Source organism: Archocentrus centrarchus, chromosome 6 (assembly GCF_007364275.1).
Source record: "Archocentrus centrarchus isolate MPI-CPG fArcCen1 chromosome 6, fArcCen1, whole genome shotgun sequence".
Taxonomy (NCBI): Eukaryota; Metazoa; Chordata; class Actinopteri; order Cichliformes; family Cichlidae; genus Archocentrus; species Archocentrus centrarchus.
This window is the reverse complement of record NC_044351.1, coordinates 30967727-31256084: the sequence shown is the minus strand read 5'-3', so window position 1 is coordinate 31256084 and position 288358 is coordinate 30967727. Positions and strand designations below refer to the sequence as shown.

The following is a 288358-nucleotide window of genomic DNA, read 5'->3' as shown; positions in this document are numbered from 1 at the left end:
ACATCTGTCCCTGCTGCCGGCTGCACAAAGCCCACCAAAATTCATTTTTCAAGTTTTGCATTACTTTTGCAGCAATGTTTGCATTTCGTCTGACCCAGTTAGGGTGCAGTGATATAAGCTTGTGTCCGAGCTTTCAGCAACAGCTAGGGGTTCAAAGCATCTAATTGTACTAACAAATATTGGTGGTTAAACATAATACATGACACTGTAGCATAACAGAGCTGACTGTAGCCCTACTTTGGTTGTTTAACACTGACTGCATGCAGTGGATCTGTGTGTGTCGTCACAGAAGCATCAAAGGTTCATCAGCACACTAATGTCCACCGCAGCTGGACACATCCAAAACAAAGACAAATAATCTGATCTATGCTCCTCAATTTCTAAGACACCGTCTGATGTGACCTCTACTCTACCTGGAAATAACGCCGAATCCGTCTGTCTGAGGTTCGGTTTTTGCCGTCATATGGCGACCAGTTTCAACCAGTCAGGGTTTCGACCACGTTTATGGGGAACTTTTTCTTTACAGAAACTGGAGCAGATCTGACACGCAGCGTTTAGGTGTTAAAAAAAAAAAAAGAAGGACACAACAACAGAGTTTGTCACTCTGAGTAACAGAATGACAAACCTGACAGTGAGTCATATATACACCAACTGAAAATGTTTGGTGCATCATGAAATGAAAAATATGACAAAGAAGACTCAGGACTGTTGAGCAGATGAAATACTCTAAAAGAAGAGTGGATGCTACACAGTGGCAAACACGGGCCTGTCCCAATTTATCTGTTCCTGTGCAGTTTTGTCTTTCTTTGTGTTGCAGGAAATATTTTAAATATTAAGTAGTTCAGTAGCCCAAACTGTGTGTCTGCAAAATGCATACATACCAAAATATAATGAGTGGCAGTTGGTTCAATTTATTACACTGCTCAAAAAAATAAAGGGAACACTTAAACAACACGGTATAACTCCAAGTAAATCAAACTTCTGTGAAATCAAACTGTCCACTTAGGAAGCAACACTGATTGACAATCAATTTTACATGCTGTTGTGCAAATGGAATAGACAACAGGTGGAAATTATTGGCAATTAGCAAGACACACTCAATAAAGGAGTGGTTCTGCAGGTGGGGACCACAGACCACTTCTCAATACCTGTGCTTTCTGGCTGATTTTTTTGGTCACTTTTGAATGTTGGTGGTGCTTTCACACTCGTGGTAGCATGAGACGGACTCTACAACCCACACAAGTGGCTCAGGTAGTGCAGCTCATCCAGGATGGCACATCAATGCGAGCTGTGGCAAGAAGGTTTGCTGTGTCTGTCAGCATAGTGTCCAGAGGCTGGAGGCGCTACCAGGAGACAGGCCAGTACACCAGGAGACGTGGAGTAGGCCGTAGGAGGGCAACAACTCAGCAGCAGGACCGCTACCTCTGCCTTTGTGCAAGGAGGAACAGGAGGAGCACTGCCAGAGCCCTGCAAAATGACCTCCAGCAGGCCACAAATGTGCATGTGTCTGTGCAAACGTTAGAAACCGACTCCATGAGGATGGTATGAGGGCCCGACGTCCACAGATGGGGGTTGTGCTCACAGTCCATCACCCTGCATGACGCTTGGCATTTACCAGAGAACACCAGGATTGGCAAATTTGCCACTGGTGCCCGGTGCTCTTCACAGATGAAAGCAGGTTCACACTGAGCACATGTGACAGACGTGACAGAGTCTGGAGACGCCGTGGAGAGCGATCTGCTGCCTGCAACATCCTTCAGCATGACCGGTTTGGCAGTGGGTCAGTAATGGTGTGGGGTGGCATTTCTTTGGAGGGCCACACAGCCCTCCATGTGCTCACCAGAGGTAGCATGACTGCCATTAGGTACCGAGATGAGATCCTCAGACCCCTTGTGAGACCATATGCTGGTGCGGTTGGCCCTGGGTTCCTCCTAATGCAGGACAATGCTAGACCTCATGTGGCTGGAGTGTGTCAGCAGTTCCTGCAAGATGAAGGCATTGAAGCTATGGACTGGCCCGCCCGTTCTCCAGACCTGAATCCGATTGAGCACATCTGGGACATCATGTCTCGCTCCATCCACCAACGTCACATTGTACCACAGACTGTCCAGGAGTTGGTGGATGCTTTAGTCCAGGTCTGGGAGGAGATCCCTCAGGAGACCATCCGCCACCTCATCAGGAGCATGCCCAGGCATTGTAGGGAGGTCATACAGGCACGTGGAGGCCACACACAATACTGAGCCTCATTTTGACTTGTTTTAAAGACATTACATCAAAGTTGGATCAGCCTGTAGTGTGTTTTTCCACTTTAATTTTGTGTGCGACTCCAAATCCAGGCCTCCATTGGTTAATAAATTTGATTTCCATTGATGATTTTTGCGTGATTTTGTTGTCAGCACATTCAACTTTGTACAGAACAAAGTATTTCATTCATTCAGATCTAGGATGTGTTATTTGAGTGTTCCCTTCATTTTTTTGAGCAGTGCATATCAACAGCCCAGACCTGATTGGTGGGTGACAGACTCAGTTTACCTCACACCAAAAAGATTCAGTATATTTTATCCCAACATTTCAGACATGTAACATTTTTATATGGTGTATGTAAGATTTATAGATCAAAGACATATTTTGGATCTATCTAGAGGAACATAAAACACAGGAAACATATCTTTGTTTTAAAAAATCTAAATATATAAAACTGTGAACAACAATTTATAAGTTTATAAAAAAAACATACATTCAAAGGGAAATAAGATTGGTTTTAATACCTGAAGATATTTATGTTTATGAATATCTTACATCAGTTTGTGCTCTTCTCAGAACACCATGTATGCTGTATGGGTTTATTTTTCTGTGTTCATTATATTCTCTCCTCTGTTCTGTCTTGTACCTATCTATGATTCTGTGTTCTGGTCTCTCACCTGCACTCCCTCATCACCTTAGCTCATAACACAAAATCAACACAGGCAGTTTTGCTTGTGATGCTGGAGCCTCAACATGTCACATATGTCCATTCTCTGATAACTGATATCTACCTTTGAAAATGAAAATTTTCAAAGGACAGTAAAACAATAGATACATTTTTTTTCAATGTTTTTTAGTTGGGCTGACTGTAATGAGTCCCACTTTGTTGCTTCAGAGTTTAGAGATACAACTTCATTAATTTACTTTTGTTGGCCAATAAAGTGGTTATTTACAGAGAAGATAATTCATGTGTCATTATAATTATGTAAAACTACATTAACCTACAAATTTATGTACATGTGGAAAAGGCTTTTGTAATTCAGCCAGAAAAACTGCATCCATCTAAACCTATTTGGAAAAATAATTAAATCATATATATATATATATATATATATATATATATATATATATATATATATATATATATATATATATATATATATATATATATATATATATATATATACTGTATAGTGTATAAAGGTAATCTCTCGGAGTCTGTCATAGTTTCTACTCTATTTTAGTCTGTTTTTACTGCACTGGAAATTTCAAAGTTCAGCATCACATGTGCAGCTTCTAACACAAAGTCTGCCACAATTTCTCTCTGTGGTCTAGAAAAGCAAAACAGCATAAAAGGGAAACATGGGTCCAACTTCAGTAAAAGATTTTCAGTAAACTGTACTTGTTACAGTTAATATCATGTATGTCTCTCTGCATTTAAATGCATGAACTCATCATATTTGCATTATTTTATATTTTGAACATGAATCTTCCCATAAATACCAGGATTTTCAGAAACTGACCTTTTTTTTTTTTTACTTTGTGTTTGTTTGTATTGTTTGAGTGATAAAGGGTGAGACAAAGAGGAGGGCCGTAGGGAACGGGTGTCATATAATATGGAAATGGCAGCGACTCAGCTAGCATGGCTTTATCTGTGTTTCTGGGACTGTATGTGACCTCAGGAGTGGATGAGCTGGGATAGAGGTCATGGGTTATCTTACATTTGATACAAAAAAATGTGCTGGTCTGTTATTTTTCCCTTATCTAGATGTCAGTCTGACTTGCTCTCTGTTAGTGTTTCCTTTGGAATGTCTGTGTGTCTTCATGCCCATCTGGCTGGAGTGAGAGGGCACGGGGGCAAAATGTGTGTGGCAGTATGAGCTGAGTGTGTGCATACTCTTGGAAACTGTAAACAAGTATGAGTGTGCACATTTCCATAGAGCTGAAAATATAATGCTGCATCAGGCCCAACTGTCAGCTTTCTCATGACATTGAGAGGAGAGGAGAGGAGAGGAGAGGAGAGGAGAGGAGAGGAGAGGAGAGGAGAGGAGAGGAGAGGAGAGGAGAGGAGAGGAGAGGAGAGGAGAGGAGAGGAGAGGAGAGGAGAGGAGAGGAGAGGAGGGATGGATGGTGGAGTAAGACACTGGTGGGGAGAACCCTGGAGAGTGAAGAGTACAAACACCAAACACATGCACGCTTTGTTTGGCATGGGATGACCTGCTGCAGACAATTATGTCTCCTCTGCTCAGCCACAATCAAATTACTGGTGGAGGACAAGGCCTCTGGAGAGACCCACCGCTGTGAGGGAAATGAAAACGCAGACACACACAGCCCCTTGCTTTAATACACACACACACATTCCATCATGCACACATGCACCTATATTATTTTGTAAATGTTACCACTCGCATTTATGTGCCAAGACACATTTGAGTAGACACAGTCTAATAAAAAATATAACAAATATTTGCACCAAAGACTAAGTTAGAAACTAAGAGATGGATCATAAAACAGCAGCAGCCCCTTCTTTATGGACAGAAAATTTTTGTAGAAAAGGATGGATCTGGAAAGAAGACGGCCTTGAAGGTAGATTGGCCAAATTTAAATCTGGTATAATTTGATTTTTACAGACAGACTTGGTGAACTTTGAGATTCCACCCGGTATTGATTAGCAGGTAATGCTGGAAGGAAAATAAACAGAAAATGTAATTGTAAATCCCAGCAATAAATCCTTACTCACTCAGATCTATATACAATGTTCAACAGAGGAGCCCGAAATTCCACCCATGAGTTGACAAAGAGACCTGTCAGACGTACAGCAGGATCCCGACAGCCTGCCATCTGTCACAGTTTGTGTGATGTGTGAAAGGTACCTGAGATCAACTCAACTGTTCCACTGAACAGCACAAAGAAGAATGTTGAAGATCAATATAAAAATTTTTTTAGGAATGAAAATGAACCTGGAAACACCCATTATTAGTCAGATTTGAAGACAGGCTTTGTTTTTGCATCCGTTCGGTAGAAAAAGGGTTGAAAGTGAGAGAATGAAACATATGTACACTGCACAGAGGGTCATGTTGCAACCAGGTGCAATTATGGTACACTGCTCTGAGGAAAAAAAATGAAAGTCAAATGGTGTGAGTACCTCTGAGCACCTGCAAGACAGTGTCCTTGTGTATGTAATAAACAGTAACTATGACACCCCAAAACTATTTTTTTTTTCTTACTGACACCCCACACACAGGCATGATTGGTGCCACTGAAGCTTCTGGATTCTGATTGTCTGGTCCATGTGAGGAGATATTATATCTGGACACTTATGATGCATGTATTTGTTTACAGTTCTAAATTAAGGCACCGACATTCAACTGGTAAAGCAAGCCACAGTGGGGGATAGCCGCAGGACTACGGTTATTTGTGTAACCAACAAAACAGCAGAAAAATAGAGTAAATAATGTCTCAGCTTTTTAGCATGCAAATGAAATTTTTTTGATATTTGCATGAATCTGGATGTTCAAATTAACTAACTGTCAGGAGGAAAGAGAGGACTTAAAATAATGTCAGCCGTGGTGAAGCCTGTAAACTGTAGGTGCTGTGAAAGGATAGAACACCAGAGAGGAAATATGACCACACTCATTTACCCTTATAGAAAATAAAGAGGTATGTATGCCAGTGAAGGTGTGAAAGAGAGGGCGAGGGATCCAGCTGCGCAGATGGTGGAAAAAGAGAGCTTTGCAACATTATTGCCACTGAAAAACTGTTTAATAATAATGTAGTGGATTTTAAAACTTGTCAAGATTTTGGTTATGCTTTTTAATCCTCTTTCTGTTTAGCTACAAAGTAATGCAATAGCAACAGAAATCTGAAAGCACAAATATGTTTTTGATATAAGTGCAGACAAACCAACTCCACTTCATCCATTACAATCATACCACCTAAAATATCTGGTATTATCCTTTAAATGATTCATATGAAGAGTGGCAGTTTTTTTTAAGCAACAGTCATTTGTATCGATTATTATGTTAAGATACTGTATGTTGTAAATGCTAATGTCAAAACACTGTAAGTGTACAATTAATACCTTTTTGATAAATAAAAAAAGAAGGAAAAATCACTCCAGTGTGCAGAGCTCAAACAGCAGATTTCACCTTTCCTCCTTAAAGAGTGAACCAGCTGTCAGCTGTGTCTCTGCTTTAAAATATTCAAAAGAATTAATGAACAACAGTTTTCATAAACAATAAAGAAATGAAAGCCACATCAGGCTGAAATTTAGAAAGATTCCTGCAGCTCTCCCTTCTCAGCAATGATTTCTGATCAGCTCTTTCAGGTTAAAGTCCTTAAGCCAGTGCTCCACCGCCTCTTTGCATGAACTGCTTTGGTCATTACGCTGCTTAACTCATCTGATGTGTGTTATGGAAAATGTTTTTCAGCTAGACTTTCTAAAGCCTGACAACAGAGGCCAGATGAATTACAGAAATCTAGTTCCCTCAGGGACCAACTGACAATATGCTCAAAAACATGTTACCTAACTTAAACTAATTTTTCTGCCAAAAAGGTCAAACGTGGGCTGTATCCATTTTTCTTCTTTTGGCCTATTATGGACTAAATGATTACTCAGAAACTTAATCCAGTGGGTCATCTTCAGTGCTCTCATCTCATCACCATATAAGCAGACTGACTCTTCTCTCATGCCGCTCTGATTCATACTATAGGGCAAACGAATGGTTAGCTTAGCATAGATTGCAGATATAGAGGAGAAGGAGGATATTTCTAGAATTTAACAAATAACATCTGGAAGTTAGAAATTGTATACCTTCAGCCTAGAGACTCATCAGAGGCCATCAGGCAACCACTGGTTGCGAGAGCAAAATGTGTATTCTGCAACTGGTTGCTGAGTGTTCGCTGGAGGTTGCTGGTTGTTGCCGGGTGAAAAACCTCATTGTGATTTCTTTGGTTGCTAGCAGACTGGCGTTGTGTCCTGTATTGTGCATGGAAGATGCACTCGTGCGCAAATATTTGCTATCTAGTAGCTGAGTCATGGTAAAACTTGAAAAAGTGTGATGCAAACCAGAAACAGAGAACATCCTTCAAGGTAAAGGTTGTGCCTCACGGCTGCAGCCTACATGTTTCAAAAGGTGCAACTTTTTTTTCTTTTTTTAAGGTAAAAGGTCTCCATTTCCAGTTTGTGTTGCACTTTTCATGGTTTCACAGGTGCTTGAAGAGTAGTTGACAAGCATTTGCAGGCAAGTTGGGGGTCTTCCAAAGCAACCTGCTAGCAACCAAAGCAACTGCAGGGAGGTTTTCAGTGCAGCACTGTATACCTCTTTGCAATCAATCTCAAGTGTAGCAACCTTAAGCAACCACTTGCCAATCAGGAATTCAGATTTTCCCTAGCAGCCTGTGGTTACCAGGGGGTTACTGGTCTCAGGGGCTGTGTGACTGGGTCCTTAACAAAGCAGTTGCATACCTCATCCTCAGAGCACTCACTGCCTTTGTATTAAAAATAGAGAAAAAAAAAGGAGCTGGACACAGAGACAGTGATACAAAAAGAAACAGAGAGAGAAAGAAGAGCAACGAAAGCTTCTCCAGCAACAAAAAATGGCTTCACATTTTATATTCCACAACTTGAATATCAAGATTTAAATATTTGCCAATATAGAATTTGGCAATTAAAATGAAGATGTAGAAGAAAAATAAATACCATTGAGATGGGTCTGAAAAAGAGAGAGACAAAGACACTGAGGCAGATACACTGAACAGAAGGAAGTTAACGGAAAGATGTGTAAAAGGAGGAATACAGTGTTGGGAAAACAAGCAATGAACGGAAGACATGAATTCAGACAAAAAGAACAGTGAAAGCAGGAAGAACAGGAGGAAGGAGGGATCAGGGGGAGAAGAAGAGGGGAGATGATGTTGATGTTTTGCTTGTTATTCCAGCACTAATTTTCCCCCTGGAGCTCATTAGAGTCTGGAGAGAAACGAACCACAAAACCTTAAAAACCAACAGAGTGGGGAGAGAAAGAGAGGCAGAGAGGGGTGAGAGAGAGTGTATGAGCATTCAAAATAAATAAATAAATAAATGGAACAGGAGGAATGAGAGTGAAGGACCAGGGGAGACAGAAAGGAGGACAGAGGTAGTGGAGAAGAAAAGAACAAAAATCAAGTAGATTTAGGGATAAAGTGTTTGTACAAGTGACTCTCTGAAAACAAACAGAGGTATGGAGGAGACGGTCCAAAACATACACACACGTACACACACTCACACACAGTCATATACAGTGAACACAGCCCACCTTTACACATGTCAACCAGGGAACGTGTTTGTTTCTGCTTGTTTTCAGACGTTTTGCCAGATTCTACAGAATAAACGTCCAGGACAGGCTTAAAGTAGGTTTAAGAAAAATAAAAGTACCATTTAGTTTTATTGATTTCTTCAGAGCAAATAAATAAGAAAACAGTAGATAAATTGATTTGATTGATTCATAAATCAAATATTGTCATAGTCTAAATATTCACATGTAATTTACAGTCAAATAATAATAATAATAAAAGTACTTTTAGCTATAGTTTCTTTTATATAAGTAGTAGTCTCAGCTTTTTTAGCCACAACTTGGTTTGACCCAAAACAAAAACAAGAAGCATGTTTTTAATCAGAAGAGCAGAATGGCAGCCTCAGGTTTCCACACAATCACTAGTAAGTTTCATTTAGAATATTTTTTCATTATATAACACTGAAGTACGGAAATACAGATACTGCAGTCATCAACCAGATTAAGTTTCCAGTATTAGTATTACCATTATTATCATCATAAAACCAGGAGAATAGAAACAGTGGCTTAGGTTTCATTATATTTATATATCCATTTGTATGTATCTTATATATACTGTGTACGCATATATATATATATATATATATATATATATATATATATATATATATATATATATATATATATATATATATATATATATATATATATATATATGATTTTATAAAGTTGAGGGTTGTTTCAGTGTCCACAGTCCACATTGAAGAAAAGCAAGGAAGGATCCGTGCTAGGAGGCAAATGAGTACAGCAGCAGATAAGAGTACAGACATGAGGGAGGGGAAAGACATGGACTGTTGAGGAAAGGAGGATGGAAGGGATAACAGATGTGTACAAAAAAAGAAGAGAAATCTGCACTTGTGGGTAAACAGCATAGTTGAAGAGAGAAAAGGGATCCTGGAAATGGGATGCGATATGAAAAGAAACAGTGCAATGATGGTGAGACCATCAACAGAGGAAGAGAAAGAAGCAGACTGACTAAGGAAAGATGAGAGTGTGGGGAAAGGACGGATGGACAGAGCGGAGCTGGATTCAGATGTTTGTGCGTTGGCCAGAGTGATGATTAAAACAGTGAAGGAGCAAAGTAAAGCATTACTTTTTTGTTTGGCTATGTGACTTGCATCAATAACAATGTTAGGTTCATTAGATACAGACACATGAGATTGACAGAAAAGTACTCGATCAGAAACTGGATATGGTTTATTACATTTACCTGTTCTGTCATCTCCTTCTGTTTTCTGCTTTCTTTCTCCCCGGTTACATTTTGTATGCAACTTTAGTGACTATCTACTTACGTACGACAAGTTTTAGTGGCTGGAGGGTAAACTGGATGGCAGAGTGAGTGCAGATGAGTTTTCGCCAGCAAAAATACTTTTGTTTATTGTAGGAAAAGGTTGCGGCTTTGCCTAAATACACACAGTAAAGTATTTAACTAAGATTCTGATCTTTTCCTGACCTTGACCCTACTGCTACGAGTGCTTAACAATAACCATTAGAAAGTTTAATCCTGCTACATGTAATGATTAAATAACAGACAGCAGGAGCGATGGAGAGGAGAAACAAGAACAAACTGTAAATTGATCATAAAAAGCGAATGATTGTAATGATAAATATAAAAGACGGCTTTACAGGGAAAGTAAATGCTTCCATATCCCCTGATTTTGTGATCAGAGTTTACTGTTTACCCTATAAAAATGATAGTTTAGCTTTGGGGAAGAGGCTGATCCAAAATCAGTGCAGTTTATGTCAAGCATAAGAAAAACACAAATACACATATGGGCACGGTAAATGGGGGTTTGTGGGAAACAGTTCCTCAAGTAATATTTGTCAAAGCTGATGTTGATGGTGATCAATGAATAAATGACTGGATTAGTGAGCGTGGAGGATGGGAGGGGAGGGTTACTCGTGGGCTTCAGAACACTCTGGACCATATAAATGATCAATTGCGTCTGTCAGCAGAGAATAAAAAAAGTTTTGGCTGTCCAAAGCTGCAGTCAAGCCACAGAGAAAACAGAGGGAGGAAAAGGATGCATGAAAGGATGGATGAAAAGAGGAAGCAAAGTGAAGAAGCTGACCGTACACTCTCATGTACTGGTTCCATAATTCTCTGACATCACACTTTTCTATAATCATGCTCATATCTCTCTAACATCTCATCCTTCCTCATCTCTCCCCCCTCTGCAGCATCCCAAACAGAAGTCTGTTGTCATTTCCCTCTTCTGCTTTCCCGCCATCTTAGCCATGTCCTTTTTCTTTTTCCTGTGCCGCTCTTCCTCCTCCATCTGCCTTTTCATCATCTTCGATTTGCTTTCCAGCTTCCACCAGCTTATCCTCCTTTGTTTCCACCCCTGCGCCTCCTCCTCCTCCGCTTCCTCTCTACATGGGAAACACCAGGAAGCCAGAGAAGGTGGAGTATTTCCATCCTCCCATTAGGTTTCCTCTCTCCAATTTGAGGTAGGCCCGGTCTCCCTTCTCCATCTGGATCAGAACACCATTGCTGGCTGCCTCGCGTGTCACATCCTGGTCACCGGCAAATGCCGAAATCACAGGCCAACCATTGTGCATCAGGCTCACCTGGATGAAAAGGACAGATAGTGTACAGAATGAAAAGTGGGGAAAAGCTCATAGAAGCAGGATCATGTGGTGAGAGACTTCCAAAATACTCAAATAATGATGCTCCCATGTGGATTAAGAGCATCATATTTTGGGACTTTTTAGTTGCCATATTTTAAAGATGAAATATATGCAATGATATTATTTGAAGCTTTGCGCTCTGCAGTCAGCGCATTATCCACTTGTAGAAGATTTAACAAAGACTTAAGAAAGATATTCACACACACACAGTGCAACAAAACACTCACACAGTGTCTGACTCAACAAATGTTTCAGTGGGGAATAACATCTTCTTCTTACAGGGAAAAGTAGCTGTGAGTGATGTGTTCCCTCCCTTCCCGGGCCAGCCGGCGTTTAAACCAGACAACGGCTTTCATCGCTTCTCTTTGGAGCTACAGCAGAAATACAAGCACTCCCCAGATATATTTCCCCCCCTTATGCTTCACTTAAATAAAATCATTGATTCATTCTACCTCTGGTACCAGTGTGCTAGGAAAACAAACTGAAACGAATTTTTGGGGAAACGTCTGTTTATGCAGGATCACACTTTATAAACCCTGTGAGATTATAGACCTTCCTGTGAGAAGTCTCACTGCAACCAGATAAGAGAAGCAACACAGAGTTATTGTTGTACTGCCTTTCTTGATGTTCTTGTACAAGTCTTGTTTTTACAATACTGTGAGTACATGTTTGGCTGATGCACAGACTATCTGTGAGTTTGTGCCACGGCTCATTTGTGAATATTTTTAAAATGGATTATAAGGTATAAGATGTTAATATCTGGATAAAATTAATTATTTTTATGCAGGAATCACTAATGAGATGAGAGCTCGGTCTTCAGCTCACACCCAGCACCGGAAAGCGGCACATGAAGACAGCGACCTGAGAAGGATGCTTGTTGTTTTTTTTCTTCTGGCATTCACAAGGCTGTGTGCGGTGAAGGCTCTCACCAGGGTGAAACTGTCAGCACAGAGTTCGACTGCACATTCCTGCAGAAACAACACGAACTGTGTTGTGTTTTTTTTTTTTTTTGGTCACACAACACAATCTTTGCATACCACACCCCTTATTCACAGGATTTACCCCACTGAGGCTTTGTCTATTTCCCCAAAATGAAAATCAAGTTAAAAGGTTGTCTTTTTGACACACTGATGGAGATCCAGAGTACAGTACTGCAGAGGCAAGTGGTTACAACTATCTAAAAATCTAGGAATCTATAGGGGGCTGGAAATGCACAAGAAGATTATCTTGAAGGGGAAATCAACCATCGGTATTTGATTTTTGATCTTCTGAGTTCCAGAACTTTTTTGGTAACAGGAAATGTAAAATAGTTAATGTAACGGAGTATAGAGCATATTGTATTTGAAGCTTGGATGTAGACAGATTAATGGGGGGACTGCACTAAATTGGCTGTTCATAATATTTTTTCCCACTACACAATATTGCTTTATGAGTGACAAAAATAAAAGCATTACAAATCCCCAAAATATATTTTCACCTGCTGCATTGACAGCTCCTCACAACAATTCATATTTTGCATCTTAAGTCAACAAACTCACGTGTAGTAGTGTTCTATTTTGTAACAAACTAACTGTAATTTAAGACATTTTAGAGATAATGCCTTCACAGACCCAACCTCATGCAGGGGCACGTTAGCTGTGCACATGCATCTTTACAATATCTGCACATTAGTCGGGGTTTTCAAGGTAGAATACCTGTTTTCAAATAGAATTTTACACCTGAGCTCTAAAGATGCCCAAATATTTCTGTATGCCCTCGAGGTAAAAAATTGTAAAACTGTCACTAACTGATGGAACACAGTCATAAACATCCCATAATTATACACTTATCCAAGTCATTCTGCCTGATGGTCAGGAGAGTGAGTACGTGTGTGTATGTGTGTGTGTTTGTGTGTGGGCAGGAGATGGAGAGCCTGTCAGAGTCAAGGGCTCTCTTGGCCCAGCACTCCTCTTAATAGCAAACTGAACATGGCGACTCAGACTGTATATGTGTGTGTGTGTGTGTGTGTGTGTGTGTGTGTGTGTGTGTGTGTGTGTGTGTGTGTGTGTGTGTGTGTGTGTGTGTGTGTGTGGGTGCATGTGAATAGCCAGCTTGTGAATCTGATGGAAACCACTCAGACTATACTTAAATTATTTTTTTTAATTGTCACAAAGGAAACATGGCACAGGTCACGGCAAAATCTACATTTCACCATAGGCTGAAAATGTAGCCACTGAAGGCTGCAAAGAGTTTAACACAAGGAGTGGTTTGCTTATGTTTATGTAAGATTGCAGTACTTACCTTCAGATTTACTTTTCATTTTGACATGTAGCAATTTAGCTCCTTACATTCCCCAGTACCATCAGGCTAATAAGTTCTGTCTTTAGTCCCTGAGCTTAACATACTAAACAAGATAAATGGGAATTACATTAATTTAAAATTATGTATTAGCAGAAAGACATATTTGTTGCCATGTATATAGTATCAGTCATAACCACTCACAACAACCACCATAGGCTCACTCACGGCTTTCAGTTAAGTTAACTAGTTACAAACAACAAAGATATTTTAGTGGCCAAAATAAAAAGTTACTGTTTTGTGTCACATAAGCTTCCATACTGTTACATTAATTGAGGTAAAAAGGTATCCGGAAAACAGAAACTTAAAGCAGACATTCTGGGCTAAATACACTGATTAACTATTATGCAATTCAAACCTGCAGGTGAACTCAAATATTCATCTGAAAATTCTACTAAAACATGATTTGCTAGTAATATATTAATATACATGAAGCATGAAAAATTTCTTGCCTCCCTTTGGCTAATGTTTGCTTGCTCGGTTAGGGTTAGACGGTGGGTTAGATAGTCAGTGTAAGACCAAACTTTCAGGCTCAGAGCCAATCAGACACAAAGTAGCAGCAGGTCAAACTCTGCAAGAGACGCAAGCAGCTCATTCATAGGAGAGTTATTCCAGAGATTATACTACAAGACTACAAAAATGTATCCTTCAGTGTGGTGGACAATCTAGTCAAGTTTGCCGATAACCAATAATTTCCCTTGACAATTCATCTGGTAATGTTATCACAAATACCAGCAACACTACTGTATGCGTCGAATTGGAGATGGTGTTCGGCATTTCTGTTGCAACTCCAGGCTTCTGACAGTTAAAAGAAAAAGTCTGCATTAGCATGGGTCTTGATTGATTACAATCATTACGGTGCTTCCAAGAGTCTTCAATCACTGAAGAAAGATGAACAAGAAGCGCTTCAACACAAATATACAAACATCAACATTGGATCTGATCCTGCTATGCAACCTTCACCTTCATCAATAACTGCATCACTCCAATTTAGATTTGAGGGGTAATGACCAAAGGGAACAAGTACATAAGTAGGGAAAACTAATACACCTCTTAATCTGACTCATTTCTTTAAGATCTTAAGCAGTGCTTGATGGCTACTAAATATGAATGTATGAACTTATATTTTTATTTATCACCTATTTCTTGTTTCAAATTAAAAAGAACATATCAAGTACTTCCTCCACCATGAATGCCAAGCTGGGCCCAGTACACTTAGAATACAGATGAGGAACACGAAGCTAAAGAGGACATTTCATGTGGAGAGAAGCTTCCGAAGACTTCAGGTTAGCCTTATTAACCTTCATATCATTATATAAAATAATCATTAGAAGGGACACGATGGGGGAAACAGAAAAAAAAAAAAAACTAGGCAGAGATAGCAGGATGGAAATATATACAGACAAAAACAGATAATACAGAGACAGATGAAAAGTAGGCCATTAAACAGAAGAAGAGACAGAACAGACAGAAGAGGAAAACATGGATGGAGGGGATCAGGGAGTAGGAGGGAGGGGGGGGGGGGGGGGGGGGGGGGGGGGGGGCATGGTTTGTGTCCAGTGTGCGTGTAATGCTTCCAAAGAGAGACAGAGATGGCAGACAAAGAAAAGCCAGCATCACCACATCACTCCGTTACCCTCAGATAAACACACGAGCACACACAACTACCCAGCCATTCAACCAAGTCACTCCTGGGGACACCTACAAACCAACTCTCCATTCCCCCAATCCCACACGGTTCCCCACATATACATAAAACGCACACAGACTCGCTCCCCATTTAAGTCCAAATGTGTTCCCTTGTTGTCCCTTTAGACCTGGAAACTTTAAACGTTGCCAGGCGTCTCTATCAGTTAAAATTGTGGTGGAGGGTTTTTTTGGGTTTTTTTGGAGGGTTTTTGGCTTTCGCACAATGGCATCAGTTGTGAAGCATCGCCACACGTACTCTGTTAAAACATGATGATTGGACAATGAATGGACAGTGCCAAACGGCTTGTGTGATATTTGTCCAGCCAAGTCAGGCTCCAACATCTAAAAGACAAGAGCAGCTTACAAATCATTTGATAGCATGATGATGATTTTAATTCATTCTTTAACACATTAGGTCTGCTCTATGTAGATTGCCAGAATATGAAAAAAATATTATGGGAAACAGTGAAATAAAAGCTATTTTTCAGATCTTTCTGTAGTACAAGCAGAGCCTGAGAGGGTCCGAGTGTGGTGTGTGATAGTGATATATGGTGCTAATAAAGTTGTGACAGTGGCATTGGAAGGATGAGACTGTGGTCACCACACACAGAAACAGACACACACACACACACACACCTGTATGAACAACAATAATGCATTGGTTGCGCTTCTATGTGGCTGTCTACCCACCCCACCCACACACACTTTCAACTACACCTACACCCATTCAATTAGCAGCCATAAATATAAAAGCATGATAATAGGGCTTCGCGTCATGTCAGACTGCGATCGATCTGCATTCATTAATGCATAAGCACCAATTAACTGGCTGAGTAATGGAAAGAAGAGACAGAATAACGAAGGAGAGAGAGGACGGGGAGGCAGAACGAGGAAGCACGGAGAAAGGAAAAGAGAGATGCTGCACTGGCAGGAGAATGTTGGAGACGAGCAAGAGATAGCAAAGAGAAAATTTGTCTTTCGATATGTAAATAGAATTTGTCTAATGTCTCAGTGCTGCACTTAATGTTTAACGACATGATGACATCCTGTTATTGCATCATCAATTCCTGTCCAGTTGACTGCCTTGACATGACAATGATACTCTTCTGGTTGTTTTTCTTTTTCCCCCTCTTTTTAGCTTTCTCTCTTTCTCTACATGCTTCTCATCTTTCTTTTTTTCAACACTCTCCCTTTTCTTTCATTTCTACATCCTTTCCTTTGCCTTCCTTTTTCCCCCCCGGCAGATCTTTTGGATTCTTTCATTTTGATCCACACTTTTTCCCTCTCTTTACTGACAGAGACAGAGACAGGGTGATGATACATAAGCTACATAATGGTGCATCTGTCTGAGGACTGTGACACCCCCTGTCTTTAAAACAGCAAGTTTCCAAAGTTTCTGAAAGTTTTTTGAAAAGTTCTTCCAGGGTCATTCTGGAGACGGGTACAGATAACAAAAACAAAAGACGCAAGAAACAGGAAGGAGGTGTACCTGGGTAAAACAAAAACTGGCATCAGTGGGTGCAAGTAAGGATAGATAGACTGCATATACTGTACACAGTCTACATATGTCAAAGTGCACACAGGCACTGCTAAAATGATTCAACAGTAATACTGTTTGAAAAATGTTGAATATATTAATTGTTGAGTTAGGCCTACAGTTAGCACTGAATTAAACCGATGAAAATCTAAGTCAACTGAAATTGTTCTTCAGCTCACTATTGGTGCACTGAGTGCACTGTACCTGCTAATCTTACTCCCCTAATTTTCAAAACTAGAATCATATCAAGTGATTCCAGCACAAAAATTATTGAGCGCTAACACTGATGGGCTTCATGGCCTGAGCAAGAAATTAAACAATTTGCATCGTGCCACCCTTTTTCAGAAGTTCTTCCACAAACTTTACTGTCATCGCCCATAGATTTTAATTCAGGGTTCTTTAAGTGCCACGTCTCTCATATTTTGTCTCTAGCTTCATATCCCACTCAGTGGATGTTCCAACCATTGCATAATGATTGACAGAACAAATATATTTAATCACACACAGTACCTTCAAACAGAAAGCCGTTTGCACTGAACATGAAAGTTGTCGAAGGATCCTAACAAAATATTAGGCCACTGTAAAAGAGCTGTTTGGAAAGCTCACACTTAACCTCTTGGCCATCCATTTTAACAAAAAGCAGCCACAATAATGACTTCTTGTGCTTGAGCGGGGGGGGGGGGGGGTAGCACAAAGGCAGTCCGCGGGGTGTCACAGTGGGTCGCTGTCCGAACGGAAACCAAATTCCGCTTTAGTGTCAGTGCCAGTTTGGAGCTGCCTATGAGTAACTGTTGAGGTAATGTAAACAGGTAGTCTGTTCCACCCACTGCCAAAATAATGGACTGATTCTGGAAGGCTTTTAATGCAGCTCTGCTTTCCTCACGAAAGTAACGCTGGTGATTGTTCGACCAATAAAGGATCTTTGCACATTAGCAATAGGTTATACTAGGACAAATGAACAGCATGAAAACACCTGGTGCAACACTGAATTAACAGAAGGACTAGTGGCAAAAAAGCACCTACAAAGGAAATATGCATAGAAGACTGCAGTGATACCACTTCTTAATGGATCCTGTTAAACAGTAAATCTGAGGTTGCTGGCTAAATATATATCACCCACAACGAGATACCTACCACGCAGAGGAGGAAATTTATCATTTCCTCTAACATGCTTTGAATTTTGGGGAGAAAGCTTTCACTGTTTCACAAGCTAAATCATTATTCGAATCTGGAGCATCTTTGCTGTAATTTAGGTCATCTCTGTGTGTTTATTTCCTGCTATCGACCATGTTCTCTATTTTCAGATTTTCTGCTTTTGTTGATACGGCTTTCCATTAGATTTTGAGGAAACAGCAGTTGCTTTCTAGAACACAATAAGGAAAATAAATTACTAGCATGCGACGCTGAGTGGGTAATGGTTGTGTTTTGTAATCATTTAAAATAAGCATGTTTTTGTGTTTGCGTGGACTCGGTGGAAAGGAAACTCCTTTCCACTGACACAACTGAATACTGCTTAAAAGGATTATGGTATTCAAAATGATAAGTTACGATTACTTTGAGGTCAAAGAAAAGCCAACTATCAAGCATGTACACCCAGTATATGCACAGAAACAAAGAGTTTTTGTCTAGGCTGTGAAAGTTATTGTTAACCCAGATATATGTTCATAACAAATATTACAGAATGTATGCTACATATCTGACAATCCTATTTTAGAAAGTGCTATAACACACAAAAGACAGATCTGGCCTCTCCAGTCTTCAAATGAATTAAGTCTCCATCAGTTCCACAGTGATAACTGCTGCTTCTTCTCCTTTGCCAGCTGTCTGACTGTCACTGTCCTTAATTTCTGCTTCAGTACATCTGATTGTTTGTTTGATAGCAGGAAGCCTCATTAGGAATGAATTTCCAGATGCCATTTTTGAAAACAGGCACAGAAGAAATAACTCACTGGCTAAAGCAGGTACAGAACTTTTAAAATGAAGCACACAAATGCTGTTGTCACAAAGTCAACTATAGTTGAGCCTATTTCTACATCACTAAATTACATTGTAGTAACACTACATCATCAGATGTAGTGCTTTTGATAATACTTGCTCTATTTTAGGGTAAAAATAAAGAAATAACTGCTGTTATTATGAATTTTGTGTGAGCCTCATGCTGAGCAGGTTTGAGGTAACATGCCTCTGGAGTCTGGGGATTTGGTGATCTCCTGGCAGTTCTAACTTTTAATACCCATGAGAAAATCAGAATGTGTTATCTGTGGTGGGTATCTACCACACTAAGTTTTTATCAAGCTGAGTTCAGTCAAACTGAACAGCGGGACCCTGTGTGACCTGCAGTGTGTGTTTCATTGAGCTTGTAGTAAAAAGCTCAACTCTAGAAAAACATTATCTTTCATGTCACCTGATTTTGTCCCCATCACTTCTTCTTTGTCCGCTGCGTTCGTGTGTGTCAGACTGAGTGGAGAGGCTGCAGCTCAACCCTAAATTACACCGCATCATCCTGACTGTTGTTGTCAATCTTTGAGAAAAAAAAATTAGGGCTTTTGTGGTTGCTATGTTTGATAAATATTTGTATACATGCTCCTACATGCATTTTAGTTTGTACACATCCATTTTTTAATTTTTTTTTTTTGAGCCTTAAAATTGTTTCTGTAGACAACCACACTGTGTTACTGTGTTTTTTGTGTCTTGTTTTCCTTGGGTGTCTGTTTGCTATGCACTGATGAAGCTCTGACTGCTGTTTGCACAATTAAGGAATACTTAAAGGAGTGCTAAAACTGCGTCCCAAGTTAATAACTTATTCTGAAAACCTGATATTGAGGTGAGACTAAAATTGATGGGATACAGAATTGGCAAATCCCATCAGCATTAAAACTGTAAGGCTGCACTCAAGACACCAGTAGAGCGGCTGCTTTGCTAAAGCAGCTCCAGACATAAAGAACGCTGGATTTCTGAGTGTTTTCTGAAGTTGCAGGTGTTGCACCATTTTCCTTTTTACGTAGATTATATAAGAATTAGCTGCATTTTCAGTAAATGCAGTAAAACAAGCCTGCATTTGCCCTTTCATTCATGACCAGAGATCACAGAATCTAAACACAACACAGCATCAAATATGATTTCACAACACGGTCAGCTTTGTCATTATTAGAGGATAGCTCTACCAGCTATGTTAGAAGTAACAGCAGCATAGTTTGGCTAGGTGCTGTTCTGGCACCCGTACCATTCAGCCAGATGTTTTGAGGCATTTGCTGCTCTTTTCTGACATGTTGTGTTGCAAACAATCAAATTAATGACGACTGAGCAGCTTCACTTTCAAGAATATGGATTGGCACATGCTGACTGACTGTCATCCACTGGCGCTAATTATTGTTCTCTGTGACTGATCTAAAAAAAAAAATGAAACCGTATTTATTCAAACAGATGGAGGCAACCAGAGCAAAGGTCAGAAATGAACTGAACTGTTTATATCACAGACCCACACAGGCACAAAAACAGATCTTAACAAATGTCAGCAGATCGCACCAGTCTTCATCAATACTGCCTCAGGGAACAACATCATTAATTTGAGGAAACCACTGGGCAAAGCCTTCAACCGTCATATTTTCTCACTGGTGCGAGGGAGCAATACATGCAACTCTGGATGTGTTGCCAAATGTCATACCATATGAAAGATAATTAAGACAGACCATTTGAAAACCTCAACGACACCAGATGGCCCTATGATTCTCTTTAATATTTACATTACTCACACCATAACCCAAGAGGAAGTTTAATATACCCACAATGTCCTAATGACTCATTTGTGTCTTATTAACTTTGTTCAATTTAAAGAAAAATAAATACCCAAAGAATATTCAATCAATCCTCTCCTTGACACGAGCACAAATCAGTGTAGTCTTTTGGAAGACCGAGGACAGGTTAATTAAATAAATATGACATCAAGCATCTGGCTGGCAGACTGAGTCAGTGTGTATATGTGTGTGTGTGTGTGTCAGTTTAATACAATCAAGTCGTACCCCCCATTTTACAATGGAAAAGAATTTACAATGTAAATAATTTAATTGAAAGGATAAAAATATAATGTCCTTTGAAGCAATGAAAACAGTACTGTGTGTGTGTGTGTGTGTGTGTGTGTGTGTGTGTGTGTGTGTGTGTGTGTGTGTGTGTGTGTGTGTGTGTGTGTGTGTGTGTGTGAAATATATATTAACAGGAGAAGCTCAGAAGCTTCTTCTTTATTAAATGTGCAGAAAATAGAAAGTTTGTATTTCTATGTAAATCATGTGATTCTATCTATTAACTACCTCTCATAAATATAACAATGGGAGGCACATATTTTTCTAAGTACAGTATGTTCTTTGTATTTGCCTGTTTAACACACGGACTTCCTAATTTGTTAATACATCACTTTAATCTGGAAGAACAGACTTTTCTAATCAAATTATTCATCTTCTGACAGTTGATAGCTATTACCACACAATCTTCTCCCAACCAAATTCATTAAAATGTCAGACTGTACAAAAGAACTAATGCATGGCATACGCTGAAAGGTGACTTTCTATTTGACCTCCTGGCATATTTTTCAAAACACAGCCAAACGGCATAGCTCTGCATTCATAGATTCTTATTAGCGTTGGTTGACTATTGATGAGTATCAGTTAATTGGGAAATTTGCATGATCTGTACACTATAATTACCATGAAGTACTTCCAAGAATAGAAATGGGTGAATGTTTTGTATCACACTAATGTATATCCAGAGAAGCTTATTAAGGAATGTGTCTCTTGCTTAAAGTATCACCCTGGATGCATCCTCACTGCCTTTAACACCCAGCATAATTATTTTTGGCTAGCAAGATTTTAACAAATGTATTAGATAATTTAATAAATCATATTAATTTTGCTTCTTGAAGCATTTTCTGCACATTCTCACCTTTTACTGGGTATTTAAGGGGAACAGAGCCAGACAGGCACTTAGGAGATAGGGACAGGTATGACATACATCACAGGAATAAAACGAAACCACAGATGTGTGCACTGTAACCATGGAGCTAATAGGCCACTACCAAAAATTAAAGTTGTTTACAAATTTTGTACAAAGAGATGGTAATGAATACAGGACATATTGAGATTTTCATGTGAGGATGGCACCAGATAACAGGATCACCCAGTGCATAAAGGGAAGAAATATGTATCAGCTTAGTCCATACACAATGTGCTGTCCATGCAACAGTTTTTTCATGTAAAATCACACATGTGACATATATGAACCAATGTCAGTGGATATTTGGCATTTCCGTGGATAAGTGAAAACTTTGACCTGCTGGTGATGCAGGGGATCGTCAAGTCTGTGTGTTATGTACGCTACACTTCTGCTAATGTGAATAAAACTGTTCCTACATCCATACTGCAGAGTTGTTTCTGTGCTGTACCACCCTTGAAATGCATTGTCTGTGCGTAAGACTTGACAACTACCAGAATATACTGTCTCTGCAGCTTTCTTTCTGCTTAACCCAACCATACTTTCAAAGTCAAGAGAACATAAGAACTGATAAGATGTTTATTTATGTGGCTTTGACTCGTCTCATTTTCCTGCATCTCCACTGTATAGAATAAACACTATCTGAACCAGCAGCAGTGGAGTAGTGTTTCTGTTATTTATTTGTTATATTTCATATAGCTCATTCTGTTTGCACTTGTGGTGCAACAGATCAATATGCAGTACTGTCTGCTACCCAAATATGCTAGTATTTCTTACATTGTCTTGGTCTGGGTCTGTTATTTTAACTGTAGCAGAAGTGAGTCAACTATTTCCTGTTCCCAATTAAAAAAAAAACAAAAAAACTCTGGGCCAATTCTGGTTATAGTGCTTAAGGCAAATGTATACTGTCCTCTTTCTTCTCTGCTCTGCTGCTTTGCCCGGAAAATGGCAGAACTGAGCCAGTAATTCAAACATCTTTGAACCACAATCTTGTGGAGTGAAGGTAGAAAACAAAAACAGACGAGAGCTACATTTACTTTTTTTATGTTGCAACTCTACATTATATACAAGTGAGGCACTTTGAGCAAGTGACAGGTGAGCCTTTGCTAACTGGCTACAAATGTGTCATCTTGGTTTCTTTTAGAGTAACTGCATGATTCACTGATCCTTATTACTCTGATACCAGGCACCGGTGCAGCCCTTCAGTTGATCCATTAAAACAAGCTGTTTTAGCTCATCTCCTTTTAAGGCCAACCTCCCTTCATGGCAACTTTCTCACGATTGGCTGCACCTCACAAACACAAACAGAATATCTGAACAGCAGATGGGCGGGCCTTTTGTGCTCAAAGCCACCACAACATGCCTGAGATGACCATATCAAGGATATTTGCTGTATTTGACATCATAAAGAGTCAAGAGTAGAAGTGTTTAAGCATTTAATGTTCCATTATTAGAAACTTAAGTCATCTTTCATTCAATTCAATTCTGAATTGTGTCAGACTAGGCAGGAGGCTCTTTTGGTCCTAGCTGGAAACTATGAAAAGACGGCATTTTCAGGATTTTTTTTTTTTTTAACTTTTTGGCATGATAATTATTTTCCACGTCTTAACACAGTAATAACAATTTAAGACATCTTACTGGTAACAATTTATCACTTGAGGTAAAGTGGCAAGCCATTTTTGTGTTTGTGTCTCATACATCTGTTGGCTGTAGTGGAAAGCTGCACGGAGGAGTCATACTATATTAAATAAACTGTTTGAGGATATTTAAGTACGTTTAGATGGGACGTGGCTTATGCAAATTTCTATCTCAGCGGCCTGTGCACGTATCAATCTTTAAAAGTGTTTTTAAAACAGAATTTGGCAACACTTTAATGAAGTGGTGCTTGTTTGGCATAAGCACTTGAGACATGACAAAAAAATATATTTTAATCAGAGAATGGCCCTATGTAACACAATAACACATATAATGCCACTTATAGATTATATTAGAAGGTTTGTTTATACACTGGAATTTGCTTGGAGTGTACACCTGTCAAAATATATTCTTATTTATTAAAATGGATTTTTAATAATGTGTGTTCTAAAAAATAGATTTGGCCAAAACTGTTTAAAACTATGCTCTTTGAAATATTTTTAATACATGTTACTATGTACTCAGAATAATTACTTTTTAATGTAACTTCTTGGGCAGCTAATCAACTGTGGATACAGTCCACTGAGATCAAATCTAAAATATCCAGAATCTACTGCTCAAAATACGGAGTGGTTGAATATTTAAAGTTTGGCTTACACTTTATAAACTGACCTTCTTTATAATAAGTGAGATACGCATCACATGAACCTGAATTCATGTGTCACAGGAAGTAATGATGATGGTGATGGTAAACATGCATTTCAGTGTCAGCGTGACATAAATGTAGCAAACTGAAATAATACTGGACCCCAGTGGTATTACTGTTATAGCGTACTGTACACGGTGACTGCATTTTCTGCACTGCACACCTGAAATCATGTTAATGAGAATAAACAAGGGTTAACACTATAAAAGTTGAAAGGATTCAGGTTTGTTAGGGACATATGCAACTGTTTGGTCTAAGCCCAACAGCTACATGTAAAAGGTAAGGGTTCTTATTATTGGGGCAGTGTGCTATCAGCACCTTGAAGTCAAGCCTCTGGGTTTTTGCTTTAAATGGGAAAATCAAAGTAACAGAAAGGCCTATAATACACACAGCATGAGGCATTTTAGCTGTGTTCTTTGTGTCACTTTCAGAGCTACAGGCCAGCTTTGACTTGAGGCTTTTGTGAAAGCCACTTCTGATTGCTCAGATGCTTAAAATACTGTTGTAAAATATCCCCTTTTTACACTGTAAAACCACACCAGACTGCCATATACGTTTCATAGTACTCCACTGGATGCTTTACTGGCAAAACTATAATTGCTTTCAGCTTGCTAAAATTAATATTCAGTACACATTTCACAGAGATAACTGAAACCAATTTTTAAAACAATGTGAACATTTACTTAGCAATAACAAGCTGTTGATAATAGACTGTCAGCTTGTTATTTGTTGCTGAGCAGTTGTCAAAAAGCTTATTAACCTCTGTCTAATACTTTCAATAATTTTCAATAGAAATGATCACACTCTTCAAAAATACAGCAAAAAAAACCCCCATATAATTAAAAAGATAGCCTATTAAATCTGAGAGTAACTCTTAAGGACTCATAGTCTACCTGCATCTTGTGTGGCTGTCTTACTGATATGTGAGCTCTCGGTTTCAAGCCACAGATAAAACATTCAGGGTTTATGACATGGGATTTATTTGTTTTTTATTTCTAATAATAGTACAGTGACACATGTTGGGAATGCAAACAGTTTCACTAGTGGCAAAATATTTCATATGTGTATAGCAAGTGATTTTTATTGTTTTTATTTTATTGTAAATGAGCTACCTATTAGCGGGCACAGATGACTAGAGTGATAAGAGTTCCCTTTAGATCTGAGAAGATGCCGCATTTCCTTTGCAATACGCATGTTTAATTCAGAGGCATAAAGCAAAGACACCCACATCACCTTTCTCAACCTCACAGATAAACAGCCAGATCCGTGCACAGGAAAGGCCTGATGAGAGCTGGAACAAACTGTTTATCCTTTCGTACATGTATGCAGCATCTACTAATCAATAGCAAGTCATGAGATCTGGCTTTTTTCCTATCTCATTTGCCCCTGCTGAATATTTCTTTTTCTTTCTCCATTATGTGTCCTTTTCTCGTTCATACATTTCTATCTCTCCCTTCCATTTCTATCATCCCATTTTCTCTTTACTTTCATTTTCCTTTCCTTTGTCCTCTCATTACACCCCCCCCCCCCAACCTCGGGCTTCTTTTCCATCCCCTTGCTGCCCCCCCCCCCCTTTTTTTTTTCAAATTTACTCTCAACTGCTCTCCTTTTCCTGCTGTCTCTTGTCTCCTGCATGCACCACAGTAGCTGCCTCTAAGGCAATCAAACAGTGGGAGTTTTCAACACAGCAGATGCGCTGGATGGATGGGAGGAGGATGAGTGGAAGAGGTTGAGGGTGAGCAGCACGCAGGCTGGATGCTTGGAGGAGAGAGGACAACCTACACCGGTCTTTTTTATGTCAGAAAGCGTGCCAGAACAAAGCTTTTTTCTAAACATTCAGAATCAGTTTTCAAGAGTTATTGATTTAAAAATGTTTAAGACTTCAGAGGGTTTAAGCTAAACAGGACCTCCAAAGCCCAACGCATGTGCTTTTAAAAGCCTAACTAACAATATCTCACAGCTACAAATGGTAATGTGACAGGTATCATCACCAGATTTATTTACATCAGTGTCAAGAGTCAAGCGTTTGCCATCAAACATCTTCTGCGTACAGGAACACAAAAAATGACTGGAAGCATGTGGCAAGCTCGACACAGCTTTCCCTCTCAAATATTACCCGCCCTCCTTGTTGTTGTTATTGTTGTTTCTGCCGCTGCCATGCTAATTAATTCAAGACTCCAATAATAATGTATAAGTAGCAAAACATAATGCCAAAGCCTCAGGGAGCCAACAGCATAATTACACAACGGATTAAATTGCAAGAGTTACATTGTAATTAATGCTGTGTGGCTTGTAAAGTGTCATCATGTGCATGTTAAACGCTAGAAATGGGCTCAGGACTGCTTAAGAGCTTCCTATCACTTGACACATCAAAAGAAATGTGGAGACTGCAGCTAAGGCATTATAAGAGGAGTTATTAGAAGAGTTGTGATGGAGCACACTGCAAGCAGCGCATGCGAGTGAGTGTGTGACAAACGAATATAAAACATGTTATTTCTACATAAAACCTATTTGCGTGTGACTTTGAGTGCTTGAGGGAGAAAATTAAAATGCCTCTCTGTGTTTGCTCTCTTCAAAATGTACTTGATGTTTTAATCTTCTGAATAATCAAAAATCTCAGCCAGCCTGCTGTCTCGTTTCATCAAGAGAAACAGAGAGAGGGAACCGTCGCTGTCCGCGGTGCTGAAAGTAAAGACACTGGAGCCACGCGCCCCTCGCGCTCACCACAGCAGCCCCACCCTCCTGCTGGTTGCATGAGCTTCATTTGGCTCCATCCTCTGTGCATGTATTGATTAATTATGATTGGCCCGGCAGGTGGTGGAGGGCTAGCTTTCATCTGTTAACGGCCGCCTCCGTTGTTGTCTCCAGGGAAGGACATCGCAAACATCTAATGACCGCCAGTGCGGTTGATGTTCAACTTTTATGGGGAAAGAACAGCCAGTTGTCACGCAGTGTGGTCGGAGAGCAGAAAAGCGCACACACACACACACACACACACACACACACACGCACACACACATAAATGACAAACACACAAACAGGTGTTACCTGTATAGTTTGACGATTGTAGACTTTAACTACGTGGAAGTTAAAACTGTAAATTCCTTTCCGTGGCGCAATGAAATTACTTCTCTCTTCATCAAAATTTCTCCCAACATTTACTAGAACCTGAAAGAAAGAAAGAAAGAAAGAAAGAAAGAAAGAAAGAAAAAAAGAAAGAAAGAAAGAAAGAAAGAAAGAAAGAAAGAAAGAAAGAAAGAAAGAAAGAAATAAAAAAGAAAGAAAGAAATTCACTGATACAACTGCTTTAACAGGCTATGTGAAACAGTGTTGCAAACAGCTAAAGATATTTTTATTTAAAAAGTGGCTTGAGGTGGACACAAACTAAGTCACGCTCCCCTTTCTAACAAGATGTATTCTTATGACACTTCATCCAGAATTTCCTCTTGTTTATGTGGCATCAAACCTACTAATCTATTCATCCCACGTGTTAGTGATGCAGATTCAGGTTTCTGGAGCAGACTCTAATGTTGAGTCTCTGTTGAGACTCTAATGCCCCCCACCCACCCCAGACCACACATTCAGATTCATTCATGTAAAGGGATAACTCTCAGCTTTTTATCTGGGATTTTTCTCCTTCTCAGAACTTAATGGGGAATGAAGGGGAACTTGATCAGTCTTTCAAATGAATTTTTCAATTATGCACTCCTGCAGCCAAATGTCTGGTTTTATGGATGGAGGCGAACTATGACGTGTAATTGAACGGCAGTTTGAGGGAGAATTAACCTTTAGCGGCAGCCGGATAGGATCTCGCTCTCGTGACCTTCCCTTACTAAATTATTTGGGGAGATGTCAGTTCTCATATCCCATACTGTCAGCTCAGAAAGTTGAAATATTGAAAAGCCTTGCCTACCTGGCTACACAACCACTTCTGAAATGAAATATATTACCTAAAAAACGAATAGATACCGAGAATGCTTCACATTTAGTTATCTCTCCGACAACCTGTACCAGCGGGGACGAGATGCATCTGCGCACAGCTCCAGTCACTGTGCCATATATCTATCCCCCACGTCAACCTGGTTACTTGTTTTTTCGTCTTTCTAAAGGTCTTACGCAACATGTCTGTTGACTAAGTGGAGTATTTATTGCGCACAGTCTAAATTCGTTGTTTGGAGGGGTTTTTTTTAAGGTGCCGCAGAAAGGCGAAGTCGAACATTCTTGCGGTGGTCTGAGGTGCAGGGAAATAAATGGCAGTTTTATTTCTGATACCTTTGTAACAACGACTAAATTACACTCCCCCACCCCCAGCCTGCCATTAATAGGGGAAACTGTCGTCCCTTCTTATTGATATAATTCACCTAAACAATCAGGTATCATATATTCGACACAACAAAAACACTTAAACTTTTGTGCGTGCTGGTCTACAACCTTCCTTCTTCAGGTAGTAATAAGAATACAACTAAAACTGATGGCTGCAAACCACAGTGAAATTGGCCTTCTTTTCTTCTCTGACACAGTGGAATATATATTTTGCCTCCTACCCGATCGAAGTAGATGACCATAGTCCGGTTGCTCATCTCGGAGGGCTCATGGTTGGTGTTCCGGACTGCGGAGAACGCCACCTTTGCGCTTCCCGAGCGCACCGAGATCCCGAGCGCCGTGCCCGTGGGGTCCGAGGTCGGGTTGGAGTCGCACACCACTAGGCACTTTCCCTCCAGGACTATTGGTTCCGTCTCGTTCTGAGCGCGGACCGGGCTCGCCGCAAGCCACGCGGCACTTAAAAGGCAAAACGCCAGCATGCCGGACCGGAGCGGTGAACTTCTTCAGGTCGTCTTCACACCTCAAACCGTGGGTCTGCTCCCCTTTAAAAAAAAAGTAAGGTAGGAAGAATTTCCCACTGTTCCCCCGATTAACCTTAAAAGGTTCGTTTTACAACTGGGCGCCACTCCGCTTTCTGGGATTTAATTAGCCTACTGTAAACTCCCTGGCAGAGAAACCAGACGGTTTAGTTTTAGGCGTCTCTCCTCCTTTTTTTTTTCAACAATTAGTTTATTAACCCGTATCTCCAGGCGAGTCCCCAGTTTTCACCTGTTCTTTTCCTCTTTTCCCACTTCTCAGCAGCTTATCTGTCACTTGGAAACACAATAAGCAAGAGTCGTGCGCGCAGCGGAAGGGCCCTGGACGAGTGACGAGGCAGCAGAACTCATAGCGCAAAGGGGGGAGCTCCGTCTGCTCTCTCGCGCGCGCTTGAATTATTGATATGTGAGATATGAGCGTTTCAAACACAAAAGGCTCAGAAGGGACGCGGCGCGCGAGCGAAAGATGCTCCCGCCCAGGTCCCACTTTCTCTTTTTTTTTTTTTTTTTTTTACAGATCCCCCTCCTCCCTCCTCTCCCTCTCTCGGTAACGGAGACTCATCATCGGATTAGCGCGTGCGCGTCTTCGATATTTTCCAATCACCGCGTGTCGACCGCCCCCTCCCCGCCCCACTGCTTGAGCGAGCCTCTCTCTCTCGCTTTCTCTTTCTGTCCCTCTTCCTGCCTTGCTCCATCCCAAACTCCTTTTATAATCTCCATCTTCATCTCTCAGTACAAAACAATGCAATGCAATAGGTTTTATTACCATGAATGTAAGTTGATTAATAAGACCATATTTACCATAGATAGATAGATAGATAGATAGATAGATAGATAGATAGATAGATAGATAGATAGATAGATAGATAGATAGATAGATAGATAGATAGATAGATAGATAGATAGATAGATAGATCCCTTGGCAGCTATAGAAGATACCAAAATGAGGTGTAGCAATGCAGAAAGTGTGCCAAATGAGCACCATGGGGAAATAAACCAGTGGGGACACATAAACATCACAAGTACTTTTCCTTAAAGATTATTCCAGTGATTTAGTGCGCCACTTCCATAAACTGCCCTGTAATGAGGGGTAGGTGTATTGATCTCCAAAGAATCAATGCATCCAGTACAGTGTAAGAATCAATGCTGCATCAATAGAAAAACACACATGCAACATCACAGTCTGGTTACATGAACCCTTTTCTTAGAGTTGTAGTATTTTTATCTCTGCTACTGCTGTTCACACAGTCAATATTTGTTATTTACCATTAAATAATTTGGTAATGATTGAAATATAATCAGAAGTATCTTATAATCCCTGGACTTAGATTTGGTTGAAGTTAGTTCTTGTTTATTTTCAGGAGCTCTGTTTGCTTTATGATTTCTTTGTTCTTAGATCTGTTTATCATATAGGTTTGCTCAGTTTCCTGAGCCTTTAGTGTTGCTTGTATTTTAGTTCTAGTTACTGCTTGGATTCATAGAATCTGATCATTCCCCTCACTGTTGGATTCTGTGTTACTCCCTCTGTTATGTTCATTCATATTTCTGGTTTCTGGTTTCAGTTATTGTTAATTGTTTCCTGCATTGTTTTGTGCTTAGTTTTACTTCCATTCCTATCTGATTATCTTTATTATCTACACCTGTGTCTAGTTTGCCTCACCTGTTCCTTCATTAGCATTTTGTGTACATGAATCCTGCTAGTTAGTTTCCAGGTTGTTTTTGTTGTTGTTGTTGTTGTTGTTGTTGTTGATAACCTGCTGTGGATTACTTGTTCTTTGGAGCATCAATAAAAATAAAGGTGTACTTTCAGGTGTACTTGAGAGTCCTGCATTTGAGTCCTTACTCAGCACTTTAAGACAATATAGTTATTACCAAGGTTATTACAGCGAACTAAAATTAAAAGTAGGGTGTGAAAAATTTGTTTTCATTAACAAAAATAAAAATGGAAAGCACACTTTTGAAAAAAAAAGATCCTGAAAACTAACTAAAAGGACCTATCCCAGCTGTTGTTGGGTGAGAGAGGTACACCCTGAAGGGGTCGCCAGTCTATCCCAGGGTCTGAAAAGATATTGCGTACTCATAAAGCTGACTAAAAGAAAATTTAAAAAACATACAGGAAATGAGGAGATGTCTCTCATTTTAGTCTGGGTGTATTTGGTCAAATTTGTTATCCCAAGCCTACCTGCTGAAGCTTTGTCGAACACTTTTATTGAGCATCGATGAATTGTGTCATGCATTATCCAGCCCAACCCCGGCAAGCAGTGAACAAGAGGTGGGGTACACCCCGGACAGGCTGGCAGTCTATCGTAGGACTCTGGAAACTAGCTGAAAGTAAACTGAACTGAATTCAACACATCAAAATGTAAAAATAGAAAATAATTACAAAACTACAATAACCTTGCTTCTTGTTGTAGAAAGTAATTTGACTCTGACATATAAAGTTGGTTAACCTTTGTATCAAACATTGCATAATATGAGCCGAGGTTAGTCTATCTTTTTTTCTTTATGATCAGTCAAATACAGCCACACGTATGATGCCAATGACCCACAAGTGTGAAACACTCTTTGTAGAGTGTTTCACACTTGTGGCACACTTCATATTTGATTGGGGGGCACTGTAGTTGTGGGTGTTGTAGTTTGGGGGTTTTGTAACTGTTTTGTATCAGCAGACTTAATGAAATGAAAACAGACACTAGAATTCATGCTGAGTAAAAAGCGTAGTAAATGCAATGTAACTTTGACAACATTTTTAAACCCTTTTTCATTATCTGTTTACAAACTTTAATATTTCTCTTCGTTTTCTCTTTGTTTTCTTCTACATGCCTTATTCTGCATCATATTTAATTCAATTATCTTTTCCTCCCCCTTTCAGGTTTCTCTTCTTTCCATTTCATCACCACCTCCCCCTACTTCAATCCCACTTTCTCTTGTTTCCTGTCCTTTTCCTCGTTCCCCATACCGCTCTCATCTCTGAGCTTTGTGTCTTTGTCTTTCTCTCCATGTTATTTCTCCTCCCCTCTGTCATTCGTGCAGTTCTCATCCCTGTCTCCCCGTTGTTGTTTCTCTCTCCCAGGGGTTTCCTTCAGCATCTAATACAAGCTGACGGTGAATGACAGGCCAAAAGGACTTCTCTCTGATGCAGGGCGCCGGGGACAAGCCACATCTACTCTCTGTCAGTCTCCCGCACTCTCTCTCTCTCTTTCTGTCATACACTCAAATATAGATGCTGCCACACACTCAAATCCCCATTCTCCATCTTCTTACCCATGACCACATAGCTCTTTTGCTAAGACAGTTAGTATGGGGTGCTTGTGTGTGTGTGTGTGTGCATGCTTGTGTGTGTTAGTTGTCCAAGGTTGTCACACTTGAACTGGAGAAACAGAGCTCATTGTTTGTCAGGGTGACACTGGCCTGACTGCAGTTTAACTGGACTGACAGACAGCAGCAAGCTGTCACACCTACTCTGTGTGTGTGTGTGTGTGTGTGTGTGTGCGTGCGTGCGTGCGTGCGTGCGTGTGTGTGCGTGCGTGCGTGTGTGTGTGTGTGTGTGTGTGCGTGTGTGTGTGTGTCTGTGCGTGCGTGCGTGCGTGCGTGTGCGTGCATGCGTGCGTGCGTGTGTGTGTGTGTTTTTCCACAGATTAAAGCGTGATCATGGGTGTCATATTCACTGCTTCTGGACACAAGTCCTGTTTTCTGTCCGGACTGTCTGTCTGTCCACCTACTAGCCTAATTACCTGTCTGTCTGTCTTCCTCACATGTCTGTCTGTCTGCCTGCTGGCTGATGATGCTCTGTAGCTTCAGCCTCTGAGGATGCGCAGTGCTGCCATGACATTTTGGAAGTGAAATCACCAAAGTTCATCTTTTGGGGGATAAAAAAAAAAAAAGGGCATAGGGACCATAACTAAATCAAAGCTTGTGTGGAAAAGACTTATTCCTGTAATCATTAGTATAAAGACAGCATTACCGAATAAAAGCAGTAGCAAAAGCCAGAGTAACGTGAAGAAAAATATGGCTTTAGTCACTCAGCATATTGTCTGGAAAGAGTCCTATTGTCGTCACTGGACTAAAATGTGCTGTTTGGAAGTTAATTAGGTGTGAATACTGAGAGGAACAAGTATCACATTTTCTATTTGCAGGCATATTTTAGTCTTAATACTTATTGCACATGGATACATGATATGAAATTATATTTCTTCTTCTTTTACTACAGTGGAAACTACACTGTTGTTTTCAGTTGTATACATATAGACAGAAGTGTAAGTGTGTGCGCATTAGTTTCCTTAACACAAAAATCTAATTTATTTTGATGATATAACACATCTGTAGAAAACAAAATGTCCATCAGCAAGATAATTGCTTTATTTGATTATTGGATTGTGTGTATTTATCCTGCATATCCCTGAGTGTCATTACACAGCAGCACCATGGAACTGGCTTAAGGGCAGAAGGAGGCCTTTTAACTAAATCACAGACAGAGTTGTTTCAATTTAAACTGAACATTGCTTCCAAAATTACAGATATGGAGCTGACTACCCGCTACCACCAACCACTACTTTAGTGAGGGGGGGGGGTCTGACAAAGGAGGAAGTATGAAGAAATGCTGGATACAGTATTTATACGAAGTGCAACTGAAGTGGCTCAACAAAGAACAAGATTATTTGTATCAAACAATGAGAATGTTGGCAGTCAGTTTGTAACCAATTTGGAGCAAATCATTTTCAAGTTCTAAAATCTGTAATCATACAAACAAATAGAATTACAGTATTTCACACCTCCTACTGTGAGTTTCCACTTAAAGAGTACTAAAGAAGTCTGGCTAGTCACATTGTCCCCACCTACTCATCTACAAGAAAGAGAGCACCATAAGTCTTTTGTACCATGTACACATACAAATGTCTTCTACAAATTGCAAAAGTATTGCCACAGATTTTTTATTTATTTTATTTATTTATTTATTTTTTGGATAGCCTAAAAATTCCTGCTGCCTCCCATTTGAAGGCTGTTGTTTGTTTCACTTCAGGTTTTGCTATGATCACTTCGTGCCACCTCATTCATTCATATGTTTAAGTGGGCGATACGTATCAAAGTAACATCTGCAAGCACGCTGGGACCCAAGTAAACAGACTGTGTTATCCACTTCACCCATAAGTGGCTTTAATTTTGCAGCTAATTGGTAAAAATGCTGTAGTGGTGAGTCACAAAAGAAGAACTGAAAATAACTGAAGGTAGAAGTTGAAATCCTAATCAAATGTCTGCAATTACTGGCCGAGCCACCTTTTATAACACTTCTGTTGGATGAAATGATCAGAAAAGAGAACTTTGAACCTTGTGCAACATATTTGTGCAATAAATTGACCGATTCCCCCAAAGAGTTTTTTTCTTCAGCCAACAAAATCTGTTGTGTGCTACTTTTGGTTGGTATCATTATTGCAGTGCATAAGGTCCATTTACATTATGGTAAATCACAGTGCTGTCATTTTATATGTGTGTACATGTGTGTTCCCAGAGGTGTAAAAACCTTAATCATAAATTTTCACTGTATTAGGCTTTAATTTCATATGTGTAAATATGAAAGCTAATTACAGAAGAGATCAGGTGTCCATTTAAAAATTATGCATGCACACTGCTTCACAGGTGTTGACAGCTGCAGACATAAATGTACACACATAATGTGATTTTTCAATATATGAAAAGAACATCTCAGAAGAGAAAAGTCAGATCCCACAGTTTCCTGCAAAACAACCATAGACACACCCACACACACACATGTGCGCAGACACACATACACACACACAAAAGCTTGCTTGCACAGAAATACAGGCAGCGTTCCAGAATGAAATGTACACACACACGCACAGACACACACACACACACCCGTGTACACTCTCAGGCACACTGAGCCAGGTAAGCACAGAGGGATCAGGGTTAACCAGGCATCAGTGGGATGTACTGTCTGGTGATCGGTGGCTTCCCTCCTGAGACCCACGTTTGTATCTGTGTGTGTGTTCATGTGAGTATGCGTTCTCATTGCATCATATCTTTGCCTGAGATTTGCTATATCTAAAAGAAATAGTAGCAGGAGAGGGAAAAAAAAAAAGCCAATACCCACTGCTTTATGTCTGCCTTCTTTTTGTTTCATTGGGGAGCTTGATCTTTGCTTTCTGCCTGCTTGTACATGTCATACATCTCAGAGAAATGCGAGTGACTAAATTCAAAGAGAAAAGCAAAGAGTCAGAGGATGCGGTTCACCACTGGGACATTACACAGCAAGCTTTTTAAGGAGCCACTGATAAAGCAGACATGGAAGAAGCCGGTAAAATGATGTGTTGTCCCAATTACTCAACAAGCTGATACCCACTCTCCTGTTTACATGCATCAAACTGACTCAATCTTTGCACGCACTGTTTAATCAAAGAAGAGGTTCATGTAGTTCTGTGAGGTGGCTTGGTCACATTTTATGTTCTTTAATGTTTACATTTTTAATGGAGTATGCAACAGCTATTCATGCCTTAACTTCCATTTGGATCAAGCCAGGACAACCACTATCTGCAGCTAGAGTATATTTTGGGTAGGAGGTGTTGAGGCTTTCAAAGCCCAACAGCCTGAATAGATTTAGATCTAAACAAGCCACAGAGGGGAACATGAGTACCTATAAAACATTAATCTCTGGCTCAGCTTTTACTATATATATAGTGTGAGTATTGTTATTGTTTCTTTGTTAGGTTGTTTGTGTAACAATGCATTACCACAGAAAGAATGAAAACTAAGGGGGAGGGGGCAAAGACAGAAACCTATTTGATAGTAAAATATTACAAGGAAGGCTGTGATATTTTTAAATGATTTATTGTTCAAACTAATGGTAGTAACTGGCTGGACTGATAGCAGCTGCCTCTGTAATAGGCTCACACCTGGTGCTGACCTCGTTGTACATCACTGTGCTGTATTGTTTTCCCTTGTTTTTACTGATGTATCAGCAGCACGTCCTGATGCAGTGGGCTGCCACAAATCTAATAAGTCATTTAATGTACAGTTGTTCTTGCATAAGATTAATTAGCGTATGCGCTTGCTATTTATAGGCATATTTTTGAAGTGGAGCTGCCATTAACTGAATTATGGTGTGTCACCAGATATAGCACTTCTGATAAAATAATCAAATCCGATATGTAAAGCACAGCCCATAATCTCATTTTCTAGACATTATTACATTGTGTTGACAAGATATTGGCGTATCTGATGGTTGCTGGCCCTTGACAGCCTAGTGCACAGCAAGGATGTCATGTCCTATTTAAAATGCCTCTTTGTGTCCTGGGTGAAGATCATATTTTCAGAAAACATCAAATAAATGATTGTTTGTGTAATCAGTTCATTTACAGAAGCTATAACTGAGATGTTTTTATAGTTCATTGCAATAACACTGCACTAACCAAAGTGATTGTTTTGGATTTTGGAACTTTTGACTGGTACTCTGTTTCTTCAGACTAGTTTGAACCAAAGTAATCAATAATACATTAAAATGCCAAGTGAGTTTGCATCAGTGGGACATATAGCCTTCTAAACACATAGTGCTCGAGGGTGCAAAAGTAAGTGGAGTGTTGACTACATAGATGTGTATGTCTTTTATAATGATACTCTTTATATTATTTTTAAACAAGTTAGACAAAATAGTTTTCAGTATTTCAACATTAGTTCATTCCCAGGAGAGCTCACAGGTATTTTAGAGTTGACAGAAGTTGAGACTTTCCATTTAGACTGGAGTCAAGTTGTCTGTCAGTATGAGGCGTAAAAAGGTGTGCATGCCAAGTAGGAATATAAAAGGTAAACAAAGCATCCAGGTAAAAGTGCAAATAAGCATGTCAAAGCTAGAAAATAGCAAATGAGGAGGAGCACAAGTCTTTGCAGGCAATTATTTGCATGGTGAAGAAAAACACCCCTTTATGACTCCACAGCAGCTAAAGGGCGCTCGCCAGGATGTAGGCGTGTATGTTTCGTTGTCAGCAATTAAGAGGAGAGTTCATGACCAGAACCTCAGAGGATTCACCACATCTCAACTGCACCGTGACGAGCACAAGGAGATAATGGCTGCATGGTTAAAGGGTAATACTGGTATTGCTCGCAGAAACAATGGGGGCATTAATCCTTTATAAAGCTAATGAAAACTGACGTTCGCAACCCACGTGAAACAGCAGGTCATCGGCTTCTTGTAAGCCTTTTGATTTTAGTCATACAGGGTGCATTTATATCAGACCTCTTTAGCTGGTACTCTCAAGCATCTATATGGCTAATTTCTATCTATGGTGCACTGTAGTCCATCTACATTTGCTGTGAGTATGCAAGCCGCTTTGCAACCCACATACATCTGGACTTAAGCAATGCCATTGATGCCCATTCTATTCTGTGCTGGTGTCTTGCTGCTGCTCTACCTCTTTTCTAAGTTTACATGTATGCACATGATAGGGCTGAGAAGTGTGCTCTCCCCACATTATGCTTTCTAAGTGTCCTCATGGAAGGGCAGTGAGGTCCCAGAAGAGAGCCACAAATATTAATTACATCAGATGGAAATAACTATCTTCTTTTGACTATAATGGTCCTGACTGCTTTTATTTGGCATGCTGTAGCTATGGTCTTTTTTTAAAGCCCATGGAGAAAGCACTCAGCAGAAACAGGCAACAAACTCTCTGGGATATCTGCCATCAATATTACATGATATCCATCTACTATCAAAAACAAAATACATCCTCTCAGGAACAGGCGTAGTTATCTAAAACTGTACCTTGAGTGCATATGTTTTATGCGCAAATAGCAAATGAAAAGTTTAACCCATGTTTTTCAGATCTTCGAGGAAAACAAATCTGATGTTTTTAGAGGTAGAAAACAGGGGTTATAATTAACAGGGGAGTCACTCTGTTTATTACAACGCCTACAGCCTTAGTCTGTCTACTTTACTGGCATGTCAGAAACCTGACACTCGATCTGGCCTAAAAAATAATTGTAGGACAGTTCAGTCATTTCTGTTTTATTCCTCCTACCACTGCACAATCTCTACAAGTCTCACCTTCACTCTCAGACCAGTCTGTCAGTCTCTGTTCCTATAGGAACATGTTTACAATTGTACAGCTGTTATTAGTTGAGAGGATTTGGGAAAATGTTTCATTTTGTGCCTGGGACATGACTCACGTTGACATACTCCTGTGTGCACAAGTAAAACATGGCTCAACATCACACTGTGTATTACATCAGTGGCAGACAGAGAAAAAATAAGCAATGTCTAGAGGGGATGAATCAGTCTCTCATGGTTTCACAGTTATAATGGGTGATTTTAACAGTAATTCAAAAAGGCTTCTCAATTGTTAGATTCAAAAACAGATTTCTCCTTTTTTTAAAGCTTTTTTGCAGATTGACAGTACAAAGAAAATGTCAGCAATGTTCTCCGTCATTTTCAATAAATATTCAGAACATGTCTGTATTAAAACTTACCACTGAGTCATGAATCAGACAGACAGACAGACAGACAGACAGACAGATAGACAGATAGACAGATAGATAGATAGATAGATAGATAGATAGATAGATAGATAGATAGATAGATAGATAGATAGATAGATAGATAGATAGATAGATAGATCTATCACATGATGTTAAAACACTGGAATATTTCATCTTTGGCAGGGATAGTGCTAATATAATGAACTGAAATTGGCCTCAGAGCTGGTAGAAATTGCTGGCAGCGGTGCACCGTTTGTCTGGCAATTACCTCTGAAACCTCATCAGCTTCTTCCTTTAGATGAGCCCGTGTTGCCCAGTAGTACTAAAGTAATCCTTTTAGATCTTTTAAGAGTCTTCTCTGTGATTTTGAGTGTTTTTTTGTTGTTGTTTTTTTTGGTGGGTGGGGGGACAAGAAGTGACTATGTTCTTGTGAGAGAGTGGAGTGCAAAGTTATCAACTAACATTTGCTAGCTTGGTGTATCTGTAAAGTATACATCCAGTCACAATGCAGAGACATATACACTCATTTGTGCTCAGTGAAAGACTGATAAAATGCAAGAACATCACTCAAAGGTCTTGGATAGGCTGTACCTCAGAGCAGGCCTTTTTATTTGTCAGATAAAAGCATTAAAATGCTTTCAAACACACACACAAACATTGTGAACATGTCCAGTACAGCAGCTGGAATTAGTGAGGTAAGGCCTAGCAGTTATCGACAGCTGATTATGTTGTCATAGCTGTCAAAAGGAGCCTTACCTCTAAATTTAAACCTTATCAGTAACCCCATATTATGGGAGGTGTCCATTTTAATGCTGTAAAGCTAGGAATTTTAAGATAGGACTTTATGTTTACCTTGACAAAAATATGCATGTTATGGAAGTACTTTTATATCTGCCTTTAAGTGAATGAACTGTTTATCACACCCCTGGAATATTTTTTTTTTCCTGAGTCACTGTGTTCACAGCTGCATTTCCGGTTGTTGCAGGCTTGCATAAAACCTAAAACATGCTGCTGCAGTTGATTGCATGTGCATTTACCTGGCAGGTGATACTTTGTCCATTTCTCTACTCTAAGGTTGATAGCAGTATATTGAAAAGTACCATCTCTTAGCAGTTTAACACAGTTGTTATATTATTACAGCAAAGTACATAGTACATGCCCAGTCAAATTTTGTGGGGTTTGTGGATGTGTAATATTCATTTTAGCAATTGTTTGGAGTTATTTCTTGTTTTCTGTCAAAAGCCCACTGCAAAATATTTATATTATAAATATTTGTGATGACTTAATGTTTTTTAAATCTTCTGTGCATGCATTACCTTTAGCCCTCTGTTAGAAAGAACCAATTTCAAAGGTTGATAATCTGCTTGAATATTTCCACAACCACTAATAATTTGCAGAACTGAAAAACATAGAAGATGTAGAAATGATGGCAGTATTAGAAAAATATCATTGGATGATATCTGATTTTGACCGTTTCTGCTTACTCTCAGTCACACTAATACCCCCCTGTGCATTAAAAAAAAAAGAATTTCCCACAGTTCCCAGGGTAAGACCCCTCTTTTTGTTCCATTAATAGACTGAAATAACCTGATAGTGGTTCTGGTGTCCTAAAAGGGGTGTTCGCCTTGGCTCTTCACTCTCACACCAATCTGATTAACTGTCAACACCCCAACCCCACTCACCCCATCCCCACCCATTCGCTTTACCTACTTCTCAGTGACCAAGTTGCTTTGTTTCTCTCTCTATGGCCCTCGCTCTCTGTAAAGAACCACTTTCTAAGTCTCTCTCACATTGTCTTTTCACATTTTTTGCACATCTCTGAGTTACCGCAGTCTGGAGATTGCATACAACTGATTTGTTGTAAAAATAATAAAGACAATAAGGCCAAAGAAAAAGAAAAAAAAAACAGATGGTAAAGGGTTAAGAAGCGGTAGAAAAATAATTACTCACAGTAGAGATCTTCTGTGGGGCTTTTACTTTTATGGCTTGGCGCACATGGTGTTCTATTGTGCTTGCATGTATGTGCGTGTCGGTTTGTGCGCACAGATTGTATCTGTCTCCGGTGCGTACTCTCCGCCCTGTGAACAGCAATAATCCTCTGTAAAGTAACAGCCAAAGAATTAAACCTTCACCTGATGAGGTCCCTCATGGTCTTCACAATTAACACACACACAAACACACACACATGCAATGCATAAATGCCCATCTGTATGGTTCACAGAGAATGCCACCCACATAAGACTGCCATTGAACATTGGGAGCATGCATGCATTTGCACATACAAACTGTGAGATTTCTGCATCTCTAGAGTAAAAGGTGCCTGATGTTTATACTGCACATCTAAGTGTGTAAAAAGTGCATCTTGTTGCTTCCAGTGTTAGTCTGTGTGCATGCAGAAGTGTGACTGATTCTTCTACTTTCATTTTGAGAGTAGGTATATAGGATTCTATGTTTTGCTTGCTTGTGTGTATGTGTGTACAGTCTGTGTAAGGTGTATGTAATAAAGGTTTTCATTTGGTTATGAGGCTTCAGAAGGGCCGTCCAGAGAAGCCTTAGATTGGATCTGCTGTGTGTCCGAGGAGAATGGGAAATAACATCAGCTGTCAGGAGAGGAAAGGTGAAAAATAACCTGTCATCACTTCTCTCTCTCTCTCTCTCTCTCTCTCTCCCTCTCCCTCTCCCCCTCTCTCACTTGTTTCTGTCTCTCCTATGAGTTTCTTCTTGGCTGTCCTCAATCTCACCTTTGCAGCTCTCTCACTCACTCTCTCTCATACATTTCAAACTCATAGCCATTCTTGTCTCTCTGTACCTCTTTTGTAAAGATTTTAAATTACAAATCTAATAAAATAAAAAGTGCACCTTAAGATTGAAGTGTCCACAGAGACAAATTTCAGAACTAGATGTGACACAAATATCCAGATTTCTTTTTTTTTTTGGTCAAAATTGATAATAGACTTCAATGCAAGATACTCATGCATTGCCATTAAAAAGTAAGCATACCCTGAAAAGAACCCCACCATCCAGCCATGCTGAGTAGGTTTATTGCACAGTCTGCAGAAATGATGTTGAGCAAAGATACAGGAATATTACAAGTAGGCCTGGCACCACTTTGACGGTCTTCAGGAACATGTTCATACACCTTTTCTGCGTGGGTACCAGCATTTTAGCTTTGCTAGTTAAAGCAATTATGACAGTCCAATGAATCACACTGGGACATGGCCTTATGTCACATGTTGCATAATGATAATTAAAAGATTCAGAATCTTGAAACTGGATGAAGTCTGAGCTGGATTACTGTAATTCACTTTATTTTGGAGTCAGTCAGTCGCTACTCTCACGTCTGCAGCTGGTTCAAAATGCTGCTGCACGACTTTTGATGGGAACTCAAAAGAGAGAGCACATGACCTCTGTCCTGGCCTCACTTCACTGGTTGCCTGTACATTTTAGGATTCATTTTAAGATTCTTATGTTTGTTTTTAAATCTTTGCACAATCTTGCCCCGCCTTACCTCTCTGAGCTTCTTCACCCCTACATACCTTGCCGGTCTCTCAGGTCAGCAGACCAGCTGCTCTTGGAGGTACCAAGATCAAGAAGGAAGCTCAGAGGGGACAGGGCTTTCTCTGTTGTTGGTCCTAAGTTATGGAATGACTTGCCTTTGCAGGTTAGAGCGGCCCCTTCACTGTCCACTTTTAAAGTTCGTCTTAAAACCCATCTTTTTTCCTTGGCTTTTAACTCCAGCGGGATCTAGTTTTTTTTTTTTTTTTTTTTTTTTTTTAACCTGAAAGAGTTATTAAATTGTTATTTATTTGTGTTTTAATGTACAGCACTTTGTGTCAGCTGTGGTTGTTTTAAAGTGCTTTATAAATAAAGATGGTATGGTATGGTATGGTACAAGTAAAATCACTTTATGACTTAATGCCAAAACCTTCAATACAAAAAAAAAGCACCAAAACTTTAAAGTCCATGAACAGCGGATACAAATACAGTGAAGGAAACAATTATTTGCTGAAGGTTGCTCCCTTTGTAAGGGACCAATCGGGTTTGCACACATCTCAGGAGGGATTTTCGCCCACTCCTCTTTAGCGAAACTCTTGATATCTGCTTGGCAACTCAAAGCTTCAGCTCACTCCACAGATTTTCTACAGGACGGAGGTCTGGCGATTGGCTAGGCCACTCCATGATATTAATGTGCTTCTTCTTCAGCCACTCCTTTGTTGCCTTGATGGTATGTTTTGGGTCATTGACATGCTGGAAGATCCATCCATGGCCCATCTTCATTGTTCTGGCTGAGGGAAGGAGGTTCTTGCCCAAGATTTTACGGTACTTGGCCCTAGTCCAGTGGGCCCTCAATGTGGTAAAGTTATTCAGTAGCCTTAGCAGAAAAGAAGCCCCAAAACATAATGTTTCCACCTCCATGCTTGACTGTGGGGGTGGTGTTCTTTGGGTCATACTCAGCATTTATCTTCTTCCAAACATGGCGTGTGAAGCTGATGCCCAAGATCTCGATTTTGGTGTCATCTGACCACAGCACATGCTCCCAAGCCTTCTGTGAATCATTTAGATGTTCACCGGCAAACTTAAGACACGTGCACTCTTGAGCAAGGGGACCTTGTGGGTGCTGCAAGATTTCAATCCATTACAGCGTAGTTATAAATTATTAACAAGCTCCTGCCATGTAGTTTTGGGCTGATCCACCACCTTTTTGTGATCATCCTCACCCCATGAGGCAAGATCGTGCAAGGAGCTCCAGATAATAACATAATGAGCTGAAAGTATCTGTAATTGATAGACTGACTGATTGTAATCGATGTGCCCATCTGCGGGAGCCCGAATTTTGGCTCTGTTATAGGGGATCGAATACTTATAAATTGATTTGCATGTCACTGAGTGAAATAACTTTTATGTAATGCTTTTTTCTGGATATTTGGTTGATATTCTGTCTCTCTCCATTAAAATGAAACTACCATAAAAAGTAGGGGCTTTTCATTTTTGTGATGCGATGTCACATTATAATGTACTGTAGTTTTATCATTTTCAAAAATGATTTAAAAACTTTTACTCTAGTGTACTGTAGTTTTATCATTTTCAAAAATGATTTAAAAACTTTTACTCTAGTGGAAGTAACAGTCAGTTTGCTAATGACAAAGCAAAAATTTCATTTGGATGATAACTGTTGCTAACAATGTAAAAATCCTGATCTACACATTGCATTTTCTCTTTCTAGCTGCAATGTGCATGAGAAACACCGTGGACTTAACTACCAACTATACATAAACACCCAAAAGAAGTTACTGATTTGGATGACGTAGAGATTGACACATGAGTCTGCATGGAAGAATGACAGGTAAGCAGTGAGATTTAAAGTATGCAAATTGGAGACTGATTGGCTTGAAGTACGCAGGCAGAAAGATGATTGGACTAGAGCGATGATGTCAGCTTTGAGTTTGACGGCATGGAAAAGCAGAAGTGCTGTGAAGAATAAACTAGCAGCCAAATACCCAGGAAAGCAGACAGAGGAGTGAATACAGATCTTCCTTATTGAACTTACGCCTAAGCTTCATTAAAACTTTGGTGTAAAATGGTAACTGGAGAGGTCGGTGTTTGTAGTGATCCTCAGCTCTACCATCGCTATGAAATAAATCCACCACTACTTCAACTCCCAATTTAAATAAGAGGTTTTGCTGTGCAAATTCAGACATCCATTGAAGGCTAGCTCCATGACAAAGGCTGTAACCTGTTAAACAGAGGCAGTAATCTTTAGGAGCTTGGCCACAGGGCACACAGTACAGTAAACAGACTTAAATATGGTGCATGTGAGTGCTTTTATTTAAATGCCTGGATAAGCCAGATGAAATGGACCGGGTTAAGGAACAAAAACTTGTCTCTGGTCTGGTCTGGAAAAAAAAAAAAAAATCAAATTTTGGATTTTTTTTTTTTTAATTCAACTGCCATAGGATGTGGATGTCATGGTGAAAAGAGCTCCTCAGTAAAGGTCAAGGAAGTACTGGTTATGTCTAAAACAATGTTGACTACAGCAAACAACATGACAACAGTAAACGCCATGTCCAACCTTTCTTATGAGAATAGTCTTGGCAAAAGTCCAGAAATGAAACGCTGCACTCCAGGCTGAAAAAAAACATTTTTGTGTTTACTTTTTTAAAGATGATTTGATTAAACCTGAAGCTTCAATCTTATAATTTTTCAAATGGTAATTTTGTAGTTAATTATCTTCCACTTACTTTTGTTCTGAACTAAAAATCCCTTTAAAGAATGTAGCAATCCATTGTACTGTACTCTCACTCTCTCATGAGAGGGAGACATAAAAAAAACACTGTCATAAAACAGGAGATAATGATTAAAGGTGAGAGGGTTATAGCATAGAAGACTGTGTTAGCATGACAGTTGGGAGGTGGAGAAAAAAATGGGACTTGTGAGACGAGAGTGAGAGCAGGAGTGAGGGTGGTAAATTGAAAGGAAAAAATGTGGGAGAAGTGAGAAACACAGATATATATATAGCTGCAAGGCAGGTGCAGTGATCATGGTGGAAGAATTGTTTCCTGATTTCAAATGTGAGAAGAAAGCTAACTGTGTCTGTGAAGAATGTGGAAGCCTATATGAAATTTGAGACCTTTGACTCATCGACTGATTAACTGGTTTGCTGATGATCGACCAGTGAATGGGAGAGTTTGCTCACTGGAGTATGCACCTACACGGTGTGTTGTTTTGTTTTTTTTATTTTTGGTTTTTCCAGCAAAAAGGTCTCGTTCGTTTTTGATCAACCTCTCTGGCTAGTTTTGTTCATTATTTTCTACTAGTTCTAGAAGCTGTGTGAAGTGGGCACGTGCTGCAAAAACAGCTACAACAAAAATAGATTAACTCCTTTGCCATAAGCTTTATGAAAAGAGTGATTTAAATAGATTTGAATGGGAGGTGTAAAGTGGGCAGCAAGTGAAAACACTACTGTGCCACCATAGGAAGCCAGACATGTTGGAGAACATTTGGTATGCAGCACACCCTGAAGAGAAAAACAAGTCACCATGGCCAACAGTGAGCACTGGATGCTCTTTTTGTGAAGCTGTCCCAATGACAGCAGGTGATGTCTTCATTTCTAACAAGGTGAGCAGGACAAAAGATTGTTTTGCATCTCTGTTTATCTAAATGAAAATCTTGCCAGGTCACAGTGTCACTTCTGAGTGTGCGCGTGTGTGCGTGTGTGTGTGTGTGTGTGTATGAGAGGGGGGGGTTCCTTACATCATTTTTTGATTGTATGTGTGTGTCACTGTTTTAATGTTTGTTTGCATCTGTGTGCAAATATCAGAGAAGCGTGAGGTGTTGTGTTGACTCTGGAGATCGATGGTGGAGCCCATAGGAAGACGAAAAGGCCAATCTCCTACTGTAATAACACTGGCATACTACATGTGTGTGTGTGCGTGTGTGTGAAGATTTTCATCAAGCACACAGCTTACATCACCATCACATCATCATCTGATTTATTTAGCTGTTTTTTGCATTAGTTACCTGTTTCATTTTATCCTTCACATACCGTGTCCCTCCTACATTATGCAGACATCAAGGACAAAAGCATTTTCCAAAATCAAATTAAGGCAAAATCTGAATGCTTGCTCTCTCACTTACCTGGCAGGAAATTTGTTAGTAAATTATTCAATGCTCTTAAACAGATTTTGTGAAACCAAAGGTTAAAACATTTCCTCTGAACCATGTAAAGAGCAGCTTAAAAAGTATCATTGTCCATCCATCCATCCATCCATCCATCCTCTTCCACTTATCCAGGCCAGGTTGCAGGGGCAGCAGCCTAAGCAGACAAGCTCAGACCTCCCTCTCCCCCTCAAGCTTATCCAATGGAACACAGAGGCGTTCCCAGGCCAGCTGAAAGATATAATCTCTCCATTAAGTTTGCCCAGGGGCCTCCTTCCAGTACGACATGCTCAGAACACAGGAAGCTCATTTCCACTGCTTTTGTCTGCAATCTTGAGGCCACCAAGGTGGAAGCCTTGCACCACTTGCCTAAAAGTTAGTGCAAGTTAGCAAAAAACTGACTTCTGTTCAGTTAGCATGCTAATGTTAAAGGTCATGACAGTGCAATTCGAAAAAGACTGAACAAGTATGGCTCCAGACTGTTTATGCCAGCTTCTTACTAAACACGCTGTTGTCTTTAATCACAAGCTCAGTTGTTGCTCGTATAAGATTAAACTTTAGGGGGGACGGGGCCTTTCAGTCCGTGACACCAAAACTTTGGAACAGTCTCCCACTACAAGTACATTTAGCTGACTCTGCACACTCTTAAAAAGCAGTTAAAAACTTCTTTGTTTAACCAGGCTGTGACTTTTTTATTGACTGGAACTATTTTTAAACTACTTGTTTACTTTGTTCTGTCTCAGCTTGGTTTTGTATTGCTATTACAGCGCTTAATTTTCTTATTTATTTAACTCTGTTTTGCTGTATGGTGCTTGGTGACTGCTTGTCTGTGAAAAAGCACTTACTAAATCAACTGTACTTACTAAAAAGGACATGGCAGCATTAGGTTTGCAAAGTTGCATCTGAACAGACCACGAGCATTCTGGAACAATATCCTCTGGACAGATGAGACAAAAGTGGAGGTTTTGCCATAATGCACATTATCATGCATCATCAGCACAAACACCTCATACCAGCCCCCAAGGACAGTGGTGGAGGGGTGATTACCTGGGCTGGGAACCTTACAGTTATCGAGTTGACCATGGACTCTCTGTATACCAAAGTATTATAAAATCAAACATGTAACAGACTTCAAACCACCATAGACAAACCCAGCACCACACTTGGAACAGCTTTCACATTGATCATGTATGAGTTTATTTGTACAGTCCTTTACACTCCGGCACCGGTGTTCAAATCCTGTGCACCTTGGCCCAATCTGGCATGGACATGCGCACTCAGCATCAGCTTGCTCAGTCACTCAGTGGTTGCAGCTACACCAGCCGCTGTCAGTGTTTTCTCCAGTCCCAGCGTGCTACTGCATAAATAGGAGAGACTGATTAGACAATATGCAACAGCTGTGCCACTCAGCCTCCCCTGGCACTGAATCTCGAACCTCCTGCCCGAGCTCGCCTCTCACAGCTGAGCCAAAAACCACACCCTGCCACAAAATGTGAGGACATCTGTCCCACAGCTAAAATTTGGCCAAAACTGGGTCATGCAACAAGACAATGACCCCACGTACACCAGCAAAAGAAAAGAATCAAGGTGTTGCAACGATCCAGTACTCAACCAGACCGAAATGCCGTTGTGGGACCTTAAGAGAGCTGTGGATAAACAAATGCCCGCAACCCTCAATGAACTGCTGTAATGCTGCAAAGTGGGCCAGAATTCCTCCACAACAATGTGAGACTGATGAAGTCTTACAGAAAACAATTCATTCAAGTTATTGCTGCTAAAGGTGTTTCTGCAAGCTATTTAATTATAGTGTAAACTTTGTTTCTCACAGGACTGCACAGAGTCCCGTGAAAACTTTCTTTTTCACGACTGTATCCTGCCAACATGAAAAACAAGAAAAAAAATATTAATTGTTTAGTCTCTCTTCTTACATCGATCAAGAAAAGGTCGCTTGGAATGACGAAACCACAAACCACCATCACATGACTCCATTGTTTGTCAAATATTGATTTGATTTATTTAATTATTGAACTATTGATTTTGATTTGTTGTTCTTGGACATGAATGTTACATTTTCAATGTTTGAGGACACAAATCTTGGTTGGGCTTTGTAAGTAAAACGACTCGTTTGAGGTTCAGAAATGATCACTGGTTTGCTTGTGTCCATTTTCTTAGTTGCCAGGGTGACACATCCCCCCCTAAGGACTCTGGAGAATATATGTGATGCAGACACACAACCTACTTCCTCTTGAAATAAATGAGTTTAGTTGTGGTTTCTGTAACAAACATACGTACATGAAAAACAGAGATTGCATTTTCACGACTATTTTAGCTCTTCAGACCCTTTCTGTGTCTTTCAGTGGCATACCCAACTTTACTGTTTTGCCTTCCTGGCTTATATCATAGGACTGCATGCCAGCTGCATGTTGTGGTGCCAGCAGTTGAGAACTCAGGCTTTGAGAGGTCGAACCATACAACTTGGCAAAATAAACGACTGAGCGATGTATTATAACAATGTCCATCCATCCATTCTCTTCTGCTTATCCTGTTCAGGGTCACCAGCCTGTCGCAGGGTGACAATGTGTTATCATTAATCAAAATAGTGGCATAAGCTCGTAAAAATCATTTTCATGTCTTTTTGCATTGCCCACCCAATGACAACATTAGCGAAAACATTTTCAAATAGTCTTATATGCATACATTACATCAAATAGTATTAAACTATTCCACTACAGCTATCTTTACCTAGGAGGCAAAGCAGAGAGTAGCTCAGCACACTAATTAACACTCCCAGCAGTGTGTGTGTGTGTGTGTGTGTGTGTTTTTTTCAGTCTGTTAGTGTGATAAATGCACCTGATTGGATTGTGAAGATGAAAACTTGAGTTTGCTTCTCACGCCCCCAATTATTTTAAATATATGCAGAGAGGAGAGCCTGACTGGCCCATTCACTTCATGCAAACGTTAACGAAGAGACAGAAGCTGAAGGAGGGGGGGAGCTGCGTGGCTCTTGGTCTAAGCAACTTTGTTTGCCTTCCAGCTGAGATTACACATCAGGTGTATAAATGTGAGTTGTACAGGATGCTGCACCCAAAATCACGTTTTGTTTTTATGGGGCCACTTGAACAAACATATTATTATTGATAGCACCTGTGCAATGACTACTGATAAGTCAAAATGTCTGAATGAGTCTTCTGGTCAGGTCAGTTAAAGAAGTTACCTAAAATTCAACTGCTTGTTATCGTCACATCATCTTGTTTAAACTGTAATTTCAAGCAGTCATAGAGCCAAACGTATCTGTCAGAGCTGTTAATTCTAGGCAAACATGAAGAATTTGGAAGTAGTTCTCCTTCTTCATTATTCCATCCACTTTGTGCAATGTACCATTACCACTTGCAGCAAACAGCCCGAGAGCATGATGCTACCACCGTGCTTGGCCATTGCTACAGTGTTCTTAGGCTTGAACACTCCAAAACATACCTCTTGTGGACAAATAGCTCAATCTTTGTCTCATCTGACAACAAAACATTTCTCCAGAAAAAATTTGGTTTGTCCATGTGGGCAGCTGCAACTTTCAGTTGAGCTTGAAGGTGTCGATTTTGGAGCAGGGGCTTCGTTCTTGGTCTGCGCCTTCTGTCCTCGTCAATGTCGAATTTGCTTCATTGCGGACAGCCACGCTGATGTCCCAGCAGTTTCCAGTTCATGGCAGGCTTAAGCATTGGTGATTCCCGTGTTGTTCCTGTTGTTTCATCTGAGGGTGACAGTTTGGGTTTTCTTCCAGACCTTTGGCAAAGTGGTTACACATCTAAATAATTTGTACTCACACACAATTGTTTGAACTGATGATCTTAGAATCTGCAGTTTAGTTGTTGGCTCCAAGCGACCTCCTTCTTAGATCCTCCCTGAGTTCCTTGGACTTTCCCATTGTTTTGAGTATTGGTCAATCCAATGAGTGCTGTCAAACATGCAGGCAAAGAGAAACTACTAGTTGTAGTCAGTCATGATCTCTAACAAGAAGTTATTAGACCATAGCCTTGTCAAGTTAAAAGACACTGTAAAACCTTCAGCAGCACTTATTAAAAGATTTCAGTGAGTGTATGAATATTTTTGAACATGTATACTTTAGACCCTGTGTGGATTAAAGAAAACCCAAAATAAATTCAAACTAAAAACCAACTCTTGTTTTTTAAAGTCATTAAAGATGTATGCCAAATAATCATTTCACCCTGGGCAGGTCACATAAGACTATATAAAATAGAAGTGACTGTATACAGCGTGTGTTCACCTGTCTCTTTTTACCATCCTCGTCTTTATTAAAGCTCACTTTTTGTTGTTGTTTTTTTTTTCATTTATTTTTTCTCTCCATTTGGTCCCTTCTTTTTAAAATTCTTTTTATTATTTTCAAAATGCTCAAAACGCAGCAAAACAAAAGGTAAATTTAAACAAACAGGCACATTATTCTCTAATACTATTGTGATGGACTCAGAATATTGATTATATGTGAGTATCTATAAATAGTAGATTTGACTTCCTCTGGATTTATTTTTATTAGAAAAAAAAGCACTAACTATCCTTGTAGTGAATGACAGTCTGAGGTCCACGTTTCTCTGTTTCGCCTCTTCTTACCACAGGATTCTATTGTTTTTCTTGTCAGGTTGCATTTCTCGATGTACTTTGACTGTTCCCCCATCCACCATTTCAGCTGCAAGGCATGAGCTCCAGTAGCTCCCACTGAAGCAAAAGCCCCATCCTCTTCCTGTTTTGCTAGCGTAAACAGGACTTCACTTCTGAAGGCCAATCTGTAAATGGTGGCATACAGAAGTGCACAGAAAAAGCAAGGCTAAAAGCTGATGATGTAATTATTCTGCAGCAGCTACATTTTGCAGTCAGCATTTATTTCATATGAGGTATTAAAAAAAAAAACTGACTTCTGTTCAAAACTGTTTCTTGTTAGTTTCTATTGCACGAATAAAGTAAGCTAAATGAAACTAATAATAAAGTATAAATTCTTCTTCACATCTTTCCTTGACCTTATGATGTTTCCCATCAATTTAAAAAGTGATTAAGAAATGACACAAGAGGCTTTGTTTTAGTTTTCAATAACTTAGTGGAGAGGTGAAGCATGGGAAAATAAGGAACTCGATTAATTTTGGTGTCTATGCCTCAAACACTTTCACTCCTCCGATGGGTCAAATATTTGGAATCTGCAAGAAAGCAAAGGCTAGAGAAATCCTGAAAATGTCAGAAATTTGTGAAACATGAGTGTTTTTTATCTCTCTATTATTATTATTATTAATCTGACAGCCTCTAAGAGCTTGGAATTCTGAAGTAAACTAACTTTAACCTTGAAGAAGTAGAAACATTTTAGCCAACTACATTAAGTACTCCTCTTAACCACAGGAACTCTGTCTGCCTTTTATCCTGTCTTTACATGTTTTTTACTTTCTATATAAACCTTTAAACATTTGATCAGTGATTTCTTTCTAGCTATTATAGCTTAAAGAGTCAAAGAATGACATGTTTCACAGCAGAGGTTTGAGTTTGTCTTGGCAGGGAAACACAAATGAACTGATAGCTCTGTTCCTGGAAAAATGGCAATGCAGCAATAAGTGATCTGATTACACCTGTGTTACACCGGCATGCGCCCCAAAGAGGGACCCATTTAGATCACAGAGTAATTGTTAAACCACAGCCTACTGAAAACGTTGTATGTAGACTGCTAAATTGTGTTCCCATTATAGCCTATCAGCCTATTTATCTCAGATGATAAAACAGCTCAAGACACCATTTACTAAAAAATATAACAATGCAAGTAATCGTTACTCTTTTATCACAGGAAAGATGGGAGACATGCTGAGATTTGAAGTCACTTTATTCAGCTGTTATTTTTGTTTGCCGGGAATGTAGAGATTCCCTCTCCACCACTGGAAAGTAGAAATCTAAGAAAGCATCTAAAAATGGAACGTAGAGCGAAGCGACTCTGTGTACATGTCTTTTATAAGGTCAGAGGGAGGCTGGAATTGTCCCAGCATAAAGTGGGTGGAAGGCAGGGAAAAGCTGCCAGACAGGTCACACAGCCACGACACTGATGGCGCACAATAAACACAAACACATTGACATCTGCAGCCAATGTGGCTGTAAAATTTGGAAGTAAGCTCAAGCAAATGTATTAACAAGGCATGCAAAAAAAAAAACCCAAAATAACTTAGGGGATTGAATCAGGTCCACCAGACATGACAACAACAACAGCGTCAACAAATACTTTGAAAAAGCTGAGAGAGAATACGGGTAACGGGTGGGGAGGACAGCTAAGAGCTCAGAAGACAGAGGCCAGTGAAAAGCAGAAAAGCAGAGCTATTTAAAACACACTGAAGAGAGAAGAGGACCAATTCAACTAGCACTTACCTACAGGTCACATCCTGTTAATGGAAAAGATGGAGTGATGGGTAAAGAGAAGGAAAGATGGGGTGTGGAGGAGGGAGTGGGTCAGGGGTCCAGCGAATGTAATGCTAGCTCCCAAAGAAATCAGGGCATTGGAAGAGAAGGTAATACCTAATGGGTAGACAGATGAATGATGCAGATGGAACGTTTACACAACGGAGTAATAATTTAACTACGGCATGAAGATGTTGTGTAGCCTGATGATGTTAATGGCACAAAATATTGCTGAAATTTTCCTGTTTTTCAGAAAAAGAATCATAATAGCGATAGTGATCCCTTGATTTTTCCTGTTAGGCCATAATAATAATAATAATGTTTTAAACCAGAGATTTTCACTGAGTTTACAAAAAAATTGCTAAAATACCCTAAAAAATATAAACTGAGAACAGAAATTAAGCAAGACAAACAGGACGAACTGTTACTATTCTTTTTTCAGGCTTTAAAATAAAAATATTTGGATTTTGTCCTTTTAATTTTGCAGTGGTTTGTACAGCTCTAATATATAATGAACATGACTTTGAAAAAAGCAAGAATATTTATTAGCAAGCACACACAAAATAATAAACACTGCATTTCATGTTTTTCAGCTTTAACACATCAGGCCGGACAAAATACTTAATTAATGCGAAACACGTAAACACCTTTTAGTGAATGTCTCTATTCAGGTTATTTTTGTGCACACAAACACACTAACATGATGGAGAGAGGAACATCATCACAGCTGTAACCAGATTTGAATTCACTGCTTTTTTTTTTTCAGTTTTCTGCGAGCCCTCATTGCTCACCTATGACTGGAACACGTTGCACAAGTTGGATTTTGGTGAGCACAACTTTCCACTTTCTCTCCACAGGAATACCTTTCACGCTGCTGTCACAATCAGCAGTGGGCTCCCTCCGCCTACATACAACACATGGGTGAATGCTACAAGTTCACAGCCATTCTGTGCTGTTTGTTTAAACTTATTCTGGGAAAGATGAAATTAGGAGGAGGATATTTATAAGATCAAAAAGTTAAAGATCCCTTACAACAAATTAACCTCTCGAACTTTCCAGTGCTACGCATGACGTGACATGATATTTAAATTAAATGTGCAAAATGTTCCTGATGCATATATCTTCCTTATTTCTGGTGTTACTTAATTGTTCCAGTTTTTTCAAATCCTTCAGCTGTGCCGACCACACTCACAACATTAATGAGGACCATGTGAGATGGTTAGAAGCTCCAGAGCAAGTGAGGTAGTCCGTAAGTTGAGAAAGTTTTTTCGAGACATCATAATTTATAAATCTACTGACGCAATTTTCAACTAGCTTCTAATATCACTATAAATTACCATTAAAAAAAATTATGTGTGCAGGTTCTTATCTTCCACCGCAATGCTAAATGTTAAGCTATGTTTAGGTGCAAAACACCTTTGTTAGAATTAGAAAACTAGTCATCTGTTAGTATGACCACAGACTGTATGAATGCTGTACACTGCACTTTTTTTCTAGTTGCAACCAACTAGAGTTTTGGTAGCATGAGTCAAAATCAGGATAAATAAAATATTTCTGCATTGCATGCTAAGTAGCTACACTGATTAAACAATAATCAGTAGTGATAATAGCCAATAACACATCCATCCATCCATCCTCTTCTGCTTATCCTTTTCAGGGTTGCAGGTGGGGGGGGGGGGGGGGGGGGGGGGGGGGGGGGGCTTATCCCAGCTGTAACAGGGCAGGGTACATCCTGGACAGGTCGCTAATCTGTCACTGGGCTGACACATAGATAGACAACTAGTCATGCTCACATTCACACCTACAGTCAATTTAGAATCACATTAACTGTTGTTTCCATGATTTTCCCTCCTTTGTGGTTGCCTGCCCTTCCCTCATTAGTCTTGTGTGTGTGTATATACACACAGTCTTCTGCTGAACTTTGTGCGTTTCTCTTTTTTCCCTTATTTTTTATCAGCTATTAAAGGTGATACTTTTTAGTCTGTAAATATTTGCAACATGATCCTCTCACCAAAGGATTCCTACCAGTAACTACTGCTTTTCCTGATGCCTGTAGCCTTTGTCCTAAGCAAGTCTTGGATTTTGGACTGTTTTTGAATTCTGCCTCTTGGCAGCCCTGTGTTTGCTTCATGGGCTGCTTACCTGTGTATGACTCCAATTTCATTAAAACTTTATGGCTCCTGAGTACTGTCTGATTGCTGCTTCTGAGTCTATTCTTAGTGCAGCTATTACATTAGCTATGTTGACAAATTCGCACAGTCTTTTTTTCCCCCTGTAAATTGATTTAAATACATGCATTTCAAAAATGTTGATAAAGGTGAAAAATGAAATGAGTCCTTTGCTGCAGCATGAGCTCGCTCTTACAGACTAATGATATTCAATTAGTCAAAACAGAGATGTCATGCATGGATGTCAAGATTTAATCAAAATGTTGCAGCTGTAGTGCCATTAGGGTTGAGAAGCAGTCCATTAGCGGGGTGAATCACTGCAGTGTCCCGGTCACAGTCTCTCTTCCCTCTTCCCTGTGAAAAATGACCGACGTGATATGGCAGGAAGGCTGACAGCTGTGTAAAGCAGCACACACTTACACCTGTCCAGTCACATTACAAGTCTGATTATTCTCCTAAAATAAACAGCAGCGCTCGCTGGAAAAGCACTCTGCATCCGCCATGCATTTGTAATAGAGCCATAGTCCTTACAGATGTTTCCCTTACCTTGCATTTCTAACTTTCACTCTCTTAACAAAGTGCCACACCTGGAGAAACGTGTGGCACAAAACAATAGAAAATGTCTTATTAGTATTTCACATACCATGAAATCAGTTTGAATTACTACAGAATCTTTGCAGCTGCACAGTGAGTCCAGCGAAGAAAAGATTGTTTATTGGTGTTTTGATATTACAGACAAAAATCAATACCTGTTGTCTGTCTAGTTCAACTGCACCTTTGGTTACTAGTTTTTCTTTTGTTTGTTTTTTTGTCGTTTTTCGTACTTCTCCAGTGTTCAGTTGCCTTTTCTACCCAAATCTTAGTTTCTCCTCATGTGCTCTTTTGCTGCTTTGTTCTTTTGTTCTTCACTTTACAGTGCCAAGGTGAGGGAATCTATGCTATCTCTGTGTGTGTGTGTGTGTGTGTGTGTGTGTGTGTGTGTGTGTGTGTGTGTGTGTGTGTGTGTGTGTGTGTGTGTGTGTGTGTGTGTGTGTGTTGGTGGTTTTGGGGGAGTGGTGGGGTGCAGGTAAAGGTCAAAGCTGACAGCCTTTTAGCAATGCTGCCAACAGTTCACAGAGGAAAACACATAGATGGGTGGATGGAGGAAGAAATGTGTGCAGAAACAGACATAGAGAATGAGAGAGATGGATGGCTGATGTGTGGAGGGAGGGAGAGAAGGGATAAAGGGGTGGCTAAATAGCTGTCCAGATGGATGATGAATGGATGGGTGGAAGATGAAAATAAAGAGCAGACAGACAAAGGGATGGATGGATGGATGGATGGATGGATGGATGGATGGATGGATGGATGGATGGACAATAAGCGAGGGTTAATAACAATTGAACTGTAGGCTGAACAACTAAATCATCATTCATAATGGTGTTAAAACACTGGAAAGTATTGAGGGGTACTACAGACACACCCTGAATGCTGAAACAAGAGTTGTAGTCACGCTTCCCAGCCGACGTGCAGCTTTCGGGTTTGGACACTTACATCGCTGTTTGGTGTGTGGGTCACAGCTGGAGACCGGGATCTCATCAGCAGTGATTATTTTTGACATGAAGGTCAGTTTGACACACAACCTGATGTTCGCTCTCTGTTTGAGGTCCCCGTTAAAGTGATCAAAACAGGATTTCCGGGAAGCAATCTAAATGTAGCAATAATGCTCACAGTGCTTCGCAATGAGATAAAGTGCACAGGGGCCAAACTAAAAATCAGGTAAAGTTTTTGCTTTTTTTGTTTTGGGCAAAGCCCTCAAACATTTTATTCATGGCTTCCACTTTCTAAACTTAGACGAAGCTCTCCATTGGCTCTGCATAGGACAAATGCACAACTATGTTTAAGCCATAATGCTGTAAATAAATCCTTTTGTCCAAATGCCTGTTTGTTAATGGACAAAATTCAAGTCAAGTCAGCTGTGTTTTCTTCATTGCATTGCTTATTATAACTTATACAAAGATAAAACCTACACAGTATATATCTATTGCACATCTGTTGTGTTTTGACAGCAGGTTAATGACACAAAGCCTGGAAAATAGCATTCTGACTCATCCGAGCCCTTCTGAGTACGTAAAATGTGATTCAGTAGTGTATGGATACTTCTATTAAGCTTCTCTGTTACAGTGTGCACACTATATATGTACTTATTTAGGTAGCGAATTTTACAAGGTAGTGTTGTATTAAATAAAATTTTTGTACGTAACAGAAACGATGCAGCAATTGAAGCATCTGTCCACAAATTACTGAATCCCTCCAGTGAAGATGGCGATTAAACATGCATAAAGTCAATCAACATGTAAACATGTTAAATGATGAACAGAAAGAAAAAAAAAGCTCTACTGCCGCTGCTGGCTGAAAATTGATGGTGATCTCTTTCTTAAGTGTACAGCGTTACATATTCAGACTTTTGCCAAAAATTGTTTGTCAATTCGAGTACAGTATGTGGGATTTCATGTAGCCACATCTGTCTATGTGAGCCCATTTATACATTAAAAATAGCAAGTTTAAGTATGTGAGATGCAGTATTGGTGTTTTACTCTCATTTTGAAATTCATGTAATGTAGTGACACATAATAAGTAGCATAATGCGATACAAGCCCATGGTTCTGAAACCCTCTGCTTCTACAGCTAACCGAACGTTTTAAAGCAGCAGCATTGCACATTTGCAGGCTGCTACAACCAAAACCCCTCCCTCCTTTTCGATGTCTGCCGTTAAGTTTAAGTTCAGTATCAAGGATTGAAAGCAGGGACAAGGGTGAGCCACACATCCAAGGAATGGCTCCCCAGAGAGGCGCAAAACAAGTTAACAACAAGTTATCGCTTCTAAAACCAAGAAAGATGAAGAAGGCGGCAAAATAAGGATGTATGAATGGAAAGGCGGGCAACAAGGAAATATGAGGAGAGGAGTGATGCAGAAACAAGGAAAAGGTTGCACATGGAGAACAAGAAAAAAGAGATATCAAAGGCCAATGAGCTTGAGGGGGGGGTCGCACTTAAAAAATGACATATATCATAGGTCTTGTTCGCCCAGGTTTGTTTCTCTGTCTACACGTGTGAGTTAAGGATGAATGCACCTGCAGGAAGGGGGAGACAGATGAGAGACCCTGACTGAAGTGACACTGCATCCCTCCTCTGATCATCCAAAAGACTCAGGAGGCTCTTGGCACACATGCACATACATATACACACACACACACACACACACACACACACACACACACACACACACACACACACACACACACACACACACACACACACATTAACTACAATGGTGGTATAGAGGTGGATTGAGAAAGCAAAGGAAAAATGAGAGATCAGTCCATGGGGAATAATGAAGATAGAAACAAGTGACAAGAACATCGGCAACCTGAAACATTCAGTTCCATGTCGTCGAATGACTGCTCGGTTTCAAAGTAAAACAAAGTTATCTTCATACAGGACAGAAGAGGGTTTTACATAAAGTAGAAGTCACGCTTTCAGTCAGCAGTCACACACAGCAGGAATGGACAGAGGAATCCATCAAAAAATACACCAAATTATTTCAGAATCTGAAAATTGCATATCCCAAAACAGCAATAGAGCAAGAAACGAGCAGCATCACAACACCTGAAAGGGCTGCTTTATCTTTATCGTAGGCCCCGGTGCAGCAGATTCTGGAATGGATACCCAGAAAACTAACTGGAGTAATGCAGAAATGATAACTGTTCGGACTATTCTGGAGTATCCAGATACGATCGCAGAGACCACTTACCACTTGCACATATTTTTTTTTTAGGTTTGCTGAGATATAATCATATTAAGGAGTTAACATTAAAATCAACTTCTTTCCCAGTTCATTCTTTCATTCCTCCACCTGGAGCTTAACTCCCACTGGTAGTATGTTAGAAGAAGGACTCCGAGATTAGATCAGCTCCTGCATTGTTCAATAATCTGGGAATCATGCTCAGGAAGGGTTCCAAAATTCAATTCAATGCAATTCAATTTTATTTATACAGCACCAACTCACAACAACAGTTGCCTCAAGGTGCCTTATATTGTAAGGTAAAGACCCTACAGTAATATTTCACTACAATCAAAAATCCATGTTCATCAGAGTTAAAGGAATTAATGAATCTTCCGAATCAGGTCAAGTAAGGAAAGGAACTTTTCTCATTACTCTGTTTTCCAATATTCTGAGGTATAACTAGCACTGATGATGGACAGGGAATTTAGATGTGCTGTTAACACATTTAAGAGATACAATAAAAGTAACAATATGATTAAATAAATGATTAAGACTCACAGATAAAAACTATTGAACATTAAACAGAGTCTGCCTGAAGTACAAAGGACAAAATAATGCTGAGTGTACTAAACCTTGACGTTGGTATTCGCACATCTCAAAGATGTATGTTAACTGTGATTTGTAATGGTTTGGTTTTGAGGCCACAGACAGAAAACTGGAAGAACAGAGGGGATAAATAAAGTGTGTATTTTGTCATTTAATTGGCAGGGCTTAATTTTTTATTTTTTTTGCATACATTTAATAAGGTGACACACTAATGAAGCTTACCTGTAATTTCAGTGAGTTCCTCCTGATCTTATGGCCCGTTGCTGCCGCTCAGTTTTCTTCATCATTTGCATTTTTCACTGTGAATGCCTTCTTCTTAATTTCTCCATAAGTGCTCTTGTCCAATGACACTTCTCCCTGCGTTCTCTAAGCCAATCAGCCTCTTGTTCCTTTAACTTAAAATTATTGTGTCACTCTTCCTTCCTTTTTTCACCTCACTTGTGCTGTTCAGAACATCTCAGCTGAAGTCTTCATCAGAAATTTGCTTCCACTCTTCTACCACCAGCAGGATCTAATCTCCTAGAGGGCCTGTCACCACCAGTGTTGTGTGTCACACGTCCCACACATTATTATAATCAAATTACTTTTTTCAGTAGCTGTTCACTTATGTAACATGCTATTGTACTATAATAATAATAATACGTTAATCACATTACAGTGACAATTATGTTGTTACTTGGGTTACAAAGTTCTTAAATTACCTGCATGACAGGTAGATTACTTACTTGGGTCCTCCAGTTCCATGAGGAACATCCAGGACAGAAACAATTGCACTGTACTGCTAACACATTGGCTGCACAGACAGCATGCTAACTCAGAGCTAGCAAAAACCCAGAGCTGTGTTCATGGCAAACTCAGTCAAGCAGCCAGACCCTGAGCTTCAGCATGTAGCAAAGGCAGTGATGAGCAGTCAGGCCTGTAGCATTGTAGCCGCTGTTTTTACCTGTAAATGTTTCCACACTAAAAGAAAGATTGTATGTGAGTCCTCGTTGGGATGGGGCTTAGTGTCAGTGTGTGAGACTGTAGCCTCAAATTTATATCGATAACTAAATATGTGACAGTGCATTTCAGGCCATAACCAGTAATGTGAAAGATATTAATATAACTTGTCCTTACTACTAAACATGCCTTTACTAGTCCTTTAAAACTTTTTTTTTCCCTCTTCTCTCTCAGCCTGTCAGCTCTGGCATTACAAGGACACATGTATATGTATGGGAAAAACAATACAAATAAATAACTAAAATGAAAGGACAAACATTAACCAGAGGAGCCTGTAGAGAATCTATAGAGCTCATCTTGGAAGAGTAAATATGACTGGCACAACAGTGCAGTCCGATCGCTATTCTGTTTGCAAAATCTGCCAGACATGACAAGCTTAAAAAAAAACAAACTTGTGTTGTAATTCAAACTTTGGAAACCAAAGTCAACCCCATACTGAGCCAACAGTGGCTTACCTGAGACACCAACTGATCCACACATGGATTAATGTTAGCTACTTAAGCTATACTATGCTAACTGGGCAACTGTAATAAAGTACAAAGCATTAAACTCAGTGAGACCTTGTGTAACAGCACCCCATTAGGGTCTTTACATAGTCTTCAAAAGAGAGTTTTGTGGAGAGCAGCAGGTAGCATAGCAGACAATAAAGCCTTCTATATACCCCCAGATCTTAACAGAACAACCGTTTTCAACATAATCCACAGCGAATGTCTACTGCTCAAAAAAAAATTAAAAGAACACTTTTTAATCAGAGTATAGCAGCAAGTCAATTAAAGTTCTGGGATACTGATCTGGTTGGTTAAGTAGCAGAGGGGGTTGTTAATCAGTTTCAGCTGCTTTTGGTGTTAATGAAATTAACAACAGGTGCACTGGAGAGGCAACAATGAGAGAACCTGTTTTTTTCACTAGTTTTGCATTTGGCTAGGATCAGTGCCACTGCTGGTAGCATGAGGCCATACCTGGACCCTACAGAGGTTGGACACGTACAGTAATCCAACTCCTCCAGGATGCCACATCAAACATGCCATTGCCAGAAGGTTTGCTGTCTCCCAGCACAATCTCAAGCGCATGGAGGAGACTCCACAGGCAGTAGCTCTAAGAGAGCTGTACAGGGCCGTAGAAGGTCCTTAACCCATCAGCAGGGCCGGTATCTGTTCCTTTGTGCAAGGAGGAATAGGACAAGCACTGCCAGAGTGATCAAACAATCAGAAACCGACTTCATGAGGGTGGCCTGAGGGTCCGGCGTCCTCTGGTGGGCGCTGTGCTCATTAACCTACATCGTGGAGTCCGAATGGCACTTGCCATAGAATACCAGAATTGGCAGGTCTGCCACTGGCACCCTGTGCTTTTGACAGATGAGAGTAGGTTCACCTTAAGGACATGTGACAGACTTGAAAGGGTCTGGAGAAGCCATGGAGAACGTTATGCTGCCTGGAACATCATTCAACATGATTTATATTTATATAGTTTCAAAAACTGCATGTGCTCACAGGTAAGAGAGAATTACCTGTCTTCGTACTTAATGAACACATTTAGGCCTCAAGAACGTTTTCCGTTTTCCGTTTTCGTTTTCGCAAAGTAACGCGTTCAGACAGAAACAGCTCCCCCACCCCCACTGAAGGTCAGCGACTTCAAAACCCCAGCCCAAATATCGCTCTCTTGCCCGGATGTAATTTTAACACAGTACATGGTCCTCTTTGGAGGAATCATTGACAGGAAGTATTTCCTCTTTGTACTTTCCCAAACTGTAGGGTGATGTTAAAAAGAGGGATTTTTTGCTTTTTCTCATTTTGGTGCTTGTTGTTCAGCTGTCGCACATCATTTGCATTACAGTGAAACTTTTGTCGCCTCTTAATCATCCAGTGTGAAATAAGGGACTTCCTGCAGATAAGAACCCTCGTCTCTGCATGGCTGTAAAGCTTTCTCAGTGAATGTCGCTGTTAGATAATTAATCACAGAAGATTTGTCAGATTTTTAGATTTCTGTTCAAATCCTGTATTTACAAGTATGCAACCCAGAGTTCATTAGCAAAACTGTTGCTAACACATCTGCAAACTTTGTGACATCATGGTGAATTTACAATAAAGTGTGATCTAAAAATATGCAGGAGTCATTTCCACCTGATGGAATGATCTGACAAGGTAGAACTTGCCTGTTTAGTTTCTTTAGGTCCACTCAGTCAGTGAAAACAGTTTCCAGGTTTATGCTGTTTTGCATTGCAGAGCTGTGTTCATGAAAACTCTTAACCTCCACATCTGCTTTTGGATCTATGAGGAAGATTGTGTGCAATAATATTTTTTCTTTATTTACTTTTCTTTGAAATTGTATCTGAATCTGTAACTGGCCGACAGCCGGCTGGTAGCAGCAGTTCTAAGTGGCTGTATCTGTATCCATGGAGACCTCTACAGGCCAGGCAATGGCACCCTGACTCCCATTAGGCATTGGGATGAAATCCTTGGTCAGACCCTATGCTGGTGCAGTGGGTCCTGGATTCCTCCTGGTGCATCACAATACCCGGCCTCAGGTTGCGACAGTATGCCAGCAGTTTCTAGAGGATGGAAGAATTGATACCAGTCTCTGGCCCCCCACCGCCACCCTCACCTCATCTAAATCTAATAGAACGCCTCTGGGACATTAAGTTTCAGTCCATCCGAAACCACCAGGTTGCACCTCCTACTGTCCAGGAGCTCAGTGATGCCCTGGTCCACATCTGGGATGAGATCCTTCAGGACACTCATTAGGAGCATGCCCTGACATTGTTAGGCATGCATACAAGCACATGGGGACTAAAAACTACCGAGTACCATTTTGAGTTGCTGCAATGAAATGTCACCAACATGGACTAGCCTACCGTGTCTTTGAATTCACCCTCTGATCATTTTAATTTCCATCAGACAATATGGCATTACCCGGTCCGTATCAGTATAGATATCCAGCATGATTTTTCTGATATGAGAGCTGATGTTTTCAAAGTATATAAGAAAAAAATTGCCAGAAGTTACTCACTAATTAAAATTACCAACTGATTCTATTGTACCTTCCGGTATTTTGTAATTTTGTAATATTGTGCTATAGTTATAGCTCTAATATCTCTGTATATTTGCAATTTGTATACTTGTATATTGTCTTATAGTTTTTATACTTATTTGTTTCTTTCTGTAAGCACGAAGTACCGCAGCAATTTCCTAATGCTGTGAACCTGTTCACCCATATGGCAATAAAAACCTTCTGATTCTGATTCTGATTCTGATTCTGGTAAGTATTTATAGTACCTATAAATACTTACCGGAAGGTACAATAAATAAATAAAAAAATCACCCTGATTTCAGTAAAAATACACTGGAATTTCATATTAGATCTGGGGGAATTACAACAGGCCATATTATAAAGTTCTACCAAATGTTCTACATGGTCTACATTTGTCATCACCTCCTGAAATGTGACACATTACTCCTGTCACTCACCAGCTGGTGTGAATGAACAGCTTACATTAGCTCCAGAGCTCCCTTATGTCTTTGAGGAGAATGGAGAAATATCCTTGGCCGATAAGAATCCTTTGACCCCAGTGCCCGTAACAGTACTTACAAATGTAGATCCCTTTGAGAATATGAGGATGCTGAGGAGTAATACTGCACTGTTTGGCTTCAGTTTATGGAGTAAAACTAGGCAAGCCTTCACAATGAAAGGAAAAAGCAAGGACAGGTATACAAAACAGTCTGAGTTCAGTTCAAATGTTCCAAATTTTATAGTTCTTTACTGTCTTGTCACAACTCACACCATATGATCAGTATTCACCATCCATCATCAATTCAATTTCTAATCAAAAACTCTAAAAGGATGTTTCTTGTAGGTGTGTGTGTGTGTGTGTGTGTGTGTGTGTGTGTGTGTGTGTGTGTGTGTGTGTGTGTGTGTGTGTAGTTCATCACGTGTAATAAGAAGAAACTGCAATTCATAAATAAAGTGTGAGTCATCTTCCATTCAACATCAAGGCTGAATAGATAAATTACGTTTTTTCATAGCCAGAGTCATTGAAAATAAATGATCATTAGTTACAATATTTCACTGTTTAAATTCTAAGGAATAAATGGAGGAGTTATGAAAGATATGTTTAATTAAAAGTTTCAAGTTCTGAAAATTCTGGCAATAGTTCTAACCTTTACACCACCAGTAAAATGTTGTCATTTTATATTTGGTTATTCCTCTTGTTAATTCAGCCTGTGCTCCCGGAGCCGTTCTATTACGTGTGGAGCAATGAGTTCAATGGCAGCAAAGCCCGGCAACTGGACCACTTCTCTCAGAGATAATACCATGGCTGGGGCTTAGCAGGGTCTACTAAGCTTGTGCTAATTCAGTCTTAGCACACATTCATTCTGCCTATGAATATAAAGATGAGGAAAAACACAAAACATTCATTTGTGGGAAGTTTTCAGTGCGCCAAGGAATTACATTACCTAACTGCCTTCATCATTCACTGATGATATACAAATAGAAACAAAATAGATTGAGAAACGTGCTCAAGTAGCTGGGATAGTGTACAGAAACATCTGTGCCACTGTGGATAAGATGCTGTGGGACTTCAAGAAACCAGTGGTGGCTGACAAAGGGCAGAAGGAACAAGTGGAAGGTAAAGTTTAAGTGGTGGGAACATTTAGGGCTGTAACCCCCAAACTGGAGAGTGGGTCCTGGAGATTTTCGGGCACAACATCAGAGGCCTCTGTCCAGAAGAGTGCAGTCAAAGCAGCAGCTAAGATACTGTGCAAAACTCTCAAGCTCCCAGGACTCTGTTAGAGGAAGACACACAACACCCCTTAAGAGTGAGGTTATTAATTTAATTAATTAACTAAACCTTAAAATGAACATGATTCATTACATTTGGAGTTTCATGAGTTCCAAACTAAATTATAGAAGGAGTTAGGCCATTACACTGAATAATTTTACATTTCCAGTCACACTTGGACACTGCTCCTTTTAAGTGAAATCCAGAAGGCATAAACTATTTAGGGATTAGCTTTATTTTGACATGCACTATTTAAACGACAGTATCTCTGTTACTGTTTGTGCTAGAGAGAAAATTCCAGCAGTTTCGAAAAGAAGAGAAAACGAGTTTTATGGAGATACATCACGGTAGCGCAAAAAATTCACAAAGTACTGCTGTCTGAACAGAGACAGAAAAATCTGCTCCTCCTTGATTTCACCATGTTTGCTTGACATTGCTGTAACTCCTCAAGAATTTTGGGCTACAGAGAAAATTCCAGTGGTTCCCAGAAGAGACACATGCATCAGATTTTCCTAACACAATAAACAGAAGACAGCAAAAAAGTGGACAGTTTTGATTGTCTGTGGGGTAGCTCTGAAATTATTAAAATGAATGTTACCAAGGCTGGATTTTTGTATGTCAACCATATAACCCTCAAGCCCACCTGCTCTCTGACTTACCCAACAAAATATTGAAAATACTGCAAAACATTTGACTTTGAGTGGAATATCTTTGTAACCATGCCTTTTTGGGACAATTATTTGTTCCCTCAAACAGATTCTATGACAGCAGAACAACATAAAGCAGGTGGGTCAAGTGATCAGAAATCTAATTCCTTCTGATAAGTTGAAAACAGTTTGCCTGAAAAATTCAGAATTTTTTTTCTCTCATCTGCAAATAAACTCTGTTATGAAGTTGACATTTTCTCAGGGTAAGATCCAGAATTGGCTGCAGCTGGCGGGTTGTTATGATTTGCGAACTTTACCAGTAGCTTCCAATGTGAAGCTATAACTTGGGCATATCCAGAAGTGAAATACAGAATATCAAATTGTTACAAAACAAAATTGTACAACTAAAGAAAATACACGGGGCAAAAAGGAAAATTGATCATACTTGATCCCAGTTTTGTTGATATGGATGTCAAGCAGAGGATATGCTAATGCATTTGTAAAGACCTATTATACTCATTTCTATCTCCATATATTAAACTTAATATCTGAATAAAGTAGCTTTACATGATTCACAGTTTTCAAGTGTAGACAACAGCGGAACATTTAGAGCATCTGGAGCCTGAGTTTTTTGTCAGAGTTAGGCTGTGTTCAAAATACAAAATCCCAAAATCCAAGGTCAGGCATTAATCCATAATGTGACACACTTGGAAACCAAAAGGGAAGGTGTGCGCGTGCACACACAGGAAATACAGACGGTGCCACAGTGAGGAACAGTGAATAACTGAGGGTTTAAATACACACAAGGTAACTGGAGAGAGTGGAGACAACAGGTGACACAAAGGGAGCAAAACTGAACACAAAGCACAGGAAAAAAGGGACTGTCAAAATAAAACAGGACGTGACCAAACAAGAACAACATGGGAAGATGGGAATGGAATACTGTAACTACTGTATAACTAAAAGCAGAATTCAAAATCTATAACAAACTAAAGATCAAAACCTGTAAGCAAACTCAGAAGACAAAACACAAACCACTGGCCAAACGGCCCAGGACGTTTAGCTTTCGGGGATTATTTGCACATACACTTATCTCATTATTTGATCCACCTTATACAGTGTCGGTTGAATATTATGATATATTTATCATGGATTACTATAATAAAGATATCATTGTAACTCGTGCAAGTTGTGAACATGGTAACTGAAACCAATAACCACACAGAAAAGGAACGTTATACAGTCCTGTGAGCCTCACAGAAGTCATTCAAGGATTTTATCTACAGCACTTTATTGCAGTCACTGTCATTGTTTCTTATAAACATTTTAAACGATTACCTGCCTAATAGCAAGAAACACATTTTTGATTGCCACAGATATTTGCACATGTAAACCTACAGATACGTTCATGGGTTATAGGAAAAGAATGGCACCGTGGAGATCACATGTCTTAAAGCCTGCTAAGGCAAAGAAACCTGTTTCCATTAATATTTCAAAAATAGTGTCATCTGTTAAACGGTAATAACTGAATTCTTAAAAAAGAAAACCCACTACACAATATACTGTATGTACCAATGTTTTATCATTTCACGGGGCATTATTACACACATCTGTCTGCCTGCCTTCTCATCTGGGGTCTGCAACTATGTTTCAGATTCTCCCTGCAATATTTAAACAGGCCTCATGGAATCACACACTGATGAGTTTATGTTTCACGTGAGGTTTCTTTTTTTGTTGTTGTTGATTTCGTTTTGAATAACATAGCTGAGAGGAAGAATACGGTAAGACGAGATGCTAGGTGACATGATCAACCCCAGTTACCTGGGCAAACATGAAGAAATGAGGTTACTGTTTTTTATTCAGTGCGCAGTGGAAGTGAGCACACGCAGATCTTTTATGATGTAAAATAATTGGTATCTCTTTCCAGGTGAATTCAGATGAAGTCGAGCATTACGATGACCCAAGTGTGTGAGGATATGTTTTACCATTTCTAACTTGTTCATTCATATGGTATTATATTACCATGGCAACAACTAAATTAATTACACTGATCTCTGTTGTTACCTGCAAGATTTCAATATCCCACTTATATGTAGCAATTATGAAAGTAATGCCCAGTAAAAGTTTATACCGTTAAACATATATCCTGGTTAAAAATAGCTCATAGAGACATTTAAACAGAAAGCATTGTGCATTTTTCACATTTTTATACTGCTGCAGCGTTCTTGTTAAGGATAGTGAACGGTCTCAAAGTTCTGTCCTGTGAAGGCTTCATTTAAATAATTATGCAGCTGCGGACATGTTTGTATTCCTGGATTTCTTAAGCACAGTGTTGGGTATAACACGTTACAAAGTAATATGATTAAAGGAATGCATCCCTGTAATCACATTAGTAACACAATAATTAAATTCAGAAATAAAATTACAGTTACAATCGTGTCGTTACTTATTTTGCAAAGGTTCTTCCATTATTGGCAGGATGGCTGGATAGAAACAAAAAGGTGCAAAGCTTTCTTAGTAAGCTAAGAAAAACAATGATACTTCTTCTGTATCTAACGTATGAGTAGCAGAAATATTAATAAGTGGATGCCACACAGCTGAAACTGTTGTGAACATGTTGTACTGTACGTTTCCTGTTTGGCTGTTGTAACGTCTCTCATACTAAATGTTACTTTGATCAGTGCAAAAATGTTTCTGACTTGATTCCCAGCAATTACATCCACAGTTTAACATGAACCTGAAATAAACAAATGGCCATCAGTTTAAAAGAAAATTTTTTTTTTTTAGAGGAATGCTTAGTCTGACATTGAGGCATGGCAGATGGTGGATCCAAACGTTCCACAAGCTTTGGCTTTGTTGCTGTGGGAAACTAGACACATGCTAAATGAATCTAACAAGACCCACAGTGCAAAAGCAAATTCCTTCATTTAAGGAAGAAACTTAATCATTACTTTTTTAATACTAATGCATTACACTGCATTATTACTTCTTAGAGAACCTCCTACTCATTACACTACTTATGATAAAGTCCCATACACCAGCATAAAGCTCGCTAGAGGACATATATATGAATATTTTCATTCTTTTTTAATACTTAAGAATGAACACAAAGCCAACAACACAAAGTAATGTTGAAGACCAGCCCAAAGAGGCCTCAAAGCGATCACCACTCTGAATCTACTGCAGAAACATATACAGGTAGAAATGGATGCTACTATGCTACAAGCCTGACGGTTCATCACTGCCTGTTTTATAAGCCAATGATTTGCCAGCACGATATTTTCACTTATAGTTTTCTCCCAAATCATTTAGCCAGGAGCTTCAAATTTAATGCTTGTTAACTGCCCAGAGGCATCACTAAAATGGCTGCCAAGTGGTTATGCTGGATCATGATAATCCAATTCTTGAAACCACAAAAGTTCTTCTAAAGAGGAATTTCAGAGCCATCCTAATGCCTCAGGAACTAAAAACAGTTTTCATCTCAATCTAAATGAATGGGATGAGAGCTGTAACTTTAATTTCAGTGACATGCTCCTGAGAAGCGAGGAAAAAAAACTCTTTTTTTTTTTGTGACCACTACAGAGGACATAAGATCTCAGGGAGATATAAAAACTGCATGATAGGTCAATTCAATTCAATTTTATTTCTGTGGTGCTGAAGGTTTTGCCTCCCATTCTACTTCTAAGTATCCTAGGAACCACAAGGAAGCCAGCAGTCTGAGATCGAAGTGCTCTATTGGGGTGATACGGTACTATCACTTCTTTAAGATAAGATGGGGCCTGATTGTTTAAGAACTTGTATGTAAGAAGAATGATTTTAAATTCAATTCCTGATTTAACAGGAAGGCAATGAAGAGAAGTCAGTACTAGTCCCTGTCAGTACTCTAGCTGCAGCATTTTGGATCAGCTGAAAGCTTTTCAGGGAGCTTTTAGGAGGGTCTGATAATAATGAATTACAATAATCCAGCCTAGAAGTAATAAATGCATGAATTAGCTTTTCAGCATCACTATGAGACAGGATGTTTCTAATTTTAGAAATATTGCACAAGTGCAAAATAGCAGTCCTAGCTTCCTGTTTTATTTTGTGAGTTGTTTATTCCCTGTGCTGTGCTTTTAATTTTGTTTTCTGTGTCTCGACCTTCCCAGATGTTCCCGCTTTCCTCATTACCTTGTGTTTATATTGTCTGCGTTTTCTCCTTGCCCTTTGTCAAGTCGTCCCTCATTGGTAGTGTATCTTCTTGTTCTCATGTCCTGTAGGTTCCTTGTTCCTTGTTCGTGTTCCTTTTTGAATGAGTTTGGCAATAAAGCTACCTATTTCAGAGTTTACGCCTGTCTCTCAAGTCTGCATTTGGGTCCTCGTCCTGCCAGCCGCACTGCCATCATATGACATTAAAAGGCTTTATGTCCCACGCTTACACTTATGCACAAAGTTACATAATCAGCATCTTTGACTCACACTGTAGCACCGAACAGTTGCTATTAGGAATCTATATTGGGAAAACAATAAGTAAAAAACAAAACAAACTAACATATAGCTATATTTTCACTATGATAGCAAACATATATGCCTGCTACCACACAGCTGACATAGTTGGTGTGTGTGCAGCAGAACTGACTAACATGTTTCCTGGTACACATGTTAAAAAAGCAGATGCCATCTTTGCCGTGCTGAAGCTGCTGTTCAGGATAAGCATAATTTAAGTGTCATATCTGCCTTATAATGCCTCTGATATGACCGCCCAAGCTCATTAGACCAATTTTTTTTTTCTTAAGGGAAAAAGGAAACATTGATGAGTGACCACAACAAGAGATCTAATTACAGAACAAATTGGAGAAGGTCTAGAACCAAGTTAGGCCTCACTGGACTCAAAAATAGCTAAATTATAGGAAATGCGCTTGGCTCTCTGGGACATGGAGTTTGTAAGAATACAACTCCATGTCCCATGTCTCACCATAAAGCTAATCAGTGCACACTGTTGTAATTGAAGTTAGTTTGATCACATGCGTACACTACATCTGCACATCTTTGTTAAGATCCAGTAGAAACTGTTTATCTGTGGAGTATGAACAGGTAACACAACTGAATTGTTTCTCTGAGCTTTATGTGTCTGATACTGTCTGTGTGTACGTATGTGTGTGTGTGTGTGTGTGTGTGTGTGTGTGTGTGTGTGTGTGTGTGTGTGTGTGTGTGTGTGTGTGTGTGTGTGTGTGTGTGTGTGAACGAGAGAAAAAAAAAATAGAGAACATTTGTTCTGCCTCCTCCTGTCAAGTAACTCTTTGATCATTCACTGTGTTTGGTGATAGTTACCATGACAGTCACATGATCAGAGAGCGTTACAGGTGTGTGTGTGTGTGAACATAGAAACCGTGAAGCATGACCTTGTACGGTACACATGCACACACAAAAACTGCTACTAGCGCTTTCCTCCCAGACTGAACACACACGCAAACACACACTTACTGTAAGGACACAAATATAGTGGTGGAGTAAAACTGGTATGGCCTACATGCATACACATACACACACACACACACACACACACACACACACACACACACACACAAAGCACAAAAAGATCTATTGTGACCTTATTATTAATGAGCGTCAACCTACTGGATGGACATGCAGAGGGCTTAATTGAAAGAACACTGCGAACCCTTGACCCCCACAGTAAAGGGATCAGGTGGCATTCTGCTGACATGGTTTGGGTCCACTTGTCTCCTTTTTAGAAAGGATCTCTGCCAATCAATTTCTGCTTGACTACTTTTATCCTATGATATTTCTACCATAATGGGAATGGACTCATCCAGCATGATAAAGCCCCATCTAAAGGTCATGAGGCATCACCTAACGGTTTGATAAATATGAAAGCTTTGACAGTCATCAGACTTCAACCCAGTTGAAGAGTTATGTATGCTACATAGCACTCACCATCATTTCTGGTGGTACATGGTGGCCCAACACACACTCACAGTAAATTGTGGTGTAGTGGTGATTAGCACTGCCACCTCTCAGCAAGAAGGTTCAAACCGCAGCCGGGGGCTCTTCCTTGTGGAGTTTGCATGTTCTCTCTGTTCTTGTCTGGGTTTCCTCCGGGCACTCCAGCTTCCTCCCACAGTACAAAGATATGAGTTTTAGTTTAATTGGTCATTTTGAATTGGCCGTGGATGTGAGGTAGCCACAAGTGTACAGAATAAAGCAGTGTAGGAATATTTTAAAAAGTACTTGTAGTATAAAATGCTGCATAAATGCAGGTAAATTGCCTGTGCATTACATCTGCTTAGCATTAAACATATTTGGTATAATATTTTTTTCCCCAAATATGTTACTTGCATGCATCTGTGTATACAAAGAGAGACAGGGTGTTACTCAAGGTGGCTCGCTAATCTTACTTTTGTTTTGACTCGAAGCCTATTGTTCAGTTGGTCAGTGTGCGGCTGAGACTCAACTGTGGTTATTAGTTTGCGATCAATCAAACTTTCCTCTTTAGTGATTTTCACCACACGCTCACACACACACATATACGCACACACACACACACATAATAACAGCTCAGGGAGAGGAAAGGACTGGAGGGGTTGAGGTAAAAGAGCAGAGAGAGGTGAGCTAAAGAGAGAAGGAGCAGTGAAAGGCAGAGAGGATGGCGAGTTTTGTCTCAACCTTTCTGTTTGCCTCAGCATTGATCTCTGCCTCACCTCAACACAAAGGCCATCCCCCCACACACATATACACACACGCACACATATTTGCTGAAGCCCTGGCTTCGACCGACCTGACTGGTCAAATTAAACCCAGATCACTGCAAGACTCCAGGGACACACGGACGCACGTGCGCGCGCACACACACACACACACACACACACACACACACACACACACACACACACACACACACACACACACACACACAGAAGATTTTCAGCACTTTTTTACATCTTTATAAGGTTTTAACCCAACAGCACTAAAGACTTTTTAAAGGGCAAATCATGACACACAAACACACTTTTACAATCACCCTACAGCCTAATATTTTTCAAAGACGCGTATGTTCAGGTACATTTTAGTGTGTCTGTTCGAACTACATGTGAATAACATTTAACAGCACGTGCGTATATGCGAATGCATGTGTGGGTGCGCGTGTGTATGCACTTGGATGCGTGTGTGTAAGAGTGTGAGTGTAAATTGTCTCTTCATAGTTCTGCTGTGTCAGCAGCTCAGACAGACAGCACTGTTGTTGTGTACCCACAGAGGAAATAAAATAACAGCCCACGTCTTTCAACCCACAGACAGCCCCCCCCCCTCCCTTTTCTCCCTCTCAGTGTGCCTTCCTCCTTTCCTCCTTTTGTTCTCTCCTTGTTTATTTTTCCTCATTTTGCCCCTTTGTGCTCAATTTCTAATTTTTCTATACCTCTCCTGTGTCCGCTCCTTGTTCCCTGTTTAGCATTTCCCTACTTATTTGTACTTTGCATGAGATAAAAGTGATTAAATCTTTATTCATAATAAAGATATAATCATTTTTCATGAAAAGGAAATGTTAAAAAAAAAGGTTCCCATGTCAAAATACAGGCTGATCAAAACATATGATCTTGTTTGAGTGGAAACATAATACTTACTGAGGAAACACACACACACACACACACACACACACACACACACACAGAGAGAGCAGAACTAATTAATCATGGCCGATCCAACACACTTCTCTTTACAAAAGTATGAAATAAGGCTTTATTTTGCTATTTTTCATGTAATATCTGAAGAACGTCTGTGTTTGTTTGTTTTTCAATATAACTGGAATTTCTATTTCAATTCACTTGGTTGCATTGCTGTTACAGGAAGGTTATTACAACCCAGAGGCACACACACACACACAGACAACACAAATCATCAAAATCTCTCTCTTTTTTTTAATCCATTTTTATATTTTTAAAGACCAATTTCCCATGCAAAGTTATGTATTTTTGCAGTTGAAATAAAACGGGTGCAAGAAGGAAATACATGAAGGATGAAAGCTGAAAGATGAATAGGAGAAGGAAAGAAAGAGCAGATGGATAAAGGTAGGAAGAGATACATGGGTGATGCACTGCAGACTAAAACAGTATTACCAACTATAATTAGTGCAAACAAGTGAAAGTGGGATCAGACTGAGTCACAGACATCGGCTTTTCTTCAGGGGGGAAAAGTGGGCGTCCAAAAAAAAAAAATCAAACAACAATTGTTTTGTGTTTCGCTGATATTCTCCCCGTCCACTGGCTGAAGTGCGCGTTCTCCAATTTGAGGTGCAATGCTGCCATCTGCTGGTAAACTACTGTAACTCACATTTACTTCCTGCAGAACCCTGCTTCATCTCCTAGAACTTTCCCAGAACCTTCAAAGCTAAACAGAAATATAAGAACGCGAAAGACTCTTGCACAGAGACGGTTTTCTATTTTGCAACCTGAAATGTTGGCTTTTCAAACGATTTGGCGTTATGCTTTTTTTAATTCTCGTTTGAATTATTTTCATTCTGTGCAAAAGAAAAAAAACTACAAAGCTGAAGTTTTGATGTAAGGCAGACCAGAGAGCTCAGTTCTCCCCCAGTGTCGATGGCGTATTTTGGGGTTTTTCAAAACAGTGACCCCAGATGACATCGGCATGTTTGGCTGCTTCCTTTGCCCATGTTTTAAGTCCACGTTTTATAAATATGGACAATTAGATTTTGCATAATCCTGCTGACAAACAGAAAATCAGCTCATTTTGCTGCAGTAAGGTTTAACTACATTTATAAATGGAAAGGAAAAGTGAATATGTGGTTAAAATATTTAACATAAATGTGTTCAAATATATATATAAACACATGAGTCAGTCATAGTAATGATTATTGCTATTTATTACAAATTTTGTTGCATGTTAATCTGGATAACTGAGTAAATCTGCTTGATGCCAAAGCATCAGGTTTGGAGTAGGCAGGCGTCTGAATGATGAATTACCTACAATTTCCATTTTTACTGACCAGCTTCCACAATGAACTTGTCATATACAGGTTTATGCCAATTTCAGTTTTAAAAAAATGTATACAGCACCAATCACAACAGCAGTCACCCCAAGGCAACAGTTGCCATAAACAGCATTAACAGTAACAGTACTGGTAATTATCAAAATAATTTTTATGTTTCTGTAACAATTAATCCACCAGTTTCACAATCTCCTGAATCAAAATTATATTTTTAATGCTAAAATATATTTATTGTTGTTATCTATGAATTTTCAAATTAACAGTTTTGCAAAAAAGCAGAAAAAAAATTGTAAAGTACGTAATTTTTTTTTATTATGATGCCAAACTGCAGTTTTTTTTTACTTGCATTCCTAAACATAAAATTTTTAGTTGTTGAATGTTGCGCTTGATTCATTTCTGACCTCTCAGAGAAATCCAGTGTGTCGGCTCAAATTTGGGTATAAAAATGTGAATTCAGTAATTATTCTGTAAAACTGGTGACACATAACTTTCTGTATTAAGTTAACTTTTTCTAAATGATTCTGGATTTCAGATGTGTGGATTAAATATTTTGTGGTTGGACTGATTCTTGAGCATCTGTCTCCAAACAGCCACAGTTCCCTGAAACTAACTCCAGGTTGTTTTAGTCACTTGAATGAAATGAAGCTTTACTAGTAAAATATTAGAAGATGCTCAGTTCAGCTTTATTTATTCAGGAAGGCTCCTTCATGAATAATGAGACTAATTAAGATCCAAGTCAACCATCCAACACACAAGGCCACATTTACTAAATTATTCAAAAGTACTAATACTGCAAATATGAGTTAGTAAAACTTTAAAGTTTCTCAGGCCTCGAGCCATGTTGCAGCTCATTTCAGTCAAGGTTGTTTAGACTTTCTTTCAAGTAGAACCTCTGTTAATGTTTGGCTACAAGCGATGAACTCAGGATGTTATTTCTAACAGTGCTATTTTTTTAGCAGTTTAAGGCTTTGCAAGTGAAGGCACGGATGTGATACCAGTGATGACCATAAATTCTTTTTATGCAAGTCAGAGTAGAGAGTGTAATCTGTCTTCTTCAGTGAGTCGAATAAAACACTAGTTTAATGTAGTGGAGGCAGCACGAGAATCCACAGTAACTTCATGAGCTAACAAAAAGCTACTTTCGGCTGCTGACCTGCCACACGGGGTAACCACAGTGGGAAGCTCCACATGTTGGATTTGGCACCAGATGCCCTTTCTGACACTAGAGAAGGAGAACAGTAATATCAGGGCTGTCAAGAAATTAAAATAAGCACTCATGTTTTATGTCCCACTTATGCTCATTAGTCACTGAATGCATTCTTATCACAGGAATGAAAAGGTAGGTTGTTTTTTTCTATGTGAAGGGCACTGAAAAGGTGAATAGACCAATGAGAAATATGTGTTACCAATTAAGCAGCTGTAAGGTGTTTATTTTTATCTGGTGCAGCTTATCAAACGCAGTGATCCCGGAACAGGAGGCGTGTGCTCTAATTATATATTCATATTAAGCTCAAGCAGAAAACTCATATGTAAATTTAGCGGGGGAAATTTTAAAATGAGTATTTGCTATGAAAACGGAGCACATTTTGCACAACTTGAACATGTTTAATTTCATTTTGGATGCTGTTCACTGTGGCAGTGTTGAGACGTGCACGCTCGCACTTTAAGACAAAAATCTTTTCAGGTTTTCTCTTTGAAAGGATTCACTTCCTGCTAACTGACTCCTATTCTCCTTTAACCCAAACAGCAGTCTTACACATTCACATGCGTGAACACAATGCTCACGTCTAATTAGCATTCCCACTGTGTGTGAGTGGGAGTGGTATGACAGTTTGACAGTGCTTGGGTCCCAACAGTCCTATGTCAGCTATTCATCACCAGGTCCCATGACATCGACGCCCCCTTTCCCACCCTGATCCTCATCCTAACTCTCCCCACCCCTCCCAGCCTCACCCATTAGCCCCATCCTATCACGCTTACCTACTGCACAGCTGAGTACAATATGAGACTGAATTAATTGTTTACATGCTAATGATGAGACATGAATACATTACTGTTTTAACCCCGTCATGTTGTTGATTTATACAGTACTTATGTCCATATTTGGCTGTTTCAATCATGAGTAAATAAAACACCAATAAATAAAACAGCAATAAATTCCAGAGTTACGGTCACATTTGTAGAAATTTAAAACTGCTCTTTGAAATGTAAATAAAATCAGAGGGATTATTTCATGTGAAAATAGACAGTGTATCAAATGAGGAAATTAGATTTCAGTTTTTAAATATATGTTCTCTCTTACTTTGGTGGCATATTTCAAAGTGCTTGGCAACAGATGAGGAGCATAACTGGGTATAGGAAGAGCACCACAGCACAGCTTTCAGAGGTACAGAGAGGGAGGGGAATAATAAAAAGTTCATGTATGTGTTAAAAATCTTTTAAAAATAGGTAATTATAAATCCATCTTTTTCAGTAGTGTTTTTTTAAATTACAGCTGTAGGAGGAAGCTGTGCAAAATTGTGTTCATCAGATAACGTCATCGTGCAAGTTTTTTTCATTTTTCAAATTTCATCATTTATTTGGAGTAAGAAAGAAGCAAAAACCTGCCTCTAAATCTCAGCTCTTCTTCACTTAAATATCCAAATAAATGTCGAATTCAAGTGGCAGTGATGGCAATAAAGACACCAGATTTAAAAATAATGTTTCTAGAAATTAAAAAAAAAACACCTCTCTGGTTCTGTTGCATTCATCTTGATCTAAATTTTCCTGTTAAAAAAATCTTTCTGAGCCCAACAGTCTTAATGAATAAATCAGAAATATTTAAAAGGGTTTGGATTGCACATCAATGTGTTCCATAATGTTTCTCGACCTCTCCGACCTGGTGAGCTTACTTTCATCCCTCCCTCATGTATCTAAATTTCTCCAGTTCTGGACACAGACTCAACTCTAATAATTTCTTCAACATCGATTCATAATTTGAGGAAAAAAAGTCAAGTTTACTACAGCTGAATGAACAAGTGAAAAAATACTTAAAGACCTTCCATCAAACCTCCAAACTGATTTTTTGATTTTGGCATATTCAGTGTTTCTTTGTCATTTCTATGGTTTCAAAATGAACTCGGTTCTTTGGTCTTATTGGTAAGTAGCAATTTTTCACATATTATGGTGTATTCAGAACAACACTAGAAAGAACCTCTTTCTGATACATATATATATATATTAGTACAAGCAGTCTTTTATTTAATTATATAAGCATTTCTCATACTAAGCTGTGACAAACTGCAGACTGGATGTTATTTAACAGCTGCAGTGTTTTGAATTCAGCCACCAGGTGGCATCACAGCAACTTCAGTTTTTTTTCCATCAGTGATTAAAAACTGTTTCACATTTCCCATGACTCTTTTCACCTCCTCCACCTGCACCTACAGTAAATACTGTATGTTCATCAGATTAAATGTGTTGCTGTTGTTGTTTTATGTAAATAATTATAAAAAAAAAATAGTAACTTACTATCAACAAATCATGAATTTTTTCATCCATCCATTCTCTTCCGCTTATCCTGTTCAGAGTCGCGGGGGGGGGGGGGGGGGGGGGGGGGGTTGGAGCCTATCCCAGCTGTCACAGAACAAGAGGAAGGGTATACCCAGGTCACAGCCTGTCGCAGGGCTAACACACAGAGAGACAGACAACCATTCACACTCACATTCACACCTGTGGGCAATTTAGAGTGACCAATTAACCTAAGCCCAGTAACTGCATGTCTTTGGACTGTGGGAGGAAACCCACGCAGACATGAGGAGAACATGCAAAGCACCAGGGCACAGTGGATTCAAACCCAGACCTTCCCACTGTGAGGCAACAGTGCTAACCATCACGCCACCATCAACGAATCACATTTTAATAAATTATTTTAACAAGTCTTATCTGTTTCACTTTAGCAGTAAGTTTTCTTACTGCCTACCAGCAACTAAATACCCATCATTACAGCAGGTGATACGTACTTTATGACCAGCTATTGCTAAAAACTAGACATTTTAGAAAATTATTTTGCCTTAAAATTAAACATTTTTTTAAGGTTGTGTATACTTGGTAGATGTCAAATATCATCACACATATTCTTCATCTAAAGTGCATTAAAACCTCATAATTTTAATTGAGTTGTAAATGAAACTTAATGATTGTGTCACTGTAAATGAAGTTGTGCACGGAAGGTGACGGGATCTGTCATGCCTTAGTGCTTATCTATCAAGTCACATAATTGGCTTTCTCACTTGTACAAGCACCTGCAGGTGAGGCGTACACACAGATGCACGTATGTTCATGCATCCACACCGTATAAAAGCTGTGACAGGCAAACTCATTCTCATATGCGTTCAGGTGTGTGTGTACACACAGCATGCTACTACAAGGAGTGTGAACACACCTCACTTTATAACACGAAGATTCTCACACCCTGCTTGACATATGTCACCTGCTGCCAAACTTACACATATCATAAGAAAGTAGCCGAGGCACTCTGTTACTTCCACTCACTAACTTCAGCCTTTTTTTCCCTTTTGTGTCAAATCCTGATGAAAACATTTAAACCCAACTGAGATTTAAATGGGTCAAATTTAGGGTCTAAACTGAGGTTTGTCCCCAGTAGCTCAATGGAGGACAATAAAGTAACCTCAGCCAGAATTGCACACAATTATGGAGAAAATTATCTGGAAAAAAAGACTGTAGACACATTTAGATCTGGAGCTCTTAAAATTTGAGGCTATTTCTTCTTCTTTCTTTGCTGGGATTGCTCCCTCCCCGTCTTCCCCTGAGCCAAATGTAGAAATAGCAACTTTACCTACTAGCTCAGCAGTTCAGTGTCATTAACCCTGTTCCCAGCAACTAGGGGCAGCTAGCTTTAGCTACAACAACAAAAAAAGCTCAAGAAATACCCCCTGCAGAGCATTACCAAAGTTATCATGGCTGACACATGAAGCAAATAACTGCTAAAGACCAAGGAAATTACCCTCAGGATTTGGTAAAGACACAATCAGAGCTGACCACTCTGACCATAAAAAGCACAATCTATCTTAAAATTAACCCTGAGACGAAATATTTTAATGATTTGGCTGGAAAGTATTGCTATAGTAAGCAATTGCATGGTCCAAAAAAATTGGCTTTATTACATTAATTTATTGTGAGTCTTAAATATCAGCTTTAAAGCTGCATATTCATGTCCCTTCATCTAACTGCTGCAAGTGTTGCCATCAAGTACTGGATCTCAGTATGTCTGTTAGAAACTTTAATAGCTGCCAGCATGAGACACTGATCAGCCAAGCACATCAGCATAGTGAGATCCAATATGTCACCACCACGCAGAGAGACAGGGAGAGACAGAGCATCAGAGAGGGGGGGGTGGGGGTGGGTGAAGAAGGCTAGCTATGTGTGTCTTGTTAGCAAAGGGCATAACAGTGGAAGTGATGGTAGTAATGTGGGAATGACAAAAGAGCTCTTACTGTGAGCTATATGAAGACGTGTGATGAGGGTGAGTTCTGTCACGTGTGTGTGTGTGTGTGTGTGTGTGTGTGTGTGTGTGTGTGTGTGTGTGTGTGTGTGTGTGTGTGTGTGTGTGTGTGTGTGTGTGTGTGTAAATGAATCCTAAACAAGAAATCACCCAGACCTTCATTCTAAGTCCAAAACGGGTTATAATAGCTGTACAATCGTGTTAGTGTTGGAACATTCTAAACCTTCAGCTCTCTTTTTTAACTAGTTTGTTAGATAATTTAGGTTTTTTTTTATTAATTTCTTCTTCTTTTTTTTTTAAATTCTACATAGTTTAAATAAGTGTTTTACATAAAATATTTATTTATACACTTATATCCATTCATCCATCCATCCATGAGTTTTCTTAACCGCTTATCCAAATCAGGCTCATGTAAGCGCTGGAGCCCATCCACTTCAGCTTTCAGAAAAATCTTTATGCTGCTTTCTTGTCAAAAATAATATATTATATTATGTAGGATTTTTTTTTACTTGCCTTTAATATTATGTTCCATGACTGGAAATTATACACATGATGCATATGCAGGCTTCCTTGATTATAAGAATTATGAATAATTTTTCCATAGGGAGGCTTACTTTAAATTTTTCTTTTTCCACATTTGCTGTCAAATCAAGAGCAAAATATTGAATGCATTTAAATTTTTGGATCCACAGCAAATGTAATAATTAGTGAAGAGAGCGTGTTGACATGGTGGAAGGAGTGCTTTGAGGAGCTGAAGAAAATGAGAGAGCGACAGAGAGCGAGAGAGAGAGAGAGAGAGAGGGGTAGGTGGGGAGATGGAGGGTAGTGATATGAGTAACAGTGATATGAGGTTAGATACTAAGGAAGGAGAAGGACTTGTATTGATTGGCTAGACAAAAAGTATGAGCTGGAAAGGATGTGCAGCAGATTAGGGTATGAATAGAGGTGGGAAGTGGAGAGAGTGTTGAGAAGATGGAAGGAGCATTCTGAAGAGAATGAAAATGAGAGACAGGATGGATGGAGGAAAGTTAGTGAATCGGGAAGTGCAGAGGATTAGTAATGAGGAAGTGAGGGCAGATATGGAGAGGATGAAGAGTGGAAAGGTGGCTGGTCCAGATGACAAACCTGTGGAGGTATGAAGATGTCTAGGAGAGAGGGCAGTGGACTTTTTAATCAGATTGTTTAAACACTTGGTTGGAGAGCGAGAGGATGAACAAGGGTGATGTACAGAGCTGTTGTCACTACAGAGGAATAAAGCTGATAAGCCATACTATGAAAATATGGGAAAGAATTTATGAAGGTAGGTTATGAAGAGAGGTAACATCAGTAAGCAGCAGTATGGCTTTATGCTGAGATAGAGCACTGCAGATGCAATGTTTGCTTCAAGAGTACTGATGGAAAAGTATAGAGGAGGTCAGAAGGAGTTGTGCTGTGTCTTTGTAGATCTAGAGTACGATAGGGTGCCAAACTATGGTACTGAGAGAGGTGGAGGTACGCTCTGGAGAGAAGGGGAACGAAAGTCAGTAGAAGCAAGACAAAATCCATGTGCAATAATGAGTGAAGATGCAAGGAGCAGACAGAGTAAACATAGATGAGTTTAAATACCTGGGCTCGACCTTCTAAAGCAATGGACATTGCATAAAAGAAGTCAAGAAGAGAGTGCAGGCAGGGTGGGGTGGGTGGAGATGAGTCTCAGGGGTGATTTGTGGCAGAAGGATAGCAGCAAGAACAAAAGGGAAGGTTTACAAGACTGTAGTGAGACTTTCTGTAATGCACAGTTTGAAGACAATGACACAAAAAGACAGGAGCCTGAGCTGGAAGTAGCAGTGGTGAAGATGCTAATTTTGGAGACAAAGTTAGAGAGGTAAGGCTGAGATGGTTTGGACAAGTGCAGAGGAGGGACAGCAGATGAATTAGACAAAGGATGTTGAATATGGAGCAGCCGGGCAGGAGGAAAAGAGGAAGACTACAGCGAAGATTCATGGATGTCGTTAAGGAGGACATGGAGAGGGTTAGTGTGACAGAGGAGGATGCTAGGGGTCAGGTGAGAGGGAGGAAGAGGATCTGCTGTGGTGACCCCTTAAAGGGAGCAACTGAAAAAGAAGAAGAAATGTTTGCAACAATTGTTGCCCTCATTGTTGCCCTCATTACCTTGAAAGTTGAGTAGACAGGGATCACATTCTGGAGGATGAACCTTGGTATCTTTAGTGATCCCTTGACTACACCATAGACTCAGTGGCATTTTGATTTGTGTTGAAGTTTCTACTCCCCCTCAGGAAGAATAATATTATAGTCAAATTTTTCATGTTTCCAATTCTTTAAACTAAAAAATTCCATCAGTCTCAGCTGTGTGTTTGACACATGTGAATACTTATATCTGCTAAAATATTCTCCAATATTTGCCTTTTAATGTTTAAATGGCCTGTAAATAATGTAGTTCTTCCTCTTAGGACTTGATGTGAATGTTGCTGCCATCTGAGCATGCTTATGCAGACCACCAGCAGGTAGCAGCAATGCTGATTGGATTTATTTAATAGACCAGGAAAGATTTCCTAGCCTTGAAATTAAGAGCAAATTAAACGCATCTTATTTCATTTCACAACTTGTCTCTGATAACCCTCCCTTCATTTTGCCATCTTTTCTCCTTTCTAATTCCCTCCCCTCTAGATGTGGGCCTGCCTCCGGCTCTCAGCAGGCTCCACGGCTCCATAGCTGCAGCAGAGGCTCTGCTTTGTGGGAAGGTTGCTGTGAATGCTGAGGCTCACTGAAGCGATCTGTGAGGTCATGGCACAAAGACGTAGAGCAAAACGGGCAGACCTTCTAATCTTTGCTTAGGGCTCCACGAGGCGTCCATTTATCCATCCATCCATCTCTGGAAGAGCATTTAGTGACAAGAACAGCAGGGTCAAGACCAGAGAGATAAACCTGACACTAGAGGGTGCTGGTGGTTCAGCGGTGACGTTTCACTACAGCATACGGTACAGTATGTGCATTTCAGCCGAAATAAACTTCCGACTGGGTATTAACCTTGATATGAAATGTTTGTTTTAAAACAAATAAATAAGTCCCCATTTTATGTGTGCATACCCTCAATCCTAATCTTCTAAGAATACTAAAGAGTACTTTATAAAATTGCATTACAATCAAGTGACTTTACAGAATGGATCCCTTCAGCTGTAGACGAGGCTGAAAGGGGGCTTGGGGTGTTAAGCTTTAATTTTGAAAGATGGACTTCTGCTCATTTACCTGACAGTGTTTTTTGCCCACTGATTATAATTCCTTCACTCCCCTTATTTAGCAAACTGTAAACAAAGGATGTGTGAAGCACAGTTATTTACTTCTGCCAGTCTGTAAAATTAAACACATTTACAGACTATATTTTATTAGCTCATTAGCTTGCCATCTCGTGCCTCAGTGCAGCTGCCATATTGTTAGGGGGCAGCTATTTTTCCTAATGTGTGTTTATGGAGGCAGGAGGTCTGTGCACATTAAAATCATCATAACTCGTTGAATTTTGAAGTGCCTTTGTTTGTTTTTTATTTGACTGAATTTTCTGATTTTCCATGAGCCCCTCCTGACTGATTGTTGGACCCCCACCTGGGCCACCCCCATTTAAAAAACCCCAGAAAACACCCCTGCGATCCTCTGAAAACTGAAGCTAAAATCTTAGATTATATACTTTTTTTTTTAACCAATAATCTTGCATATTTAGTATCCTACTCTCCAAATCCAAGCAGTAAGCTGAAGATTATTGTCATCAAACACATTTTTCTATTAAACAAACCACAAAAAGTGGAGTTAATAAATCTTTATTTAAATCAAAAAGCAGATAAAAACATTAAGGCAGATGAGCAGCGAGCGCTGAGCTGCAAAATGGAACGTCAGAAATTTAACTATACAAGGCTTGATCCATTAATAAAAAAATAGAAAATTATAAAGCCAGAGAAAACAAAACAAAACACAATGTGACAGAGAGCGTGTGTGTGTTTATGAATGACTGTATCTGAGAGATTTATTGTGTTGTGTTGAATGTGCATGCAAGTGAGACGTGATTGAACCTGTGTATGTGTGTGTGTGTGTGTGTGTGTGTGTGGAATGATGAAAGAACGGGTTCTTGCAGGACACGTTTTCAGACATTTACTTGGTAAAACAATAAAGTGCTGTTACTATTGACCTTCTGTGACTGAAGGGATTTTCAGCCTAGAAATAAAACCGAGTCAAGCAGCTAGACTCTCTGCAGAGAGTAACACCCAGCTAAAGTGCACGTGTCACAGCATGTTGTTTTCCAATTCATTTCCCATAAACTGCCACAGACTTGTGTGTTAAGTTTCATATTTACAGTCAAATATGCACCACAGCGCGGAAAAGTTCTTTCATTTCAATGTGATGATTCTGAGATGTGAACACAGGAATAAATTCAAAGTCTGAGTGCTTCCAACTGCCTGTGAACGACTGCAAAAGTTGAACCGTTAACCAAATGGTTAACTATTACAGAAACAGGTGAATTACATCACTACGAAGGGCGTTCTGTGGCCTCACTTTGAACAAAAATGCACCAAAGTCTGGGTGTTAAAATATGAAACAGGCAAGGATTGCAAAAACGTAACCAAGCTAAGCTATCCAGCTGAGCTGACCAGTGTTGAGAACACATGTTGTGGACTTTTGGAGACTTATTTTTTGTTTGGGGGCTGCCTCAAGCTTCCTCACAGAAACAGAGCTTTTGTCATGGAAAGATTTCAGCCTGCAGGCAAATATAGGGAAAACGCCACAGACCACAAAGGCCTGGCTTTGGTTTATGCCACTTAAAACAGACAAACGAGATTCATACGTATATGAGGGTATGGTACTGTGCAAAAGTCTTAGCTGCCCTTCATTTCTTTTTATTGTAGGCTTCTTGAAGGACATTCAAAGCTCTTCTCTGGATGTTTGGCTGCTTTTTGTGCCGTCCTCTGTCAAGATGATTCCACATTGCTTCAATAATGCTGAGGTCCAGGCTCTGGGAGGGACTAATCCAGTACTGACAGTGTTCCATTGTGTACGTTTCTATTTAGATATGCTTTTACTGTACTTGCAGTGTGTTTGGGATCATTGTGCCAATCAGATGCTTTCCAGATGCGATTGCATGGTGGATCAAAATCTGACTGTACTTTTCTGCATTCATAATTTCATCAATTTTGACAAGCTCTCCAACACCACTGGCTGAAATGCAGCCCCAAACCATGGCAGAGCCTCCACCATGTTTTACAGATGGCTGTAGACCCTCTCATGATGACCTCCAATTTAAACTAAAATGATCAAATTTGGATTCATCCCTCCATAAGTCCAGCTGCTTCTGATTTTCAGTCCAGTTCTTGTGTAAATTGGCATGCCTCAACATTTTCACCCCGTTTCCCTTCCTTAAAAATGTCTTCTTGACAGCAACCCTTCCACTGATACCATTTCTGATGAGCCTTCAGTGAACATTAGATGGATCAACTGAAGGACCAGAGGCATCCCTCGGGTCCAGTGTCAGGTCTTTGCTAGATTTTTTCCCATTTCTTAAGGACATGACTTTCAGGTAATGTTTCCATGTCTTCTTTCAGATACACTGCACACTATGACAAGATATGCCAAGTTTTCGGCTAGTAATACTTTGAGAATCACCTTTTTGGTGTAAAAATACTATTTTATGCATGCCAAACTGTTATTTTTGACATTTTTCATACACTGAACTGAAGAAATGGGAACAAATTGTGTTTTTGTAACAGACTGCTAGTAATGAAGTGCCTAAAGATACAATTTAAAATTGGTTCTTTGCTAAGTTTTCTTCTGAAAATAGTCCGCTACAAGAACTGAACTGAAAATGAAAAAAAAAAAAAAAAGCAGCCAACGAGCTTCAGAAAGCCTGAAGAATTATTGCTCAGTACCACTTAAAAAACAAACAAAAACTACAAGAAAGCCTGGTTCCTTGGAAGCAGAATATAAAGAAATAACAGTTTGCTCAAGACTTTTACATTGTGTGTATATATATATATATATATATATATATATATATATATATAAACATCCACTTGTGATTCTCTGTATTATTGTAGGGTCTTTACCCACAATACAAAGCGCCTTGAGGCGACAGTTTGTTGTGATTTGGTGCTATATAAATAAAATTGAATTGAATTGAATTGAAATTCAGACTTTCCCCATTTTGCCTAATTTTTGAATTTTTCTGATGACCTGCATAACAATAAAGAAATAATCCCCTTTTAGGGAAACATTTTTACTTAGTTTTGTGCTATGAGTGAGATGCTAAACATAAACCCACCTTCACTAGCAAAGTTAGCTTAGCATAGCACAAATACTAGCAGCAGTAGATCGCTGGGCTCTGACCAAAGGTAACACGATCTTCACATTATATAAAATGTTAATTAGTCAGGTTTAAAGGTGGGTTTTTGTTACATTTAGTGAGTGCTGGAGCTCACTAAATGTAATGCTTCAGTATTTTCCATTTTGGTACTTTGCCAAGCTAGCTGACTGTAGCTTGAATTTATTTTTGATATGACCACCAACTGTCTCATTTAACAAAACAAAACCAATTCTTTCAAAGAATTCCCTTCCCACTCCTAAGAAGTCTTCATATTTGCCCCCTACATCACACCTATTTGCTTAACAACCATTTACAAATGTGTCCATCCAGAGAAGTTCAGATGGCCACGGTCTGTTGAAAAAGACAGGAATTGTTTTCTTTTACTGAGCTTTCCTAAAACTGTGCATACAGAGGGAGACAACAAATAAGTCTGACCACCTTCTTCATTTGTGGATTTATAAAATATTAAAGCCCGCTAAACAGCCTCTAATTAGTAGCATATAAAGACTTAACCATGAATGATGGGTTTTTCAGCAGTGTTTGCAGTATTGCTGATTTGTTTTTTTACATGTGTACATGCACGAGTGTATTCCTAAAGCTACAAAAAAAAGCTGGGCAGCATCAAAACTTCTGTCACTAAAAAATATCAAAGAGAAAATTCTGCATATGAAAAGATCTAGTTTCCCCACATAGAGGGTGAAAAGAAGGTGCTTTTAAAAAACTAACCACAATGGGATGAGATGGTTTGTTTTACTACATCTTGACCATTTTTAGGGATGCATGTATTATCTGTTTATTACAGTGTGGCTTTGCCTGTGAGATCAGCTTACTTGAGACACAGGAACATAAGATGGGATTTGTAACTTTGTGGCCTGATTTAAAAATTTCACAATCATCACATTTTTACCTTTATGAGTATAAATGCAGTTACCAGAATTTAAAAGAAGGTGATGATGTTTCCTGAAGGAGCTTTTAATTAAAAAAAAAGAAAAGAAAAGAAATCCAATGAAGACAGTGACTGAACGTTTGACTTCCAAATTTGTTTGCGTGTGCATGTGTGTGTGGTGTGGTGTAAGAAGCTGCCTGCGACAGGCAGCGTGGTGTCACTCCTGGAGAGCCCAACCTCCAGAAACCTCCTACACCTACACACCCCAACAACACCACCACACCTCATTGGTTAAACAGGCCTACAAACGCACGAGATGAATGGGTGTTACAGCAGCGTGTGCTCGTCTAGTTATGTCCTCACTCGTCTTCTATAATCAAAGGTTGTTAAAACACAGTCTCCAACATGTATATAAATCATTTGAACCATTGATAGATTTTGTTTTTTTGTTATTTTTTTTTTGCAAATGCAGTTTCTTTGAATGTTTGCTCTTCAGCAAAAAAAAAAAAAAAAAAGCAATAAGCACAGATACAGGAGTAAAATTTATATGCATTTGTCTGTTTCTCCTCATTTCTATTTGTGTTTATTTCCATCTGCATGCCCATCCCTCCATTCATCCCTCTGTGTATTTGCTCATAAGTCAGTTTTCTTTGCCCATGCCAGATCATCTGATCGTGGTTTCTGCCCTGTAAGGTGTTCGATTAATCTCTCCATCCATCTCCAAAAGCTCAGCTGGTCCAGAGGATAGTTACACCAACCTGAGAAGTAAGGAAACATGGGGTAAAGAGAGGAAGGCGAAGAAAGGAGGAAACAATTACAGAGGAAGAAGGAAACGCATTAAAGAAATTACAGAATCAAACAATACCAGGACAGGGCAAAAATGTATTTAGTGTCAGAGATTTTTCTATCTGGAGTTTACAATTGATTGTGTTGACTGCTATCTGCAAATAAGATGGCATGTTCCAAACATGAGTCAGTCACCTTAGACTCACATGTATATCCAAAATACATGTTTAAAGCCTGGTACAAAAAAGTGTTGAAGCTCTTTATTGTCAATTTCCAGTTCCTGACAACTACACTCACACACCACTTTGTAAGGTACACCTGTTCATCTGCTTGTTAACACAAATATCAAATCACCTGATCACATGGCAGCAGCTCAGTGCATTTAGGCATACAGACATGTTCAAGACAATCTGCAGAATTTCAAACTGTGTATCAGAATGGGGAAGAAAGGTGATTGAAGTCACTCCGAACATAGTTGGTGCCAGATGGGCTGCTCTGATTATTTCAAAAACTGCTGATCTGCTGGGATTTTCCCACATGACCATCTCTAGGGTTTACAGAGAATGGTCTGGTCAGCGGCAGTTCTCTGAGCGATGTCAGAGGTCAGAGGAGAATGGGCAGAATGCTTTGAGCTGATAGGAAGGCAACAGTAACTCATATAACCACACATTACAACCAAGGTATGAGAAGAGCATCTCTGAACGCACAACACTTTGAACCATGAAACTGTTACAGCAGCAGAAGACCACACCGGGTACAGTTACTGCCAGCTAAGAACAGGAAAATGATGCTACAGCTCATGCAGGCTCACCAAAACTGGACAATAGAAGTTTGGAAAAACATTGCTTGGTCTGATGAGTCTAAATTTCTGCTGTGAGATTCCTATGTTGGAGTCAAAATTTAGTGTAAACAACATGAAAGCATGGATGCAACAGTTCAGGCCGGTGATGCTGGTGGTGTAATGGTGTGGGCGATATTTTCTTGGCACACTTTGGGCCCCTTAGAATCAACTGAGCATCATTAAAATGCCTGAGTGTTTCTGCTGAACTTGTCCATCCCTTTATGACCACAAAATATTCATTCTGTGACCGCTGTCACACAGCTCAAATCATCTCAAACTGGTTGAACATGACAATGAGTTCACTGTACTCAAATGGCATCCACAGTCTCCACAGGGATGTGGTGTTATGTTAGATTTGCATTATGGATGTCCAACTGACAAATCTGCAGCCACTCTGTAATGCTATCATGTCAATATGGACCGAAATCTCTGAGGAATGTTTCCAGCACTTTGTTGAATCTGTACTATTAAGAATTAAGGCAGTTCTGAAGGCAGAGGAGGACCGATCCTGGTACTAGCTGTGCCTAATAAAGTGTCCAATGAGTATATATTTTTCCCTCCATCAGTACCCCAATATTACTTAACCCCCTGTCCCACTCTCATCATGTATAGACTACATTTACAGGGGATGGAGAGAGAATGTTTGTCCCACTAAGACGTGAAAACGTGCACTGCACATGCTCACACACATCTAGTTTCTCCACTCTTGTGCAGTTTACAGCTGTGAATATATTTCCTGAGATAATTACATTATTGTATGTATGGATGCAGCCAAAGTACATCAACATGTACACATGAATACATGCATGACTGTACAATAGTCTCTGAATACACGTGACTGCTGTGAAATAATGCTGAGCGCATTCACACAGTCCCGTGACGTTTGAGATGAAAATCCATTTTATCATTACCGCCAAAGACACAGGCTTAAACACAAATTCATGTCTCTGTATGTAGATACACCTCACAAATGCAACTTTAGCTCAATAACAAAGTCAATCTCACAAAAAAGACACACAGAGAGAAATGAATCAAACAGAAACATCCACACGAGCCCTGTATACTTATGCTACACTTGTGACAGGCTCACGCACCACCAGCCATGATGTGTTTGCATAGGGTGCATGCTATAGCTGCAGGGATGTGTGGATGCGTGTCCCTCCGGTGACCTTCTCTTGGTTGGAAGACGTCAAAGCAGCCAGAGGTTTTGTTTGATTTCGCTCACTGTACCTCCATCTCTCGCTCCACTTCTTCTTCTTTCACACTCCCCCTTTTTTATTCCTCCAAATCCCTGCTTTCTACCCACCCTACCGTTCTCCCTCCCCCTTTCCTCCCCTGTCCTCAACGCCCCCCCTCTGCCTGTGAAGTCCTATTTGTTAGAACAGACAGCAGGTTAGCATTAAATATACATGGGGATTGTCAGCCGGTGGCGAACACAAAGGCAGCTAGGCGAGCCCCAGTGGAATCCAAGCCAGGCCCAGGCAGCCAGGCTCGGGGAGCAGGGGGCCGTCGCCATCCCCTGTGGCCCCCCCTCCTCCGCCCTAATCCCCACCAACCCACCTCCCACCACACACACACACACACACAGACACAGGTTAGAAACCAAAGAGAAGGTCAAAAAGACTAGCACACAGATGCTTGAGTATGCAGATGTACATAAGTGTGTGTGTGCATGAGTGTGTACAATTTCACTGTGCCACCCCCCCCCCCCCCCCCCCCCCCCCCCCTCGGCTCACCCACACTCACACACACATCTGTCGTCCACTGGGGCACAGGGTGACGTACAAGCTGAATCCCCCCTTGAGTATCCTCCCCTCTTTTCTCTCTCTCCCTCTCACCCAGATGCACGCAGAATACCGAATGTGGCTCGATTACGGAGGCCTCGGGTCTCTGAAGACCCACACGCACGCAAACAGAACAGTTTCTTTTAGTTATTTATAAGAATCAGACAGACAGACACATCCGCCATTTCATTTAAATCTGCAGAGAACTGCAAGTGAAATTATTCCGGAGTCATCAGCTTCAGTGATGGTGATCTAAAATGGCCGCCCATGACGATCACACTGACAAACATGTAAACAGTGATGATTAAGGTTTGAGTTTCCTGACAGATGAGTAACTAAATGAAGAAAGTTTTTTTTCTTCGGAGGGGCCGGGCTGTCTAGAGTTAAATTATGTGACTCACACAGATTTGACCTGTTCTACAATGGACATAGAAGAGGCTAATCTTACCACTCTTCAGCAGCCCAGAGATCCAAAAGTGGCCAATGGTGTGCCACTGCCGCATTTGCTGATGCTGCAACACCCAGCTGCTCCGTAAGCAATCCGATGCTGCTTTACGCCGGTGCTCCAGGAGCGATCTGTCGCTACTGCCAAACAGTAACTTAAGCCTGTGCATTTTTGGGGGTCGGCCTCATTAGCTGCAACCTCTCAGTCAACACCTTGTTTGTACACAGGATACAAGGTTATATGATCATTTGTGTCATTCTGCATGCACACAAATCTGCATGAGGGGGCACTAAAAGATTTTCTTTGTACAATGCACTTAGGAGTCAGTTCTCAAGTTCTCACGTTCACAAGATTTTCAGAAAACTTGACCTCTGACCTTTACCTTTAGGTCAAGGTCACCAAGATTTGAACGCATCTGAGATTTTTTAGTAGATGCATCTATGGTGAAAATTGGAACATCCAAGGTCAACGCCAAGGCTATGACAATACTTCCGACTTTTTCTTGGAAACAGCCGAGCTAAAAATGATTTTAAGTTCTTTTTGGAACATTTTGTTTGGCTCATTGTGAATAAAGCCCAGATTATGTGGCCACTGTTAACATTTAATTATAAGCGGTGTTGTCACAGACCATTATCACCACTTAAGTGCAGTGTGAAAAGAAGATCTTTTAGTGCCCCCTCATGCAGATTTGCATGCATGCAGAATAACATTCATATAATTTGCTATCCTGTGTACAAATAAAGTGTTAACAGAGAGGTTGCATCTAATGAGGCCGACCCCCAAAATATTGCAATAGCAGCAGATTGCTCCTGGAGCACCGGCGTGAAGCAGCGGCAGATTGGCTCACTGACTGGCTGGCCGTTGCAGCATTGGCAAATGCCACAAGCTGAGAGCAGCATACCATTGGCCGCTTTTACCAAGCGGCATACCAACGGGCAGACCATTTCAGCAGCCACTTTCAGTGAGCAGCTGGCCATTGCAGCATAGGCAAATGCAACAATCTGCGAGCAGCATACCATTGGCCACTTTTGGATCTCGGCATCTCTCCCAGTTATTGACAATATGAATGGCAGCATATTATATACATTGAGTTTGTGTAGTCACGTCTACACAAACTAAATGACTTTAACTTTAATACTCTTGATCCTAATACTAACAACTATTAGCATCAGCTATCACTGATGACAGCTTTGCTCTTTCAAAATGTGCTTCTATTTGTAAACAATGACAAATAATAGCCTGGCAGTCATTCCAGTTTGTATCCCGCCTCTCACCCTGTGACAGCTGGGATAGGCTCCAGCCCTCTCATGAGCAGGTATTGGATAAGCAATTAAGAAAATTGATGATGGATTTGTAAATAATGACCAGTGGACAGAACACGAAATCTTTCCCCGGATGTCCCAGCTGTAACAAGTACGATAGTGAAAGTTGCTAATTACAGTGTATGATAGTAAGAAACCTTAATTAAGGCTGAGAAATCATGTTATTCATGCAATGCACTTCACCAAAACTAAACTTTAAATTGTCGAGTATAAATGGTAACAAGAAGACAACAAATCCATCCATAATGCAGTTAGGTTTCTGTATCACGTTTGCTGTTTTGTTTGCCTTTCTAATGTAGAGCAAAGCATCATACCTGTAGTAATGCAGTAGTAGGTCTCATGTGGCGACACGTGGTGGATGCGGTGGTGTTTCCGTGGCAACACCAGATGCCAGTCCTGGAGCAACGTGACCCATCGTGGGAGGCCAAAGTAGGAGTGGCTCCACTTATGAATCTGATTAGTCAGCGTCACGAAAACCGCCAGGGCGAAGACGTAGCAGTCCCAGGGGTAGGAGTCCGCCAAGGCCTCTGAAAGGTGACACAGACGTATTGTACAGAGATAAAGAAAGAAAGACAAGGTAAAGTTAATAGAATAATTGATCAAACTGTTAAGTGTAATGAAGAAGGCCAGCATGAAGGTGTAGTGCTCCCACAGAGAGGATGCTGGCAAGAACCTCAGAGAGATGAAGTGTGTGTGTGTGTGTGTGTGTGTGTGTGTGTGGGGGGGGGGGGGGGGGGGGGGGCAAAGAAGAGAAGATAGAGAAAGAAGAGAAGACAGGAACAAGTTGGAGCAGAGGAGAGAGAATTAGACAAAAAAGATAAGAAAAATACTGTAGATAAAGTAGAAACAGTGTGAGACAGCCTGAAACAGTAGCACACTTACATATTTTATCTTAAAAAAAAAAAAAAAAAAGACCATAAGCAATGGTTGTCATGTTTTCTAAAAATCAGAACATCAGTCATCTGACATAAACTAAACAAATTAGTACTTTTTTTTCTTTTTTTAATCCGAGTGTGAACACTGAAGCACCACAGGCATTAGGAGGCAAATTTTAAGAGTGAGGCACTTAACCCTCCACACTCACAGAAGAAAATGAGGCCATGTTTTCATTCCATCTCTTCTTTACCAAGCAAGTAAGTTCCTACTGTTGTTCAAATATAACTATGATTCATCACCAATCACTTTTAAATATTCAAACAACTTCTGCAATCCAGGGTCTGAATGGTCCATGTGCTACAGACTAAGTCACACAGTTTTATATAATACGAGGTCACTGAAAGGTGTCATCCAATGGGATGAGTGGGGAAATGGATTTTAAGACTCCTTTTATTGAGAAATGGGAGGAAACTGGGAAAAAAATGAGATTTAAATAAAAAGGTCCCTTTTATTTATTCTCAAACTAAAATTTATAACACTGTACTTCTCAAACAGTGCCCAGATGCTTTCATTATCCTTACCAAAGAGCAGACGTTAGTTTGAGACAATATATGACGAGAGACATATATTTTTTTTAAAAATATTATGCTCCATGTACAGCCTGATTTGATGTCAAGAGTGCCAGACCAGTAAAACTACTGCATAATCCTATGGAGAAAGAAAAAAATCCACCCATTCATTTTCCTTCTGCTTAGCTCTTACCCTATCACAGCTGGGACAGCTCCCTAAAATGTATCCACTTACCAAGTGTAAAGAAGTATAAGTACATTCTGATCACATTCACATTTTTAACATCAGCCATCCATTTATAAAATGATGTTGAAGAGCCCGAGATGCCTTAAGAAAAACGAGCGATTTCACCACTATGGTTTGGTCTTTAGACATTCAATGAGTCTACTGACATTATGTGCACATTAAAATGTGCAGATCACAAAGGAAAAACACCTTTCAGTCAGAGTTTTTGTATGTAAAAGGTCAACGGTACATTATATCAATTTTATACTTGTGCTTAACCATCTGAATCCAGTGTGTTAGCATGTAAAAATGTGATAATCTTAAGTTTAAAAGTGGCACGTCAATACTAGTATTTTATCTTAACTCATTTTATAATTTATGTTATTGATCTTTGCATAGTAATAGTAATGCTCATATGTACACTTGAGCTAAATGTGAATATTAACATAAATTAGAGAATTGAGTTAGGGTGTTTTTGTTTGTTTTCCTGGTCTTTCCTGATGTCTAAAAGATTGGATATCACCTCAGGCACACGGTGAGCACAGAAGCTCAATCCTTCTGTTTTACAGGGAGCACCCAATCAGAAGAAAGTTGGAATCAGAAGAGCTGGAAATGCATTTATTTGGTTTGGTTTGCTTTAATGAAAACTTTGACCCAATGACAGTGACACTGATACTGATGGACTGACTGACTGACTTAGACCGACAACACTACAACTATGATGCAACTGTTGTCAAAAATGTGAATAACCAGTGTCTGTCCATTGAGCTACAGTGTTAATTAGATGTCCTAAATGTAGACTACTGTCATGCACACAACTATAAGAAGAATTTTCAAAGATGTCATTGGTAGCTGAAAATTGTTTATTGTGTCAGTGCTGATTTGAAGTGACAGGTGACAAACATGTCAGGACTCAAACACAGAAGCAGCTGTGCACAACATTTCTGACAATAATTAATGCACAAAAATGCTGTGTTGTCAACTGAACAGTATTGGGATGTGGATGCAACTGATCCCCCCACACACACACGCGCACTTAATGAAATTAACTTGGATTATAAATCTGGTTTCTCATCTGAGATCTGCAGTCTCTCTGTCACACTGCTAGCTCTTGCTATTCACTTGAGTCTTTCTGTTGGCATGACTTACAGCTGTCCTCTCTCTGTCTACCTCCATCCCTTGTCCTTTCTCTTTGGTTAAAACTACAATCTCTTGACCCCAGTTCAAGTGCAGACATGACAGCTGGAGATGTCACCTCATGGTTTTCAGATTTCCCCGTCTACTTCTGTCTCCGTCTTTGTCTGGTGACCGCTCATCACTGTGAGGAGCTTGACATGACAGGTTTAGATGTCATCTTACCACTACATGACCCTCTGCTGCCCCCACCCCACGCGCTCTCTCACTTCCTCTCTTCTCCGAGCACCCTCGCCCTCTGTCTCAAACGCTTAGCGCTGACCTCTTAAGGTGCAGACATGACAGGTGTAGATGTCACTGCATCCGCTTGGTGACCCATTGACTCCCTGTGGTGTGTGACATGACAGGTGTGGATGTCACCTACAAGTGGACCTCACTACTGCTCTCTCCCCTCTAATCTTTCCTCCCTCACCGCCCTGATTCACTGATCCCTCCTGTGGACAAGCAGCTGAACTTTTAACATTTTCATTCTGCTTTTCTTTCCTCTCTTGATTTATTTCTGTAGATTTGTCACATCCTTAATGTTTGTCTCAGAATTCTCAATCCGTTTCATCATAAAATCATAGATGATCTTTTGCATTTGTTAAACACAATAACCCTTTTAACTATTTTTTTTTTTGCATATTTGACATTACTGTGGTGCATGTGTTGTTGGTCATAGTTCACTTTAATAGCCTGCTATAATACTTGAGCATAAAAATTCAGTTTACGCATGCACAACACAACTGAGCACCTCCTTTGTCACAGTCTTTACATTCTATTGCCCAATCTGTTTAAGCTTTATGCAGCTATAGAAAAAAAAAAGAAGAAACTTAAACCATGATGGTATCATGTTCTTTGAAGAGGCATAAATTTAATCTGAATAGAAGACTTTTTTCTTGTTCAAATTTCCACAGGGATGTTTTGCAAAAGTGCATCAACATAGTTCACTTACTAGACCCCCATGAACACCTGCTGAAATAATAATGACAAAGCACTGTTTAAGAAAGGGCATTATATCAAAGTTTTATATGTTTACACCCCATTTATCAGAGAAATCACATTAGGTAAGTACATGGAAGGAATGTCTGGAAACTGAAATCCTTGCAGAGAATTGGAAAATAACTTGGAGCTGAATACATACCTCGGACTAACACTATACAAGGTTAATGCAAACATACGTAACTCATGCCTCATTAGGTGGTTATAGCGAATACATTCCAGAAATACGCACAGAGGTTCTTGAAACATTGTTTAAAAAGAGAAACATTTTGGGAAGAGATCAGAGTGACACTTGAGAAGATTAATCAAAATTTTGTAAATGCCAAAAAGCTGACAGCAAAATAAACTCATAGACTAAATGTTGCACACAGTATAGGAATGATGTCAAACTGTCTATTAGAAAAAAATAACATTAAAAAATTAAATGATACAGTTATAAAAGTAAATTAAGTTAAAGAGGCAAGGCTGAGATGGTTTGGACGTGCAGAAGGGGGGGATAGTGGATATATTGGACAGAGGATGTTAAATATAGAGCTGCCAGGCAGGAGTAGAAGATGGAGTGCACAGAGAAGCTTCACAGATGTGGTGAAAGTGGCTATGCAGAGGGTTGGGATAGGGTGAGATGGAAGCAGATAATCTGCTGTGGCAACCCCTAAACAGAGGAGGTGAAAGAAGAAGATGAAGACGAAGGAGGAGGACGAGCAGAAGAAGAGAAAAGAGGAGGAGAAGAAGTAGTAGTACTAACAGTAGTTAGGGTTTTAAATGAATTAAACATCTCGATTCCCTATATACTATATTAGCCTTTAGCCTATTTAGATAAGACTTGCTTTATGTAGCTATTTCACTTCTTTTCTTTGTCTTGGTTTATTCAAAATAAAGCCATTTTTTAAAGATATACTGGCCAGTTGACTACTGTATTTGCTCAGCTGTTGTTTCAGCACCATGGAGAGTGTCAGTGTTGGTTGCGTGTAGGACCCACCCTATGAAAGCAATAAACCAGAGTGAAGGAGATTATTTCAGAGTCTTCCTATTTTTTGTGACTTTTGTGGCCCTAATTTTAAGGTGAATGAACTAGCAGAATATGATTCTACAACAGATCAATTGCTTAAAATTATTGAATGAATAAATTGCACTTGTTTTGATTCAACAAGCAAAAAGCAGGATGTTGGGTTCCATTTAATTCAGTGTTGCCATAACTAACTGCAGGCTGTAGAGGTATTAATTTACACTGGCAATTCATTTTGTCATTTAATCCAGCTACCTTGGTTTATCACTTTGTCAGACATGCACAGTGCTAGATGCTTGTGAGCAGCTTAACCTCACAGCACGGTAGCTAACCTAGCCTTTAACCTAACTAACTGATGTCAACTCCCCTCCTCTCCTCCCATCAGTGACCTTTCTGCTCAACTCGTAGTGTAGCCATGACGGGTGGAGATGTCACCTCTTCAATAACAGCTAGCTCAGTTTCTCCCGCTGATCTTCCTCCTCCAGTCCCTCCCACTTCTTGCCCTGCAGTTGTAAGGTCAGTGCACATGATTACCAGCAAAACTGCCCTATGCGTTCCCAGAACTTCGCATGGCTTCCCATAGTCTGGCACCTTGCGATACTAAGTCACGGCGGTAAGTTGTGTGACACTGGAGCTGACCTTCTGAAGTCCTTGCATTTTCATTGCGAGTTTATGGAATTTAATTGTAGGAAGTTAGCTTTGGTAGAAGCTCTTAGCTATGTTGGGGCATCTGTCTATAGGGGTTACACCTCAATCCTCTGCAGGTGTTACACCTTCAAGCTTCTCAATAATGATGATAATGACAAAGTTTTTCTACAAAGGATACAAAGGAAAGGTCTTTGGCAACTTCAATGTCACTTCAATAAGTTTTCCAATGAGAAAGCCACAAGTGCCATTCTGTGCCCTAGCTTTCTTTTTTCACTAAAGAATTACTTTTGTTTTCAAAGATTTATACAGTCCCCCTATCTATCACACTCACACTGGCTGAAACCCCAACCATCTGATTAGAGCATAACCTTCTGAGCAACAATCATCCAACAGCAGAAGTGACTGTAATGTCAGGAATCCATCTGCTTAGCAGTGTAAACATCTGTCACGTACATGTATGTACTCGACTCATCTTTGTTTGCACATGATAATCAACTGAGAAAATTCAATTATGCATATGTATATGTGCACGCATATGTGTGCATTATTTACCTGGTGTGTAAGTGAGGAACTTGTAGGCCATGTGAGCCAGTGGGAGGATGGGGATCATGCAGTTATCACCATTGGTTTCGATGAAGTCGTGGCGAGTGATGGCGGTTGGATCGATGTGGTGTTCCCTGAATGGCCGAAGAAATGCCTGCAAAGAAAAGGAGGCAGAAAGAGAAACGACAAACATAAAATTTAAAAAGTGCTCTCTGTGTACAGTTAAACACCCTGAGCTCTGAGAAACATTTTTTTATGCTTGTAAAATTCAACTGGCCTTAGAATTGAGAGGCAGGACTTTCTTTAACCAATCATTACCTTATTTTTGTATGATGGTGCCACTGAAATGACCATAGTGAAGTGTGAGCCTTGCTAAATCAGAGTGAAGACTCAGTGTCCTTTTATTCTAAACTACACTATATTTTTGTAAATGTATCGCATCAACTAGGGTTGTGCAATATTAACAAAAAAATGCTCTCTCGATGGTGGTTTGTTCGGAGATGATGGAACAGGTTAGCAGTCGAGCTATCTTTAACGGCAACCGCTTTCTTACAAAGTCTGCAAACTGCCGTCTTTTGAGCAATGTCAGTCTTTTCAATCCAAACCGCCTCCATGAGAGTGAAGATGATCCTCGCATAGAAATTAAATCTAAGGCGGTAGACTGCGAGGCTGGCTATGTCTAAATTTCTTCCCCTGGCGCAGTGTGTTCACTCATTGCCAGCTTTAGGTGTGTTGTTTAGGCACCTATGTTAGCCACAGTATGGGCACTTTTAATGCACACGCACAGCAGCCTATAGTGAAAGCATGAAGTAGTGAACGCGTTGAGTCGAGGCGTTTTGATTGTTGTTTTTTTTCCCCAGTCATTAGCGTACTCGATAACGTCAGCTCACGCATCGTTAACATGCAATTAAGATATTATCGTAGATGATGTATATTGCACACCCCTAGCCTCAACCATAGACTGATCAAGCATAACATTATGACCACTTGCCTAATATTGTGTTGAACCCCTTTTGTTGCCAAAACAGTCCTGACCCACTGAGGCATGGACTCCACTAAAGCCCTGAAGGTGTGCTGTGGTATCACGATGTTAGCAACAAATTCTTTAAGTCCTGTAAGTTGTGAGGTGGGGCCTCCATGGATCAAACTTGTTTACCAGCACATCCCACAGATGCTCAATTTGGTGAGATCTGGGGAATTTGGAGGTCAAGTCAACACTTCAAACTCACTGTCATGCTCCTCAAACCATTCCTGAACCCTTTTTGCTTTGTGGCAGGGCACATCCTGCTTGCAAGAGGTCACAGCCATCAGGGAATATTGTTTCCATGAAAGGGTGTACATGGTCCGCTTAGGGAGGTGGTATGAGTCAAAGTAACATCCACATGGATGGTACGACCCAAGATTTCCCAGCAGCATTGCCCAAAGCATTACACTGCTTATGCTGGCTTGCCTTCTGCCCATACTGCCAGGTGTTCCCCAGGTAAGCGATGCACATGCACCCAGGCATCTACATGATGTAAAAGAAAACACGATTCATCAGACCAGTCCACCTTTTTCTACTGCTCCGTGGTCCAGTTCTGATGCTCATGTATCCATTGTTGGTGCTTTCGATGGTCAATAGGGATCAGCACGGGCACCCTCACTGGTCTACAGATATGCAGACACATTCACAGCAAACTGCAATTCACTGTGTATTCTGACACCTCTCTATCAGAGCCACTATTAACTTTTTTGGCAATTTGAGCTACAGTAGCTCTTCTGTTGGATTGGACCAAATGGGTCAGCCTTCACTCCCCACATGCAACAATAAGTCTTGGCCGCCCAAGACCCTGTCACAGGTTCTCCACCGTTCTTCCTTGGATGACTTTTGATACATACTGACCACTGTAGAGTGGGCACATCCCACAAGCGCTGCAGTACTGGAAATGTCCTGACCCAGTTGTCTAGCCATCACAATTTGGCCCTTGTAAAACTCGCTCAAATCCTTATACTTGCCCATTTTCCCTCTTTCTAACACATCAATTTTGTGGACAAAATGTTCACTTGTTCCCTAATATATCCCATGCAATAACAGGTGCCACGATGAAGCGATAATCAGTGTTATTCACTTCACCAGTCATTGGTCATAATGTTATGCTTCATTGGTGTATATAGGGATGCACCAACTGGATATTTGGATAGGACATTAGTCCAATCCTGACCGGAAAAGCTGGATCAGACCAATCCGTTCAGTTCCATGTTGTTCTACGGTTAATATGCAACTTAGCAGTAGTGCTAACACAACATAATTTTAAATACAGAATTAGATTTCAGCTGCACACACAGTGCATGTGTGTGAGGAGGTGAAGAAAAGAGTAACTAGCAGATTATAAATGACAGCAGTATTTACACCTAAAGATTCTCACTCTGAACCAAAATGGGATTAGTACAAATAAATACATATAAATTTTGGAACTGATGTAATTTATTATTTTATTAATAGATAGTAATTCTGAAAATTGTGTGTATTCACTGTCACATTTCTTTTACGAAGTTAATAAAGCATAGTTTAAGTCAAGTCTGATATTGCCTTATGCATAAAGAGTGTTTACAGATAATAAAAATATCAGGATCAGGTTTCTTTCTCAGTTAGGATAACAGCTTATTAATAATAAAAGTCAAGGTATCAAATTGGGATTTGAAAAAGTGGATCAGGACATTCCTAACAACAGAATACTGTATAAATCTGCCTGATCTTGGGAAAAAAAGGAATACACACAACAGTAAACAGCTAATGTAGTTTGTGCTAAATGAAGATGTTATGTTAGAACACGCACAAACATGCAGAAGCTGAAAGCCACTGTTAGTCCTCTACTTAATTTACATTCACTTTAAACCACAATACAAAACAATGTTTATACTCTTTGCACCAATGCAGATCAAACAAACACACACACACACACACACACACACACTCTCTCTCTCCCTCCCTGTCTCTCTCTCTCTCTAAGCGATGCCGAGCATCCTGTGCAACCCCAAAGCTCATATCCAGCATCCTAATAAACCACAGAACAGCAGTCAACTTGTGCACACACACTCATACACAAATGACCCATGGACACCCCACATAAATTCAAAAATGTGAGCTTCAAAACACACACACACACACACACACACACACACACTTGCAAACCCCACCAGCACTGTGCAGAGGCAGACACCTGTCTGTGAGAGCACGGGGGTCTCAAATGAAAGACTGAATCTGAATCTCAGAAGCACAAAAGAGGACAAAAAGAAACACACCCACATGCACACAGAGGATAAAGGTAATTTATTTCCCTCTGTGGAAAAAGCAAAAAAAAAGGAAGGTTTGCATAGGTTTTTTTTTACAGTGCGCATTTATCCGAGTGTGTGTTTGTGTGCAGCCATGGAAGCATCAGCATGAAAACTCATTACTGTCAGGTCAGCTGCTCAAAACAATCACACATGCCTATCAGTGAACATTGTTGGTAGGTGCCACTGCAAACACTGAAACTATCTGTTGATATCCTCACAATTATGTGCCCAGCTCCCTTCTCTTCTGCTGCTTCCCCTTCCTCCCCTCTGCCATCATCCCCCTCCTCTCACTGCAGCCCTCAGCTAGATGAAAGGCCGGCTAAGCCGTAGAGGTCGTGCCGAGAGGGGCGGCACGGGTGCTCCCAGTTAACGGTGGGCCACCAGTCCCTGCGTGTCCTCTAATCCCACACCGTTTAACGGCCTGCCTTGCACGACATCCGTTAATCACCAGCTCACATCGCCCATCGCCCCAGCAACCAGCGCTGTCCCACAGCTTGGACAGACACGCCCTTCCACCCCCTTCTTTTTGTCCTTCCAACCTCTTCGACTGTATTTTTTCCCACTTTTTGTTAGTTTCTCTCTTTTTCGGGCCAAATCTGATTATGTTTTTACTAGCACATTCCTTTTTTCCGCCCTTTAAGTAAAAACTGACTTACGTCATTCAATTAACTCTCTTTCAATGCTCCAATCAGCCTCACTAGAGAGTTGCCTTGAAAGAGATATGTTCGTTAACGACACAAGGACAGAAGTAGTGATGCTTTTAAAATATGACTACAGAACTGAAATAGATGGGGAGAAAGGATCTTAAAACATATATCCCTAAACTGTAAGCACATCTGGCAAATTTCAGTGTGAATCGAGCATCATTGGGAACTAATGAGCGTGACTTTGTCCTCAAAGTGGTGTCATTAGAGGACTGCTAAATCCTTGTTGAGTCAATTAAAGCTCAACGACATGATGACGACAAAAAAAAACACAGCGGCCCAAAGCCTCCTAAAGGAATTGTTCTAAACACTACAGGGAAATTGTGGAGCACTTCTTAAACTAGTGTTGCAATTTTCACTCTGCTGTGGAGAGAAAATGCTTTCTTGGGCTCAAATAAAAAAAAAAAAATAAAAAATTGTTGTTACACAATTTCTCCCGGAGAGCAGCAGCCAAGCAGTACACTTTGTGGAATAATTCTCGCCCTATTTTGTCTGAACAACAATATATTCAAACTCTGACGATGACAGAAACACATTTTACTGCACTCTCTGAATATGTGTGATTTATGTTTTTTTTAAAGTGTACTACTAATATTGTAGGGTCTTTACAACAGAAAGCACTTTGAGGTGACTGTTGTTGTGATTTGGTGCTATATAAATATAACTGACTTGAATGAGTTTTTGTAATTAACAAGATATTTTGGAGGAACAGTGTTGATATGATGTAAATGTGCTGGATTTTATAGACTCCAGAGTAAAATGGAAGTTATTGCTATAGCAATTCATCGAGTAACTCAAATAACTCATTTACAAAAAAAAAGCTTCAGTGCTTCCTTTAATCCACAATTATTGTCACCATGTAAACACAAGCGTTTCACCCATATTTGCAACTAAAAGGAAAAATGTATTCAAGAGCAAGCATGTGAATACAAAGTATTATATTAAAGATTCAAGATTCAAGATTCAAGAAGTTTATTGTCATGTACACCGCAAAACACTGTGGTTATGCTGAGCAATGAAATTCTTACTTGCGACTGCTTTACAAACAATTAAAATAAGCAACTAAGTTAAAATAAAATTTAAGAACTAGTATATTAGGAAAGTAAAAGTAGAAAATAAAAATAAATAAATAATAAAGCAAGTGCAATATATACAGATATATACAGATGAATGAAAACCCAAGCAGCCCTCACTTTTCTCAACAAAAAGACTGATAACACAACAGCAGCAGTGAAGATGATGCTGTCATTGTTTAACATGGGAATGTTATTCTAATGTACAAAAAAGCAGTGCTTGTTACTGGAACTGCCATAAAAACCTTTACTGCAAAAAGGCTAGTGGGAGTCCTCAATCAAACCATCGAAAAATCTACCTGCTCCCATCCACTGCCATTTACACAGCAAAAAATATAAAGTAAAGTTAAAATATAGCATGTGTATGCAGATAAACTGTTAACCTAGTCTGACATGATGTTTAAGTCAGGCAGTGTGCTGAAGGTTGTCAGCAGCCGTCCCACTTTCTACAGCAGGGATACCTGCAGCATGCAGGGGTGAGACTAAAAGGGGGCATGAGATGTACCAGATCCTATTTATTTCAAGACTTTAGTATTATTTTGCAGATTTAGTGTAAAATATAAATAAATTTATCAATTAAATTGCATTCACATATTTGAAAATATAAAAAAAATAAGCCTTTTTTCTGCCGGCAGGCAAGTAAAACTTTAAATTGGCCAGTAAAACTCTGAGCCACTGGCCTGGGCTGTTAGGCTGGACACTTAATTAGTGTTAACATTAATTAATAACATGTACACCATCAGAACATCTGTTTTCTGCAGCAGGAAAAGTTGCATCGAAGCACGGGGCAAACCTCAGGTCTGAGGATGCCGTTATGCTCACTCTTCATTGCAGCCACCACATGCTCCTTTAAAGTTGTTACTATTAGTTATTTATTTTTTGCACTTAACAAAATGATTTTAATATGGCACATACATACACTGAAAGGGTTTCGTTCTTTTACCGTATGCAGTTAAACTAATAAAAATACCACAATGGACACCAACGAGGATGAAACCAATTCACTGTAAAAGACCTCTCCTTTCAACTACTGCACATTAGTAAGAAAAAGTTTTTGAGACAAATTTAGAGAGCAGCAGTGACACGAAAACATGGCCCACAATCTAAAGTGTAACATGAGATAAGAGATGTGTGTAGATTTCACCCAATGGCCTTTGCTGCTGGCAAAACTGTGTTACAATGAGAGCAGATTTGTGACCAGGTATGGCGACGCTTAATGCATAAATACACACAACATGTCAATCTCAGCAACATCTTTAAAGAGGTCATAGACAGATAAAGGCAACAGGGAACTGGAAACAAAATAAGCGCGTACAAAAGTATACACAGGACATACACAAACACCAAAAAAATAAATAAATAACAGAACAGACAAATAAAGAATGGCACTAGCTTCTAATGTTCTAATGCAACCACTATTAGCCTCAGGTGTTCTGAATCACGCTCGTCTTTGATATTCAAACTAGCGTTAACTGGAAGCACGGGCCGGCTTTATTCTCAGACTCAAAACGCAGACTCAAAAATACAACTGAGGTGTATGCCTTTCTTTTGCCATCGCGCACGTTTGCACACACATACACACACATACACACACTCTTTATTTTCCACCAGCCTATTGTCACCCCTCTGTTCTCTGTATAAGTCCATTCTTCTCTTCGAGTTAAAGTCTTTATTAGAGGTCTCCTACAGTGTCCAACACACCATGCAAATCTGTGACTGCTGCTGTGCCTTTGGTCCCAGTAACTACCCCAAACCTCAATAAATGCCACATTATAAATAAACATCAAACCAAATAATACCTTCTGCAAACACAAAAAGTAACACAGGGATCCCAAAGTTACTGCTTAGATCCATCTGATGGTACAGTGCATGTATAGTGCTAATATCCAAAAAACGGAGTGATTAAATAATCCTTAGGGTAACATTTAAAAATACAGTCATACACAAGGCAACCTTACACCCCAAATCAAAAAACAATAACAACAACCATTAGAAAGCATCACATGAAGCAAACTGTCAATACTGCAGCCAATGAGTGCCAGAATGCACTGCAGTAATGGGACTTATCTAAAAGCTATGATGACACAGCCTGAAATCCACCAGTCCCCTGTGTAGACATATTAACTCATAACATATTACCATTTTAGAGGCTAAAAAGTACAACAATGTAAATCAGTGAAATGCTCAACTCAACTTAAATAGTCAACAGTAATGTACCGTTTTTTCCCCTCTTTTTAACCTGTGCAACTGCTGTAATTCACATACCATTTCATTTAATAGCTGATAAACATGTATGAGCATCAATGCACCAGTGTGTTTACTGCTATATCTAAAATTGGTGCACTTACTAAATAATGAGGTCTGATGATCACAACCAGCATCTTGATTTGAGTTTGAGCCAAACCCATTTACATCATCTATCACAGTGTAACAGACAGTGGTACTGAATCAAATAGTATTTTTGTGGTAAGCTGCCAAATATTACAGTATGTAGTATTTCTGTCTTCTGCAAACACCAAATTTCCCAGCATGGGGCTCAACAATATGTCATCTCACTTATGCCATATTCCCTTTGTATGTATTAATATCAGTGTATATTGAATTCATATATATATATATATATATATATATATATATATATATATATATATATATATATATATATATATATATATATATATATATATATATATATATATATATATATATATATATATATATATATATATATATATTATTTTTTCCTTCATAAAACCATCCCAATAAATACAGTGTTGGTTCTTGGGCCTCTAGCTTTGGCCTTTAGCTGGATAAAGTTAGTAATTGCTATTTTGAAAATCTAATTTTCAATCATTCATTCATTCATTGCTTGGCCACTTAGCAAAACCAGATGTAAGCAATGCAGTGAGACATTATGGCACTGCTGGGGAACAAGGTGGCAATCAGTTGCATATTTACAAATCCTGCCTTTAAGCTGCTAATTGATCCACTATAATCCATTCACTAGCTGGTGGCTAACCATCCTCTGTTACAACAGATTTAATTGTTAAATAGAAAAATGAATGTAAGCAGCTGAAACAAATGTGGCACTATATTGCATAGGAATCAACGCCTGCACCTGTCATCACTGACTCCTCCAAGGGCTCCAAGAGACTATATATAAAACTGTTATAAGAAGTATAACCCATATTTTTTCATGGGTTGCCATTTTCCAGTCCATGTGACAAATGGCATGAATTTTAATCAAATTTTGAACACTATTACATCATTATTAATCATGCATTGATAACATGTGGTCAAAGCGTGATTAATACCTATTGTTCTTACGGGGATGCTTCAGGTTTCAAAATACACATTAGCGTCAATATTTCCACAGGTTATTTATGTATGAATAATTCATAAATACAAGAAACAGTAGATGAAATACACACTGACTCACTAAATTCACATCATTAATCAAAACAAAGTTCACATGAACCAATCTGCATGCTGCACCTGATCATCCTAATTTTAATTGGATGAAATGAGGATAACCTTTACTTTAATTGGCTGAGGGAACTGTGTGTGGATTAATGTGGGTAATGTGTTTTAATGCAAGAATTAAGTGTATGTATATCCATCTTAATAAACCCACCTAAATATGCATACATGTCTTCTGGCACTTTATGGTGAGAGGTTGCGGATATTCAAGGTGAGATCATTCACGTGTGTGTGTGTGTGTGTGTGTGTGTGTGTGTGTGTGTGTGTGTGTGTGTGTGTGTGTGTGTGTGTGTGTGTGTGATAATGGACATTATTGTCTACAGGGAAATGCCGTTGTGTTACAGTGACATTTAGTTTCCAGGTCACTATGGTAGTCTGAAACTCTAGGGATTAAGGTGCAACTGCTACCATGGAGATGCAGCCTTAGGAAAGTGGAGAGACTGAATTTTAACAAAATCTCCTCTGGTTAAAAAAAAAAAAAAAAAAAAAAAAATGACATACAGAAGAATTTAATATAATTTCTTTGTAAATGAAAACTGTGTACCAAAAGATGAAAAAAAAACAATCTTTCACTATAGCTGTCATGTCATTAAAAGAATTTTTAAAATAAAAACAATTTATAAGATGCTCTTCTGCAAGTAAAAAAAGGAGTAATTCCAGCTGCCTCTTCAGTGTGTCTCTCATCCTACAGACGTGCTCCAGCTGCCACCTCAGTGAGCAGCACATGAACCAATTCTCCACCTGCGGCAGGTATTAGCTTTAATGTCCTTCCAGCTCAGAGCAGATTTCAAGTGCAGAAAAAGACTGCTGTTGCCAGCTGTTGTCCAGGACTGTGGAGTTGTAGTCTGCACAATGGCCAGATGAAAAACTCACCGGTGAAACAACTTAACTGAATATTGTGGCCTATAACAACAGTGACCTGGCCGGTGAGCCAGCCAATGGGGAAACGGACACAGAAAGGACTAGGGCTAGCTGATTAGCTGGACTTTCCACCAGTAAAAATCAATCACAGATGGTGTTGCACTTCTGGATGGATTAAAAAAGTAAATTAAATAATTGCCAAAATGAGTCTCTGAAAATGCACACGATTGGGTGATAATACACTTGGGCAGTAGGCCCATATAAAGTTTAAACGGTGGGTCATGTGACTTTTTCTTGTATTTTTGTTTTGACTAGTCAGTAAAGCACTTAAAAAGATACAAAATACAAAACACACTTTGCTACTATTACTACTACTGCTGCAGGAATATTTTGGAGTTTGAAAAGAATGACTTCTATTTCTTTTCAAGAGAAGACATCACTCTCCTGTCTCTGTTTAAAATATGGAGCTAGAAATAAGAGAGGAATACTTTTCTTATTTAACATCAAGCCTTGAAAAAATAAAACAGCTGCCTGTAAGAAGGTGGAATCAGTTTTTTTTTTTTTACAAGGTGACTACCAAATGAAAAGTTTAATTATTAGCTTATTACTCATATGTTGAGGGACCCATTAACTATGAAGGTCTTTTAAACACTCAGAAGTCAAATTAACTATGAGTGATTTAAAAGGTTAGATTTCCTCAACTTAAGTTTACTCAGGGAACTTGAGAAGCAGGTGGTTGCTGGTTGTCGCCAGGTAAAACTGGTCGCAAAGAAGGTGCCATACCAAAAACTGCTTTGGCAGCTCGCAGGTTGTTGCTGCCACCTGTAGTTTGTGTGGAAGACACCAACTTGTCTGCAAACATCTTCCATTCACTCCAGCAATTACTCGCCAATGGGTCACAAAATACACACTTTTACATAGTAACTGGTGGCTACCAGAGGGTTACTGAACAGTCTCTATGCCTGCGTAAATGGGGCTTTAGCAATCAATTTCACAGCAACTGTCAGCAACAACTCGCAAATGTTCAGGGAATACACACTTTTCCCCTGCAACCCATGGCTGCATGGTCTCTAGACCTGTGTGACTGAGGCCAAATAGAACCAACACTAGAGAAACTGTTACACTGTTATGCTTAATGACGTACGCCTGATTTGGTGCTGCTGAATGGAACGTGAGGAAAATTAAACTCAACTTTGGACTGAATCGATCTGGAATTATTAGAAGGTGTTTAATACAGCCTGGCTCTGTGTGTGTGTGTGTGTGTGTGTGTGTGTGTGTGTGTGTGTGTGTGTGTGTGTGTGTGTGTGTGTGTGTATACCTTGCCAATAACAGGGATGTCCACAGATCCCCAGGTATCTGCTCCCCAGTGTACAATCCCCGATGCAAAATCTGCCGTCACTATTCCTAGGACTGGTGCAAAATACAGTCATAGAGAGAAAGAATGAAAAGAAAGAAAAAAAACATTAGATGTGTAAACAAACACATGAAAAATTACAACCAAAATCACAGTTCTACAAATAACAGACATAACAAATAACTTAATAACTTTGGCCATTTTGCTGCCAGCTTACCGATGCCGAGGACGATCTTGTAGATGTGAACAGTAGAGAAGTGCAGGAGGAGGAAAGAGAAGTTGATGATGAAAAGAAAGAGGCACAGAATCACACACACCCACTCCTGGAGCCGTTTACCTGGGGAAAAACACAAATGACAAGAAAAAATATTTATGTAAGCATCACAAAAACAGCCTACATTGCTGGGCAGAGAGGGGAGAAAAAAAAAAAAAACGAGCAAAAGCAGTAAAAAGCTGAGGGTATCCTGTATTAATGAACTGGGTGAGGTCCCTGCGACCACTGGCAGAACAAGTCACTTTTAACTCGGGGTCAAAGGGCCAGTCATCCACAATGAGTGTGTGTGTGTGTGTGTGTGTGTGTGTGTGTGTGTGTCCAGAGTGTTAATATGTAATCACTCAGATGAAGACAAGTGTACTCCAGGCAGCAGGGTCACGACCTCTCACATGTGAAACACTGGCACTGATGCAGCACCAAGCAGCACACACACAAAGGCTGTTTCAGGTGGGAGGTAGGTCTCTGCAGGGACAAGGCCAAACTCATAGGTCAGCAGTATCAACTAAAGAACGGAGGAAAAGGGACTAACTAAAAGTACTCAATTGCAATTCAGCAATATTAGAAGGGAGAAAACCCTCCAGCCACACAGCACTGAAGATCAGAGATAATACATTATTGAAAACGCACACATAGCATTGAGCACATAATCTGGCCGAGCACCCTCCGCTTTCCTGATGGCTTTAGTCTTCCACCAACTTACGGTCCTATGAATGTCACTTTGTTTGCTTCTTTCAGTTTTTGCTTGTCTGACCTGCCAGCTCAACAGGAAACTTGATATATGACATCATTCACTTAGAAAATAAACTACAGACCTTACAAATATAAACCACTGCTGTTCTGTTTTTAGCTCACTTTCTTCTTTCACACCCCCCCCCCCCCCTTCACCACTCTTCTAATCCTTCTGTCATTGCCAATCTAATGTGCCTTTAAAACTTTAATGTGTTCAGATCCTAATGTATCACACAGCATTAGGAGCCTATAAGATATTCATGACAGTTTTTTCTAATAAAGCACACAGGCCTGTGAGCGTGCACGCCTATAGACCTGAGCGACTATGAATATGCTATCAGCCTCTCACAAGGTATGGACTGAAGCGGTCACGGGAGATTTAGAATATGTGATTATGGATATTTCACGAATCATCAAATGTGACCTTTCACCTTCTAAAAATAGACGGCATCAAACTTGAAAAGGGACAGATGGCTAATTCAAGTGGAGATGAAAGTTCAACTTCTAAATGACTTTGACTCTGCTAGCTGTTTTTCGAGTTGTTTTGAAAAACTTTTCTGTTCCTCTCGCTGCCTGTGTCGGACTAAATATTTGCAGACAGGTTTGTATAAATTAGTTTATCTTTTATTAAAATGCTGGGTGACTCCATACCACACAAATATAATGAACTGATTCTTCATAACCTTGATGGCTAATGCTAGAGAAACACTTCATTTAAACCATATCTGGTACATTTGGCAGATGCCTCTCTGCCAGACAGATATATTGTATTATAGAGGGTGACAGCATGTGTTATGAGAGATTTCCTGTATTTGTCCTTATGGCAGTGGAGCTGAATCAGTCTGTTAGAGAAGGCGTTCCGCTGCCTGTCCAGTAACTGTTAACCATCAGGATGATCCATGATGGGTAACAGTTTGTTCAGTGACCTCCTCCTCTCCACCACAGCTTTAAAAGTGTCCACTTTGCTACCAATTACAGATCCAACTTTCCTAATCAGTTTATTCAGTCTGTTGGTTCAGCTCCAATGCTGCTCCCCCAGCAGATCACAGCAAAGTACACTGCACTCGTCTAAACTGAGTGATGGAAGATCTTCAGCATTTTGCTGCGCACATTGAAGCTTCCTACCCTCATCCCCTTTTTGTGTGCAGCCTCTGTGTTGGTCTTCCAGTTCAGCCTGTTGCCAGTGCAGATGCCCAGATACTTGTACTCCTCCATCACCTTCCTGTCCCAGGATAGACACGGGTTGTGTAGTCACCTTCTTCACTGTCATACAGTGTTTCCCACAGAATTAGACTATTTGTGGCAATAGCATTTGGAGGGGGTAAACTGTGGTCAGAGTTGCCCCTTCAGCTCGCAGCAGGTCTCCAGCTATCAACAGATGCACTCTAAGACAATGAGGAGGAGGGGAGGCTGACTGGAGAGGCAGCTGAGAGGTGTTAGCTATTTGGCATTGAACTAACTTTTAAAATAATACTGTACATACACAACGTAGTGGAAAAAAAATATATTTCTAAGAAACCTGGCATTAAACATAATGTGAATAGCCAGTGATTTAAGAGCCCAATGAAAAAACTGAACAAAGTGTGACAAAAGAATAAGGGAGGGAGAGAGAAGTAAGTGTTTCTGTCACCACATGTCCTGTTACTCATTGGCTGCCCTGTGGTACTGCTGAACTATTGTACTTTTTTCAATCTCCACCTTGGCAACACAAAACCTAACCTCTCTGGATGATCTTTTGTCTGTGGGAAAAATAGTAAGTCTTCCCTGTGTAAAGCTTCTCTGGTAATAAGGCCGTACAAAATGCATGCAGCTGCATCAAGCACTACGTCTGTGGACTTCTTACATGTTTATGGTACAAAGCAGAATGAAATACTGTGTCCTGTACATGTGACGCAGTACCTTAGTGTGTTTACATCATATACACATCCACAGTCCATACTGAGGTTAAATAGACCACACTTAGCTCTGTTGTCTCCAAGCTTCATCTGACACCATTTTCTAAACTCTGCCCCAAGGTACACACACACACACACACACACACACACACACACACACACACGCACCTCAGGGGATCACTACACCAAAATTCACTCTCCATCTCTCTCTGTCTGCATGCACACACAATCTGCTAACACAGACACACATTAATAGACATACCACAATGCTCAAACTGATGGATTTCCTAACACATTTTCACATCTCTTTCTATTACACACACACACACACACACGCACACACCCTTTGACACATACACAAATTCAGACACTCCATCTCCTTCATACACACACACACACACACACACACACCCACAGTGCAGGGCCGCGGAGCAGTGGGGCGGCTGTCAGGTGATGTGCGTCAGTCCTTGGATCCTCCAGCTCCCTGGTGAGGGGAAGGAAACTAGGACAGGCCTCCGCAGAGCGCGCACACACACACACACACACACACACACACACACACACACACACACACACACACATAAGCCCTTGTCCCTCAGGCCATGGCATTGCTGGATATCGCAGACACATACAGACACATACACAAAAACAGTATGGACATATGCTAGCATGCTTGAACACACACACACACACTCAGCAAACACACACACACACACACACACACACACACACACACACACACACACACACCTGACCTGCCTTCACTAGGCATAACAACACCAAAATTAAATGCATACATATAAACATACACACACCCATACAATCCACACACACTCATAGGGCCAGAGCAGCGCACTCATTAATATCATTCTGACAACAACTGGCTCCCTGGCAACCTCTCTGCCATCGCTCACCCAGCAGCACCCCCTGCCTGCGAGCGTGCACGTGGGTGTGCACGGGGATTTAACCTGGGCGGAGCCGGGGGAGGGGAACGAGGGGTGCTAATAGGCTGAAATTAATCAACGCCGGCTGATTCGCTGTCTGGGGAATGAGTGGCGGGCAGCAGGCAGGAAGGCAACACATCCTGAATACTAATGGCTTAATGGATAGGGAAGAAGTTGAAAGTAGATCCCTTTACCTCTCCATGTGTTGTTTGTCAGGTAATGAGTATATAAAGTGAGTGTTTACAGCATGTTAAACGGTATTGAGCATGAGTCATTTTTACTTATATTAACAGCTATAGTACAAGGCAAAGTGAAAGAGTGTCCTACAATCACTCCCTTAAAAAAAGACAAAGAAGAATAGCAGGGTCAAGCATTCTCTGCACTAAGCCGACTAAATTTCAAACCACATCTGTTCCTTCCTCTCCATTTTGGCCTTTCACCCACAACAAACTGGAGCAAGAATACATTTAGTTTTTCCACGTATTCTTGTTTTTTTTTTCCTCCTTATTTTGGTGTGTGTGTGTGTGTGTGTGTGTGTGTGTGTGTGTGTGTGTGTGTGTGTGTGTGTGTGTGTGTGTGTGTGTGTATAACTTTTTCAAGACATTCAGACACGAGATCACTGTGTTTCATTGTGAGGAGGAAGATGATAAACAGAAGCCCTGATGCTCTGTGTGAAGAAGCATAAAAGGCAGCCAATCAGGGGCTTGTTTGACACTGAGCCATTGATTTGCTTTTATGCATTTTTCCAGTGGTCACACAGGATGTACAGTGGTTCCTAGGAAGGATTTTACTGTCTTAGAAAGCTGGTGGCCATCACAGCAGGTAATTAGGCCACAGAAGACTGACAATTTTACTGGCTTTTGGCTCAATGGGAGTTATCAGATCATATCCATTATCAGAAAGCCAAATGAGACCCTATCCCCTTATGACCTGCACGGGCAAATGATGGAGGACAGGAAAAAGGGTAGCGAGATAAATGTAGGACAGTTTTTGATGTGTGCTTGGTTGTAGGCATGTGAAGTTAGCTGGTGTGTCAGTATGTTTGTAATTTATCAAAAGGTTTTGGAATTCTTGGTTTTAACTGTGTGCACATGCTCTGTAAGTAGCACATTTAAGAAAATAAAAGTAATCCTACCTTTAAAGAAAGAAAGCATTGCATCATTTTCATTGTTATGCAGATGATACTCAGCTTTACCTATCAATGAAGCCAGATGACGCACATCAATTAGTTAAACTGCAGGAATGTCTTAAAGACATAAAGGCCTGGATGAACTCTAATTTCCTGCTTCTAAATTCAGATAAAACTGAAATTCTTGTACTCGGCCCCACAAATCTTAGAAACATGGTGTCAAACCAGATACTTACTCTGGATGGCATTACTTTGGCCTCCAGTAACACCTGGTCATTTTTGACCAGGATTTGTCCTTCAATGCACAAACAAATATGTAGGACCTCTTTTTTTGTATTTGCGCAATATTTCTAAAATTAGAAACATCCTTTCTCAGAGTGATGCTGAAAAGCTAATTCATGCATTTATTACTTCTAGGGTGGACAATTGTAATTCATTATTATCAGGTTGTCCTAAAAGCCTTCAGCTGATCCAAAATGCTGCAGCTAGAGTACTGACAGGGACTAGAAAGAGAGAGCAGATTTCTCCCATATTGGCTTCTCTTCATTGGCTCCCTGTTAAATCTAGAATAGAACTGAAAATCCTTCTCCTCACCTACAAGGTCTTTAATAATCAGGCCCCATCTTATCTCAAAGACCTTATAGTCCCATATCACCCCCAACAGAGCACTTTGCTCTCAGCCTGCAGGCTTACTTGTGGTTCCTAGGATACTTAAGAGTAGAATGGGAGGCAGAGCCTTCAGCTTTCAGACACCCTCTCTATTTTTAAGATTAGGCTTAAGACTTTCCTTTATGATCAAGCTTATAGTTAAGGCTCGATCAGGTGACCCTGAACCAGCCCTTAGTTATGCTGCTATAGGCCTAGGCTGCTGGGGGGTTCCCATAATGCACTCTTTCATTCACCTTATTTACTTTGTTTATACTCCACTCTGCATTTAATCATTAATTGTTATTAATCTCTGGCTCTCTTCCACACCATGTTTTTTTTTTTTTCCTGCTCTCGGTTGAGACGGACGCATTTTCCTCTTCTCCCCAGCCTTCCCTCTGCTTTTTGCTGCTTCGAGCGTCCCTTTACACATCCCCGAACTGGAATTTAAATTATGGATCTGGTCATCTGGTCTCTCAACACTATTGATGATCAAATTCTCATCACAAGGAGATTGGGAGAAGGGGAACCCTCTTTCCTCTGGCCCGGCTACATACCCGGCTGGTTATGTTATGGATTCCCGTGGGGATGGAAGATAACGTTCCTGGCTGCACTGTGTGGACGTGGCATTTATATTGATACCAGAATTTTTCCCAAATTGGACCTGGGGATACCTGGTTTCTGGGCAGCTGTTCAGGCACTAGTAAGGCTGCCTATGAGGGATGCAGAAACAGTACGAACTCAATCAGACTCAGTAGAGCTGAATCGAAATGGATTACATCTGGAGGAGTGTTGGAGTCTCTGTTCTGCGTGGCGGACTAGAACCAAATTTGGATGATTGGATTTCTGAGAGGTAACCAGAAAACTGTAAAGGTCTGTCAGCAAATAGTTATGATGGCCTGAACCAAAACAATTGCACTATTTGGAATTTGGCTCCCAGACGGTCTTGGATGGCTGTCTATCTAAAGTGTCTCCTGGAGATGTTTGTAAACAGATGCTCTTCACCCCGCCCCATGTTGTGACCTGTATGAACTGGTATCCTGGCAACCAAGGCTGACTGTACCATCTTATCATGAACATTGTCATGAACTGCTGGTCTTGGAAGCTGTGTGGCCATCACAGTATCCTGCTCGTCTCCGCTGGCAGCCCCTCCCCTACCCACCCTAGTGCCCTCCAGGCTTTAAATGTGCTGCTGCTTTGCTGAGGTGTTTTTTTGGAACCTCGTAAGGTGTTCATAATAAACACAGTACCAGATGATTTTTTTTTAACCTACCTATCCCGGTGTATCTCTTTCTGTTTTCCTGCTAAAGGTAGTGCCGGTAAAACGGCTGTACGACCTCAGACACCTGTCCCCCCTGTTTGTGTTTGTCTATGTTGTATTTCTTGGATGGGTGTTCTGTTAACTGTAATTTCCCCATTGTGGGACTAATAAAGGTATTCGTATTCGTTGGTATTTTCTCTCCCCTCAGCCCAACCAGTCGCGGCAGATGACTGCCCCTCCCTGAGCTTGGTTCTGCTGGAGGTTTCTTCCTGTTAAAAGGGAGTTTTTCCTTCCTACTGTCGCCAAGTGCTGCTCATAGGGGGTCATTTTGACTGTTGGGTTTTCTCTGTCTTAAAACACCTTTAAGGTTCACAAAGCTATTACTTCAGGGGTCCAACCGCTACTTCATTCAAACTTAAGATATTTTGTAGGAGCGACTTCTCTCATTGTACTTTTGTTTCCTTCTAGCTGGCTTGGATGATAAAACTGCAAATGTCTAAATTTTAAACTCACGTATGATGACCAATGGAAACTGTAACTATGACTGTTGCTAGTTAGTCATGAATGTTTATACTAAAGGTGTGTGTGGGGGGGTGGGGGGCGAAAGGACTTTAGACTCGCTTAACTGCTGAAGAGGAAGGACGAGTTTCGGTTTCTCCTGTGGGTTCTGTTCCTGCTGTGCAAAAAAAACAAAAAAACAAAGCTCACCTATCAAACCTTTCATCTCTCCTCATCATTTTCCAATAGAAAAGTGCAATGGAAAGCATGTGCATGAATCACATCCCAGTACAAGTGCACAGGAGCCATCGGAGCAGTGTGTGGGGTGTATGGAGTAGGCTACAGGTGTCCATGAACTGAGTCAGATAGTACCAGTCAAGAGTTTGGACACTGGTACTGTATTTAATGAATATCAAATATGCTGCTTGTGCTGCTTTTTGCAGGGTCTAGCTACAGGCTGTTAATTAGGCATCTTTTACAAACTATAGAGCCTCTGAATTGTTAAGATAATGAGGCTGAACGTCACAAAGTTGGAGCTTTCTTAAGTTACTTGGAGATGTTAAAAGGTAAACAACATCAATGAGGGAGTCAAAAATTATTCTGATTCAATACATGGATTTCACTTTTAGAGATTAGCAAACCAACCAAGCATCAAGTGCTGTAACGTTACTGAATACAAACTGTTGGTGTATGCAAACAGGCACGTACAAGACCTGTGCTGTGCATTTGTATTCATTTATAAAATGTCAATATGTTTCCACCGCCAATGACATATTCCCATGTTAAATGAGGGGGAGGGGGGGGAGGGGGGGCTCTTTTTGATACAGTTATGACCAATCAAGTGAACACATATGCACAGCGAGAGACAAAACCAAAGGCGAGAACACAAAAACCACAAACAACAAGCGAGGCAGCCACACTGAAGCTGAATAACCACCTACAGGGCCTCTGACAAAAAGGATCTTACACACTCTGAACAGTAGCCTGACAGCGGCTCAAAAGCCGAGTCAGAGCTGCCAACATACCTCGACCACGCCTTTTCTCCCTTTTCCTTTCATTTTTCCCCATCACCCACAGACTCTCTCTGAGATAGATTCCATTTACAAACACTTACTCGCTCTGATGTAGAGACTGCTAACATATTAGGCACCAAATCACAGGGGGTGACGATATACTGTATGCGCGAGCAATATACAGACAGCTCCGCTACTCTTTTGATTCTCTGTCTGTCTGTCTCTCTCTGCGTCCCCTGGTTGGCTCTCAGTAGACTGTCTTCAGATGGGACTTGGGGAGAGTGAGAAAGGGAGAGGGGGAGAAAGATGTGGGTGGTAAAAGTGGGTCACATGCTCAGAGAGAAAGCGAATGAAAGGGGGGAGACAGAAAGAGAGAGATGAGGGAGAGTGACAGAAACATGGAAACATGGGTGGGTGAGTGAGGTAGAGACACACAAAGGAAGGGAGAGAGAGCGAGCGAGAGAAGGGGAGGTCGAATTCCCTCGTTCAGAAGGAGTGGATCAGTCACAGGCCTCTTTCCTTTCATCTGATCTCAGCGGACGGCAGAACCTGGGACACACACACACACATACACACACACACACACACACACTAACAGTACACAACACAGGGACGCAAGTAAACACACACACACACACACACACACACACACACACACACACACACACCATCATTGGTACATACATACACACAAAAAACCAACATCAATGCAAAGTACACATACCACAGATGAAGAGACACACAAACATAATATGTATGTCTTTATGTGCGCGCGTACACACACACACACACACACACACACACACACACACACAATCCTGCCAGACAAACTTAATAAATCCATTACCCTGTAGATTCAACAGCAACAAAGAGAGGAATGTAGCAAATGAGATTCAGTAATGGCATACCGACACAATGGCTCGCACACACATATGTGCACATTGACAAACAGATGCATATATCCAGCCACAATAACACACACACACAGACACACACACACACACATTTAACCCACATGAGAGTCAGTGTAAGTAGGCCCTGCTCCAGCCTCTCTCCCTCGTGGAGACAAAAAAAAGGATGGACAGATCCCATCAAGTGCATGTTTCTTTGTGTGTGAAAGCACGAGTGTGTATGTGTATGTGCTGTATGCCATCCCCTCATCTCTTGGGTTTTCTACTACCACCATATTCATCTGCAGCTCTCATAAGAACAATTACACACACACACACACACACACACACACACACACACACACACACACACACACACACACACACACACACACACACACACACAGCTGATGTTTGAAAATACACATCATTCCCAGCTCCTCTCACGCGTTGGTCAAGGTCAATAGCAAAATCCTGCCTAGAAGGCTTGCCTAAAGCCACAGATGCACTGTGTGTGTTTGTGCAGTGTGTGTGTGTGTGTGTGTGTGTGTGCCTGAGTCTGAATTTGTGTTCACATCATTTATGTGAATGTGCAGTGCACAACAGCTTTGTCTGCAGGTTCATAATTAAAGAGTTAAATCACAAAAGGTATATTAAAAAAAATAGAAAATCAGGAAAAATATTCCTGATTTGAATATTGTTCCTTACTGTTCACATTTCCTGGCAAAGTGAAGCTTAGTCCTGCAATTCTGCAGGAATTCACAGTAATTCTCTGCAACATTTTAAGTGACTCATTTTAGAGTCATGTTCTTTATGCAACCTGTACTGTAAGCTCTCCGTTCTGATTGGCTGAAACACGTGCATGCACTTTGATGCCAGTGAAACAGGTGGTTTTTTTGTGTTGTACCATATTAAAAACAAGGTAACAAACAGCAACAAAAGGTGAATATCGTCTCACTGAGGACAACGCAAAAATAACTCCAGACATGTTTGTTGCTGGCAGGAATCACAGGGGGGTGGCATGAGAGGACTTTTAAAGGCACATTAGCTGCAATGAAGCTGGTGAGCCTGCAGGTCTGGACGCTAGCTGCAGGCAAAAGCAGAGCAAGTATAAAGTTATGTGGAGAAGCTTCAGGTAAAAGAAGGACGTAGAGAGCTTATATGTCTCTGGGTGTGTGTGTGAGGGAAAGAGAGACAGATGGAGGAGTTTGGGGCAAAGTAAAGCAGTCTGTGTGAACATAAGTGAGAGTGAGAGAGAGAGCATGCTAAATAAAGTCACTTCCCCTCAAAAGAGAGTTATGAATTACAGTAGTATTCTCTCTTCTCAATGCTTGAGTAAAACTGATTGGAGAGCAGGGCTTCCTCCGAATAATCAGATGTCTCTTCAGTGAGTTCCCGAGTAAAGCTTCACGGCCTGGTGGACATTCCAGGCTGCAGTTGTCTGAGTAACCCTATAATGTATTTACTGCTCTACTGTATGTCAATCAACGGTATCCTTTGCTTTCATTGGCGGTCACTTCAATCACGGTTCACGATTACTGAAGATATGCTAATTAATGATCACAGAATTTTCCTTCAATTTTCCTTTATTAGGTTCTCCAAGAATTCAAAAAGCATCTTTATTCATAACTTTCACATAATCTTTCAACCCAGTCTGTTTATATAAGATATTTGCAACTTATAAGATAAATTGCTTGAATGTGCTTAGCTTGACCAACGTGACCTCCGCGCACCAACTTCTACTAACTTCATCCATTAGTCCAAGAAGACTTTTGTTCATATTTAAAGAAATTTCCTCAACCTGACAGCATGCTGCCTCATCATTAGCAAGGAAGCATAAACAAGCACAGAACTGTTAAAATCAGCAATGTCACCAAAGACTTAAATGAAGAAAAGGAGCATCATCCACATATACAGAATATGTCTGATTACTTTTCAAAACCCAGAATCATTATTGCTCCTGACCAAAAACATTTCTTAATGAATCATCGATAGAAAAACTGAATCACTAATTGTCCTGAATATTCACGTAAAGCCCCAAAAAGGGTGCATGATGGATCGCAATATTTTAAAACTGCAAACGTTTGCAGCAATAGTTTATTTTTAATGTGTTTGCAAAGTTTATATACATAACCTAAAACATGCACACCATGTATTTGGAATTTTTTCTTGGAAAAATGTTAAACTTCTAAGTTGGAAATGTGGAGGAAATAAATTAAATCAATTTTCACATAAACAAAAAAGAAGAACATCTCAAATTACAAGAGTATTTACACATGACATCTGAAAATTTACTTCATTTTTCAACACTTTATATACTATAAATTTACACTATTTTAATTTCCATTTTGACATCTTGAACTATACATTAACCACAAACACACATATTAATTTGTGTGTTTGTGATTAATGTATACATTTTTGGTAAATTTCTAAATGCCTACACATTTTGGGAATGTTTTTCACATAACAAATTTGAGAAAACGAAAAAAAAAATATCATCTGTCCTTCTCTATTTATTAATAATCCAGGCCAAAAAAAAAATGTATTGGGGCAGTTTAATTCTGCTGACTTTACAATAGTAGTCCTCTCTAACCTAACAGTAGCCACACACACACCCTGAGGTCACAATCACACATAGAGGTTAAAACTAAGTACAACCCACATGTTCCTGAGGGCTCAACACACATGCTCAAAAGGTTTGTGACCCCTGACCTTTACGCCTTTATGGCCCTGGGGTTAGCAGTTAGGGGAGTCAGGCAGCGTGTGTGTTGTGTGTGTGTGTGTAAGTGCAAACTGCTACACATGAGAGGTGAGTGAAATCAGAGAAGCTCATCTTTAACAGAAAGAATCAGATTTTAGGTGAAAACTGTCAGTGTAGTCTTGACAGTAGGAGTCACATATGAAACATTTAAGGATATATACGATAGATATATAGAATGCAGTTTTATGCTATCAATACTGATTAATCACACAAAACAATTAAAAACCGACGTGCCCAGAGCGTACCCTCTTTAATATGGTAAAAATTCTAGTAGAGAAAAAAAAAACAAATACACATTCAAATCAATAATCCACCTTTGTAAAACTGAAAGTTTGGTTCATGAATAAATATGATGCAGACCACATGCCGTATATAAAAGATAGATGTAGCATCATATCTGTCACCATTTTTCTTTTTGGAGCCAAAGGTATGCATATTTAGAGAGCTAGCTAACAGTAGCAAACTGTATGGGTGCACTGCACAAAACACAGACAATAATTGCTATTAATGAAATAAAATACTACAATTGCACTCAGCAAAACTCCAAATACGATTAACCACTCAGCAAGCCATGCTACTTGTCAGACAACTGAATTAAAATTGCTCCAAGTGACACCAACATCGAAAGGTCCAGTTTAGTGACTCAATGAAGGATATTTGATATAGAGACAAAAACCTTTTTGTACCAAACTTTAAACCTGTATGTTTCATCTGTAATGTTGTAATGTCTGCAAGGAGTGACTCAGTTTTGATTCTAGCCTCAAATAGCCATTACAGGAAGTGAAGTTGCCGTCACTTCCCTTTGGCCTCCTTGTATTTCACTGTAGGTCGCTAACTTTAAGATGAATGCGAGTTTTGATGTGTACACAAAGAAATAAAGCCCAATATAGTGGGTGCAGACACAAGAAAAGAAATTACAGTAACATAGCAGTTAGTATTACTGAACTATTAATATTTTTTTCTAGAAATTATTTTTAAAAATCAAAGTATTTTTTGCTATCAAAAAACCCCCATTCCTAACTACAAAGTCTGTCTCTGTATTTTTGAATATAGTAGCTTTTGAGTACATTGATGACTAAATAGACACAGTAATGCAGTCCATTTCATTCTGTTAAAACATTCAGTTCCCGGCTGCCTTGTCATTAGTAGTGTTGTTTGTTAACAGCCGGACTGGGATAAAGCTGTAAAATCTAAAGTTACCCACTGAGAAAAAAAGAAGTGCAATTACACTAATGCCTTTTCAGGTGCACAGCAGGAAACAAACGCTTGTGCTTCAGGTAGACTCTTTCAGGTCAATTTTCCAACCCTTAACTTAAAAACCATACTTCTGTATGCATACACATGGGTGTGACTAGTAAGCAGTGACTGAAAATGTTTAAATTATACAGCATGTTAAAGATTTTGGCACTGTAGGTCACGCAGATGGGAATTCATGACAAATAATTTAGTTATTAAAAATGTACATATGGCTCTCTCTCTCTCTCTAGTTCAAAACTGTGCTTACTCTTTCACCACTTCTCTACAACACATCAGGTTTAACCAGCCTCCTCGCTACACAAGTCAGTTTATTAACAAAAAAGACATATGACTGGTTAGATTTACAGTACTGCACGCATAAGGAAGTGCTCTTCAAGAAGCTGCTATAATATAGAAGGTCTTTGTGTGTTTAATGGGAGGAGAGTGACATGAGCTCAAAGAGCAAGATGAGCTGAATGAGACTGAAGATCAGTATCACTCTGAAGATCACTTACATGCACTGACAGAGCCTCCCGGGTAACTCAAGATCACACACGCACACACAAAGAAGTCAAAGAGAGTCATATACTGTACAAATGTGCAATACATGCAAGCCGATGATAATATGAGAGGAGAGGAGAGGAGCGGAGCGGAGAGGAGCAGCAGACCATGACACTTCAGACATACGGAAGGACCGAAGAGGGACGAGGGGATGAACAGAGAGTTGGTGAGAGAAATGGAGAGATGCAGAAACAGAGGGAGAGGGAGATATATCCAGCTGTTTGTCCATCCTTGCTTTGCTGTAATGAGCCCATGTTTGGCTCTATGGAGCATTGCCAACGCCTCATCAAACTTCTCCAAACTCTAACAAGCCAAACTGCTATTTAGATTTACCTCCTACTGGCGCTGAACCGAACCCAAACAACTAAGCACATAACAGCGTGATGCTCCCTTAAATGGACACTTTGACATTTTGAATTTTAGCTGTTTATTTTTCTTTAAACAGACACTTGTCAGCATGTGGGGGAACATTTTTGCTTTTAAGTTTTCATAAAATGGCTCGGCAGCATTGTTAGCTTCACTGAGCATATCTTCCACTTGCCGCCTGCTGTGTCCTTTGGCTACAGTGAGGGAAAGCTTCATTTTAGCCATTTAGAGATTCACCTGGTGAAGAAGCAAATTCACATGCACACGCACAGCCATGCTCTTATTATAGCCAGGAAGTTACTGGCCTCTAATTTTAACCAAAAAAAAAAAAAACATTTTCCTCCGATTTAGGCTATTATACTTTATAAAGTATGAAATTGTCCTTCAAAAACAGAACTTGTAGATTTGTGACACTTAAGCACCAACACTACTAACACTAATAACTCTAAAGCTTCAGCTGCTGATCTGATATCATTCTGATTTCCTTTATTTTTTCCCCTTTAAAGACAAAATATTTCTCATCATCTCTAAAAATACATTTTATTTGAAAAGATTATTTTAAATCTTTACTTCAAAAAAATAAATCTGCTATAAGCCAAAAAGCTATCATACTAAAAACATGCCATAAAAATGCTATTTTTGTCCCCAGATGTTAATCCTCATCTTAGCAATATTTATTCAGCACTGAATCCTAAAAATGAAAACGCAACATTTACAAATTCTATGTCTTCATCCATTGTTGTTTACGAACGCTTCTGTGCAAAGAAAGGTCCAACTTCACCCCAAAAAGTGTTTATGCGCTGCTGCCTCGCTCATTTTTGAAAATGCGTCTTTAGGGCATTTGGGAATTCAACTGCCAACCCCACAAGAGATGGATGATCAACTGTACCACCCAATCAGCCTTATTTTAAAAACCATAATTAAATTCTCAAACACCAATGTTCCATGAACACTTTTAGATCCTTCTTGTTGTTTTAGTGGAAAATCGAAAATGACTTAAAAATAAAATTAAATGTGAGAATATTTATATTAAAACACTTGTTACACTCTCAACCAAAAGTTTAAAGCAGTTGATTCAGGTGTCTTACCCTTGACTTCTTTTCTACAAGGCCAGGATACTGTTAGTGTTTGACTGGGTCTTTGCTGAAATGTAAAAACCTGGGCACATAAAACCCTTATATATGAGGACTAAGCCTTTAAAAAGCCTTGGGCCACATTTTTGCAGGTTATGATGGCTTTTTATTGCTTGCATTCCCAGTAAATTTTTACTGTTGACTATTCATTGTTCAGAAGAGTTGACCTAGTTGCCTCAAGTATGTCCCGAAGTTATGATTCACTAGGTGAACACAGAGACAATACATAAGTAGAAATGAGTGTCAGCTGACAGACAACTGCTCAGTTGTCCGACTTGTTCTCGTTTGTCCGTTCTTTATTTCCTTCTGAAAGCGTGAGAGCAGCGTTAGCAGCAAACCTAACAAAATGTAGACTTTTATTTGCTCTTGGAGGTGATTTAATGGATTTGCACAGTATAAAAAGAACAGTCAGGGACAAAGCCTCTCGAAAGCTTCAAGTTTAATGACCTAGTATAAACTTTACTGCCAAGTAACACACCTATCCGAAGTTTAGCTGCGGCTTGTGTTGCATCATAATGGTACTGATATTACAGCCTTGTGTGGGCTATTTTTACCCAAAGTCCGTGTGCTGACTAAGCTCTGTGGCCACTAAGTGAGAGGGGATAAAGTGTCAGGACCCCAAATGCATGTGTGATCCTCTTAACCATCAATCAGTGCTACACTCAACAACGGGCGAGTAAAGCAAACACGAAAAGGTTCTCCATCAGTATCCTTATCATTCGCATTTCATTATAGCACATCTTCAAACTGCTAAAAGTTCTATCAGGCTTTATTTTCTCATTCCAAAATTCAGTTATTGTAACGTGTATAAAGAAACTGGCCAATATATTAATATATTTAATTTGATATCTGAGTGTTTCTTAGTTTTAGACTACTCGGTTAGTCTAATTTTATTTCCTGGTTTAGTCGACTAAGAAATTAGTCGCCAGGAGCATCCCTAGGACGAATATATTTTCATCCAAGAGAAATCAAAAACATCAATTTAGACTGAACCCCATAACAGCCGAGGCCAGCCGGCATGTTTCTACTAATGTTTGGACCGGGTCCGCATCCGCCCCTTTGGTGGAAGGCTGACTGACATTCCACTGCTTACCTCAGCTGTAAATGCTGGGTGAGAAGCGTTCACCTTTATTTGTTCATACATCATGAACAGGGTACTCAAAGGTCCACAAAGTTGAACAATTTCATGTAGGAACTTTTAACACTAACCAAAACAAGCTGGCATTACAGCTCAGCCGGGTGGCTGGAGTTCAGAAGAATAAACCAATTTTAAATTTTAATTTTCACTCATGCTGAATTGCTTTTGTTAAAAGCTAAGGTTTATAATTTTAATTTTTAATAATTATTACTTCTCTTTGTACAGTTGTCTGCTGACTACCAATACTAGTGACATAATTCTGTTTCCCACATACTGAGTTAACTTGGCTGGGCCACGCAGATAAGTTAATGTCCACTCCATTATTTCTGCTGACACATTTGATTTATTTATTTTTTTTAAGATCTGTCTGAAAGAATGATTCCATTTGCTATTCACCAGCAGATAAACTCATCACCCTGAAATCCCTTCCCCAGGGAAAGTGCCCAGTCTGGGTCAGGAAGGAGTTGCTGCCCTAATTGGAGGAGTTTAAATATCTTAGAGTCTTGTTCACAAATAAGTGAAGAGTGGAGCGGTAGTGACTGAAAGAATGAGATCACAGACACAAGTGGCAGAAATGTGGCTGGGCTCTCTCTGGTCATTCAGGAGGGGCTCAGAGTAGTGCCACTCCTCCAAAGGAAGAGGATCCAGTTGGGGTAAATCAGGCATCAGTGTAGGATCCCTCCTGAATGCCACCTAAGTAAGGTGTTTCAGGAATGTCATACTGGGATGAGGCCCTGGGGCAAACCTAGGACACGCTGAAGAGATTACATCTCTTGGCTTGCTTGGAAATGCCTTGGTGTCCCTCCAGAAGAGCTGGAGGAGGTGGCTGGGGTGCTTCCGTAACCCGGACCCAGATGAGTGGCACATGATGGATGGATGGATGGATGGATGGATGCTCATTGGCTAATACCTTGTCAATTTAGAAGTCAGTGGCTAGTGAGCATGCAATGTCCTCAGTTTCACAGGCTGATTCTCTACTCGCTCATAACAGTAAGTTTCAAAACAAAATGAGTGTAACAGCAAAAACGCTCAGCTCGAGGCTTTATAGCAGGACTACAGCAACCAGTGGATGACATCATGGTGCTGTTGTTATTATGAACTGTTTTATTATTTAGCTGGATGGACAATTTAACAAGTGGTAGCACAATGGCGTGGTGGTTAGCATTACTGCCTCACAGTTACAATGACATCTAGAAGCTCTGGGTTCGATTCCACCTTGGTCCGGCCCTCTCTGTGTGGAGTTTGCATGTTCTCCCCGTGTCTGTGTGGGTTTCCTCCCACAGTCCAAAGACATGCACTTACTGGGGTTAGGTTAATTGGTCATTCTAAACTGCCCATGAGTGTGAATGGTTGTCTGTCTCTCTGTGTTAGCCCTGCGGCAGGCTGGTGACCTGTGTACCCTGCCGCTCACCCTATGTCAGCTGGAATAGGCCTGAACAGGATAAGCGGAAGAGAATGAACGGATGGATGGACCTGCAGCAGGTTGAGAACGGGTGTCCCGCACCAAGCTGGCTGCAGAGCCAAACAGGGGCTACAACTCCATGCTGCAGTGCTACGGTGCTACATCTGCAAGATGAGAAACTCACTCGAGATGCGGCCGATGACAACGCTCATTTATTTGGACTAAGCAGTTAAGATCTCTGCAAATGAGAAACTTATAAATTATATTATTTAACAATTTGTTGAAGAAAACAATATGTTTAAAGTGTGCTCATTTCACAGCACACTTTACCCCAAAACAGAGAGAAACTAAATCTGAGAAACATACCTGTAGAGTCTGTCACATTTTCAGATAGGAAACTGTACATGGAAGCCAAACAATTATGTCACTTTTCAAAAGGTTTACATCACTAATGCTGTAACATTGTCACTAGTCAATCAGTACTATGATCTATAATTAAAAAAAATATATATACACATCCACACAAACAAAAAAATCCAAATTCTGGTCAAACATCCCTCTCACTGCATGTAACCCATTTCACCTAAATAGTTAAATAATCTCTTGTGCGTGACTGCCTGTACGTAAGTAAACTCATCTGATTACATTAATGCGTAATGTTTGCGTTGCCTGGCAGCAGAAAAAAAAAAAAAAACAAATGCCAGAGCTGAGATGGTTATCTCACTAATGTAATTGCACTGAATGATAGCGTAGATCCAATTCCACTAATGGAGAAGATGACTCCTTCACTCACTGTAACTAAAAATAGGACACCTGGTCTCACCAGGTTCCAGTGAAGTCAAGGGTAACGTAAGTAACATTTTAATAAATCTTGAAGAGCCTTTTCAGTGAGTCGCTTTGGGGCACAAATACTAGAAGTTTGCAAATTTGAAAAAACACTGGAAGAAATTTGGATTTAAGTGACATGCGTTGCACACTTCTATAAAGTTAACTATAATGTGGATATAGTGGTGCAAGCTTTTCTCTAAACATCATTCCTTTTTTTAGAAAGTGTCAACAAGTTGCCAGCATAGCTCAACCAGAGGCAATTAAAATGCTCAGTGAAGTGAGTCGCAGGGCAGATGGTCAGGCAAAATGTGGCACAAGCCGGCTTGATGCACAACTGGTAACACAGGTTGTCTTTGCTTAGGTCTGGGCCACAGTGTGCCTACCATCATGCCAAAAGCAATATAAGTCCAGTGATAAAATAGCTCAATTTATCTTGTGGTATAAAATGTTGCCTTCCATTTCACTAATCAATAAACCTCAAAATTGAGCTATGATGTCTAACGTAATGTCAGGAATCATAAACATCAGATTGTGAAAACCTGTATGTGGTTAATTTAGCAAGAAATATCAAACTCTTGATAATTTAACAGATGAAGAAGTTAATATGCTGAAATATATTTTTTATTTTTTTAAAAACTTAGAACATAAGAAATACAAAAGAGGGAGGATGGAAAAATATTCAAGAAAACCACAATGCCTTCCATCACAGGAGGGTTCAGGATCATGTCACAGAAGCTACACCTTGTTGTGATGGGTGTGTTTGTAGCCTGTCCCTACAGTGGTACTGGAATTTTCTCCTACAGGGTTCAGTCTGCTTCCTTGTTTTTTTGTTTTTGTTTTTGTTTTTGTTTTATTATTCTGCCAGGCAGTTTTCTTTCTAGATACCTAATCACAGACTTACTTGGACTGGGACACCAGGTGAATTTAAACTACCAGGCAAAAAAGAAAACTAGCAACACTCTGGGCCCCAAGGACTAGATTGGGGGATTACTCCTGCAGACAATGTCACACACATTGATTTTGTCCTAGAATTGAACACCTGAAGGTAACAACTTTACTAGACTTTAAAAACTATACCCATTAATCCTATGGCAGTAAGGTGCTTTATCCCTCAAGCTGTGCCATATCATATTGTCCACAATAATGCAGGTATAAATCTTTACGTGATATATAAACATCATCTTAATACCATTGCTATAATAAGGCCATGTTTGTGTTCCCCAGTGCACACAACAATGAGACAAGCCCAGGCATGTCTGAGAGCAAGAGCTGCATGTCAGCCACGTCCAATGACGATTTAAGGTCAGATTTACTTACTAAAGTGTTGAACAGTTATTTTATATTTCTACTTAAAATTTTCAGCGAAAACACTACCTTGGATACTTTGGTGCTTACATTTGACTTAGGCTGTCACTGGATATGACGCTGTGTTACTACTATCACACAATAATGCAGCTGCTGCAGGTGCTGGTGGCACCTTGGTCCAAAAGATTCACAATTTAGTTAAGGAAGTGTTTTATCAATGACAGTCACCATACTGGAAAAGAAGGATTTACATTTATAAATCCTGCTGCATGCAAGCAACAATAAATCACTGTTCAGTATTTCTGTTTCTACATCACCAGAAAAATCGTTAACACAAATTTTCTTGAAACATTATGATATAAATAAAAACTATATCGCCCATCCTTATTCATCCCTGAAATTTGACTGCAAGGTTTTTCTATGCTACAAGTACTTTAAACACAAGTACTTCACAAGAGTTGGATTTAAAGACCCAGTTTATGCTTAGCATATATTTGGAGTATTGCAATTTAATGTTGGGGGACTTGTGAGAGAGAAAAAAAAAAAGATACTGATACTGAACCCCAAGTTGTTCCCAATGCATTCATCGGAGTGTGAATATTAGATGGAAAGCTCACGTGTGAGTGAGACATGCTGTATAAGGCAGTCATATAAAGTAGAAAAGTGCTACAGTATATAAGAACCATTCCATTTACCGTTTAAAGTATTTGGCAGCTGTGAGAACCCGCTCTTTTTCCCTTGCGATGTTTTGCATACAGTGCAGGTATCGCGCGAGGTGATAATTTATCTTTAGTCCATTAAGTTGACCATTTTCCAGAAGTCACCATGTTTACTGGACACTCATCTTTGGCCACATTGAATGTAATTCCATTAATGATTTCAGTGCATCTTTGTGAGCGGCACGGATATGCTGATGTGCTGTACAGGCCGGCATTTATGGACCCCCGAGCTGATGCTGGACTTTGCACGTTAGCAACCACTGCACTGTTTTTCTTGGCCTTAATGCATTCGTTCTACTGCAGTTAGAGGTGTGTTTTCAGGTAGCTGGAAAAGTTAGTTGTGTTGCTTTGCAGTGCAGACACACAGCACTCTTTCCATATGATTTCTTTTTGGTTAAGGTCACTCACCCTAAATCCAAAGTATTTCCAAACAACAGATGATGATGATGATGGTAATGATGGCGATCAAGGGACAAACTCTTGTTGTGCAAGACGATGACTTTTGTTTTGACAGTCCGTTATCTGTTGTGCATCTGTCGTATTTAGTCTAAATTCAGAAAACTTCAAGCTGCACAGTGCAGGGAACAGCTGCGATTGGTACATGCCAACAAGTCTCATGCAATGATTTAGGGAGCGCTTGATTTGCTTTTACTTTATCTTCTATTGGCAGAGCACGCGTTTTCATTGTCGATCAATCATATTAATTAAATTGCAGAAAGGCAAAATTATGACTGTGCAAAAACTACTTTGACATGACAGTTTAATCAAGCTCTTCACTTACATATACAAATAAACTTGTAATCAAGTATATAATGCTTTCAGCTGACAATACAGAAGGGATAGGAAATAATGTGAGACAGAGAGGAAGTCCCTAGACATTAGTGACACCCAACTACCCCTGCAGGACTCGTGATATTTCAGTTTGAAACTATAGATACAAACACACACCCCAGACTGAGTGGATTTTTAATAATAATTAAAAAAAAACTGTATTAATGCACACAAGTGTTTCTGAGTAGGTCAATGTATGCATCCTCATGAGCTTCACAGAGGCCTGAGAAAGGGTACAACTTACCTTCTCTTAGGCCTCTTAAGTTAAGGTTTGTCTTTTCTGGCAACACATCTGAGTGAGACTGGTGTTTAAAGCATTGGTGACTGTTATTAGTCACTGTGTACATGCTCTAGCAGATTTTAAGAAACAAACATATGAGGATGGTGTTTTTCAGTCAGCTGAAAGCTGTTCTCCCCTTAGCTTTTAGACATTAGGGCCTTCACAGTATTTTAATGCAAGAATTCACAATCTGGTGCACAGTCGTAGTAATTAGTCATTAATTACATATCACTGCTAAGTTTGGATATGGCCATAGTTTATCAACAGTGTCATCATTATCAGCATCCCTGCGTCTATCAGCACTGATGTCGCACTGTGGGCTGTTAGGCCTCTACTGATGTTGACCCGTTACAGAAAGTAAGTCACATCAGCCACAACACAAACGACGACAATTAACACGTTTTTACCTGGCGAGTACAGCCGTGCTAGCTGTCGGGCCCCGGCGTGCTGCGGTCCCCAGCGAGGCGCCGCGCTGCGTGCGGCCGCCCCATGCTCGTTGCCGTTCGGATCCTCCTCCGCCATGGACCGGTGCCTGATGTCGGTCTCGGAGAGAAGCGACGCCGCCATAGCTCCTACCCGCTGCTCCCCGCTTTGGCTTTTAGCTACAAGACATCAACTGTAGAGCTGTCCCGGGCGATAACTGCTTGGTTTAATTTGTATCAGGGCCTCCGGTTATCGTTGCGGCTCAGCGGAGGAGGTAGGCTGAACCAACTGATGCTAGCTGGGATGTTACCGGAGCAGCCTCGTACCACCCGGAAATACACAGACGGAGCTGCGCTGACACACAGACCTATTTCACAGGGTTTTTAACTGCTACATCATCGGTCATGAACCGCAGTTAAAAAAAAAAAAAAAAATAGACAAAACCATAAATGCAGACGGTTAACTTGCATGTAATATATCACCGCTTCATATAAACAAACTTTATTTCTGCATCCACAGAAAAAGAGATTTTCAGAGTTCAACTAGCTGTCGCGTCAGTGTTAGGGACCGTCTGCATTTGGCAGTGATATCAAAAAGTGTACTGCGATCTAAAATAGGCACCTGCAGGTACGCACGTCCACATCACTGAAACAAACCAGGTGAGGTGAAAAAAAAAAATCACCTGGTGTGTGTGTGTGTGCGTGTGTGTGTGTGTGTGTGTGTGTGTGTGTGTGTGTGTGTGTGTGTGTGTGTGTGTGTGTGTGTGTGTGTGTGTGTGTGTGTGTGTGTGTGCCCGTTTTTATTTGTTTTTTCCCAGATAAGAAAGCCAAAGTTAAATCCAAAATGAACCTGCTAATGTATTAAAACCTGCTTTGTAAAGCAGCCCTCTGAAATATGTTGTTAGCATTACTGGTTTGTTTTTGTGTGCTTATGTGTCTTCTCTTGTTGACTTTTACTACTTTGTCTTCATGTGCCTAAATAGTTAAGGCTTTCACTTTGCAGTGTGGGTTTTATATATATATATATATATATATATATATATATATATATATATATATATATATATATATATATATATATATATATATATTTGAAACAATTTCAAACTGTCCCTTTTACATAGAGCAGGCAACTCAATTTAACTGTTTTAATTGTCCTATTATTTCTCCTTCCATCTCCTGAATGTGTGCTTTAGTGAAATGAGTTTGGACACTAAGAAAGGAGAAATGGATTTGTATCGATTGGCTAGACAGAAAGATCAAGCTGGAAAGTATGTGCAGCAGGTTAGGGTGGTTAAGAATAGACATGGAAATTTACTACCAAGTGAAGAGATTGTGTCAAGAAGAGGGAAGGAGTCATTTCATGAGCTGATGAATGAAGAAAATGAGAGAGAGGAGGATGGATAAAGGAAAGTTTGTGAATCAGGAAGTGCAGAGGATTAGTAAATAGGAAGGGAGGGCAGCTATGAAGAGGATGAAGAGTAGAAATGCGGTTGGTCCAGATGACATACTTGTGGAGGTATGGAGATGTCTAGGAAAGAGGGCAGTGGATTTTTTTTTTAACCAGATTGTTTAATACAGTGGAACGAAGAAGTTTACTAGTACCAATTTTCAAGAACAGGGTGATGTAAACAGCTGTAGTAACTACAGAGGGGTAAAGTTGATGAGCCATGCCATGAAAATATGGAAAGGAATTATTGAAGCTACATTAAGGAGAGAGGTGACAATCAGTGACCAGAAGCAAGCCTTCATTCCCAGAAAGAGCACTACAGATGTAATGTGTGCTTTGAGAGTGTTGATAGAGAAGTACTGTGTAGAGAAGGTCAGAACAAGTTGTGCTGTGTCTTTGTAGATATGGAGAGCATATGATAGGGTGCCAAACTATGGTACTCTATGAGAAAGTCAGGAGTGGCAAAGATGTATGTGAGGGTGGTGCAGGATATGGATGAGGACAGAACAGCAATAAGGACAGAGCATCTCCTTGGTAAATCCTGCACTTAATGGTGACTTGTGCAGTTGGCTTGAAGTTGACCTCTAGTGTTGTTTTCCACGCCCCCACTGAGTTCCTTATCAAGGCTCTTAGGGTCCTGTTGATCTTGTACAGTTCTAAGCATTCCAGGCATTGAGATATAGGCTTTCTTGTAGTTAATCCAGGCAGTGCACAAGTTGGTCAGTCTGGTCTTAGAGTCTTGAGTGGCTATCTACTGGTGTTTTGCTTCTCTGGTGTTAATTACAATTCCTTTCTGGTATCTACTCATGTATTGAGCCATGTACTTGTACATCTTAGCTGCTATGATGCCTGACAGGAGCTTCCATGTTGTACTGAGACAGGTTTTGGCCAGTAGTTGGATGGGACCAGTCTGGGGATCCTAGGACTGTCCGGCCTTCAGTTCTTAGCCATTAGCAGGTGGTTCATTTGTGCTGCCAGGTAATCATGGAGTGCAGTTAGCTTCTTTTGCCAGTAGGTGTGAATCATGTCAGGGCCCGGTGTGTCCAACTCTTTATTTGAGACTTTTTCTTAGATGTCTGCCACTGTGATAGTTACTGGATCCGGTTCAGGATGGTTGCTGTGGTCTGCTCTTAGATCTACTAGCCACTGAGTATTGTTGTTATGTGTTGTATCCTTCTCCTATATGCTCTTTCAGTATTGCTCCATCTCCAGCCTTGGTAGAGGGGCTCTTCTCATATTGTTCGGTGACTTCTACGTCTCTGGTATACCTCTTCAAGTGGTTAGCCAAGGCTGTGACTCTTTGGTTGGTAATTTCCAAGGTCTCAGGTATTAAACTGTGAATCTAAGTGTAAATGATTGTCTGTTTCTCTGTGTTAGCCTTGTGACAGACTTTGGTAGTATGGTAACAACCAGGTGACAAAGCACACATTCAGGAGATGGAAGGAGAAATAATAGGACAATTAAAACAGTTAAACTGAGTTGCCTGCTCTATGTAAAAGGGACAGTTTGAAATTGTTTGTATTTTTCAAAATCTGCAATACATTGATGATATTCAATAACAACTTTTTTTTTTTTGAATGACTGATTATATTTCATAAAAACAGCTAAAAGACAACACATGGAATATTGATATATATATATATATAGCCTTATAATGTTTCCAGTAGTGTGTTTTTTACAAACAAAATGGGCCAGGACCAACAAAGGAGTGGAAAAGTTGTATGTGTACCCTAGGAGCAATTTTTTTTTTAGAAAAAATGATGTGGAGGTGTTCAAGACTGCATGAATAAATGGTTCAAAAATCTGTATTGCATGTCTTCCCGTTGCCTTGGGTTCTCTCAGGACCTTACCCCTCGAATAGGGGGCCTTCACCTGGGACCTCCCTCTCCCGTTTGCTGGTGGGCATGTGGTTGTCGTTGGAATGTGTGGCCACGTGTCTTCAGTGCTCTTGATGGGTTGCGGACAGCCAGCATGTCCTGGATCCTTCTCTATCCGTCTCTGGCTTCCGGGGGGCAGAGCTGCGGGTTTCCACCCTCCATAAAAATTACATTTCATGACACTTGTTGGACACAGACACTCACGCTTACTCAAGCAGGCACGGCATAGCATGATTGTTGGTTTGTGTAGCCATGCTTTGTTTCTGTTTTGCTTTTTCCTTATAAATGTATTTTTCCAGGCACTGTTTGTTTTTTTTACTTGTTTTTCTTCTTTTACAAGTGCAGCAGTTGATGAACCATTGTGGTTTATTTGCTGGTGCTCTGTTCTCGCTATCCCCTTTTCCTATTTTATCCCCTTTCTCTTTTCTTTGTTTTCCTCTTCTCTCTCAGCCTGTCAACTCTGGCATTACAAGGACACATGTATATGTATGGGAAAAATAAATAAATAAATAAAATAAAAGGACAAACATTAACCAGAGGAGTCTATAGAGCATCTATAGAGGTGTGATCAATCCTGTGCCTGGGTGTGATGACAGTATAAAGGCTGACAGCACAGAGTCCATCATATACTTTTTTCTTTGGAGATTCAGATTATGGAGTAGCAGTTGTCAGGCTGTAGTTTTGTCTTCATGCTCTGAGCAGAATGGACATTTTGTTTTCAGTGCAGTTCTTTGTCACTCTCAGTGTAATTTCTCACTCTGTGGGGGGTTGTTGCAGTTGTATAATCACAATATCAGGAGTGACACAATTGGTGGACCAATAACCAAACAAGCAAGTTCATAAATCTTTTCTTTTGAATAAAGTCACATCACACAGTAGGTCTTTATTTGTCATTTATTTATTCCTTTTATCTTTTTTTTCTGTACTAGATTATTGCAATCTGGTTAATTCACATTCAAAAAGCAGTCATTGACCAGACGCACTGAAATCGATGATATTTATTTTTTTACAATAACCATTATAGGCCCCATAGAGACTGGAAAACCCAATCCAAAAAAGAAACATCTGTATGGTTTTCTGCACTTTATTTTTGTTTTCATGTCTTTTTTTTTTTCATAGTAATTACAAAAAGGAAAAATATATATAACAATAATCATAAAAAGGATAGTTTTGGGGAGGAGATTTAGGAATATTACGACTGGCAAACAATCACAACACAGCACAAGTACCTACTTACTGCAAGAAATGAAAGGTACAAAAATGAAAACAGAAGCAAATAAGCGCATATGGAAAAAGAAAAATCAAAGAAAATGGCACCTATGAAGTTGAATAACACAAGCAACTGAGGGGACAAGAAAGTGTAGCTTTTTCCTACAATCTATTAAAAAAATCCCAAAACAAAGGCTGTTTTCTTGCTTTTTTTTCCTTTTCTATTCATTAAAAAATAAAATAAAAATGCATGACCTGGGGAGTGATTGGTGGGAGGAGAGGAACGGAGACGGGGAGGAGGAAAAAGCTGGTGGGGGTTTTGGCAGGGACAATAAAAAATACTGCACGTACAATACCTTCGTTCTCTTTCCTTCAGCTAGCGCTCGTCGCTTTCCTCACCCACTTTTTCCTTTCTTTATTTAATAGCATATCCCATTAATATTCCTTTCCCCCGCTGCTCCTAATAGCCGCGCCCAGTGGCGCGATCGTTAGAGTTTTACATGTGAGTAGCAAATGACACTTTGATTGGCTGTGATGTGGAGATGGGGGTCCCCCGCCGGCTCTGGGTCGGGGGCCCCGGCTGAGCTGAGAGTTCCTGCCGAGCCTCGGTCTCACTGCGCGTGCTGACTCAGTGTGTGGTTCTGGAGGGAGAGAAGGAGAGGGAGAGATAGGGAGAAAAAGTGAGAACACATGATGAGAGAAATAATGGGCTACATGAACATAGTGCTTTCCACTTGCCCCCCCACCCAATAATAGAACAGAAAAGAACAGAAACACAACTGCCTCCCACAGCACAGACAGCAAGGCCTCCTCACTTTATACATAGGCAGACGAAAGAAGGGAAGGAGAACGGGAGGGGGAAAGATATGGAAACAACTCTGTGACATAGTACTAGGTACAGTGCATAGCCTCAGATGTGTCACTGCTAACAAAAAAGAAAAATGCCAGTTTAAAAGCTATTTAAACATTTTTGACATGAATCCTAACGCACATCTCTGGAACATTGCCAAGGGAGGCCTCTCTGACAACAATATATCACGTTAGACATTTTTGCACATTTTGACATATTCAAACAGAATAACAGGTCCAGATCAAATAACTCAAGACCATATACTGTAGTATTTGTTGTCTTTCATTTCTTATCTGTAGAAACCCGGCGCCTCGATTTGTTTATTCAGATCCGTGAAACCCTCATGTCTTTTGATATTGTGATTAATATTTTACAGAAAGCGTCTCCATACCTCGGAGACACCTACACTCACATCCCTCCAAAGGCATCAGCGCGCTACACATCAATACATAATCACAATGCACAAAAAAAAAAAAAATCCACTTTTTCCCACCTTTTTTTCAAAATTAAAATTCATAACAGCAGTGAGAGCACAAAGAGAGACTGATGCAGTGATCTCTAGGTAAAAACTGGAAATGATGAACTGAGACTTGCAGACAGATTTGTGTGCAAAGTGAAGATGGCAGGCAGGCACAAAATCAGTCAAATATACAGTGAACATGGACATACAGTAGAGCTCTGAGCTCCTCAATGAAAAAAATACATGTAAACATAACTAAAGGTAAGCTGGAGTGTGCATAACTCTCACTGGGTGTCTGGAGGGCTAACACCCCCCCATAAACAAAAAAAACCAACCCAAAAGCATGCTTCATGATCTCATGATTTTGAACGCACACATACACAGTCGGTCCTCTGTGGCTATTCCATATCAGCTACAAATGGGAACTGAACTCCTGATAATCTGGATTTGCCAGTTTGGGTCTTAGCTAGCATAACATCTAGAGTTGGGGCAATACTGTTTTGGGTGTGTGTCTGTGTGTGTGTGCATGTGCGTGTGCGTGCATGCATGTGGAAGGTGGGGAGATGACTGGAAAGATTTCCTTGGAAATGAGTCTGTGTATCAGAGAAAATTCCACCAGGATCCTTTCCTCCTCCTCTTTCCTCATTTTCCCTGGACAGTACTGCTTTCTCCCTGTGAAACTTACACACACACACGCACGCACGCACACACACACACACACAAATTTTTTCTGAAATCTTTCTCTATCATCACACACATACAGTCACAGACATACACACACACCACACAATTCCCAGTGAGATCTTCCCAATCAACGCCCCCCACCCCAACCCTTCACCACCAGTAAAAGCAGCTTTCTCAGATTAATCGTTCTGTCTCACAGATAGGCCCCACTATGGAAAGGGAAAAAAAGGACAAAAAAAGAGGAGGGGATGGGAGTCTGAAAAAAAGAGGAGGGGATGGGGGGATGAACAAAACAGAGAGGCGAGGAGGGGTGGATGGGGACAGAAATGTGAAGGATTATATGTGGTTTGGGGTTGATAAATACTTATTTGTCATTCTATGGCCCTTATCTTGCTGTGCATGTTTTGTTGAGCCCTTTGGTGTGGTGTGTGTGTGTAAGAGTGTATGTTTGTGCATGTGTGTGTGTGAGAGAGAGTTTATGTTTGTGTGTGTAAGAGAGAGAGAGAGAGAGACAGAGAGAGAGAGAGGAAGAAAGGGAAACAGAGAATATGTGTATGCTGTACAACTGCGTATGTGTGCTTAAGAGTCTCTGTCACCCGGCTTTAGAGGCCAAGCTACCCTGTCCAGAGGAAAGCAAAGGGTATTAATGCCCTACACTAGAGAGGCTTCTCCAAACACACACACACACACACACACACACACACACACACACACACACACACACACACACACACACACAGTGCCACATGCAGGGTTTCATAGAAATGGATGAAAATGAGCAAAATAACGAATGGGACAGTGAAAAACAAGTGTCTGTCTCCATATGTGTGTGTGTGTGTGTGTGTGTGTGGGACTCCAGTGAGACGGGAGATCTCACTGGGAGCCACTGACCCCATTATGATAGAAAAACCCTCCTCTCTCGCTCACTGACTACTGCATCTCACTCTATCGCCTTCACTCATCCTCTGCCTCTCCGCTCCATTGCTAAGCTAGCTGGCTCCATTTCCTCTTGCTGCCAGAAGAGGTCAGGCTCATTCCTCTTTATGTGACAGAGAAGAGATGAAAAGAGGAGAGCAGAATTTGTTCGGTGCATGTTCATTTGTTCATTTCCTAGAGGAGCACCATGCATATCTGGCTTTTGTCTTTGTGCACTTGCCTCATATATGAGACATTAAAAATGTGAATGGAGAGGAGAGAGAAAAGTAAATATGACACAGTAGTAGACGGATCAAAACCAGGACAAGGAAAGTAGGAGGGAACTAAAGAGGAAAGAGAGAGCGAGAGTGTGTCTGTTTTCCCTCCGGTTCTTTGGGTCCAACTGCTGGTGTATTGATTTGTAGATGGAGAAACGGATGAAAAGGAAGGACAGAGGACGAAGGAGGAGGAATAGAGGGAGGGAGGCTGCGGTCACTCCCTGGAGGGGTTCACAGCGCTGCAAATGACTGCTGGAAATAGCCCAGAGGAAAGGAGCAAGGAAAGGAGAGAAGAGGGAAAAAGAGGGAGAAAGATGAGAGGGAGGGATCAGAGAGGAAGGTAACACATGGATGGATGACAGTCTGCAACACTCCACACACAGATACAGGCAAACACACACTCGGACACCTCCTAGTTACTTCTCTTCATTTACGTAGTTGTGGGCTTGGTATTGATTATGCAGCACTGTAATCGATCAGAGTGTGTGTGTCTGTGTGTACGTCACAGTGTGACATCTGCTCTACAGCAGAGTAATTGATATATTCCAGAGGAAAAAAAAATGGGTGACAGAAGAAGGGGAGAGAGCGAAGGGTGGTGGAGAGAATAAACGTGTTTGTGTCTCGTGTTTACGTGTTTACTTCTTACCGTAAATTCTTAAATAAACCCGCCTTTAAAGAAACTCCACACCTGTGATATTTTCACAATAAAAGCCTTCCAGCAAAGTGATAGCATAGAAGATAGCACATTTCTATCCCCTAAATTGTCTGGAACATTTTAATGTAAAACTGATGAAACAGCTGAGCAAACATTTGTATTCACAGTAATGTACAACTTCTTGTAAATAAAGGCTAACAACTGTCTTTATATAAGAGTTTTTGAGCAGATCGGTTTGATTAAAAATGAAGATGAATCCTGGTTTGAGCTTTGTTTCACTATAATGCTACTTTTTTTTTTTTTTTTAAATAGCGGAGGATGTTCGAGATATAGCGAGAGGCCAGACCAGACCAGTCGTTACAGAGGCCTGTCATTGTTTTTCCTAAACTGCTTAGAGAGAGCAAGGCTAAAGCCTGCAGAGCCATGGGCCCAGGGGAAATATGGCCCTGTCGCATTACCCACGTGCAACTCTGCCACATTGAGACACACACACACGAGTAGAGTCATAGACTTGCACTCACAGCTAAGGGCACATGCATGTACAGACACATTCCAAGAAAAAAAAAAACTGAAGCAAAATAGAAAACTAGAACACACACCAGACCATCCACGCACACATGAACACACACATCCTCATGGGGACAGGGAGAAGGGGATAACAGAGGAAAGCAACAGATAGAGATAAGAGAAAAATCTAATCTGCCTTGTCCTGCTTCTCTCTGCTGTTCCACAACATTACACGCACACAAAAAGTGCGGGTGCATTTGTGTTGGGTTTTAGAGGGGGGAGGAGCTCCACTATCACCTCTAGTATGTATGTGTACGCGCATGCACATGACCATTGTTAAGCCCGGTCAGCCTCATCTACATAGTGGAAGCATATGTGTATGTGTATGGACAAACTGCCCTGAGGTGCAGTGGAGAAAATAATCCCCCCTCCAGCCAAGAAAGATAAGAATGATAAATGAGAACAATCAGACTGACACACATGACACTGACCTTGTTTTTTTGGGCCATATCAGTCAGACTGCAAGATAACTTCCAGTTACCTGAACATACAACTGCACACTTTCCTGTTAATGATGTAACAACTACACCTTGAAAGGCAGGTGCCAAGTCTCTAATAGTCACAGGAAGAGGAAGCACTGCTGTTGGAACAATGCCGTGTGTCTGTGTGCGCTACCTACACATGAGCGAGCGTCTGTCAGTGCGTAAATTTGTGTCAAATGTGTGTGTGTGTGAGGGGGTAACTGGAAGCAGTCCAAATGCTGTGCGTGTGTCTGTGTGTACATGTGCCCCATCTCTGTTGCTGTTTTTAACACCAAATGAAAAATCACCTTAGTCGTCTTGTGGTCTTCTTTGGGTTCAGTGTATTTATAGCTCAGAGTTGACACTCTTCCAACAGCATGAGCACATCTATGTCTGTGTGTCTGCGACTAGCAGATGGGCTGTCTTAGTCCTCTTCCTCTGCTCCCTGGCTTGTCTTTAGCCCCACCTGTCCAGGACAGGATGCTGCCTCGGGAGCAGATCAAAAATAAATGCACCCCCTGCCCTTAACATCCCGCCGACACGTATTCCCTGCTCTCCTCCTGCTTTTCCATTTCTCTCCATCTTTGTCCCAATTTTTTTCCCCGTTATCTCTCTATAGCGCTTCCTCCTATTGTAAAGAACAATATATGATTGTCAAATTATCAAAAACTTCCTTTAGTCCTGCCTCTTTCTGAGTCACGATGACCCCCCACCACCTCTCCACTGTCACCACACCCAGGGTGACTTCTATGACCATGTCCTGTTTAGAGTGCTCCCTCCCTTTCTTTCTCCCACAGGGACTTCCCCTCTCCTGTTGCTACTGGCCCATTCAGCCAGGTTTGGACCAGAACACACAACCCAAAATACACTCACAGCATGAAGGGCACACACAAACACAACGTCAAAGGCAAACACGATTGACTCTCCACCAGATTCATGGCAAAGGTTGTGCCTCCCTGCTGGAAGCTGTTACACAAAATAGGAAGTGACCTCACCTCCAGCAGAAATAACCGATCATTCCTGAGCACTACACGACACATTTGAGTCACACCATTACAGAGAAAAATGTGTCGGTTCAAGTGAATGAGCTCTCTGTTTCTCACACACAGAGCACTCTCAGTGCTGAGGAATGCGGTCCTCACACACTATAAAGTTAAGTGCCAGATGACAACTGGAAAGCACGCATGCATGGTTAACAAGACGCACATAAATACACACATCATTCACAATCACACGCAAAAAAAAAGTTACAAAAGACAACCAAATGACAAATGACAACATACACATTTAAAATGGAAAGGGAGGGGTTAAAGACGGGCAAATAAATGCACAGACATGATTCATCCAACACACACATGCTCACAATTCAGCAGAGCCTGCTGGCTTTCCGTGTCACTGTCATATTACTGCACACGCCCAAACCCTAAGGGGGGCAGCCTTTCTTTATTCTTTTCTCTCTTTTTTTGGGATTATCATGCACTCTAAACTAGCAAAATGAGAAACTGAGAAATGATGAATGTAAAATAATGGATGAAAGGTGGGAAGACAGGGTTGTCATAGATGAAAAATTGAGGTATACATGGATGAAAGGATGTAGGTGAAAAGGCCAGAAATCCATGGGTTAGTTGGACTAGATGGATGGATAGATGGCATGATAGACTGATGAAAGACAGAAATGGAGGTGCTTTATAATAAATATTAGAAAATCAAAAAGGACACACTTATTAAAGAGTACTGAGAAGCAGAGAGAGGGAAACAGAGCTAAGGCAGTCGGCAGAGCTAAGGCAGTAAGAAGCACTGACTGGAATTAAGTATTGAATTTGAGCAATCAAAAAAAAATAGCAGTGCTTTCCACCCTGGGGGGTCAGAATCTCCCAAGAAGTTTCAAGATAAACAATTTAAAAATGAAAATACGTCCATACCATCAGGTTCATATTTACTACAGCCTTCTTCTCATATATTTCAAGAGAGATCTAAAAATTACTGTAACAATGGCTTTTAGTTTGTTTCAAAATTAATTATACACATTTGTAACGTTGACACTGCTGGTCAAATGACTAAAGATAATCTGAGGATCCAACGTCTCGATTTTGAATATTTGCTGGTCTTAGTCTTATATGACAGTAAAATGAATTTGACTGATGAACGGCCGACTGGTAAATATTTTCACTAAGAACAAAGAATGAATGAATGAAGTCACAGAACATTTGAAGGGACCACAAATTACTTCATGTATTAAAAACTTGCTTAAAATGGCTTTAAAAAAATAGGGAATCAATTTTAAAGATGATAATATGTAAAAGTTTAAGGAGTAAATGAATACCAATCTTTTATCCTATATTCATACTTTTGCTTTACATTTGAGCCTGTTTCACAGATATGTAAAAATAGTGAAAGAATCTGATGAAAAAAGAGGAAAAGAAAAAAAATAAAAAGTCTAGTTAAGTATACACCAACTGTCGACACAATAATATCCACAGAGCCAAATGAATGAATGAAGGTGCAGTGTGTTTGCATGCTCGTATCTGAGTGTGCTTTGGCAGGGCTGCTGTAACACTACACCTTGCAGTGCCTATCCTGTTCTATGACACATTGCCACTGTTTACCTGTCCCACATGCACGGACACCCCCCCCCCCCCCCCCCCCCCCCCCCCCAAATGACAGGAACACGGTCCAAGCTGTTAGAAACCCTCCAGGTGTTGGCTCAAATAGTGTCATTCCATTATACCTGTCCCCCTTTTTCTCCCTCTCCATCTGACTGTCTTTGTCTCTGTACATCCACTTGTTTATTCCACAGCATCAAAGCAACAAGTAACTACTTTTGACTCATTTTTTTTCCCCTTTCTCCTCCCTCGGTGAGTCCTACTGTGCATCCCTTTTACTGTTTTCTAATTCTAACTTCCTTAAAGCATAAATGCAAATGCATGCACACATACAGGTGTACACACATAGAAATTTAAAGTTTCCAGATGATTCACTGGTCCCACATTGAGATTTTCTTTCTTCTATGTAAATGCAACATGAACAAAATGTGCTTTGCATTCACAGCATGAGCCGATGAGGACCGCAAAAATTCCAACGGTGTTAACAGCCGCAGACACAATTTGTATTCAATTTTTCCTTAGGTGGCCGGAGGGGGGAGTCGAGTCGAGTTTGAGGACAGCTGTTGTGACAGTAACATTTTTCCTACTTTCCTTTTAACATATTTCTGTGGCTTTATTAAAGCTGCTTTTGCCTCAACTTCTTAAACTAATATAATAATAGCTCCTTTTATTCAGCATTTTCTATAATTACAGTGCTTTTAGCATTAGCAGTAGTTGATGTGCTATCGTAATCAGCTGGCTTGCAGTCTCTGCCTGCCTCTCCACCTTTCTCTTTTGTTTTGAATCACTTTTTGTTTCTGTCTGTCTTCTCCCTGCTGAAAAAAAAAAAACAAAAAACCTTCAAGTCTGGGGATTCAGGGACGTAAGAATGTGTGTGTGTGTGTGTGTACGTGTCCCAGGTCCCCATTCTAATAACACAGAGTCTCCCAGTGAGCAGTGGGGCAGCTGAGTACGCTCCCCTGGAACGCCACAGGGATCTACGGATCAAATTCATGCACACACACACACGCACACAAACACATACACACATGCACGCACACACGCACACACACAGAGGCAAGGAATACATGGATCAGAGAGTATACACTATGACTTGATATGACAGAACTGAGAGCAACACCCAGATACAAGCAAGCAAACAGACACACGCACACACATATCAACACTATTGCCAGTTCAGCCACATCCACACCTTTCCATAATTCAGTTAGAGTGAGACAGTGAGGCTCTTAGATTCAGACAAAGACAAAGATAACATTATTCACAGGCAGACTACTAAACACAGCTCATTTCACACTCACATTGTGCCCTAATACCAACAGCAGCCAGTGAGCATGTCTCTTCTTTGCTCTGCATTAACTACCAAAGCAGAGATTTTTTTTCATTACGTTTGCTGTGAGGGCACAGATTTACATATTTCTTCTACTTTCTAGGTAGAGACGACATGCAGTAACTGCTAAGAAGCTGGGCTGATGTCTTTATGCTGCTGTACTGCTATAGTGTCTCTAATGTTGGGAAGAAGACCATCCTAAAATGCAACGTGAAACTGGACTTTTGCATATTATATGTATTTGTTGATCTATAATTTGTCTACCCTGCTCACTGTCATGCATTCATTACTCTACAGTATGTTTAAGACACATAGATGAGCAGTTTCCTACTTATCTTTGTGGTTTTGTATACATGCTCTCCAATATTCAGCAACACTGAGGCAGTAAGAAGATCCCATGGAGGAAGCTAGCACATACACACAAACAAAAGGATCCCCCCCCACACACACACATCCATCTTTTTATTCATCTGACCAACTATTCACTCATCTAGCAGTGTTTAAATATTTACTAGAGCTAAAGGAAATGGTGAAGCACAACAGATGAAGGAAAAAAGGGGGGTGATTTGGGAGGAGTGCAAGAGTGATGAACGAAGTGAGGGATCGAAGGAAGCATTGAGGGCAGAAGCTGCAGTCTAGCACCCCCTGGAGGCTCAAGAAGAATGTGAAGATCAAGATGACTATCAGGGAATGTAACGAGGGAGGGAGCCAGAGCTGACATAGAGCTGGATGACTATTTAGAAACATCCACAAGAGGGAAATGCAGTCTTCAGGATTCATACAACTACCGCACATAATGTACATATTTGGATAGAGATAAAACACTGGAAATAATGCAGTCTAAAACACAGTATAAGGTATGTTTAGATATATTTTAGGAATGTACAAACATTTATTGAAAGGGGGAACGTAACTCACCCTTTTAACACTGATACAGTGATGCTAATTACTAAGAAAAAAAGGAGCAAAGCAAGCAAGAAAAGAAAGAAATAAAAATGAGAGAATGAAAAAGTCGTCTGTGAAGTCTGGGAGTAAAGGCAGAGAGAGATCCAGAAGGACCTCACTGATCAGGGCCACAGCATTTTTTATTTACACACCCACATACACACATGCAGACACACACCAAAACATCTCTTATTTACCAGCTTACGTCTGCACTATTTATGGGGCACTGGGGAGAGGCACAGAAGAGAGGAAGAGAGGAGAGGGGCTAAAATATGCATAGGGGCTGGTTCTTCTGGGACAGACGGGGGGAGTCAGAGAGAGAGGGAGGAAGACAGAGCAAGAGGAGGGAAAAAGACAGGAAGGGAGAAAGAGAAAATTCGGGTATGTCTGTGTTAGAGATGGAAAGACGTGAAAGTGAGTGATTGAGAGTGGTAGAGAGAAAGTGAGAACTTTGTATGCAAAGGGAGAGACAGAGATGGAAAGAGGGGCTGAAGGAGTGCAGTCAGGAGGGAGAGAGGATGATGCAGCGGCGTGTCCATGCTGCAATTACCCTTGGGGCGTAATTGTGTGTGTGTTTGTGTGCGCGCGTGTGTGTGTGTCTGTGTGCACGAGTGAGTGAGAGCGAAAGAGAGTGAGCTGGACATCATATGGCCCCTCTGAGGGGTTGAAAGAGGCCAAAGCCTTTTCTAGCTGGCCAACCAGCCTTCTTCATCCATCCGTACCTCATTAAAACACGCACACATACACACAAATTACCCTATTCCACTTCCTCTCTCAGTGCCATGCACATCCACACACACCCACACACACAGACGCACACATACATACACACGAAAACAGCTAGCAGTGGCATTAACCTCCATGGTTGTAGCTCTCCATCTCCCCCAGTCAGCCTTTCTGTCTAGCCCACTTAGAGAGACCTCCCATGGGGCAGTGGAGCTGTGGCAGGTCAGGCTCGGGCTGCAAGTTTTCGCACACACATACTCACACACACTTGGGTCAGGACCAAAGAGTAACAAGATGGATATAGCCACAGTGCAACAGCCAAAGAGGAAGAAGTAGAAGGAGCTGAGACAGAGAGGGGAAAAAAAGCTGAACTGAGCTCAACTTAGTTGAAATAAAAGCAAAAAATAAAGCTCATCTTAGCTAAAGTGATACACTGGATGAGTAGTTTTCTATTGTTTAGTCAAGTCAAGCTATAGAACCACCTGCTCACTAAAAATTCTTGTTGGAGCTTAATATGAAGTAAGATGGTGCAAAAACAAATCTGGTCTCTACTTAAAACAAGCAAATGTTTTTAGTGGGTTAAAATTAATAAAAAAGATTAAAATCAGCATTGCAATATTTTATTTTGCATTTTTGGCCACAGTGGCTTTTATTGACAGTAGAGAGAGACAGGAAACGGGGGAAAGATACAGGGGAAGACAGGCGGGCAGATTGGCGACAGGCCGGGACGCGAACCCGCGCCGCAACGTGGCATATGTGTGTGGTCGCCGGCTTCACCACTAAGCCACCCAGGCGCCCCTTGTAATACTTTTTAGTTCATGATTCCATTACACACTGTCTGTGTTCTCTTGACTCCATTAAATAATGAACAGCAATAGCTAAAAATATACATGTTAATCTGTTATTGTTAGCAAACGTTAAAGCAGACTAAACCAAAAGATTTTCATTTATATTGCATGAGAGGTATTGTCCACTTCTTCTGCACTGAACCAAACAACAGTGATTTCTGCTACTGATCATTTCAATTCATCATTCTGTGAAGATGGCAGGAGAGAAATCATCTGGGATGGAGTGTATGTGGTGTGGGAGGTGAGGGTATTTGTGTGTGGCATACAGTGTGTGTGTGTGTGTGTGTGTGTGTGTGTGTGTGTGTGTGTGTGTGTGTGTGTGTGTGCAGAGAATGAGCGAGGTGTGAGTGTTGCCTGTGTGTGGACATTAACCGACAGGGTCCAGCAGTCACCCTGCTGTTAAATGGACTGGCCAGCCATATGCCCACCACTATTGGCCCTATATTATTGCCACTTTGTGTACGGTTGTTTGTGTGTGTGTGTGTGTGTGTGTGTGTGTGTGTGTGTGTGTGTGTGTGTGTGTGTGTGTGTGTGTGTGTGTGTGTGTGTGTGTGTGTGTGTGTGTAGGGTGGCTGGGTCAGGCCTTTCCAAAAAAATCAAATAATCCGTATTACAATTTATTTTCTTTCTTCTTTTTTGGAGAGTGTTTCTCCTTTTCTGATTATTTAATATATGAAATAGACACAGGAGAAAACAACAAAAGAAAGCAAAAATAACACCAAGAAGACCGTGAGGCTCTTGAATATGATAATGGTGCTTTTTGCTCAAACAGAATGAGAAGTTTATCACCTGTCCTGTTTAATGGAGACACACTGTCCCACAAATAATAAATAATTATAAACCCATAAGTAAATACTTAAATACTGATTGTGCATTTTATATGGGATTCCTCAATGGCCATCTATCACCAGTGTAGCAAGTGATATCATAAATGGCAGATTTCACCTTTAACAGGAATGATGTTTGACCTGTAGATTTTACAGTTCACTGCTCAGCTGCCAAAGGCTTCAAGAGATGGAAGATGACAGGGAGGTTTACATCATCACAGACCTGGCCACAGCTGGTCCAGGACCTACTCTTGGGTGACTTATATCCACTCATCTCTTGCATACACACATGCACGCCCTTAATGTGTCTGGACCCTAATGACATGAAGCTTGCCAGAACCCTGGCCCGACCCCATGAGGAGAGATGAAAAAAGATGGACTAAAGAATACAAAGATAAACAGTAAATATGTGAATTCTGTGCAGAATCAGTAGATGGGAGGATATTAAAGTTAGTGGATGTTGAGGATGTTGAGGGGGAGAGAAACAGGGGAGGGGAAATGTTCGCCTAATTGTGTTTGTCTTGCTTGGGTCTAGGATATTAGTTGATTACACTTCCTGGTACAGTTACTCTTCTTGGGCGCAAAGTTCATTTACTACAGTGTGCTGTAGGAACGTCTGCTCCAGCATGCACTATTTTAATAATTTACCTGGAACAGTACACAGATGAGAAAATTAGGTCAATGTCAACACAGAGATGGAATTAGGGTGTCCTACCTGTAGTTCTGTCTGAAAAAAGAACTTCTGTGGACACTGGGAACAGTCGTAGATCTTGTCTTCCTGACCGTGGACGGCAAAAATATGTTGCTGGAGCTTGTTGGCCTGCACAAACACTGAGGAAAGGATGAACACAGAGCAAGTTACAGAGTGTTTAATTTGACGAAGCCAGTCATCCAGTGCTTATGTCTGCATAGATTCTTTCTCATCAGGTCACGGTGGACTCTTTTTGGTTCTTGAAACGACTTCACCTCTTATTTAGAGGCTTCCTGAGCTCCATCTGACTGGTGGGGAGTTCTGGGTACAAAGTGGAGTTAGACAATGGCTCCACAAGGGCATGGCACAGCTCAGCTCTTAATGTCAAGACCAAGCAGTCCGCCTCCATCTAAAGGATAAGGAGCACTCCTTTAAGGACAGGAATGTACACATTCCTGACAGATTAGAGAGAGGAGTGAAAGACGCCATGCCCTAATCATGGCATTTTTGGGGAGTCTTGGGTAGAGCCCTTTTGGAAGAGGATGACCTGACTGTTATGAATGTGTTGCTCCTATTAAGGACCTCAAGGAAAGCATAGGCTCTGTTTGACAGTTAAGACAGTCACTGGGTTCCCTGGATTAGAAGAAATATTAAAAAAGACTCAGTGGAAGATAAATTTCAGGACTGCTGTAATATGTGCTCATCTCTTTCCTCTTCTCTCTTTTGATATCTGGTTATATAAATAAATATATATACTGACCATCTCCTGAGGCAATTATTTCTACATGAGAGTAAACCTTGTTTCATTGTGTTTTTCATATTATTCACACCTGGATTTACGTTGAATTTCATGTTGCCTTGATTTATGTGAGTTTTAGATGAGAGGACCCACAGGTAGTCTTATATAAATGCCCAAACTTCCCACCAGTCAGTTAACATATGTAACGTTCTCAAGAAATAAAAAGAAGTCCAGCTGCCTTCTAATTAAGTGCTTTGGATCAACTGGTGATTTCTGCAGCTGAAGGAATTTCAACAGACCAATAATTGACAGCAGTGACCTTAAGAGGACAGTCCAGCTACGTTAGGCCAGGGGTAAAATACCAAATTCAATTCAATATCATTTCCAACAGTTTCAATCTGAACTTCCTGTCACAATATTTATCATAAGGCAAGTAATAAAGGTTTTTAACAGCTAAAATAAGGCTTTTCAGAGAAATGATTCCATGTTTATCAGACAAAGATAACAGACAGTCTGGGGAAATGATTTAGGTATATGATAAGTTGTATTAGTTAACTGGACTCAGATGACACTCTTTATACACCTGAACAATCCCAATGAACACTCCCAAGTTCTCCTCTATATTTTTTCTGGTAGAGAAACTTAGTGTATACTATAAATAACCTCCAGCCCCACCCCACACACACACACACACACACACACACACTTATACAAAGCAAATGTAGACTGGAAAGGAGGGAGCATATGGGATAGAATAAAAGGGAGAGGGAGCAAGAGAAAGAAAGAGAGAAAACAGGAAGAGCTATCCTCAGCAGACCATGTGCTATTTATCAATAAATTATCTCTCCTTTTTTTTTAACTTCCGCTCCAGTGTTGTCTCAGACTTTTTTCATTCTTTCTCTTCCCTTTGTTTCAGTAAACTTTTGCTTTTCGCTGTGAGTGTGTATGTGTTGAATTATTAAGCCTCCCCATAGGAGTGGTGCCCATCTTACTAATTCATAAGCCACCAAGGAATAGAGTTAAAGTTTAAAGCGTTTGTGTGTACCTGGGGGGTAGGCACACAACACAAGACAAACTCAACAACTGAGGGAGGGAACGAGAGCAATGGAGAGTCAGAGGGAGAGAGAGAGAATACAGGGATAGAGAGTCAGAGATGGAATGAGAAGAAGAGAAAGCAAAAAAGGTGCTGACTTAGTTTCTCCTAAAATAGGTGCTGAATGAAACTGTGAACACCACAGGCCTAATGTGGTCATCCAGCATTTTGTTTCTGCCCTCCAGTGTATTGCAAAGGTTTAAAGTACTCCATATTTGACCGGTCTGGAGACATTATTGTGTTCACATTTGCACACACAGTTCTGGCAGTAGCTTCTTTAGCAGCGGCACCCCGCTGCAGGGTTACTTCCACAGTTTGAAATGGTAAAACAATGAATATTCCTGATGTGTTTTTGCTGTTTGCCCAAAATCTAAAATGCCGAAGCCATTGCAACACATTTACTGAATGGTGTAAGCAATGCAGAGAGACGCCAGGTACAGGAGCTGATGAGGATCATTTAAGTGCATTTGTATTTTTACCAAGCTGGGATCACACTCTTCTTACAGACTGTATACTGAACATAACAATTTACCCTCATCTATATAATCAAGTTCAGAATAAAGGTATAGAAGAAAGTGAGACAACTTAAATCCACACAACTTTGGGAGGTTCTCCAAGATGCTTGTGGGGACCCTCCATAAAGTTTAACTATTTGCGCACAGACACTGTGTACAGTTAAGTATTTCTATGTTTCTGTATCTGTTTAAAATCAAAGCAAGCTTGAGAAGAGAAAAGCAGTTTCTCTGTGCTCTTGTCCTTGAAGGTAAATTTGCAAGCATGTGTGTCGCTCACCTGTGAAGCAGACGGGACACTTGAAGGTACCTCCCATGCCTTCGAAGCTGTGCTCTATCAGGTGGCAAAGCAGCTTGGCAGGTGAATCAAACATCTGGTTACACAGCTTGCACTCATGATTGATGCCTTCCTCTGCAAATGGGAGACAGACACGCATGTGTGGGCTGGATTAGGCAACACAACACGGGAACATATGACATGATTTCAGAATATTAATACAACATTCATGGTGGATGTTTTATGTATGCTCAGAAATGGTTCAGGACTGTCAGATATGCACATATGTACACTGGTGTGTTTAAAGAAATAACACAAAGAATCATTTGTAGACATAAAAACAAAATTTTTTATCCTTCCATTACTTAGAAACAATCATTTAAAAGGAATATAATTTTAGCTATTTCTTAAACAATGTCACTGATTTCAGAGATTATATAAGGGTGTAGTTTTAAGCATGAACCTTTGACCAGAATTAAAAGGAGAATTTATGGAGCTGAAGAAAAATAAGCAAATTGAACGGAAAACAAATGAACTTGTTCTACTGCATCACTCCAAACATTTTATACCAAATACCAATACCAAATCTTTCCCAACTGGTAATTGGCTGTCCTCCCCATCAGGTCTGTGGATGATCTACCCCTCCTACAGCTATCCCTTCCCTCCCTCTGTCCTCATTATCTGCCCTTCCCCACTGCAGCCACTGAGCCATCCTGCACATCACCCATTCCTTCCTCCATGTCCCCCTTTGTCTCTCTTGGTCCATCACTCTCTGATTAATTTGTGTGGATTCGATTCACACTCCTCACCCCATGCAACTTATTTTCACATACAATATTCCCATTTCCTTCTCCTTTCGCCACATTAGCTTTATCAGACTTGGTCATGCTTTACAGAACACATTTTCTATTCTGATTATCAATTTCTCTTATTCAGATTAAGACTGATTGCTAACTGATTTTTAGACATCACACCTTGTCACAGGCTGTAGTTCTGAAAAAGCAGTGCTTCAGTATAAATGAGTGATAATGAGCTCTCTGTGTAATATACATAAAATATTATCAAGTTTATCTTTATCACAAACACAAGAGAATATCAGCAAGCAGCCTTCATCCTCTCTAAGGGATTATAGTAGTGTTTATGTGTCTATTTTAAGAAGGCGTGAGTGACATCACAGCACCCATGGTGAAAGACCAGATGAAGGTGGGCGTCAAAAAGACACACACACACATAAAAAACACACATGTGCACCCCTTGGCGATCAGGTCTCCTGCCTGTTGTCCTTATCACCATTGTACCATACAGGACAAATGCCCCAGTCGCCCACACATGCAAGCACACCAGAGGACCGTACTGCCCGGAGACATCAGATGGTGTCTTCTGTGGGCCAATCTGTGACCTCCTGTGGAGATGTACGCACACACACACGCACACACAAACATGCAAATGCACAGACAATTCGTAGAGAGCACGATCTGTGTCTTTTCCCTTTTTTTCTCACTTATCTCATGCCCTGTGAGTGCAAACGTACACACACGCAAACACAGTGAAATAGTCTGTAGAACTTCAGCTGCAGAGCTGCAGGGGATCGCAAGGTTAATAACGTCTTCAATCATACATCCATGACACCCATACCGACTAATACACACAAACACGCACACAAAGATTCCTATCTCTCTTTGCCTCAAAGGCCGACACAAGGGTGCCCTAATCCCGTCTCAATAGCCATGGGGGACAGTGTGAGTGTGTGTGTCTGTGTGTGCATGTGTGCGTGCATGGTGGGTGCCACATGGGCTTATAAGAATGAGATGGTATGCTCCTTGGTCCTGGTCCCCAAACATCCCTGTTCCACACACACACACACACACACACACACACACACACACACACACACACACACAAACCTCAAAGGCTGCGAGGTTGTGTGGGGCGCCAGTGTGTCCGAGACACACTGAGACAGATAGAGGTTCATTATCATTTACTAGGAGATTGAAACAGCAGGAGAGAGTCACATGGAGTGAAGCACACAGAGAGAAAAAGGTAGAGAGGAAGAGAGAAAGAGGGGTCTACGGCACTACCAGTTTAATCAATTGTCATGTTTCACATTTTCATTATTTCCTTAAAAGTACTGCTTTATTTAACAATGCACAATTCTTCAGAACAGACCATTTCAACTGTATAGAAGCAAAAGACGGAAAGAGATGCGGAAAGACAAAAGGCACATGAAGGCAGAGGGTGAATACTGTAAGTAAGTAATGCCTACGCTTCAGTGATCTCAGCATGTGTATGTTTGTGTGCATGTGTATTGGGGGGGGGCTCTGTAGAAGGCACCTTAAAGCTCATGTCCTCAGTAGGGGTAAAGCTCTCTTCAGAAGTTGGCTCGCACTCTCCCACGCTGCCAGTATCAGAGAGAGTGGTCAAACATCAGCTACCTTTACATGTACACAATGATGTGCCCATTACCTAGAGTCCAGCATCTTCCTGCAAGTATCCAAGTTGTAGTTATAGAAACAGAAATCAAAAGTATAACTTTGGAAACCATTTTACTAATCAGAGAAATGTGTTTGTTTTAAACATGTTTGTGTGATATTGACGGTTAAATGATTTTCTCATGTGGGGATTCTCTCGTCATCTGTTTCTATGGCAAAATATCCAAAGTTTATTTCTTCACTGCTGTTAATTATAATGTTTTTATAGAGAAGGCATCTCAAGTGTTCTAACTAATGATTCTTTCACTATGGGGTTATTTGTCCGTCTTTTCAACCTAACTGTATTTAGCTGATAAAGTGAGAAAAATTAAAAATGCCCAGTAAGCTAATATGATATCTTAAAGTTCTTTTTTATCCACCAGCAAAGGGATCTAAAAGTCAAAATGTATTTTATTTAATTTGTGTGTCTGATTTAATATGCACAGATGACGTCACTAAAAACAAATTCACAAAAGAAACTTTTGAAGCCGCTTATTGGTCAATCAAATATAGGGTGAGTGTAAAAGTGGCCAAAGATTAAAAAAAAAAAAAAAATACAAAACTAGAGAGAGAGAGAGGGAGGGAGAGACTAAAACAGAGAGAGAGAGAACTGAGGGGAAAAACAGTGAGGTGCAGAGAGATAATTGGGCTGTCCGGCACAAGGGCATGGAGAGAGGCCTCCAACGCCTGTGTGTGTGTGTGTGTGTGTGTGTGTGTGTGTGTGTGTGTGTGTGTGTGTGTGTGTGTGTGTGTCTGTGTGTGTCCCATGAAAGAGTTCTCTTTTCTGACAAATACATTGTTTTGATCAGTGTGTGCGTGGGGACCACTGTCTCTGTGTGCTGTCCCCCTCTGAGACCCAGTCCATGTGTGAGCATGTATGTGTGTATGCGACCCATAGTGAGATGACAGAGTCATAGAGCATCCTGCCGTTACGCTTTGTCTCACAGAGTGCATTTGATCCACCAGTGCACGCACACAGACACACATACAACCCTGGGAGGCCTGTGCTGGGACAGAGAACACAGGGGAGAGAGGGATGAGAGGAGAGAGAGAGAGGCAGGGTGAAGGTTAGGACTCCGAGTTTGTTACCACCCAACAGAAAATTAACTTTTTCTGCTTTTTAAATGCACATCAAAGCCAATCTATGCCTTTATGGAGAACAGCTTTAAAATGTAAGCCACGTTTATTGGAGGAACATGGAAACAAATTTGCCTCAAAAGCATGCAGACTTTGCAGTATCAAAATACGATGGTGGTATTCTTTCTTTCTTTCTTTCTTTTATCTTAAAATGCTCATTGTCTAATGCTCATTAAGTAAGGGATTGCATTTTGTCTTATATAACTTCATAGAGTAGCACTCAGTTTCAGTGTTCCCTATTGTCTGGATCCTGTCTGTAATTATGCAATTAAGTAGCATCGTTCAATTACCATATCAGACAGAGACAGAAGGACAGCTTTCAATATGAAATTGCTGGAACCACATACAACAACTATTGAGGTTTCGCCTCAAAGAGAGAAAATATTAGCAAATGAGGAAACATTGTGAGGACAGAATGCAATGCAGTGTGTGCGGATTGCCAGAAGGCAGCAATAAGGAGGAAGACTGGACACAGAGGAAGTTCATACTGCAGGCAGACAAATACATCCTCATTGCTCATGCTCCCCCTCAGTCTCATTCTCTCGTTACCCACCTCTCTCAGTCTCTCTGCTAATTGATGAGAGGAGAAGGACCAGGTGGCATCATACCCGTCACACCAACACACAGATACACTCACACATTTACGCTGGCCTCATCACAGACCCCTGCAGCGTGCAGAGGAACATAAATGAGCTCCTTGGTTTGTGTTGGGGACACCTCCCTAAGGCACTTGCATACCACACACATCTGCAAGCATACACACATCTCTTAACCCTTTCTTAGTATAGGTTGGGGACTCCTTTGGGTGCCCGGCCCCCACAAACCTCAAACCCTCACCTTCCCCTCCTCTCTCCTCTCTCTCTCTGTGAATGGCTGCTAGGAGTCTCTTGGGCATCTACCCTCCATTACTGGCCTTCCCTGCTCCTGTCAACCCCCTCCATCCCCACCTATATGAATGTGCACGTGTGCGAAAGAGCAGTAAAATGTGTGTGTGTTTAGTCCCTCGTGGCATAAAGGCCGTAAACCAAGCCAGGCGACTGATGGGGAGGACGGCAAGGGAGAGGTAGCAAAAGAAAGAGATGAAGAAGGAAAGAGAAGGAAGGTGCAAGGAAGGCTGTGTAGAGAGGAATGGAGAGAAGGATGATGGGATGGATGGGGAGAGAGCAACAGAGGCGTTGGGAAAAAGAAAGTGTGCAGCAAAAGAAGAGAGCAGTGGACGGAAGGAGGAGGAGTATGCACCTCTCTGGGGGGCTTGCTCAAGGTGTGTTTCCATGGCAACCAGGGGCGGGGGGGTGGGGGGGGGCACTGATGCGCGGGGTGTGAGCTTGACCCATTGGTAGTGTGGGGGCTGGAGAATACACACACGCACACACACACTCATAGAAACACACAACCTGCTGCAGTGCTGGAGGGGTCCCAAGAGTGCCCCCACCTTTACTCACCCTCTCCCTCTCACTCCCTCTCCCTCTCACACACACAAACACACACAGAGAAAGAATGCTGCAGTGCTGAGGTCCCGTGAGTACCCAACACCCACACACATTCTCCCTCCCTTCTCTCATCTTCCATTTTCCCTCTCTGTTTCTATCACTCTCTCTGTGAGGTAATTGTTAATATTTCCATCATTTGTTTACTCCTTATCTTACGCTGTGGATTTTTACATAGAGTTGAATGAAGATGGGAGGCAGAGCTATGCCCCTTTCACACAGAAGAATCCCTCATGATATGAACTCCTGAAACAAACTGCTTTTGACCTGCTCGTTTAAAGACATTTAGATCCAAGTCTGCAACTTTCAGTTCATAAGCCTCCATGCTTAGCCGCAGAATCTCTGACATATGCATGACGGTGACTAAGTGCCGAGTACAGTTTTATCTTAACTTTAGTTTACTGGTTTACTTCGTGCCTGTTCAACAAAGCCAAGCAGGTTCTGAAAGGTTAAAGATCAGACAACACGCACTGGTTTCAAATAGAAAAGATGTTTAATTGTAGCACAGGTAGGACATTGCAATTTTTGTGCAGATGCAATTTTGCTAAGTGAAGACACACACGCGCGCACACACACACACACACACACTAGGGTTTTTATTTCCTACTTCCAGCATGACAAGAAAGCATCTTGAGCTGTACCAGCAGGTGAGCCATAAATCACAGTTGTCGTCACGTTCAGTAAAGAGTGAGTTACTCTAACGTGGACAGAAGACAGCTGAACTGAATGTAAAATGGTATAAGGTCAGAACTTTTTCCTGCTTCTTTATTACCTTTTATACTTCTACTTTATATGTGTTAAATAGTTAATGGTAACAGTGGGGCAACTGGGCTCACAGTAAACTGGCAGGAACCGTTGACTCAGACGACAACCTAACAGTGTCACCTTTTTGTAAGGTGCAAAAAGGAGGAATCTGCCCGGGAGACAAAGAGTTAATATGTGCAACATAGCTCCAACTTTTGGCTTTTCGGGTGAGGTGGAAGTAAGAGTCCACTGGAATTTATGGAGCATCTCTTTAATGTTAACATCCACTGCAAGCACTCTCCCTTCTTCTGAAAGAGTGCCTTTGCTCGGAAACAAAAATCTCACACTATCAGTAGAAAAAAGTAGCAAATCAATCCTTCACATGTGACAAATAAAGATGAATGAACCACTGATTATGCTCATCCCTCTGGACGCAATCCTCATTTGCACATCTAATATTACCCTGTAATAACTATTTTCAGTGGAAACACTCTTTCACACACATTAATACACAAACACAAGCAGACAGACATATTATTGGCAGACGAGAGCAGCATATGGTGATGACCAGTTTGTGCACAAATTGAGCATATTTGTGTAGTGCAAAAGTGCATGTGTGTCTTGGAAGGAGACTGTGTGCATAATGTGTGTGTGTGTATAGCAGCTTGGATTTTCCCTATCAGATTACATAACAGTAGGAAGCTGGAGCGCTCCGTCCTGCTGAAGCCAAAAGCCTCCTCACTAACACACATTCACATGTGCATAGATTTACACAGATACACACACAGATCATACATCATCGCCGTCTCTCACTCTCTCACTGGTTGTGGGTTATTAAGGGATACAATTACATTATGAATTTACGACTTGCTCACAAGCACAACTTTATTAGCTTCTGGTGAGCAGTGCACATATGTTTTTGTAGCAAAACAGAAAATAAAAGGTTTTTGTAACGTTGTGGAAACAGTGAGTCTGGAAATGCTTGCAACACAGAGAAGGACAAATGCACTGAAGATTGTGATTTCTTACAGTATGAATTTTAAAAAGCAGCTAATTGATTCTTCTGATTCATTTAAACATTTTTCACAGCTGATGTTGGTGTAAAAAAAAACACTTAAAGTGAGAATAAATGAAGCAAAGAAATTCAGTGATATCAGATGCACTATAAGACGCAAGTCAGACTACACTGTCAGTTTCTTTGTTGTTCATATGAAGGAATATTAAGGGAGTTCTTTGCTCTGGGATGTAAGGAAGCTCAATACTAAAACTCTACATGTTAACTGCACAGAGATACAAACGTTCTGCTGTTCAAAAATGAAAAACAGACATATACAAACACACTAACAGACGATGTTCAGTGTCATCTGGAGAGCACTTGACTGTAACAACAAGCAGCTGACATGTAAGTCTTTGTATTACCATATGTAATTAGACTTTAATTAATATTCAAGAGAGGTGCACACATCATTGCTCCGGCCTTGGAATTATTGCTCAGGACTTTCACAGGAAAACAGGGAATTACCGCTTTCTCCAATAAGCCCACGGAAAGCTAGTAACACACACACACACACACACACACACACACCCACTCACCCACACACAGACACACACATACACACACCTCTTTTTAGCTCGTTAGCAGGGATGAGAGTAATGAATGCAGAGTATATTTGTGTTTAGAATCTTAATTGAAAGCTTGAAAGTGGCCAAGTGGGAATAAGCCTAATCACTGTGTGTGAATAAACCATCAACACACACACACACACACACACACACGGACAGACAGAGAGAGACACACACACACACACACACACAAGCTTGCCACTCCCTAGGACAACATTTAAAACTGAAGTACCTGTCATTCTCTAGTCGTCCATTCTACCCTCACTCCTCCTTTCCTCCTCCTGTTTTTCCCCACATCACTCCATTCTCCCATCTGTTTACATATGTAAAACACAACTACAGACCCCTGGATGCACATCAATAGTATGTGTATGTGTGTTAATCTGTTTGTGTTTTGATGCTGGTTAAAGCTATAGCAGACATCCACAAGGAGTTATAAAGGAGTTTATGGTGGGTTAGGGCACGTCCCTAATTAATTACTGGATTTTTATTTTTTAACTACAGGTGTTTTTCATTCAGTCGGTGCCTTTGGTGTAAATATTAATCCACAATTCATAGAAAATAATTTATTTACAACACATAGTTAAAGTCTACTTGAATGCCTTGTGAGAGAGGCCGAATGATCAGCGAAGTTGACTGCATACTGCAGGTTTCACATAAACATCTGAAAGCCAGATTTAGAAGTCAGGTAAATCCAACCTACAAGTCCACTCTGGTGGGCTAGATTAGGACACACTCAGACACACAATCATCAGTCCTCACAGGTTAAAAAGCATGTCTGTATCCAGGGCTAATCACCACGGCAACTGTAATCAAGGCTCTGATCTAGTTGTCAAGGTGATGGAGAGAGGGTCACCCCCTGACCATCTTTGCTTTTCTCTGAATGACTAAATCGCTCTGTTTTTCAAACTGCTATTGACAACCGTATTGATTTATATAGACACGGATATTAAAGTTTAAAGGGCACCGCTTTAAAGGGCAAAGTGTGTATATAACACAGGTGAGAGACAAGAAAGTCAATGACGTAAATTGACAGGAAGTGCGATGATTAAAAATTCAAAAAACACAAATTTTTGGTGGTAAATCTAAAAGAAATGCATGTACGTGTGACTGTGTTTACCCATCTAATCCTATCCTGCTGTTTATTGGTGTGTGTGTATGTGTGTGTGTGTGTGTGTGTGTGTGTGTGTGTGTGTGTGTGTGTACAGTATGTCTATCACGATCTGCCAGTGTGTGTTTGTGTGTTTCTTTAATCTGTGCTCCCAAGGGGAGTCAGAGGGAGCTAGCAGGCTTATCCTCACTGCATCTCTGCATCCAAATACCACTAAAAAGCCAAACTCTAGTCCACAATAACTATATTAACGCGCACATTCACACACACACACGCACACACACACAACAGGAGAGGAAAGCCTGACAGACATGCTTAGTAATTCCGTTAACCAAAATTCCTCCCTAAATGCACCTCCCTTGCACACATACTTAAGATCATGTGCAAACATATGTAATAAAGAAGTTATTACAGAGGTAAAATCTAACAGACCTTTTCAACAAAACTACTCAGCCCCTATCAAAAGTTTCTGCTTTGTGTTTAAAGATAAATTATCAGCTTCCTTGAGTGTTGTGAACCATCCACATGTGATTTTGTGTAACTGTAAAACGCAACCTGTTAAAAAAAAAAAAAAAAAAAGTGACAGCGAAGGAAGAGGAAGAGGAGAGGAGGGGAGCGGAGCCAATAAGAGCTCACAGCAGGATGCTAATAATGCAGCTCCAGCTGTTCCAGTTAACCTGCAAACTGCCCATCTGGACCCAGAGAGAGAGAGAGACAGAAAATTGTATGGAGAGAGACGGAAAAAGACACACATGCGTGCGCACGCACACACACACACACACACGCGCGGGGAGATATATGGTGTGACACAGCCAGCAAGAAGGAAAGACAGCAAAAGTACAGGGAAGCCTAAAATTATCTGCTATGAGAGATCATAAAATAGTAAAAAAAATTAAATTAAATTAAAAATACAGATTTCTCAGAGAATTTGTAAAGATGCAAATTTGTACGCTGTCTCCAGTTGTATATTACATGTTAAAACACAATCACTTAGCCTCCAAGTACATCAGACAAATGTTCAAGTGATGGGGAAAAAAAACCTAAGCTGAAAGAGAAGGCAGAGAGAGGGAGCTGGCTGCATCCTCAGCTGTACAGGGTTGGACAAGCAGGCATGGATATAGAAACACAAACACACACACACGCACAGTAAGAGTGACCTTGGTCTAGCCTATCTGTCCTCGCCCCCTGCCCTGGCCAGCTAAATCCCCCACCGAGCCACCCTGCCTGCCTTTCTCTCTCTCCCTCTCTTTTACACACACACACACACACACACACACACACACACACACACACACACACACACACCACAGTGCCATACTAGGTTGTGCCAAACTAAACCATGCTGTGGTTATAGGGGGAAAAAAAAAAATACAGCCTCAAAGATCCTAGACTGCTAGGCTAAAGAGTAGAGAAGAAAAGGAAAGTGAAGGGAGACTGAATCCAGTTTTTTTTATTGATTCCAAAAACTCACACACCAAAATATGCTCAACTTTAACACAAGATGCGCAGCTAGCCAACTCTAACCTCCCCTAAAGCACAAATGTATCGCCCACACACACACACACACACACACATGCACGCATACACACACACACACACACATAAACACACAGAGTGCGGAATAGCATGCTAATGAAGACACTAAATCACTACTAGGTCATGTGTGGAAAAGCCTGCCAGATACCTGCATCCATGGCTAGAGACCTCCCTCAGCCACATACTGTGTATGTGTGAGTGTGTGTGTGGGTGGTTGAGCAGCAGAGATTGAGGATGCCTGTTGGCTGTAAACATGACTGGTACTCGAAAACAGAGCAAATACAGAAGAGGCACAAAACTACTAAACAGCAGTGTGAACAGTGAAAAACTGTATTTCACCGACGCTGAGCTGTGGATGGACGAGAAAAACCGGCAACACAATGAAGTCAGCAAAATGAAGTCAAAGTGGCTCTTTTTTTTTTTTTTTTACACGACACAAAGAAAGGGAAAGATGCTCATTATCCCACATGTTCCTCTTTTCCTTCTTACACTTGTATTTCTTACTTTGAGGGAAAATGATCAAACCCCAGTGGTTCACACCCAGGAGGCTAGTTCATTGTTCACCAGTAATTCATAATACAGAAGGTTTCATCTTTGACACAGCTCAATGTAACAGCAGCTCTAAAGCCTTTATCCTACACTGCTCACATGAAAGCTCTGTATTGCTGCTAGTGCCTAGATGTGTATCAGTGTGTACCCAAGCTATCCTAAGAACAGCTAATCAAGGTAACGTTTTAGTGAAAAGACATCTCCAGCTGGGTGGATCAGGTAATGATCAACCTTACAAGAACCACAATCACCCCTAAATCATCAGGATCAGCATGGTCACTTCTATAAAGGAACAAGCTGTCAAGTACCCGCCTGCTTTGAGTGAGGAAGGGCTGCATGACCTTGTGAGATTAAGCCCCAATATAATCTGATTATGTCCAATTACTCTTGAATTATTTTGTCTCCGAGGGCTACAGTATGAATAATAAAAAGATGCTGGGCCGATTTCCTACCAGAGACTTCACTTGACGGTGAGCCGTCAGTGCGCAGCGAACGACACGAAAACAGAAGAAATGTTTGTTAGTTGCTATTATGGATCATCAAGATCAGGTTGAAATTTGCTGACGAGTTATTCACAGTAGGAGGAACAGAGATGACACGGCACATCTATAACGGAGTTTAACTCGAGGAAAAATTACATCCATCAAAAACAATGGCTATCTTGGTGCCAGTCTGAGACAAAGGTTTTCTTTCTGCACACACAATTTTACACCTTTACACTGAGCAGAACATTAGAAAAGAGGCAGTGATACCACAGAGATTCAAAACCTGCTCTCTCTAACGGTCTATTGCTATAGTTATTGATCTCTTGACCTGTGAGTACAATCCAGTTTGCCAATATAAAACCACAAGAAAGAAAAAAAATAAGTGTGAGGAAGCAGGAGGATGAGGAAAGTTGAAGGAATATATGCATGCAACAGGGAGGCAAACAAAGAATTCTTCATATGAATATTTGGCAGATTTCCCTCCCTAATATATATATCCAGCACAGCTGTGAGATCTCTTCAGCTAGTCATTCAAGTTATTAATATAATTATACTTCATACTTACAAATATGTACTATATGCTAGTGTACCAAAGTATAATGTAAAATGTTCAATGTACTCCTTTTAAATAATAAAAATAATAACTCCTTCATGCTTTCAGACAGAAAGCACACAAAAACAAGCACAAACACACACTTCTCAGTTCTGTCAGCCTCAAATACAAACAAATAAATAAATGAACACAATGTTATTAATTATTCTGAGGCAGGAATCAAATATACATGTGTCTAGAGATTTGTGTGTGTGTGTGTGTGTGTGTGTGTGTGTGTGTGTGTGTGTGTGTGTGTGTGTGTGTGTGTGTGTGTGTGTGTGTGTGTGTGTGAAGACTTCTAAACAGACTCCCCAAAGATAGACAGAGAGGCATACCAACAGAGCAACTGACAGATAAGACAGATAAAAAAAATAACAATGCAGAAAACATATCTTAAGTCAGATAAACTGTCACATTCAGTAATATAACATCAGTAACTTTACACGCATGTTGGCCATTAAGAAGACATGCAGAAAGATGCATAATTTAATTAAGACGGCCACCTATAACACACTATGCATGTGTGGGCCTAATGTCTGTTTTATAAACAGATATTTATCTTGGGGTTACAGCAGAAAAAATATATACTTTAGACACCCAAGATTTAACTAATCTGCTCTCTACAGCCCTTAAAAAAGCTACAATATAAGCTTCAATCATGTCACACAAGAGATTTTCATTCAAAATGAAACTCTGCTCAATGAGAACGTCTCTCTCTTGTTCAGATATGTCATACTGTATGCGGCACAGTAAACGTTAATGTGCAGCTAAATTCTTTAAATCCATGACTTGTGACACCGACGGCAGAACCTGTTGTCTGGAAATTCAAAACGGGTCTTTCTTGTACAGCTAATGACTATAAAAACCAAAAAAAGCTGATCGAGGCTATGTGACAGCAGAATTTGGAATAAAAGCCTGACAAGCGCACACTAAAATGCACATCCACGCGCATACGTAGACAAGTGCTCTGCTAAAAACACTCCACCAGTCTATTTAAGAGAGTTCACATGCAGAGCAGAGCCACTACTGGGAATCACAGTTTAGCCCTCTTCGCTCGCGCGTCGGCTCTGCCTCTCAGTCACACAAACAGGCAGACGTGCGGGAACATACAGATGTGTTTATATTCACGACCCCTCGCACACATTCGATACACGACCGTTCTGCCTCTCTGTCAAGGCTCCATCTTATATCGTTAATTACACCTGACACTGCTTCTTGTGCGTTTATATGTGTGTGTCTACAATACGTCCCCAGAGGCCTGAGTAGGGAAAGTGAGGTTCAAAGACCTCCTGCCAGAATGCTAAATCAATATAATACATGCTCACACACGTGTGTGCTTACACAGGCGCACACACTTCCAACAAAGAGATGTCAGCGCAGTGGTTAGAGGGCATTGTTTCACTGTCTCTCTGGTGCTCTCCTTCCTTTCTAATCACACTGTCTCTTCTTTCTCCAGAGCTACTCCTTCATCTCCTCTCTCTCCTCTGTGCTGCGCTCCTTCTCTTTGGATTCTACTCACCTCCACAGACACAGCAGAGCTACACAATAGATACTGCTCCCATAAGCTCGCTGTTGTTTCTGATTGTTTTGTTGAGAAAACAAACATAAAACATCACATTCTAGAAGTCAGCATGTTTTTTTGTTTTGTTTGCTTTTTTTTTTTTGATGGGTAAGAAATACATAAACAACTTGGCAGAAATATAAGACACATTAATTGCCCGGTACTTCTCTTATCCTTGGCCTCCTTATTTCGTTTCTTTAAAACTATCCATGATTTCTATGCGCATGCTATAAAGAGAGTACCAGATTTCAATGTGACTGGAATATTTAAACAATTAAATGCTGATAAGCAACAACGACAGCAACAAAATCGTGGTCATCTCAGTTCTTGGAGGCTAATATCATTTTGACATGCCTCTCTACATTCATCTTAATTGTAAGTCACATAAAAAAAAAAAATGCATGTATAAAAAAAAATCACCATTTATTCAGTTTTGAAAAAAAAAATTGAATAAGATTTTTAAAAGCTTTTTTCCCTCCACTTGGCATATTTGCTGTTGCAGAAATCTCCCACAGATTTCAATTCAGGCCTCTTTGAGTGCCTTCTCTCTATCGCATACAATGTGTCTGGAAGTATCCAGTCAGACGGCAGAGAGGTGTTTATAGAGAGCACCATGAACAGGGGGAAACCTCTGATGTGTGTAGAACTAAAACCGCTTACAGAAAAAAGCTCCATTATGATTCATTTGAAACAATTTGTTAACTGTGAAATATAATTTTAATTAAAACGGTATATTTTAAAGACAGCATGAAACTGGTTAGAACAAAAATACTTGAACCAATACACTGACCGTGGTAGGCTTGAAGGTAAAGGCATCACCTTCTGACCCAGTTCAGTTTATGTGTGGCACCAAAGTCCAACAGTGATGCATGTAGTGCTCGTGGGGGGTGGACAGTGGGATTTTTTTGTTCACTCAACAATGCATAGGTGTTAGCAATTATGGGCTGATGTGAAATATACACAAACACTTGTTTGCATTAACTGGAGCGCACGCACACAGACACACATATGCAAAGTGAAAATAATTGACTAATTTGTAGGTACACAACAGCTGGAGTTGCAGACACATCGCCTATCCCAGCCTATGTGGCTTTTACTAATTGCCTCTCCACCCAACCATGCTTGGCCAAACATTGCCTCATGGCTGACTTCATAGCAGAGACTGTGTTTGTGTGGGGCGCGTGTGTGTGTCTGTCAGTGTTTTATCGTGTATTCTCTTTGTCCTTTGTCACTCAACGCTCATCAACATCAAATAACATCTGGTCAACTTCTGTACAAATACACCTGACAGTCACAGCTGATGCCTGGACACACAGACACACACTCCACGCCTCTGACTAAAAAACAGTAAAGTAAACACTAAAAGCTCACGATTTTACAACATAGTGTGAGTGTGTGTTTGTTCATCTTACTAGAGCACATCTGGGCATATTGTGCTCTCTCTGCTCCAGATGTGTGTTTTTAACCACCACAGGCTATATCACACCTGGACACCACAGAGATGCACGCACCCACACACACACACACAAAGCAACAAAAAGACAAAAAAACAAAAACAAATGATCCATGTCACCAATAAACAACCAAAATCAGTGAGTTTTGCTAAACCGTGCTTTGATACAGGCTTATGTTTGCGAGTTAATAGAGCAGTTTGAAGGGTGTGGAACATTAGAGCAAATGGAAACATCTTTGTCTTTATAAAGACAATTAATTTAAATGACTTAATTTCTGCGTAGCTTCCCCTTTGCTATCTCTCTTTCCCCATTTTTAAATACTCACACAAAGGCTGAAAGGAGAGGAGGCGCTACCTGTGTGGCCCCAGGAAGGACCCTCCTAATGACTTAATTGAGCTAATTAACAATGATAAGACATCCAATCAGCACGCTGGCTTCCTGAAGGCTCTTGTTAGGAGCTAATTAAAGAACCAATCACAGCAGGAGAAGGGAAGGTGCTGTGTCATGGTAACAGGGTGAAAGATTAAACAGAAGTGCTGTTCATAAGACTTGTTTTTATTAGGCCTAAAATTATAATAAATTGTAGACAACAATGACAGTTTAATACTAATGTAAAACATTGTAGTTACATTTTCATGTTTAGTTGTCCAGGATTTCAACATTTGAAACTAGTTTGTTTGTGTTGTTAATTTTTGTAGAAGTAAAAAGCAAATCAGTTACTTTTATTCTATTTGTGAAAAATGTTGGTTGTTAGAGCGATTTCTTTATAATCTAGCAATTTTTCCCATTTACGTGTTCCCGTCTTTCTTTTATCTAATTTGTACAGTCATCTTTCTATTAATGTGCCATCACTAAATTTCTTCCTTCTTAGAAATATAATTCAGTGCATTCTACCTAATTTAAGCAGACAGGTAGTGATGACTCTGTTATCAATGAGTACCTCATTTCCATTGATAAACTTCCACTTCCATCGCCTTCTAATCATAATCAACAAGTATTACTCTCTAGATATGCATTTGTGGCTCATCTACTATAACTGACAACTTGAATTATTACCACTGCTGCTTCTACAACTCAAAATGTTCTCACAACTGTTACTACTTGTAAGTAACTGCAATAACAATTACTTCTAAATTTCCTGTATTAACCCCCATCATCACTGTACTGTCTCTACCATCACTCCCTCCCTCCCCTCTCCTCTCCCTCCTCATCTCTGTCTTCCAGGGGTACTGTTCATGCAGCGTGGAGTCCTCTCTTCCTCTCTCTGTCTCTCTCTCAATCTGGGCTCCGTGCTGTGCCGGTTTAATTGCAACAGCACCCTCGTGTGCCAGTCGGGCACCGTGTGTGTGTGTGTGTGTGTGTGTGTGTGTGTGTGTGTGTGTGTGTGTGTGAAGGAGAAAGAGAGAGAGAAGAGATGGAAGGAGAGACCTCCTCAGAGTGTTCAAGGATAAGCAGCAGGGTGTCAGGCCACCTTCCTCTCTCCACTTCCACCCTGTTTTCCATTTCCTCTCCTCATGCTTCTCCTATGTTGCTTCACCTTCCCTCTCCTTGTTACAAGCTAAGTCATCTCTTGCTTACTTTCTCCTTGCCACTAGGCAACTGCAGGGACAGCACCTCTTATCATTCCACCTCCTCTGCTCTACTGCTACCTCCTCCTCCTCCATCTAAATCTAACCCCTGTCAACACTCACGCACCACCACTGTATCTTCTCCTACTGACACCCTTGTCTGTCTCACCCCTCTATCTTCCATCCACTGGCCCATCTGTAACCCCCATTCCTATCCTGGCTGTACCTCCCATGATGCCCAAGGAGACGTCCTGTCAGGGCTCCCCGCTCCTCACTCCTTTCCTTAATCAGCTGTCAAATATCAAACGCTCACTCCGCTCCTCTTCCCTCCAATCCCCCAGTGGACCCTCACACCCAGACATGCATATAAACGGACATGCACATATACAGTATGGCTGCCTGGATCTCCCAGTGACCATACACATAACAGACCCAGAGTACCCAGAGGTTGGTATGTGTGTGAACGCTTTGCTCAAACTGTCAGTCAGTATTATCTGAGCCCTGCAGGACAGTGTTGAGAAGATATCTGGGCATCACGATTCAGAGAACATGGAAGGCACCTGAACACACACAGAGGCGCACACACGGTTATGGATATCTCCCCATAACTTACACTCAGTTTATGATGATGGAGAGCTTGTCTGTTTCCCACCTAATGACAGCAAAACACTCGCCCACTCCGTCTATCTGTCAGAGCTGTGTGTGTGTGTGTGTGTGTGTGTGTGTGTGTGTGTGTGTGTGTGTGTGTGTGTGTGTGTGTGTGTGTGTGTGTGTGTGTGTGTGTGTGTGTGGTGTCATGTCAATGAGTGTGCATGTGGTTTATTAATTCATTCATCTCCTAATGTTGTGCAGCTAGGGAGAAAGAAGAAAGATGAGAGAGTAGAGAGGCAGAGTGTTTGGATGAAAAGAGGAAATGGGCTAAGAGAGATAATGAGAGAGGGAGAAAAGAAAAAGATGGAGACAAAGGATGAGACTGAGAGACGAATGGGTAGTCCAAAGTGGATGAAAGATTGAGGTAACATTGTTTAATCACCTCAGCTTCTGCTGCTGATTCTAGACACACAACACACACTTGTCTTAATGATTAGTCATTAGCCAATGAACCCACTGGCGGACAGACAGGCAACAATAAATCTAACAAAGCCATCATCAGTGTCTTGCAGGAACCACAAGAAAACAGAAACGCACGACCAAACACTGAGTTATAATTTCTATGATCTTGGACAGTCAGCAGCAGGAGATTTTAGCAGCAGCTGCTCAACACTGAAGCTGCTTTTGGAAAACCAGTGGACATATGTTACTAAAACAATGACAAGACAGACTCTGCAACTTTTTCCTGCATCACACGACTAGAAGCCATGTGTGTTTAAAAATGACGGCTTTCAAACACTTTTTTGGCATGCTCTCACACTAGATATTGGAAAAATGTTTACACTCCACCCCCCACAATTTTTATCAACTCACAAAAAAAAAAAAAAACGCATCTAAGTTAAATTTGAGTAATACAAAAGTCAGCATGATAGCAGCAGCAATCTTGTTTGTTTATTTTGCCTTCAAAAATAATATTTATTCAGCTTACTGTAGTTTTGCTCCCCTGGTTGTCCGAGGCCCACCTGCAGTGTCTTTATGCCCCATCAGTGGGGTCCATCCCATTGTTTGAGAACCACTGACTTAGAATAATGCCCATGCATGTTCATTAAGGATAGAGATTTATGAGATTTTATTGATAACATCATGCAATTATTGATTCTGCTTATTGGTCTGACTTATTCCTGGACAAAGGAGGTCTCCAGAGCTTTTTTCATGTCAGTCCAACTACTTTATGATCTGAGTCGGAAAATAGATGAAGCAGTAGAAAAAAGTCCATCAATGCATACCAGAATTAACATGCAGTATTAATAAGCCTGGAACAAGATGAATCTGATGGAACTGATTTTTCATGGTCACGCTGATTTAATTACTTAAGCCACTGTTGTTTTAATGAATATCATACAACACCAATATTCTTTATTTTATCTCTTATTAGTAACATTTGAGTAACAGACTGCTAAGGGTTAAAAAGCACTGAAATACAACCAAGACTGTTGTACGCAACACATGCTAGTTCAAAGAAAACATTTGCATGCCTGCAGAAAGACTTGCAGTGGATCCTGAACTTTAGTTCAACACTGCTTTATGTGATTAGATGTCTAGCTCTCTCTCTATTGTCCTGTCCTACTAGACAGGGTTTCCAAGCCAGTGAAGCAGGGGCCTGGTCCCAATGGCCCAGCCCCGCAGAGCTGCTGTGACGTTAATACACTTACACTCATACACATACTGTATAATGTAGAGGAGGAACCCTGGAGTTCAGCATCCTGTAGTGAAACAGGATAAATGGCAACCAGACGGCCAAGACACACACACGTGTGTGCCAACCCTGGGGAAGTGCTTGCGCCACCCATAACCTGATCTCCATCCACAGCTGCCCCAACATATGAACAAAAAACAAAACGCAGATGAAAAGTGACAAAAGTCACACGAAAAGAAACAATTATGGGGAGTTAAAAAAAAAAAGTGAAAGCAAAAAGAGACAGAGACAAGTGTGAAGTAATAGATTAAATGGTGGAACAGGGAGAAAGAGGGAGAGAGAGCACGAGACAGAGAGGTGGTGCAGCAATGAAGGGGCCCCCAGAGGCCGGTGGTGTGGACTGGTCCATTCAAAACATAGTAGGGGGTGCATTCTTCCATCTCTGTCTCCCTGCCTGGCATTTGCCTCTAACTCCTCAGTCACACACCTTGCACACCAGGAGATCTGGACCAATAAATTGGGAAAAGTGTGCGTGCGTGTGTGTGTGTGTGCGTGCATGCGCATATGAGTGAGAGAGAGAAAGAGAGAGATGATGTGGGGGGGTGGGGGGTAGTGAGAACTTTCATATAGTGCAGTGTTGTGTGTGTTCATGCTCTCTACATGTAGATGAGTGTGCACACGTGTTCATTTTTTGGCTTCAGGTGAACTCTGGTGCAGATTGTGCATGTGTGCGTGCATGTGCACGTGTGCTTAGCCCCATGTAAGCTGGGTTATTTCTTATATGAGACCTCTAGTAAGCTTTTGCCCTTTTGTGTGTACAGTGTAACTGTGTGGGTGTTTTTCCAAGGCAGGAGACAGAAAAGTCTGTTTAATCCACAGCAGCCCTGGACACACCAGCACAGCATGCTAACACAACCATAACACATGCACAAACACACACCAGCGCTGTTGTGTTGGTGCGTGTGTGTAGCTTAGGGAGCTGCCTTGATACCACACATGGGTAATCCATCCACCACCTCACAGAGAGTGGGATATAGCAAGAGGGAAGGTAGGAAAGATGGATAAATGTTTGGGGAGAGGGATACAAGCTTGAAAAAGTGGTAGAGACAGTTAGAGGGTGAATTTTGTCCTTAACTCACATTCTCTTTCTTACACATTTTCTTGTAAAAGTTACCTGTTGTTTATAACTTGTTTCAATACAAGGAGAAGGATCCAGCACTATTGGGCAACTGTCAGCCCTTTGTTTGCAGAAAATAACACCCTGTCAGCTTTTCAGAAGTCCTTCTACATCAAATATACTAACCATATTATCCATGCAAAACATAATATACAGTATATAACCTCTGTGTTACGTGGGTTCGAACCCCCTTTGCATGTTTTCCCCGTGTCTGCGTGGGTTTCCTCCGGGTACTCCGGTTTCCTCCCACAGTCCAAAGACGTGCATTAACTGGGGATAGGTTAATTGGCCATTCTAAATTGCCCATAGGTGTGAATGAGATGTTGTGGATGTTGTCTGTCTCTCTGTGTTGGCCCTGTGACAGGCTGGCGACCTGTACAGGGTGTACCCTGCCTCTCGCCCTATGTCAGCTGGGACAGGCTGCAGCCCCCCTATTAAAAATGGCCTATTGAAGCTTTGGCCATTTTCAATAAGAGCATCCACCATTGTCGCAGTATAGAACAAGCCCTCTTTAAGGAAAAGGTTGGTACAGAATAATTAAAGAGGATGTCATAATAAATAAATATTTTCAAATATGTAAAAATATATTAAAACTCTCAGAATTGCATAACATTACTTTCTTTCTTTCTTTTTTTTTTTTGCCATTCAACTGCCAAGCCTTTACTGATGCCTAGTGAGTCAAATGTTAAATGAAGGCTTGTTTAAAGCGCTTTTGAATACATTCCTACACTGAAGGTACAGAGTTACACCAAACAGTGTAGAAAGAGATAATATACCGCACAGGTCGGGAGACCAGATTGTATTTTATAATGGTATGAGGACACAGTATGCACCACAGCTCCCCATGGACTCTGCGTCCCCTCTTTTCTCAGTCTTCGGTCGTTCCCTTTAATTTAAACACCCTTTCCTTAAACGAGGCCTTCAACTGGGAAGCGACATTTCTTTAAAAGTGGCAGGTAAAAGGGCCATAGAGACAGTGCACAGAGAAACGAATGACCGAGTATGAGGGAAACAACAAAGAAAAGAAATCCTAATGACTGGCAGACCCCCTGAAAAAGTGCAGGAATGAAAGCATGTAGGAAGAGGTGCTGCACAGTCTGTGGAAGGACAGGAGAACGCAAAGGAGGACCGGTGAGGAGGCGGACGCAAAGATAGGATGGTTATTCTGTGTTTGACAATAACTGGGGTGGGGTACAAGAGGAGATTTAACACAAAGAAAAGGGAGAGTTGGGGGGACAGGGTAAAAGTGGTAGAGGAAATCAATATATGAAATAAAGAAAGAAAGAGGAAAGAATAAAAAATGAGTAGCTTTGAACTCTTTCAATAAGCTACTTAATTTACTGAAATCTGAGTTTTCAATTTAATGAGTATGTGCTAGTAGATGACGCAGGGCTTGAAGATTATTCTACTCCAAAAATTGTGAGTCATGCTATATAAGAACATCTCCTCAATGGAAAAATTTAAATGTAAATGTGAATGTGATGAGAAAGACAAGAGGAGGCCGTGTAAGAGGGAAGGAGAGAAGCATAAAACCATAATTTAATAAGAGAATAAATAGATAGAGAAGTAATGGATGGATGGTGTGAGGAAGGAAGGGTGGGAGGACCAGAGGGGGACCTGATGAAGGGACGATGCGGGGGGCCGAGATCTAAGCCTTAACACTCCTCCCTACACTCCTACCTAGGAAAAGAGGGATTTGCTCTCCCTAGGAGGGATGGAGAGATGGAGGGAGGCGGGGGAGGAGAGATGAGGAGAACAGGAGGACCACTGAGAGAGAGAGGGAGGGGGGTTATGGAGGGAGGATTGGGGATAAAGGCAAAACAGATCAAGAGGGAAAAAGAGGAAGATTTATCATAAAAATCATTCTCTGAAAAAAAAAAATCCCCACCATGCTCTCCCAGTAACTGATGCTCAGGAGACTGTTTTAATGCGGAAACACAGTGGAACATCATTTTCAAAGCAGACAAAAGGTCCTCGCTCACATAATGCAAAATGTGTTCACAACAGTTTTACACTCCTGTTCTCTTATTTGGTGTCCAGTCACAACGATTAAACAGAAGTGCCCAATGTAATTCATATATTTTTCATACCACAATCCCATATAAAATTTCAGGTGATACGGAATCAAATTTTTAGTATTCTGAGAATAATAAAATCCCCAATCCAATAAATCATGAGTCTTTAAACCAGTAAATTGATGGATTTTTTTGTTCATTTGCCTCTGTGCACGCGTGCCTTCGCTACAGTATTCACATTTTCATCCAAGCATCTCTTTACAAAGGGATGTTTCACAAGAGGAAAACTACCTGACACGAAACGATCCAGCTTAAAACAAAAGGATGTTTATGATGCGTCGCACTGCACTCATCCTTGCTTCCCGTATTCGGAGTGAATGCCAGTGTGTTTGTGTTGCATGGGTTCCAAAGAGCTCCAAAACAAACATTAACAAGCTGTACTCTACTGTAGTGTGCATGTAGACAAGGCACAAAGCACACACCTGATGTGACTCACTTTACAAAAATAAAGGCCGTTATGATATTTAAAATAAAGCATGTACACATGGAGATTATATCTCTCGGCTGGCCTGGGAACACCTTGGGGTCCCCAAGCTGGAGGATGTGGCTGGGGAGAGGGAGGTCTGCTTAGGCTGCTGCCCTCTGCGACCCGGCCCCCTGGATAAGTGGAAGAAAATGGATGGATGGATAAAACATGTGCACGTTTTTGTGTGTGATTATCTCAACAAATTATTCCTTGCAGAAAATCAGTGATCTGTGATGTTGAGGGGAAAAAACTCATTACAGCCCAAAACATCAGATCCACCATCCTAAACCTTTGTAGGAGTCTTTTGTCAGTATCCAGGTGGGTAATGGTAAAATACGAGGAGAAAGGCAGCTGGGACTGACATGAACCCCCACATGGCACCACCCAAGACCTTTCCATCATTCAGTAAGTGCCCCCCCCCCCCTTTTTTTGCTGTCCCCCATAGTGCCTTTACCTATTGTTCCTCTGATTACCCCCAACACCTTGTCCATCTTTTATATTTCCTTTTCCCAGTCCCATTTATTTCATTTGACTCAACGATCTATTCCTTATGTTTGTCTAAAGATATTTTAAAAAGTTCCTAGATTCTGACATATTGGCTCCTTTGTTTTCTAGAACTACATCATTAGCTGGCTCACTTGCGGAAACTTCCTTTATTTTTGCTGTGTACTAAAAAGGGCACATAATGTAAGATGGAGTGGGAGTTCATCTTTACAGATTATTTGCAGAAGGTAAATTTATTTCTACCAATTGGGCTTTTTAGTTCATATGTAACAGTAAACTTTGTAACCAGACCTTTAAAGCTGCACAATGAAAGCATGTTAACTCATTATTTATCCCTTTCTCTACTATTCATGAAGTGCTCAGGCCCTCCACTTTCCTTATGGGGAAATGGTGTTGGAAGTGTGGGAAATGTCAGGCTTCTTTATAATCCACCAGCAGGCCTTCACAGCTGCCAGTCAGCTACCAAACAGACATATACATACACATACAGAGGATGCCAAATGGCACTGAAAAGGATTCCAAGTGTGTTTGAAAGCGAGACCAGAGTCACGCAACCTGCAAAAAGTCAAAATTTTTACAACAAAACTCTCATCTCTCCCTCCATTTTTCTGAAGAAACATGCAAGACTTTTTCAGAAGCCCCAAGTGTATATCTCCATCCTTCTCTCTCTCTCCCACTCTTGCTGTCGTTCCTTCCCAACTCAAAACTCAATTAGTAAATTAGTTCCAGCTCGCTAAGCGATAAACAGCAGCCTGGGAGCACGTAAACACACACTCCACACTCCATTAGGGCTCCACAAGCACCATATAACCCAAAAACCCTCAGTACACAGGTACACACACTCATACACTCCCAAAGTAATTAATTTATCCACTCACAAAGGAATGTACATGCACACAAAGCAGTACACAATGCCCCCATGTATATGGTGTATTTGGCATTTTTGAATTAAAGCAGACAAATCTACACATAACAGACATACTGCAGGACCAGGGATTTGTTACTCAGTTGTTGCAAAAGTGAAAGGAGAAGAAAAGAGAAGATAGTGGGTAAAAAAATAACCATGTAGTAAGAGGCATTTAAATGGCACAAAAAAAAAGAAGAAGAAGAAGAAGCATCAGGTGCCTTCAACCCCCTCCCAGAGATGAGTGTTTACAAATGTGTGTGCGCATTTGCATGCAGTCACACACACACACACACACACACACACACACACACACACACACACACACACACACACACACACACACACACACACACACACACAGCACTAAAGTACAGCTGAGCTGGTTAAAAGCAAGCTTTCATGGCCTTTAAAAATTAAAACACACACACTCAAGCTCAGTGGTGTATTTTGACAGTGTGTGATGACCGTGGGTAAAGCACTTAAGCTGCTGTAATTAGCCTGATCGCCGTGGCGACAGAAGATGCTTTCTTTCATCCCCTCACTTCAGAAACCGGCATGACACACCAAGACACACTGACACAAGAAAAATGTGCACACGTGACTGATATGTCTGTTAAGCCCAAGTACAGACTCACTGGGGAGGGCACGTTACACACCAACATGCAAAAACACAGAGAACGAGGCTGACATGCACACATGTGCACGGGCACACACACACACACACACACACACACACACACACACAAACACAGTATGTGAGGGAATCGCAACAGTGACAAGCCGACAAAAAGCAGCTTGATCTTGGTTATATACCAAAAGTTGGCTGTGTAAAACTGAAATACATGCATCTCTGTATCTGGCATTGTAATTCTCTTTGTCTGTCTCTCTTGTAAGACTTTGGACTTGTGTGTGTGTGTGTGTGTGTCTGAAACTACTGGATTTAGATTTCTTTGATATGTTAAAAACTTTTTTTTATATATATTTTGAAGGTTATTAAGGATAAGCAGCCATTGTGGTGATGTATTTCACTGCATTTCCCAGATGGTACATGTCAATCAAAGAGAGAAGTTTTAGTATCTTTTTTCTTTGCCTTTTTAAGCTTATGTTAACTCAGTTAACCCAGTTCTTCCAGACTAACACTGCTTGTTGACCAGTAAAAACTTTCAGAAAGAAGACATTTGCTGAATTAACAATGGATGACATCAACTAGAAAAATCTCGCAATTGTGTATTTGCATTTTAGTAGCATTTTTTTAAAGATTTTAATATTTTTACAAAACCTGTGGGGAGACAAAAACAAATAATGCAGGGTAAAATTAGCATAAAGCAGAAAAGAAACATATTAAGGACAAAAAAAGGAGAGAAAAAAATAAAAGATGGGGAAGACAGCTAGAGGGAAAATGAAAGGGGGGGGGGAGGCAGTGGAGCCGAGCCAGGGCTGAACAAAGAACTACAGTAACAGTCCACTGGCCTTACAGCTGCTCTCTGCACACACTCCCTGGGCTCTGGCTCTGGGTATGCAGTGTGTGCGCTAGTGTGTGCATGTGTCAGTTTGCTGCTGTGAGGGTCCCCATAGGTGCCCACCCTTTCAGCAGTTGGACGGCCAACTCATAAACCCTCCCAATTTCCAGCTCCTCCTGCAGAGAAGAGGAGGGGGAGAGGAGAGTGGGTGGGGCTCAGAGGAGGAGGAAGGGAGGACAAAAACTGAAAAGGGCCAGCTGTGGTCTCAGGTGCTGGAATGGTTTGTCCACTACAGGCAGGTTTGGTGGCTGAACCTGAAGTTGCGCCCGATTACAAGCGAACACCTTCCACAGCAGCTCTGCCGCCATCGGTGTGTGTGTGTGTGTGTGTGTGTGTGTGTGTGTGTGTGTGTGTGTGTGTGTGTGTGTGTGTGTGTGTGTGTGTGTGTGTGAGAGAGAGAGAATGAGACAGAAACACTGTAAAGCACTCTGACCACCAGGATGAAAAATTGCTATGACTGCAGTCCATTTACCAGGGAAGAACTGACGTGTATACATAAAAACACCATCTTGTTTAAAGTGCGTACTGGTTTAACTACTATTTTATGTTTTACAACACAGCAGCAAATACTTATTAAGTTTACACTTATTGTTTATTAAGTATAGGCAAACACTTTGAAACACAAACACAGATCTGTCAAAGTGAAGCTGATCTTCTCACCGACAAATGTATTTCATTAATCAGCAATAACCTCCTCACACGCACCCACCCACACACACACACACACACACACACACCCACACACACACACACACACACACACACACACACACACACACACACACACACACACACAGAGGAACCCCTGCTGTTGTAATTAAAGGTGTCCTTGACAATGAGATAGACCGCTTTCACACTCTTGTGATGTTTGAACATCCGCAGCCCTATTTAAATACACGCGCACACCCCTCTTGCACCCACCATACCTTTCCACATCAACAGTTTCACGGTCCATCTGGTGAGTCAATACACACACACACACACACATACACAGCTGGGCAAAATTTGCCACCCTGATGTCTGCCCGCTTGCCTGCTCTCTGTTTGACAGAGGGTGCTAATATCTGACCAAAGTAGTTAATGAATGGGTGCACATACACATGCTTGAACACACTGGCCTTAAAGAGAAAAAAAAAAAAACTATATACAAACACACACACACACTGAGCACATGATTCTGTGCAATTGATGAATAATAAAGAAACACTTTTAACATTGTCACTGCATCGCTTTAAATGTATCTCTTCTTTTTGTTTTCCACAGTGAAAACCCTCAGAAGCATTGTCTTCAGCAGTGGATGTGTTTGTGTTACAGGCCATGTCTGTACTTTAAGCTTAGTGTTACTGCAGCGCGCTGGGACTGCTGTGTGTACTCAATCTGTATGCATGGTGTGTGAGTCTGTGTCTCGGGCAGAAAGTGTGTGTGAGAGTGACAGACGGAGAAAATGAGAGGAAGAGAGAGGGAGATGGTAAGTTGTGTCTGTCTAGAGTGTGCATCTGCATCGGTGTGAGTGAATGTGTGCAGCTGTGCACTATATGTGCGAGTGTGTGTACATGTGTATGTTTGGTCCAGGTGCTGGGACCTGTGTGTGTCCCTGGGCAGGGAATGCAGGGGTCCCTGGACTCTCCTCTGCTTCCTGCTAACGAGACACACATACACACACACCTTTACACGCCCACACATACATACACACCACATCGATCAGGGCGAGGATGAGGGTCGCTCTGCGCCCCGTTAGCTAACCGCTAAGGACTGAGCGCCTCAGGGCACACTGCCCCCCACCTACGCACATACGCACACACAAATACATACATGCAGATATCTCATCTGAATTCAGCCCCAGAGTCAGGCTGAGATGCTGCCTCACATACTAAAAAGGCAGAACTTGCACTTCACTGCTGGATTATGCACCATTTATAACACAACTGATGGTGAACACTGCACAATGCCAACATCTGATGATAACATGAAACCAATTATGGGCATCAGCCTACCATGAAAAGAAATTATTTAAAAGTGCACCCTGACCCAACCTACCTTTGACAGTTCTATATAAAACACACATACATAGGGATGAGGTTCAGATTAATTACAGCAGGAGAACTCCTGACATCTGGTCCAAAGTCAAGCATGTCTTGGGAGCGAGGCACAAAATCTGCGTGTCTGTCGTGGTCGCTGGTGGCGTACGGTGTGCCGCAGTTTGGCTCAAAAGCCTGTGACAGCTTTAAACTCGCATGTATCTTTCATCTTAAGTGTGGTGGAAATATGTTTGCGTGCATTTTTGTGCCAACAGGTTCATCAATGAAATGAAAGGCGTGCGCGTGTGTGTGTGTGTGTGTGTGTGTGTGTGTGTGTGTGTGTGTGTGTGTGTGTGTGTGTGTGTGTGTGTGTGTGTGTGTGTGCGCGTGGGGCGTTTTGCCAGTTTTTATGTATTCTGCAATGTAGAATTTCCTCTCACAGAGAAGACATGATTGGCCTACAGGGACCGCACACACAAATGCACACACCAAGGCAGCATCATTAAAAACCATTTGTAGACATTACATTACAACATTAAGTGACTAACAGCTACAACAGCACCAGGGTATTAAACTTTATGATCATATTATAGGAGATGATTGTTTGAACAATTAAAGACAGCAGGCAAGGTGTAGAAACAGTATGATTACATGAAACCAAAAGGACATCTGAGAAATGGAAAAAATGAGATGTACATTAATACTATTTGTACCTACAGTCCAGTGAATGAATAGTTCACTCAAGAGCTTTTTAATATTGTTGTTGTCATATTAATATCCTATTTGCTAAGTGGTGTTACATCTCTGCCTGACAGATACAATAAGTGGGTGAACAAAACATGCAATTACATACAACATATTAGACAATCTCATCAAAAGCTATAGTATAACAAACTGCAAAACCACTTTTCTGTGGCAACAGTAAAGTTATTAAAGATGCATTTACCTGGAACCACTTGTTTTAAAAAGTAATGGTGTGCTCTGAGTGGTATTATTAGAAAGTACAATAAAAGACACAGCACAAAGGCAAGAAAATATGCTGAACGCGGCAAGTATCTATGAGTAAGCATCTGGGTGAGTAAGAGGTTACAGAAGAGACAGAAACGGGGAGGCGGGGCTGATGCTCGGTCTGCTGTTCTTCTACTGCGGCCTGAAGAGAACCAGGGAAAGACAGAATGGAAACAGAGAGCTAGGAAAGAAGGACTGGAGATGCAGAGAGAAAGCAAAAGGCCAGTTTCTTCTCTGATGCAGCATGTATGCGTGTATGTGTGTGTGTGTGTGTGTACTTGCGTTATTTGTGCCTGTTTGTGTGTATGAATAATTCAGGTCCATGGAGAGGGCAGCCTGCTGCGGTAATGAGGAGGACATGCATTGATACCAAATATTGCTGGTGGGAAGCTATCGATCCAACAGCCATTTGTCCAAACTTTAGTCAGGGAGCCAGCACTGTCTGCAGGCAATACAGTGACGGATGGACAGCTGGACAGAAAGACGCTGATAAAAGGAACAGTAATTACTTCAGATTAGTAAAGATAAGATAGAGAAAACAAAAACAGACTCTGTGATTGGTACGGGTTTTTTTTTTTTTGTTTTTTTTTTTAAACACTGCAGCATAATCTAGAATCAAATATTAAGCACGGAAAGATAACTGACAACACACACACTGTCTTTCTCTACATGAAGTCAGGACCACCACAGTGTATATTAACCAGTTTTGACGTTCAAACTCGGCTCTTGCTTGGGATTCAATTTCCCTCTTGGAAATTCTCTCTTCCTATACTAAACTCTAAACTCTCTTCCTATACTAAAAATGTTAAAGTTTGCAGACGTGCGCATACAGTACAATACTTTCCGAAAAAAAAAGTCTCAGTCTTTCCTCCATGACTAAAAACCTAACTTTTATTAAAAGCAAGTTTCAAATCAAACCTTCCATTTTAAAGGCAACAGAGCCACTTGAGACTGCACCATACAATCATAGTGATGCATTCATTCCTATTTTTTTTTTTTTACCATCCAAACTCTGAGCATTTTGAGTTCTTTTCCACCATTTCTGGTATTTTTATAATTGTGCTGACACAATTATAAGACAGATATACCTTTGCATACTGTAGATGCACTAAACCTTAGACTGTCTGACCATGTAATAACAACAATAATGTCTGTCATTTACCCCTAAAGCCCTGGCTAGTCCTGTTTGGCCCCATTGTGGAAACCAGGCAGTTCCTGTAAGGGCTCACAAAGAAAAAAAAATAAACTGAAAACCCTTTTGAACCTCCTTGAAAAAATTTCCCATTTGCCCGTGTACACATGGGTTTACGCACACAAACACACACACACACACACACACAGACTCCCTTCCTTTTCTGGTGTCACAGTGTCAGATATTCCAGGTTAGGGAGAACACTGGGGAAATTACACTTCTACCTAGGCCTCTAGCGCTGTGAGTACGAGAGAAAGAGAGCGGGGGAAAGAGAGAGAGACAGTCCAGTGAATCTCACGGGTAAACCTGTTACCTCAGGGGAAGTGGACAGACAATGAATAGAGGGAAGTAGTGATGGGGTTGGTGGGGAGGGATAGGATGATGGAGTGTAGGAGGGAGCAGCGGGGATTAAAGACAAAGAGGACAGAGAAACAGAAGCCAACTATACCAGGCCATTCAATCAGTCCCATAGCCTCTCATTATGTGATTGGGGATTTCACATCACTGCATGTGAGATATTCTTTGCTTAGATGTATAACCAGTTTAACCCACATATGGTATAATCAATAGTGATGGTATAAAAATGCATTTGTAGTCACACGTGTAGGCAGAGATGGAGTACAGGTGGAGCTGTAAGATGCTGGAACCCTGCTGGTTCTGTACTTCTTGAAGCTGAAGGGAAAAAAAAAAAACACATCAACAGCAAAATTACGGATGTTGATGATCTTATTGTGTGGTAATAAGATTAACTAAGACAGACTATAGCCCAAAATTATTTGGACTAACTACAGCACAAAACTGCACCACTGAGACTGAGATATAACGGACCATATCTGCTGTGTTTGCATGGAGTCTCCTGGTTTTAAATCAGGTTTATGAGAATTCCCATATTAGATGACGCATTCACACTTACGGGCGATTTTGAATCACCACCAAACATGCATGATTTTGGACAGTGGAGGAGGACATGTTACATGTATTTTTTTGCTGCAAATATCTGATTGGTGGCATTCGTTTTGGCAACTTGATACGCAGCTTTTTTTTTTCTATGCCCACATTCAAATTTCAAGGTTGTAAATGTGAATGTAAATTATATTGCTGATTTGTGTTGCCTGCACAAACACATGGGAGTTATCAGGATACTGGTATTTATTATGTATACACAAATCACATTTCTTTGTGTTCCAAATAAAAGTAATTTCCTGAATATGATTGAAACTGATATAAGGCTAGAATAGTGTGCATGTAATCATAGTTATTCCATAAATTCTACCTGTCTGCAGCTTCATAACATTCATTTTTTATTCTTACTCTCGTTTCTTCAGGCAGCATTATTGAAGATGCAGCCGTCTTGTTTCTATTTAACTTAAACTATCAACTAACAAAAGGAGTCAGATGCCCTGTGCGTCCACTCAGCGTGAACGACACATCTCTGCAGGTCAATGGGAGAGAAAGCTCCAGGTTTTGGCCAAGCAGAAAGGCAAATAGAAATCATGTAAGTTAAACCAGCCTATAAGAAGTAAACAATAAAAGCACCTACATAGGAGCAAGCAGGCCAACGTCTTTTTATCACATGATTAATAAACAATTATAAGACTTTATTATATGGCATATAACCACAATTTAATGAGGACCTGTGCATTCATTTCTAAACAAGTGAAAAAGGGGGTTAGGTAAAGGTACTGAAAGCAGCTGTTCTGGAAACAGTGCAATCAACAGGCTCAAGTGGCTTATTGTCTCAGTGACATACAGAGTCAAAGCTTGTCACCTGATTGGTCTTTAGCACCGATCTATGTGACTGATGCAGGTGCTTTATTCCTGTGCTTCCTGTGGCACTAAAAGCTCCAATTGAAAGTGGAATGGCGGGAGGTGTTTCCAGACGCTTTTCACAAAGCTCAATTGCTTTTGGCTCTGTGGTTAGTCTGACACAAAGTGGCACCGGGAATCAAACCTACAGCACCACTCTGAGCAGCCACAGCGGGCACTGCCAGACCATGCTCACAAACACACACCCACACGCGCTTACACACTGAATGCCAATCATACTATAAACACACATACACACACACAGTTATAGTACACACAATTACTACCAATCACACTGTACTCACCCATTCACACACTTTCACTCTTTTCCTGTCTTTTTTGTGTCATACACACACACACACACACACACACACACACACACACACACACACACACACACACACACACACACACACACACACACACACACGTAACCACCCACCACGGACAGGAGCACTCCGACCTGAGCCTTTCCTTTACCTGTAACAGACCAGTAATTAGAATGTGACACCAGACAGACTAAAAACAGCCCTGCAATTAATACTGCGGAGAGGAAGTGTGAGTGGGGAATTTGTCAATTTCTACATATTTCCTGTAGATCTATGAATACAAATAGTTTCTTAATGGCACAACTTTAGACAATTATGAGTAATGTGCATGTCCCAGTATCCATGTTCCCTTTTCTTTACCACAACACGGTCCTAGCTCCATTGCAGAATGACTGTAAACTGCCTCCTTGCTGTCTGCTACATGATGGCTAAATTAGACTGGACAGTCTTATGAATCGGGAGAGAACCATGTTACATGTGAAAAAGGGAGACAACTCAAAACACAGAGCATCCAGGAGCAGGGCAGTTGCATCTAGGACACGCCCGACTCCTCAACTATAAAAGAAAAAACATCTGGATAGCTTCCAAAAGCACCATGCATCAACACACACACACGTACTTTCTCACACATACACACACACACACACACACTCTAATGAAGCCCCGGTAGTGACGAAGAGCAGCAGGGAGCGGCGTGGATCGCCGAAGACAAGTGTGTGTGAGCTTTCGTCGCAGAGTGTGCGTATGTGTGTGCGAGTATGTGCGTCTCCGGCGGGATAATTATGGCGCTCCTCAGCAGCTGAGCGTGCCAGATGTACTGGGAGAAGGAGAAGGAGGTGGTGGGGGAGGAGGACGAAGAGGAGGAGGAGGCACGGCGCAGAGCAGAGAGGGAGCCCAGCACCAGGAGCAATGCAGCAGGGAGTATACAGAGTTTTATGCGAATACATTAGTGTGAATGTGTTGTGTATCCATGCACTGATGTGTGTCCGTGTGAGTGTGCGCGTGTGTGTTTATACCTGGGAATGCATGTGTATGTGGCTACATAGGAGAATGTCTCTGTCTGCGCATTTCTAGATGGATCTGCATGTTTGTACGTACAAATGCTGCGTGCGCGTGGGTGTGTGTGTGTGTGTGTATATTTGGCATGACCAATTTTGTTTCTTGCCATCCACCATTAGCAGGTTGGCTCTGTCACAAATGAGTGTCTCTCATCCAGGAGAGATACAAGGATGAAGAGAGACAGAGAACATGAGATGAGGAAGTAGAGAGGGGTTGTTGGGGAAGGAGAGAGCCGTTAGAGGAGGAGAGAACAAAGGGTCATAAAAGTTAAGACAAAAAAAGTTCTGAAAATTACTAATCCAACCTAAACTACAGTAAGTGGCAAATCACACAACAGAACAAGATTAGCATAATGACTGCAACTGCTATTATGTTGTGGGTGCGGGGTTAACGCAGTGTCTGCACCCCCGTTCTGTATTCAGTCTACAAACATGCAGTATACTACCAGCTTTCGAAGTCTTTGCAGAGCACAGAATATACCCAGGTGATAGAGCGCTGCAGGTGAGATGTTTTATGCTGTGTAGGGCATTGCGGATACACATCAGTATCAAAAGCCTTAACAGATTTTTTTTACTACAGAATACAGGAACTCAAATTAAAATTTTAGAGCATATTTACTACATCGTGTGCAATGCTCTGAATGCCATTATTTGTTGAGGCAAAAAAACGGAGGATCTTCCAGATCTTTGAACTGCTGCCCACGTCTGCTAATTTAAATAACTCACATGGACATTGTGTTATCATCGTGGGTGACAGTTTTTCAGGTAAACAAAGTAGAAAAGAGAAGGCAGAAATATAAAAATAATGCCACAAAAATTGCAGAAAGAATGAGTTTTAAAATAATAGAAATAAACAACCCTATGGGCTTCTCTTTTAAATTAAAATGACAATGATGGGGCAGATTAATCTCTCATCGCCAATGGTTAAAATAGTTATACATCATTGTGTAGTAAGATTGCATATTCCGTGAATGCACACAAAGTACAGTGAAAGGTAATTATGCTGAAAGCTATAATGGAAAGAAAGATTAGAAAGAAAGAAAACAAGGACTTAAAAAAAAGGAGGGCATAAAGTAAGAGATTCCTTTGCGGCTGGCTTTGTCACCTTGCTCACCCAGGGGGTGGGGGGGTGGGGGGTGTTACCAAAGCACCTTGGGAAATTACTGAAACCAGAATGCATTGATTTATCCAGGATGATGTGCATCCTTGGCTGTGTGTGTGTTTTTGTCAGAAGGCCTTTGTACTGCAATAAAGAGAACAGCCTGGTCGACATCTGTTTAGAGACGAAAGATAAGAGCGACGGTGTAGCAACCTTTCTCTCTTCCTTGTGCTCACTCCTGCCTTCTTCTGTATTCTACCATGTAATTATGAGTCAAAGAAAACCCTTCAACCTCTCCCAGCATGGCTTAGCACCCCACCTCATGCTATGCTGTTTTAAACCATCCTCTCTTTCGCTCCTGGAACTGTATTTTGAGTGAAACGTGATTCTGGAGTCTGAATCAACAGAGAGCTGTGAAGCCTATATATTACTTATGATCTCAGGTGGTAGTGACCTTAAGGAACCGCTTTTTATGCTCTCAGAATATAGTTTTGCACATATTGTGCTTTCTCCACCACCGTCATCTCATCACTGTCATCTGTAGAACATCTGGCTGCAGGCACAAGCATACAGTTTGTATATCAAACATAAAGACAATCACTTTCAATATGTCATCGTAGCCTTCATGATGTCTAATGAGCCTAAGAAGCCATTAATGAATCCAGCCTGATTGATAAAGGCAGTTTAAGTCTTTACTACATGTGCATGAAGTGACAGGCTTAACACTTCAACACCAAAAACACGGGAGGTAAATTTAGCATTGCACTGACTTAATTTTAGTTAATTAAAGCTGTTAAATTTTTCATGGCATATATAGAGTCATGTGTAAAGGGAAGTTTTTACAGGACTCTATGGAGTCACGTGAAAAACTGAGCATACTCCATGATTCAGTAGCTTGTAGAACCACCTTTAACAGCAATAACTTCAAGTAATCGTTTTCTGCATGACTTTATTGGTCTCTCACATCACTGTGGAGAAATTCTGGTCCATTCCTCTTTACAAAATGTAATCAGTTCATTGAGGTTTACAGGCATTAGTATAGACACAGCTATATTAAGGCCCTACCGCAGCATTTAAATTGGACTTGGGGAGTTCTGGACTGTGACTGGGCCACTGCAGCGTCTTGATTCTTTTCTTTTTCATCCATTCTGTTCTAGATTTGGTGCTGTGCTTGGGATCATTGTCCTGTTGCATGAGCCACTTTGAGCCAAGCTTTAGCTGTCGGACAGATGGCCTCACATTGGACTCTAGAATACTTTGATATACAGAGGAGTTCACTACACCAGCGAGATCAGTTATGGTGTTTGTGCTGAGATGCTGTGTTTGGTTTTCTCCAAATACTATGAAACACACACACACACACACACACACACACACACACACACACACACACACACACACTGTCCTAACGACATTGTTCCAGAAGTTTCTCAGAGCAGTGCACAGTTTGACATTGGGGTGAATTTCCTGGGATGTCCACTGTGGCATTGTGTTAACACATACAACCAATCAAACAGCCAAAACTTCAGCTTTTATGGAGATGGTCACACTTGCTTATGGTCACGTTGGCCCAAAATGTTTCCCCTCGATAACTGAATGTTTGGAAGCTACTACTTCAGAAACCTTTGCTGGAATCACCTGTAACACTGTTACAGGTGCCTGCACAGTAGGGGATCAGCTGGTGCACAACATACCTATAATCAAAATTTCTCAAACTCGGATTTGACAATTGTCAGGTTCTGAAAAGATACACAACTCTGTTTTATTTCAACACGAAGGCCAAAACGGAAACGCTGCTGTCTGGAAGACTCTCCATTTTCAAATAAAACTGGTGCCACTGAGGAGCTTAGAGTCTTGATTTTTCAAGTGTCTCACTTGGAGATGACTAGAAAGTGAAAATAATTGAATGCCATAATGAAACAGTTTCCTGTGTCTCGTGTCTTGCATTGTAGTATTTTAACCATTACTGTGGTGGCACTCTAAGTATTACAATTAAATGTATACCTTGTGAAACCTGATTGTGCCGCCACATAAAGATATCCAACGTTATCCACCTCTATATTCATAGTTTTCCCCACAGTCATAAACTGTACTGTCAGTTTTTTGTATCTGCCCTCTACACCTCTGCTTAGTCTTCTACAGATGCATGCCATACTCTGTAAACATGTTTGTGTTCAACCATTGCCTGAGTAAACTACAGTCCATCTACCAGCTGCTTACAATGCAGCTGCATTAATAACATACAAAACGCCCACAGTGGACTGACAGTGTGTGTGTGTGTGTGTGTGTGTGTACTCCCTCGATTTCTGTTTTTTTGTCTGTCTGGCACCATCTTCCCCTCCCTCTGCTGGTTCAAACAAGGCGAGCAAGGTGACCCTGAATCACAGGCTGTGTGAGTGTGTGCATATGTGTGAGCATCTACTAGTGTGTGTTCATGTGCCTTTATGTGTGTGTGTGTGTGTGTGTGTGTGTGTGTGTGTGTGTGTGTGTGTGCATGCGTACAGTCCCAGTAATTAACACCAGCCACTAATGAAGTCCAGCTGCTCGGCAAGAGGACTAAGTGTGAGCCAAAATCTGCCAGAAATCACTCTCATCCTCTCCCGTCTCTCTCCTCTGACACATTCTCCTTCCGTCTCCGGCTTTAGTCATCTTGATCCACCCTTCCACGCCTCCACTTTCTCCACATTTCATTTCATATTGATCTGCGTTCACTTGTCTCTCCCTCACCTGCTCCCTCCAAGCCTTCTGCAGTTTCTATCTCTGCATCAGTCTGTTTCCTCTCCTGTGGTTTGCCATCAGTATGAATTTCACTCTATTGATCTGTAATCACCACTATTTTTGCTTCTCACTTACTGTGTCATTCTGGCAATGTACAGTATCACTTTTTACTGTTTGTTCCTCTATTCTATCCAACTCTCTCGTGTTTTCCTTTTTGTTACATTATATAATGCTTCCTTCAGTTTTTGTCCTATATTTAGCATAGCGTTACTTTTTATGATGGTTATATTTTTTTTATAGCACATACATTTAAATTTCCTTTATACAAACATCTGTTCATGTTTTTTTTAGATTCAGGGACAGACAGAGCTCAAATTCACAGTGTGAGTGAAATCTAACTGGTGCCTTATTTCCATTGTTTTAGGAGGAAATACAATCTATTCTCATTACCAGAGGATGGCAGCGATGATGGTAGCTCAGATGACATGTTTTTCACAGTATCATACAAGTTCAACAGCAGTTCCAAGAGAAGTTAGGACTTGCAAACAAACCTTACACTGTTTCCTCAACTCCCTACGTAGTACATGCAATTAGAGCTTTCTTTACAAATTTCCACCTTGAGAAGACAGAAGCTCTCACAAGCAAAGTACACTTCAATGAAACATCGGCCTTCAGCTGAGGAAAAGAAAAAGTGATTTTCAAACTTCAAACCCAGATGGATTAAAGACTGCCCCAAAAACAGAAATGCTTAAGAAAATCCTTGAATCCTTTGGAAAAAAAAAAAAAAAAAGAAGTAGTAACATCTGTCTATCCTTGCTCAACCCCAAAATGGTGGAACAGTAGCAAGTAGGTGATCTGTGCTGACCAGCCTGCATTTGGTAAAGCATCACAATGTGAGAAGTTACATGTGATAACAGTAAAGCAGAAACACAGCAAGCTAGATTATATTTTGCATTTACTACCACTGGATCCACATCACAAAGCAGAATTGAGAAAATACAAAATAAATTTGTAAATTTATTTCTTTCTGTAAATTTTTTTTCAAACATTCTGAGTAGATTACAATCAATTTATCTGAATATATGGCTGAAATATTTATTTGTCCAAATCAAACAGGCACCAACAAGCTACCCTGAGAATCAGAAACCCATCAGAAAATCAGTTTATGCAAACCCACACATTCCTGAAAATAGTTTAGATCAAGAAAACATTTTTTAAAAATCTTTCTGTCTCAGGTTTGCTTTGTATGACTTATTTCAAGCTGTAATCTCCAATCTCATTGTACATCCTGTATAATGACAATAAAGGCATTCTATTCTAATATCCTGCAACCTTCGTGTTGTGCTCTCTTTTGAACAGATTACAGGTCAACCTCCCAGAGCCGCGTCCCCCTCCTGCACCTCAACACATAAATGCAGAAGCAAACATAACCGTGACGCATCACTAAAGACGCACACATTTTCATAGTTCACACACTCTGCTGTCCCTCTCTCCATCTATTTCTTTGTGTCTCTGTCTTACACAAACACACCGCACAAAGTTGCCGCCGAGGCATTCACCTGTGGTACTTTATCCTACTCACACACTGTAGTAATCCACCTCGGTGTAGCCTGTTTAAAGGCAAAAACCACACTGCATTACTACGCAGGCCTAGCAAACGCACATGCACACACTCAATCGCTACCAGCTGTGACAGATGTGCCTGTCACAGGAGAAAATGAATTCAGAATAGTTAGTGAATTAAGCAGGGAGTTAATTGTTGCTTGGCCCCTGTTTATGAAGCGCATAAAGGCAAAGCGCCTTGTTTGTCTTGTGACAATTAGCCAGCAGAGAGAGAGAGAAAGAGAGAGAGAGAGAGAGGTGTGTGTGTGTGTGTGTGTGTGTGTGTGTGTGTGTGTGTGTGTGTGTGTGTGTGTGTGTGTGTGTGTGTGTGTGTGTGTGTGTGTGAGAGAGAGAGAGAGAGAGTGAGAGAGAGAGAGTGAAATGGTCCTGTTGTTGTTAGCAGCTGGTGCAGCCACACCTGGACGACTTGAGGAGGAAAAAGAGGGGAGGGGAATGTAAAGGGGGTGCTGCAGGTAGGGTACGCTATATATCCTTGCCCATAGATGCAACACACAGAAATGGCTAAGAAAGACATCACCCATACAAAGCAGACAACTTCTATACATGAGTTAAGAAAGCTGAAGCTGCATGTGTAAATATCCTGACAGGCATCAAACACAACACAACACACACACACACACACACACACACACACACACACTCTCACTCATTATTTTGTGTTCCGATATCTATCCTAGTTGGGTCTCTCCCAGACTATTTGTCAGTGTGTCCTATTAGGTTTCCAAACAGCTTGTAATGACTGGTAATAAACAGCAGAAGAAGAAGAAGGTAAATCAAGCGAGAAGACGACAAAATGAGCTCTCCAGGGGACCACTATGCTCCCAGCCTTGAAACACACACACTCACACACACACACACACACACACATACACACACACACACACACACACACACACACACACACACACACACACACACACACACAGGCAGAAACACACCAACAATTCTGTCTACGTATTCATGCAGTCAATAAAACCAACAATGGCAGGTTATGGAGACTAACAAAGAGCAAACATTTTATTTTAACAGTGTCATAGCAGTTAGAGAAACGTATACAACAGCAAAACAGACTGAGTGCATGCATGACTGCATGGACTCTGTTTTTAATAGGTTTGTGTGTTCTGACAAGTGGCACTGATAAAACATAACCACATTCGACAGAGATACCATGTTGGCTTAGGGCCAAAAAGTACAGAATCACTTTGGCTTTACTGAGCAGCTCCCAGTTGTTACCATTATGTAAATATGTTACCATGAAATATATTTAAATTTCCACCTTAAAAAGAGTTTTTTTTTTGTTTTTTTTTTACATCTCCAAATTAATGAACTTGATTTGGTCAAAACTAACACTTGGTTTATCTCTCCTCCCACCTTCCTTCCTTTTCTCCTCCATCTAGCCCTCTGTGGTCCCCTCTCTCTCTCGCTCTTCATTCCCTTGTCCCTTCATCATCACTCCCTTCCTCCCTCTGGTGTCACAGCTCACTGGCTCCAGGTGGTGAGGGAGGAAGGGAGGAAGGGATGTAGGGAAGGATGGATGGAGGGAGGAACTGAAGGCAGGAGGAGGGGTTTCTGTCATCTGTTCCTGTGTTCATACCATCACAACGAAGACCGACATCCTCCTCAGTGCTGACTCTTTGATAATTATCTTTTTTTTTTTCCTGTTTACATTGACAATTAACATTGTCATGTTATCTGTAAATAACAAGAAGGTAAATTAACACCTTGGTCAATTACTACCTTTATACAGTGCTACATTTAATTATATATTCTAATATCACTCTGGAGTGTTTGTAACATAGAAGCCTTTATATATTACTAATCATAATTTCAATAAAAGATGTATTTTAGACTTTAGAAATAAATGAGTGCAGAGTGAATGTGAGCAGCAGTAACAGCAGCACAGTGTTAATGGTGTTAAAACAGTTAGATTACCTATTCTAAAAATTTCAGCATTGGTAGGGAGGGCAAGTGTTTGTGTGAAGACTGATTACACTGAGAAGACTGTTTGCTGGATGAGTGGAATAGTTTAAGTAGCTTTTACTACTTCAGGGCACCAACTCAAGCTGTTGCCTGTGGTGCTACAAATTATCAAAAATCAGACATTTACACAGGTTTTTTTTTTTTTTTTTGGTTTGACAAGCTGTCTAATTTCTTCAGCACGCTTCTGGATCATGAAAAAAAAAAAGTTCAAATGTCCAAATCTCTTTATTTAGCATCTGTTAAATTCCAATATGAGTTTACAGCATAAATGCTGACCCACCCCCACCTCCCCACAAGATAAAAAACAAAAACTACACAAAGTGATGCACTTTCTTCAGTTCAGAGGCACTGGTTATACACACCAACAACAGAGAAGCCAGAGCAGTCTGTATTGTATTAGTTCAGGTGCAGCAGTGTAGAAAAGAACAGCAATGTTGGTAGCCTGTGGCAAAGACTCAGACACACACGCACGCACACACATACATGAGTGAGCCCTCAACCACATTATCCACCTCCATTGACTCTAAAAGCTTCTTACGCGCCTCATTAAGTCTTCAGTGACACAAAGTAACCACACCAGACCCTGCTCAGCACCACATACACAGACGTACGGATAGGTGTGCATCTGCGCACTGGTGTTAAAGGAAAGAGGGGAGAGGAGGGGCGACTTAGAAGCACAGAAATGTTTGTACAGACACACATCGGCTCAGCCACAGCCCGTGGGACAGCTGCTTAGACATTACTAGTCAAGCGCGTCACAGATTTGACTGCAGGCTAATAGACAGGTTGAACGCAGGTTTGAAATGCCAAATAAATGCAGCCTCCAGGTAGAAAATAAAAGCAAGCCAGTATTATTTAATGCCTTATTCCACACAGAGGGGTTCATAAACTATTTATGGTCTTCACCCAAAGTCACCATCAAATTTAAAAGGTGAGAGTGCCGGTGATTTAACTGAAATGTACCCAGGTTCATTCAGGGACCTTTAAGATGTGTTTGAAGGGAAAAATATCAGTCTGACGCCAGGTTTGGCCAAACGTGTATCAGACCAGCAAAAATACTGCAGTTTAAAAGCATGTCCTTTATGTACTGATTATCAAAATGTGAAGAATGTAAATAAGGGAGGGCTACTACAATTATTATGGTGCATTGATGTAAATAGGTAAGTAAAGCTCATGCTGAGGACACATCATTAGCCACCACACTCCACAGGGAGCACTTAGATCCAGGTGAGTGGCCACTCGATACCTCCAAGGCATCTGTGTGTGCATATGCGTGTGTGCGTGGTGTGTACGAGGTAGGGAGGACAATGAAGCATGCAGCTAGCAGCAGGGATTGGGGTGAATGAAGATTTGAGGTGAGGTGAGGGGTAGCTATGCAACGATTCGACTAAAATGTGTAAATCGTCCTTCATTTCTTTACATCTTATTATGCACACTGATTTCTCCTACTGAGTATTAATGAACAACTTCTGTGCTGTGCTGCGTACTAAACATCTCCCTTCCAGGTTTGTTTTCCACATCATGCAATGTGACTTTTACACGTTTGCTAACTGCTAGTGATTTACTCTTGTATTCAATAATAAAAGATTAAAGCTAATGCAGACTGAATATTAATCCATACAAATTAAAAAAGCAGTAAAATGTTTATGATGATGGGCAGGCAGTGGGACAGCATAGTGCTGCCTTGCTCATAGTGGGAGCTAAGGAGACAGAAAGGGGACAAACCTTGCCGACAGGCGGGCTCTTCTACAGGCCATCCATTTGGCAGGTGGGGATGGGGGAAAACGGAGGAGAGAATGGGCAGAATTAGTTATATGTACTGTGAATGTGCTGTGTGTGGGGAGGAGGCAAACGCAGTATTAAAGATAAATTAGCTCGCTGTCATCAAGAAATGCCATTTGAAATCCCACAGAAAACATCAGAAAAACCGAAAACCCTTTATTTAGGTGACACAACACTGCTGTTCAATAAAAGGAGCTGCTACGGACTAAAATATGTAAATCTATAAAATACTTTTGACACTAATCAGCTGCAGTAAAGTGCTACCTTGACAGAGACATGTAATTAAGGCTTAAAGCTGAACTGCTGGCTATAGTGATGGATAGAAAGAAAGTTTTAAGAAAAAGAGACAGAGGGAGATGAGTAGATGAACACAAAAGAAAGCAATGGCTTTGGCAGAAATTTTTACCAAAGGTCTGATCATGAAGAGAGCAAGGACATGTGTGCAGAGTTACTGGTAGATCAAAGTAAGCATTGTAACCAGTATGCTAATTGGAGACTGGTCCCTGATTAGTGCCAATGGAAAGGGTTGACAACATGCTGTGTGTGGCTCTATTGTGCACGTATGTGTGGCTCCTTTGTGCGTGTGTGTGTCTGTGAAAGAGAAAATGTGAAAGTGTGCGTGCGTGTGTGTGTGTGTGTGTGTGTGTGTGTGTGTGTGTGTGTGTGTGTGTGTGTGTGTGTGTGTCTACATGTGTTCAAGAAGTGAGGGCTCATGCTGTGAAATCTAGACTGAGGTGATTAGTAAAGCATTAGTGGCTGCATGCAACACTCAGAACACGCTGTCAAGGACCTTATTTACGGATGTGTGTGTGTCTGTTTTGTGTATGGTTAGTGTGTTTAGGGAGGGGTCGTTTAAAGGTCTAATGCATCATTTCTAAATGAGTGCTCTGCTCTTAAAAACCACCAAACGGAGGCAACAGCAATATTATGCTGCAGAAAATGCTCCTGTAGATGTACTCGATTTACACGCTCGCACACACGTGTTTAGATACACACCGGCTCTCGCCTTCACCTCACACTATCACACGGGGAGGGAAGTTCTTCATGATGTGCAGCTGCACAGCAGAAAACAATACAATGTGCCAAAAGTTGCTGCGGTGCAGTCCAAGGAGACACAAACACATCCACACACCAACAAATACACATGTGCATACAATGAGGGGGAGAGGGAAGAGACAATACAAAGGCAAATCAAGCCATGAGAAAACAGCTAAGCCACACATTACAGAAATAAAGGGAATTACTGCACTCTGATACAATCTTGCTAAGTCTTGGTGATGAAAAAGAGGTGTCATCTAAAATAAATAAATCTATTCCAGTGGCACAAGTAGTGTGAAGTTCACCTGTTTTGGTTTTTCTGTTAAAAAACAGCCCTGCAGAGATTCTAAAAAAACCCTGAAATTTATTATCCTTCTTTTCAGTGCTGCCCCTCCATCACTCTGGGCTCTGCCTCCGTCTATTTTTTTTTTTCTGTCATCTGACATCTCGTGGCTAACCCCCGTCGCATCTTCTCCTCACACGCCTAAAACACAAATAAATAATTTGCCTTTTACGTGGTCCTCTCATCTTCTCGTCTCCGTCCCCCTCCCCATTTCCACCTGCTTAGCAATGTCGGGGGGCTTGAAAAAGTGCACACACACTGCTCTGTGATTACAGACACAGACACACACACACACACACACACACACACACACACACACACACACACACACACACAGGTAGGATATGCCCTTATTGTGTGTGTAAAATCTGCAAAACCAGACACTTTTTGTCTTACAGGAACATGCTACACAGAGTGAGAGAAAGGTACTGTGCTCTTTCTGTTCTGTGATTATTCACATATAATATTTAAAAAATTGTTTAACTGTCTATACTCAGTTATTAAACCAAATTTAAACAGGTTCTCGCTTGCTTTATGTAGTATATATAGTGTACTTGCCCTTAGGCTTTTGTCTATCACACAAAAAAATGCCCCCCCCCCAAAAAAAAAAATCTCCAATGGCAGGTTAGTACCAGAGGCAAAAATGGATAGCTCAATTTCTTTCTCTCTATCTCTCCTCAGTGTGTGGGAGATGGACTGAGGCTGTGTGTGAATGTGTCCATGTGTGTCTTTAAACAGTGTGAAGTGTGGGCATTACCACTCAGCTCCACCACACTATTATTCTCTGTTCAGTACCAATAGCTGTACAAAGCATTTTCAGTGGTGCTGCCATATATCCGGCTTCACAACTTAATCCACCATATTGTTCTGTAACTCCTGTTGCTGTCCCACTCATCTGAGCAGCGGAGGCCACAGGTGTTATTCTGGTTACACTTTCTCGCTGGCAATCTAGATATCTGCTCAGGACTTTCTCTTATTTTTGAGATTAACCATATCAACAAACAGTAATAATCACAATAATAATCATCGTCATTGCCGTCATCATGTCAAGACCATGCAGATCAATCCACGTTTAATTGACTGCAACAACCATAATGCCGTACCAACAGCTTGCTGCAAAGCAGTACTTATATGACACTACATGAGGACACCTTTTAAGACCCTGTATTGATTCAAAACCAGTGCATGCAAAATCTGTCAAAGTGGTGAACAGAGCAAGATGGAAGGAAATTAAACTGTTAATTTCCTTTAGCCCCCTGCAACCTTCTTGCATGATTTCTCTTTCCCTCCTGTGGTGCCTCTCTGCTCTCGGTTTCTTCCTCTCTCCCATTCTCTGCCTCCAGAGCAGGGCATTGACCACATGGTGTTTTAATTAACTTTGTGCTGTGTAAGAGCCAAGGCTAGCGGGAACGCACACAGGGTGTGACTATACAGTCACAGTAAAGCCTAACATTTGGGCTGAAAACCAGTGGTATTTATAGGGTCCCCGTTTTAAATATTAAGTCTTGCAGGCAGGCCAGCATGTGGCAATGATTTCTGGTCTGGCCGTGTTCCAAATGTACAGTAAGTGAATAATACAGTGATTGGAAAGTGACATGTCTATAAAAAGACCCATCTTTCAACCTGCAATTTACCAGTAACACAAGAACATGCGGAAATCACCATTGTTCATATGTGGCCTCTTAAAAACTCAACTTTTGAAAGCACTTTGGAGGCACTTGTAAATTTCTGAAAAGCTAGAAAAATGTTACATGCGATAAGTGATTTATTCTCCTTATAAAATAAGAAAAAAACATGTATGACACACCACAACCCAATATACTCAATAATTTCTTTGAATAACAGTATGCTGAATGAACATAATAATGGACGATCTTTTAATTTCCAGTTTGATGTGATGGATTTAAGGCAACCTAAATTTCTGATGACTTAATCTATACACAGTGATACAGAAATATGTCTATTTGGCTTTGTGTCACAGTAAAGGCCGCTATGCTGTCTGCTTCTGTGTCTGGAAAGGTCGTGTAAAATGAAATGGATACTTTTAGCTCACGCAGAAAAAACTTTGTCGTATTTTTAAACATAAATAAATAATTTTGGAGTAACTAAGGAAAGCAAATTCAGTTGAATGATGAGCAACTGCTTTAAATGTCTTAAGCAGTAATACTGTATTTGAATAAAGTGACAAGCAGTAAGTAGTAAATATGTTTTGGTGAAAAATGTCACCTAAGCTGTTTTGGCTTTAGGCCAAAACACAAGTGGAGCAGTCTTCCTTGTAAAGATTTTTCCTCAGAGCTACAGGGATTCCTCTCTAGACTTCCCACTTTGACCCGCTCTCCCTGTATCTGCCTGTATGTTGTGTCTCTTTCTCTTCCTGACAGCGTAATTAACAGGACCATGGGGTGCACCGTGTATTACCCACGGAGTTATGTGACAATCACATTACTGGACTCGATTAGCCAGTAGAAATCTCCCTCCTCCCTGTTCCTTCAAACAGTCAAAACTGTCAACATAATGGTTAAAAAAAAACACTTTGTGGTTACTGACTGAGAATGAAAGGATCTCCAGACGGTATGATTTCACTTACTATGTTAGATTATTCACAATTTTTCTGTGACACACAGACGTGCACGAGGTGCGACAAAATCAAATGTTAGACAAGCACACTTAGAAATGTTGGAGTTACTGAATGTGAGAGCTGATGATCAAGTGTGCCTGCAGGTCCTGATGAGACTGTTAAACAGGCAGTAACACTTGAGCACAGATGAAAATTGAGTGATACAAGAAAAAAAAGAGAGAGAATTAAGAAGGTAAGTGGAAAATGCAATAAGAAAGGAGTCCAGAAAAATGTACACAATCAGGTGTACTGATACTGTGCCTTCTGGTGCCCAGGCGGGTATTTTCTCACAATAAATTCAATGCACATTCACAGTCTGAGCATGTGCACTAACAAACAGAACAGAATCAGACTATAGCTGACAGGCCTATAGCATAAACTCACAGCATTAAAGCAGCATGATTAAAGCTACAGAATTTAAGACCCAAGTATTACCACAGGGTTTTCACCAGCTCTAAAAATTACATTTTTTCCAGCACAATTCAAATATCCCACCTATAGAGTGTTGCTTTTCCTCAGAGAAGAGAAAAACAGAAACTGGGAGACAAAATAAATGAAGGAGGGTGGGGGGGACTAAAACCTGTTTGCACACTCTTTTGTAACCACAAACATTAAATCCATTGTGTTTCCCAATTAGAACAAATTGCAATTTATGTGTGAAATTCAAAATTATAAAGGAAAATTTATACACTACTTAACAAAGGAAATAAATATTTTATGTCAAAGTTTTGGCCACTTGGGTGATGCATTTATCTCGGCTTTATCTCTGGTCACAAAGCTTAAAGGCAGTTTAGATGTCTCTATTTTTGAGGCAAAGTCCAACTTTTTATTTATTACTGTAAATTTGTCATGCGTCAGTGCCAGCGGTGACCGAAAGAAAGAAACAATCTGCTATGAAGAAGAGAAAGATGACACATGAAACTGAGCATCTGGTAATTTTCTTTCCATCGGTGCCTTCAGACCAAATAAGATCTTTCTGTCACTTCAGTATTTGCTCCTGTCTTTGTTAAAGAGTGGGGGAGGAGAGGGCTGCGGGAAATGTAATAGGAACTGGGCAAGTTCTTAAAAATAATCTGCCTCAATTTCATAATTAATCTGCGCTAGGTTTTCACACAATTAGCACGTTAATTAACCCAAAACTGCCACCACTGTGTGGGGATGTGTGCATGTGTGTGCGTATGTGGGAGGTTGGAGAGAGAAGGATGAGCTGTATATCAGACAGTGGGAGGAGAGAGAGTGAGTGACTGGCGGGACTCTTAGGGCGTAGGGAAGTAGTGAGCACTGGAATGAGATCAACAAAGGTGAGGAGGTGATGGAAGAAGAGGAGAGGAACACGAGGAGAGGAGGAGGACAACAGCCAGAATGAAAGGGGTCATTTCAGTGATGTGGTAAAGAGCTAAGGAGACTGACAGGGAAAAGCAGCAGGTAGAAGACACAGAAACTACAATTTGTGTGTGTTCTTTGGCAGGTGAGCATGCGTGAGAGGGTTTGTGTCAGTGTTTGTGTATCTCAGATTGTGTGTGTTTGATAGCGAGTGGGGGCGGGGATGCGCACTAGGGAGTGAAGTAAAAGTTATTCCAGCTGTGCTTATGTCTCAAGCCTCTCTTCTCCAGACACCACTAGATGACACACACACACACACACACACACACACACACACACACACACACACACACACACACACACACACACACACACACGTACGCACACTCTCAGCCTGAGTCTGGGATTGCCTGTCAGGTTTGGCGAGGGGCTGAGGGTGTGGGCTGCAAAGCATTTGTTCCCCCAGAACAAACCCACGGGTCCACCTCGTTAATCTCCATGACAACAGAGATGCTAAGGCAGCAAATTAGCAGAAAGTAGGAAAAAAAATGTCACAGGGGAAGCGTTCAAAAGAACATCCAAGAGTTAGGTTTTAGTTAAATACAAGTTTTTAGTTAAACACACACTATTTCTATGACCTTTTCTCTCCTTCGATGATAATGGAATTAAATGAAGAAGCTTAACATCACTGCAGTGTCTTTAACTCTCTCATGCTTAATTTTTTTTTTCATGCAAAAGCAGCTGCACAGACAAATGTGGATTTAATGAAGCACCATGTTTGTCCTGCAGTGTCTTAGCTTTAACAAGGGGGTGCACATGTTTTTGCAATCCTATCAAAACTTAAAAAACATCATAAGTGAAGTGCATTGTAATGTAAAAACATATTGTTTGATTTCATTTCGCCCAAGCTTTAAACACTCAAATTTGGAAATATTATGATGATTTGAAAGCCTTTGTTTTACAGTGCACACCTCTAAAGTTTTATCTGTAATTTTGACTGTTCCTAAGCCAAGCTTTCCAACTCTCCACGGTGCAGCCAAGTGGTAAATTTGCACAACAGCTGGTCCACACAACCCACGAGTCAAAAAAGAGGTCTTCATTCCACCTCTCTCACACCTCCATGTTCATGTGAGTGCATGTTTGTGTTTGTGAAAAGAACACATTGTTTCGTGCTTTCAAAGTGCCATTAGATGAGGAGATGAGACGTTCGCAGTCACTGGGTTCACACCGAATCCTACACTCGCACATACGGAAAAAGACATGTGCCTCACTCACCGATCATGTGATTTGCGACATGAATCTGGATCTCTCTTTCCGTCTCGAACGTCATTTGGCATTTAATACACTGGTAGGTCTTTTTCTATAACAGAAAAACACACAAACACCGAAAAACTATTATCAGTACAATAAAATACAGAGTGTCCAGGCAAATTAGAAACATGGTTACATTTTAAACACATTGAATACATAAATAACCATTTTTTTTAAAATGTGAAAAAAATTGTGAAAAAATGTAAAAGCAAGTTTTCAAAACTCATGAAAATGCAAGTATAATTAGCTTAGAAATAACAAGTAAAGGAAATCAAACACATTGAAAAAGGGGTTAAAAGTAAAACATCTGTGTTTGGAAAACTGCACTTTTGCCGTATCTGCAGTCAACCCGTAACATGTGAGCCATTTCAACCTCACAAATTCTTGCACTGCAAGTGCAAGTCTTTAGAGACTTTGAAAAAAAAAGAAGAAGAAAAGGTATGCAGCTACACAAACACAAAAGCTGGATCTCTGCAGAGAAAGTGAGAGAAAGAAATTAAAAAAGGAGGGTGTGAACAGGAAAAAGATTAAGGGAAGAAGCAATGAAACAGAAGGAATGGGTGTAGAAAGAAAAAAAAGGACAAAGGAGAGAGAAGGAGATACAGAGCGAGGAAGAGAAACAAGAGTGAGAGACACAGAAACAAAGAGAGAGAGAATCAGAGACTCTGCTTATCCATTCATAGCACATAGTGATCACTCATGCACAAACACATACAAAATACACAAAGGCCCCACTTCCACTGTCTCTCTGCTGCTTCAGCCTGGTAGAATGAGTACACACACACACACACACACACACACACACACACACACACACACACACACACACACACACACACACACACACACAAATCCTACTTTGTCTGCTTTGTGCTGTTAGACTAAGCAGAAACAAAGGTGCAGGTAAGACAGAGGGTCCCTGGGAACTGTCTCTCAACACACACACGCTCACTTGCAAGTACACACTCTCACACACATAGACACGCGGCAGGTCCCGGGGAGCCTGACTGTCAATATCAAGTAGAGCGAACAGCTCCCACAATGCCTCAGCACGCCCCAGCCGCAGGACCCAGTGGGGCTCAGCTGACACACACCAACGTACACGTAAGCACACATATGCAAGCTACAGACACAAAAAACAGCAACACGCACCAAGCCTCATACAAACCTCATGCACACATAAAGTTCAGGAGGAGTCTTTTGCAACCTTGAAAATGTCTCCATTTTTTAAATGCTCTTCAAGTTTAAATGCATACCGGCCATAGTTATATAGCATAATGCTTCATCTATCACTCCACTGCATAATAGCAAATCCAAGAAGTATTTAAGATGCATCACAGTTTTCAGTACTCACATAACTTACTCTTTATAGCAGAAACAATCAGGTATTTTTATTGAAACATTCTCCTCTAACAGCTTCTATCTTTTCTATCTGATCATTAATTCTCACCTTAGGTGCAGGTGAAACCTCAGCTTTCTTTCCGGCTGCGCTGGTTTCAGGGCTGACCTCGGGGTGATCTGTCTGGACGTGACTCTCCAAGTCCTCCAGGCTTTCAAACTTCACCCCACACTCTGGACATCTCAGCCCAACCATGGCCTTCTCTGCCGGCGTGTCTCCGGGTGTGGCAGCTCCTCCCTGGCTGGGACTCTGGCCGTTCGTGCCCCTAATTTGATTTGAGCATTTGATTTGTTTAAGCTGATTTCAGTGATCATAACTGTTGCTAAACAAAGAAAAAAAAACAAAACTGTTTTTATATTAGTCTGTGTGTCGGTGTACTCCATGTTAAGAAAAGAAGAGGTCCAGCTCTTCATTATATTTGAAGGCTCTTTTTTCATGAGCCTTAGTAGTTCTAATGAGTATATGTGAAACAGATGGAGCCGAGAAAACAGAGAATATTGTGTCCAGAGATAAGTTTGTGAAAGGACCTTTTAAAGACACTTAAAATATTCTTGTACTGTTATCAGTGTGTATTGCAGAATGTATTTTAAGAATAAATACACCTTTATTCAGACAAAAAGCTTCAAAGAAATTTAGCAACAATTTAAGCAAACGTCTTTTTTTTGCTACTGGTGATCATAAGCACACGCACTTTTTTTTAACAAGGTTCATAACATGGCTGCCTACCTGCTCATGCAACCAGCACAGAGGCCATAAGGCAGGCCATTGACATCCAGCTTCACCAGCTCGCCTTTGTTCTTGAACTCCTTTAGGCAGAAGGCGCACTTATACAGCTTATGCTGCTGCAGCTGCCCGTTAGGGGATGAAGAGGCTGAGCCATTTCCTCCAGCTGCTCCTCCATTCCCGCCTCCTCCTGCAGCTCCTCCGAGTGATGCGCCAGTGGAGATTTTCTGCATGTGGAAGGTGCCGTGGATTTTAAGCTCCAGCGTAGAAGTGACCGTCTGCATGCAGACAACGCAGCGGAAGCCAGTGAGGGAGTTGCGGAGATCAGGGTGCATTTGGCAATGCTCTATAAACTCCTCTTCGCTCTGCAACGGCATCTTACAGATTCGACAGGTTCCTGTGTCCAGGCTTTTACTGTGGGTCACCTGAAAAGAGTGAAAATATATATATAAGGATGATTAATGTAATGATAGTAATTTTACTGTATCAATGTTTGAATCTAACTTTTAGCAAAGTGCAGAAGAAGACCTTTTAAAAAAGACCAAAATATTGCATCACTACGCTGCATTCATTTATTATTTATTTATTAATTAGTAAATTAAATTTTCAAAAAACCTCTACATTAGCATAAGAAGACATGGTTGCTATGATAACCGACAGAAGCTGTGTTATGTAACACATTTGCTTGACTATACAAACATTTTTCCTGTACTTTGTTGCAGCACAAATTGCCTCTCTTAGGAGTATTTAACTTTGTTTTAAGTCTAAAGTCAAAGCAGCCAAAGATGTTTCAGGATCAAAATACAGGCACACAAATAGAAAACAGCAAAAATGTCACACAAGAGAAAAGCAAAAACATGTGTCTGCACAGTACTCTGCATCGTTGTACCTGCGAGGGCACCCATACTGCGCTTGCTCTATCAGTATGAACCTCTAAATTATTTGCTGAACTAAAGGCTCCTCAAAAGAGATAAATACAGGCCTGGAAAGCTGTAAAATTACGTACCTTGTGCTCAGTGAGTGTTAGGAGAGAGGGGAAACGTTCGCCACATATTGGACACATATAGTGTTTGGCAGGGCCGCGGTGCGTTTGAGCGTGCTCACGAAGCCCATTCTCAGAAAAGAAAGTTCTGGAGCACACGTTGCACTTGTGGTTCCCTTTGATGAAATCTGCCTTCTTCTTTCGAGAACCTGTTGTATATAATTAATATGTATACTCACAAATATAATAATGATGCATAATACAAAGCATTCCCTTCTAAACAATAAAAGGACATAAGCACATTACCAGCATCATCTTCTCCTGGCCGGATGTTGTGGTCACGCAGTCGGTGGTTCTGCAAAAGAGACTCCATGGTGTAGGCAGCTCCGCAGATATCACAGGCATACATAGGCTCTGAATTATCCAGTTCCTCTTCTCCCCCGCTCGCCTCATGACTGTTGGCTGTATCTGCCCCCTGGCCCGATCCTGCTCCCACAACTCCGCTCTTCAACAGCATGTTCTGCAAGTCTGCTTGTTCAGCAGCTGCAACTGTTGCTCTTTCCACGCTTCCTGCACCTCCGTTGCCACTTCCTCCTCCCCCTCGCTTGGAGGTCTGCGCCAAACCATTAGGCGTCCCATTCTGGCTCCCGCTGCTCCCTGTGCCACCTCCATTGCCGGTGATGTTGCTGCCATCAAAGATGCAGTGCTTTTCTCTGAGGTGTCTCTCCAGCAGTGAGATGGCGTGGAAAGCTTTGCTACAGAAGCGGCATGTGAACTTCTTGCTGTGCGTGGTGATGTGACACTGGAGTTCCACCTCTGTTCCAAAGGTCTCCCCACAGAAGATGCACTTCCGGGGCTTGAGTCCTATCAGTCAAAGATCAAATTAACACGAAGATTCAAGTTTAATCCATCCTACAAGACAGCTGTCAAGTACACATTGGACTTTGTGGTCCAATATTATTTGACAGCTGTTTATCACAGGAACAAGAAATGTCAGATTTTATATGTCTATAGTATATTTTGGTCTTTTTGCATCACAATCTCTTCATTTTTTCCAAATAATCTGGTTTACTTGTTAAATATAGCCTTGCAGTGATCCCAGCACAGCTGTACAGTACCTGCACCGAGACCTCCTGGGAGGCCTGACCTTTGACCCAGATGGTTATGCTTAACATGAAGCTGAAGATCTGTCTCCTTCCGGAAGTCCCAGGCACAAGCCGTGCAGCGAAACAGCTTCTTCTCATTGCTATGCTTTACTGCCAAATGCACCTGGATACGAGAAGGTCGAAGAAAGGAAAAAAAAACGTTGCATCTTTTAGGAAAGTCTTAATGCATTTACACTTTCTACTTGTTCATGCAGTGATGGGAGAAATCTTTGTAATAACAAACATGCCATTTCTCATTTACCTGTATAGAGACCTTGGAATCAAACACCTCCTGACACAGAGTACAGTGGTACAGGACGAACGTGTGCATGTCTAGCAGGTGTTTCTGCAGGTCATCCACTGATGAGAACTGTTTATCGCAGCTCTCGCAGACATACTGGGTCGACGTCGTTGTGTAGTGTACTGTCAGGTGTTGAAGTAATGCATCCTGTGATTCAAAGTCCTCCTTGTTGCACTGGGGGCAGGACTGGCGCCTCAGCAACATCTCCAGGTGTGACTTAAGGTGAGCCTGGAAACCTTCAAAACTAGCAAATCGCAGGTCGCACTGGTTGCAGGGATAATCTCCATTGCTCCCCATTGATGGAGTAGAGTCTCCTCCGAGTCGGTGGCGTTTCGGGGAAGAGATCTCGATGTCCGATGAGGCGGGGCTCAGGTCTGCAACTTTCGCTTGCCGTTTGTTGTTAGCCAATGGGATGTTCTTGTGGTTCTCCTTTATGTGCTTGGTGAGCTTGAGGAGTGAGCCGAAGATAGGAGAATTGGTGCAGTAAGGGCAGGAGTAAACCTGTACATGGATAATAACTCTTTATTTTTTAAGATTATTACACAATGCAATATAGTGAGTCCTTATAGAGTGATGAAAAAGATATGAAAATGGGAGAGATAAATGAAGAGCAAGACATAGGCCATAAGCTAAAGTCATATCCATAACTCTGCAAGCTTACAGATAAATAAAATATTACATTTCTTATTACCAAATAGTGAAAATTGCTATGTTTTTGGCTTTTAAAGTCCAGGCTTATGAAAAGCTAGGACTCAAGCTGACAATCAGTCATGTCCAAATAGTAATAGAAACGTCTAGAGTCTTTATTTTTCTTTTTGGTGTATATGCTTGTTGTGTAGTTCCTGTGATCAATAACCTATAAAACTGCAGTTTGCAGCAGCATCTTCTTTTAATTTTCAATTCTCACCTCCATGAAGGACTGAGATCCAGCCTGTAGTACAGGGGACTCGAGTTTGGCCACTGCTCCTCCTGATGCACTTCCACCACCTGTTGCAGAGGTGCAGTGTGTCTGCTGAATGTGCTCCGTCAGTGAAGACTCTGTCAGGAAACCCATTGAGCACTGGTTGCAGAAGAAGGCATGGTTCCCTTCTAGGATGGAGACGTTAATTTTTATTGTTTCAACAGCAATTACAACACATTATGACACTGCACTTAAAAGTTATGTTCAGCACACTGACTACATCACAACAGCCTTTATCTAACCTTTAACAGTACCGTCTTTCATACATTTTCAGCCACTTTAATTTCATTTAATTTTAAACTCACCCAATGTGGTTGATCCAGCCATAATCCCACCGGGCAGGCAGTGGGACACCCTGATGTGTTCTTGCAGAGAGTTGATGTCCCCGAACATGTCGGGACAGTAGTTGCAGTGGAATGCTGTGACGTTGGTGAACTGCAGCAGGGGAAAAGCTGCTGCTGCTGCACCCACCGTTCCTCCACTCGCACGGTGAGCTTTGCGCACGTGTTCGTTGAGGTTGTAGAGCGTTGGCAGAGTTTCCAAGCAGAGCTGACATGTATGGCTCTGTTGTGGCTTATCTGCATGGATGGTCTTCAAATGGATCTCCAACACTGCCAGACTATGGAAGTCTCTCTTTGAGCAGTAAGGGCAAGAGTACGTCACTTTGCTCCAAGTCCCTCCCCCACCTGTACAGACAGATAGGGTACTTTAGAAATCCACAAAGGCATTTAAAACTAACAAGTTTTGACTATCAAATCAAATAATGTAACTGCTCTGGTTGCTTTGTAGATAAGTGACTAACATACCTCCACCTTGATGGCCCAGGTTTATCCCCATGTCCTCCCCAGTATCGGTTCCTCTTCTGCGGCCACGTTCACTGCCCTGGCTGTGCTTGAGTGTAGAGTCGGGTGTGGAGCCTCTCTCCAGACTGGCACTGGAGTCTGGAGTGGCTGAGCTCATTGAGGCAACACTACCCAGTGCTGGGTCAGGACTGGCAGCGCTGTGATTAGAAGAGTCAGGCTGACGATGGCTGTCTAGGTGGCAGTAGACGTCCTCAACAGAGGGGAACTGTTCTGAGCAGACGGGGCATCTGTGGATATATAAAAAGATCAGTCAAAGTGAAGTTCTTTTCCAGCATTCCACACTAATAAAAATCAGTGATTTGAGAAGTTTAAAAAGCCCTGAAGTACTTGTGTTTGCGGTTGGCATGCTGCGTTTCAATATGCGTGAGGAGCGAAGCCTCATCTAGAAAGATCTCAGGACAGTGGATGCATTGCAAGTCAGCTCGGTCCGACAGCTGGGGGTGTCTGGTCAAGACGTGTTTCTCTAGCTCGTCGGTCTGACTGAACGTCTCCTCGCAGTAATCACACATATACAGGTCCTGCTCCAGGTCGCCCTCTCCTCCCGTTCCCTTCTTTCCTCCATCTCTCTCACTCCTCAGGGCCAGATGCTCTCTGTTCTTACGGTGAGCCTGCCAGAGTCACAAACGGTCAGACTCGAGACCCAAGGAAGCACGTACTGTAAAAGGCCTCAACTCACAGACTGTACAGTCATATCACATAGCTGTTAAAATATTACCAGTTGTGTCACTTTCATATTTTGATCCTTTGCTGCTTTAATTTTTAAGTAGCCATGAGGGTAATGGGCACCCGTGCTTACTACCCTCATTGTTACTAAGTATAAAGGGGAACAGTAGCACTTACCTGCATGTGGCTCTGTAGTGATGAGGTGGAGGAAAAGCCACGCTTGCACACACTGCACTTAAACGGTTTGCTGGAGCTGGATGTGTAATTTTTAAAAAGAAGTGTTACAGAGCATTTAAGAAAAGACAATCAATTTTGATCAGTTTATTATGTTAATAAGTTAAGAAGCAGGTACCTGTGCGTCTTGAGGTGGATCTTTAGGTGATCAGAGCGAGAGAACGCAGCCTCACACTCCTGACAGCTATACTTCTTATCTCCTAAATCATTCGGCAGTTTGATCAAAGACAAAAATACAGAGAGTAGCATCATTGTTGATGTTAAAGCGTTCAAAAACAAAATCTAATTTTTAGGTTTTCTTTCATTACGGCATTAACAACTTTAAAAATGGCCCTGTAGTCGTAGATGGTTCTTAGAGAACTCGGACATTTAGCAGTTAAAAACAGGCGAACTGAAACACTGCCATGACGGGCTTAGCAGACTTAGACAAAACAAACTCAGTACAATGCTTCTTTGTGGATATCATGTTTGTATATACCTGTGTGGAGTTTGACGTGGCGGTCTCTGCTCCTCTTGTGTTTAAAGAGGCGACTGCAGAAGGTACACTTGAAAGGCAGTTTGTCGCTGTGGATCTGCTCGTGTCGCTTCAAGTAGCTCAGACGGCTAAGCAGAGAGAGAGAGAGAGATCCATGAATAGGCAGGATACAATGATAACAATTGTCATCTGCTATTTCAGCAGCACTTTACACTGTGGCTTAACAAAAGCAATCACCCTTAACAAGATAAATAAATATATTAGTTTAAGATTAAAGTGACTGCTTTTAATGAACTATTTTTAAAAAAAACAAGGCATGCATTCATTCAAAAGCAAGACAGGATAACAGCGAGGACAGCTACATAGAGTGGGTAATATAGAGGATAATGATGATGACTCTATGGTGTGCGTATGACAGCTGTTCTTAAAATGGTTCTTGACTCAGTCCCTTGAGAGGTTAGCGAGAAATGTATTCACCTCATTCTCTTCACTGTTTGCCTTAGTGGTCCATGTTACCATGGTAATATTGAGAATACAGTTTGTTCATGTACATATAGTCATATATATATTTATAAGCAGGATATGACAAAGCATCTAAACATCCAAATAGGACACTGGTGCTACCGTTTCATTCTACTGCGGTGGCACCTGCAGGATCTTTAGGAGCCAAATGTGTGAACTGGGTACCTGAAGGACTTGTCGCAGAACTGGCATGGGTATGGCAGGCCTGCGCCTCCTTCCTCCTCGCCGCCAGTGGCCATTCCAAGGTCACAGCAGCCATCGGGCATCTGCGAAGGTGACGCCACATCCTTACTGGAGGGCGAGGAAGGCACCCAGGATAAACCCGCTGGGTCATCATCGCCATCTGACAGAGAGGGAGACGGACACAAAAACCTTTACAACATGTTTTTTTTTACTCATCTGCAGCAACAAAACACAGAATTAACTGCTTCTCTCTCTCTCTCGCTTTTTTTTTTTTTCTCCTTAAAAATCACACCTGCAGGTTAGCAAGTAAAGACACAGGTGAGCACTGTCAGAAATATTGGGGGTAAAACTGAGAGCAACAGTATAATTAAGAATTCTCATCGTTCTTGGAAGCCAAAAGGTGGGAGAAGCAGTCTGTGGATCTTCAAGAAAAAAAAACATATAAACAAAAAAAACTGTAATTTATCCTGTTTACACACACACACACACACACACACACACACACACACACACACACACACACACACACACAAAAAAGAGGATGGCAGAGATAGCACGAAACTGAAGACGGTGAGAGAGAGCGACACTCAGGCAGTAGCAACATCTAAATAGAAAGCTCCAAGAACTATGTATCCCCGAAGGAGCCCAGAAATAAGGACAGAGTGTATTTTCTCTCCCTTCATTCTCCCTCTGCAGCCATCCCTCGTTCCATCCCTCTCCTCACCTCCCCTCCTCTCCCATCCCTCCATCCCTCCCCAAGGACCATAGATCCGCCTCATCATATTTTCATTAGGGCCTTGGCAGATTGAAACGTCGGAAAAGCGATTAGATGATGTGGAGAGCAGAGCGGAAAGATGGCGATATTCACTCCCTTTATCTGTCATACATAGGAGATTATGCATTGCTCTTTTCCTTTTTTTTCCCTTCTCTCCTTTTTCCTCCCTCCTGTGTAGTCTGGCACAGAGGCGACAAAAAGGCCACGACTCCTTTAATAGACACTTCAGAATGGATTTGAGGCGACAAAAGGGAGGGCTGAATAATGCTTGATATTGTTCTGTTCTTCTTTGTGAGCTCTGCGAAGAAGCACAGCGTGGCTATTTAGCATTTGCCTGAAAAATGTAAAGGAGAGAGGAGATGAAGAGAGGAAAGGAGAGGCTGCTTTCTTTGCTTTTATCTGATCGCTTTATCAACTAGGCCAGCAACAAATCAAAGAGAGAAAATATGGAAACTAGAGTGAAAGGACAGAGAGAGAAGAAAAAGTCAGATGTGATTTGTGCCAAAATTCATTATGAGCACAATATTTCTGCAATGCAAACACTCCAACACATCACGCGCAGTACAGAAGTTTCTCCTGATAATTTCAGAAACCTCTCCAAAGCACACGCACCGTTTTACCTCAACCAAATCCAGCCACAATGTTGTGTGTCTTCTGTGTGTGTGCGAGATGGCTCTGCTGTGGATTATGCCTCACAGAGAGGGAGTGGAAAACAGATTCTTGTGATGAATCGATCGTGGGGAAAATGTAGGCATAGCGATGAGCAAATAGAATTCTGCAGGGGGGTCTGGGTTTGAAAAAAACTGTAAAGGCAGTGAATTATAAATTTGACTGGAAGCATGAAGGAAAATTGTAAAAATCTTAAGAAAATGTCCAATAGAAGGAGAAAGAGAGGGAGAGACAGCAATACCAATAAAAATTATTAATAATTATAGTAATAACAACAATAATTAAAACCGCAAGCGGTGATATCGGGCCCTCGCACTCCGCGCGCGTCGACCTGTGGCGCTCGTCGACCCGTGCCGCACTCGGAGGTTTTGTGATCGTGATGGGTCTCTAGAAAGTTGAATTCTTTTATAGGAAAAGGTATCTTTTGCTCTCGGCATAGACGCAATGGAATATTTGGGGGTGTGGTCACGGCTCCAGCATGCAAAATAGGGCATGGGTCTGATTGACTTTTTTGATGGGCTGTTTGTCTAGATGATGTGGAGCCAATTTGGTCTCACTGGGTGAAATGCCCTAGGAGGAGTTCATTCAAATAGCAGGCCTGAAAATGGCAAAAATTGACACTTTCAATTGAAGATGCTGGACTTCCTGTGGGGTTTGGAGTATGGCTCCAAGAGACTTTTTTGTATGTCTTAGGATGTTACATGACTGTGCAAAATTTCAGAGCTGTAGATAAAATGTAACTCAGGGGCTAGCTAAAAAACATGGTATATTATGATATTTAAAGCTGCCAGTAGGGGGCGCTCTAACGTTTATGGACTTTATGCATATCAATGTGTTCAGGGCAGGAGGCTTATCAAATAGATGAGGATTTTGTAAGGAATGGTGAAAGATATTTCATGTATTTCAGAGCAAAACTAATTCTGTGGACGGTCATACAAATTTTCATTTGCTTCTGTAGGGGGCGCTATTGCGCGTACAGTCTTGAATGTGTAGTTATGGATTCAGCCTGGGTGTGTACATGAGTGATTAAATTTTCAGCCTGATCAGACAAAGCATGTGCGAACAAGTGCACAAACAATTTTGGTGGTGAGGGAGAAAAACAAAGGCCAAATGTAATGGCCTGGTGTGACAAGGCCGTTTAATATTTTGTAAAGATTTCCACAATATTTGATGGGCTACTTGTGTAGATGATCTGGAGCCAATTTGGTGTCAGTGGGTGAAATGCCCTAGGACGAGTTCGTTCAAATAGCAGGCGTGGAAATCGCAAAAATTGACACCTTCAATTGAAGATGGCCGACTTCCTGTAGGGTTTGGGGTATGGGTCCAAGAGACTTTTTTGTACGTCTTAGTATGTTACATGAGCCTGTACATTTTCATACATGTAGATAAAACGTAGCTCCGGGGCTACTCAAAAAACTTGCTATTTTAAGATATTCCGAGCTGCCACTAGGCGGCGCTCTAACGTTTATGGACTTTATGCATATGAATGTGTTCAGGGCAGCATGCTTATCACACCACTGAAGTTTGAGCCAGATTGGGCAAGTTGGCTTTGAGTTACAGCCATTTTTGTGTTCATGGCGAATCATCGAACTTTGCCGTCCCATAAGGGTCACGCCCTTTTGTCAAAAACTCACAGTTTTAAAAACACAGTAAGTCCAAGTTCTTAAGGCTTTCCAGGTGAAATTTGAGATGGTTCTGCTAAACCACCTTGGAGCTGGACCTCCAAGTGTAAAATATGACATTTCCTGTTCCCACTAGGTGGCGCTGCGACTGATATTAAATATTGTCATATGTATGTGTTCAGGGGGGCACCCTCATCCTACTGGAGAAGTTTGATGCACATTGGATCATGTAGGTATGAATGAGAGGCAATCAAAATTTCATGGCGAATGATCAAAGTTCAAAGGGGCATAAGGACCCCTCCCCCTTGGCAAAAACTCACCATTTTCGAGATTTAGATTCCCCTGGGGGTGTAGGTTAGACAAACCAAATATGAAGATGATAACGTCTAAAACCTCTGAGTTATTAGAAAAAGTGTGAGGGCTGCAAATCGCCAAATTTGCATAATTAATTCAAAATGGCGGACTTCCTGTTGGGTTTAGGGCATGGCTCCAAGAGGATTTTTTGTGCGCCTGGACATGATATACATGTGTATGAAGTTTCATTCATGTACGTGAAACACAGCGGTGGGGCTCCAGTTTAGGGGGCGCTAGCGAGCCATTTGGGCGCGCCCTTGCCCGAGCCCATTAAAATACTTAAATTTTCACCAGGTGTGACGCATGTGCAAAGTTTCATGAGTTTTTGAATATGATAAAGCCCCCAAAAAGCCAATTCATTTGCCTGAATAATAAAAAAAAAAAAAAAAAAAAAAAAAAATAATAATTAAAACCGCAAGCGGTGATATCGGGCCCTCGCACTCCGCGCGCGTCGACCTGTGGCGCTCGTCGACCCGTGCCGCACTCGGAGGTTTTGTGATCGTGATGGGTCTGTAGAAAGTTGAATTCTTTTATAGGAAAAGGTATCTTTTGCTCTCGGCATAGACGCAATGGAATATTTGGGGGTGTGGTCACGGCTCCAGCATGCAAAATAGGGCATGGGTCTGATTGACTTTTTTGATGGGCTGTTTGTCTAGATGATGTGGAGCCAATTTGGTCTCACTGGGTGAAATGCCCTAGGAGGAGTTCATTCAAATAGCAGGCCTGAAAATGGCAAAAATTGACACTTTCAATTGAAGATGCTGGACTTCCTGTAGGGTTTGGAGTATGGCTCCAAGAGACTTTTTTGTATGTCTTGGGATGTTACATGAGTGGGCAAAATTTCAGAGCTGTAGATAAAATGTAACTCAGGGGCTAGCTAAAAAACATGGTATATTATGATATTTAAAGCTGCCAGTAGGGGGCGCTCTAACGTTTATGGACTTTATGCATATCAATGTGTTCAGGGCAGGAGGCTTATCAAATAGATGAGGATTTTGTAAGGAATGGTGAAAGATATTTCATGTATTTCAGAGCAAAACTAATTCTGTGGACGGTCATACAAATTTTCATTTGCTTCTGTAGGGGGCGCTATTGCGCCTACAGTCTTGAATCTGTAGTTATGGATTCAGCCTGGGTGTGTACATGAGTGATTAAATTTTCAGCCTGATCAGACAAAGCATGTGCGAACAAGTGCACAAACAATTTTGGTGGTGAGGGAGAAAAACAAAGGCCAAATTTAATGGCCTGGTGTGACAAGGCCGTTTAATATTTTTTAAAGATTTCCACAATATTTGATGGGCTACTTGTGTAGATGATCTGGAGCCAATTTGGTGTCAGTGGGTGAAATGCCCTAGGACGAGTTCGTTCAAATAGCAGGCGTGGAAATCGCAAAAATTGACACCTTCATTTGAAGATGGCGGACTTCCTGTAGGGTTTGGAGTATGGGTCCAAGAGACTTTTTTGTACGTCTTAGGATGTTACATGAGCCTGTACATTTTCATACATGTAGATAAAACGTAGCTCCGGGGCTACTCAAAAAACATGCTATTTTAAGATATTCCGAGCTGCCACTAGGCGGCGCTCTAACGTTTATGGACTTTATGCATATGAATGTGTTCAGGGCAGCATGCTTATCACACCACTGAAGTTTGAGCCAGATTGGGCAAGTTGGCTTTGAGTTACAGCCATTTTTGTGTTCATGGCGAATCATCGAATTTTGCCGTCCCATAAGGGTCACGCCCTTTTGTCAAAAAGTCACAGTTTTGAAAACACAGTAAGTCCAACTTCTTAAGGCTTTCCAGGTGAAATTTGAGATGGTTCTGCTAAACCACCTTGGAGCTGGACCTCCAAGTGTAAAATATGACATTTCCTGTTCCCACTAGGTGGCGCTGCGACTGATATTAAATATTGTCATATGTATGTGTTCAGGGGGGCACCCTCATCCTACTGGAGAAGTTTGATGCACATTGGATCATGTAGGTATGAATGAGAGGCAATCAAAATTTCATGGCGAATGATCAAAGTTCAAAGGGGCATAAGGACCCCTCCCCCTTGGCAAAAACTCACCATTTTCGAGATTTAGATTCCCCTGGGGGTGTAGGTTAGACAAACCAAATATGAAGATGATAACGTCTAAAACCTCTGAGTTATTAGAAAAAGTGTGAGGGCTGCAAATCGCCAAATTTGCATAATTAATTCAAAATGGCGGACTTCCTGTTGGGTTTAGGGCATGGCTCCAAGAGGATTTTTTGTGCGCCTGGACATGATATACATGTGTATGAAGTTTCATTCATGTACGTGAAACACAGCGGTGGGGCTCCAGTTTAGGGGGCGCTAGCGAGCCATTTGGGCGCGCCCTTGCCCGAGCCCATTAAAATACTTAAATTTTCACCAGGTGTGACGCATGTGCAAAGTTTCATGAGTTTTTGAATATGATAAAGCCCCCAAAAAGCCAATTCATTTGCCTGAATAATAAAAAAAAAAAAAAAAAAAAAAAAAAAAAAAATAATAATAATAATAAACGAAGCAATTACAATAGGGCCTTCGCACAGTTCGTGCTCGGGCCCTAATTAAAACCGCAAGCGGTGATATCGGGCCCTCGCACTCCCTGCGCGTCGACCCGTGGCGCTCGTCGACCCGTGCCGCACTCGGAGGTCTTGTGATCGTGATGGTGTACAGAAGGTCTGTAGAAGTTGAATTCTTTATAGGAAAAGATATCTTTTGCTCTCGGCATAGACGCAATGGAATATTTGGGGGTGGGGTCACGGCTCCAGCATGCAAAATAGGGCATGGGTCTGATAGACTGTTTTGATCAGGATGATGTCAAGAATGTTGAAACACATTTTCATACATTTCCGAGAAACTAAGTTTGTGGATGCTATACAAAATTTCATTTGCTTCTGTAGGGGGCGCTCTTGCAGCTACGTATAGCCTTGAATCCATAGTTATGGGTTCAGAGTGGCTGTGTACATGAGTGATTACATTTTCAGGCAGATCGGGCAAAGCATGTACGAACACGTGCCCAAACAATTTTGGTCGCCATTGAGAAAAATGAAAGCCAACTTCAATGGCCTGGTGTGACAACACCGTTTAATATTTTGTCAAGATTTCCACAATATTTGATGGGCTGTTTGTCTAGATGATCTGGAGCCAATTTGGTCTCACTGGCTGAAATGCCCTAGGAGGAGTTCATTCAAATAGCAGGCCTGAAAATGGCAAAAATTGAAAAAAATTGACACTTTCAATTGAAGATGCTGGACTTCCTGTAGGGTTTCCAGTATGGCTCCAAGAGACTTTTTTGTACGTCTTAGGATGTTACATGAGTGTGCAGAATTTCAGAGCTGTAGATATAATGTAGCTCTGGGGCTAGCTAAAAAACATGCTATTTTATGATATTTCAAGCTGCCAGTAGGTGGCGCTGTAACATTTATGGACTTTATGCATATCAATGTGTTCAGGGCAGGAGGCTTATCAAATTGATGAGGATTTCGTAAGGAATGGTGAAAGATAGTTTCATGCATTTCAGAGCAAAACTAATTATGTGGACGTCATACAAATTTTCATTCGCTTCTGTAGGGGGCGCTATTGCGCCTACAGTCTTGAATCTGTAGTTATGGATTCAGCCTGGGTGTGTACATGAGTGATTAAATTTTCAGCCTGATCAGACAAAGCATGTGCGAACAAGTGCACAAACAATTTTGGTGGTGAGGGAGAAAAACGAAGGCCAACTTCAATGGCCTGGTGTGATAAGGCCATTTAATATTTTGTAAAGATTTCCACAATATTTGATGGGCTACTTGTGTAGATGATGTGGAGCAAATTTGGTCTCACTGGGTCAAATGCCCTAGGACAAGTTCGTTCAAATAGCAGGCGTGGAAATGGCAAAAATTGACACCTTCAATTGAAGATGGCCGACTTCCTGTAGGGTTTGGGGTATGGGTCCAAGAGACTTTTTTGTACGTCTTAGGATGTTACATGAGCCTGTACATTTTCATACATGTAGATAAAACGTAGCTCCGGGGCTACTCAAAAAACTTGCTATTTTAAGATATTCCGAGCTGCCACTAGGCGGCGCTCTACCGTTTATGGACTTTATGCATATGAGTGTGTTCAGGACAGGGTGCTTATCACACCACTGAAGTTTGAGCCAGATTGGGCAAGTTGGGTTTGAGTTACAGCCATTTTTGTGTTCATGGCGAATCATCGAACTTTGCCGTCCCATAAGGGTCATGCCCTTTTGTCAAAAAGTCACAGTTTTGAAAACACAGTAAGTCCAACTTCTTAAGGCTTTCCAGGTGAAATTTGAGATGGTTCTGCTAAACCACCTTGGAGCTGGACCTCCAAGTGTAAAATATGACATTTCCTGTTCCCACTAGGTGGCGCTGCGACTGATATTAAATATTGTCATATGTATGTGTTCAGGGGGGCACCCTCATCCTACTGGAGAAGTTTCATGCACATTGGATCATGTAGGTATGAATGAGAGGCAATCAAAATTTCATGGCGAATGATCAAAGTTCAAAGGGGCATAAGGACCCCTCCCCCTTGGCAAAAACTCACCATTTTCGAGATTTAGATTCCCCTGGGGGTGTAGGTTAGACAAACCAAATATGAAGATGATAACGTCTAAAACCTCTGAGTTATTAGAAAAAGCGTGAGGGCTGCAAATCGCCAAATTTGCATAATTAATTCAAAATGGCGGACTTCCTGTTGGGTTTAGGGCATGGCTCCAAGAGGATTTTTTGTGCGCCTGGACATGATATACATGTGTATGAAGTTTCATTCATGTACGTGAAACACAGCGGTGGGGCTCCAGTTTAGGGGGCGCTAGCGAGCCATTTTGGCGCGCCCTTGCCCGAGCCCATTAAAATACTTAAATTTTCACCAGGTGTGACGCATGTGCAAAGTTTCATGAGTTTTTGAATATGATAAAGCCCCCAAAAAGCCAATTCATTTGCCTGAATAATAATAATAATAAAAAAAAAAAAAAAAAAAAAAAATAATAATAAACGAAGCAATTACAATAGGGCCTTCGCACAGTTCGTGCTCGGGCCCTAATAATAATAATAATAAACGAAGCAATTACAATAGGGCCTTCGCACAGTTCGTGCTCGGGCCCTAATAATGTGATTAAAATGAAGATATAGAAAAATACAGAAAAATTCAGAAAAATAGGTAAGTGATTACTCTGAATAATTTGGTATAAATTTTCAGAATAATTCAGTGGTTTCTAAATCTCCAAATTTTGGGAGTTTTTTTTTCCCCTCAAAATACGAGAATGTTGTAACTTTCAGTGGTCATAATATATCAGTGTGCCTTTCTTCACCTGATAAAATATAAAACTGGTTCTTAAATTTAAGATCCAGATAAACATCTAATATCCCAGGAATGAGATAGCAATCCAAGGAATTACCTAAAGGACAGGTTTTAGTGTGGGCACTCAACGATTGATCCAATAGCAGTGTTCTACTTCCTACCTCCAAATGTACCAAAATCTGTAGAATCAACTGTGTGTAACTCATGGATTAAATCTCATTTACAATAACGTGAGGCCAGGGATTGGTGTGGCTACCCTGAAGTGGCTGATAACTGGGACTGGGACCGTTCACATCAAATTGCTGCTACCCTTAATAAAGTATTACCTTTGAAACCATTGCTGCATTCTTAAAATTTTGTTGTGTATTTTATTTGTCTTACTGTTGCCACATATTCACTGACACACATCCAGCATATTAAGTCATGCAGAGTACAGTACAGGTACATATTCAATGTCATAAAAAAAAAAAAAACAGACAACCACTATTGTTACACAAAAAACTTCTTTATACTGTGTGTTATTGAAGTTCAACCTCCAAGAATGCAAAGCATTGCTCTCACTGTTAGTGACATCAGCAAAAAACTGTATTTAAGGCCAGTCTACAAAAATATACTTGCACCATATGCATGGAGTACGGTTGATGCTGTAAAATACAGTGCATCTATAAAATGCCAATCCAGACACCCCCCTCCCTGCTGTCTTCTCAACAGGGCACAGGTATTGAGCGAGGCCTGAGAAAGATTACTGATGTGGTCTCAAACACACATACAGATCCCTCGTGTCGTTTGACTCTCTCTCTTGACTTTGTCAACCAAGACTCAGGTAAAACATGAACAGGAGGAGTGAGTGTGTGGCTCAACCCACAATGGTTGGAAAAAAGAAACCAAATCTCAAATAAATGTTAGAAAAGTAGCAAATAAAAGGGAGTAAATAACCCCCCACCCACCCCATGTTTCTTCACAGTACTGTCTGAAGAGACGTTGGTCATTAAAGCCGTGTATGAGTCAGTAAGTGGTAATGTTTCTGAGATGGGAAAGTGGGATGAAGAGAGGCAGAAGGGGGAGACTGTACTATGGAGATTCAGTCAGAGCAAGAGGGTGAAATCACTTTTTTCTTTTTTTGGGGGGGTGGGGGTGTTGAGAAAGAAGGGGAGGAGAGATTAGCGTCATTAAAGAGCCCTAATCCTCTGACTAGCGTGGCTGGCGCTAAAATGGAGGATCACACGGCTTTTTAACGGCGCCTTTGTCAGTCGGCCACGAGGGGACCTGGCAAGACAAGGCCGAATGGCAAACTGGGAGAAACTGGAGGACAGGGAGGGGGGGAGCGAAGAAAATTTCAATGAAAAGTTAAATTAGAGAAGAATCCTCGAGAGGAGAGAAGATGAGGAGGATGGATGGGAGGGGTGGGGGGGCTGGGGTGTAGAAAAAAGAGGAAGAGAAAGTGTTGGAAAAAAAAAATAAGAGAAACAGGCAGGAGCAGGCGGACGCCGACACACGCTGTTCCTACCCCCGTCTCCTCCTCCTCCTCCTTTCTGTTCTTCTCTGGCGAATGAAAACGAACGAGCGGAGCAGAGTGGACCACGGGGCCCCAACCGCTCCGCTCCCGCTTTATCTCTCACTCTGCAGTCTTCTCCTTTCCCATCCATTCCCTCTATTCTTCCTCCCTCCCTCTGTCCTCAGCAGTCCCTCTACTTCTCTGTCTTCATCTCTCTTCCACTACCTCCCTCCCTCCCTCCGTCACCTTTCATGTTGTTACTCATTATAGCACTGACATCTCTCCCTCTGTCCCTCCATCTCTCCAACAGTTTCTCCCCTACTGGTGTTGGCCTTCACCCCTGTGTCTCGGCCTGGACGGGACCGAGGGAGAGAAGGCGGGGGAGGATGTTCCAGATGGACAGACTCTGAACTCCAAAAGAGAGAGAAAAGATGGTGGGATGAAAGAGGAGACAAAAAGAGAGGAGAGGAGAGGAGAGGAGAGGAGAGGAGAGGAGAGGAGAGGAGAGGAGAGGAGAGGAGAGGAGAGGAGAGGAGAGGAGAGGAGAGGAGAGGAGAGGACCCAGGGGTCTGCACTAAAAAAAATGGAAAACACCAGAAAGAAACTTAACGGACCGCCTGAGTCTACCTGAAACGACAAACAAGCACACAAACAGATTCATGCAAACAACACACCCACTCTCCCCGCATGTCTCTCTAATAGGCCAGACAGTGCGGCAACGTGTGGAGGACACAGCCTTGGTGAAACACTCTAATGAAGAGACACACACGCTGATCGATTTCTCTTTATGTTCCTGCCACCCCCGTCTACCCCCCCCCCCCCCCCCATCCAAATTGAGTAAGTTTGTCATAACTGTCACACAGAGAGAAATTTTTATCAAAGCTGCACAGTTTATAAGAAAAATCAAAATTTAAAAGAAACTTTGGAAACTGTTGTGGTCTTCATCTGTAATGATTAGAACTTCCAATAATTACACGATGTATGAAATCCTAAAAAAAAAAAACCAGTTGGTATATTTGAAATATTGCATAGCGTATCTGGCACCAGTGGGGCTGAGGTTGTAAACTGAACAAGTGATGAAATAAGTCAATGAACTGACAGGGAAGAAAAACTCAAGAACATCAGTTCATTTAGTTAGCTCTGGATAACGATGTCGGCTAAATGCCTGAAATGGAAATACAATCCATGTATGTCATGCTTTCTCTCTTTTATATCGCTTTGATGTTTGAATCAAAGAAGCTCAGCTGGTAGCAGCAAAAGGGTTTCAGGTCCCAAGGCTGCTGCTACGAAAGCTAAAACTGTGTAAGATAGTGAACTGATATTATAAATTAATTTTTTTTAAAGTGATCTGTTAGGTTAACCTCCCAATTAGCTGTCAGAATAAAATATTATTTAAAAGAAAGAAAGTGTAGCAGTGAGGTTGGATGATCGAATTTTAACCATGCCTTTAATTCTAACTTGAGTTTAATTTTGCATAAGTCGACCAAGAACAATTTTAACAGAGCTGTTATTCCACATATTCAAAATATAACTACTTTCTCACATCCCAGCTACATAAATGTGTTCACCTTGAGTTTAGCAGTCTACCTGCTCAATTTTTAATCCCCCTATCAGCCTGTCGTTCTTTCCACCTCCCCTTCTGACTTCCTCCCTACACCCCCAGTTCCACCCCTTCCTGAATCCAACTCTCCATTCCACCTTTGTGGCTGGCCATCCGCCCAGACCTGCACCTTTTCCCTGCAAGACCCCCACTGACCTTCCATCCCTCCATCCCTCTCTCTCTCTTCATCCCTCCTTCAACCGCTCCCTAGGCCCCCTCCGATGGCCCCAGGCTGCCCCAGGCGTGCACACACACACAGCCCCAGACTCACCACAGGGGGCAGAAAAACAACTTCCACCCTTGGCTCACTCTGGGCAGCCCAGCACACACTCATTCTGGCTTTCACTATCTCACACAGGCACACATATGCACACACAAACACAATTAAAGCACAATTCAATATCCCACACTGAATTAAGTTTGATGAAAAACACCACCTTTTTGTCATAATTTCTCTTCCTCCCTTCATTCATGTGACGAACATCCTGCAGGTTAAAATAATAGTAACTGTATCTTTTCAGACTCACGCTGGAAATCATTTCGATGGGCCGCAGCATAAATCTGACGATTACATTTCACTAATAAATTGCACAATTTGTGTTTTTTTGCACCCAATCATATTTTCTGAGGGGGTACTGGAAGGCTGCTTATTACTTCATTTTGGTGTGATGTATGAAGCGGAGTCGCAGTCATAGCTTGACAGTAACAGTAAGAAAACACACACGAACCACTCATTGGCCTTACCGGGCTCAAATAATCTGACGTTTTTTCCCCCCACATACTGCACGTAGTGAATTGGCACAGCCAAACAAGACAATCGAAGAAAGATCCCTACCTGGCTCTATGATTACCATATGAGTTGACATGGCAACCAGTCAGTTGTGCTTAGCTTACTGGTTGCCATGCATTGAAAATTGCACAGTGGGACTTTTACTTTGACCAGTCAGATTGTTTGAGTGAAACTACCTGTTGTGTAGTCCATCTAATGGAACTGTAGGAAAAGTTGAAAGAAGAATGCTTTCCCTCACAGAGAATACATTTTCATAATCAGTGCAGCAGATAAAGTCATCATAAGTGATCAGTTTCTGACTTTATCTTCTCTTTTGGAGATGCTTGGAGAACATCAGATGCTACATGGTTTAGATGCACGCACGCGCGCACGCACACACACACACACACACACACACGCATAAACAATATTTTCAGGGTTAACATGGTGAAACAGTTTACACGTATGCACACACGGATGCATTTCTGGCCTATGCTTAGAGGGCCCACAGTCCTCTGCTGCTGTCCTTGTGGCTCGCACGGGATACAGTCTGTCGGGAAAAACACACACAAATTAATACACATGCGAGCCACAGTGAGGACAGATAGGGAGGACGATGCGGCAGTCTGTCCGGGGCTTGAGCCCATGAGAACACGATGGATGGACACGCACAGAAACACATGCATTCACACACACTAAGCAGGCTGCGGGGACCCTCACCTCCTGCCCTGGGAATGGGTCCGGCTGCTTTGGACGCTTTTGGGCGCCAACTGCTCCATATGGGCAGTGTGCATTTGTGTGTGTGTGTGCAAGTGTGTTTGAGGGCAGAAGGTTAGGGGCAGGGGGCTAAGGATGGGGGTGGGTGGACAGTGGGCTGGCAGATGACAAGTTTGCCCCTAGCATACACTATAATAAACGGTATGAAAACATCAAATTACATGCATTACACACACACACACATGCAATATACACTGAACAGCTCAACAATTTTAGACAAGGTCAGAGCAGGTCACAAAAATGAAAATTGAAATTCACATAAAATAGTATTTGAGAATTACAGCTTATGTGGTCAAGCTGTCCGCTCTGTGATTAGACTGTGGATCTGCTGATTAAGCTTTCAAAATGTATCTAAGAGCATTTTATGGGCTTTAACAGATAAAAAATGCAAGACTGTTAATAGTAAAGGCTAACAAGTATAAATGGATAAACAAATATCTATTACAGTACAGCACACCTCTGTGATGTCAAGGATTACATATCCACTGCTCATCATAAGACCAATATAGTGTGTTTTAAAAAGTTTAAAAATCTTTGATGGTAATCGAAAAGCCAATAAAGTGACGGAGAAAAAAAAAAAAGCAGAGGACATAAAGAGGTACATGCAACAACAACAACAACACAGTCTGTCTCTCCCACACACACCATGTGGTAGAGGAGGTCTAGCATCTGCTTCCTCTTAACCACATTTCCCTCTTTTTTTCTCATCCTCTCTATCTTCAAACTCCTTCTCCTTTAATCTCACCGTGCCCCATTTCCCTTTGAATATTTATCTCTTCTTCACCCTCAGTCAAAAACAGAGAGCAAGGCACCTCACCCAGGAGGGTGAGTGGTTCTATTCCCTGTGTGGAAACTTACTCATCTGTCCCGTTGCTCTCTCTGTCCATCTTGTCTGCTGTTTGTTCACTCAGAAATGAGAACCAGCTGTCAGGCAGAGTGTTAGGTAAACAACAACACCATGCCAATGCACACATACACCACATATGCACACATGTTCTCATGAAGACACAACACGCACGCGCGTGTGTGTGCGCGCGCGCGCACACACACACACACACACACACACTGGTGTGATCCCATTGTGTGCATGCCGGCGGCCATATCATCTATTTATAAGAATGAGGTTTGGTGGACTGGCAGACCGCTCACTAACCTAGAAACACATTCACCTGAGTCACATGTGCACACACACACACACACACACACACGCAATTCACTGCTAGCGCAAACACTCACACACTTGCCTGTAAATGCTTGTACACATAAGGAGGCTCTTGGATATTTACTGAAATACCCACATAACTGCAATAATACACATAGTTATGAATACCAGGAGCTGAGTTATATTTCAAAGCATTGTTAGTGTTGCCTTGTGAATAATAATGGATAATTAGTGTTTAGCGAGAACCACACACAGGATCATGCGTGCATTCATCAATTTAAACAAACTGCATCTACTATAAATGGATGTGATTGATGTATCAACAATATTACACACAGACAGACAGACACACACACACACACACACACGCAGAGGTCCTCCCACATTCGCCTACGCATACGTGGGACCTATTAATAAGTGATGTATGCAGCTGGAGCTTGCTGTTCAAAACTCAAACACACTGTTACACACGTAAACACAGGTAAACAAACAAACCTATCTCTATATATGTTGTATAAATACACATGCAAACAGTGTTTTCAACCAAGCTCGCAACTTTAAAATCCTCTCCATCTAAAACAAAATAACTGAAGCAGCATAAGCTGCCAAGAGAGGGATTTGAGAAAGAAAGAGAAAGCAGGAGGAAAAAAAATGAGGGATAAAGAGACAGAGAGGCAATGAGGATCCTGACGTCCCAGGGGGGCAACAGTGGGGGAGGAGGGGGGAGGTCTTGTGCCCAGGGGAAGCCCAAGAGCAAGCTGCGAGAGGCGGGTACTGCCAGCCCAACCCTCCCCTTCCCTCCCTGCCCTTCTGGAAAACGGGATCCCGGACAGCCCCCTACTCACAACTCCTGAACCCCCCATGAGAGGCACGCACACACACACACACACACACTTATGCACACCCACACATATACACACACTGAAGAGGAGTCCCCAAGGGAGGAGTAGAGCAGAGCAGAACACCTGGACCTGCCATTACTGACACACTCAGGGATTAGTGGCACAGACGGCAGGAGAGATGGAAAGAGAGAATGCACACTGGGATAGACACGCACACTACATCCAGAAAGTAATATGCATAAACATGCACAAACACATGCAGGCACTAACTAAAAAAGACCAAAAAAATAAAAGAAAACTCACAGAACGCTCTAGTGTTTTTGTTCCTTTTCACACAGCAGAAACTGTGCAGACATTAACTGCAGCATGCTTCATGTGTGAGCCTGTGTGTAAATCACATTTTTGGTAGACCCGCCTGGAGTTCCAGGTTCAGAGTTGATTTAGTAATGAAACATTTTGTGATTCTGACCATTAACATATGTTAACAAATTATTACACTATCATCACGTCATACAGGGGAATAAAAAGTCATATTGCATCAATGCTTTTAGAGGCACTGAGATAGTCAGCACAAGCTTTGCTGCCCATTTCATCTGAAGGCATTTAATCTAACTGGGTTTTCTCAGTCAACATGTGAGGCCTGACAGCAGTCAGTAACGTAAACTGTACCCATCGATGACTCATCTCTAAATTGTACCTTTCTGTGCCTCTTAAATTGTATACTAGTGTATATGTATAAGTTAAGTAGTGTTAATCAAACACACACAGAGCAATACAGTCGGTCGCCTCATCCCTTTTGTGTCACCTGAACAGAGCGCGTGTGCTATAGAATAATTACTCATCTATTAAACCTTTCTCTCCCTTGAGAAAGGCAAGACTACGAGCTGAGGGTCAAGGACAAACAGAATAAGTAAAGGGAGGAAGAAGGTGAGGGAAGTGAAGGACACAGAATGGAGAGCAAGAGAGAAAATGAGTAAGGAATAGAAAGACATCAGGGAAAACCAGGAAGCAGATATACAACAAAACTGTAACAATGAATGGACAACAAACAGAAACTAGAAAACGTCCGGTACCAATATTTTCTCCCTCGCCTAGAGATTCTTCTTATTCATATGCAGATATCTTTTTACAGAGATTAGTTAGAAAGGGTAAAACCCAAGTAACAAGTTCAGAGTGATGGTGAAGAAGGAGAGGTTTCAAAACAAACCATCCAGAAAAGAGGCTCCTGTGTGAATTAACGACCACACACTGGCTGCAACAAAAAGCAGCGTTCAGACACACAGGGAGGGACGCACAGACAGAAACAAAGGTGGATTTGGTAAGAAAAAGTGTGGTGTGTGTGTGTGTGTGTGTGTGTGTGAGCTGGTGACATGAAACAGATCAAAGGGGGGGAGAGGTCGGCAGGGCAAAGTCGGAGAATGACAGAAAGAGAGAGGCCAGGGGGTCCCGTAATTACAACCTACATCCGCCAAGCTGAGCGTGCATGTGCGTGCATGTGTGTGTGTATGTGTGTGTGTGTAGAGGTAGTCCAAGCACGGCTGTGGAATGAAGGAGGGGTTTGAGGGTAAATTGCTCTCTTACACACACACCTCACTACTTTCTTCTCTCGACTGTGACTGCCCAACAAGAAAAAAGGCTCACACACACACACACACACACACACACACACACACAAACACAAAACAACAAGAACCCTGAGATATGAAAACAATTTTTTTTAAACCTTTATTTTACCAAGTAAAATGTTTGAGAAGCAGTTCTCATTTAGAAACATGACCGTGATATATTTGCAGAGCAGAGACAAACAAACGTTCAACAGAAAGTTTCAATTGAAATCTAAAATGCATCGCAATGCAAAGGTGAAGGTCATGAAAAGGGGAGTCATATGGTATAAAACATGAGTACACGTGCATGTGGTTGGTGATAAGAGAAAATGGGATGCACGTATACACACACACACACACACACACACACACACACACACACACACACACACACACACACACACACACACACACACAGTGGGGTGGGAGTGTCTGTGGTGAAGGGTTCAGATCAATGGAGACCACTGACTGGTTGGTCTCTGCAGCAGAAAAGCGGATTGCTCTGGGACCCAAACTATTGTATAGCACCACACACACACACACACACACACACACACACACACACACACACACACACACACACACACACACACACAACACACACACACACACACACCACAAAGTCAAACATAAGCACAGACAAACTACTTCTGTTTCTGTCTGTCACAGTAACTCTCTCTCTCACACACACACACACACACACACACACACACACACATACACACACGCACATCACTGACAGTTGACACGAATGGTCTAATAGAGTGCTGAGAGCAGAGAAATGGAAATGGCTCTTTGACTGACTGGGCTTCATTGTGCTTTCATGCCTTTAGAGGGGACCCCCTTGTATCACCACCACCACTAATCTCTTTTTTCTTCCTCCCCTTCTATTTGTTCCCCTATCCCAGCCCCTGTATCCCTCCCATCCTTCCATGATATGTCTCTAGCTACTCACTACCAACCCCATTACATTCCCTCCTTTTTTCTCTCTACCACTCTGTGTCCACCTGCTTAGTGTCCTGGTTGTCCTTTGCTAGCTCAGGTCCAACCTCATAAAGCAATAATCTTTATTCCATTCCGTCATTTGAAAGTTGTTTCGTTATTAGACGTGGACATTTGAGTGCACATGATAACATTTTGTCTGCTCTCAGTTGTCTAGTAAACTCCCATCCCGTATGTATCACCCGGTGCCTCCATCAAGCACAAACACCTGTATTGCTGTTCTTCCACCTGCAACAGATTCATCTCCCTGAGCAAACCTTGATATCGACATTCTCTCCCTCTTTGCATCTCTCTTCTCTCGCTCTCTCTTTTCCAACCCCCTCCCCTCTGCGGAGGAGCAAGCTAAAAGCACAAGCATGCCCCAAAAATTAATTTAAACGGAGGAATTAAATTAAAAGCAAAGCCTCGGGAGTTTTATTATGTACTAATGTTTGAACCGTTAACTTGGATTGTATTACTAAAATATGAATAATTAAGAGCTGGTGTGGGCTTTTATCACATCAAAAAAAAAGAGAAGAAGAAAAAAGACGCATTTTACCAACAGAATAGATTTAACAGAGTGTGCGAGATGCAAAAGTGAGTAACACAACAGTACTTATAGATGGTCGTACACTGCTGACTGTCCTCCTGCAAACGAGTGTGAAAAATCACACGTCTAATCTGCTGTTTTCAGTCTGTTTGAGTATATAAAAATGAAAGAAATACTGAGGATGTTTGATTATGACATTACACCCATATAATCAGACAAATAATTTCAGGAAACAAAGGAAGGATTCATTCTGAACCTGCTGAGAACTGTAAATATCCGGTTACCTGTGCAGGCCTTTAAAAGGCGGAGAGGTGTCATAAATATATTCAGCAGCACTAACTGCATTACTTTTGATTGTAGCTTGTACTGCAATCTCCCCAAATTCAGGTCATAATATCTCAGCTGATGTGACAACTAGAGGTTAGAATTGAACATATATTTAAAATAAATACATATTACAGTATATACAGTACCAGTGGGTGAGTGTGTCCAACCTTTTTGGCTGGTACTGTGTATTACAGTCATACCATTGTGTCTTTCTTCACTTTATGCTGGAAGGTTAATTCCAGGTTTGTACAAAGTTTACATTTCCGTACTTTTGCACAGCACAGCAGGAGAACATTACCACACAGAACATGACGCACAATTTGAAGTGAAGCTGTATTTCTGGATGCAGCCTTGTGTCGTGTCATTTGAAGAACCAAGCATTTCAACCACTGCTCACAGGCACGTGGCTTTTCTTAATCTTGTCTGCAAAAATGTGGACCTGCAGTTGGATTTTCCATTTTTTAAATAGGAGTGAAAATCCCAGAACAAATGGTATAACAAGACACGCAAAGACAATTTTCTAAACCATATCTGTGTAAGTAAAATACCCATTAAAGGTAAAAATAAATAAATAAATAAGGTAAATTATGAGGTAATTCAACTAATTTGCTCTCAGATTTGTTTTTGCATTAATATTTTGTCCCACCCCTACATGTAAATATGATGTTAAAAGCTTTTAAAGAAGCATGTTCACACATTTCCTATCCACACATCCCTACTGTATATCTTTCCGATTCATTTTCTTTCACTCAATAGTTTGAATCCTCACTTCCTTCATTGCACACACACACATACACACACTCTAAAGCTCCTCGTGGAGTATCCCACAACCCTATCTAGCTTTCCTTAACTTTTTCTCACACTGCCTCTCTTCTATGAACCTCGGTGCGTTGGTGTGTGTGGGTGTGCATGTTGCACTGCAGAATTATTAGTCTTCTCGTCATGTCTCTGATGTGAAGCCCCCCTTATCAGCCAGCAAGCAGTCAGCCCCCCCGGCCCCCCTCTGCAGCTGTCACTACACCCCCCCACCACACACACTATTCTCCGAGGACAAACTCCCAAACACATACACCAAATACCCACATACACTCAAAACACAGGCGCATACAAATCTCTGTACACAAGCCTTAGCAGTTTTTGACTCACATTTGCGCACACAATTTTATCTGCTCATTCGCAGGCCGCATGGCTTGGCAGCCTACAAGGGGGAGAAATATCCACCACCCATTTCCCCATATCCCCCTTCAAAATCAGCCCTAGCCTCAACACAATCCCAGGAAACAGGAGAGGGGAACACAGGATGGAAGCAGGCCCACGTAACAGTGCATCTTACTCAAGCTGGGCGCTCCCTCCGGCCACCAGCCAGCAGCACTGTACAGGAAAGAAGCAAGGCCTCAGTCAGCCTCTGAGCCAGTGGAGTGCAGTGTAATACTTCAGTTGAGCTGCTCTCATTAGGGTAGAATAAAAAGTCAACTCCTCCACCACCACCAAAAAAAAAAAAAAAAAACAGAAACAAAAAACACTAAGGGACAGAAAGGTGGGGAGATGGGTGGAGAAAGAAAGATTGACAGAGGCAGTAACTGCTGCAACTGGCTAATGCTGTGGAAAAGTTTCCTTTTTTCCTTCCCCACTCTTTCCTCCTCCATCTTTCCTTTTCTGCATTGTTGTTGTTTGTGTTGTTTTGTTGTTCATTTGAGTGCCCCTTCTTTCTGCACTTCCCGACAGGCCTTGCTCCTGACTTATTTAACAGTGTGTTTTCTATCATATTTGAGAAATGAAGAGCAGATTGGTTAATATTTTAAGACATCCCACTTGCAGGGGTGAGGTAGAGACAAAGATGGAAGAAGAGCTAGAGACGAGGGGAGAGGAAAGAGGGAATACGAAGGAGGAATTCTCTTGTTCCTTAACCCCAATTCTAGGATTCATGCTGGGAGCAGAAGCACGCATGAACACACAAACACACGCACACGCAGAAAACACACGGAAGAAAAGCCTACATACAAAATGTTCCCTTACAATTCTTAATGCACGCCAGCATGGATACCAGTTTACTTCTAATATTGAAAAAATATAAAAGAAATCAAACACCTGGGGGGGAAGGGGGCGGACTGTATTCGCCCCCCACACATCAAACCATGATTTATCTCACTTAGTTCATTATTACTGCTAAAAGGGTTAAACAATTAGACATTTTAATAATCAACTGCATCCAGTAGCTCATTTATTTTAAATGCCAAATAACCATTACTGCAAACATAATTAACTGCATACCCCTGCCACAAGCATATTGCTCCAGCCACTTTAAATCTTAAATGAGAGTGCAGAGACAAAGATGGTGGCAAGCCGAATACAACTAAAGGTATGCAACCATTAAGAGCATACTTCGTGAGATATAAAAATCTTTTATTTACAATCACACCACACAATTCTTCTACTTTAGCTACAGCTTATCTCCTTCCTGATACACAGCAGCAAATCACAGATACTTACCTGCACAAGCCACACGTAACATGTATAAGACATATGCATGCCCTCATGACATCATGTTTTCACAAAAAAAAAAAAAAAAGGAAAAAAACAGTTACACACATGTGTGTGCATACACAAATACACACTTGACAACTGCCCTCCCCCCTGTGACTTCCCAAAGTGAAGTGAATTCCAATCAGGCACTAAGCAGGACAGCTATTTCTAGGGACAAAGGACAGGGAGAGAAGTGAGGAGGGGTGGAAGGAGAGATGGAGAGGAGGGAGGGAAACAAAGGGTTCTGGTAGCACCCAGGGGAGAAGGCCCTGAGCAGCTGACGTCAGTGTGTGTGTTCAATATAGGGGTGGGGGTAAAAAGGGAGTGTGAGAGCGAGGCTGGCAGAGTTGGTCCTCCTGCCCCCCTAGGGAGCTCTTGAGGCGTGGAGAGAGTAGAGCATGGCTCCCAGCCCCCACATAACCAGGGGCCCAGACAGAAAGCCTGGCAAATCAGCAGCTCGCTTGGTGGACTTAACAGTCAGTTGGTTAAAAAAGAAAAAAACTCAGTAATTTAGATATAAATACAAAATGGCAGCCAACTGATTGAGAAAACACAGTCCAACTGCCTGATTCAGAAGTCAGCCTGAAATATCCACTTAATTAGTCAGTTAAATCAGTCTACTGAGAAGCATTAGCGTCATAAAAGAAGCATGTAGGCTCACTCCTTTCTCCTGCATTTCCATTCTATCAGACTTGTGCTCCCTTCATCCTCTTCTCCACTCTCCTATAACCCCATCCTACAGCCCTAACCCTCTCCCCGGAGTTTTGCTTTTCTCTGACATTTGGCTGGACAAAGGCGAGTCACACCTGAGCACTGGGTTAAAACTATTATAGGCCCTCTCCCTGTGGTACACTGCCCTTTGCCACCACTGTCTGTGACTGAAACTCTGCATGTGTGTGTGTGGCTGCTGTGTGTGCATGTGCCTGCACACCTGGGTGTACCTTTGTATTAAATTTAGCATACTATGTGTTCAGATTTCCTGCGTAGTACTAAATCCTGAAATCAATATCAAGGTAAGAAACACTAGGGCAAGGTTGAAGTCATTAATTATACTGTGTGGCAGAAGATTTTTTTGTGTGTGTATGTATGTAATAATAAGCCATTTTTGTAATACACTGAGTAATCACTTCCAGAGAAGGCTGGGTAACGTAAATAAACCTCTGTGCTTATAACTTCTTTAAAAACTTGGAGTCAGGAATCCCAGGCAAGGAAAGAGTAGTGGAGAAGTAGATGTGCTACTTCCTATAAATAAAGGTACAGTATGTCAGGTTACTGACCATGTCTGCAGTTCTTAAAAAAAGATTGGCATGTTGGAACCCATCTAAAGTCACATTACCTTAGAAAAAGAATTAGCAATGCACCAATTTGAAAAAGACCACAGATGACAATAAAATAAATGTCCTGCAAAGATTATACTGAGGCCAAACCATGCAATCCTGAAAGAGGGAAAGAAAACAACCCAATGGCAACAACAAAGTACTGCTGAAATCTTTTCAAATTCCTAAAAGCCTTTGCATGTGTTCTGCTGAAGACAAATATTAAAGAATGATGTTAAAGGAAAGGCATCGCAAAGGAAACCACTGCTCTGTTCATTAGTTCACAGTTGTAAAACTCTTTTTACAATGTTATGTCAACTAACACAAAATGTGGCTGTGTTGTAGTAAGTATCACAACATTGTGTAGAGTCCATTAGGTCACACCTGTCCTTACTGGACAAGTAAAACTGTTTGCACTCATTCTGATACGACAGCATCTGTGGATCTAAAGCAGCATTAACAAAAGTCACCTCAATCGACTCAAACAGAACTAAAATTACCATCCAAGGGCTGTTTGCCCCTTTCATTCAATCAAGTTACAGTTTACCTGTACATGTGAAACACTGCAATATGTAGAGCTAAAAATTTGAATGATCCAAAGAATGGGATGAATTCAGCACCCAATCAAAAGTTTGGGATAGTCAAACTCAAACCCATTCAATTAGCCAGTAAAGGACAACCTGAAAGCATAATGCTCTACTACCAAAGATGTCACAGCACAGCTGCATAATAAAAAAAAGAACATCTATATTTTTATAGAATTTATAGAAACCTCTAAATGACTGTAACCAATTATATTTACAATGAAAAACAAAATATCAGAATGGAAAAAATGCCATTCTGCAACTAACAAGAGGGCGGTGTTTAAGGTTACAGAGCAGGTTTTGTTGATGTAATGAATGGTCAGATTTAAGCAGTATAATTGTCTTTACATGACCCTTATTTAAAAAAAGATAAATAAAAATTTAAGGCGCACATAAGTGTATAACTTGCAATAAGAAATTGAACAGTGTAGTGAACTATTGCCTTCAAATACCAACTTGAGAAAAACAGCTTCAATGCATAACAAATGTAAAGCATCAAAAAGGGTGTGGGAGACAGAGGTGGGGAAAAAGTGAAAGAAAGAGTGGAAAAACAGAGGGAGGGAGAGAGACAAACAGGGGCTGCTTTGGGGCCAGTCACCACAGGGTGGATGTGTGTGTGTGCGCGAGTGTGTGCGTTTGTGTGTTGGGAGGGCACAGTGGGGAGGTTGGGGGCATGGAGGAAGGGATCAGAGCATTGGGGCCAGCTCCACAGGGAACAGAGATGATGGGGAGAGAATGGAGGAGGGTTATGGGGGGAAGGGAGAGAGGGTGAAAGGAAGGGATGTGGTCAGTTTTGAGTTTGAGAACTCAGCAGGGAGGGACGGCAAGGAGGGAGGGAGGAAAGGAGCGAGACACTGTGGTCTGTGTGCGCTAAGAAAGAGAGAGGAGAGGAGAGGAGAGGAGAGGAGAGGAGAGGAGAGGAGAGGAGAGGAGAGGAGAGGAGAGGAGAGGAGAGGAGAGAGTTGAGGTTGATGATAATGACAAATAATGAAAAAACAGCAAAAGTGGAGTGAGAGAGAGAGAGAAGGGAGATGTAGCAAATGGAAGAAAGTGGCATGTTCCACTTGGGAAGAGAGAAAGAAGAAGCAGTGAGGGAGCAGGAAAAGGAAAAAAGTCCCAGGTGTCAGGGGGGGGGGGGGGGGGGGGGGGGGGGGGGGGGTCCTGGTTGTTGGCAGGGGTGCACAGATCCAATGGAATGGCCTGTTCCTCATTATCCAGACATCCCCCCACATACGCATATATGGAGGAGGCCCCCACATGGCCCCATGATAACTCTATCCTAACGTCCACACACAGAGTGACACATGGATAGAGACATGAAAACACACACGTATATAAATATATGGAGATACTTACACAAAAGAAATACATGTGGTATATACAGTACACGTCGGGTACCCGCTTGCAAAGAAAACTGCACAGCCCAAACCGAAACACAATTATACTTAAACATAAACACAAACAAACCCACAAATTGGGGAGTAAGGATTTCAAAAAACTTAGATATGGGTTTGCGGTCTAAAGGATTTTAGTGTGGGAAGCAAAAAAAAATCAATTACATATTCTTGTTTTTGTTTGCTATGTTTACAAAAAACCTCCACACAGAGATAGTGGAAATAGTGAAAGTTTGACCAATGAACCATTGATTTTATGCAATTTTGGTGTAGCACCATCACTGAGGACAACCAGCTCCATAATGCCATGTGCTTAAGTATTTCAGGATTGTGCAGCAGGAAGTGCACAAGGTGAAAGACAGTCAAATATTTTAAGATGAGTATTTCAGGATAGTCCTTTTTTTTAACTAATTTTGCATAATTTAGTATTATATATGCAATTTTGGTTTACACATTCACCTGGTAAGTGAAAGATTCCCAGTTTGATCCCAGGAGGAGACACAAATCCCTTGGGGGGTTGCATCAGGAAGGGCATCCGGCATAAAAATCTGCCAAATAAAACACATAGAGCTTCCTGCAGTGGCGATCCCTTGTGATTAAGGGAGCAGCAGAAAGTAGCTTTAGTATTATATTATTATATTTTACACCCTGCTTTACATCTTCACCATACACCACTAGACAGTTTAAAAAAGGTCTAAGCTCCATATCCCACGACCATCCACCAACAAAGTGTGGCGATATCATTACTCACCAAGAAAGGAATGAACGAGCTGTAAGCCAGCTCAAGTAGTGGATTCAAAGTCAAGTGGTGCCATCCTATTAATGTGCTAATGTTTAAACTGAGCCTGCTGTCTCCAATTGGGTGGTCCAATTACACAGTTAAACATACTGCTCATTCCCTGCTGCAAAAGCTACCTACAGAGGTCACACCCCACACCAACCTTAACATCTACCTGTGGGCCCTTTCCTCAGAGTTTTCCATGGGAGTGACAGCTAATCTCTGCCTTGCTTTCACTTCTACTTTGTGATTAAGTTCTGTTCATATGCATCTACTAAAAAAAAAAGTCATACTCAAGACACAAGGTGCAATCACTATCAACTAGAAGCACTAGATTATCTGATGTATAATCACAGATTAAGTCAAATTAAGTGAAGTTAGTAAAATTTAATTCTCTCAGCTCCACAATATGTCTTACTGTGACAAATACTTCAGTGCACAAAACCTGATACTAAAAGTCAAACATTACCCCGAGTAACACCTGTTTAAAGTTGTACTGGTCACAGACAGAGGACCTTCTTATTCTGAATGAAATGCAATGTCCACTTAAGAATGAAAAAGACATGGCTTTCAGAGGTGAAATCTAAACTGCCTTGACTGCAGAGACCCAACAAATAATATTTATTCAGAGATATGTAAATGTATATTTCTATAATCTTGCTGTGTAAATATTTGATCAATAAATGCATACACAAACACACACACACACACACATAGAAGCTGTAAACCCTTTGGCTGAAGAATTCTAATGAATGTTTGGAGACAGAAGCAGTCATCTCTGTTTCCATGCCTTAAACAGTGAGCAAAATCAGACACACTGTACTGGACTATAGATTTAAGCATTTCCATTTTACATGCACACACAAGTGCACACACACACACACACACACACACACAAATATTTACTCTCTGCAAGATCTACACACAGTCACACAAGGACAGAGAGAAAGGAGAGATGAGAGAGATAGAAGAGGGGAAGAAGGAAGTTACATTTTTAATCGAGTGTTTCTTTTCCTCAGAGCAAAGTAGGGCTGAATACAAGGGGGTTAGCTGGTGCCAACACACACACAACACACTTTCTTGTGTCCTTTGGCAAATTCTTCTTTTTCACTCTTGCATTAAGTAAGAAAAAAGGGAAGAGAGTCAAAGTAGGAGGAGAGGGAGGAGGAGGAGGAAGAGGTGGAAGAGGGGGGAAAGGGGGGGAAAGAAGGGAAGAAAAGAGAGAGGGGAAGAGAGAAAACGTCCCTGCAGAGTCTTTCTCCCTTCCTGGAGCGAGTGAGGGCCCCTGCAGCGCCGCCTGTGTAATTTCCAGTGGCAGTGAATACAGGTATTAATAAAAGCCCCATGGGGAAGAGCACACAATATAACCCTACATTTTCAGGCATTATGAAAGGAAGCCCCCAGGGGTCCTCGGGCTCAAATTTCTGAGATGCAGGCATTGTAAAAGACGCCCCCGGGGGAGGACCCCGCAATAGAAATCTGCTGAATTCAAAGCATTTCCAGAGCCCTGGTGGGAGCCATTACTCCCACTGGAGGGGGAGAGATTTTTTTCCTCTCCTCTCTCCTTCCAACTGCTCTCTCTCTTTTTTACCAAACATGTGTTGCTGACATGTTGACAGATTGCTCAGTGAGGTGTTTAGGTGCATGCACAAGGCATGTCTGCTGAGACACGAGCTCCATCCCTCCCTCCTTCTCTCTGTCTCTCCCTCCCTCCTTCCCTTGCCAGTTCCCAAGTTCCATCCCTCCCTCCGACTGCAAACCTCTCAGCGCGCCCAAAACTGCTCCCATCCATATTTCATAAAGGAGAAACTAGGCTGAAAGAGAGAGAGACGGAGACAGAGAGAGGATGGAAAGAGTTTAGGCAAGAGGGAGAGAGAAAGGGAGAGGGGTGAGGGAAAGAGGAGGGAGAGAGATAGGGAAAAAGAGGAAAAAGGGAAGATAAAGAGAGACAAAGTGGGATCAAGGGAGGGGAACAGGAGGAGGAGAGGACAGATAAAGAGAAATAGAGCGATGTAGAGAGTGGGAGAACTCTGCAGTGAAAAATGAACCCTGTGATGAAAAATGACTTCACAACAACCCTTCTCCGTCTCACCCCCTCCCTGCTATCCCTCTATCCCTCCCTCTACCTCTCTGCATGTTGTACCCCCCCACCCCACCCCGCCTCCCCCTCTTTCTGCTTCTGCTGCTCTCCTCCCTCCATCCCCCTCTCCTCTGGTGCCGGGCTCCTGCTCTCTCCCTGGAAAACCTGAGCGGCAGCCAGCTGTGTCTGTGTGTGCGCTGTGCACTTGTATGTATGCCAAGGGCTTAGCACAGGAATCTTCGGGCCACCCCCGGGTACAGACACACAGAGGGAAGGAGAGGAGGGGGAAGAAAGGAGGGAGGGAAGAGAGAGTGTGTGTGTGTGTGTGTGTGTGTGTGGGGGGGGGGGGGTAGAAAGAGAGAAGGGGGCACATGGTGAAGAAGAGGGCAAGAGGGAGGGAGAAGTAAAGGACTGGAGCTAAGACTATGGAAGACAATTTTTTTTTTGGGGGGGGGGGTCATGAAATGAGTGGAACAACTATGATATTTGGTCAATCAACAGCAGCTACTGGACTACAAACACAGTAAGCGTCATGCCGGAGAGCATGAGGCGGTAATTTTGTTTTACATTACACCCCTCCTTCTTCTCCCTATCTTGTAGAAAGTGATCTGTGGTTTTAATAAGAGTCTTGGCCTCACAAGACTCAGCTGCTATCCTGACGACAGACGCAGCGAGGTGCATGTGCTTCTCTGTGCTCGAGAGGGTGTTCCTCTGCGTGTGTGTTTGTGACAGCGGGTTACAACAGACGGTGAGAGCTTAGTTGTGGGAAGACGTCCCGCGGGAGGCAAACCAGTCACCCAAGGGCCCATGCACTAACAGACACACTCTCCTCCCTGCTTCATGATGTTCTCCTCTTCCTCTTCCCTTACCCCTCTCTTTTCCTTCCCCTCTGCATTGCATGTATTAAGTTTTCCCTCCACTTTCCACCCCTCTTTTTCACCTGTCTTCATTTAGTCCCTCATGAATCCTTCCCAGTTCTCTCCTTTTCCTCCCTTATTTCCTTCTTTGTCTCCTGCTCCCTCCCAGCTAGACAGGCTCCCTGGAAATCTCTGCTCACCCCCGCCGAGAGAGGAAAAAGAATAGACAAGAGTGCAGCTGTATGTGCTCAATTACCAGAGACCTCACAAATACCTTCAGAAAGAATATGCGCAGTATCCAGCTCTCTTCCTGCATGTACACGCACGCACACATACACCATTTTCCACCCACATCATCTCACCATCTCAGAAGCAACTAGCTGGGTTAATGACTTGCTATTTGTCACTGACAGCGCCAGTTTCCACCCCCCTGCCTTGACTGACAGCTCCCTCGTTTACTTGGTACCTACCTTCTCAACACTTCCTCCTCTCCCTCAAGTGGTTTTTACTGACATCTTTAACAATCTCTCGCCCTCTAACACTTCTCACTCACACCTAGCATGAGTGTGGATGTTGTCGACTGTGTGTGTGTGTGTGTGTGTGTGTGTGTGTGTGTGTGTGTGTGCGCGTGCTAGGGAGCTTTTTTCTACATGTATCTTAATAGACAGTGGCCACACAAACACAAGGCCTTCATAGCAGTTTTAATCTCTAAGCACATCACATTGACTGAACCTTGGAATGTGGTGGCCTGCAAGACAGCTTTTGGGTTTCCTTAATAGGATGTGGGTGTCTGCTTGTGTCTGTGTCTGTGTGTTCATGTGGCAGAGCAAGGCCAGAGAATGTTCTCCATTTGATCTGTAGGAGGCTTTTTTTTTCTGCTCCTCTTCTCCTCAGGGAGCCTCTGCTCCACATTCTGACTCCTACTGAGACCCATCAACACTCCCCCGACTCATGCTCTCAGTCTGTCCCTCTCGCATACTGTACACACACAGGATATAGACCCACATGTACTAAAAGTAGTAGACACACAGCACACATAAAAATATCACACACTATATACACCTCAGCAAGCAAGTTTACCCAGAGCCACTAAACCATGTGGAAGAGTTCAGAATATCAAGCAGTACTATCATGAAAATAAAACAATAAAGTGCTTAAATAAAATGGTGTCACAGCTACTTTTTTTTGCAGTAAAGAAATTCATCATAGAGACTGAGTGTTACTACTGGTAATAACAATATCATCACAACTATATGCTCACTAACTAGATGCAACAACATAATTACAGGGCCCGCTGAAAGAAATGACAGTATCCGTTGAAACACACACACACACGCTGCACATCTTATCCACAATTCAAAGAGCAAAGCCGTCACAGTGGCTTAATCCTGCAGTGAAACAGAATAACAACAGTATTGTAATCGAGGCACGTAATCTTCATCACACACACACAACCAGCTGAGCTATCGGGCTCATGCACATTAATGTGGCATTACATTGACCAGATGTGTGGGGTCTGTGGGTATGTGTTTGAGTGGGTGAATACACATTTATGTGTCATTGATCTGTGCCACTGTGTGTGCGCGCGTGTGTTTGTCCAATTTCCACTCAAATTAATGGTGCCTCTTTATAGGCCTTCTGCTAGAGTGGCACTGAATTACTTGGTGCTTCACTCTCGCACCTGGGACCCATTCAGTGTTACAGCAGCAGCTAGCTGCTAGCCTGGGACCCATTTGCTACAAAAGTATAGTTAGCATTACAGATACCACTCTGTGTGTGAGTGTGTGTGTGTGTGTGTGTGTGTGTTTTGTTTTGTTTTTTTGCAGAGAACTAACCACTGTTCTCAAGCTAGAACCTGAAACCACAAAAGGTACACAAAATATTATTCAATAATTGATATTTGACATTGTTGAAAACAAAACAAAACTTTGGAAAGACTGGAACTGAAGTCTGAAACGTTAAAATGTCATGTGGCAGAGATTCAGAGACGTGGAACAGAATGAATTCCTATTTGTGGCTTTGAGTGTAGAGGTAGAGTAGAAATAGAAGAACCAGGTCATTTACCATTACCATTTAGCTTTTCCCTGACCAGCATTTGGGCAGTAGCCTTTAAATGTTTGTGGCAACTGTGCTACCATTCATTTAAGGAGACTCAACATTTAATTCTGTAATGTTTTTATTTAAGGAAATATAATAATAGAGTTTAACCAAGAATTGACACGCTTTGAGAAATTTGTACGATTTCGAAGAATGGCCGATTCAAACATTCCCCTTCCGTTGCTTTAAGCTGCATTTGTCCCCTTTTCTCTTTCTGGTTTTGAAGTTGCACTTTGTGTTGAAGCCCACAAAAACTATATTTCTAGTCTATTCTACCTACAGGACATTAAATTCTCTATCAAGAGCGAGGTGTGTCACATATCCAGTGATTTCTCAAAGATAAATGCTGAGTGACTAATTTTGGGTTTGGTCTTCTATGTGTATTTTGATCTTTGTCTTCTTTATCTGACATGGTTAAAACATTTTTTTAAAAATCACTGTTTTTTTTTTCATGCTGATGCAAAGCTAACAGCAAGCTAACATCATAGCTACTACTTCTGGCAAGATGGTCCCATCTGTCACCCTCAACCAAGATGGCTGATGTCTGAGCTGTATGGTTCCTGCTTGGGGACAAACATCAAACTACATCAAACTACAAAATGCATGAACACATTACATCTTTCATGCATATTCAGAGTGGCGTTTGTTTATTCCCAGTAGTCTTTGTTTTATATATGTGTGCGTGTGTAAGTCCCATGCTCTGACTCCCTCGGGTCTCCACCAGAGAATTCAAAAGGACTCTTTATTCTTCATTTAGCCTTCTCCTCAATAATAACCAGAGAGCTGTGGTCCCACCACGAACTTCATGCACACATACACTCTTCTGCATGCTCACTTGCACACACATAAGACAAATAAACATATACAGCTTTATACACAACGTCACATACCAACACAAAGTAACACACATGCACAAAACCCCGCACGTAAGTGCACACACATCCCGCCAAGCCATGGGATTACTGTGCAATCTCAACCGCTCTTTCTCCAGGGAAAAACATGTTTTATTATTTCATTTCATTTCTTTCGTCTGTGCTACCTCTCACCCTCCCCTTCCTCCCTCAGCTTTCTCGCTCAGCAACATGTAACCCTCCCCAGACTCCTCTGCTGAAATCGCAGGCCACATCCCGTGCTCTGACAGCAGCCCTGAGCTTCTGGCTGTGTGATACTCTGAGTGTGTACGCTGTGTGTCTGAATGTGACCTGACGTGGACATGTAAATGAATGTGTGTCTTCAGCGTTGACTTCGACTTTAAAATGTGTTTTTGAATGAATGCCAGTGTGAGATTATTGTTACCTCACGGAGGCAAGCAGAGAACGAGGAAAAACAGGGACCTCTGTCATTTGCCCGTGCTCACATCTTTTTACATATTTTCTATTGCACTACACTAATATAAGTAAACAAAACACTGTGTTTGTGTTATTGCAACTTCCTAACCTGTATGTGAGACCCTGCACTAGGTGAAATTCTAGTGGGAATGCATGTCAAACCAGCGGGTGAATAAGAGGTAGATGAGGCAGGGGTCTTACCATCTACATTACACACTCTCTGGAAACACCATCTCTACCAGTTTAAACAAAGCCCTCCACTACCCCTCCCTATTCCATCATCCCCCTATCAAAAGTAAACACACATACCCATAGACGCCAAGGGGAGACTGCCTTGCAGTAGCAAGAAAGTAAGTGTGTATTTGTGTGTTGGCCTGTTAAGGGAGTGTTTGGATTAATCTGGAGGAACCAGATGCCCCCGCTGCATTCCTTTCAACTCCTCCATTAATTACACCATTACTAATAACGGCCTTTGTGTGCGTGTGTGCGTGTGTGTGTGTGTGTGTGTGTGTGTGTGTGTGTGTGTGTGTGTGTCTGTGGGACATAGGCTATGGGTAGGTCTGATTGGTATAGCTATAGGTATTCAGAAACAGTGCAGGACCTGTGCCACCAAGATTGGTGATTCTTCATGATGCAACTCAACAGTTTGATCTGTATCTTAATCTGAAAGCACAGCACCCCTTCCTGCTGGAAACCATGCAGCACTTTTAAATGTACAACCGATATGTTGATGTAATATGATAAATGAGTTTTAATTAGGTCCTGGTTGGCATGATGTCGAGGATTAAGTGCACTATCTTCAGGTATCTTTGACATATCACAAAGACATTGCCCTGCACCGCATTAATCGTTTTGTGATAAAGATTACTACTGTACAGCTATGAGACCCTGGACAGTTAAAATACAAAATCGCATTAACAATCTTACCAGCTGGGCAGTGGTTGGTTCTGTGTTCAGTGAGCTCAGCCAGACAGTCAAAGTCCTGTTGACAGTTGTCACAGGTAAAGATGGACTCGTCATCTAAGTCGTCATCATGATCTCTGTCTTCACGGTCATCGTGCTCCTCTTGTTCTCCATCTTCAGCACCAGCCCCCTGACCGTCTTTGGGTTCAGCCTCTCTGTCAGATGCTGGTACTTCTATGGATAAACACAACATAGGTTTGTCTTTTGTTACTATCTACACATTTTGAGAGAGCTTCCCGTAATGTGGATCATTGTGCACTTAGGTTGATCTTTGTGTCACCCAATATGATCCCATTTACATATTCACTGTCCTCTAGTGTGTGACAGCATAGTCTCTGTAATAACACAACACAGACATGGTTAAAGTCATAACTGTTTATCATTTATTGCAGCCTCAAAGGTTTCTGTGAAAAAAAAATTAAGGTGCACCTACTTGAAAAAGGTATACATTACAACCATTAGCCCTACATAATTACTGTATATTGTGTGTGTGAATTATCACTTTAGCATGTGACATAAAGTGTGTGAATGTGTGTGTCCTGGTAGCAGACAGCGGAGTGTGAGAAGGGACCAGTGGAAGGCTTCTTCAGCCCAATCCTCACTGCTCCATTGTGTCTCCATTTTCACACCTTATTATCACATTATAAACGCTGAGGATCCAATAGGACCAACACTGAAGACACTTGGCTTGAGAGATGATAGAGGAGAGGAGAGGAAAGGAAAGGAGGAGAAGAAGAAAACAGTCCCATAAAACACTTATGTAACCCAGTGTACCAGAAGAAGAAAATACAATCAATCAACAACTCATTCAGCAAATATGATGAATGATGCAAAGAGGCCAGAAAAAACGATAACCAGCAGGGATGCCCTGAGATTAAGAGCAATGTTTAATAACGAATCTGAAAAACTTTTGAGTAATTCAATGACATGTATTCCTTGTATCAGACTGGCTGTAGACAGTTCATGAACCTTATAAAGGCAGAGCCTGAGAAAAGTTAAATCTCTGTTTCTGAATTTGAAGAGCTGTCCAATAGAGAATCAATAAGCTCCATGACTAATGAAAAATAGGCTTATTTTAAGAGAGTGCAACTACAGGTCAAAATGATTAAGCTCCAAGTCAGTTTTGTCCATTAGGAGCTTGAAACATCATTTAAAGTGCATAAGCGATAGAAAGGCACTGCTCTGTTATAATTTCCTATTCTTGGCACTTAATTTCAGGTTTTTTCTATTAGAAAAAGTCTGACCATCAAAACTTAGTTGCCAGGTCAGCATTAGCATGTGTGAGCAGGTACAATTACACAGCATGACAGTTTTTTTTCCACTGTTATTTTATGTCCAGTAACAGAAAAAGTCAAAGAACTAACTAAAGTATGGGTGTAAGAGAGAATACCTGTGAGGGGAAAGTGAAAACTGAATACGGCACAAAAGCACCATACCACTCTGATTTATTATGGGAGAGGTACGATGGGAAAGAGGGATGAAGGGATGAAGGGATGCTGGGAGGTGGGGAATGAGGTGATGTGGTGTTTGGGGGGATGCAGGAGAGGAAGACAGTGATGGAGGGAGAGATGGAGGAATAGATGAAGGGACTGGGAAGAAGTGAGGGAGGGTGTTGGCCATCTGTCCAGTGGTGAGAGCGCCGTCTGGCCAGGGAGCGAAAACAGCCCCTTGGCTGACAAAACACACGTGCACGCTCACATGCACACACCCGCATCCCGAGTAGGCACACATACACGCGACACGGCTCATTGTGCATATACGTACGCATAAATGCAGACATATCAGAAGCATACAAAGGGGTTATGTAAATAAATACACTTCCATACAAACACATACTTGTGTGCATGCTGGAATTTAAATGTATGCGCTGGCAGACACAACTCCAGATATCACCAGTGAATGTGAATTTTTAGAGCTGTCATTTCAGTTTTTCACATGCAAAATCCATACCACTGTTTTGGAAAATTTGTAGAAAGCAAATAAAAAAAGACGCAGGCTTCTCACTCGTATAAAAGGCATCTCAATTCATTTTATACTGAAGCAAACTTTTTCATATATATTATTTGGAGTGAAGTATCACATGCATATTTTTTGCAGAAAGCAAATATACACATACTACATACAATGTGCACACAATCCCTAGGGTTCCCTGATGCCAGAGGTGAGGGCAGAGCCAACTCCAGTGCATGCCAACACAACCTGCTGTCATAGCAACAGAGAAAAGAGAGATTTGCACCCCTCTTTCCTCATCACTTGCTTATTTTCTCTTTCACTACAGGTTTTTTGTTTTGTTTTTTTTTGGTGTTTTGCCCCCAAATACTGTGCAGTGAGATAAAGAGAGAGATGGGTGTCAGAACAGATGAAGATAAAGGGACGAGAGGGGCCAGGAGGCGAGGTGGTTCAGTTTACACATGGATCGGTATAGTCCTCTGCTACCCGCCCACCCCATAATTACGACTTCTCTTACGGAGAGAATTTGATGAGGGTGGGCTTCAAAGAGTGCGCTGTCGCTGTGTGCTCCTGTTATAATCATTACCACTCTCAAGCAGACCTCCTGGCTTGGCCAGTGTGTGTGTGTGTGTGTGTGTGTGTGTCACTTTGTGTACATTTTGTACAGTTTTGCAATGACTGTAATATTGCTAGTAAAAAGGCCAGTCTAAAACTGCAAATTCTCAGTAAGCAGTAAGTGAACACAGCAATCTTTATTTTTTACGCTGTCTGAGATCTACAAAAGCAGCAAATTGTTGTTTTATTGACTCCACAATGAAGCTACAGTGGTTTAAAAGTGGCATTTATGACAACTAGGGATGGCACGATACCAATTTTTTATGTCCGATACCGATACCGATAAGTTACATTTGGATATCGGCCGATACCGATATAAATCCGATACTTAAAATTGATCCAGGCATTTAAAAACATTAAAATTAAAAAAAAGAAGAAGTCAACAGTCTCTCACACAACAAAATCAAAGTCTTTTAGTTGTCCCACATACAAGACTAAGGACCAGGGCGGACAAAGATTTTTTTAGGCAGTGGCACCAAAGCTCTGGAACTGTTTACCACTCCAGTTCCATTTAGCTGACTCTGTGGCATCATTTAAAAAATAGTTGAAAACTTTTCTGTTTAACCAGGCTTTCTGGTTTCTGACTTTATTTTTATTATTTTTCTTTTTAATATGGTAATGTTATTATGTTTTTAACATAGTGTTTTCCTGGGGGGGGGGGGGGGGGGGGATTGTGTTTTAATTATTGTACAGCTTCTTTCTGTCTGTGAAAAATGCTATATAAATAAACTTTACATACTTACAACAATAACTATCACCAGTTTTTCCCTGTGTGAAACAAACAGGGTGGATGGAGCAGCTACAAAGTTCTCTTTTCTTCACTTACTGATTAGGTGGTTGATGAAGGACCTCAAGCTGTTTCCCAGTAAAGGTTTAATGGAGGTTACAGGGACGAAAAGGCTTTTTTTGGACTCTAGAAAAACATTTCCTTCTGCTCCATCTGAGCTCGCCGGCTCTGCCTCTTTGCGCTTGTGCAGACAGACTGCAGGTAAATCAGCTGATTGCTGCTGTTGCGTCATCAGTGTTTATGTTGAAAAACTGGGGGCTATGTGAGCGTAATCTTGTAATGCTTTATATTCACACGCATTCTCCTAAATACGTTTCTACTGCAGGTCTATATTTAGTCACAAATCAGGGATTAAAGCATCAAAAATATTTTGACGGGGATGGGGTTCTTCTGTACCAGACGGTCACCAGTGCTAATAGCTGCACTCGCTAGCAGTATGTCCGGGAGCTGAAGTAGAGAAAAAAAATAACAGCTGATTGCCAGCACAGCGAGCACAACACAAACAAGGCAGAGAGCGGCGGAGGCGTAGAAAAACATGTCAGCGATGATCGCTCAGTGTCCAAGGGAATCCGTCGCAGCGACGGAGAACTGAGGGGGTTATTTGCTGATCCACTCCATTCCAGTAGGTGGTGGTAATGCAGCTCTAAGCTGGTTTGGTCAACCGCAAATCCACAAGAAGAAGAAGACGACGGAGCACTGTAATGCAGCTAATGTGAGTGAAACGTTATTTAATGTATCGGATTACATTTTTTATTTCTTTCCCATATCCGATGCAGTAATTTAGGCCAGTATCGGACCGATACCGATACTGAATATCGGATCGGCGCATCCCTAATGACAACGTTCTATTCAATTTTATACTAATTTAGCAGAAAATGTTCTTTAATGTATTTACAAAAGTTTTTCCAACCCAAAAATGATCAATGGAAGCAAGTAGAGCATTTTCCAAGGTAACTGCACTGTGTTACTTTACTCTTGATCTTTTTTTCTTTTTTTCCTCTTTGTCATTTTTCACTTAGTTCTTAAAACACTCGCACACCACCTTTCTCCTTCTCTAAGATACTCCACCCCAATCACACCACAAAGCAGCAGCAGCCCTGCTTAATGAAAGCAGGCAACTCCCATGGGGTGCTTAGGGTACACGGAGAGATATATGTGTGTGTGAGTGTGTGCGCACTAGGGTATTGATTGAATAGTATGACAGTGGTCCCTCGCAAATAGCATCTGTATGCCATCCACTTGCATTTTCTATGGCACGCACACACGCATGCACGCATGCACGCACACGAACACACACATACTGTGATATAGTTGTAGTCACTTATAGACACACAAATGCACACATATGAACACACTCACTCTACTGAGAACCATTATCTCTGAGTCACAGACGGTCTCTTTGCCAGGAATAACTACACATTCTTTTTCTAAATCACACCACATACGCACACAAACACAAACCTTCCAATCCCAAGCACAGACACCCTGTTTTATTCTTATGTCATCCACAGAGGCTTGCAATAATTCCAGATCTTGTCCTGCAGTTTAACCACAGAAAATATGAAAAATGCCAATTTTCCCACTAAAATGTACAATCTGTGTTTTATAAAAGGTAGTTTTCTATCAGTCGCAGAACCCTGCTGATTTTTATTCTCGCCATATAATGAGGGACTGAATCACACCTGGGATACAGTGAATGCAATTAAATGAAATTAACTAGCTAGTTGAATGGAACACCAGCTGCATTCTGGGTACCTAAAGATTGGATTTAAACCCAGTGTTTGGGTCTGCGGGAAACAAAATTTGAGCCTCTTTAGCATTCCAGCTACCTCATCTGGGCATCAATACAGACTTTGTGCTTAAATGTCACTATGGCATCTTAACCAGCATGTCTCTATCACTAAAAATTATCTATATTTTTGCTTTCTTAGCTATTATTGCAAACTTGCATCAACAGGCATTAACACAACCAAAAAATTAAACCTGTATTAGTTGTATGTTAGGAGTGGGGTAAAGAAAATACACCACAGAACTAGCACTATGATTGGTTCTAAATACGTGGACTCACCTGCTATATTGTCCTATAAGTATCTGGATATCATCACAGAGACAATGAATCCTCCATCAGTAATATCCCAGTTTCATATGAACTATTATGGGCCATTTTTAATATGATTTTCATTCACAGGCCTGATTGTGTCACAGCACATAACACCAGGTATGGATGGGAAGAAAAGATGTTTCTACTTCTTGTCTCTCTCTTGAGGAAAGGTAATAAGCAATATTCTTGGCTGTAACCACCAGCCTCAGTAACCCAAGGACAATGGGCTGTTTATTAACAGATAAAAATATAAATATATAAATGGATACCTCAGGAATAATGAGGTCACTTTGCATATCTGCAGGAAAGATATATCCAGGTGGTGTGTGTATGCAATGCACTGGTGTGTACGTGCGTGTGCGTGTGTGTGCAGGCGTGCGTGCATGTTCATGTGAACCCTGGGTAATTAGATAAAGCGAAGTGAATTAGCAGCGTCCATGGTGCAGAATGATGTTACACAGCCTAACCACGCCTAGCTGAGACCCACTAATCACCACTCGTTAGGCTCACAGAAGAGTATGTGTGGATGGTTGTGTGTTTTCATAGCATGGGTGTATTTGTTAGATTGTGCGTGTGTTTTCTCTCATTAACCACATTAAAATGACTTCATTGAGGTAATTAGTGAGCTAAATGATAATAAGCCATAAACATACCAGATAGGAGAGAGAAAGACACACAGAGAATTGAGTCCCTCTCCCCTTGAAGAAATAGATATAAAACAAACAGAGAACGATGGATCCAAGCACACTCAGTGTGGACACACTGTCCTACAGGCTCACTCTGGCACTGTTGTAAGCAGTTGCCAGGATATGCTAGTCGAGACACAAACTGGAACACCAAAAATCAAACACACACAGTCAGCATGTTCATCCTACATCTCTATATATCCTGTGGGAAGAAAACTAGGGAACTAATGAACTCTGGGAAATGTTCCTGAACTGCCCCAGGGTGATAGAAGTGCACTGAAAGAGCGTGCCAGAGTTAGAGAGGGAGTTAAAGGGGAATAAAACATACTGTAATACTGCAAAGGTAAGGTAGTTATTCAAGTGTTAGATTTGGCAGCCAGGAGATGGTACTGTGGCCTGTCTGGGACACACACTCCAGCTCAGAGAGATGCGTTTCTGCCGGCCAAGCATGCATAAAACACACACGCGCGCGCGCACACACACACACACACACACACACACACACACACGCACGCACGCACACATCTACCTCTGTCTATGTATGCCTAAAAGAGGCATCAAAGGGTGAGGGAAAGAAAAAACAGTGTGTATCAAGCTTCCAGGAAAATGTTTAGAAATCCAACATTTTCAATACAAAGCTTTCACTCACTCCACATCACACTCTACACTGGATCACGATTCACAGGCACCTGATACCAGGCTGGGTATCACCACATTCAGAAGAGCTAAAAGAAACAGCCACGAGATTCAAGTAAGACATGCATGGCAAGACCTGTTTAGAGTGCCCAATGGGGAGAAGACTGCTCACTGCAATCAGAACATGGGTAATGTCCATTGCAGAAAGGTACCTTCAATAATAATCAGTTATTTCTAGTCATTTTTTTTGCATGCATGCATGCAATAAAGAGTATCCAAAACACAACAGCCTGTGCAGCCACTAAGCAGGTTCAACGCAAGTTCACAGAGCAAAGTTCTCTGTGAATATTATTTGCTTCATTAGTCACAGACATAAAGTCAACATCTTTAATAACTTTAGTCAGAATTCAACATGCACAAAACAAGCCACAAATATAGGTACCTGATGCTTAAATAGGCCTTTTGCAGGAGTCATCCAAGCTTTCTGCAAAATACTGTACTTTTTTGATTAGTTATTTTTGTTTTGTTTTCAGTGCCAACGTGTTATATGCTATGAAACGAATTTCCTCTCAGAGGAAATTCTATGATCCCAATTCTAAGATAAAGCCAGCTTAATTAATTATTAAGTTATGTTATTTTGTGTTAAACATTTTAGAGATGTCTTCTCCATTTAGTTTCATGGTACCATTTAATATTTATGTTGTTACAGTAGGTGGTGAGCTGTGTTTGGCGACTGGTGGAAATTAATGCCAATAAGAGGTGATGCAGAGAACACTTGAGTGAGAACACTGTAACAGGAGATGGTGACTGGCGGGAATTATGAAACAAGCGAGTGAGCAATCTTATTTCACATTTTCAAAACTGGTTTGTTTTCGAGGATCTAATTAGCAACTCAAAGTCCAAGGCCAGGGTCCTCTACCAGGAAAGAGTGGAGTGGCCACTCCAGGTTGGGAATGAGTTGCCGCCCTAAGTGGAGGAATTCAAGTATCTTGTTCACAAGTGAGGGGAGAGTGGAGCAGAAGACTGACAGATAGACTGGTGAAGCATCTGAAGTAATGTGCACAGGGTCAGCTATTCATGTGAGACCTGAGGGGACTGGGCATGTCCACTCTCCTGCTTTCTTAGCTATTGACCAAACATCCTGCATCTGTTTTTTTTGTCCTCACTCTTGCCAAAAACTAATTTGTAGAGCTGGTCAGTCACTGTGACACCTGGTCATGGTCATGTTGGAGCCTGTATTTTGTGGTGCCGTGATATTAACTTTACCAGACTTATGTAACTGTCAGTGTGTAATTTGTAGTGCTTAAAGTGTGGTATTGATCCAGTGGGGCTGAAAACACGCCATTTTATCACACTACTACAAAACATAGACTGTGGGTTAGAACCTATTTGAGCTCAAAATATGGAAAACCAGAAAGACACAAAGAATGGTGGTCACATTTGGCAATAATTGCACACTCAAGTGCACACTGATACACACAGACTGAACAGGTGCAGCTGGACACAACTACACAGGCCTGCTCTCTATTTCCCAGGAGAATCACTCCCCCACCCCTCTCTCACCCTCTGCCTCTTCTTTTTGTGAGTCCTAGAGTGTGTATGTGTGTGTGTGGGTGGGTGTATGTTAGGTGGCTATATTAAGAAGCTCATCTCTCTCGCCTCACCTCCTCCCATTTAGCTCCCACTTCATGTCCCTCCATAGTCTTCGTGTGTGTGTGTGTGTGTGTGTGTGTGTGTGTGTGTGTGTGTGTGTGTGTGTGTGTGTGTGTGTGTGTTTACAATACAACACCCCCCAACCCCAGAGGAGATCTGCTGAACCACAGAGTACCAGTCGCACACAAATACACACCGACACATGTTTATGCACACACCCACACAGACCCACACACACCCCTGGGATGTGCTGCCGTAAGGGAGAGCAGCACCCAACACCAATGTCTGGAAACAGGATGATGAAAGAGGTATTCACGTCACGGAAGGAAGCAACAAAGACACACAAATACACTGTTACAAACACACAGTACACTGGGTATACACAAACACACACAGAATCAGCCAGACATGCGATACAGACTCACACAGATCAACAGGAACGCATGCTCACAAACTGACAGCTGCTCACTTATTTTAATTTTTTTTTTTTTGGTGCGCACATACACACCAACACAAATTACACAGAAAAGGGCTCATTGCTGCAAAACAGACAAAAATACAGATGCACTGTGCACTGTCACAAGCAGACAATAAGAGTTCACACACACATGCACAGAACTGTTTTCCTGTGGTAGCCTTAGGGAAATTAAAACTACATTATGGACCTCCAGAGGAAAGTGGTGAGAGAGTGATGGAGGAAGAGGGAGAGAGAGGAAGCAAGAGAAAAGGGGGAGAGAACGAGAGAGAGAGAAAGAGTGAGAGAAGGGCCAGTGTCCTGTTTTTCTCAGCGCTGGCCATCATAAAGCTATTACAAGGAAGCAGGAGAAAAGTGATACAGCTTGCAGTCTCTCTTCTATGTCCGTCCTTTGTACTTCAAAAAAGAAAAAAATCACCTCACCTCCTGACATTCCTCACACACTTTGTCCTAACTGGTGGATGGAAGGATGTGTATTAAGCCCCCAACACATACAAAGCAATTATCTTGTTGGCCATCACTTTGTGGCTGACGGCTGGTTGCTAGCTCTGGTTGCATGGGTGGCCCACTAATATATATATTTCACACCCCATCATATTTCAGTCAGTGATATCCTTTGTTTCCTTCAGTAGTCACTTCAATTAGGTCTTAAAAATGGCATTTCTGTATCATCTACTGTTTTGAGGAGGTGGGATTTCCTCAGAAAGGCTAAAAATTTCCTTAATTTTCCAGTTTGAACCTCTGACTCTGACCAAAAACAATAAAAAAAAATAGCCATGCACCATCTGTACAAATGTATTCAGAAACTGCACTGTTTGATTATGCTCAAACACGCTTTCCTAATATTGACACAGATCTGTCCTCTGACAGGTGCAGGTAACATTTTCACTGTTCAGTCATATCTTTGTCGCCACACATAAATGAACACATGCAATAACGCACATTCACACAAAGCCGACTAATAATGCAGAAGGTCTCAGTTTCAGCTTGGGGACCTGACAAATCTTTTCCATGATGACTCACTGGATCTTTCAGTATGTGGCGCTGAGTGTCTGTGTGAACACAGTAAGTGTGTGTGTGTGTGTGTGTGTGTGTGTGTGTGTGTGTGTGTGTGTGTGTGTGTGTGTGTGTGTGTGTGTGTGTAAGTGAGAGTGGAGACATGATTTGAGGAACACATGACTCAAGAGAAAGAGGACAAGTTCATCAGTGACACAGATTATTAACATGTGACCCTAAAGTGCACTCCTGACTAATTGAAGATTTCTTTTCTTTTACCTGAGACTGAACACACAAAGATCTCAGACTCTTACAAAGCAAAAAAGAAAAAACCCACTGCAGCTACATACTCTTTCCAACGTTGTCACTCATTTTCTTTCTCTATCCCTGGCCACTCTGCTTTTATTTCCTTCCAGCACACTGGGAGAGCCAGGCAACAAGAGAAGAAACAGAGAGAAAGGGGACATGTTTTTTTTTTTTTTTTTGTCCCACTGAGGTGTGGCAGAGGCAGAAGGGAAGGAGGGAAAGGGGGTATCGGGGCACCTTTGGCATCTGAGGAGCACTCTGGGGCAGAAAGGCCAGGGAAAAGAGAAGGAAAAAAGAGGGGGATACGTAGGAAAGGGGAGAATAAGTTGACTCATTGCTATTCAAGTTACCCTCACACTCCCCCCACCTTCTCTCCAGTGGGTCTTTCCAAACTCTACACACATTTTCCAGAGTAAGTCAAAGAAAGAATGAGCGAGATGGAAAAAGAGTGCAGAGGGGTGGAAGTTTATGAATTAAAAAGCAGGATAGGAAGGCATATTTCTCTCTTTGTTTTTTCGCTGTCCCCTGCTTTCTCACCCCATCCTTGTCAACACCATCTCTCAGGGAGTAAAGGAAGTAGGGCCTTTTTTTTCCTTTCTAATCTGCTTTAGTAAGATATAGGCAGTAATGATCGCTCCTCACTCCCTCCCTCTAACACATGCAAACCCATCCTAATGTTATCCCAAATAAACACTCAAAAGATAAAGGGACAGGTAAAGACACAGAGGAAAAGAAAAAGAAACGAGGGACAGATAGGAAGAGACCATGCAGATCATGCAGTGAAATGGAGAAAATGTGATGCAGAGGATGCCGGGACAGGGAATTGACAGTAAAATCCAAATTGAAAGAGTGGCTGAGTAAGGGAATATAGGACAGCATGTTTTTATGGTAGGAAGAGTTTGAGATAGGTGTGTGTGTGTGTGTGTGTGTGTGTGTGTGTGTGTGTGTGTGTGTGTGTGTGTGTGTGTGTGTGTGTGTGTGTGTGTGTGTGTGTCAGGGGACTTTAGCTTCCTGCAGGAACTGACACACACAGCAATTCTAGTGAGCCACCCAGGACCTCAGTCAGCACCCCCCTTAACACGCACACTTAGACACAGCCACACACTCACACGTACGTAGACCTGTATAGTGGCCCCTGGAGGAGAGTTAGCACAGTTTTGAAAAAAATGGGGTGAGGGTGGGGGGGGGGGGGGGGGGGGGTGCAAGTATGGGAGGGTTCAGAACGTCATAGACACCCCAAGGGTCATACTTTCCTATCCTCCTATCCCTGTAGAGCTTAACGAGAGATGGGGCAAGAGAGGTAGAGAGAGAGATAACTGCATATTTACCACATTCAGCAGTATCTTATGTCCCTGCTGGGATCTAGTCAGAGGAAGTGTTTAACTGTTCTCTGATGGGCTGCAAACCAGAGCAGAAAAACTAACTACAGCTGACAAACACCTACAGTAGTCCAGCTGTTTTTGCCATGGTTTGGAAAATGTGTATTTGATCTTTACTAAGCGCTAATGACAACACTGAGGAAAATATCAACAACATTGTCATGCCAAGCTTAGCATATGGGTCTAACAGCTGCATCATTTTTTTTACACAGGAACCTTTGACTCATTTCAGCGGTTGTGAAACTGGTTCAGTGGAATTTTTAATACAAGGACATCACAAAAGATGTGATTTATGCAAAAAAATTACAAGAATTCACAGGCTGTACTTCCTCAAATCTGATGTACTTGTGTTTTCACAATGTTACAAGGAAGCTTTCATGAACCAAAATGTTTTCTTGGGTATTCCCGGGGTTGGCCAGTAGGGGTGCTCGTGAAAAGGTAGCAGGGGAGGGTTTGGGAGGAAGACAGAAAGCAGCTGGATGCATCTCATTCAACTCGTCTTTCTTTGCAAAATGATCAGAATTTTGCACTGTGGAACATTCAGACAAGCTAGTCACGCCACTTCAGTGTGAAGGCTAAACAGGGGCCCTGCACTGAGGTGCCACTCTAACAGCAGCACATACTAAAAGTGTAGGTCGGTCGTCAGCTTCTGCTTTCCATCGCTCTCCACTCTGCTTCAGTGCAGTTCTCCTGCAGGGTGTGAATCCGCTGTGGCCTGAGCCTCTTGCTGCCCCTATCTGCACAGCAGCCATCCCATGGTAGTGGATGCAGGTTGGCAGGGACTAGCAGTTCCCCCTGTGAGACGTTTAAAGCACCCTCTACTCTGGGCTTAACTACCAATTGGTCAACACTGTGTCTTCCCCCCACCTTTTTTCCATTAAGTCATTTGGTTTTCTAAAGTTTAGGACAATCCCCTGTAAAGACATACATTTTGTAAGATTGCATATGCAATCTTACATCTTACAAGGTGTAAAATTGCATAATGTTTGTCAAATTAATGAACAATCATTTTAAATATTCAATATTACAATAACTGAACAAAATAATTGGGATCATAATTTTTCCATAATTTTTTGGGATAATTGAGCTGTATATGCTCTTGAATCAGTGGGAAAATGATTGAGACTAACAATTGAAAACATTCAGTATAGCCTAAATAAATATTAAAAATATTACTATATTAAATATGAATATTCATCATCTTTTATAAGCACAGTAAGTGTAAAGTCGGCATTATTATTCATGTCTCACATGAACTTTGAATAACAGCTGATTCTGGTCTTCATTTCCTATCAAGGCAAAAGGGTGAACGAGGGTAACTTCAAATTTTCATCTCAGTGTGGAAACGAGAGTGAGGAGGAGATGGATGAGGGCAGGGATACACGGAAAATGAGAAGCTGGTTTAGAGAAACCACAAGGAAAAACAAAACCCAAGAAAAGAAAAAAAAACTACCATCTTCGTCTTCCTCCTAGGAAATTACCAAACCATGGAGAGTCGTGAAAAGGCACACAAATCTCTCTCTCGCCCCCCCACATTATCTCTTTCCATTCAGCCTGGCTCTTGAGACTGACTGCTCTTTCTAGCTCCAGTTTTCTTTCTCTTCTTTCTTGTGGTTTTTCCTTCACCTGAACTTTCACAGCCCCCCCAACCCCCCCCCCCCAATCCTTCTCTTGTGTTCACTAAATCTTCCCGTCATTTCGCTTTTCTTCTTGATATGACTGTAGTAGGCTTTTAGACAGTTGGGTCCGTGCATCTCTTGTATGTCAGACAACTGGCTGGAGCTCTTTTACAATGTCTGTTTGTGTTTGTGTGTCTCTGTACACTGACCTGTCTGAACAGTTGATCCATCCCAGGTTCCTCCACACTCTGAAGACTCCCCTTCTTCAACAGCTATAGAAAATGAGAGGGATGGAAACAAAGAAAATAAAAATCAAATAAATAGTGTTTTTTAAGTTTTTTGTATGCTGCCTAGAAAAAGATGCTCCATAATTTGTGGTGCTAACTGTAGGGTCAGAGACAAGAAACCAAAAATTAATTGATTAACTGGCAGCTATTTTGATAATCAGCTAATTAAGGGTGGGTGATCTGAAGCTCAGAGGAACAATTCAAATCACAATTAAATATTACAATATTTATTGTAAAAACAGTATTTATTGTTTTATTTTAAATATCACAATTGTAAATAAAACTTGTCATCAAGCTTTCTCTACAGCAATGAAAATTCTCTTAGTGATGGAAGTTTATAAATCTGTGTTTTCTCCACTAATCTTTTGCTATAACATAAAGTTATTTACTTTCTCTCCTCTCCTGGAGAGAAAGTAAATAACCACCATGTGTACTTACACTATATTTCCCAAACTATTCACTCACTATTCACTCACCCATCCAAATCACTGAATTCAGTTGTTCCATGGCCCCAGGTGTATAAAATCAAGCACCTAGGCATGCAGACTGCTTCTACAAACATTAGCGAAAGAATGGGTCGCTCTCAGGAGCTCAGTCGATTCCAGCCTTGTACCGTGATAGGATGCCGCCTGTGCAACAAAAATTTCCTCACTACTAAATATTCCACAGTTAGTGGTATTATAACAAAGTGGAAGTTACTTGGAATGACAGCTACTCAGCCACGAAGTGGTAGACCATGTAAAATGACAAAGCAGGGTCAGCAGATGCTGAGGTGCATAGTGCGCAGAGGTCACCAACTTTCTGTAGAAACTTTATGTGGCCTTCAGATTACCTCAAGAATAGTGCAGAGCTAAGAGCTTCATGGAATGGTTTTCCATGGCCAAACAGCTGCATCCAAGCCTTACATCACCAAGTGCAATGCAAAGCAAATCAATGCGCACCAGTGCACAAAGCAAGGTCCATAAAGACATGGATGAGTGAGTTTGGTGTGGAAGAACTTGATTGGCCTGCACAGAGTCTTGACCTCAACCTGATAGAACATGTTTGGGATAAATTAGAGCACAGACTGCGAGCCAGGGCCTCTCATCCAACATCAGCATATGACCTCACGAATGCACTTCTGGAAGAATGGTCAAAAATCCCCAGAAACACACTCCTAAACCTTGTGGAAAGCAAAGGGTGGGTCAACATCATATTAAACCCTATGGATTAAGAATGGGATGTCACTGAAGTTCATATGCATGTGAAGACAGACAAGCAAATACTTTTGGCAATATAGTGTATGTTTCACCATGTGCTTATGGCCAACCTTATGGGAGACCAAAGGCTGAAGATAACTCCTTACCACTTATTTTGCACCAAGTATGGGAGCAGTTAAGGACAAACACTGTAGAGTCTTTCACACCATTTGTCTCTAAGCATGTTTACTCTCTGGAACACATGTACTTGAACTTGAACCTTAAAACAGACCAGGGAATTAACAAAACATGCAGCTACTGACAACGACAATGACCTGAGATCTTTCTGACACACTCGCACACATAACTGATCAAAGCTGGATTGTCATACTGACTTCCTGGGTACAACAGGAAGGAGGGAAGTACAGCTGGCACACAAACAGGAAATGGCTAGAGCCACCACACAATGGGATTTCCTGTCCACCCCCCCACCCCCAATACACTGTGCCTCACTTCTCACTTACTCACCTCTGTCTCTGATCCTTCAAAATGTTTTGTTCTCATCCTGCTCTCACCAGTGACCTCCGCCCCTCCTGATCTTTACACCTCTCCTCATCAGCTCCCTCTCAACCCACCTCATCCTCACATCAAACCTGAGCCATAAGCTCAAAACAAAGCATGAAATTATAAATCAGTGATGTGTTCTTCTTAAAAGAAAATCAAAATATCTAACAAATAAGCACCAAATGTCTACAGGTTCCTGAGCTGCTGGTCTGTATGAAAGTGAAAATTATTATAAAAGTGAATTGTGTGGGGCTTTTTTGTTACTTTTATAACAGGAAAAAACAGAAGTGCTGCACCAAAACTGTACCCAGAGTGAGAATTAATATAAAAACCACAATCTCTTCAGAGCATGAACTCAAACTTTAGCTCCCCCTATTAACTGCAAAAAAAAATGGTACGAAGAGATAAAGATGAAATCTCTGTTTCCCATACTTTGCTCTAAATGTCCACATGCAGAGGTACACTGAGCAGAGAAGGCCTAAGCTGTAACACTGTGTAGCAGCGGCTCAAACTCAAAGTGCTGTCCTCAAATCTGCATGACATTTTTCATTCTCAAGAACATTTGCTCTAGTAGGGTCTAGTATGTTTTGTGAAGTCAGAAAGCTTCTGCTGAACTAAGTTGTGTCCATAAATTCAGCCTGGAATCCATCTCAAAACAGAAGCCATGGGGTTTACTTTCAGCTATCCTCAGTGCTTATCTCAGTTAAGAAAAAAAAAAAAATTACAAGCCTGCAAGACTCAAGCATTTGGATCAAGTCTTCAACAGCCCTTCAAGCTGCTGAGGCTGGAGCTGGCTCTTAGAGCCAGATGTGGACCACAGAGTGCTAGCAAACTAATGGATCCCTGGATAAACACATATGCACACACAGACATATGCACAGGAGTCTGACGTGAAGACTGTATGTTTGCCTGAACAGAACACTGCACACATAGAAACCTCCCACCGTAGCTAATACGGCTGCCAAAGACAGCAGACAGAAACATATGAGAGAGGTTATGAGAGAAGAAAACCAGAATGAAAACAAAGTACTTCCTCTGTGCTAATAAAACAGCTACCTCAAAATCTCCTATAGCATTACCTCCTAACTGAACCATCTAGTGGATTGCATGATTCATTAATACAGTTCTATATGACTGTATAAAGGTAATCTGAGGTGGAAAAATGCAGTTATATTCTCAAATTTTGGACTCTTCAGTCTTAACTCTAAATCACCTTGATGCCACATGGCCTGGGTCAGATCACAGCACACATCTCAGCACCCTGAAAAACACTGCTATCTCAGTGACTTTAAGTGAGACCATGAGAAAGATGAGATTCGTGTTTAACCTATTTGAATAGGGGGACTTTTACCACTTACAGGCAGAGATTTGAATCAAAGGTTTTAGTTTCATTGTAAGTCGCTTTGGATAAAGGCATCTGCTAAATGTAATAAAGTAAAGTAAAGTTTCTGACAATCGAGGTTACCTGCTGTGACCTCACTTTGTCTGAGCTGGGCTTCCCCAGATCTTGTGACAAGATTTTTTTTTTTTAAACCACAAAAAGATGACATAATCAAAACCATGTTCCTGTGGTAGTTGGGAGAGTTTGGGATGTTATAAAAAGACCTACTGGTAACTTTGCCTCAGATAAAGGCCCATTTCTCCTGATGAGACTGGGGAATACAGTGTGTTTCATTAGCCAAGCACACATAGCTTTATTTAGATTCCCATATCCTCCCTCTGTCCCCCTCAGAGACAAACACACCGTTACTGTGAACCCTGTAAACACCAGGGGGTCGTCAGGGGGTGTATGTGTGCATTTCTGTGAGAAGGATTAGGAATGCTTACAGATACTGTACGAGTCAAGAGGAGGGAGCAGAAGCATATGAGTGTGTAGAAGTGTGCATGTTAATATGTGCAAATATGTGTACCTGTAGCATAGGTGCATCATTAAAATGAAAATACCCACTTACAAACAGATCTCCATGTGAACATTATTATATTTGGTGAGTGATGTGTGTCTGCGGAGTTCAAAATGTAGCTATCAATGCATCCATTTAATGTCTTTACATATGCAGTGCTCCATCTCTCCTCTTCCTGCAGCACATCCTAGTTTGAAAAAATAAACATCAATTGGCACAGTGACTACCAGTTTCCTACAGGCAGTAACAAAATCTCCTGATAGCTATAGGTTATCAATTTAAAGGAAGATGCATTATTTTCATGACAATTGTATTTTTGGCAAATGAGTTCCATCAAAGACGCTGCTATTTGCAGAACTTCCCTTTAACAAAAGTGCAGAGAATCATTAGTGGGAGAATCTTGCACAGGTTCATGTCATTTTGTACCAGTTAATTGTGATATTGATTTAAGATGCTATCACCAAGTAACATGATCATAGTCAAAAATATACACTGGCAAGAAGGCAAAAATGACTGAGACAGCAGATGACTAAAGATCAAACAATCCGACACACTCCAGAAACAAAAACACAAATGAAACCTCCTGGAGCACGACACATGGGTGAGTTTTGTGTGACACAATGCAAGAAGGAAGCTTCTGGGAATCCTTGGAGCAGCTACACACACACAGACACACAGAAAGACACACAGACACACACAATATTCAGCTTTGCTTTTGCTGTTTTTTCTGCTAACCTCTGAGACACCTTGTCTATGAGTCTATGTGAATGTTAGATGTGTGTTTAAGAAAGGACACCTAAGGAGTAATTTAAATAAGAACACCTGTTTGACTGCATGACTATAAAAACAGAATATTTGCTTTGATTTGGCAGCCTGAGTACTTTCCACAGATTGGGTTATAAATAAATACAGTAGATGCAGAAATCTCACCTGGTTGAGCAGGTGACCCATATACCATAGGCTGTCCTTAATGCGGGGGCCTGGGTTTGAGGCCACCCTCAGACTATTTCCTGCATATCAGTCCCCCTATTCTCTCCCCACTGCACATAAATAAGTCCTTAAAACCGGAAAGGGTAAAAGGGTACTGAGTATAATACACTCCAGACTTTTTCTTTACTAGAGAATACACACTGATTTGTCTTATTTAACTGGACCTTTGCCTTGAATTTGTCTTAATAAAACTTGAGACATGACCTGGTTTTGTTTTGAGTAACAGATTTGATTTGGAATTGTTCTGATGAACTTGAGACTTGGACTGGACCACTTGGACTGGTCTAAGCCAACACAAACCCTAATCTTAACTCAGAGACAAACAAACAAACAAACAAACAAAAAAATCTCTTAACATTAGACTACACAGCCCTGAGAAGTAATCAGATGTAAACACATGCATAACACATATACAAGTGCAGACATGAACACTAACTGCTGCTACACTACAACAATGGCAGCACAAAACTACACAATTCTCCTGACTATTATAATGGGGCTGTCACGGTTCATTAGCCAGTCAAGCATGCAATTATACCAGGGTGTCCACAGTGACAAAATATACACACATCTACATGCATACGCAATACAGAGTTTCACAATATCAGAGTGTCCAGGTCAAAAACATGCAGACATTAGACAACAAACCATTAACACTGTGATTAGTCTGTACAGGCTGAGATTGTCTGGGTCATGGAACCTCAGTAAACATTTACAGTTGTGGTAGCTGAATGGTCAACTGCTTCAAGGGTACCCAACTCCACACTCTGACACCAGCTTCCTAACAAGTTAGGATATTCAGAAACATGTGTTTATGTGGCAAACAAAAGCTCGACATTCCTGTGCTTTTTTGGGTTTTTTTGGTGATCAAACAGCTGTACAGCTCGGGAATGTGAGTTTCATCTGTAGCGTCTAATTTAGTAGTGCACCGCAAATATTTACACGGGTTTGGAAGGCAGATTTAAAATTGCAGTAATGTGAAGTATACTTGTTTAATACACATTTTGCTCTATCCGCACCCAGTCAGTCAAAGATCATTATTATCGGTTCTTCAAATAAAACAATGAGCGCCTGTGTTTCTGTATTTCAGTTTTGCACATCTCAGATTAGGAGAGCAGGAGAGGAGAGCTGCTAAGTAGATCAGTAACAGCAAAATGAAGTTATGCCTCTGCATCATGATCATTTTGTCATAAACAAATATTTACACAGTTGTTGTCATTAATTATCCACAAGCACACACACACACACACACACACACACACTTCTACAACACAAAGCAGAATTCCTCTCTCATCACTCCTCTCTCTACATCCATCTTTCCTCTTATACTGGCATCTTCTTTTTCCCCTCCCTCTCATGTTTACTTTTCTATTCTACCTTTACTCGTTCAATATTTTCCTACCACCTTTCTTTGCTATTCTCTCTCCCCTTCCTGTCTTAAGTGATTTTTTTGAGTGCTCTTACTTCATGCTCTTTTCTTTCCCTCTTACTGCGTCACCCATTATAAATTTCTTTCCTGTCCCTCTGTCTCTCCTTTCCTTTATCTCTCTTCCTCACTTCCCTCTGCATCTCCTCTCTCCTACCACATACCAACTTGCTTCCCTTCTATCTTTGTTTCTCCTTCTCTTCTGTCCCATGAAAGCCGTTCCAGCCTCACAAAGCAAATCCTTTGTCTTTTTTCCTCCTAAACAACACATGCACAGTATCAGGGCCATTTATTCCCAAAGCAGCCCAAGGCTCTGGTGTTCCCAGATCTCTCTGACAAACGGGTCACTCTGGCCAATCATGCACTGGCCAGACAGCCAAGAGAGGCGGGATGTGGGTCAGTCTAGCCAATGATAGACGAATTCTTTTCCCATAGGGGCAAGCTGATTGACAACTAGTGCTGGACAGAAGTCAAGAGGGTAATTGTCATCTGACTCTCTCCCTCTCTCTCTCTTTATCTGTCCGTCTCTCCTTCTCATCCCAGACACTCGTTTTTTTCTCCAACCCTCCCTCCCTTGTCTCCTCCCTCTCCCACTCTTACTTCCCCTTTCCAACTCACTTCCTTGCCCCCACTCTTCCCCACACTCCCATCATTTTCCCTATAGCACCAGAAGGACTCTCTCATTGGCTGCCCTCCATATCCCTCAGGAACAACTTGGTGACGCTACTGGCCGAGGGCTGATGCCAATCTACATCCCCAGCACGCCCCTCGGGAGTCCCCCAAACTTCAATGGCCTGTGTCAAACACACACGCACAAACACACACACACACACACACACACACACACACACACACACACACACACACACACACACAAACACTACTAGTCAGGGGACAGGGACAGAAGCTGATTAACCAAATACTTTTATCAGCAGTAAAACTGCTCTCTCTGCCTGCCTGCATTCTGAACAAAACAGCCTTAAAACACATAAACACGCACAGACACACATCCCAAGCACTGAGCCATTGGCCAGAAACACCATGCTAGTCTGAGGTTTGGGACGGCGTGTGTGTGTGTGTGTGTGTGTGTGTGTGCACATGTATGCTTTTGTTTGTGAGAGTGTGTGTAAAGGGACAGAGTTAGCAGAGGGCTTAGATGGATGGCAGAGAGAAAGAACAACAACCACACAAAGCCTGGCGGACAAGCTCCATCGCCCTCTCTATCTTTCTCTTTCTGTTGTCTCTTTTTTTTCCTGCTGTCCATCTCTCATGTACTTCTCTCCTTCTCTTTCAATCCAAAATGTTTCTACTATCTGATTTTGTTTGATAGATTCTGACATTCTCTAAGCTTCGGTGATCATTTCTTCTTGCAATTCTTTCCTCTGTACTTACAGAAGTCCCCATCATCACTGTTTTGTCATTAACAACCTCTCTTTTCTTTTTTTAGGTACAAAGTCACTGTGATTGTAATCTCTATCAACAGATTCTGCATATGAATATGTATAATCTGTAGGATTAGGCAGGTTTTTTGGTACTGGAAGCATTTTGGTTTCTACTTGTCATCCGCTTGTAGTCCCAATTCTACTGGCTGTTCAAGTCTGAGCCATTTCGGTTGCATTCATGTAAACAGGCCATATGGAGCAAGTGCAAAAGAGTGATACTATCTGCCAAAATGCATCCGACAGCTATAACTGATGCGTTTCATCAGCTTTTTTAAATTTAGCTGCATTTTAAAACAATAAGCGGTGGAGGAAAATCAAAATATTTGCCCAGATATTCGCTGGCTACATCTGAAACTATGACCAGAACCCAGAAACACCAGGCTAATCTGAGGTTTGGGTCAGGAAGCAATTCACAGCAATGCGGTGACCATAAAAACCACAGAAAGTCAATGACATTTGGTGACTTCGGGTGACTTCGGGTGATTTCGGGCGAAGTAACCGGTGGTTTAACCTGGGGTGGGTCCCAAGTTAAACTTTGTTTCAACTTCGAGGTGAGCGATTGAACTCACAAGCATTGAGAGTGGAAAACATCACTGATTGACATATAGAAAGGCTGCAAATGTGTTACTGTGTTACCTAGGCAATCATGTCACTAAGTGACTACCTATCAGCAACAAAGTGATGCACAACAAGTGAATCACTTCCTGTGTAAATGCCCCTCAAGCCAGCGGTTGCCCAAATGAGTCACACTGCAACATTCCAAATATCCCAGAAATCCCAAATATTAAAACAATATAACCACACACGCTTTCTTTCTGTCATCTGTGCATTAATAAGGGCTACTGTAAAAATAAATATATATATATATATATATATATATACTGTTGTAAGACACATCCAGAAGAACATAACTAACAGAGTTCTTCAAGTGTAAGATCTTCTTATTTTATTTTTTTATCCTGTGTTAAAATTCACACATGAACACGATGTGCATGAATTCATCTGTATAACAAGGCTTTTAAGGGCTCCCTATTAGCACAACAAATTCACTCTCAACACAAGAGAGCACAACACTCATTTTCACTCACACACACGCGCGCACACACACAGACAAGCAAAGAGCTGATGTTCAGGGCCAAACAACACAGCTTGAGATTAAAGAGCCTCTCTGATCTGACATTTGTTTTTCTGTCTGTCAGAGAGAATGTGGCGGGAAGAGGAATCGATAGCAGGAGAGACGTGTACAGGAAGAAAGAGAAAGGGAAGGAAAGTGACGCGTAAAAGGGAGAACTATGTAAAGAGGAGGATAAAAACACAGCGGAGAAAGAAGGAAAAGAAAGTGAGAGAGGGAAAGGTGAGACAAAGGTGAGTAAGAAAGCACTAGTGAGGAAGGACGAGAGGTGAAGGAGGGCAGCGAAAGGAAACCTAAGGAGTAGGACAGAAAGAGAAAGAGAGGGCAGGAGGAGGAGAGGGAAAGCATTCCTCTGGAGTACCCTGACTCTAGGGAAGGCTCCAGAAATAACTGAACTAGAAGTTTCCCCAGCAGCTTCCACTCACCATTACAGACTGGTACGTACACACACACACACACACACACACACACACACACACACACACACACACACACACACACACACACACACACACACACACACACACACACACACACACACACACACGTCATATAAAGGTAGAGAGTTCACTGAGATAAGACTGAGCTCCAAACAAACTTAAATGATGTCAGGAGGAGATGAAAGAAATTATGAGGTATAGTTCATGTATATTCACACACACACACACACACACACATACACACACACACACACACACACATACACTACAAAGACAATAAGAGAAGACAGGGCTGGAGGGTGGAGGGGTACATAATTGCCTTCTCTTGTAGTACAGGCTCGGGAGTGCTTTTTGACTGAAGACACCAATTTCACGCTAAGGCATTATTTAGCTTGATACAAACTTGATTAGGCTTTACAGGGGGAGTGAGAGAGAGAGAAAGAGGGAGGAAAACAGAGACAGAGAGGAGAAGGGAAATAAACAGCTTTGTGTCATACCGCATCGCTGGCGGACAGATTAACTCGCTAGTCACGCTCCTTCTGGGAGTAACAAGAAAAATATACACACACAGCGCGTGTGCGCTTGGAGCGTGGCTGGTTGTTTGTTTGTTTGAGTAGACATATAATCAAGCATCTTATAAAATGTACTTTCCATTTTTGAAAGAACCTCATTTTTTAAGGATTGCTTTTTTTTCAGTTTAATATTTTTGCAGCCAAAATTAAAACTATAAGTTAGACTTTAAACTAATTTTCAAATCACAACTATTGCTATAGTTAAAAAAAAAAATGGATGTTCCATCTTAAGTCACAATTTACAGTAGAACTGTCCATCCTGATAGTTCTGCACTACTTCAAGAAAAATTATTAAGAAGTTAAAGTTTGTACAGATAACCCTGCAAAAAGATTAAGCATGTAAGAGATTCCAAATCTCTAAAACTTTGTAAATGTTTTAATGCCTGATTGTTTTCTACTGTCTTGTGTTACCGTTATGTTTCCTTCTCTTTGCATGTTGTGTTAAACCTAGGAGAAGGTGGTGGAAGGGCATGAGTCAAATACAGCCCCATCACCCAGAAGATTGGGTTTGTGTCCTGCGTAGATCACATTCTGTTTTGTTGCATTTTCAGTTAGTTTCATATTGTTTTTGGTTGCTATTCGGATAGATTTAACCTTACAAGTCTCCCTTCTGCATTTACTAGACTGCCGGGGTAACAAGTCCTCATGAATAGGCCTTAAAAATGTCATCTCACAATTTTACAGCCTTGTTTGTTTTTTTGATTTTTTTTTTTCTGTTGACCAAAGTTGCCATTACACATTTTTCTGTGAAACCACGCGGCAGTGTGCAAACCTTATTTTACAAGCTATTCTGAACATTGATCAAGACATGACTAAATGGACCAGATGAAATAAAATGATCCAAGTTCTCACTCAATCACATATGTTGAGGGGTTCAGGCTCCACCTCCAAAGGTTCAGAAATTTCAGAAAGCACTACCCACTTAGGGAGGAGTTTTTTCAGGGCAAAATTTTCCCAAATCCCAGGGGTGGAAAAGCAATGAGTCTCTCCAAAGCTTCCTATTCCCTGGCAACAACACAGCTATAGAGAGCCTCAAGGTTTATTTATTCACAAATAAAATTTTAAACATTGGAGAAAAAAATATTCACCGCTGTCCCACAGACTTATCATTGAGTACAGCGATTTTAATGACTACTGATATTTAGACTCTATTTCCTATCGAGCTTTCCAAACTAACTACAATAATTTCTTCCTCTAAATCATCATCATGTCTATTATACCCCATTCCTGCAAGACTGTTCAAAGAATGCTTACAATTAATTAATGCTACAATTTTAAATATGATTTATTTATCTATATCAATAGGATATGTGCCACAGGCTCAAGGTGGTTGTAATTAAACCACTACTTAAAAAGCCTGGATCCAGTTGTCTTAGCTAATTACAGACCAATCTCCAACCAATCTTCTCTTATTGTGAAAGAGTAGTTGTCAAACAGCTAACTGATCATTTGCAGAGGAATGGTCTATTTGAGGAATTTAAATCATAATTTAGAGTTCATCATACCACAGAAATGGCACTACCGAAGGTTTCAAATAATCATCTTATGGCCTCTGACAGCCGACTCATCTCAATATTTTACTACAGAGATTAGAATAGATCATTGGTATTAAAGGAAATGCGCTCCAGTGGTTTGAATCATATCTAGACTCCAATTTGTGTATCTAAATGGGAGCCTTCTTCTCAAAAGAAAGTTAGTCATGGAGTTCCACAGGGTTTTGTGCTGGGCCTATTTCTTTTTACTTTATACATACTTCCCTCTGGCAATATTATTAGAAAACATGGGGCACCAGGGTGGCTCAGTTAATGAACAGACGACCATGTATGCCACGTCTGTGGTGTGGGTGGCCCAAGTTTGTGCCCAACCTATGGCCCTTTCCTGTGTGTCTAACCCTATATCTCTCTCCCCACTTTCCTGTCTCTCTTCACTGTGCACCATCTTCTCATTTACAAGCGCGTATCTTTATCTGAAAGACATCATAGTACCATAGAGCACTTCACTCACACACTGCAGGCTTATTTGTGGTTCTTAGACTTTATGAAAGTAGAATGGGAGGTAGAGCCTTCTGCTAACAGGCCCCTCTCCTGTTGAACCAGCTCCCAGTTTAGGTTCAGGAGACAAGACACCCTCTATAGTTTTAAGAGTAGACTTAAAACTTTCCTTTTTGATAAAGCTTATAGTTAGGGCTGAATTGGGTGACCTTAGTTATGTTGCTATAGGCTCAGACTGCTGCAAGACTTTATGTGATAGACCTTTCTTCTGAAAAAGAGTGCACTGATTGTTGGGGTTTTTCTCCAGAATATTGCAGGGTCTTTACCTTACAGTATAAAGTGCTTTGAGGCAACTGTTGTTGTGATTTGGCACAATATAAATAAACCTGAAGTGAACTGAACTGAACTGTACAGAAGTGAATTAAAGGACAAAGCTGCAGGTAATTTCAGCTGAAGTACCACAGTTATTGTTCTCTGGTAGATTAAATTTAATGGTTTAGCAAGCTGAGATGACTAAACAAGAAATGCATTTACAGATATTTGGAGAATATCTTCAACTTTCCAGAGGAGAGGAGAGGAGAGAAGAGAAGAGAAGAGAAGAGAAGAGAAGAGAAGAGAAGAGAAGAGAAGAGAAGGAGGAGTTCTAATAACTAGACTGCTTATCAACTCCGAGTCTTTGGCAGACAATACTTCTGCATTTTTAAAATTTGCCTGCACTGACCAACACACACCTTGACACCAATCTCACCATGCAATCTCTTATTCTCTCTGCTGTATCAGTTTCCCTCCAACGCAATCTGCCTATTTCATTCTGTCATGATGCAGACGTAAAGCTTTTATTAGAGGCCAGACATACAAGAGAAGATCTCTGCAGATCTTTCAGCACAATACAAGTAAAGTCACCCTGACTTTGCTGTGCACATGAGCTCCAACTTCTGCAAGTCTGGATTGAAATTTTCAGTTCATCTCAAGCTTGTACTTATCCGTTACCTCTGAATTTTCCAAAACTATTTGTCAAGTGACAGGAGTTAAAAAAAAAAAAAACAGTAAGTGGAAAAGAAAATTAGGCTTATCTAAGATTATAATTTTAAGTTACAAAAGCAAAAAAAAAAAAAAAAAACAACATTTTCTTTTAAAACGTTTTTTACTGTATTTGTTATTATGGAGTCTTTTTCACCCTCGCTGTCTCGCTCTTCCACTTTCTCCTGCTCTCACTCACTCCATTGTAAGTCTCACAGCAAGACGCCCTTGCCTTTTGACTGGGAGGTGAATAGAAAGGAGTTAGAAAAACCAACTGAAGACTCCAGCACTAAAAAGAACCATTGGTAGGTCTATAGTAGAGTGCACTACAAAGGCCCAGCAGAGTGTTTAATAAAAAGGGAACACAACACAAGCAGCTTGTTCTGTTGAAGGCTCCACGCTCTGAGGACAATGCATATTAGTCTGGGTCCAGGGTGCATGTGTGGCTGTGCATCCACAGACCAACACATAAGTGTGCGAATGGCAAAAGGCAAGCTAGCTAAAGAAAAAAAAAACCACATCACAAGAAAAAAAAATGGAGGATTGTTTGTGTATTAAAGAATAATATATGTTAAGAAAAATAGAAACCTTAGCGCTATCTCCAAAAAGCATGAATGACACTATGAAGTAAGAGAGCTCTATGAGAATTAAGAACAAAAAAAAAGCCTGGCTTGACATGTGACTTTTAACCTGTCCTAAAGCTCAATCTCAGAGGGTTATGCAAGGTCAGACCTGGAGACACAAGGCTTAATCACACACACACAATGAGTCCCCTCGTTCCCCAAAAGTCATCCTTCCAACAACAGTGTGTGTATGTGTGTGTCTGTGTGTCAGAAAGAGAAAGAGGAAAGGCAGCCCAATAAATATATTATGCATCAGCCAGGTGTGCAGAGGGGCACTGCTAATTGCCCCCACCACTAATGTTTAATGTACAGAATACGAAGAAGTAGGAGGGGGGGGGTTGAGATCGCAGAGGGAGGGAGGTTGTTGGAAGGCAAAGGAGAGGAAAGGAAGGAGGTAAGGATGCTGAAGGAAAGGCAAGGAGGACTGATAAGCGAAGTAAGGAGAGCGTGTAATTCTGTGAGAAATGATAATGTTAATATTCCTGCTCCTATGCCAGGTCCTCATAATGCTTCACAGATATCATAAAAGCCTAATGGGCCTATCGATTGATAAGGAAATTCAGCTTATGTCGCTACACCACTTAAATAACCAATAAGCTCCAACTAAGACAACACAAAGTACAATACAAAAGACTATTCAAACACTGCAAACCCTTCAGAAAAACAGAGCAGGCAAAATAGTCAGTGCTGAACAAAGAATGAGCCTATAAGAGACTGTAAAAGAAGCTTAAACACACATGCACACACAGACTTGTAGGAAACTTAGAAGGGTTCAAGTCCTATGAGACTATCTAGTGGTGGGGGGATACAGGCTTGGCAAGAAAGGTCTGGACTGTGTGTGTATGTGCATGTGTATATTCACACCAGCATCATCTTTCTCTTCTTAAAAGCTGAGGGCATAGGCATGCACCAAGCTCAGCTACACTGTGACACATACACACACACAAGCACGCGTGTGTGTGTGTCTCCAGAGGGGTGGGTGTGTGTTAAGGTCCAGTGAGTTCGCAGCTGATAAACGAGGCTAGCTAAGCCGCTACAATGGCACGGTCCTGGCCCATGACGCCCCATTCTCACACACACACACACACACACACACACACACACACACACACACACACACTCACAACCAACCAAACCAGGCTGGCTGCTGATAAGGAGTTGTCACTGGCATACACACACCTCACTGAGGGACTTCACCGTTTCTAGACACACAGATGACTTCACGCACACACACTCACACACGTGCGCGCGTGCACACACACACACACACACACACACAAAACCTAACCAAGCTTACCAGATGACATGACCTTCTCTCATCCATTATTTTTCAAACAAAAACGTTGAAGTCATTAATCACTAAGGCACACTTCAGTGCTGTACACAACTTGTAGGTGTCATGAATTGTAAAAGACACACACTGATATAACAAAGGTCCAACATGAGAAACAACACAATCCATGCAGTAAACACAGTAACCAGAAAAACTGAAATGTTAATATGTGTAGAGTGTGCCTGCACACTACAATGGTAACAAAACTACCAACTAATCAAGCAACATCTCTTTGACAATGTGTTATTTCTCCATTTAAAATTGCTGTACGGGATTATATTATATCAAGATGGTAGGGGTGCACTAATTCTGGCATGGCAGTGATATAGTTGTGTTAATTCTATTTTGTTCTTTATTTCCCCTTTTAAGACATAGAAACAAAGAACATCAATAACCAAACAGACATCTTTCAGCTCTTCATCACACCATTTCTGAAGATTAAGCCAGGATCATCTGTAAATGTCACCTGATTTACTGATATAACCCGGTCAATAAGACCGATATCAGCAAATACCAATATCAATGCACCCTTATATCCTTCCTTAGGTTCTTTTATATGACATCCAGCCAAACTCCAGAGTATTAGTTTGACTGTATTTGTAGACAACAAATAAGCATGTTTACTTCTAGTGACATTAGTGGTTACAGTAACGTGTACTAAGCTCTGTTCCACTCAAGTGCTCTAGATAGTCCTGAGTAAGCAAGTATGCACATTAACAGGACCCAAAAACTGAAGCAGCTAAAAGGGACTCAGCCATCAGTACTTTTTTATTATTTAACCCTGCACTTTTGTTCTGTCCGTAATGAAAAAGGAATATTCTGCTTGTTTATATTCTACTCTCTGAGCTTTCAATTGTGTCGTAATTTGATTCTAATTGAGTGCAAATCAACATGAGCCCATTACATTCAATGCGTGGTACTGCTGGGCTCCACCAATCACCAATTACATTAGCTTGTTTTGTCCCATTAAAAAAAACAACTACCAAAAACTCAAATCCAACCCCTGCTGAGCAGTCAATGGAATTTTTAACAAAGCTTTCTGAAAGCTATTTAATGGTTCAGCAAGCCTTAATGCAAAGCCACTACAGGCTTTTATACAGGAGTTACTCAGTGTGGTTGTACACACACTGATTGCGCTATTGTTAACGCTATTTATAACAGTACAAAAAAAATAATGTCCATTTTTAGTCGAAGTAAACAGATCTCACACATCTAATACTTATACTAAGAGATGTACCTGCAAAAAGAAGAAGAAGAAGAAAAAAACATGATTGTTTTCAACCCACGTGTGTAGGGTGTCTGAATTTTATGAGAGCCAGCCGCCTTATGAAAGTCTCTGAGCTTTGCCAAAGAGTAACATTAAAACTGCTCTAATGTCAAAGCCAGATGGGAAGAGAGGAGGAGAAGAAAGAAAACTAGACAGGAAAGTGAGAGCGGATGAGAAATGAGAGAATAACTGTGCTGTATTATACACACACCACACAATCCTTCATACTGACACTGCTGGCAGATATTGAGACGATGCTGGTTTTAAACAAAAAAAAAAAAATGTGCTTACTGTCAGTGAACAGTGTTGTCATAAAATTTGAATTTCTGGCATTGATATAGTACCTTGAAAAATATTCAATATTAATTTTGATATCACAGGGAAAGATTCTGACAACACTGAGGTTTAAGATGAATAAAAGAAGGCTGTAATGAGCTGCAAAATGCAGGTCAACTCAGTGACAGCGAGGAGAAAGGAGCGGGAAGGTGTAGAAAATGAGTACCACAACAGATATTTAGAACCAATATGCAGGAAAAAATGTCAACTTTTGGCTAAAACTACACTGCACACATGACCTGCTGTTTGCACCAATAGTTGCGTGTTAATTTTGCCTTTGTGGGAGTAGCATAATCAGAAATTACCATACTGCCTTGCAACTCAATGACATTTCCAGTCACAATTCACTTTTACCCACATTTGGTGGGTTGGCAGCTGTTAATTTCAAGTCTTGAGCAGTTAATTGACAATAACTTTAACTCCAGGCAATGAATAATTACCATCCTAGAGTTTCTTATTACATTTAAGCCATGTACTTACAGGAATTATTATGCATCCCCTACTAGCGTGATTGAAGCAAGATGTATCATTAGTCCATTCTGTGATTAGTCAATCAGCATAATGTGAAACCATTTTGATGATGAATTATTTAAGTAATTTTTTTTAAGCACAAAAGCCAAGTATTTGCTGCTCCAAAATTCTCCAGTGGGTGGATTTGCAGCTTTTCCCGGTCTTACACTGAAGAGAACACTGAGAAAACGGTGATGAACCTTTCATTTTTATTGAATTTTATAGTGAGGCTTGCTATGATGTATGGATTGGAGATGAAGGTGCTAACAAAAAGACAGGAGGCGGAGCTGGAGGTGGCAGAGTTGAAGATGGTAAGATTTTCATGGGGAGTGTCCAGGAGGGACAAAATTAGAAATGAGTGGACAGGAGTAGAAATGAGACCAAGTTAGAGAGGTAAGGCTCAGATGGTTTGGACATGTGCAGAGGCAGGATGATGGATAATATTGGACAAAAGATGATGAATATGGAGCTACCAGGCAGGAGGAGAAGAGGAAGACCACAGAAGATACATGGATACAGTGATGGAGGACACGCAGAAGGTTGGTGTGACAGAACAGGATGCTTGGGATAGGGTGCAATGGAGGCAATTGAGCCACTGTGGCAACCCTTAAAGGGAGCTGGCAAAAGAAGAAGAGGGTCCAGCCATAAATTGAGAAGCACAAAAAATACCAGCTACAGTGTTATTATCATGTCAGTCAGCTGAATACAGGCAATAACAATGTAACTGAAGATCTGTTTACACACACTGGTGGAAGGCAGATGAAAATGAGAAGGGTTGTAAAGAGGTGAAATGGAAAGAGAGGAAGAGAGAGAGTGATACAGAGAAAGGAGGAGATCAAGTGGAAAAGATGTCATTAGCCTAGAAGAGCTCGGCTCAGCTCGGCTCAGCTCAGCTCAGCACACGCCAACAGCAAATTCAACCTGCCCCTCTCTCCCTCTTGGTCAAAGTGCTCGTTTGGCTCCACCAACTGCAAACAACACTCTATACAAACCAAATAAATGCTAAAAAGTAAGTGCTCCATTTCTCTCCCCCCGCCCCACCTCGTCCAATCTTCCCGCTCTCCTCCATCTCCCTGTCATATGCGCTCAACTCCCGTTTAATGTCCTGCAAATGAAGCGGATTTATTAATGTGTAATTAAGTAATAATCATCACTACATAATGCATGAGCGACTCAAGGGGCTAAGAGCTGAGAGAGAGAAAAGGGAGAGAGATAGGATAGCGAGGTTGCTGGAGCAGACAGAGAAGAAGAGAAGGAGATTTTTGCTGCCTCGCCTCGCTAAAGACACACATTAAAAACGGATTAATCCACTGAAATAATATTTTGATAAGAGCGAAGCTGCATTCTTTCATTTCTTCCACACGCTCGCGCCTCCTTTTCTCTCACCCCGCCGGCGAGTTTCATGGCCCATCGTCACACCCTTAGCCCATGTTCAATTAACAAACTGCAATTAGGCAAGTCCCCTCACTTCTAACAAGGCCTAATCACCAGTCTTGTAAAGGCAAGACTGGTCAAGTAAATCCTAGGAAGAGGAAGATGAAGACTAATACTGCTGTTTTTTATGGTTGTACTGACTATATATCTTTCTATTGCTATGCAGTTTGATTAGATGGGTACACTCTATGTGAAAGAAACCAGTTCAATAAATGTAATTTGTACAAAACGTTTAGTGAACTGATATCATTACTGGCATTTTAATAAAAACATGACTTTCCCAGTTAGATTTGCAATCATCTAAACTACATGTTGACCCTTTAGGTTTTTCACATTATAATATGTGACAGTCAGAAAAAGTCATACATGTCAACTGAAACAACAAAAAAACATAACTGGCTAATGGGTAATGGTCTTGCTTTCTCTGTTCAGATAAATTCTGACAAATGACTATGATAATAAAAGATTGATTTATCACCCATCAGCTAGCACAGCCACCATGTGGCTGGCAGGAGATGGATAAGGTGGATTTTGTCCTTCTTTGTTATTGTTTTGGTATGCCTGGCTGGCCAGTAACCCCGTAAGCCAGCCAGCCAGTCAGAGTTGGGTAAGCAGGTGAAAGACAGAAGAACATGAAAACACAGATAATCCCCTTGGTGATGCTCACCTCATCCTGGCCTCCATCGCTCCCTCCCTCTTGCCCACTCACCTGCTATGTGCCACTGCACTGGACCCAGACACCTTTCCTCCCTCTACCTTTTACCCTTCACCCCCTCTTTTCTCCTCCATCCCTCTCTCCATCTTCCCCCAGTGCCCGGTCTTGCCAAGCTGTCAGTGGGGCAAGGTGTGGAGGGGAGATAGCAACATGCATGTACACACAGATGAATGAGTACACATACACAAAACACATGGTGCTTATGCAAGCTACACTACAAGGGCTATGTTACCTTTGCTGCACACAGACACACACACAGAGTGGTGGTCGTCAGCCTCAGCTTTGCTTTGCTCTGCTTCGCTTGGCTGCCTGACTAAAGCTAAGCTCTGGTTATCCAAGCTGCTGAGACCAGGCTGCCGTAGCGACACACACACACACACACGCTGCTTCCGTGTGTATGATGCATGCAAACACACAAAAAATTTAGATCTTGCAAGAATAATAACACACACACACAATGCAGTGATGGAGCAGCAGTGGACAGATTCAGCGGATAAACTGCTCACTGACAAACTGTGCTGAGTATCAGCAACACCACAACAGGGGGCCATAACAACCATATTCTACCAATCTTTCACTGAGTTATTAAATCAAAATCAGCTGGAACTTAATGCAGTGCAATTTACTTTTAAAGACAGAAAATATAAACAAGTAACAAGCAATTTAATAAGAAAAACTGCCATGTCAGAGTAAACTGCTCTAAAGACTTTTAATACTATTTTAATGCACGTTCTCTACAAAACCATAAAGGAGATGGGAATCAGTGGTGGTAGCAATGACTCTGGGTCATATTTAAACCCAAAATGCAATATTTTCATCCTACTCCTTTCTACAGGATGCTTCACAAACACACGTCAAACCCAGTTTCAGTTTTGGAGCGCCTCCTTTACAAAACACAGAATTGAATTATTTTTATTGGACACACAGTTATTCCTCGATGATTAAATCTGTATTATAGCTACAGAGATGCGCTGCATGCATCAACTAAAAACTGAAAGGGGATTTAGAGTAGATTCCTGAGGAGGCTGTGGATCTGTAGGCTGTCAGTGACAATCACATCCTCTTCCATATGAAAACCCTGCATCCCTGGATGGAATGAAAAACAACAGTCCTAAATTGTTTTTCTGTGCATATTACTTGTAATAACAGAAACATAGCCCTCAAGGGAACACGCACTCTGTCAGTGTCCTGTGTGGTGTATGTAACCTCTCCTGCTATTGACAAATTAATCTCACCCTGCCTCAAATGAAACAGGCTCATCCTCTGAACCTGGAGGAGAGGCTCAAATCTGTCAATGAAAGTCATGCTGCTAATCAAACTAACCACCCGGTTCGAATCACTGTCAGAAACCCACTTGCTTCCTAGACAGTCCCAGAAAGGAAAGCTCTGTATGGTGGAGGAAATGGGGGAGGGGGTGGCGACCACATGGTCAGCTCATCCCGTTGCCCATCTGGGTCCCATAAAGGAAACACGGAGGCCAAGGACACCACATGCCCCCATGTATGATGCCCACTCACCCATGCACAGCAATGAATACCATTTTTATGATAATGGAGGAAATCGAGGCCTCCTTTTGCAAAAATTAATACAGATTTTTCTTTCAATCCATCCCACAGAATGAAGACAAACTTTTAGAAAATAAAACACTGAATTCCAGCACTGCATGCGTGCTCAGTATTGCAGGGCATATGTTTTAAAATTAGATGGAGGCTAAATCTAGAAGAGAAAACTGAAAATGCATGTAAATATTTAAAAGAGCGCAAATTAAGCCAATTTTGGTGTAAGGAAAATAAACATGAGGGACCCTAAGGACACGGAGAGCGAGGTCCAAGTGATTTGGTTTGGGTCAAACAGTCAAATATATTAAAACAAAGCAGCAGCGTGCAGTTTTGGACTTCATAAAACCCTCAAACACAGAGATAAACCGGATTATACGGGCCCATTAATTAAGTGAATCACAACGTCGGTCCGAAAGCACGTCCCACCGTCAGAAAATGACGCACCAGCGATCATCTTGACCTGACAGTTTGTCAGCTAATTGAAAACCCTGAACCCAACGGATGTGAGAAATTCAGCTGTAGCTCTCATCTTATTTCGGACAATGATGGAAGCCTTTGTAAAAGTAAGGTTTTAGTTAAATTTACTTATTTTCACTTTAACAGTGTTGTGGCTAATTCCATTCATTTAATGAACCAAAAGCAAAATTGAGCCTAAACACAAGTTTGATCTTTAAGGTGACCGTTTCACCTGTGTTGTACAACTGCACACAGCCTTCTTTGCAAGCCTTTTGGGTGGAAATTAAATTAAATTATTTAACAGAAGGCACCGGAGTTGGCCGTGAAATCGTGGTCCTTGTTTTAGTCGCGGGGCTCCTCTCCTCTCAAATAAGTAGTGCCCCTTGACATAAAGTAGCATATAAACAGTTTCTTACCTTTAACAGAGCGAGGTTTGGCCTGTTTTCGCCTCGACATCTCTGCTCTCGAGCCGCTTTCTTGTGTTTCTTTCGTTCTGTAGTTGTTTTTGTTCCGGTCCGCGTTTTCAGTGAACCATACAGGCGGACACAGTCCGGCTATCTTGCCTCCTGCACTCCGCTGCTGCTTCTTCGCCTGTTGCAATGCGGCAGCTTCAGTCTCTGAGTGAGAAGCGGCCCTTAGTCCAACGACAACAAACCAAACACACCGGGAGTGAAGGGGGGCTTCGAGGCGAGACTCGGCTCCTCTGAAGCGTTTTCTTCCTCAGCTGTCGCTAGGGCTCGCACAACCTGTAGAATAAACGAGCGGGCGGGGGGGGGGAGAGAACTTCCCGTTGGTAGTCCCTTCTCTTTCGTTGCCGCGGCACCGACAGCGCTTTTTAAATTTCTTCTCTCTTCCCCGCACGCGTTTCGCCTTCTCCGGTGAAGCCCGAGCGCTCGTGCTGCTCCGACTTCTTCCAGCACTAACGGACCAGGGCGCGAGCTGCCACCCACGCGCGTGGCGAACACCTGAGCAGGTCCCGAGCTGTATCAGGGAAAAGTGACAGTGGCAACCTTCGGGTGCGAAGTGGCGTTACCACAGAGGTACGTGACGGTCCAGGTGATGAGTGGCGGCGGAGAATGTTTGGGAAATTGTTTTCAAAATGAACCGTGGCTTCTTCCCCAGCGCTCCTTTCGTCTTCGACGGGGATTGTTTTAGTTTATCGAAACTATTTCAGTCTGTTTTGTTTTTCTTTTCCCTCCAGGAACCAACCGAACCGACCAGCCTTCTGTGTTCCGTCCTGATAATCTATACTAGGCAGTGGTGGTGGTGGTCTGGTGGCATGGACACTGCGCTCTTCCCCTGCATCTCCACCCCACGGGGAATGCTGCTTTTACTACCCACGCTTTCTTTTTGTTAATATTTCCCAATGTCCTAACGGCGGTATTAATAGCAGCCTAATATTTCTACCAGTCTAACCCTTCGCTAGCCTCTGTCTCCCTGCTTTTTCTTTGTCCTGACTCTGGCTACCAGTCTCCCTCCTCCTCCTCTGCCTGCCTCTGCTGGCGGGGCTGCGGCGTAGACACACATAATAAAGCCAAGGCAGGCAGTGCTTGGCTGGAAATGTAGCCGCGTCCCAGCAGGGGGATGTGAGAGAAGGGTCCCGGCGGGGGAGCGCTCTGATCCCGCAGGGAGCAGCTCGGCACAGCCCGGGTTGGCTGAGGCAGAGAGGCAGGAGAGAGGCAGGCTGTGCTGACGGAGAGAGAGAGGGGAGGCATGGAGAGAGTTAGGCAACAGCGCCCAGCTGTGGCCAACAGGCACAACTACAACAGGGACTCTGAGACTAGAGAGAGAGGAGACAGAGGGAAAATGTGGAGTTGGATTGAAGTGTGGAAGAGGTTTTATAGATTAAAATGTGCAATAAGTAACTCTGACTACTAACACGAGGGTTAATCAGTACCAGTGATTGAGTGATGTCACCAAGCTGACAGGAAACAAGATAGTGATGACATAATTTAACTGTGTGCAGCAACCAGTTGTCAAATCATACCCACAGTACAGCAGTGCTCTTTTCATTTGAGTCTGTCCTCTTCCTTTGTGAAGCGATACCTGATGGAAACTAATTTTCTTACATTTTCTTTGGCCTCCTTGTTAAAAATTAATGTAAAATTTTTGAACAGGTGTTCGATGGCAACAAAGTACAGTCTTGCCTATATACATATACATGTGGTCATAATTTATAAACCTCTAAGTTTTTTTAAAATGACTTCATCTAAATGAACTAAGCTGCAAGATCAAATTTAGACTGAGTAACTTCTGATGCCATTAAATGTTGCAAACTTTTTTTTTTTTTTTTACTTCTTGCCGTGCCTATTCTTTAACATCATAATTCTGCAGCTCGAAGCATTTTGGATATATCCTTCTTTTTCTGTGACTGTTAAACACCCTCTTGTCCCACCATCCTCTCAGGGTAGACATAGGGTGCACATATTCTGCAGGATTATATCTCATGAAACACAATATTTAAAGACAGAGACACATGAGCTTGCCAGAAGCATCCGTGGATTCGTTCAACAGTCCATTTGCACCATAACATTTCTTCACAGGATTTGTGCCGTATTTGTGGATTTCAGACAGTTTTCAATTTGAAGTGCTTACATTTTTGTGAGGCTTTATCACTTAAATTATTTGTGGTGGGTTAATGTGTGTACAACAGTATCTGACAGGATTGGTTTTAAGCCTATTCGTTTAGGCTGAGCGGGACGTTTTCCACACTTTGGATCGAGGCTTCATGAAATGAAATGTCTCTTGCTATCCATTCATGTGTCTACGAAAGCACGGGTCTTCATCAAAGGTTTCAATTCTGCTGAGCCATTTCCTTGGAATAAATATCGGTGCTTTGGATATGCCCGTGGCCCTCAAAGAAAACCTTTCTTCTGCTTTCACATTGAAAGGCACAGTGAAAATAAGTCATTCGACTTACTGTAAAGACATAATTCAATTAGCCACACAAGTGTGTGCATTTATGTGAATATGTGTGTGCGTGCATGTGTGCTGGCCTGTGTTTGTGGGTCTTCTTTAAAGCTCCTTTATTTCCAGTAAAGAAAAGAGGGACATGTCTGTGGACAATGCAAAGCAGACAAAGAGGGGAAAAAATGAAAATCACTGGGTGCTTTGTTCTTCACTCTCTGCTCCAACTGAGCGCTCTCTGACCGCAGCTGAGCTTTTCCATGTTCTCTCTGTTTCTCTCTCTCTCTCTCTGACTTCCCCTCTCCTGTCTCTCGCTCTGGTTGTCATGGATAGCTGGGTAACGTGGAGCTCCCTGTGTTGACCAGCAGGACCGCAGATTGAGCCTCCCTGCCCCCCAGCCCACCCCGTCCTCCCGTGGAGAGACAGGGCAGCCTTTAAGATTGACCCCCCGCCGTGGTTTGCAAGGGTTGTGGGGAAGGGGGCTTGTCTCTGTTCACTCCATACCCTCCCTTGTCTCCCTCTTCCTCACCCTCCAACCTTCACCCTTCCCTCCAAATGAAATGAGTGCACGCCAGGAGACCCATGTGTGCATTTTGGCGTGTGTGTGTGTGTGCAAAGCTCCCCCAGTGTGACTGCTGCTGGCATGGAGGGGCAAAAGCCCTCACTCAGTGGTTGGTCCTCCTTCCACCCCTGTCCCCCCTCCTCATTTCTGCCGGTAAATACAAAGAGTGGGAAAAAAGCCCACATTACAAGCTCCTTAAGGGTCAAGGACAGGCCCCACTCTGAATAGCTTCTAAGAGTTGTATTGTTGATTCACATAGCCAGCGATTACACCCTCTGTCATCTCCACACGGATTTGGCTTTTTTATACACACAACAAGAGAACATCAAGTAGCAGCCACTGAATAAGTCGGCCAACAGACATGCGGTGGGAATTGATACAGACAGCACATCAATGGAATAAACCAGGGGCAGATGTAGAACTACAGCCACAAAATGGGGATTTGGCTTAAAGATTTCATACCTTAACAGCAGTCGCTTTTACAGTGATGTGGAATGTGAGAGCGCTGAGATTATGACACAGAAATAAGGGTGCCAGAAGTATGTGCATTTGTTTCATAAATGCATTCTGCTCATGTTGCTGTGGTTACATTGTCTCTGTGAAACAACAAGAAAAACCCCACCATTGTGTACTTTTCATTAGCTATTATGTGAGGTCTCTTCTCATGGGTACATTATGCTGGGGCAAAACTGAACTAAGTTACATGCATTGTGACCAAAATTGAAGTGTCACTACTGCGGAGTCTGTGTGGGTTCAGTTTGAAGGAGGAAAAAACTTCCTTTAGAGTGCGTTTCTAAGACACACATAGTTGGAAAGCTTTCTTCATGGGCAAAAGCTTGAGGTCTACATGAAAAATGAAAACAATATTAATGGTATCGGGAAATACTGCAGACATCTTCTGTATCATCCTTTGATTTGTTACTGACACAAGTAGTTATAATATCCTGAGTAGGACTAAAAGTATTTACTTAATAATTCAAACCATCTGCTATTAATGTTGTTAACTCGTGCGGAAAAATTGGAATGACGCTGTTGTCACTTGCGTCTGATTTTGTGTCATTTTATTGGAATGAAACTCTTTCACTACTTACCAGTTATTGTGAAGAAGCACTATAAATTTCAGTTCAGTCTGCGCATAACAAAGAACGTACACGTGCAGTTGTCATCGCAGTGTGCACAGCAGGTTGAACAGTCAAAGTTTATAAATTTATACAGACTGTAAATGTGCTTTCCTCAAACTGAAATTGGTTACTGACACTGTTGCAACACCCAGTCAGCAATTTATGCTTTATCTCATATTTCAGACAGAACACAATGCAGTGACTGCATCTTCAGACTGAAGGCCCTTACGTTGGATTAACTTCCACATTCTCTCACATGTAACACAGAATTTATGCAGCATTCGTACAATAATACAGTCTTAAGTCAACTAAACCAGGGGAATCTCTCTAATGGTGCTGTTTTGTTTGGCAAGGGAAAAAAAAATAGATGAAGACGTTTTTCTTGACCTTGTAGGCTCACAAGTTCAAGTGAAAACCAGTCAACAATGTTAATGTTAATTTGCATTTCCATAGAGCATATGTATTTCCATTTTGTTGTCCAGAGAAGTCAGTTTTCTCTTTTCAGTTTCCCCATATAGACTGTACATAAAAGATGGATGTAGACACCATAAAATCACTCATTGGTTAGCAAAGCACTGAACATTTTCTTGTTTTGACAGGACATGATAAGCAGTGGGAGGCCTTGAGGTGACTATTGTTGTGAACTAGCACTAATTGAATTGAACTGAACTGGATCTGACTTATAAACTGAGAGACACTGCATGCAAACATATCCTGGTTTATCATCCTTTTTTTACCATTATGAGGACAATAACTTACAAAATGAACATCATGTTGTGTTTAATAAGGCTTGAAGACAGTGACTGAGACCAAAAACTAGTGAGCTAAAGTATATTTTTCCCATATAGCTCTATTTAAACTAACTTCTTTTTCCAGCCAGACAAGTCATTCCCTGCTGGCCACTGGTAAAGGTGGCTCTGGGTGGCTCTGTGTGTGTGTAGTGGTTAACACATTTGCCATACATGTGAAAAATTCCCAGTTTGAGACTGGGTGGGGAGACACGTCAGTTTCAAGAGGTCAGTAGCAAGTGTGCTCCTAGTACCAGTCCCAAGCCTGGATAAATGGGAGAATTGTGTCAGGAAAGCCATCCGGCATCAATTCTGTACCATATCAAACACGTGGATCCATCCACCGTGGCACCTCTTGTGAAATAAAGGAGTTTTAGGTTCCCCAGAAGTGAGTGATGCAACTGGAGGGTAGCATGACTGAATATTTTTTAAACCCAAGTGCTTGTCAGATTGTCAAACTTCACCTGAATCCCCATCACATCAGTTTTGAAAACTTACCCCAAAACTAGCAATCCAATAAGTCAGCTGATGCCATACTGCGAATGATCAGGTGAGAAAGTTGTAATCCAAAATTCTCTCTCATGCATTTGTTTTTAACATTTTTCATACTTTTGTAGCAGAAATTACAATTAGATGGGTCCAGAATTAGGGGCAGATGCTGCTCAAGTCTGACTGCACTGTCTGCACATCAACGTTAACCTGTAAACTGTCCATTTAATGCATTTATTCTCCTTTTATGTTCAGCTCATACACACACACATTGTCCCATGTACCGCTCTGTGTCTCACAGGAATCAAAGCCTGATATTGTTGAGGTGAGGAGGTAGTGCAGCATCCTCCACACTCTTACAAAGTGCTCCTGAACATGGGTTCATTGTGCTGCTTGCTTGCCTGCCACTAGTGGATAGAGTTCATGTTGTATTTATGTGGCCTAAAGCACACTCTCTCCCTCTCTTCCTTTATCATTCTCACCCTCCCCGTCTCACTCGCTGCCTGTCTTCTGCTGCGTTGAACTCTCGCCAGCTCCACTAGGTCTCCCCTCTGCAGACAACAGTGTTCCATCTCGTTGCTTTTGCCCTAGATAGCGTCTATTTTTATAGGGAATAATTAGACACATAACTGATTTAAATACTAATGCTAAGCCATGTTTTTTTTTTTTTCTTTTTGTCTCCACTTAATGTGTGCTGGGTGCACAATGCCAAAGGTAAAAAGTGCACGTGTGTACACACGTACACAGTGTGTAAAGTGATTTCTAATTTTTATGCAGGTAGAATCAGTAGTGGCATGGACAGAATGCAGTCTTCTGCATTATTTGAAACTTATGTGAATTTCAGTATAATGTGGATGCATATGCTACACACACAAGTACAAAAATGTGTGTGTGTGTTTGTAATTGTGTGAGCTCACAGGGGGCAGTAGCATGTGGTGTGTGTGCCTTTATAGGCTGCATTCATTATCTGATTCGAAGGTGAAAACAAGGGAGAACCTTTAGCCTGCGGTTATTTATTATTAAATATTCAGTGTGGAAACAGAAAAAAGATCAACATTACTTTTAATATTTGTTTTGAGCATTTGTTTAGTCTGTTAATTTACACCCAGTCTCTTGTGCCAAGGTCTTGAAGGAGGTATTAATGTGTTTATGTGTGGATTTTGACACCCACAGCAACCTAAGTCTCTAAAGAAAGAAAACACAGGGGTAATGTGATGATGAACTTTCTCTTCTGGGTTTAAAGGGGAATTATTATAATTTTCCTTATTTTTCTGTCATTTACCTTTGCAATGTTTGGCCATTTTTAATATGAGCATCAAAGTATCAAACACTTAAGTCAGCATATGAATAAGAAATGAGTCAAAAGCTCAGGCTTCAGAGTGCTCTAAACGCAGTTTCAGACCATGTTTCCTCCTCCTAGTGCTGTGTGATGTCAATGAAAGTGGCTAGGGAGAGGAGCTAAGGCGACTTGTGTCAGACAGTAGATGAACCTGTTGGCTGATGTTAGATACATATGCAGTGCTATAGAGTCCAAGCATAAAAACTTGAGCTGGAAAAAAAGGACAAGTCCCATTTGTGTTTCTGTGTAATGCACTCGACAGGGTGTGTGCAGCAGCTCGCCTGATGTCAGCTGAAATAGGATCCAGCCCCGCTACAGCCCTGAAATGGATAAACAGGTGAGAAAATTGATCAGTCATAAAACATGCTTCTTTGCTTTGTAATAACGCTTGCCTACCCACACCTCTCAGCTCAGTAAGTTAGTCAGGTAGCTGCAGCATCTTTCAGGAAGTGACCACCAACAAAGACTTCTTGTCATTTCACAGTTTGTACATCCTTGATTCCTTTCCTAGCCTTCTCTCCTTGCATCTTAATTCCTCACATCAGACCAGAGATGTCAGCAGAGGAGACAAGAATGAGACACGAGAGAGAGTGTTTAAGTCAGTGGGCCACAGACATTTAACAAAGACATCCTCGTTTCTGTCCATTGCATTGTTATAGCCTACAGATATACTTAATGAGCTCTGTGAGTTTTTATATATATATATCCATTGGTCTGATTTGTTGTGTTCCTTGGCCAAAGCCATTCCTCTTGTTGTTCTTCCTTAGAAGTGGCCTCTTTGCAACAATTCAACCAGAAAGTCCAGATTCACGCAGTCTTCTCTGAACAGCTGATGTTGAGATGTGTGTGCTACTTGAACTCTGTGAAGCATGTAGGAGGGCTCTTATCTGGGGTGCTGTTAACTTGCGATTTCTGAGCTTGGTAATGCTGATGAATTTATCCTGTGCAACAGAGGGAACTCTTGGTCCTCCTTTTCCAGGGGTGGTCACTAATGAGAGCCAGTTTCATTATAAGTGACACTAGTGCCACTAGTGGCAGTGGCGCAGTGGGTAGACACTTAAAACCGCTTTGCCTAACGGTAGTGCCGGTCTCTGGCTGCATGACCACAGATGCTTACCTCTGTATGAGTGATCTGGAACGATCATTTTGTTGTGTGCCTTGTGCGCACAATGACAATGAGTTGAATGTAACATCTAAGTGAGAAAGTCTGAGTTGAAAGCATAGACTGTATGTAAAAGATAGACATAGTTCACCCACTGGTGCCCATTTAAAAGCTTGAGTTGAGTATTTTTGCCATTGCCTACTTTTTTCACAATGAATGTTGTGAACATGGGGTGGATCTAATTGAGAAGTCAAGGGCACAATACCAAGCTAGCCAAAATGTTTCCAGTTAAGAAACACTGCTTAATTATAATTTCTACCTTACATATGACAACAATGTATAAAATGAACATAATGCTTTATTAAATAACTTTAAATGGAAAGCAATAAACCATAAACTCATTAGAAAAAAAAGTGCTTATGAAGGCCATAAATCCAGGGAGCAATAGGGCCATTTTCTCTTTAGACAATCAAACCTCTTTTAGCAACCAGAGGTCGCCCCCAGTTGGTCATTTGAAAGAATGCAGATTTAAGGCATTAACTGTTCTGCTGCCCAAAGACACTAAAACAAAAGTGACATCACATTTATTGGCAAAAGCCACCGCTTTGGTGTTGTTTCAGCCGGTCGTGCACCTCTCAATTTTTGGAACCTCACACGTTGTGCTACTGCTGCTGCAACCAGGTTGAAGACACAAGTCTACGATTATTTCAGTTTTTACCACCATTGTATGCTAGAAGCTCAGAGATTCAAAGATTACACGGAGGCAAATGTTGCAACAGTTTCTGGACTTTCTGGAAAAAACTTTGAAAGAAAATCTTAACGATATCTTCGCTTCCAGTTTTGACTTCTTCTCCTCTTATACCAATGCTAGTGTGGCAGTTTTGCCTGAGTGGCAACACCCATCATTCAGGAGAATACTGCGGCAGGTACTCACTCCCTAAGCAGTGGAATAAATGGTACAGACTCAGGCCCTGAGGCTTTATTTGTTTTTATTAATGGCTCAGTAGGGGTTTACACATTTATCTATAAGTGAAAGATCCCCAATTTGATTCCAAGTGAAGATGCAAATCCCTCTGGGGTTGTGTTAGGAAAGACATCTGATGTTAAACATGTGGCGCTACCCAATGTGATGATCACTTGTGAATAAGGGAGCAGCTGAAAGTAGCTTAGTCTACGCCCATCTTTTATATACAGTTTATAGTCAAAAAATTGTATCATACTGGAATGAAATGCTTTTTAAAAATTTTTAGAATATTCTTGTTCTTTTTAGGTTATGTTATGTTGAAAAATAAAGAATATTATTGTGAACTGCACAAATACCAAACCCAGACCTTTTTTTCAGTTCAAGGCGACTGCATGTGGATACAAACTGTTATTGTCAGCTGAATTTCTTGGTTCAGCCAAAGGAATAGCAGAACTGTTTCTTTGGTTTTGTGTTAAACAAAAAGTAAGAAAGCGTGTGTGTGTGTGTGTGTGTAACCTGCATGCATACATACAATGACATGTCTCCTCTCTTAGGGTTTTGCCTATTTCCAGTCATAAGGGATTGTTAAAAAGAAACAGTGGCAATGTGGCAGCACTAAAACACAAACGAAATTGACTTTCTTCCATTTTCTTTTCTTTCTTCGTACTCTCCGCTCTCATTGAGTGCTTAGTTTCTAACAATGCCATGTTTCCCCCGTTGATCAGCCTCTGCAGGGAACCCACCCCCTTCTTCCTAATTTCCCTCTACCTAAACAGAAAAGAGCCCCGTTAAGGAGCGTCATTAGTGCCAGGCCGTTTTTTTGTTTCCATACTCTCAGAAGAAATAGGAAATGTTATCTGTGGCGGACAAACTTAACCCAATTAAGATCTGGTGGGGCGTAGGGGCTTGGCTTGGGACACAGCTGAAACTGCCAGCTTTTCAAGCAGGCACACAGCCAGCCAGTCAGCCAGACAACCAACCAGGCAGGCAAGTCGCCAGCCACCCACTCAGTAACCCAGCAGCCAGTGAAACAGTCAGCCAGGAAACCAACCAGCTGCCTACTCAGTATACCTATAAGCTAAACAGCCAGCAAACTGGCCTTCCAATTAGCCAGATAGCCAGGCATCCTGTCAGGTAGCCAGACAGAATCTTTAGGCTTATCCTATGTAATGGTTTTGACTTTTGTTAAATTATTGATTTTTTTTTTTTTTTTTTTTTTTAGTTCTCTTTTATTTTTAGCCCTAGTTCTACAACATGTGTGTTTGTGTCACCAACTATCTGCATCAGCAAGTAGTTACTCAGATTTTTGATATAATTTTCAAACATTTTTTTTTTAATTAATCCCCCCTCTCTCTGAGAATTCATTTAAAGATGGTGAGCATGAATGTGAGCTTATTTGACTGGCTTGTTGGCGTTGTGATTCTTCTTGAGGTTGGTGCTTGTTTGTTTGTTTTGCTGGAGTACTGTACATTGGCACCACTGCCGCAACGACACAATGGTCATTGAGAGCTGCATTTTTCCACACGGGGCTAATGTCAGCCTGAATACAGACTGAGGAAAAAGAGAGCCTCAGGTTAGAATAAAGCAAGGTGCTAGCCTGCAGTAGGTCTCTGTTCCTGCAGGTATAGATGAGATGATAAAAAGGAGAAGGAAGTCCAGTTTGAGTCATAGATTCATCTGGCACTAAAACACTGCACACTTTATATTTTTCAAAAGATTGATTTTAGGAAGGAATCCAGGCATCACATATATGTGATCTCTTTTTTAATTAAAAAAAGGGATCACAATATTACGAGTAAAGATACATTTTAATATAGAGATAAGATATGTGTGTGTGTGTGTGTGTTCTGTGTTAATGTAATAAATTCATTCCTATGCTGTAATTTCTCAAATAAAGCATTTACAATTAACCAAACAACAAAAGAGGCCTTCTCATATGCAAATGCAGATTGAGACGGAGACATCATCACCCCATACGTGGGAGCGTACACCCCCTCACACAGACACACATACACGCACAGCAGCAGCAGCGGCATATTTCAAAATCATCAAACCTTCTTCCCCTGGTGCCACACCTCACACTGGCACACATGCAAACACGCTCACCCCATGATCCATACACAAGTGCCAGATACACACTCCGACAGCCAAACATGTTGATAATTAGAGCCTTGTTATTGGAAGGTGTTATCACAACAATTAACACCCTAATGTGTGTATAAATGTGTGTGTGCGTGTGTGTGTGTGTGTGTGTGTGTGTGTGTGTGTGTGTGTGTGTGAGATGATGGTGATAGGAGGGAAGTGGTTTTTGCAGGCATGTGTGTGTGTGTGGCGCCGTCATATGATGCTGAGTGGTGAGGAGGTGTGTGTGCATTCCACTAATTCTTTGTCTCTGTCTCACACACACACACACACACACACACACACACGTGCGCGTGCGCACAGTAAGGGTCCGATGTAACAATGAAACAGTTTCCCATTTGATGAAGTTCCTGTGAATTCTGACACAAAGGCAGCAGGAATAGGTGGTAGTGATAGATTCTGATTGATATCCAGTGGGGAGCAGAGAACGTGGAAGAGGCGGGGCTGGATGGGTGGGGAGGGGGAGGGGGGATGGGGGATGGGGGGATGGGGGGGGGGGGGTGATAGGTGAAAACCAAAGATGAAAGTTGGGAGTGGACTGTGCAGAAATCGAGGAGGAGGGAGAGGAGAAAATGAGTGTGTTGTGTTTTTTTCTGCTTAAATGACCAGAGTCTGGTGACAAAGACAATGCAAATTAAAACCGCAAGCGGTGATATCGGGCCCTCGCACTCCCTGCGCGTCGACCCGTGGCGCTCGTCGACCCGTGCCCCACTCGGAGGTCTTGTGATCGTGATGGTGTACAGAAGGTCTGTAGAAAGTTGAATTCTTTTATAGGAAAAGATATCTTTTGCTCTCGGCATAGACGCAATGGAATATTTGGGGGTGGGGTCACGGCTCCAGCATGCAAAATAGGGCATGGGTCTGATAGACTGTTTTGATCAGGATGATGTCAAGAATGTTGAAACACATTTTCATACATTTCCGAGAAACTAAGTTTGTGGATGCTATACAAAATTTCATTTGCTTCTGTAGGGGGCGCTCTTGCAGCTACGTATAGCCTTGAATCCATAGTTATGGGTTCAGAGTGGCTGTGTACATGAGTGATTACATTTTCAGGCAGATCGGGCAAAGCATGTACGAACACGTGCCCAAACAATTTTGGTCGCCATTGAGAAAAATGAAAGCCAACTGCAATGGCTTGGTGTGACAACACCATTTAATATTTTGTCAAGATTTCCACAATATTTGATGGGCTGTTTGTCTAGATGATCTGGAGCCAATTTGGTCTCACTGGCTGAAATGCCCTAGGAGGAGTTCATTCAAATAGCAGGCCTGAAAATGGCAAAAATTGACAAAAATTGACACTTTCAATTGAAGATGCTGGACTTCCTGTAGGGTTTCCAGTATGGCTCCAAGAGACTTTTTTGTACGTCTTAGGATGTTACA

The 288358-nt window shown here is 41.3% G+C and overlaps 3 protein-coding genes across 6 annotated transcripts; all 3 read right to left on the bottom strand.

Annotated features, from left to right (window-relative positions):
• Positions 1–9240: 9240 nt before the first annotated feature.
• On the bottom strand, positions 9241–29316 carry cbln1 (cerebellin 1 precursor). The gene is made up of 3 exons (XM_030732032.1): positions 28633–29316; positions 27137–27256; positions 9241–11144 (listed from the first exon to the last, which is right to left on the bottom strand). The coding sequence occupies exons 1-3, from the start codon at positions 28888–28890 to the stop codon at positions 10947–10949; spliced, it is 576 nt and encodes a 191-aa protein (XP_030587892.1). The 5' UTR covers positions 28891–29316; the 3' UTR covers positions 9241–10946.
• Positions 29317–86097: 56781 nt separating this feature from the next.
• Positions 86098–131840, bottom strand: LOC115782047 (transmembrane protein 189). Its single transcript, XM_030732031.1, has 6 exons — positions 131459–131840; positions 109428–109547; positions 109175–109266; positions 98433–98577; positions 92695–92907; positions 86098–87960 (listed from the first exon to the last, which is right to left on the bottom strand). The coding sequence occupies exons 1-6, from the start codon at positions 131616–131618 to the stop codon at positions 87836–87838; spliced, it is 855 nt and encodes a 284-aa protein (XP_030587891.1). The 5' UTR covers positions 131619–131840; the 3' UTR covers positions 86098–87835.
• Positions 131841–135726: 3886 nt separating this feature from the next.
• On the bottom strand, positions 135727–276793 carry znf423 (zinc finger protein 423). Of its 4 annotated transcripts, XM_030732007.1 has the most exons (22): positions 275975–276793; positions 254592–254654; positions 241144–241353; positions 208399–208576; positions 207715–207839; positions 207355–207436; positions 207180–207255; positions 206667–206947; positions 206283–206566; positions 205782–206162; positions 205423–205604; positions 204477–205016; positions 204188–204338; positions 203376–203933; positions 203094–203278; positions 202091–202512; positions 201416–201629; positions 199930–200014; positions 193277–193297; positions 151474–151605; positions 148874–148989; positions 135727–136650 (listed from the first exon to the last, which is right to left on the bottom strand). In XM_030732007.1, the coding sequence occupies exons 1-22, from the start codon at positions 276012–276014 to the stop codon at positions 136621–136623; spliced, it is 4356 nt and encodes a 1451-aa protein (XP_030587867.1). In that variant the 5' UTR covers positions 276015–276793; the 3' UTR covers positions 135727–136620. The 4 variants fall into 4 exon arrangements, with proteins under 4 accessions (XP_030587867.1, XP_030587868.1, XP_030587869.1 ...); XM_030732008.1 differs by lacking the exon at positions 193277–193297; XM_030732009.1 differs by lacking the exon at positions 254592–254654.
• Between the last annotated feature and the right edge of the window lie 11565 nt (positions 276794–288358).

What these genes read in the sequence shown, in the direction of transcription:
- znf423 (XM_030732007.1), bottom strand. Translation starts at nt 276,014, where the DNA reads ATGTCGAGGCGAAAACAGGCCAAACCTCGCTCTGTTAAAG. An exon ending in CAAACCTCGCTCTGTTAAAG is followed by an intron (nt 254,655 to 275,974) that starts GTAAGAAACTGT and finishes CATTTTCTATAG; the next exon opens with CTGTTGAAGAAGGGGAGTCT. An exon ending in CCTGGGCCATCAAGGTGGAG is followed by an intron (nt 206,163 to 206,282) that starts GTATGTTAGTCA and finishes CTGTCTGTACAG; the next exon opens with GTGGGGGAGGGACTTGGAGC.
- LOC115782047 (XM_030732031.1), bottom strand. Translation starts at nt 131,618, where the DNA reads ATGGCGGCGTCGCTTCTCTCCGAGACCGACATCAGGCACCGGTCCATG. An exon ending in GTTCCTCACTTACACACCAG is followed by an intron (nt 92,908 to 98,432) that starts GTAAATAATGCA and finishes GTCACCTTTCAG; the next exon opens with AGGCCTTGGCGGACTCCTAC. An exon ending in CTACTACTGCATTACTACAG is followed by an intron (nt 87,961 to 92,694) that starts GTATGATGCTTT and finishes CTTACTTCTCAG; the next exon opens with GTTGGTGTAACTATCCTCTG.
- cbln1 (XM_030732032.1), bottom strand. Translation starts at nt 28,890, where the DNA reads ATGCTGGCGTTTTGCCTTTTAAGTGCCGCGTGGCTTGCGGCGAGCCCG. An exon ending in TGGTCATCTACTTCGATCGG is followed by an intron (nt 27,257 to 28,632) that starts GTAGGAGGCAAA and finishes TCTTTCTTTCAG; the next exon opens with GTTCTAGTAAATGTTGGGAG. An exon ending in ACAATCGTCAAACTATACAG is followed by an intron (nt 11,145 to 27,136) that starts GTAACACCTGTT and finishes CTTTTCATCCAG; the next exon opens with GTGAGCCTGATGCACAATGG.